The sequence below is a fragment of the Oncorhynchus gorbuscha genome, linkage group LG04 (assembly GCF_021184085.1).
Source record: "Oncorhynchus gorbuscha isolate QuinsamMale2020 ecotype Even-year linkage group LG04, OgorEven_v1.0, whole genome shotgun sequence".
Lineage (NCBI taxonomy): Eukaryota > Metazoa > Chordata > Actinopteri > Salmoniformes > Salmonidae > Oncorhynchus > Oncorhynchus gorbuscha.
The window spans coordinates 14,179,552-14,466,076 of record NC_060176.1 but is presented as its reverse complement, the minus strand read 5'-3'; the positions used below and the strand labels follow the sequence as shown (position 1 = coordinate 14,466,076).

At 44.0% G+C, this 286,525-nt stretch overlaps 14 protein-coding genes, 2 long non-coding RNA genes, 1 other non-coding gene and 2 pseudogenes across 30 annotated transcripts in view; 16 read left to right on the top strand and 3 right to left on the bottom strand.

Moving 5' to 3' along the window:
- The window catches only part of LOC124033699 (RNA-binding Raly-like protein), a 79,879-nt gene extending 39,370 nt beyond the window's left edge, over nt 1-40,509 (top strand). The window contains exons 3-7 of one of the 2 annotated variants that reach the window (XM_046345889.1): nt 24,486-24,536; nt 37,546-37,715; nt 38,034-38,147; nt 38,791-38,942; nt 39,536-40,509. In XM_046345889.1, coding sequence (XP_046201845.1) covers nt 24,486-24,536; nt 37,546-37,715; nt 38,034-38,147; nt 38,791-38,942; nt 39,536-39,574 — 526 coding nt within the window. In that variant the 3' untranslated portion in view covers nt 39,575-40,509. The remainder of the gene's footprint in view (nt 1-24,485; nt 24,537-37,545; nt 37,716-38,033; nt 38,148-38,790; nt 38,943-39,535) is intronic. The other variant, XM_046345890.1, reaches the window with a different exon arrangement.
- A 2,745-nt stretch (nt 40,510-43,254) lies between these two features.
- Nucleotides 43,255-44,899, top strand: LOC124033700 (5-hydroxyisourate hydrolase-like). The gene is made up of 3 exons (XM_046345891.1): nt 43,255-43,386; nt 43,690-43,825; nt 44,057-44,899. Exons 1-3 carry the CDS (start codon nt 43,256-43,258, stop codon nt 44,144-44,146), a joined length of 357 nt encoding a protein of 118 aa, XP_046201847.1. The 5' UTR covers nt 43,255; the 3' UTR covers nt 44,147-44,899.
- A 188-nt stretch (nt 44,900-45,087) lies between these two features.
- Nucleotides 45,088-54,493, top strand: LOC124033698 (programmed cell death protein 5-like). 2 transcript variants are annotated; one of them, XM_046345886.1, is made up of 7 exons: nt 45,088-45,281; nt 51,656-51,685; nt 52,464-52,507; nt 52,800-52,861; nt 53,010-53,101; nt 53,857-53,928; nt 54,004-54,493. In XM_046345886.1, the coding sequence occupies exons 1-7, from the start codon at nt 45,216-45,218 to the stop codon at nt 54,049-54,051; spliced, it is 414 nt and encodes a 137-aa protein (XP_046201842.1). In that variant the 5' UTR covers nt 45,088-45,215; the 3' UTR covers nt 54,052-54,493. The 2 variants fall into 2 exon arrangements, with proteins under 2 accessions (XP_046201842.1, XP_046201844.1); XM_046345888.1 differs by lacking the exon at nt 51,656-51,685 and having other exon boundaries at nt 45,094-45,281.
- Nucleotides 54,494-63,725: 9,232 nt separating this feature from the next.
- On the top strand, nt 63,726-67,995 carry LOC124033108 (diphosphomevalonate decarboxylase-like). Of its 2 annotated transcripts, none has more exons than XR_006838316.1 (10): nt 63,726-64,027; nt 64,345-64,415; nt 64,520-64,634; nt 64,736-64,882; nt 65,037-65,236; nt 65,357-65,431; nt 65,604-65,822; nt 66,699-66,814; nt 66,899-66,997; nt 67,232-67,995. XR_006838316.1 is itself a non-coding variant. In XM_046345047.1 (10 exons), the coding sequence occupies exons 1-10, from the start codon at nt 63,952-63,954 to the stop codon at nt 67,310-67,312; spliced, it is 1,209 nt and encodes a 402-aa protein (XP_046201003.1). In that variant the 5' UTR covers nt 63,730-63,951; the 3' UTR covers nt 67,313-67,995. The 2 variants fall into 2 exon arrangements, 1 of the variants encoding a protein (XP_046201003.1); XM_046345047.1 differs by having other exon boundaries at nt 63,730-64,027; nt 66,889-66,997.
- Nucleotides 67,996-71,075: 3,080 nt separating this feature from the next.
- Nucleotides 71,076-75,243, top strand: LOC124033697 (cytochrome b-245 light chain-like). 2 transcript variants are annotated; one of them, XM_046345885.1, is made up of 6 exons: nt 71,076-71,266; nt 72,690-72,759; nt 73,016-73,090; nt 73,466-73,549; nt 73,757-73,838; nt 74,233-75,243. In XM_046345885.1, the coding sequence occupies exons 1-6, from the start codon at nt 71,245-71,247 to the stop codon at nt 74,428-74,430; spliced, it is 531 nt and encodes a 176-aa protein (XP_046201841.1). In that variant the 5' UTR covers nt 71,076-71,244; the 3' UTR covers nt 74,431-75,243. The 2 variants fall into 2 exon arrangements, with proteins under 2 accessions (XP_046201841.1, XP_046201840.1); XM_046345884.1 differs by lacking the exon at nt 71,076-71,266 and adding an exon at nt 71,885-72,256.
- A 1,048-nt stretch (nt 75,244-76,291) lies between these two features.
- On the top strand, nt 76,292-107,424 carry LOC124033696 (transcription factor 25-like). The gene is made up of 18 exons (XM_046345883.1): nt 76,292-76,654; nt 77,065-77,214; nt 77,377-77,445; nt 78,012-78,133; nt 78,276-78,341; nt 78,421-78,503; nt 83,867-83,997; nt 88,256-88,355; nt 89,786-89,879; nt 90,024-90,116; nt 93,185-93,290; nt 93,434-93,593; nt 94,092-94,179; nt 96,076-96,234; nt 96,845-96,935; nt 97,604-97,683; nt 101,827-101,902; nt 106,184-107,424. Exons 1-18 carry the CDS (start codon nt 76,433-76,435, stop codon nt 106,349-106,351), a joined length of 2,058 nt encoding a protein of 685 aa, XP_046201839.1. The 5' UTR covers nt 76,292-76,432; the 3' UTR covers nt 106,352-107,424.
- Nucleotides 107,425-115,145: 7,721 nt separating this feature from the next.
- Nucleotides 115,146-116,845, top strand: LOC124033107 (melanocyte-stimulating hormone receptor-like). The gene has a single exon (XM_046345046.1). The coding sequence runs from the start codon at nt 115,647-115,649 to the stop codon at nt 116,661-116,663; it is 1,017 nt and encodes a 338-aa protein (XP_046201002.1). The 5' UTR covers nt 115,146-115,646; the 3' UTR covers nt 116,664-116,845.
- An 8,807-nt stretch (nt 116,846-125,652) lies between these two features.
- On the top strand, nt 125,653-131,134 carry LOC124033695 (tubulin beta-3 chain). Its single transcript, XM_046345882.1, has 4 exons — nt 125,653-125,890; nt 129,039-129,147; nt 129,346-129,456; nt 129,751-131,134. The coding sequence occupies exons 1-4, from the start codon at nt 125,834-125,836 to the stop codon at nt 130,821-130,823; spliced, it is 1,350 nt and encodes a 449-aa protein (XP_046201838.1). The 5' UTR covers nt 125,653-125,833; the 3' UTR covers nt 130,824-131,134.
- Nucleotides 131,135-131,846: 712 nt separating this feature from the next.
- On the top strand, nt 131,847-154,851 carry LOC124033692 (differentially expressed in FDCP 8 homolog). 5 transcript variants are annotated; one of them, XM_046345874.1, is made up of 12 exons: nt 131,847-131,974; nt 139,579-139,701; nt 141,682-141,779; nt 141,991-142,152; nt 144,199-144,340; nt 144,687-144,851; nt 145,533-145,660; nt 146,109-146,222; nt 146,742-146,822; nt 153,393-153,533; nt 153,681-153,790; nt 154,079-154,851. In XM_046345874.1, the coding sequence occupies exons 2-12, from the start codon at nt 139,593-139,595 to the stop codon at nt 154,170-154,172; spliced, it is 1,344 nt and encodes a 447-aa protein (XP_046201830.1). In that variant the 5' UTR covers nt 131,847-131,974; nt 139,579-139,592; the 3' UTR covers nt 154,173-154,851. The 5 variants fall into 5 exon arrangements, with proteins under 5 accessions (XP_046201830.1, XP_046201829.1, XP_046201833.1 ...); XM_046345873.1 differs by lacking the exon at nt 131,847-131,974 and adding an exon at nt 136,504-136,764; XM_046345877.1 differs by lacking the exon at nt 131,847-131,974 and adding an exon at nt 136,517-136,764 and having other exon boundaries at nt 142,003-142,152.
- A 660-nt stretch (nt 154,852-155,511) lies between these two features.
- LOC124033690 lies at nt 155,512-171,613 on the top strand (annotated as a pseudogene).
- A 9,769-nt stretch (nt 171,614-181,382) lies between these two features.
- Nucleotides 181,383-222,308, bottom strand: LOC124033694 (dysbindin domain-containing protein 1-like). 2 transcript variants are annotated; one of them, XM_046345880.1, is made up of 4 exons: nt 222,013-222,308; nt 209,733-209,888; nt 200,351-200,488; nt 181,383-182,647 (listed from the first exon to the last, which is right to left on the bottom strand). In XM_046345880.1, exons 1-4 carry the CDS (start codon nt 222,041-222,043, stop codon nt 182,490-182,492), a joined length of 483 nt encoding a protein of 160 aa, XP_046201836.1. In that variant the 5' UTR covers nt 222,044-222,308; the 3' UTR covers nt 181,383-182,489. The 2 variants fall into 2 exon arrangements, with proteins under 2 accessions (XP_046201836.1, XP_046201837.1); XM_046345881.1 differs by having other exon boundaries at nt 209,745-209,888.
- A 5,982-nt stretch (nt 222,309-228,290) lies between these two features.
- On the top strand, nt 228,291-228,363 carry trnav-cac. The gene has a single exon. It is a non-coding gene; the product is annotated as a tRNA-Val (tRNA).
- Nucleotides 228,364-228,522: 159 nt separating this feature from the next.
- On the top strand, nt 228,523-237,408 carry LOC124033691 (dynein regulatory complex subunit 4-like). The gene is made up of 11 exons (XM_046345872.1): nt 228,523-228,674; nt 229,107-229,199; nt 232,177-232,374; nt 232,466-232,672; nt 232,817-232,871; nt 232,990-233,195; nt 233,544-233,711; nt 233,974-234,060; nt 235,663-235,872; nt 236,781-236,846; nt 237,039-237,408. Exons 1-11 carry the CDS (start codon nt 228,672-228,674, stop codon nt 237,186-237,188), a joined length of 1,443 nt encoding a protein of 480 aa, XP_046201828.1. The 5' UTR covers nt 228,523-228,671; the 3' UTR covers nt 237,189-237,408.
- A 10,429-nt stretch (nt 237,409-247,837) lies between these two features.
- On the bottom strand, nt 247,838-250,311 carry LOC124033693. Of its 3 annotated transcripts, none has more exons than XR_006838438.1 (8): nt 250,197-250,311; nt 249,255-249,325; nt 248,991-249,167; nt 248,839-248,900; nt 248,659-248,756; nt 248,538-248,579; nt 248,181-248,469; nt 247,838-248,084 (listed from the first exon to the last, which is right to left on the bottom strand). XR_006838438.1 is itself a non-coding variant. In XM_046345878.1 (8 exons), exons 1-7 carry the CDS (start codon nt 250,304-250,306, stop codon nt 248,181-248,183), a joined length of 720 nt encoding a protein of 239 aa, XP_046201834.1. In that variant the 5' UTR covers nt 250,307-250,311; the 3' UTR covers nt 247,843-248,084. The 3 variants fall into 3 exon arrangements, 1 of the variants encoding a protein (XP_046201834.1); XM_046345878.1 differs by lacking the exon at nt 248,538-248,579 and having other exon boundaries at nt 247,843-248,084; nt 248,181-248,216; nt 248,296-248,469; nt 248,667-248,756; XR_006838437.1 differs by lacking the exon at nt 248,538-248,579 and having other exon boundaries at nt 247,841-248,084; nt 248,667-248,756.
- Nucleotides 250,312-252,093: 1,782 nt separating this feature from the next.
- LOC124033106 lies at nt 252,094-253,226 on the top strand. The gene is made up of 3 exons (XR_006838315.1): nt 252,094-252,600; nt 252,824-253,024; nt 253,192-253,226. It is a non-coding gene; the product is annotated as an uncharacterized LOC124033106 (long non-coding RNA).
- Nucleotides 253,227-253,903: 677 nt separating this feature from the next.
- Nucleotides 253,904-254,900, top strand: LOC124033105 (fatty acyl-CoA hydrolase precursor, medium chain-like). Of its 2 annotated transcripts, XM_046345044.1 has the most exons (4): nt 253,904-254,213; nt 254,394-254,498; nt 254,681-254,752; nt 254,852-254,900. In XM_046345044.1, the coding sequence occupies exons 1-4, from the start codon at nt 254,061-254,063 to the stop codon at nt 254,861-254,863; spliced, it is 342 nt and encodes a 113-aa protein (XP_046201000.1). In that variant the 5' UTR covers nt 253,904-254,060; the 3' UTR covers nt 254,864-254,900. The 2 variants fall into 2 exon arrangements, with proteins under 2 accessions (XP_046201000.1, XP_046200999.1); XM_046345043.1 differs by lacking the exon at nt 254,852-254,900 and having other exon boundaries at nt 254,681-254,806.
- Nucleotides 254,901-260,635: 5,735 nt separating this feature from the next.
- LOC124033689 lies at nt 260,636-268,852 on the top strand (annotated as a pseudogene). Its single transcript, XR_006838436.1, has 8 exons — nt 260,636-260,823; nt 260,975-261,078; nt 264,593-264,706; nt 264,875-264,988; nt 265,980-266,070; nt 266,190-266,303; nt 266,436-266,561; nt 267,546-268,852. The product of XR_006838436.1 is annotated as a methenyltetrahydrofolate synthase domain-containing protein-like (transcript).
- Nucleotides 268,853-271,644: 2,792 nt separating this feature from the next.
- LOC124033687 (forkhead box protein F1-like) lies at nt 271,645-275,557 on the bottom strand. The gene is made up of 2 exons (XM_046345870.1): nt 274,248-275,557; nt 271,645-272,843 (listed from the first exon to the last, which is right to left on the bottom strand). Exons 1-2 carry the CDS (start codon nt 275,218-275,220, stop codon nt 272,680-272,682), a joined length of 1,137 nt encoding a protein of 378 aa, XP_046201826.1. The 5' UTR covers nt 275,221-275,557; the 3' UTR covers nt 271,645-272,679.
- A 465-nt stretch (nt 275,558-276,022) lies between these two features.
- LOC124033688 overlaps nt 276,023-286,525 on the top strand; it is an 18,154-nt gene continuing 7,651 nt past the window's right edge. The window contains exon 1 of the long non-coding RNA XR_006838435.1: nt 276,023-276,505. This is a non-coding gene — a long non-coding RNA (uncharacterized LOC124033688). The remainder of the gene's footprint in view (nt 276,506-286,525) is intronic.

The following is a 286,525-nucleotide window of genomic DNA, read 5'->3' as shown; positions in this document are numbered from 1 at the left end:
GAGATGACCAGTTTACAGAGGAGTATAGAGTGCAGTGATGTGTCCTATAAGGAACATTGTTGGCAAATCCGATGGCCGAATGGTAAAGAACATCTAGCCGCTCGAGAGGGCCCTTACCTGCCAATCTATAAATTACTCTCTGTAATCTAGCATAGGTTGGATGGTCTTCTGAATCAGGGTTAGTTTGGCAGCTGTGGTGAAAGAGGAGCGACTATGACTGAGGAAACCAAGTCTAGATTTAACCTTAGCCTGCAACTTTGATATGTGCTGAGAGAAGGACAGTGTACCGTTTAGCCAAGTACTTGTATGAGGTGACTACCTCAAGCTCTAAACCCTCAGAGGTAGTAATAACACCTTTGGGAAGAGGGGCATTCTTCTTACCAAACCACATGACCTTTGTTTTGGAGGTGTTCAGAACAAGGTTAAGGGTAGAGAGATTGTTGGACACGAAGAAAGCTTTGTTGTGGTGCATTTAACACAAAATCCAGGGAGGGGCCAGCTCAGTATAAGACTGTATCATCTGCATTTAAATGGATGAGAGAACTTCCTACTGCCTGAGCTATGTTGTTGATGTAAATTGAGAAGATTGTGGGGCCTAGGATCGAGCCTTGGGGTACTCCCTTGGTGACAGGCAGTGGCTGAGATAGAAGATTTTCTGACTTTATACTCTGTACTCTTTGAGAGAGGTAGTTAGCAAACCAGACCAAAGACCCCTCAGAGACACCTATACTCCTTAGCTGGAGCACAAGAATGGAATTGTCTTCTGTATCAAAAGCTTTGGACAAGTCAATAAAAATAGCAGCACAATATTGCTTAGAATCAAGGGCAATGGTAACATCATTGAGGACCTTTAAGGTTGCAGTGACACATCCATAACCTGAGCGGAAACCAGATTGCATACCCGAGAGAATACTATAGACATCAAGAAAGCCAGTCAGTTGATTATTGACAAGTTTTTCCAACCCATTTTTTATAAACAGGGCAAAATAGAAATAGGCCTAACAGTTAGGATCTCCCCCTTTAAATTAAGGACAAACCGTGGCTGCCTTCCAAGCAATGGGAACCAGCCCAGAAAGGAGAGACAGGTTAAAAGGTTGGAGATAGGCTTGGCGATGATAGGGGGAGCAACCTCAAAGAAGAAAGGGTCTAAACTATCTGACCCAGATGGTTCTTTCGGGTCAAGTTTAAGGAGCTCCTTTAGCACCTCGAATTCAGTGACTATCTACAGTTAGAAACTTTGTAGCGGGGCAGGGGAAAAAGATGGAGAAGCATCGAGGATAGTCACATTAGATGGGGTGGGAGATGAGGAAATGTTGGACAGGCAATGACGCATGGCTACGTCAAATGGGAATCCTGACTTAATGAAGTGATGATTAAAGAGCTCAGACATGTGCTTCTTGTCAGTAACAACCACATCATCAACATTAAGGGACATGGGCAGCTGTGAGGAGTAGGAGGAGGGTTTCTTCTCCAGGTCTTTAACCGTTTTCCAGAACTTCTTGGGGTTAAACCCACAGAGAGAGAACTGCTCCTTAAAGTAACTAACTTTGGCCTTCCAGATATCCTGAGTGCACTTATTTCTCATTTGCCTGAACGATAGCCAGTCAGCCTAAGTATGCATGTTCTGAGCCTTTCACCAAGTGCAATTCTTGAGGTGGAGTAACTCTGCAAGATCACGGTCTAACAAGGGGCTGAACCTGTTATTAATTCTCATTTTCTTTATGGGGGCTTGTTTGTTAACAATACCACTGAATTTTTTTTAAAGAAGGTCCAAGCGTCTTCGACAGAGGGGATCAAGCTGATTCTATACCATTTTACAGAGGCCAGTTCATGAAGGAAGGCTTGCTCATAATTTTTTTTTTATCAAGCATCTATGACAAATCAAGACAGGTCGTTTCACTGAGCAGCCATTACGAACACAGGCTGTAAAACAGTGATCACTAAGATCATTACAGAAAACACCAGACTGATACCTATCAGGATTATTGTGAGGATAATATCGAGGAGAGTAGCCTTTTCTGGGTGTTTGGATTCTTTGTGGGATTGGTAATAATCTGAGAAAGATTTAGCTCCCATTGCTTTAGGACTTGGTCAGGTGGTTTAAGCATGTTCCAGTTTAGGTCACCTAGCAGGACAAATTCAGATTTAGTGTAAGGGGCCATTGATGATGCTGTTTGTTTAAGTATTGCCTCTCACTGGTAGTGGCTCAGACTAGAGATTTAAAGATTTAAGGTTATGTCTCTCTCAGAACCTAATGTCTAGAATTGTAGACGTGCTGTGTCGCTGACTGTTCTTCTCAACATGGGGGGAAATGTGTGTGTGTGTGCGTGCGTGCGTGCGTGCGTGCGTGCGTGCGTGTGTGTGTGTGTGTGTGTGTGTGTGTGTGTGTGTGTGTGTGTGTGTGTGTGTGTGTGTGTGTGTGTGTGTGTGTGTGTGTGTGTGTGTGTGTGTGTGTGTGTGTGTGTGTCTGGAGGGGGAGGGGTGAGAGAGAGTAAAGGAGAGAAGACCAGAGAAGATGAGTGCGGATGAGGGAGGGTGATTGAATGAGGGAGAGAGAAGATTAGCCTTGTCCGAAGGATCTCCCTAGGGTGTGTGCTGTTTGAGGAGAACAGGCTGGTCTGAAATCCCATGCCTCACTGCCCTCTCACTCCTCCATTCACCCTCCTACACCCACGCCTCTCTCCACCTATATCTGGGTCATACTGACCTGTAGCTACCAGTATTTCTTTTTCAGTATTTCGTTCTTCTTTCTTTCTTTCTGCATAATGTGGCCTGCTCTGACGTTTAGTTCACGTAATGTACCAGCCTTTCTCCAGCAGCATGTTTAGTTCCATCTCCTTTACCCATTTCATCCTTCATTCTATTTCATCCTTCATTCTATTCCATCCTTCATTCTATTCCATCCTTCATTCTATTCCATCCTTCATTCTATTCCATCCTTCATTCTATTCCATCCTTCATTCTATTCCATCCTTCCTTCTATTTCATCCTTCATTCTATTCCATCCTTCATTCTATTCCATCCTTCATTCTATTCCATCCTTCATTCTATTCCATCCTTCATTCTATTCCATCCTTCATTCTATTCCATCCTTCATTCTATTCCATCCTTCATTCTATTTCATCCTTCATTGAAATCTCATTATTTCCTAAAGAGGGGACATGTATGTTCACTTTGAGCTGGGACATCTCTTGGGTCGTGTCCAAATATCCGTACTTCCATTCTAAATAGTAGGCTGATTCATTGTTTGAAAATATGTTTTATCGTATGTCACATTTTGATTGAGTATGCTTTAAATACCAGGATGCCATACTCCTTTCAGGTTTTTATCTAGGATGAATTGCCTACATGTTATTTAGGAAGAGATCCGTCTTTTCAGACCCACGTGTGTTTTTATGTTGTTTTTTAAATTTAATTTTGGAAACATAGAATATACTTGCAGTGAAGCCACTTAACAACTACACCATACCAGTAATCCAACAGACTCCCATTCAGAGCAACACACAGAAGCATCCTGGGTCAATGCCCTGCTCAAGGGCATGTTGACAGATCTACCACCAGGCCAAAAAAACATGAACCTGAACCCTCCAAGATCCCCCCCACAGTTCCCCAATAGCTGTCCCTCAACCACTAGAGACCCCTCCTACCCCCCCCAGGAAGAAGAAAAAATACAATGAATTCCATTCCCCACTCCCAAGATCCCCCCCACAGTTCCCCAATAGCTGTCCCTCAACCACTAGAGACCCCTCCCACCCCTCCCAGGAAGAAGACAAAATACAATGAATTCCATTCCCCACTCCCAAGATCCCCCCACAGTTCCCCAATAGCTGTCCCTCAACCACTAGAGACCCCTCCCACCCCTCCCAGGAAGAAGAAAAAATACAATGAATTCCATTCCCCACTCCCAAGATCCCCCCCACAGTTCCCCAATAGCTGTCCCTCAACCACTAGAGACCCCTCCCACCCCTCCCAGGAAGAAGAAAAAATACAATGAATTCCATTCCCCACTCCCAAGAACCCCCCAATGCACCAACAACCTAGAGAACTAAAGAGAAAAAAGGAAAAGACAGAAGAAAACAGCAAACAACAATGCAAAAAAATATATACAAATTAAACAAAATAATACATTTTAAACAAAGGACATCAAGGACAACTAAAATGATAACAGAAATGCAACGGTATATGTTTGTGTGCATGTCTGGCACTATTACATGTATGTGTGTGTGTTCTTGTCTGTGTTTATTTGAATGAGAGTGTGTGTATATATGTACAAACACCTGCACGGCATCAGCCTCAGGCAAACCGGCATTAGTTGTAAAAACACTGCCACTTAGTGTCATTCAAATGTACTTCTTATTATGTTTTATTTGGACTTTTTTAATATACATTTTTTAAAACTTTTATCTTCGACCATCATTCTATCTCCCACACAGCAACTCCACTCCCACTTGTCTCCAATTACAAATACCTGGGTGTCTGGTTAGACTGTAAACTCTCCTTCCAGACTCATATTAAGCATCTCCAATCCAAAATTAAATCTAGAATTGGCTTCCTATATCTCAACAAAGCATCCTTCACTCATGCTGCCAAACATACCCTCGTAAAACTGACCATCCTACCGATCCTTGACTTCGGTGATCTATAAAATAGCCTCCAATTGTGAAACCTGAGTTTAAATGTATTTGGCTAAGATGTGTGTATTGAATCTCCAATACAGGAACGCTAACAAAAATAATTTGCAGAAACTCGTTACTGAAGACGAAGTCATCTATCGTTCTCCAAATTATATTTTAAAAGAGGAAGATAATTATTTTAGGCAGATGTTCTCTTTTCCGTCTCATCCTTTCCCACTGAAAGAATATTATGGTAAGGAATTCTTTCCAAATATATATATTTTTTAAATTAACAAATGTACTGAAAAATCAGTGTGATGGCCTAATTACAGAGTAAGACATTTTTGAAGCTATTAAATCATTTCAGTCTGGAAAAACCCCAGGACTTTATGGCATACAGGTAGAGGTATATCAAGTATTTTTTGATATACTAAAAGCTCCATTGTTATATTGTTTTAATTACTCCTATAGAAATGGTAGTCTGTCAGGTACTAAGTAGGAAGGTCTGATTTCTCTATTATTAAAACAAGACCCAGGTGGATAATATAAAGACCCAGTCTATCGGAAAAAAATGGAGGCCCCTTACACTTCAATGTCGTGATGCAAATACACTAGAAAAATTCATAGCGCTCAGAATTAAAAGGGTTTTACCAGGTATTGTTCATCCTGATCAGACAGGTTGTTTACATGGACGATACATTGGAGATAATATACGACAACTACTAGAAATAATAGAACATCATGAAACATGTAAGAAGCCAGGAATGGTATTTATAGAGGATTTTGAAAAGGCATTTGATAAAGTAAGACTGGATTTTATTTATAAATGCCTGGATTTGATCAATTTAGGTAATTCTCTTATAACATGGGTACTTCTCAGAGCGTTTTGGATTTTCAAGAGGAGTTAAACAAGGGTGTCCGCTGTCACCATATCTATTCGTTACGGCCATTGACTGTCCTACCGATCCTCGACTTCGGCGATGTCATCTACAAAATTGCTTCCAACACTCTACTCAGCAAACTGGATGCAGTTTATCACAGTGCCATCCGTTTTGTCACTAAAGCACCTTATACCACCCACCACTGCGACTTGTACGCTCTAGTCGGCTGGCCCTCGCTACATATTCGTCGCCAGAACCACTGGCTCCAGGTCATCTACAAGTCCATGCTAGGTAAAGCTCCGCCTTATCTCAGTTCACTGGTCACGATGGCAACACCCATCCGTAGCACGCGCCCCAGCAGGTGTATCTCACTGATCATCCCTAAAGCCAACACCTCATTTGGCCGCCTTTCGTTCCAGTTCTCTGCTGCCTGTGACTGGAACGAATTGCAAAAATCGCTGAAGTTGCTGGCAAAGTGGCAAAGTAAATACAATATAGCAAGTAAAACACTGGAATGGTAGATTTGCAATGGAAGAATGTGCAAAGTAGAAATAAAAATAATGGGGTGCAAAGGAGCAAAATGAATTCATTCATTAAATACAGTAGTGAAAAAGGGTAGTTGTTTGGGCTAAATTGTAGGTGGGCTATGTACAGGTGCAGTAATATGTGAGCTGCTCTGACAGTTGGTGCTTAAAGCTAGTGAGGGAGATAAGTGTTTCCAGTTTCAGAGATTTTTGTAGTTCGTTCCTGTTATGCTGGTGAATGAGGACCCAAAAGCGACTTAACGAAAACAGAGTCTTTATTCCAGTATATGACAAAAGTGATAATCCTGGAACTTATCAAGGAGAAAACAAAACAGGAAAACTAAATCCACTTGTCAGTAGCGAGGACTGACTGGAGACTCGACCATAGACTGCAGGTTGCTTCGGGAAGGCACCGACCGTAGCAGACTAAGAAACCTGCTCACACGCAGCATCTGAAGAAGATAAAACACGACAGGGCGAGACAAGGACACAGAACAGCGAACATCATACAAGGATCCGACAAGGACAGAAGCGGAAAACAAGGGGAGAAATAGGGGCTCTAATCAGAGGGCAAAATAGGGGACAGGTGTGAAAAGAGTAAATGAGTGAGTTAGGAGAATGAGGAACAGCTGGGAGCAGGAACGGAACGATAGAGAGAGAGAGAGGGAGGGGGAGAGAGAGGGATAGAAAGAGGGAACGAACCTAATAAGACCAGCAGGGGGAAACGAACAGAAGGGAAAGCACAAGGACAAGACAATATATGACAAAACATGACAGTTCCAGTCATTGGCAGCAGAGAACTGGAAGGAGAGGAGGCCAAAGAAAGAATTGGTTTTGGGGGTGACTAGAGAGATATACCTGCTGGAGCATGTGCTACAGGTGGGAGATGCTATGGTGACCAGCGAGCTGATATAAAGGGGGACTTTACCTAGCAGGGTCTTGTAGATGACATGGAGCCAGTGGGTTTGGCGACGAGTATGAAGCGAGGGCCAGCCAACGAGAGCGTACAGGTCGCAATGGTGGGTAGTATATGGGGCTTTGGTGACAAAAGGGATTGCACCCTCCCTGTAGGCCGTCTCATCGTTGTTGGTAATCAAGCCTACCACTGTAGTGTCGTCTGCAAACTTGATGATTGAGTTGGAGGCATGCATGGCCACGTAGTCATGGGTGAACAGGGAGTACAGGAGATGGCTGAGAATGCACCATTGTGGGGCCCCAGTGTTGAGGATCAGCAGGATGGAGATGTTGTTACCTACCCTCACCACCTGGGGCCTGGCCCGTCAGGAAGTCCAGGACCCAGTTGCACAGGGCGGGGTCGAGACCCAGGGTCTCGAGCTTGATGAAGAGTTTGGAGGGTACTATGGTGTTAAATGCTGAGCTGTAGTCGATGAACAGCATTCTCACATTGTCAAGATGGGTTAGGGCAGTGTGCAGTGTGGTTGCGATTGTGTCGTCTGTGGACCTATTGGGGCGGTAAGCAAATTGGAGTGGGTCCAGGGTGTCAGGTAGGGTGGAGGTGATATGGTCCTTGACTAGTCTCTCAAAGCACTCCATGATGATGTGCTACGGGGCAGTAGTCGTTTAGCTCAGTTACCTTAGCTTTCTTGGGAACAGGAACAATGGTGACCCTCTTGAAGCATGTGGGAACAGCAGACTGGGATAAGGATTGATTGAATATGTCCGTAAACACACCAGCCAGCTGGTCTGCGCATGCTCTGAGGACGCGGCCGGGGATGCCGTCTGGGCCTGCAGCCTTGCGAGGCTTAACACGTTTAAATGTTTTACTCGTGTCGGCTGCAGCGAAGGAGAGTCCGCAGGTTTTGGTAGTGGGCCATATCAGTGGCATTGTATTGTCCTCAAAGCGAGCAAAGAAGTTTTTTAGTCTGTCTGGGAGCAAGACATCCTGGTCCGCGACGGGGCTGGTTTTCCTTTTGTAATCCGTGATTGACTGTAGACCCTGCCACATACCTCTTGTGTCTGAGCCGTTTAATTATACTGACGCTTAGCTTGTTTGATTGCCTTGCGGAGGGAACCATATCACCTCCACCCTACCTGACATCCTAGACCCACTCCAATTTGCTTACCGCCCCAATAGGTCCACAGACAACGCAATCGCAATCACACTGCACACTGCCCTAACCCATCTTGACGAGGTGTAATGACTCCAACCTAAGCATATGTAAACCTCCGACTTCAACTGTATATTATACTGGAAAAATTCAGTTATAAATAATTTTGTCTTAGTTAAAAATAAGTTGTCCTCCAGTAAACTTTGATTAAATTTCCAATATCCCCGACCACGTGGAAAATCTATTAGAGTTATGTGAATGCCAATTAGATGATGATCCGATCGCATTCTGTCTCCTATTAAAACTTTTTTAACCTTTGATGCAAGAGAGAAAGAGACAAGAAAGTAGTCAAGACGACTAGCTTGATTAAGTCTCCTCCATGTATATCTTACTAGGTCAGGGTTATTTAGTCTCCAAATATCCACTATTTCTAATGTGTCCATAATATTTGTGATTAACTTAAGGGCACGGTGATGATAGTTTGTAGACTGATTACCTTTACGGTCCATTGAGGTACTTAACACTGTGTTATAGTCTCCTACCATAACGATTAGATCATTTGTTGCCTGTAAGTTCAATAAATTGTTAGAAATGTTTTCGAAGAAGTGTGGATCATCCTGATTTGGACCATAAAGATTAATGAGCCAAATCTCTTTTTCATCCCCTTTCATATTTAAAAGGGTCCACCTTCCTTGCGAATCATTCCTGAATATTTGCACATTCAGATCAAATTTTTTGTTAATTAATATCATCACACCGTTTGAGTTCCTTTGTCCATGACAGAAAATAATTTCACCATCCCATTCCTTTTTCCACACAACTTCATCTAAGGATGTAGAGTGAGTTTCCTATAAACAGTATATGTTACATTCCTTTTCTTTTAGCCATGTAAAGACTGATCTTCTTTTTTATAATCTGCTAAACCATCACAATTATAACTGGCTATACTTATTTCACCCCTTACCATAACTAGATACTATTCTCTGTCTAAATTGACAGAGGTAACTGAGCTAAAGATCAAAACTAGAGCTTTCAAATGTCTGATATTTAGAATTCAAGAAATAGGTTCTAGCAATATGTGTTTTATTCCCTTGCCTGTTTGCCTGTGAGCCAATGCCACTGATGTTAGAACATTGAGACAAGATATTATATGTGTAGCAAATCTGAGTAGGTTGATGCGTATGATATTGGATGTGATATAGTGAGAGTGTGTACGATGTCTGTATAAGAGTAAGACTATAATGTGTGATGTCCAAATAAATAATAACTCTGCCAATTTGCATGGTTGAGTGTTTGTGTGTAACATGTAGTGCGTATAGCCTTAATATTCATGATGATAATTGTAATCCATATCGTATCACCATCATAGTTGCATCATCATTACCATTAACATAATTGAAAACACATCCCAGCATTTCCATAGTAATTGACGTTTCCCATGATCATGAAAGAGACCTTGCATTACTCTAGAGACGGCTTCACTACAGTACAAATGTATTCCGTACAATATGTTATTATTCCCCAATGCCCCTATTCTGATATCTTCCCCTTGATTGTTGTAAATGTATATAAACTTGTAGACAAATACATAAAAAATAGACAAAAAATAAACACATTCAATTATAAAACAGTTCTCGACAATAGAGAGAGAGGGAGAGAAGAGAAGAGAAAAGAGAGAGAAAGTGAGAGATGAGAGCGAGATCAGGTGTGTGTGTGTGTGTGTGTGTGTGTAAGTATAAGTAGAGTTTAGTACAGCCACGGTGTTATGGAGCTGTCTCGGAATAGCTGTCCATCTATAAAGAGTTTGTACACAATGATAAAGGCACACTTACCATTCTCCCTTTGCTGTCTTTGTACCGGATACCGTCTCTTAATTAAGATGTTCGTTTATCGCCCTTGGAAACTGGTCATTGAGACCGGATTTGGTCCCTTTAAGCTCCCTTCCCCTGCTTTTGATGAGCTCCTTTTGTTGGTAGTGTTTCAATTTTGTGATGATCGGTCGGGGACCCTTGGACTTGTCACTCTGAGCTCCAAGTCTGTGTACTCGGTGGAAAGCCACCTTGTTTACAGTCTCTATAGAAAGTTTCAAGGTGGATTGCATGAATTCTCTGATCGGGCCCTCTGGATTATTAGATGTGTCCTCAGGAATCCCAGAAAAAAAATAGATTTTCACGCATGCTACGACTTTGTATGTCTAGTAACGACTCCTCCATCACCCTGTTTTCCCTGAGTAAACAATCCATGTTGGAATCGTGTATTTTTACCTTGGCTGTGAGTGTCTTGTTTTCTCTTTGGAGCGTGAAATTTTCACTCAACTCCTCACACAACTTTTCTAGTGTTGCATGGATTCCAGCCAGAGCACTAGCATCTACCTCAATGGTAAGTAAATCGTCCGTGTCTGTAGATTAATCTGTTTTTCTTTTTTTTGTCGGGTTAAAGTTCTTTTGTGAGGTGGTTGGATCTTTCCATGATGGAGTATGTTGTTCCTCCATAGCGTAAAGCTGTTGGTGCTCGTCGATTTCCCTCAGGATCTCCTTAGTATCCAGATTTGCTCTTTACTGCAACCAGTTGTTTTATGAAAAAATAGCAATGAGTCTTTCCCACGACGACGACAGGTATCTGTAGTACAGCCAGCTAGCATTCGAGGAATCCACGCAAAAAAAGGAACATAAACTTGCAGTCCCAGCTGACACACGTGTGTTGACAACAGCTGATAATCAGGTAAGGGGACTGGCTGTACCAAAATGAACATATGGCGATAAAACAATGTAACTGTACATTAGATGACACATTCTCAGTATAGATGAAGCTAGTATATTGTTGTTGCTTACTACATACATTTTTACTTAACAGTACATTCTAAATACTATTTAGTACGATTAGTACAGTTTTAGTAAGTAGTAGGTAAGACAGAATTTGGACACCGCCTTAGTTGCTCATGCACATCTAAAAACTGAAGTCACCATATGTCACTCTGCAACTCAGACACAGTCAGACAGAAGTGTTGAGGTTAGTGTAATATTTATCCCTTAGCATGCACAGTGCACACTGATGTTCCAAAGAGGATGTTAGAGAAAGACTCCGTGAGAGAGACTCAGTGAGAGAGACTCAGTGAGAGAGACTCAGTGAGAGAGAGTCAGTGAGAGAGACCTCAGTGAGAGAGACCTCAGTGAGAGAGACTCAGTGAGAGAGAGTCAGTGAGAGAGACCTCAGTGAGAGAGACCTCAGTGAGAGAGACCTCAGTGAGAGAGACTCAGTACATGTTCCTATGATGACAATATGAGATACAAAACCTCTCTGGGAGGTTTTTCTCTCTTTCCATTATCAGTCCATTTCCCTTGTGGTTTGATGTATGGTGTTGGACGAGATGATGGAGATGGATAGAGGCTGAGGATATGACTGATAGAGAGAGAGAGAGCCAGGGGCAGATATACCATCTGATAGAAGGCAGGAGAAATTGTAAGCTGCGCATGGATTCCTCTATGCTTTATCTCTGAAACGGCAAAATAAGAGAGATATAGAGATAGAACGATGGAAACAGAGATTGGAGGAAAGCCGAGAGAAAGGGGCATATGAGGTGGGGTGGGGGAGAAAGTGGTGGAGTTTAGAGAAAAACATGGAGTTGTAAAGAGGGAGAAAAATCGAGAACATGACAAAACATTTGAGATTTACACAGAGAGCCTAGACACAGAGAGCCTACACAGAGAGCCTACACCTTGCCCTGTATAGCTCTGCAGCTGCATGCTTAGTTTAGTTGCAGCATGGTACTGGTAATAATAGTGCTGGGCAGGGTGCACAGCCAGCACCACACAGAGCACTACCAGCCTGGGCCGGTCTCTTACCCAGGGCTCACAGTGGGGGATCAGGGGCTTACGAGGGAACATTATTGGGCACATGTTGGAAAGGCCACAGCAACAAAACAATAACGTATTCCTCTGGCTGTGGCTGATGATGCGGAAATGCCCTCCCCTCCAGGTTTGCTGTATCTCGCAGCTGTCTGTCTCTTTGTGTATCTGTCTGTCTGCCTGGAGTCTCTGGCTAGGATCAACAGATTATCACATGAGTCAGTGTGAAATAGTTTGACTCTATTCAATGTTCTGCTAATCCAACTAGAGTCCAATAGGCCAGTCCCACAGATAGACACACTGCAGGGACCATACAGAGGGAGAGGACAGGAGCAGAGAGGAGAGGGGAGAATGAATGAAAGGGGGATAGGAAAGGGAAAAGTTGGGAGAGAATAGGAAAGGGGAGGAGGGAGAGGAGATCATAGAGAAAGGATAAGAGAGGGGAGATTCATGGAGGGGGTGGGGGGTTAAAGAGAGGATGGTAGGGAGAACAAACAGAGTGGAGAGCTCTTATCTCTGAGCCCAACTCCCTATAGCTCCCACTGTGGTGAATTTGACCTTTATCATACACAGAAAATGTGAGGGTGTTAAAAAATCTTGGTGTAAAAAAAAGTGTTAAAAGTGTTTTACGAATGTTATATATGAGGTTGTTGATTCTAGTGGGGTTAACACAAGTGGGATTGAAATTGACACCACCCGCAGTGAATGTGTTATATGAATCAAGTGGAATCAACACCATGTGGTGTTGTTGTTACTTGAATGTGTTTACTTAATTTCCGTTAACTCTCTCAGAGTGAAAAAGACATTGGAAGGGCCTCATTATCTTAATTCCCAGCATGCTTTGTTGCAGATAGATTTTGGAATATTTTGTTTTAATATCAATGTTTCTGCATGCACATTGATTGATTCGTTGATATATTACTACACAAACATAAATAATATACATTTTTCTAAACTTTTCCAATCTGTAAGTGGTTGGACTTATTTCACCCGTTATTGAGATGGTTTGTCCAGTTTATGTCACGCCTTGGTCATTGTATTTTGTGTTTTTGTTATATGGGTGTGACATGGGTTTATATGTTGTGTTTCGTATTGGGGTTTTATTAGCATTGGGATTGTGTATGATTAGGTGTGTGTCTAGTTAGGCTTGGCTGCCTGAGGCGGTTCTCAATTGGAGTCAGGTGATTCTCGTTGTCTCGGATTGGGAACCGTATTTAGGTAGCCTGAGTTCGCTTTGTATTTTGTGGGTGTTTGTTCCTGTCTCTGTGTTGTAGTCACCAGATAGGCTGTAATTAGTTTCACGTTCCGTTCTGTTGTTTTTGTATTTCAGTTATTTCATGTACCGCTATTCTGTTCATTAAAGTCATGAGTAACCTACACGCTGCATTTCGGTCCGACTTTCTTCATTCAACAGACGAACGTCGTTACAGTTTAGATGGTTTAGTTAGTCTAATTTCAGAATCTTCCCTACCTTCGCAGTCATTCTAATGGGAGATTGTGGGTGATTAAAAGTTCCAATTGTTGGATATCTGAACTGGCTGGATTTCAATAGGAATTACAGTACCTTCAGAAAGTGTTCATACCCCTTGACATATTCCACATGTTGTTGTGTTACAGTCTTTTTTATTATCCATCTACACACAATACCCCATAATGACAAAGAGAGAGCAAGTTTTTACTAAATCAAATACAGAAATATCTCATTTACATAAGTATTCACACCCCTGAGTCAATACTTTGTAGAAGCACTTTCTGAAGGCGCTGTATATTACACCTTGCAAGAGAGCATAATATGACTTGCCGATGTGGCCTGCAAACCAGGAGTTTCAGACCACTGTGTTAGGGTAAAACTAGGCTGTCAAAGTATGATATTGTCAAAAAAGGTAATTTATTGTAATGAATAATGACATTTTTAAGATATAATATTAACTTCGGCATTCACCTGGTGAAGGCTACAGGACTGAAAGAATAATGTCTCTGTCACTAGCAAACACTGTTATGGTTGGTACTGGTACCTAGAAAATTAATTCAAAAGGCAGCCTGGGAATAAGGTGTAACCACAGGTGTTAGCATCAGCTCTTATAAAGTGTTAATTTAAGTTGGAATTTGCAGGACCCATGGTGTTAGGGACCCTACACCCTAGGGGTGCTAGTTTATCAACACTTTGAAAGGTGTTAATGTAATACTCTTTTGGTGGGTCACAAATACACACTAAGAAAGTGTTAAATGGAAATCTGTGGGTGTTTAAAATTCTGATCTCAAATGTTCTGTGTAGGAGCCTATAAAATGCACCCACTTGGATTGTGTTCAGTACTAAACTATATACAGTGCAAAAATGACAGTGTACTGTGCTTCACTGTATGTATACATGTACGTGTTTAACACTGCATGATACTCTGCCCCCCCTGCTGTGCACAGAGTGTTCAGCACAGATAGTTGTGCCCTAGCTTGAGAGCAGAGGAGCCCTGCTAAATCCCGCATTTACCAACGCAGGAGCAGTCAGCACTTTTCTCTAATAGCCCTCTAAACACAGCCCCAGTGGAGAGAGAGAGAGCATTTCCCCCAACTCTATCTATAACCTAGCCTGCCCGTACAGCACTGGACAAGCCACGGCAGTGAGATTGATGTCTCTTACCTCCACTACGTCCACGTTAGTAGCAATAAGCGGAGATGTCCTGCACGGCCAGCAGGAAAGGCTCAGTTCATCAAAGAGAAGTGTGAAGCTGGCAGAGAGCAGTGAGGCGCTACAAGCTCAGTAAAACACACCTGAGTTAAGGCTTTAGAGTGTTCCATTCCTCTATCACACTCTCCTTTCTGTGTCAGACTAGAGACTTGGACTGCTCTCTGGACATTCTCTTGTAAGAGTTGAGTGTGAGCATGCTTGTACGACTCTCTGACCGTTGGCAGTCATAACTCAGGGCTGATGCTCCTCCCCTGTGTTTAAGAGGCTAGTTCCATTCCCCTTGCATTAGACTGATATGATTTACACCAGCACAGCATGACTCAGGTCAGAGTGGGAACTTTATCTGAACATAAATCACCTGCTACCTGCCTACAAGGGCCTGAGGGAGGAGAGGGACAAAGACAGCACTTCACAACTAATACACCAGGGAGGGAGGGGAGATGGAATGAGAAAGGGGGGAGGAATTGGAAGGAGAGAGGTAGGGAGGAGGAGGTGGAAGGTGGGGGAAGGAGGAGGTTGAAGGTGGGGGGAGGGGGAGAGGTTGAAGGAGGGGAGGGGGGATGTTGAAGGAGAGAGGTAGGGAGGAGGAGGTGGAAGGTGGGGGAAGGGAGGAGGTTGAAGGAGGGGGAGAGGTTGAAGGAGGGGGAGGGGGGAAGGGGGAGGATGTTGAAGGAGAGAGGGAGGTGGAAGGCGGGAGGAAGAGAGCAAACAGTGGAAGGGTTGTTCCACAAAATTAGTCCCTTTTGGGTAGTGTCACTTGGTAGTGTCACTTGGTAGTGTCACTTGGTAGTGTCACTTGTTAGTGTAACTTGGTAGTGTCACATGGTACTGTCACATGGTGAGGGTAAATTTGTGTCACTTGGTGGGGGGACAATTTTTGTTTTTGTTTTTACATTCTGTCATGAAGAGCACATGTTCAACTTAATAAAAAACAGGTTTTCCCATCTCAAGTTAAATTTAAAAAATACTATAGTAAGTGCTTATTAAGTGCCAAATAAAGTAACAGGGTTGATCTTAACAGGGTTGATGATTTCATCTTAAATCAGTCATAAATGGAAGCTTGTGTGCAACAGGGATGGGCAATTGAATGCATGGTTCAAAATGTAAATTGTTAAAACATTTCTAGCCTGTCTATAGGTAACAGGGTTGATGTGTTGTGCTCGACCCACTCGTTTTCCCACCACAAAACACCAGACAATGACCAAAAAGAGTAGAACCACCTGCTTTTACATTAGGATGTGGCTATTAGATGTTCAATGTTTCTTTAGATTGTTTTTCTAAGGAATAGTTTCACCATATTAAAACAATAAATCATTTCATGCAACGGTAAGGACCAACGCTAGAGATGAGAAGCAGGTACAGGGAGTCAACATTTAACATAGCACAGACATTAAACAGGACAGGAACAGCGTCAGCCCCGGGTAACACAACTACATACTAACATCAATCCTGAAGCAGGGAACAGAGCTTGTGAACAGACAGATATAGGGGAGGTAGTGACACAGGTGATTGAGTCCAGGTAAATCCAATAATTGCTGATGCGCGTGACGGGGGAAGGAAGGTGAGCCTAATGATGGTGGCAGGAGTGAGTAACGCTGGGGAGCCTGGTGCCTCCGAGAGCCAGGGAGGGGGAGCGGGAGCGTGTGTGACAACAACAGGGTTGACATATTTTTTTTTAACCTTAATATGAATCACTAATCACATGAAATGAATAATACTCTTCAGAAATAACTTTGTCAAAGCAACAAAATAACTACGGGTTCTTCCCCACCCCTGTTTCGGTCAGAGGAATAGGGCTGGAGAAATTGAACCCCTCTCAAATTCATAGACAGAGCTATGGAAGTAAGGACTGACTATGATATCAAAATGATAAACTCAGCAGAAAAAGAAACTGCCCTTTTTCAGATCCCTGTCTTTCAAAGATAATTCGTAAAAATCCAAATAACTTCACAGATATTCATTGTAAAACTTCACAGATCTTCATTGAAACACTGTTTCCCATGCTTGTTCAATGAACCATAAACAATGAATGAACATGCTCCTGTGGAACGGTCGTTAAGAGACTAACAGCGTAGAGACGGTAGGCAATTAAGGTCACAGTTATGTAACCATAGAACACTAAAGAGGCCTTTCTACTGACTCTGACAAACACCAAAAGAAAGATGCCCAGGATCCTTGCTCATCTGTGTGAACGTGACATAGGCATGCTGAAAGGAGGCATGAGGACTGCAGATGTGGCCAGGGCAATAAATTGCAATGTCCGTACTGTGAGATGCCCAAGACAGCGCTACAGGGAGACAGGACGGACAGCTAGCTGATTGTCCTCGCAGTGGCAGACCACGTGTAACAACACCTGCACATGATCATCCGAACATCACACCTGCAGGACAGGTACAGGATGGCAAAAACAACTGCCCGAGTTACACCAGGAACGCACAATCCCTCCATCAGTGCTCAGACTGTCCGCAATAGGCTGAGAGAAGCTGGACTGAGGGCTTGTAGGCCTGGTGTAAGGCAGGTCCTCACCAGACATCACCGGCAACAACGTCGCCTATGGGCACAAACCCACCGTCACTGGACCGGACAGGACTGGCAAAAAGTGCTCTTCACTGACGAGTCGCGGTTTTGTCTCACCAGGGGTGATAGTCGGATTTGTGTTTATTGTCGAAGGAATGAGCGTTACACTGAGGCCTGTACTCTGGAGCAGGATCGATTTGGAGGTGGAGGGTCCATCATGGTCTGGGGTGGTGTGTCACAGCATCATTGAACTGAGCTTGTTGTCATTGCAGGTAATCTCAACGCTGTGCGATACAGGGAAGTCATCCTCCTCCCTCATGTGGTACCCTTCCTGCAGGCTCATCCTGACATGACCCTCCAGCATAAAATCAAATCAAATCAAATGACAATGTCACCAGTCATACTGCTCGTTCGGTGCGTGATTTCCTGCTAGACAGGAATGTCAATGCTCTGCCATGGCCAGCGAAGAGCCCAGATCTCAATCCCATTGAGCACGTCTGGGATCTGTTGGATCGGTGGGTGAGGGCTTAGGGCCATTCCCCCCAGAAATGTCCGGGAACTTGCAGGTGCCTTGGTGGAAGAGTGGGGTAACATCTCACAGCAAGAACTGTCAAATGTGGTGCAGTCCATGATGAGGTGATGCACTGCAGTACTTAATGCAGCTGGTGGCCACACCTGATACTGACTGTTACTTTTGATTTTGACCCCCCTTTTGTTCTTGGACACATTATTCCATTTCTGTTAGTCACATGTCTGTGGAACTTGTTCAGTTTATGTCTCAGTTCTTGAATCTTGTTATGTTCATATACATTTTTACACATGTTAAGTTTGCTGAAAATAAACGCAGTTGACAGTGAAAGGACATTTCTTTTTTTGCTGAGTTTAGTTTTAACTATGTTTGAGGCTTCATAGTGTGTGTTTATCTTAATTTGTTTACAACCATTGGAGTGAAAATGCTTATTTTGGGTTCTGATGGGGTATGACATTTGAACTAAGCTCATGAGGCATTTATAAATTATATTCATCAATATGGGAACATTTCATTAATCCAGAAGTACCAAAATGGACGAAGCAACTACAGATTGCCCCTAAGAGTCTTAAATCTTCCTAGATGTCACGGAGGGTGCAAAAAGTGAAATGTCAAATGCTGAACTTTGGCATTTTAGCAATTCTTTATTCATATAAAAAAAATCATATTTATTGAATTATCCATGTGGTCTATATTTAAGGGGACTTTATTTAATAACAGTATTTTACAATTCAATATTGGGGCACAATTAGTACCTAAAATATCAAAGTGACACAAAAGGGTCTCATTTCATGGAACAACCCGGAACAGCAGAACAATTATTACCCTGAAATCACTTCTGTGGCTTCTGACCCATCCCCCCTGCCGTGTGATTGGGCAAAATGCCCTCTGACCCTTCCCCCTGTCGTGTGATTGGGCAGAGGGGGCAGATTGGGCTTGGCGGCTCTCTGGAATAGATAAATATGTGCTCTGTCTGGCCCATTGCACCACTCCCCAGCCAGATGAGCAATTAACCATCACAGTGAAAACCAGAGAGAGAGAATAAGAGGTATGTAACGGCCGTTGTTGGTGGAAGAAGAGGTGGACCAATGCACAGCGTGGTAAGTGTCCATATTGATAATTTTTATCATAAGAACGCTAAACACAATAACAAAGGAGAATGAACGAAACGAAACAGTCCTGTCTGGTGCAGACACAAAACAGAAAACATTCACCCACAACTCAAAAGTGAAACCAGGCTGCCTAAGTATGGTTCTCAATCAGGGACAACGATTGACAGCTGCCTCTGATTGAGAACCATACCAGGCCAAACACAGAAATTCCAAATCATAGAAAAACGAACATAGACAACCCACCCAACTCACGCCCTGACCATACTAAAACAAAGACAATAACAAAACAACTGAGGTCAGAATGTGACAAGGAAAAGGAAAAGGAAGGGGAAAGGGGGAAGAACGTGAGAAAGCATGCGTGCGTTCGTGTGTGCATTTGCTTTGTGAGCTGCAATCCATCCTGTGGATGACATGGGACTGTGCTCACTCTTCTCCGGGGCTCGTCAAACACAGATCTATATGAACACTTGACACACACCATTACACTGATGACGACAAACTACTGGGACAGAATGAGAGGGGGGAGGAGGGGAGGATATTTATGAGAGTGTTTGTTTCTGGGGGAGTTGGAGTGAGAGTAAATAAGGTTGTGTCCTTATGCCATGAGATGACTTGGCTGTTAGTGTGGAGAGAGTAGATGAGGGCACATGTTCCTCCCTAGGCTAATCCCCTAAGAGCAATGAGCACATACTCATGAGGCCAGTTTCCTGATCAAAGGGATTGATGATCATGGCATCCTGTTTATATCAACATATAGTGTATGTAGGGATGTGTGAGTATACGCTGTGTGTTGACAGGGGGAAGTATCAATGCTTACCACAGACAGCACCTCCACATCTGCGCTCGCACACACACATGCACACACACACGCTATGCGACCAGCAAGGTGAGATGATTTGTAGCCAGCCATGTCTAATGGATTGCCGGGGCACTCGAGAAATTATGAAAATAAATAAATTAGCCTTCAGTGACCCTGCTGTCCCTGCACACACACACACACACACACACACACACACACACACACACACACACACACACACACACACACACACACACACACACACACACACACACACACACACACACACACACACACACACACACAACCCTTCACTAAGCTACCCCTCTCTCTCTCTCAAATACATGTTTCCACTCACAAACTCAGAGACCATTATGTAATTAAAGAGAACCAGTGTGTGATTGGTTTACTTATTAAGGTGGTTCTGTTGCTGGTTGAGTATTGCAAAGCGATTAACAGAAATGTCAGTTATTTTTTGTTTTATAAACAACTTATTGACCAATGTTGGTTCAGTTATTATAATTCCATTTTGTTCGTTTTTTTTCTGTGAGCTCAAAGCTCATTTTCTCTATAAATAAATCAGATCGAACTGTGCAATGTAGTAGGGAGTTGGAGTTTCCAACAGGCCAATATTCTACTAGTTTGGTGCTGAAAACGTGGTAATTAACTACAATGACCACAATCCCTTGCTCGCCTACTTGTCCGATCTATGCGTGAGCGCACAGACACAGAGAGAAGAGACAGAAGAATGCATGGTTGAGAGAGATAGAGAGCAGTTGCTTCACGAGGTATCTCTATCTGAAAATACATGATCTAAGTGATTGATATTTAGTATTCAGCAGTCATAAAATTATGCCTTATTAACTTTGAAGAACTACTAAAATAGTGATTTTGTCGGACAGCATAGGCAGCAGCTCTATAGAGCTATAAATACCTTGCGACAGGGGGAATGGAAGCTTCTTGTGTGCAGGGGCACCTTGCTTTGTATATGCAACAAAGCTTCCATTCCAGAGACCATTATGTCATTAAAGAGACAATCCAGAGTGTGATTGGTTTACTCCAGGTGGTTGTGTTGCTGTATTAGTAGTGCTGAGTAATAAACCAACATTTTACTAGGTATCTCTTTCTGAAAATACATGATATAAGGGATTGATAGTTGGTATTCAGCAGTCGTAAAAGTATGCCTTATTTACTTTGGGAAAAAAATCAAATCCAAAATAGTGATTTTGTCAGACAGGATAGGCAACAGCTCTATAGAGATGAGAGGATGACTTGGAATTAAATAATAAAGTCATCAAATGTAATATACACAACTAAAATATTATGTAAGTAAAGTGAATGAATGATAAGTAGTAATTGTCATGTACTACCATCATGGGACTTGTTTTATTATCCATTGTTACAGCATTCAACCCACATAACGCAGTGTAATTCATTTTAAAAAGTCATTTGAAACCGAAATGAAAAAATGTGATTTTTTTTTTTAGAATCGAACCGAAACTCAAAAAAGCACTAATCTCTCAACATTATGGTCGAGAGATGTGCTGTGGTTCTAATAGATACTGTTTATGTCTAGTGGTATTCAAACTTTTTCAGCGGTGACCCCATTTTTCCGCCAGAATTTCTGGGGACCCCATTTCTTTCCCCCCCAAAATTATAGTGATCCCAGGCCAAATCTAACCTTAAACCTTAAGACCTTAAAATCGGTACATTTCGAATTTTACATCAATAAATAACCTTCAATGCATTGCATTAAAAATATATTTAAAAAATTGGCTCCCCCACGACCCCACTAGGGGAATAGCACTGATTTATGGTCTCCCAGCAGTCGTTTCGGTCATGGTAACCATTCTGGAGCCGGGAATCAGTATTTTCACCAGGCAGGTAGTGTTACAATCACAATGCCTCTCCGAAGTGCTTGGCTAAAAGGATGATGATACTGTAATGCACAGTATGGTCTCCTATGTTTTCAAACTGCAGAAAGGCACTAATACCTGACATGTCTGTCTGCTTGTCTCAGACTTGGTTGAAGAGTTTAGCCACTCTAATAACAGAAGATGGGTTGGATAATAGAAGAGGAAATGGCAATTGTTTTCTGTCTTGACTCTCTCTCTCTCCTCCCAGTGCTAAATGACACAGATTACCAACTAGAACATTGCTGCAGGGAGAGAAAATGATAGAGGAAAAGAGGGAGAAAGAGAGTTAGAGTGAGTCAGTCTGTCTTAGTTTTCCTGCTGTGAGAGTTTGGCAAATAGTTGTTATTTTCTCTGTCTTTCGCTCGAGTTCCCCATTAGGACACAGAGCCCCTCATCTGTGCCGGGGCCCGTGGCGCTGTTCTCTCTCCCGATTGCTCACTTTGTCTCTCCTCCCTGCCTGAGCACAGAACTTCTGTTGGCCGCCAGATCTGTTAGCTCATGGTGTTCTGCTGAGCACAGGGGATCTGTGGGTAGAGGTTGAGAGGTTGTGTTCAGTTGGGTCATATTAGCAGACTGAGTGGAGAGGTTCTCCTTAAGTTCAGTTTCAATGGTGGCAAAGGAGAACGGTTTTGTCAGGGTCTTCAAACTGGCTAAGTAGAGAGGTTTTGTTTTGGTTCAGTAGTACAACGCACATACTGTAAACCCTAATCCACACAGCCAACCCTGCACTGTGCAGACCCACATACACATATGGACATGGAAAGAAACCTTCAACCAGAGTGTGCTCCCCTACAGAGGACTAAGTTTCCATCGTGTTAAATAGGGATAGCTGGAAACATAGATGTCTACCATTTCACATGAAAGGCCTACCGTTATTTAGAATAACAGAAGGCTTTCTGCAAATTGATCAGACCTCAAGCTAAATCATAAAACAAAGTTGGGGAAGAGCGTGATGAGGCGTAAATGTTTACACTTATTACAGATTATTTGAAGCTGTCAGAATCTGGAGCTCAGAAAAACCAACTGTCTTCTGTGTGTGTGTTCAGACGAGGGGAGAAAACCAGAAACAGTTTCGCTGAGGGTAGCTGGAGGAGAATTCATTAGGAATTCACACACACACCTCAGGTACACAAACACACACTTTTATACCAACACTGCTAGTTATCTCAACACTTCAGAGACAGGGTTGCTACATTCTGAATCACATTTACATACAGAGTGAGCGAGCGAGAGAAAGTGTGTGTGCGTGTGTGCAGCACATCTGTCTGTGTGTACTGTATGTTTTTAGCTGTGAAAAAGTGTTACGTTTAGTCTCCTGCTGTACTTCCTGACATGTTTACTGATACATCACTTTCCTCCAGTCAACAGCATGATTACAGCATTGAGACTCAGCCCCCTGCTGAGACAGATAGGACAGAGGGGCTTTAGGTGTGTGTGTGTGTGTGTGTGTGTGTGTGTGTGTGTGTGTGTGTGTGTGTGTGTGTGTGTGTGTGTGTGTGTGTGTGTGTGTGTGTGTGTGTGTGTGTGTGTGTGTGTGTGTGTGTGTGTGTGTGTCTGTCATTCATGTGTGTGAGTGTGATTTTGTGTGTGTGTGACATCTGTATGTCATGTGTGTCTGGTTTGATCCATGTGTTTGAGAGCCTCTGATGAACCCATGTACTGTATGCTACTCACTTTGAGGTGATCATGTATTAGATTCAGTAGAGGCCATCGTGATGGCTCTATTTATACAATGAATAAACATATGTGTAATAAATAGGAATTAGTATGGGTACATGAGTCACCTTTCAGGCACCTATAAATACACTGCTTCTCTATGGTTGAAAGTTTTACAGAAAGCAAAAGTGGAGGGTGTTTGCTGATAATGTCTATGTGTGTATGCTTGCGTGTGCGTGCATGTGTGTGTGTGTGCGCGCATGTGTGTGTATGCTTGTGCATGCGTACTTACATGCGTGTGTGTGTAGACTTTAGGGCTAGGGTATCAGTGGCCAGGCAGGGATTAAACACACAGAGAAATGCTGAGCTCTATTTAACTACACACCAGGGTATGAGCTACTTACCATCAGGCTTAGTGTCACTCCTCTCCCTGCCCTGGTCTGCTCTACACACCAAACCGTATAGGGTAATCTATAAACTACAAGCTACAGCAAACTCTGCCCATATATTATAGGGAAAGGTGTGAGCAAGTTGAGTCTAATCAAACACACACAGAGATGCACAAACACACACACAGGCACATACACAGATGGGTGCATACACTCCAACACATTACACACACACCTGACAGTCCAACTTCACAGTAAATGAGCTGGAATATGTAGAAGCACATAGTGCGCAGCCTGTGGTCATTGGTGCATAACGCAGGACAATTTCTATGGATTTTTCACCTTGGGTGCTGTGGCACAACAAATCCAATGTCTTTTTCCAGCTGGCTAGAAATCATGAATAGCATATTCCTTCCACTTGCCAGAGCCCTGCTCTAACTATGTACACACTATTCCAGCAGCCTGCTTACAGAGTGAAATATCTCTGATGGCATATTTAGCTCACCTAATGAGGAACAGATCTGAAAGGCTGCTTGTATCCGAGATATATGTTGTTTGATCTTCCAGTTTTTCATCAGCCTCTGCTTTCACATAGTGTGTGTGTGTGTGTGTGTGTGTGTGTGTGTGTGTGTGTGTGTGTGTGTGTGTGTGTGTGTGTGTGTGTGTGTGTGTGTGTGTGTGTGTGTGTGTGTGTGTGTGTGTGTGTGTGTGTGTGTGTGTGTGTGTGTGTGTGTGTGTGTGTGTGCGCGCGCATCTGTGTCAGTAACACCTCTATCAGTCAGCTGTGAAGACAGTTGTGAGCCTTTGTGTCAGGCCACTGTCAACTCACCCCCCCCCCTTTCTCTCTCTCTCTCTCTCTCTCTCTCTCTCTCTCTCTCTCTCTCTCTCTCTCTCTCTCTCTCTCTCTCACACACTCTCTCTCTCCCCTCCCCCTCCTCCTCTCTCTTTGCAGATCTGACTATGACCTGGACTATGAGTGCTATCAGGAGGACCTCTATGACAGGTACTGTCAGCCCGCTCTGCACCGCACCTCTCACAAAAACCCTGAATTTTCAGAGTCGGACAAAGGAAAAGTCTAAAACACACACTTAACCCTTCTTGTCTCCCCTGTCTCCTGCTGCTGCTGGCCCTCTCCCTCCTCCCCCTGCCTGTCACTGAGCTGTCAGTCATGTGTCTCTGCTAACAGAGCTGCCTGTCACTGCCCACTAATCGTACCTTGGTAAATCTTCACTCCACTGGGCCTGGCAGGTGCTTGAGGCACACGCATATGAATGAACAAACACACACACATACTGTACACGAACCCACATCCTGTGCAAGCGTACACACACACACACACACACACACACACACACACACACACACACACACACACACACACACACACACACACACACACACACACACACACAGGGAGCTGATATGTGCTGTGTGGCCTCTATAAGGAATCCAGTCAGGTTGTAAGCCACTCTAACCCTAGCTGAGTCTCTAATAATTATGAGTCAGCTTAAACTGTTCTAAGTGCAGCAGCTTATATTACAAGTTCCATTAAAGCTCAGGTTAGTTTTCTGTGGCTCACAGCAGAGCCACAGGGTCAGGGTGGCTACATTACAGTAACTGAAGCATATAGAGAATTAACTGTAGGCTGGAAAACTGCCATAAAGTACCTGTTCACTTTCCAGCGGTACTGTAGTGTAGATGGAACTGTGTTTTGACATGGAGCTGTGGAGTGTTTTCGCTACACCTCCAGCCAAGAGATCATGACCTCAGTTCAGATTCCAAGCCAGAATTTGACAGTCAGTCCGGTTCAACACAATTCATTCAAGTTTAGTAAGGCCCTACCCAGGTCACAGTTCAATCCCGTTCAGTCCACTCCAGTCTTGCTCAATGCCTTTCAGTCTGATCTCTGATCCCGTTGGATTCCGTCCATATCAGTCCAGTTCAGCATGGCTTAACCCAGGTCAGTCCTGTTCAGTCTGACTCAGTTATGCCAAGTCCAGTTGAGTCCAGTTCTGTCTGGTTCGTCACCCAGGTCAGTCACTCAGGTAATTGCTATGGGAGCTCTCCACCTCCATCAGGCACACTGAAGGTGACACGGCTCATTCATAAACACAGCACTCAGCACATTTGAATAAAGAGTGCTCTCTCTCTCACACACAACACACACACATTGAACAACCTTGTTGTCCTCTGTGTGAATGCACTCAGAGGCAGTCAGATGCTGTAGATGTAGTTATGCACAGAAGAGTTGAGGACGTCCTCTGTTTATGTTTCTATCTTCAGTTTAAACAATCATGCAGAAAGAAAATAAGAGAGTGTAAGGAGGGTGGTTAGAGAAACAGGCTGTCCGACATAGAGATTACAATTCCACCTCCCTTTATCTCTCTCTCTCTCTCTCTCTCTCTCTCTCTCTCTCTCTCTCTCTCTCTCTCTCTCTCTCTCTCTCTCTCTCTCTCTCTCTCTCTCTCTCTCTCTCTCTCTCTCACACACATACAGTATTGTACAGCTAACCTTGTGGGGACATACAATTCTGTCCCATTCAAAATCCTATTTTCCCTAACCTAACCATAACCCTAACCCGTAGTCTTACCTTAACCCCAAAATCTAACCCTTAACATAATTCTAACCCCCTAGAAATAGCATTTCACCTCGTGGGGACTAACAAAATGTCCCCAGTTGGTCAAATTTGTTTGTTTGTTTACTTTTCTTGTGGGGACTTCTAGTTAAACATGTCCATACACGATTTCCGCACACACACACACACACACACACACACACACACACACACACACACACACACACACACACACACACACACACACACACACACACACACACACACACACACACACACACACACACACACACACACACACACAGTACTGTAGCTGTGAGTTGACGCTGTCATCTTTTCTTTGCATTTTGTTGTTTTGCCGCGCTCTGCATTTTTCTGTCTTCACACAGGAAAAACCCTCACCACTGATTTTCAATTTGCTTCAAACACGGTACATGATTTTGCCCTACGTGGCTGGCTAGCTACATCGCCAGCTTGTGTGTGTTAGTGTCTGTGTGTGCGTGTGTGTCTGTACATCTGTTTGTGTGCATATGAGAAAATGTCTGCCTCTACACACAGATAACAGCTCTGGCAGAGACAAAGCCTCTTTTATAATCTCTCTTCTAATCCACACACACACACACACACACACACACACACACACACACACACACACACACACACACACACACACACACACACACACACACACACACACACACACACTCTCGCTCTGTTTTCTCTAATCCTCACACATCTACACTCTCTCGTTGTCTGTTTCGCGAGCTCCTATTTTCTGAAACTACACTTCAAAGTCGTTGTAGCTGTTAAGGTTTTCTTCTTCCTCTTCCTCTGAAGAGGAGGTGTAGCAGGGATCGGACCAAAACGCAGCGTGGTTATCTTGATACATCTTCAATAAAGATAATACCGAACAATACAAAAACACTAAACCTAACGTGAAAAACCGAAACATCCCTATCTGGTGCACACAAACACAGAGACCGGAACAATCACCCACGAAACACTCAAAGAATATGGCTGCCTAAATATGGTTTCCAATCAGAGACAACGATAAACACCTGCCTCTGATTGAGAACCACTCTAGGCAACCATAGACAACTCTATTATACCACAATCCCAAAACCTACAAAAACCCCAAGACAAAACACACCACATAAATAACCCATGTCACACCCTGGCCTGACCAAAATAATAAAGAAAACACAAAATACTAAGACCAGGGCGTGACAGAACCCCCCCCCCCTCCCTCCCTCCTTATGTTTCCAAGATGGCGTAGCAGTAAGTCGTCCTGTCGTTTCGTCTCTCTGTATATATCATCTCGTCTCTTTTTCGTTTTAGATATTTTTCTTCGCATATCTTTAAAAACATTTTGCTAAACCTAAGCTTCCAAATACTCTCCTGCAACCCGTCTCACCCAATGTAGCTACTTTTCCTAAAGTATTTATATTTACTTCGGTTCTGGAACCCCTCAACTGAAGCTAGCCAGCTAACCACCAGCTATGCTAGCGGTCTTCAGCTAACCGGTCATCAGCTAACCTTTAGCTCGGAAAGCTCTCGCCAGTTTGAACAACGCGACGCTAACCAGAGCATAACGGACCTATTTATTTTTTTATCCCCGGATTCCCACCGCAAACGGAACATTTTTCAGCTGGATCTTCACAACTAGCTATCGAGCTAAACCGCAACCCTGGTTGATTACTCCTGGCTTGCGTTTCCACCCACGTAGCTTGAAGCTAGCCCGGCCAGAGCTCCTGTGCTGCCATCGTAGCATACTCCTGGGCTACAATACCCGGACCCACGACCGGTCTATCGATGTTCACCGCATGAAGAGGAATAAACAGACTCACCCCATCGCGACGTCCCCCAAAGGCTAACTCTCTAGCCCTCGCTATCTCCTTGCTTGCTATTCGGCATGCTAACTGCTAGCTTGTTTAGCCCAGGTCCGCTAACTACTACCTTGTTTACCCCGGCCTGCTAATCTGTTAGCTTGTTAGCACAGGCCTGCTAACCGTCTGCATCGCCGCCTCCCAAATACGCAGTGGCCCAATTGTACTTTCTCTTCCCGATTTAAAAAAATAATGTTTGTTTATACCTTCCGGAAACCTGCCTCACCCAATGTGATACGGAATCGCAATTATTTTTAATTTTTAGAACACACTCAAGAACCTCCAGAAGCTAACCAGCTAACTAGCTACAAGCTATTTAGTCATTGTTAGTTTTTTAACCTGGATAACACTCGCCAGTCCAGCCCCCCTGCCCCATCCACCACTGCCCCCTGGACTCTGATCACTTGGCTACATAGCTGATGCACACTGGACTGTCCATTAATCACGGTACTCCATTCTGCTTGTTTGTTTTATCTGTCGGCCCCGTTGCCTAGTCAATGCCATTTTACCTGCTGTTGTTGTGCTAGCTGATTAGCTGTTGTCTCACCCACTGCTTTAGCTAGCTTTCCCAATTCAACACCTGTGATTACTGTATGCCTCGCTGTATGTCTCTCTCAAATGTCAATATGCCTTGTATACTGTTGCTCAGGTTAGTTATCATTGTTTTAGTTCACAATGGAGCCCCTAGTCCCACTCCTCATACCCCTGATACCACCTTTGTCCCACCTCCCACATATGCGGTGACCTCACCCATTACAACCAGCATGTCCAGAGATAAAACCTCTCTCATCATCACCCAGTGCCTGGGCTTACCTCCGCCGTACCCACACCCCACCATACCCCTGTCTGCGCATTATGCCCTGAATATATTCTACCATGCCCAGAAACCTGCTCCTCTTATTCTCTGTCCCCAACGCTCTAGGCGACCAGTTTTGATAGCCTTTAGCCGCACCCTCATACTACTCCTTCTCTGTTCCGCGGGTGATGTGGAGGTAAACCCAGGCCCTGCATGTCCCCAGGCACCCTCATTTGTTGACTTCTGTGATCGAAAAAGCCGTGGCTTCATGCATGTCAACATCAGAAGCCTCCTCCCTAAGTTTGTTTTACTCACTGCTTTAGCACACTCTGCTAACCCTGATGTCCTTGCCGTGTCTGAATCCTGGCTCAGGAAGGCCACCAAAAATTCAGAGATTTCCATACCCAACTATAACATCTTCCGTCAAGATAGAACTGCCAAAGGGGGAGGAGTTGCAGTCTACTGCAGAGATAGCCTGCAAAGTAATGTCATACTTTCCAGGTCCATACCCAAACAGTTCGAACTACTAATTCTGAAAATTACTCTCTCCAGAAATAAGTCTCTCACTGTTGCCGCCTGCTACCGACCCCCCTCAGCTCCCAGCTGTGCCCTGGACACCATTTGTGAATTGATTGTCCCCCATCTAGCTTCAGAGTTTGTTCTGTTAGGTGACCTAAACTGGGATATGCTTAACACCCCGGCAGTCCTACAATCTAAGCTAGATGCCCTCAATCTCACACAAATCATCAAGGAACCCACCAGGTACAACCATAACTCTGTAAGCAAGGGCACCCTCATAGACGTCATCCTGACCAACTGGCCCTCCAAATACACCTCTGCTGTCTTCAAGCAGGATCTCAGCGACCACTGCCTCATTGCCTGTATCCGCTACGGTGCCGCAGTCAAACGACCACCCCTCATCACTGTCAAACGCTCCCTAAAACACTTCTGTGAGCAGGCCTTTCTAATCGACCTGGCCCGGGTATCCTGGAAGGACATTGACCTCATCCCGTCAGTTGAGGATGCCTGGTCATTCTTTAAGAGTAACTTCCTCACCATTTTAGATAAGCATGCTCCGTTCAAAAAATGCAGAACTAAGAACAGATACAGCCCTTGGTTCACTCCAGACCTGACTGCCCTCGACCAGCACAAAAACATCCTGTTGTGGACTGCAATAGCATCGAACAGTCCCCGCGATAAGCAACTGTTCAGGGAAGTCAGGAACCAATACACGCAGTCAGTCAGGAAAGCTAAGGCCAGCTTCTTCAGGCAGAAGTTTGCATCCTGTAGCTCCAACTCCAAAAAGTTCTGGGACACTGAAGTCCATGGAGAACAAGAGCACCTCCTCCCAGCTGCCCACTGCACTGAGGCAAGGGAACATGGTCACCACCGACAAATCCATGATTATCGAAAACTTCAACAAGCATTTCTCAATGGCTGGCCATGCCTTCCGCCTGGCTACTCCTACCTCGGCCAACAGCTCCGCCCCCCCCCTCACCCTGCAGCTCCTCGCCCAAGCCTCTCCAGGTTCTCCTTTACCCAAATCCAGATAGCAGATGTTCTGAAAGAGCTGCAAAACCTGGACCCGTATAAATCAGCTGGGCTTGACAATCTGGACCCTCTATTTCTGAAACTATCCGCCGCCATTGTCTCAACCCCTATTACCAGCCTGTTCAACCTCTCTTTCATATCGTCTGAGATCCCCAAGGATTGGAAAGCTGCCGCAGTCATCTCCCTCTTCAAAGGGGGAGACACCCTGGACCCAAACTGTTATAGACCAATATCCATCCTGCCCTGCCTATCTAAGGTCTTCGAAAGCTAAGTCAACAAACAGGTCACTGACTATCTCGAATTGCACCGTACCTTCTCCGCTATGCAATCTGGTTTCCGAGCGGGTCACGGGTGCACCTCAGCCACACTCAAGGTACTAAACGGCATCATAACCGCCATCGATAAAAGACAGTACTGTGCAGCCATCTTCATCGACATGCCAAGGCTTTCGACTCTGTCAATCACCATATTCTTATCGGCAGACTCAGTAGCCTCGGTTTTTCGGATGACTGCCTTGCCTGGTTCACCAATTACTTTGCAGACAGAGTTCAGTGTGTCAAATCGGAGGGCATGCTGTCCGGTCCTCTGGCACTCTCTATGGGGGTGCCACAGGGTTCAATTCTCGGGCCGACTCTTTTCTCTGTATATATCAATGATGTTGCTCTTTCTGCGGGCGATTCCCTGATCCACCTCAACGCAGACGACACCATTCTATATACTTTCGGCCCGTCATTGGACACTGTGCTATCTAACCTCCAAACGAGCTTCAATGCCATACAACACTCCTTCCGTGGCCTCCAACTGCTCTTAAACGCTAGTAAAACCAAATGCATGCTTTTCAACCGATCGCTGCCTGCACCCGCATGCCCGACTAGCATCACCACACTGGATGGTTCTGACCTTGAATATGTGGACACCTATAAGTACCTAGGTGTCTGGCTAGACTGCAAACTCTCCTTCCAGACCCATATCAAACATCTCCAATCGAAAATCAAATCAAGAGTCGGCTTTCTATTCCGCAACAAAGCCTCCTTCACTCACGCTGCCAAGCTTACTCTAGTTAAACTGACTATCCTACCGATCCTCGACTTCGGCGATGTCATCTACAAAATTGCTTCCAACACTCTACTCAGCCAATTGGATGCAGTTTATCACAGTGCCATCCGTTTTGTCACTAAAGCACCTTATACTACCCACCACTGCGACTTGTATGCTCTAGTCGGCTGGCCCTCGCTACATATTCGTCACCAGACCCACTGGCTCCAGGTCATCTACAAGGCCATGCTAGGTAAAGCTCCGCCTTATCTCAGTTCACTGGTCACGATGCCAACACCTCATTTGGCTGCCTTTCGTTCCAGTTCTCTGCTGCCTGTGACTGGAACGAATTGCAAAAATCACTGAAGTTGGAGACTTTTATCTCCCTCACCAACTTCAAACATCAGCTATCTGAGCAGCTAACCGATCGCTGCAGCTGTACATAATCTATTGGTAAATAGCCCACCCATTTTCACCTACCTCATCCCCACAGTTTTTATTTATTTACTTTTCTGCTCTTTTGCACACCAATATCGCTACCTGTACATGATCATCTGATCATTTATCACTCCAGTGTTAATCTGCAATATTGTAATTATTTGCCTACCTCCTCATGACTTTTGCACACATTGTATATAGACTCCCCTTTTTTTCTACTGTGTTATTGACTTGTTAATTGTTTACTCCATGTGTAACTCTGTGTTGTCTGTTCACACTGCTATGCTTTATCTTAGCCAGGTCGCAGTTGCAAATGAGAACTTGTTCTCAACTAGCCTACCTGGTTAAATAAAGGTGAAATAAAATAAAAAAATAAAAAAAGGTGCGGACTCCCGGCCGCACACCTAAACCCATAGGGGAGGGTCCGGGTGGGCGTCTGTCCACGGTGGCGGCTCCAGCGCGGGACGTGGACCCCACTCCAACAAAGTCCGCTTAATTCGCGTCCTTAGATTGCCGATCCTCGCCTCCAACCTTGGCCTAGTAAACCTAACAAGGGCCCCACTGGACTGAGGGGCAGCTCCGGACTGAGGGACAGCTCGGGACTGAGGTAGCTCGAAACTGAGGGGTAGCTCGGGACTGAGAGGAAGCTCAGGAAGGTTGATGGCTCTGGCAGATCCTGGCTGACTGGTGGATCCTGGCAGACTCGCGGCTCTGGCGGATCCTGGCAGACTGGCGGATTCTGGCAGACTGGCGGCTTTGGCTGCTCCATGCTGACTGGCGGCTCTGGCGGCTCCATGCTGACTGGCGGCTCTGGCGGCTCCATGCTTACTGGCGGCTCTGGCGGCTCCTTGCAGACTGGCGGCTCCTTGCAGACTGGCGGCTCTGGCGGCTCCTTGCAGACTGGCGGCTCTGGCGGCTCCTTGCAGACTGGCGGCTCTGGCGGCTCCTTGCAGACTGGCGGCTCTGGCGGCTCCTTGCAGACTGGCGGCTCTGGCGGCTCCTTGCAGACTGGCAAGCTCTGGCAGCGCTGGACAGGCGGGAGACTCTGGCAACGCTTAACAGGCGGGAGACTCCGGCAGCGCTGTAGAGAAGGAAGGCTCCGGCAGCGCTGGACAGGCGGGAGACTCCGGCAGCGCTGGCGAGGAGGAAGGCTCCGGCAGCGCTGGAGAGGGGGAAGGCTCTGGCAGCGCTGGACAGGCGAGGCGCACTGTAGGCCTGATGCATGGTGCTGGCACTGGTGGTACTGTGCCGAGGACACGCACAGGAAGCCTGGTGCGGGGAGCTGCCACTGGAGGGCTGGTGCGTGGAGGTGGTAGTGGACAGACCGGACCGTGCAGGCGCACTGGAGCTCTTGAGCACCGAGCCTGCCCAACCTTACCTGGTTGAATGCTCCCGGTCGCCCTGCCAGTGCGGCGAGGTGGAATAGCCTGCACTGGGCTATGCAGGCGAACCGGGGACACCGTGCGCAAGGCTGGTGCCATGTAAGCCGGCCCAAGGAGATGCACTGGAGGAGACTAGATGCGTAGAGCCGGCTTCATGACACTTGGCTCGATGCTTACTCTAGCCCGGCCGATATGAGGAGCTGGTATGTACCGCACCGGGCTATGCAACCGCACTGGAGACACCGTGCGCTCCACAGTATAACACAGTGCCTGCCCGGGCTCTCTAGCCCCCCGGTAAGCACAGGAAGTTGGCGCAGGTCTCCTACCTGGCTTCGCCATACTCCCTGTGTGCCTCCCCAAGACATTTTTGGGGCTGACTCTCAGGCTTCCTTGCCAACCGTGTTCCCTTGTATCGCCGGCTCCTCTCTCCGGCTGCCTCTGCTCTCCTAAGTGCCTCCGCCTGTTCCCATGGGAGGCGATCTCTTCCAGCCAGTATTTCCTCCCAAGTATAACAACCCTTGCCGTCCAAAACGTCCTCCCATGTCCATTCCTCCTTGCGCTGCTCCTGCTGCCGCTGCCTGTCACCACGCCGCTTGGTCCTGTTGTGGTGGGTGATTCTGTTAAGGTTTTCTTCCTCTTCCTCAGAAGAGGAGGTGTAGCAGGGATCGGACCAAAACGCAGCATGGTTATCTTGATACATCTTTAATAAAGATAACACCGAACAATACAAAAACACTAAACGTAACGTGAAAAACCGAAAATCCCTATTTGGTGCACACAAACACAGAGACCGGAACAATCACCCACGAAACACTCAAAGAATATGGCTGCCTAAATATGGTTCCCAATCAGAGACAACAATAAACACCTGTCTCTGATTGAGAACCACTCTAGGCAACCATAGACTTACCTAGACAACTCTACTATACCACAATCCCAAAACCTACAAAAACCCCAAGACAAAACACACCACATAAATAACCCATGTCACACCCTGGCCTGACCAAAATAATAAAGAAAACACAAAATACTAAGACCAGGGCGTGACAGTAGCAGTACACTTCAAACTCCACTAAAGGACTTTAAACTCCCATAAGTCTTTAGTCTCCCAGCTGAAAGGCAACGGTCCCAGCCCTCTCACTACATTGGTGGCCAGGTTGATATACTTTATGCACAGTGAGGTGGCTGTATCTGGTTATATACTGGTAATACATTCTCCTGAGACAAGGGAACTCAAGTGTGAGATATATTTCAATAAAAGGGTAACACATGTTCCTCAACTGAACGCTAAAGTCATGTCTCTCTCGGCGATTTACAGCTCAATCACTGAACCCAAACTGACATCTCACCTCAAGGCTTCCCGACTGGCATCCTGTTTGCAGCTGGTTTAAAGTGTGTTTCTCTCTCCTCAGCACTCTGCCTGGAGCCTTACTGCAGAGAGGGTGGCTATCTCCACACAGCCCTGCCTGTGTAAAGGCCACTCAGGCTTACATAGGACATTTAAATAAACAATAACCAATCTGTCCATGAGTCTCTGAGCCCTGCTTTGCTGTAGGATACACTCAGGGCACTGGATAACAGGGCTATGGTTGCTGGGGTGGGTTTCTGGTGGTGCAGGATCTTCTTGGTGTGTATGGAGGGTGGTGTGTCCTTCTCGCTCTTGCTTTCTGTTTTGCTCCAACCCTCCTTTTCCCCCTCCTCCTCCCTCCTCTCTTTCAGTTTTTAAGAACAGGAGCCAGTGCCCAGGTCTCTGTCTGTCTGGCTCTCAGCCCTAATGGCTCTCTGATGCTGTAAGCAGATACCATATGAAAGGCATTCAGGTTGGAATGTGACTCAGTCTGACTCGCAGGATTTAATTAGGTGGCAGAGCTTAAGTTAGGATGAAAGCCAGCCCTTAGATAATGTAGACTGGAGCCAGGTAGGCAGTCCTGTACTTCATTTTAGAGTGGAAGACTTTCATTAAAGCTGTGGTTATAGGGCCTACAGGTTAACATAGGTCCCAGTCAAGCTGAGACTAAATTGACTTACAGCCTATGGTTGTTATCTGATTGGAGTGCTGACTCCTGTAAAGTGTGTGGTGTGTGTGATTGGCTAGCTCTGACCCCTCGGAGGAATCTGATTGGCTGGCTGTTCTCCTGTGACCCCTTTCTGGGGTTTTATTGGTTCGTTTTTAGCCTTTAACAGTAGGTTGACATGTGTCCTTCTCCCTGGCTGAACGCCACCTCTCTCTGTCACAGCCTCTGGCCTCTCCAATCCCACACACACACGCACATGCACACGCACATACAACATACACTCTCTCATGTTTCTGTAACTGCTATATAGTGAGCGTGTGATACACTCTCTCCTGTCACCTGCTTCGCTGCACTGCCAGAGAGCATTTGATTGGCTATTGACAGAACCAATTAGATTTAGCTATAGATGGGCATACGGAGCTAGGGGATGGGGGAACGAGTGAGGAAGGGGGACTGACAGTGGAGACTGATCCAAATCTAACTTCTGTCACATAGTAGATCTCTCCCCTTCTCCTCAACTCATCTCCATTCCCATTTTCTCCTTCAATCCCTCCATACCTCACACCTCCTTCAGTATGTTCAGTCATTAGTAGTCATTACACTCATTAGTCAATTGTAGTTTGTTTGTATTTTGTCACATGATGTGGTGAGACTTCCAAATCCAGTGGCACTGTTTTCCTGTAGGGTAATACTATAATGGTTGTGTGAGGAGTACCAGGGGTCTACAACCTGTAGGGTAATACTATAATGGTTGTGTGAGGAGTACCAGGGGTCTTCAACCTGTAGGGTAATACTATAATGGTTGTGTGAGGAGTACCAGGGGTCTTCAACCTGTAGGGTAATACTATAATGGTTGTGTGAGGAGTACCAGGGGTCTTCAACCTGTAGGGTAATACTATAATGGTTGTGTGAGGAGTACCAGGGGTCTTCGACCTGTAGGGTAATACTATAATGGTTGTGTGAGGAGTATCAGGGGTCTACAACCTGTAGGGTAATACTATAATGGTTGTGTGAGGAGTATCAGGGGTCTACAACCTGTAGGGTAATACTATAATGGTTGTGTGAGGAGTACCAGGGGTCTACAACCTGTAGGGTAATACTATAATGGTTGTGTGAGGAGTACCAGGGGTCTACAACCTGTAGGGTAATACTATAGTGGTTGTGTGAGGAGTACCAGGGGTCTACAACCTGTAGGGTAATACTATAATGGTTGTGTGAGGAGTACCAGGGGTCTTCAACCTGTAGGGTAATACTATAATGGTTGTGTGAGGAGTATCAGGGGTCTACAACCTGTAGGGTAATACTATAATGGTTGTGTGAGGAGTATCAGGGGTCTACAACCAGTAGGGTAATACTATAATGGTTGTGTGAGGAGTATCAGGGGTCTACAACCTGTAGGGTAATACTATAATGGTTGTGTGAGGAGTATCAGGGGTCTACAACCTGTAGGGTAATACTATAATGGTTGTGTGAGGAGTATCAGGGGTCTACAACCTGTAGGGTAATACTATAATGGTTGTGTGAGGAGTACCAGGGGTCTTCAACCTGTAGGGTAATACTATAATGGTTGTGTGAGGAGTATCAGGGGTCTACAACCTGTAGGGTAATACTATAATGGTTGTGTGAGGAGTATCAGGGGTCTACAACCTGTAGGGTAATACTATAATGGTTGTGTGAGGAGTATCAGGGGTCTACAACCTGTAGGGTAATACTATAATGGTTGTGTGAGGAGTATCAGGGGTCTACAACCTGTAGGGTAATACTATAATGGTTGTGTGAGGAGTATCAGGGGGTAGGGTAATACTATAATGGTTGTGTGAGGAGTATCAGGGGTCTACAACCTGTAGGGTAATACTATAATGGTTGTGTGAGGAGTATCAGGGGTCTTCAACCTGTAGGGTAATACTATAATGGTTGTGTGAGGAGTATCAGGGGTCTACAACCTGCTCAACTTCATTTCCTCATTCCCTATCTTGGATATCCTCTGCCTCACCTTATCAGATACTATTTCTTATTATTTTCTCACTTGTGTACACATTCTGTATGTGTGTGTATTCCCTCTGCTTGTCAGATCGTATTACACCATCCTGTCAACCCTCTCCCTCTGTGTCCTTCATCATAGGTACATACATTCACAAATACACACACATCCATCCAACCACTGTCCATACACGCAAACACACACACATGCTTGCTTGCTCACACACTCACTCACAAACATCCTGCCACTGTACTTTTCTGACATGCGTACACATACACATCTAGTCACACTGACAATACTACACAAAGTACTTGTAGTTGGATGACAGTGTGTATGGATGTTTCCCTCTTCAGGATGTATGACTACCAGCGCGTGCCAGCTTCCCTACCTCCCCTGTCCCAGGGACCTAGCCTGGCCAAACGACCCCGCTCCTCCTCCACTTCCTCTGGGCACAGACGTAGCCGAGACAGGCCCCCCTCCAAGAGCTCCAGAGCCCACTCCACCAGCTCCAACAGGGCCAAGTGTGAGTAATACACACGCACACACACACACACACACACACAGTCACACACTACACTCAAGATGGTTCTCTCATTACAACACTTCCATAGCAGCCTCTTTCCTTAATGGATCCTAGCCAATCAGGTCGCATTATTAGGCCAAATCAACAGAGCAGAACCAATAGGCAGTGTATATGTTGTTCTAATACCCACCCTCATCACCTTGATAGTCCATATTACCAACACCCACAGAAACTTGCTTTGGATCCTTTTCTTCCTTCTCCCCCTTTCTCATGCTCTATACCCACCCCCTCCCTCCCTCAACCTCTCCCTCCTTGTAGTGCGGATGGAGGAGCTGCAGGTCATTAAGAGGGAGCTGACCCTGATAAAGACACAGATTGACGGGCTGCTCGACAACCTGGACAGGATGGACACACAGAGGCGGGACCACACAGGTGAGACAACCAATCAGAAAGAGAGACAGGGGAGTGGACAGGGGAAACAGCAGTAAAGCATGATAGGGGAAGCAACAGTGTGTGCTTTCAACTGTACAGTTCTTATGAATCAGTGCAGAGGAATGACAGTGAGAAGTACAGCGATGGCGAAAGAAGGCTTATAGGAGAATAAATACACAGTCATACAGGGAAGTGTTGTAGCTGCTGCTCTCATGTGGCCACATGGACAAGCTGCACCTTTGCCCTTTCAACGACACACATACTGTACCGACAAATAAAGAAAAGTGTGTGTGTCATCTCATCCTTTCTATCTCTTATCTGTGTGCATTGCCTTTGGGTGATTGACTGATCTCATCTTCATATTCATTTATTCCAGCGTAAATTACGATCCTCCTCCACTCAGTCCCCCACTCCTTCATCTGTCCTTTCTGTCTCCCTCTCACCTCTCCCATTTCTCACTCTCTCCACATCTCTCCCTTATCCTGTCATTCTTGTTCTCTCCTCTCGTCTGTCAAATAGTGCATTGAAGTTGACCATCGATGGTTTAGATTGAAAGTGAGCACAGGCACACCAACACTTATCTGCCCTATAGAGGGAACTTGTGTTCACTCCTATTCACTCCCTCTCTCGCCATGTTTTTTAGGGTCTCCCGTGAGGGAGGGCAGTTTGGCCGGGTCACCGTACCCCCCCTCCGCCAGCAGCGGTGACCGCTCCCCCTTCCCCCTATCCACCCCACGCCACTGCATCCAGAGAGAGAGCCCCGAACTGGGGGAGGCCAGCGACGATGATCACACGGTAACTGGCTTGATGTCTGTGTGTGGAGAATCTCTGAATGTGAGTGGGAGTGCTTTCTCCTTGTCTCAGAGCAACATGAGGACCTAAGCATGTCCTATGGATGGCTGTGATTTAGCTGTTGTCTGAGTGATTCGCCATGCAGCAGAAATGAAGTGCTTATCGCCACACACATAAACACAGAAACACACACACACACACAAAGAGAACAGTGACAAGAGCAACAAATCCATAGCCATCAGTCATTTTGAATAATACAGACACATCAATAGCATGAGACTTGAAGATCTCATTCTGGGTTCATCTCACCCACGCACAGTTCACACTCATAACTGACATGCAACTCAAACACACAAAGAACATCTGAGAGTAAAAGCAAGAGAGCGAAAGAAAGAGAGATTGAAAATAGGACAAACGAAAGCAGGACAGGATACTCTTACCCTGACAGATGAGTGGGTGTTTATATAGAAGACTATTATCCTCCAGACCTTCCTCATCACTGTGTATAATCACCCTGGAGAGGGGAGCCTTACCTGAACAAAACACTCTCTGGTGTTTTGACACACTGTTGCTGATTGAGTGTGTGTGTGTTACAGATGAATAACCACAGCTCTGACCCTGAGGACGAGATGTGAGGATGGAAACAGAGAAGAAACGGAGGAGTGCCAGACATAGAGGAAGAGAACATTTGTCTTGTCAAGAAGTTACCATGCCAACAACTGATTCAGAGGCCCCACTCCTGTCGAACCAACCGGTTACATTGTATTCTATATCCACATATACATCAACAGCACACATACACAGACACACTGTAATTACAGTTGATCAGAAATCAAGTATCTCCCTTGGATATTCACCACTGAGATAAGCTTAGATTACACACACATTTTATCTGTAGAGTGTAATTCTTAACCAGAACAGGAAAGTGAAATAATATCTATATTCATAATTCTCTTATGTTCTTTTTAGTCCGTCTTCATATTTTCCAGAAAAACATTCTGATTACCAGTTCGTATAAATTTGACATGCATATTGAGAGAGTGAGGGTATTTGAAATTAGCATACTATAGATGTCGCAATCATAGTTTTTCGGTGACTTGAGTTACTTTGTTTTATGTATATCATATCACTGCCAGAGCATGAGTCCATCAGTTGATACCCCCCCCTTATGTCTGTGTAATGTTATCTCCCTGCTGTATTACTACCTGTCTGTATTAAGTATGAGAAGACAGTAGCCCATCTCTTCCTCTATGTACCTGGCGCTATGAGCTGAGGAGAGGCCCCGGCCCGGTCCATGCGTAATATTGTGTATTACTGTAAAACTTTACTGTATTAGGTCAACTGTACGATTTTATTCCAGCATTTTTTTTTTTTTTTTTTTTCGTGTTTTTTAAAGCGAGAAGAAAACAACAATGATAATTGTTTATTATAATTCCAGTGGTGTTAGATGTTTTGTTAGTTATGTTTGCATTCATGAAGAAGCCAAGTGGAAACACTACTCACACTGTCACAGTAGTAAAGGTATTTTCATATTGATTAAAAACACCTCTGGGAGGAGTGTTTTTTAGTGTGTGTGTGTGTGTGTGTGTGTGTTGTTTGTTTGTTTTGGTTTTACTATCCTTGTGGGGGCCAGAAGGAAGTTTTCGACAAGTGGGGACATTTCGGCAGTCCCCACAAGAAAATAGGTTATTTAAGGCATAGGGGTTAGGGTTACAATTAGGGTTAGGAGTCAGATTTAGAGTTTGTGGTTAGGGAAAATAGGAATCAGATGCTTGGTTCCCGTGTCTGTGTGTGTAATAAAGGGAAACAGGATGAAAGGCAATGCTGTAGTGTGTGTAATGCTGCCTGGACAACAAACATTGTAAAGCTCAATATCAGACACAGCGGAACTTGTGTAAACTGTGTGTGTACAGTATGTGAGTGTTACAGAGAGGATGGGGAGAGCAAGATGCTTTTTATCTCTCAGAATCACCTTTATTTGCGAAGTACATTTACACATACTCAGAATTTTATTCGGTGATATGTTGTTGCAGCTGCTAGTGATAGACAACATTTAGAGACAGAATACAGACAGTGGAGTTTCAACAAAGTTTACATACAGTACATTTGGAAAGTATTCAGACCCCTTAACTTTTTCCACGTTTTGTTAAGTTACAGCCTTATTCAAAAATGTATTAAATACATTTCTTTCCTCATCAATCTACACGCAATACCCCATAATAACAAAGCAAAAAAATTTTTTTCAATCTTTGCTAATGTATTACAAAATATATATTTAAAAAATGTTACATAATTATTCAGACCCTCTTTGCTATGAGACTCGAAATTGAGCTCCTGTGCATCCTGTTACCATTGATCATCCTTGAGACTCTTCCTAGAGCTGGCCGCCCAGCCATGCTGAACAATCAGGGGGGAAGGGCCTTGGTCAGGGAAGTGACCAAGAACCCAATGGTCACTCTGACAGAACTCCAGAGTTCCTCTGTCGAGATGGGAGAGCCTTCCAGGAGGACAACCATCTCTGCAGCACTCCACCAATCAGGCCTTTATGGTAGAGTGGCCAGACAGAAGCCACTCCTCAGTAAAAGGCACATGACAGCCTGCTAAGAGTTTGCCAAAAGGCACCGAAATTACTCTCAGACCATGCATGAGAAACAAGATTTTCTGGTCTGATGAAACCAAGATTGAACTCTTTGGTCTGAATGCCAAGCATCACGTCTGGAGGAAACCTGGAACCATCCCTACGGTGAATCATGGTGGTGGCAGCATCATGCTGTGGGGATGTTTTTCAGAGGCAGGGACTGGGAGACTAGTCAGGATCGAGTGATAGATGAACGGAGCAAAGTACAGAGAGATCTTTGATGAAAACCTGCTCCAAAGTGCTCAGGACCTCAGCCTGGGGACGAAGGTTCACCTTCCAACAGGACAATGACCCTAAGCACACCGACAAGACAACACTGGAGTGGCTTCGGCAGAAGTCTCTGAATGTCCTTGAATGGCCCAGCCAGAGCCTGGACTTGAACCCGATCGAACATCCCTGGAGAGACCTGAAAATAGCTGTGCAGCGAAGCTCCCCATCCAACCTGGCAGAGTTTGAGAGGATCTGCAGAGAAGAATGGGAGAAACTCCCCAAATACAGGTGTGCCAAGCTTATAGTGTCATACCCAAGAAGACTCGAAGCTGTAATAACTGCCAAAGGTGCTTCAACAAAGTACTAAGTAAAGGGTCTGAATACTTATGTAAATTAAATGTAATTATTTATTTTTATTGCTAACATTACTAACAAAAACTGTTTTTGCTTTATCATAATGGGGTATTGTGTGTTGAGTGATGAGGGAAAAAATATATGTAATCAACTTTAGAATAAGGCTGTAAAGTAACAAAATGTGAAAAAAGTCAAGGGGTCTGAATACTTTCTGAATGCACAGTTCATTATATACAACTAGCTTCTAAACTGGATTGAAGGGGAAATAAAGCAACTTATAGAGCAGTGTTGGGATGTTTTTAAGATTGCTCCCCTGTGTAGAGCAGTAGGCGATATGTTATTCACCCTGACTGAACCGATGTTAGGCTACACAATTATGCAAATAATGACATTTAGGCCTAACATCCTCACTATTATCATTATTAAGGACTTATCTAAAGTGTGCACTTTGACCCAAGCCTGTTTCCAAAAATGTTAAAGGGCCATTTGTGACTGGGATGTTTGCATATTCTTAACCTTTAATAAATGCTGATGTTCCTCCCAACGAGATATGTCAATTACAACAGCAAACAGAGCAGCCCTAGTCATATGAATAACCTTGTGAGTTTTGAACTTGTGCTTAAAATCTGTTACAGTTAATTCACTCTAAATGCCATACTTTTCAATAGAGGGGGAAACTGGTTTGGGATGACTTTGAAAGCAGCGCACATGAGTACCAGCAGATTACAGCACATAAAGGATTATTTTTGGGGGGGTGAATACACGGTATGCTAATATATTGCTTTTGATTTTTAGAAAGTGTTTTTTGTATTACAATATTATAAACCTACATTATTGGCGTGTGACATTCGTTTATCTGAAGGATTGTTATGAAATGTTTGAAAGTAATAAAGCGAAAGTAAAAGATGGGCAATATAACACATGTTGGGTTTGTTCAGCTCATAAACACTAAGTGTTCAGCTTGGCCTACCTTCTATTTTAACCCAAATGATACATCATTTATAGGCTACAGTTAGCCTACAGCGTTCTGTATATATTGTGCAAAGTTACAGTAGCCATATGTCCATAATGCTTACTCACTATGCTGTCGGTGTATGCGCTGTAGAGTGCCGAGATGGCAGCTCCATACTGCCCCCTGACCAGTCACGTCCTGAACACCGGGATGGGCGTCCCTGGAGCCCACGTGGCCCTCAGCCTGCATCGCATGGATCCCTCCACTTCACTCTGGAACCTTCTCACCACAGGGTAACCTCAACACAGGGTAACCTCACCACAGACGGTGCTGTAGCACCAGTTAACAGACATAGAATGGAAATTAACACAATAATTTCTTAGCAGCTCCATAATAATCCATTTAATTGATAAATACACATTTAGTATTTATTTTAGCAATTTCAGATTCACCCCTACAGCCTCTTTCAGTAGGGCTGCATAATATTATCAAATATTAATTTATACCGGTAGTAATGTTAAGGAGCCAAAGCTTATTTCAGGATCACATCAAACCAATGTCGAATGTACTCAGTATTTTATATCATTTATTCTCAGGACTACGAATGATGATGGGCGCTGCCCAGGACTCATCACCAGAGAAAATATCACTCCAGCCGTGTACAAGATGCGCTTTGAGACGGGCCAATACTGGGGGAGTCTAGGAGAGACCTCTTTCTACCCATACGTCGAGGTTAGTTGAAGACAGTCTTCAATGCTTTTATCATAAATAATATGTGTATTTAAATGTATAACTGTCGGACATATAAAGTTAGACATACATATTTCTTTATATCTACATAATCAGCTTATGTTTATTTCCTTGTCAGCTATGCGATCGCTAACTGGACGCTAAATGATTCAGTAACTCCTATTGGTTGGCTGAGCGGTTACTAACACATCGGTGGTCTGTGTTTATCTGCAGATAGTCTTCACCATAACGGAACACAGTCAGAAGTTCAATGTTCCTCTGCTCTTCAGCCGCTTCTCCTACACTACCTACCGGGGAATCTAGAGAGTCTGTCACTCACCATCTCTCGCCTGGGCCACGTTCAATTGCCAAACGTTGTCTAATCCCGAGTAACCCAGAACTGATGTCTTGCGTAATTGTCAGATGCTTGATTAAGTTCCGGATCCATATGTGTAAAAGGAAGAGATCGGAACCGGAACAAAGAGCTCAACCCTTCTCGCTTTGCAAGTCTGTGGTTCAAATGTCTCCTTCCAAAATTCGATTTGTGATTAATTCAAAGCACCGGAACTAATGCTGCTCATTATCTCACGCACCCAGTTGTAATCATGCCAGATCTACGGAACCATTTATGTTTACGTAGTCTGTCCACGAGAGATTAAACATTGTCGAACGTTGCAGATAGAAATGCCATGACCAGTTGACATGATTCCTTGTTCTACATGTCAGATAGAAATATGTTATGAAGAATACACATCTGAACGTTCCAAAACGTGTCCTGATGAATGCTCCCCGGGCTGTGACCCGCACCTGTCACCTGGGCCTATTCAGGTGGTTGAAAGTCATCCCTCAGTTACAATGGGTAGAAATGTACCTAAGAAAGCACTCTCTTCTGTAATACTAGTTATACTATTATAGTTATTGAGTACAGAACACAAGAACTCTATCCTTTCTATGTGGTACCTAGAAAGGATAGAGAGTAGACATTCTCTGAGATCCCAGTCATTTGTTTCACCGGCCTTTAGATGACGGCAAACACTTTTTTAAAAGTTTGATCTGATATTAACAAAATGTATAAGCTTTATTGGACAGTGGGGTTTCAAAATAAACAATTACAATCTTATGTTTTTGTATGATTACATGAATTATATTTTATGTTGTAAGTGTGATTGGTTGATGGGCTGGCCGAAGGTGTCCAGCCCCTCATCATTTCTACCTAGATCATCCTTTTGTGGCTCGATTGCTTTATTCTGGATGCATATTGGATGATTCTGAGATCGATTACATTATACTGAAACAGGGCCCGGCCCCTAACGAAACAGATCCACAAAACTCGTGAAGTGAGATTTTCTTATTTTACCATTGATAAAGCATATTCTTTATCAATTCGAACACAATGGCAGACGACGAATTGGAGGCTATCAGGCGGCAACGCATGGCCGAACTGCAGTCAAAACATGGGGTAAGGAGAGAACCTGAGGGGACCAAAAATGCATAGTTCCGACCATATATGGAGATCCACTGTTCAGTATGTCGCTAGCTAGCTAGTGTTAGCTTTATAGTTCAAGTTTATAGTATTTTAACCTAACGAATTCTCTATTACTGTTCATTGCATGTTTGCGTAGCAGCCAGATAATTCTGTACCTAGTTAACTAGCTAAAGTAGTTATAAGATACTGTAACTAGATAGCTAGCTAACGTTAGCTTGCTAACTCATGCCATAGTGAGAAACGAATTATACTACCAGTAGCTAGTAAGCTATATAATGTAATCAGCATTTATGAATAGACGAAACAAACGTACATTTTAAGTAATGAACAGGACAATGATCAGCTAACTAGTTGACAATCGCGTGCCCGCCCTACCACTCCCCCGGTGCGAGTGCATGTGTCCAGGTGTTTAGGTGAACATGTGCGAGAGTAGTGTGAATGTCAGTTTTTCAGACCTAGTTTGTAACAATAAACTGAACACCATTGTTAGTAGGCCACCCTTTGTCTGTATTATCTAGCAAGCCTGTTTGGCACTGATTTCTACAGCTCATTAAGCAAAACACTTTACTGAATAGATATACCTAGATTAGCCCAATATTGGACTAAAGGTGCCTAAAATCATACCTTTTAGTCCAAGGACCTTACACGTTCTATTTAGAGGTGAGTTGGCTGTGGCAGCCAAAATAGTCACCAGAATGTAAAGCCCTCAACCTTCAAATCACGTTTAAATAATTTCACAAATGCAAAATGTACACATTACTGTATTCTGTTTTAACAGTTGCAGCCAATAGTATTTTTCAGTGACAACACGTTTGTGTTTACGCACAGGTGTTCAAAGCGCAGAGAGCTAATTAGCACAACAAGTGCTTCTCAGATTTCTATCACCTGAAACAGTCACAGAAGATAAAAATACATGCACGAGAAGTGTGGGTACTTGCTGAGCTAGTGCATGTGTTTACACATGCTTCATGTGATAGAAGTCTGAACACATTACCAGGGCTTTGAAACATTTATGTAATTATACTTTCCTGTGGATATATTGTTTCACATTCCTACTGCTTAACGGACAACCGGTTAAGTACACTATAATATTTTATTCAACATTCTTGCTTGTAGAGGCCGTGAGAGGAAACATTCTTGACTGAACCGCTCATTTCTGCCCAACTTAGAATTCAATGCATTTCTACGTCCCGTTTTCAGGCAACTGCACGACAGAAGTCAATGTATATCTTCTGATGGAGTTCAGTCTAATTTTCTTAACATAACCAAAGGAGTGCCACAAGGCTCAATACTAAGCCCTTTACTGTTCATTATTTACATGAATAATGTTGGTCTTTCCCTGAAGAAGAAGAAGAATAATAATAACTGGGGCTTACATCTCTATGCAGATGACAGTTATTTATTCCTGTGCCCCCTCAGTGCAGCAGGCCATTCATGACCTTCAGCTTGGCTTTGATTCAATTCAAGAATTGCTCGCCGGTCTTAAATTAATGCTAAATGTTGATAAAACCACGTTTGTTTTTCTCCAGGTCTCGTAACATTGATGCATAAGACCTTGAGAGGAGCCCAAAATGAGCTATGTACCCATTTATAAGTAGCTAGGCATTTGGATTGATGATAAGTTGGCCTTTAAAAAATGAAAGAGTTGCAAGTAAAGATTGATTATCTGTATAAAATGGCGATTTTTAGCATGTAAATCCTGGTGGGGCAAACTCATTATTATGATGTTTTATGTATGCCACCAAAGCCACAACACTAAACAATATATTAATTGCACTATAACGGTGACAAACGCTACCCACAAACTGTTAGGGCCTGCATAAATCAGTCCCAACTGCAGAGCTTTCTTTTCAGCACCATGGGGTGAATCCTTACCACCGCTACACTTGGCTATCAGCTGAGCCTTGTCTGGCAGCAAAACAGTTAATTTGGCCACATTTACTGCCTTTTTTAAAAACATAGCTTATATGGCTGACTTGCTTAAACAGATGTGGTTTCTACTGACAATTGAGATGTACGAACTATGGCTTAAAGGAATGATGAGCGGATAAGAGGAAATCCGTAATTTCGACTAAGACGTTAATGAGCGAGGTAAGATGGATGTAGTCAATATAACTATTTGTTCAGCACTTTTGAAATGTACAGCAACAGATTTCAGAACATTGGCCATTCTTACAGTATTATTCCTGTACACCAAGTCAGAACCTTGGGATAAATAAAGGGGGTATATAAGCAGACAATGAAAGCTAATACAATATTCAATGGTGACATTTCTCTAAAACAGGCTATAGGCTACATGTGCACCACCAAGTCAGAACACTAGGCTAAGTTATGAAGGGGAAAGGGACCAAATTATTAGGGTGAGGCAAATCAAATTTTATTTGTCACATACACATGGTTAGCAGATGTTAATGCGAGTGTAGCGAAATGCTTGTGTTTCTAGTTCTGACAATGCAGTAATAACCAACAAGTAATCTAACTAACAATTCCAAAACTACTATCTTATACACAGTGTAAGGGGATAAAGAATATGTACATAAAGATGTATGAATGAGTGATTGTACAGAGCAGCATAGGCAAGATACAGTAGATGGTATCGAGTACAGTATATACATATGAGATGAGTATGTAAACAAAGTGGCATAGTTAAAGTGGCTAGTGATACATGTATTACATAAGGATGCAGTAGATGATATAGAGTACAGTATATACATATGCATATGAGATGAATAATGTAGGGTATGTAACATTATATTAGGTAGCATTGTTTAAAGTGTCTAGTGATATATTTTACATCATGTCCCATCAATTCCCATTATTAAAGTGGCTGGAGTTGAGTCAGTGTCAGTGTGTTGGCAGCAGCCACTCAATGTTAGTGGTGGCTGTTTAAGTCTGATGGCCTTGAGATAGAAGCTGTTTTTCAGTCTCTCGGTCCCAGCTTTGATGCACCTGTACTGACCTCGCCTTCTGGATGATAGCGGGGTGAACAGGCAGTGGCTCGGGTGGTTGTTGTCCTTGATGATCTTTATGGCCTTCCTGTAACATCGGGTGGTGTAGGTGTCCTGAAGGGCAGGTAGTTTGCCCCCGGTGATGCGTTGTGCAGACCTCACTACTCTCTGGAGAGCCTTACGGTTGTGGGCGGAGCAATTGCCGTACCAGGCGGTGATACAGCCCGCCAGGATGCTCTCGATTGTGCATCTGTAGAAGTTTGTGAGTGCTTTTGGTGACAAGCCTCCTGAGGTTGAAGAGGCGCTGCTGCGCCTTCTTCACAATGCTGTCTGTGTGAGTGGACCAATTCAGTTTGTCTGTGATGTGTATGCCGAGGAACTTAAAACTTACTACCCTCTCCACTACTGTTCCATCGATGTGGATAGGGGGTGTTCCCTCTGCTGTTTCCTGAAGTCCACAATCATCTCCTTAGTTTTGTTGACGTTGAGTGTGAGGTTATTGTCCTGACACCACACTCCGAGGGCCCTCACCTCCTCCCTGTAGGCAGTCTCGTCGTTGTTGGTAATCAAGCCTACCACTGTTGTGTCGTCCGCAAACTTGATGATTGAGTTGGAGGCGTGCGTGGCTACGCAGTCGTGGGTGAACAGGGAGTACAGGAGAGGGCTCAGAACGCACCCTTGTGGGGCCCCAGTGTTGAGGATCAGCGGGGTGGAGATGTTGTTGCCTACCCTCACCACCTGGGGGCGGCCCGTCAGGAAGTCCAGTACCCAGTTGCACAGGGCGGGGTCGAGACCCAGGGTCTCGAGCTTGATGATGAGCATGGACTAGTAACGGCTTCTACACCTGCATTGCTTGCTGTTTGGGGTTTTAGGCTGGGTTTCTGTACCGCATTTTGAGATATCAGCTGATGTACGAAGGGCTATATAAATAAATTTGATTTGATACACTCAGTATTTACTTTCGTAGCTACATTATGCATATCTCATTGGCATATTGCATAATTTATGCAGCTTAATAAAATACATGTTTGGATTCACCATTGTGCTGTGCTCACATGAACAGGAAGGTGGCGCGGCAGTCCTTCTTGTGGGCAAATTTTGTCATGAAACATTGTCATCAAAGTCTGGATTTATGGTGCTTTTATGACAACTGGGAACTTGGGGGAAAAAAACAGGGTTGAATCATGACGTCAGTGATCTTCAGGTCGGAGCTTTAGAAAGAGTTCTCGACTTGGAATTCGAGTTGGATGACCGTTCAAAATCTTTTTTCCCAGTCAGAGCTCGTTTTTTTCCCAAGTTCCCAGTTGTCTTGAACTCACTGAAGTCTGAGATTTCCCCCTCCCGAGTTTCCAGTTGTTTTGAATGCGGCAGAACTCATGCTGGATTGATGGTATGGCCAATGTATTCAACCTTTTCTGGCCCATGGTGTTGAGTGTGAATGTTTCTCCTTTTAAGCTTGGAAAAGATACTCTTAAACTCAGACTTGGACCACACACCCTCTCCACCGAATAGCAGGGGAAGCGACATTGTGATTTATTTGCAATGCTTACAGTTAGCCACTGATTCCTTCCAAATCACACATTGATGAATTTGTGATTTCCAATTTGTTGTGTAATATTTATGGCCGGTGAGCACCAATGCGTTTTATCTGTAATTTCTCTTCATATGACAAGGCTTGAAAATGATTTGCGAGTAGACGTGTCGACGTGATTCATGATGACTGCTTGTCTAGCTTGCTAGCTAAGATTTTGAAAATATGATGTTGACATGTTATATCTACCGTAGCTTTGCTTGGACGTGATTTGACATCATTGTATCTGTGGCCAATCACCTTGAGCCTTCTTGTCCCCATGAGTGACAGAACACTGAGCCAATCACACCGCAACTAGTGAAGATTACCAACCCCTACGCTCAGTATTTTCTGCTCTGCCACTCCACCACAAAACACTGAGCTAGGCTGAAACACCTGCATTTTGGAGCTGCCTTACTCAAGAAAGCAAAACATGACATTGTTTGCAAACTGATATGTGATACGCAATAATGCAAAAATAACATGTAAAACAGCCCAAAAAATAAATAATTGTATATTTAGAGATATCATGGGTCGCCACTGCCTGTACAGAAATAAAGCTAGCCATAATAAGGATTATCCACAATAGTGGACTTTGCGGTTAGCCTTAAATAAAAGTATGGCATAATTCTATTTGTATTAATTTGTATCACTGTCAATGACATACTTTTATTTTGAAGGCAAATCGCAAATTCCACTATTGTGCCTAAACTATTGTGGCTAGCGTCACAACCCGGTCCGGTCGGTCGAGCCTCACTAGCCAGTTGAAGCTAGCTGGCTGCTTATAACGTTAGCTTTGGGCAACCGGGTTAAGTAGCTGGCTAGCTATTTATTTTTATGAACTGAAGTTCAATTTCAATAGGCAAACAACAAGTGGCAACCTAGCTAATACTTACTCACAAGGCTTCCTAAATCATTGCTAAGAATAATGAAAAGGACTGCAGTTTGTTTCTACTGGTCATTGTTTTCAGGCTGGTTGTATTAGTTCTAGCTAGGTACCAAGCTAAAGCTAACTACCCCAGAAGTTGCGATCAAAGAAATGATGCTTTATTACCAACGTGGTATTGTAAACACATCGTTTGTGGCCAGGGTTTGCTTGTTTGCAGACTTTTGTACATATTTGACAGTGCTACTGTATATTCTTTGACACGCAAAGACTCAAACGGCGTTGCATATTATCTATGTTGTGAAGCTAATAGCAGTGACGCTATCAATGTGTAACTCTGGTAGGGCAACATCTGACAAATAGCGCACTTGGTAGTGTGTACCGGTGCTCGACCAGTCGGCGAAAGCCAACATCACCCACGACAGAGAACGGTTGATTGTCAAGGGCAATGAATCCCATTATCTTGGCTTTAATGGATTTCCCCTTTTGAGTTGTCTCGCTGAAATGTTCTTAGTCTTTCGAATGACTGCTCAACTTTTTTGACTGCTCGATCCACACCGCAGACATTGTGTAGGCTAGGTTAGGAATGCAGTGTTGCACGTGTAGCGCAAAATTTTACGTGCCGTTATATAGGTATGCATAGTATCTTTGACATCGGTTTTTAACATCAGTGTTAAACTAGACATCGGCCGATACCGATGTTGGCATTTTTTAGCTAATATCATCCGATTCCGATATGTTCACCGATATATCATGCACCCCTACTATCCTCAATAGGCGCTAAAGGTTGTTAGTGTCTATGAATGGGTTATACCTAAATATGAGTGACATGATGACAGAGATTATCAATCAAAAGATTGGGAATGGGATGGACATAGTCACACTAGGAATCCTTTCATCCAACAGAGATGTTGTCATTGAATTTGAGTTGCTAATTTTTCAGAGTCTGTCTTGGAACCAAATGACTCCGGGGGTAAGCTGCTGTACAGCTACTGTACTGCACATTGTGTGATGACGGTGACATGGCAAAAGGCTGTATAATTAATGACCTGGACTGAGCAATGCAGCATGTCTGGGAGTTCTGCTTGTGCTCCATGAGAAATGTGACCCAAGTATGTTTGCAATAAAATGTTTGAATGCCAGACCGTGGAGTATTGTGAATGGTTTGGGACATGGTTATCAAGCTTGTATTATTTTGAAAGCTTTTGTGTAAAAATATTTTCCAGAAACCTGTAAATATTAACTTTCTATTCTACTCTAATACAGTCCAACTCCCTATCCCTGTCCTCGAGGTAGGCTAGATTTGAAGGAACCGGGTAGGTGTAATCAATACAGGGATGGCTCCACCCAGTCTACCAATAGGTTCCTTCAGATCTGCAAGCTCCAAAGGAGTAGGGATAGGGGAGGGGGCAAAGGCTTGTTTTCTGAACCACGTTTTGGTACAGGTTAAACTGTGTTGTTCAAGGATCTAATCCCATTGTTTGAAAATGCTTTGCCATGGGTGTGAAACATGAATATCAATATTAGGATAGGCTACTCTTCAAGAGAGCTGATTTGCGCTCTCAGCATGGCTGTGTGATACAGTAGCCTATTGGCTAATGCAAATAAAAGACACATTCTCTCAAATAGCCCGTATCCAGTGGCTGGTCTGTTCTCTTGTTGTTGTTTAAAAAAAATATTTATTTTATGCAATTAAGAAAAAGGCACAGTAATGTGTGGACTTTCTGTCTCTTTCTCCCCTCGCTTCCCAGGACTCTTCAAATGACCAGCAAGGGCAGCAGGAGGCCAAACAGAGGTTAGTTTTCATGATCTATCTTTTATTCCTGTCATGCATTCACAACTCAGCGCTGAGTATAGCTACATTTCAGAGACACAGATGTCTCCCTTGATGTTGGTTTATTTCACAGTAGTTTGCTAATGTTGCATGTCTTGACCTGCAGTTTGCAGCTCTGGTTTATGACAAACTATGTGACAGACTATTTATAAAGCTAGTAAATGTGATAAAACAATTTGTTTCGTTAACACAGGCTGCATGTGTAAATGCAGCCATTGTGGCCTATCTAATCTTCTGTTCGGTCATTTCACAGGGAAACAGAGATGAGGAACTCCATGCTTGCTCAGGTTCTAGACCAGTCCGCCCGCGCCAGATGTAGGTCTTTCATATCCCCCCGGTTAAATGACTTAAATGTAAATGTGAATGAATCATTGATCTGATATTGGAAGATTCAGTACCTACACAGGGTTATCAATAGGTGGCGCCATTGCCTAAACGTCTGCTATGTGTTGTTGTTTTGCAGTGAGTAACTTGGCTCTGGTGAAGCCAGAGAAGGCCAAAGCAGTGGAGAATTACCTCATACAGATGGCCCGCATGGGCCAGCTGGGAGGAAAGGTGAGAGAACTGGACTTAAAGCAGTGTACAAAACATTAGGAACACCTTCTTATTATTGTGTTTGCCCTCAGAACAACCTCCATTCATTGGGTCATGGACTCTACAAGGTGTCAAGTGTTTCACAGGAATGCTGATGTTGATTACAATGCTTCCCACAGTTGTGTCAAATTGGCTGGATGTCCTTTGGGTGGTGGACCATTCTTGATACACACAGGAAACTGTTGAGTGTGAAAAACCCAGCAGTGTTGCAAAAATCTGGCACCTACTACCACCAAGCCTTGTTCAAAGGCACTTACATGTTTTGTGTTGTCCATTGATCCTATGAATGGCACACATACACAATCCATGCCTCAATTGTCTTTTGGCTTAAAAATCCTTCTTTAACCTGTCTACTCTCCTTCATCTACACTGATTGATGTGGATTTAAGTAACATCAATAAGGGATCATAGCATTCACCTTGTCAGACTGTCATGGAAAGAGCAGGTATTCCTAATGTTTTGTAAACACTATTTATTTTTTAAACTGTTTGTACAAAAAAAAGGCCTGCCGGTTCTTCCTCTTCACTAGTGACTGCATTGGCCCCTAGCAGTCATACGCAGGACCATATTTTTCCTCGTGAATTCACATAATATTTTCAGATTTTTTTTCTTATCGTTTAACGGAAAGTTTTAAACGTTAAGAAAAATTCCCTATGAAAAGCACTGACTTGACCCATCTGCTATTGGCTCTTCCTTACATTTGGATTGTCTCTCAGATTTCAGAGACTGGTTTGATCGACATCTTAGAAAAAGTTAGTCAGCAAACAGAAAAAAAGACAACTGTCAAGGTGAGTCCACGGATCAAATACAATTTCACAATTTCCGACAGGCTTTTAACTGACTGTGTCCCCTCCTACCCACAGTTCAACCGACGAAAGGTGATGGACTCAGATGATGAGGAGGATGATTGATGTGTTGAAAGGAGCCCAGGAGCCAGTTAGACGGCTGGCTTAGTGCGGGATTCAGGACATAGGTTAGAACAGGGCTCTGTTTGTTGGCGGTCATCTTTGACTTGCCAAAGGCCCTGCATTAGTGATGCACCCTGGGATACCACATCAGCCCCTGTGTGCATCTGGAACTCGTTACTATATTCTCTCTTATATTAATTTTCACCACGTTTTATTTTTTTCTCCACCACAAGAAGCAGAACAAAATGCAACTTAGGGTATATTCCTGCTGTTGCATTTTTCAAGACTGCTTTGTGAATACTGTCTGTGTGTTGCTACTCAGCAATAGTGAAACCATCAAACTGGACAGAGCACATGGGTATAGTCATTGTTTTTTAATTCATTTTTGCTGACCTGTATCTTCAACAGTTTTACATTTAAAAAATAAAAAAGCCTTACATTTGAATGATTATTCCACAAATAATCAACAGTTTTATCATGAAGATATTTTGTCTTTGAGCTGAGTGCTTGAAGAATCATTGATTGGTCATATGGGTTTGCACTATATTTGCTTTCATTCAAAAAAATGCAAGTATAATCACATAAGAGCAATGTTGTAAAGAAAAAAAGTCTAAAATATAGTTTGTATTAAAATGTAGTCGATATTCTTTACAAGGCCTCCTAGGTCGTGTATTAGGCTATACGTTGCATTACATTGAAATGTATAGGCTTGACATAGTTGGTTTGACTCATTAGGTTCAAAGGCTCTTTTCTGAAATGTATGCGATATGTGCTTTAAGAGGCTGAGATGTATTTGTAGCAGGATTTGTTAAATGATCTCAGTTGTTGGTCTAAGACAGCACTTGAAGAACGTCCTGCTTCACTCTTATTGTACAGGTGTCTGGTGAGACCACAGATTTATGAATGGTTGCTTCTATTGTACACCTGCCACAGGTAATACTCAATATCTGAGTACATTAATGTTCTTACAAGCAAGATGTAACTGAATATTTGGAGATAGGTTAATGGGAGATTTGGTTTCATGTTCAGTGTTCACTCCAATAAATCAATGCCAGCATTGATAAAGCAGACAAGGAGTCATTCTTCTTGATCATAAAATAAGCGTTCCTGTTATAATGATACACTAGATTACTATACTACACAGGCTATGTTTTTCCCTCCCGTGTAACCATAGTTTCATATAAGATCATTTCACAGACGGTACAAGAAGAACACAACACGAGAGCTGTTAATATACAGCATATGGTAAAAATACCCCACACTACTATTCATATCCAGTCACTGTACAGTCGTGGCCAAAAGTTTTATGAATGACACAAATATTAATTTTCACAAAGTCTGCTGCCTCAGTTTGTATGATGGCAATTTGCATATACTCCAGAATGTTATGAAGAGTGATCAGATGAATTGCAAAGTCCCTCTTTGTCATGCAAATTAACTGAATCCCCAAAAAATATTTCCACTGCATTTCAGCCCTGCCACAAAAGGACCAGCTGACATCATGTCAGTGATTCTCTCCTTAACACAGGTGTGAGTGTTGACGAGGACAATGCTGGAGATCACTCTGTCATGCTGATTGAGTTTGAATAACAGACTGGAAGCTTCAAAAGGAGGGTGGTGCTTGGAATCATTGTTCTTCCTCTGTCAACCATGGTTACCTGCAAGGAAACACGTGCCGTCATTGCTTAACACAAAAAGGGCTTCACGAAGGCAAGGATTTTGCTGCCAGTAAGATTACACCTTCAAGGAGAGTGGTTCAATTGTTGTGAAGAAGGCTTCAGGGTGCCCAAGAAAGTCCAGCAAGTCTCCTAATGTTGATTCAGCTGCTGGATCGGAGCACCACCAGTACAAAGCTTGCTCAGGAATGGCAGCAGGCAGGTGTGAGTGCATCGCTGCAGCTGTACATAGTCCATCGGTAAATAGCTCACCCAATTTACCTACAGTGGGGCAAAAAAGTATTTAGTCAGCCACCAATTGTGCAAGTTCTCCCACTTAAAAAGATGAGAGAGGCCTGTAATTTTCATCATAGGTACACTTCAACTATGACAGGCAAAATGAGGGAAAGAAAATCCAGAAAATCACATTGTAGGATATTTAATGAATTTATTTGCAAATTATGGTGGAAAATAAGTATTTGGTCACCTACAAACAAGCAAGATTTCTGGCTCTCACAGACCTGTAACTTCTTCTTTAAGAGGCTCCTCTGTCCTCCACTCGTTACCTGTATTAATGGCACCTGTTTGAACTTGTTATCAGCATAAGACACCTGTCCACAACCTCAAACAGTCACACTCCAACAAACTCCACTATGGCCAAGACCAAAGAGCTGTCAAAGGACACCAGGAACAAAATGGTAGACCTGCACCGGGCTGGGAAGACTGAATCTGCAATAGGTAAGCAGCTTGGTTTGAAGAAATCAACTGTGGGAGCAATTATTAGGAAATGGAAGACATACAAGACCACTGATAATCTCCCTCGATCTGGGGCTCCACGCAAGATCTCACCCCGTGGGGTCAAAATGATCACAAGAACGGTGAGCAAAAATCCCAGAACCACACAGGGGGACCTAGTGAATGACCTGCAGAGAGCTGGGACCAAAGTAACAAAGCCTACCATCAGTAACACACTACGCCGCCAGGGACTCAAATCCTGCAGTGCCAGATGTGTCCCCCTGCTTAAGCCAGTACATGTCCAGGCCCGTCTGAAGTTTGCTAGAGAGCATTTGGATGATCCAGAAGAAGATTGGGAGAATGTCATATGGTCAGATGAAACCAAAATATAACTTTTTGGTAAAAACTCAACTCGTTGTGTTTGGAGGACAAAGAATGCTGAGTTGCATCCAAAGAACACCATACCTACTGTGAAGCATGGGGCTGTTTTTCTGCAAAGGGACCAGGACGACTGATCCGTGTAAAGGAAAGAATGAATGGAGCCATGTATCGTGAGATTTTGAGTGAAAACCTCCTTCCATCAGCAAGGGCAATGAAGATGAAATGTGGCTGGGTCTTTCAGCATGACAATGATCCAAAACACACCACCGGGGCAGAGAAGGAGTGGCTTCGTAAGAAGCATTTCAAGGTCCTGGAGTGGCCTATCCAGTCTCCAGATCTCAACCCCATAGAAAATCTTTGGAGGGAGTTGAAAGTCTGTGTTGCCCAGCAACAGCCCCAAAACATCACTGTTCTAGAGGAGATCTGCATGGAGGAATGGGCCAAAATACCAGCAACAGTGTGTGAAAATCTTGTGAAGACTTACAGAAAACGTTTGACCTCTGTCATTGCCAACAAAGGGTATATAACAAAGTATTGAGATAAACTTTTGTTATTGACCAAATACTTATTTTCCACCATAATTTGCAAATAAATTCATTACAAATCCTACAATGTGATTTTCTGGATTCTTTTTTTTTCATTTTGTTTGTCATAGTTGAAGTGTACCTATGATGAAAATTACAGGCCTCACTCATCTTTTTTAAGTCGGAGAACTTGCACAATTGGTGGCTGACTAAATAATTTTTTGCCCCACTGTACCTCATCCCCATACTGTTTTTATTTATTTACTTTTCTGCTCTTTTGCACACCAGTATCTCTACCTGCACATGACCATCTGATTATTTATCACTCCAGTGTTAATGTCATGCAGGTGAAAGAGGACCCAAAAGCGACTTAACAGAAACAGAGTTTATTCAAGTCCAAACAGGAAATAACAGAAATCCTCTAGTCTGTAGAGGGGAATAACAGGAGAAGCGGCCACAGACTGCAGGTCGCTTCGGGTAGGCGCAGGCCGTAGTTGACAGAGACACCTGCTCACACGCAGCATCTGATGAAGGCAAAAAACACGACAGGACAGGGCGATACACAATCACAGCAAAAACACGACAGGACAGGGCGAAACGCAATCACAGCATGGTGAATACTAAACAAGGAACCGACGGGACAGGAACGGAACACAAAGGAATAAATAGGGACTCTAATCAGGGGAAAGGATCGGGAACAGGTGTGGGAAGACTAAATGATGATTAGGGGAATAGGAACAGCTGGGAGCAGGAACGGAACGATAGAGAGAAGAGAGAGCGAGAGAGTGAGAGGGGAGGGGGAGAGAGAGGGATAGAAAGAGGGAAAGAACCCAATAAGACCAGCAGAGGGAAACGAACAGAATGGGGAGCACAGGGACAAGACATGATAATAAATGACAAACATGACAGTACCCCCCACTCACCGAGCGCCTCCTGGCGCACTCGAGGAGGAATCCTGGCGGCAACGGAGGAAATCATCGATGAGTGAACGGTCCAGCACGTCCCGAGACGGAACCCAACTCCTCTCCTCAGGACCGTAACCCTCCCAATCCACTAAGTATTGGTGACCCCGTCCCCGAGAACGCATGTCCATGATCTTATGTACCTTGTAAATAGGTGCGCTCTCGACAAGGACGGGAGGGGGGAGGGAAGACGAACGGGGGTGCGAAGAAAGGGCTTAACACAGGAGACATGGAAGACAGGATGGACGCGACGAAGATGTCGCGGAAGAAGCAGTCGCACAGCGACAGGATTGACGACCTGGGAGACACGGAACGGACCAATGAACCGCGGAGTCAACTTACGAGAAGCTGTCGTAAGAGGAAGGTTGCGAGTGGAAAGCCACACTCTCTGGCCGCAACAATACCTTGGACTCTTAATCCTGCGTTTATTGGCGGCTCTCACAGTCTTCCCCGCAGACAAAGGCAGACCGGTAGTGAAGCCTAAGGCGATGTGAGACCATGGTCGAGAAGGAATGGGGAGCGGTCTGAGACGACCGGCAGGAGGAGAGTTACCCGACTTAGTCTGCGCGCAGTCCGAACAAGCAGCCACGAAACGGCGCGTGTCACGCTCCTGAGTCGGCCACCAAAAGCGCTGGCGAATAGACGCAAGAGTGCCTCGAACACCGGGATGACCAGCTAACTTGGCAGAGTGAGCCCACTGAAGAACAGCCAGACGAGTGGAAACAGGAACGAAAAGGAGGTTACTAGGACAAGCGCGCGGCGACGCAGTGTGCGTGAGTGCTTGCTTAACCTGTCTTTCAATTCCCCAGACTGTTAACCCGACAACACGCCCATAAGGAAGAATCCCCTCGGGATCAGTAGAAGCCACAGAAGAACTAAACAGACGGGATAAGGCATCAGGCTTGGTGTTCTTGCTACCCGGACGGTAAGAAATCACAAACTCGAAACGAGCGAAAAACAACGCCCAACGAGCTTGACGGGCATTAAGTCGTTTGGCAGAACGGATGTACTCAAGGTTCTTATGGTCTGTCCAAACGACAAAAGGAACGGTCGCCCCCTCCAACCACTGTCGCCATTCGCCTAGGGCTAAGCGGATGGCGAGCAGTTCACGGTTACCCACATCATAGTTGCGCTCAGATGGCGACAGGCGATGAGAAAAATAAGCGCAAGGATGAACCTTATCGTCAGACTGGAAGCGCTGGGATAGAATGGCTCCCACGCCTACCTCTGAAGCGTCAACCTCGACAATGAATTGTCTAGTGACGTCAGGAGTAACGAGGATAGGAGCGGACGTAAAACGTTCTTTTAGAAGATCAAAAGCTCCCTGGGCGGAACCGGACCACTTAAAACACGTCTTGACAGAAGTAAGAGCTGTGAGAGGAGCAGCAACTTGACCGAAATTACGAATGAAACGCCGATAGAAATTAGCGAAACCTAAAAAGCGCTGCAACTCGACACGTGACCTTGGAACGGGCCAATCACTGACAGCTTGGACCTTAGCGGAATCCATCTGAATGCCTTCAGCGGAAATAACGGAACCGAGAAAAGTAACGGAGGAGACATGAAAAGAGCACTTCTCAGCCTTTACGTAGAGACAATTCTCTAAAAGGCGCTGTAGAACACGTCGAACGTGCTGAACATGAATCTCGAGTGACGGAGAAAAAATCAGGATATCGTCAAGATAGACAAAAACAAAGATGTTCAGCATGTCTCTCAGAACATCATTAACTAATGCCTGAAAAACAGCTGGCGCATTGGCGAGACCGAACGGCAGAACCCGGTACTCAAAATGCCCTAACGGAGTGTTAAACGCCGTTTTCCACTCGTCCCCCTCTCTGATGCGCACGAGATGGTAAGCGTTACGAAGGTCCAACTTAGTAAAGCACCTGGCTCCCTGCAGAATCTCGAAGGCTGATGACATAAGGGGAAGCGGATAACGATTCTTAACCGTTATGTCATTCAGCCCTCGATAATCCACGCAGGGGCGCAGAGTACCGTCCTTCTTCTTAACAAAAAAGAACCCCGCCCCGGCCGGAGAAGAAGAAGGCACTATGGTACCGGCGTCAAGAGACACAGACAAATAATCCTCGAGAGCCTTACGTTCGGGAGCCGACAGAGAGTATAGTCTACCTCGAGGAGGAGTGGTCCCCGGAAGGAGATCAATACTACAATCATACGACCGGTGAGGAGGAAGGGAGTTGGCTCGGGACCGACTGAAGACCGTGCGCAGATCATGATATTCCTCCGGCACTCCTGTCAAATCGCCAGGTTCCTCCTGAGAAGTAGGGACAGAAGAAACGGGAGGGATGGCAGACATTAAACACTTCACATGACAAGAAACGTTCCAGGATAGGATAGAATTACTAGACCAATTAATAGAAGGATTATGACATACTAGCCAGGGATGACCCAAAACAACAGGTGTAAACGGTGAACGGAAAATCAAAAAAGAAATAGTCTCACTGTGGTTACCAGATACTGTGAGAGTTAAAGGTAGTGTCTCAAATTTGATACTGGGAAGATGACTACCATCTAAGGCAAACATGGGCGTAGGCTTGTCTAACGGTCTGAAAGGAATGTTATGTTTCCGAACCCATGCTTCGTCCATGAAACAACCCTCAGCCCCAGAGTCAATCAAGGCACTGCATGTAGCACCCGAACCGGTCCAGCGTAGATGGACCGACATAGTAGTACAAGATCTAGATGAAGAGACCTGAGTAGTAGCGCTCACCAGTAGCCCTCCGCTTACTGATGGGCTCTGGCCTCTTACTGGACATGAATTAACAAAATGTCCAGCAACTCCGCAATAGAGGCACAGGCGGTTGGTGATCCTCCGTTCCCTCTCCTTAGTCGAGATGCGAATCCCTCCCAGCTGCATGGGCTCAGTCTCAAAGCCAGAGGAGGGAGATGGTTGCGATGCGGAGCAGGGAAACACCGTTGATGCGAGCTCTCTTCCACGAGCCCGGTGACGAAGATCTACCCGTCGTTCTATGCGGATGGCGAGAGCAATCAAAGAGTCCACATCTGAAGGAACCTCCCGGGAGAGAATCTCATCCTTAACCACTGCGTGGAGTCCCTCCAGAAAACGAGCGAGCAGCGCCGGCTCGTTCCACTCACTAGAGGCAGCAAGAGTGCGAAACTCAATAGAATAATCCGTTATGGACCGTTCACCTTGGCATAAGGAAGCCAGGGCCCTAGAAGCCTCCCTACCAAAAACTGAACGGTCAAAAACCCGAATCATCTCCTCTTTAAAGTTCTGGAACTTGTTAGAGCAATCAGCCCTTGCCTCCCAGATAGCTGTGCCCCATTCTCGAGCCCGGCCAGTAAGGAGTGAAATGACGTAAGCAACCCGAGCTCTCTCTCTAGAGTATGTGTTGGGTTGGAGAGAGAACACAATCTCACACTGCGTGAGAAAGGAGCGGCACTCAGTGGGCTGCCCGGAGTAGCAAGGTGGGTTATTAACCCTAGGTTCTGGAGGCTCGGCAGGCCAGGAAGTAACAGGTGGCACGAGACGTAGACTCTGGAACTGTCCAGAGAGGTCGGAAACCTGAGCGGCCAGGTTCTCCACGGCATGGCGAGCAGCAGACAATTCCTGCTCGTGTCTGCCGAGCATGGCTCCTTGGATCTCGACGGCAGTGTAACGAGCGTCTGAAGTCGCTGGGTCCATTCCTTGGTCGGTTCCTTCTGTCATGCAGGTGAAAGAGGACCCAAAAGCGACTTAACAGAAACAGAGTTTATTCAAGTCCAAACAGGAAATAACAGAAATCCTCTAGTCTGTAGAGGGGAATAACAGGAGAAGCGGCCACAGACTGCAGGTCGCTTCGGGTAGGCGCAGGCCGTAGTTGACAGAGACACCTGCTCACACGCAGCATCTGATGAAGGCAAAAAACACGACAGGACAGGGCGATACACAATCACAGCAAAAACACGACAGGACAGGGCGAAACGCAATCACAGCATGGTGAATACTAAACAAGGAACCGACGGGACAGGAACGGAACACAAAGGAATAAATAGGGACTCTAATCAGGGGAAAGGATCGGGAACAGGTGTGGGAAGACTAAATGATGATTAGGGGAATAGGAACAGCTGGGAGCAGGAACGGAACGATAGAGAGAAGAGAGAGCGAGAGAGTGAGAGGGGGAGGGGGAGAGAGAGGGATAGAAAGAGGGAAAGAACCCAATAAGACCAGCAGAGGGAAACGAACAGAATGGGGAGCACAGGGACAAGACATGATAATAAATGACAAACATGACAGTTAATCTGCTAAATTGTAATTATTTGCCTACCTCCTCATGCCTTTTGCACACAATGTATATAGACTTTCTTTCTTTTCTACTGTGTTATTGACTTGTTTATTGTTTACTCCATGTGTAACTCTGTGTTGTTGTCTGTTCACACTGCTATGCTTTACCTTGGCCAGGTCGCAGTTGTAAATGAGAACTTGTTCTCAACTAGCCTACCTGGTTAAATAAAGGTGAAATACAATCAAATAAAACGCACAGTGAGGCGAAGACTTTTGGAGGATGGCCTGGTGTCAAGAATGGCAGAATGATATTCTGCAAAAGGTACAGGGATTGGACTGCTGAGGACTGGGGTAAAGTCATTTTCTCTGATGAATCCCCTTTCTGATTGTTTGGGGCATCTGGAAAAAAGCTTGTCCTGAGAAGACAAGGTGAGCACTACCATCAGTCCTGTGTCATGCCAACAGTAAAGCATCCTGAGACCATTCATGTGTGGGGTTGCTTCTCAGCCAAGGGAGTAGGCTCACTCACAATTTTGTCTTAGAACACAGCCATGAATAAAGAATGGTACCAACACATCTCCCAACCATCCAGGAACAGTTTGGTGACGAACAATGCCTTTTCAAACATGATGGAGCACCTTGCCATAAGGCAAAAGTGATAACTAAGTGGCTCGGGGAACAAAACATTGATATTTTGGGTCCATGGCCAGGAAACTCCCCAGACCTTAATCCCATTGAGAACTCGTGGTCAATCCTCAAGAGGCGGGTGGACAAACAAAAACCCACAAATTCTGACAAACTCCAAGCAGTGATTATGCAAGAATGGGCTGCCATCAGTCAGGATGTGGCCCAGAAGTTAACTGACAGCATGCCAGGGCGGATTGCAGAGGTCTTGGAAAAAGAATGGTCAACACTGCAAATATTGACTCTTTGCATCAACTTCATGTAATTGTCAATAAAAGCCTTTGACACTTATGAAATGCTCGTAATTATACTTCAGTATTCCATAGTAACATCTGACAAAAATATCTAAAGACACTGAAGCAGCAAACTTTGTGGAAATTAATATTTGTGTCATTCTCAAAACTTTTGGCCACGACTGTACTGCATTTATGGATGTGATCATGATACGCCCTCTAAATGTGTCTCTGGCCTCATTTTTCAGGTGACCGTGGTCTGATCGAAAGGATTGGCTGCCTCGTTTCAGTTACGGAACATGAGTGGCTCTAATTGGTGGGAGGTTTAGTCATGTGCGCTACCCCGCCAATCAACAGAAACGTTTTGTAAAGCGCTAAAGTTGTGCAGACATTACTTTATCAGTGGATCTCAAAATTGTAGACAGTCTCGCGTTTCTAGTAATTTTTGTTATTTTATTGATACGGGTTTTACTTTTTATCAAAATGCCCGAGGACAGCGGCAAAGAGCTCACCATGGTAACATGCAGTGCGCCTGTGAATATTGCTGTTATCAAATACTGTGAGTATCGTATGTTCGTTCGTATAATCCACTAACGACATCTATCTGATCGTCTGACTCAGTCAACCAAAGAACACTGTCAACCAAGTGTAGCCTGTCCTTAGATGGCCACATCTAGCTTTATGTAACGTAAATTGTAACATTGACTGAATCTTTAAAGTGCTTGCTCGCCACACTGTAGCCAGGCTTTGGTGTGTGTGCATTGGTACATGACAAATGTATTGCCACAATGATGTAAAAAGAATGTTCTCTGTACACTCTTTGAAACTAACTATGTATTGAATTGTAAATGCTTTGTTGTTCTTGCTGTTTCAAAGGGGGGAAGAGGGATGAGGAGTTGATTCTACCTATAAATTCATCTTTGAGTGTCACATTACATCAAGACCAGGTAAGACTGTAATACTGTACACCAGACACTCGGCAAGTGGCTAAATATTACTGTTAAAACAACAAAAACTAACGATTACTGCCTTGTTTCCTTATTCCTCCCAGCTCAAAACAACCACAACAGTGGCGTGCAGCAGGTTGTTCCAGGAGGATCGTATCTGGCTCAACGGCAAAGAAGAGGACATAACCCAGCCCAGACTACAGTCCTGCCTTAGGGAGAGTGAGTCACTATATGCGATGATATGATAGAGGTAGAGGGGGAAGAGTAAGAGGGCAAAGGACAAGCAATGATGTGTTGTTTTTGGTGGTTTCCTTCCTCAGTTCGGCGCCTGGCCCGTAAGCGACGTAGTGATGGGGAGGCTGATGTAGACACGGCCGGTTTGTCCCATAAAGTCCACATCTGCTCTGTCAACAACTTCCCAACTGCAGCCGGACTGGCCTCCTCTGCTGCCGGCTACGCCTGTCTGGGTAAGAGACTGTGTCCCGTCATAATGGTTTGTACCTAACACAGTATTAAATGGATCAAATGAAGTAAAAGCTTGTGTGAAACTAGTTTTATGCTTACTCCTTCTTTTCCTTTTGTCTCACTATCTTGTCTCCTCACTCCACTCTCCTGTTCCAGTGTACACCCTGTCCCAGGTGATGGGAGTGGAGGGGGAGTTGTCTGTGGTTTCTAGGCAGGGTTCAGGCAGTGCCTGTAGGAGTATGTATGGGGGCTTCGTCCAGTGGATTATGGGCCAGCAAGGAGATGGCAAGGACAGTCTGTCCCAGCAGGTGGAGCCAGAGACTCACTGGCCTGAGCTCAGGGTCCTTGTACTGGTGGTAGGTCTCTCTGATCATTACTGAAGTTGGCTTTGTCTGTAGCAAATGTTGGCATATACATTTCTCCCATGTCTTTAATAATCTCAACACCCCCATCTCTGTCTCCCTCTCTCTTTTTAGGTCAGTGCCGAGAGGAAACCAGTTGGCAGCACTTCTGGCATGCAAACTAGTGTAGAGACGAGCATTCTCCTGAAGGTATACACACACACACACACACACACACACACACACACACACACACACACACACACACACACACACACACACACACACACACACACACACACACACACACACACACACACACACACACACACACACACAGTTATATGTTATTAACCCTTAACCTTTGCGCTCTCCCCCTCAGCACCGGGCAGACTCTGTGGTCCCAGCCAGGATGAAGGAGATGATTGAGGCTGTACATAAGAGGGACTTTATTGCATTCGCTGAACTGACCATGAAGGACAGCAATCAGTTCCATGCCACTTGCCTGGACACCTACCCACCCATCTTCTACCTCAACGACGTGTCGCGCCGTGTTATCAACCTTGTGCACCGCTATAACCGTCACTACAGGGAAACAAAGGTGAACACCATCAGGAAGTTAGTTCTTTCTTTTAGTCATGGAAATGTGCTAGTCATATGGAACATTGACAGTTCTACAAGGGGTCTAAGCTAAGAAGCAGAACAAGGTGCAGTAATTGTTGATATTCAGATATTATGAAATAGAGATGTGAAACTGGTAGTATTTCTACAGTTCAAGAAGAACAGAAAATATGTTAACAAGCCCAAGTATAGATGTGGTAAAGAAGTCAATGGAACTTGACCAAAACAATGGAAACGCCATGGAAAGATCCAGAATCCTCCTTATTTCCCCTAAGTGGAATTAGCCTACATTTAGGCTATTGTTTATGTGTATTTCACACTATATTATCCGATTTTTACCACAATAATGATTGTATTGATGTCAACAATACATGTTCATGTCATCGTCACCAATCAACTGCATTACAGTTAGAAAAAGACTGACTACCACCACTGATTTCTCTATGCTACCAGCTTATATGAACGGGAGTTAGCATTTAGCAGTCACTTCTTCTGAACCTGAAAAGAGACTACTTCTAAATGTTATGCATTGAAAACAGCCAAGTATATCCAAATCGGACTTTGTAAACACATTGTGGGCCTGTTACAATACATTGATCATGACGGATTTGACGAATATCCACTTTTGTTAGATCAGATTTATTGAATGTGCACCAATCCGCCATCCTTCTGCGTTCTATTGACCTCTTTACCGTGTCTATGACCTAGTACTTCTTCATGAGTCTCAGAGGACTAGTGAAGCATCACATCCCTCCTTCTGACACTGTTATAACACTGCTGTAACAAAGCAATAACTTTGGTCCAGAGTTCTTTTCCTGAGTTTAAGCAGTGACCAATGTTTTCTCTTCTCCACCAGGTGGCATACACATTTGATGCAGGTCCCAATGCAGTGATCTACACTCTTCAGCAGAATGTGGAAGAGTTTGTCCAGGTGGTCAAACACTTCTTCCCACCAGAGACCAATGGAGGACAGTAAGTTTCTCACAAACACACACTCAGACAGTCAGACAACACTCCCTCCTGTGACTTTACCTGTCTCACGTCAGGTTTCTACAGGGTCTTCCGGTTGCCCCAACAACACTATCTGAGGAGCTGAAGCAGGCCATTGGTATGGAGCCCATGGTGAAGGGAATCTGCTATATAATCAGCACTAAGGTACACACACACATAGGCAGCACCCTCCGGGTCTTTGCCCGTTTCCTGTGCATCTCTGCGGGTTGGCGTAGTGGAGGGTTTTGGGGAGAGAGCTTGATGCTCTCTCCAACCAGCTTACGGGAAATCACCAGGAATGCAGATCCCATAAACACACACATTATGTTTGGATCTGCTACATATTGATGTGATATTAAGTTGGTTTGTCTGAGGGATTATTTCTGATTTGTGTATAAGGCTGGACCTGGACCTCGCGTGGTGGAGGACCCTAGTGAGCATCTGCTTGGATCTGATGGGCTGCCCAAGGAGAGTGCATGATGCAAGCCAGCCTCCCAGCTGGGCAGAGACAGAACTCTTTGATGAAAAGAAAGACCAGACATATTAACAATCAACAATTCCAATTCAATCAATTGGATACATATGCATGGATGTAGTCATAAAAGGGGCAATCTGCAGTTGCTATATCCATGTTTGGACTTATAAATGTATTATATGTAACCATTGAAGAAGATAATTTATAAATGCTGCATGAGTTTTAGTTCAACTGTCGTACCCCATCAGAACTCCAAATATAAGCTTGTTTTACTACAATGTTTGTAAACAAAGTAAATGTAAACAAACATTTAAAACATGGTTATAACTATAATTTTGATATCATGCATGGTCAGTCCTTGCATCCATAGCGCTGTCTATAATTTTGAGAGTGGTTACATTTCTCCAGCCCCATCCCTCAGCTTTTTACCAAAACTAAGGATTGCCCCTTTAACTGGAGCGAAACAACCACACACGGCTGAATACCTCTAACACTGTTGACTAGTGCTTCATTCGGACACTTTTCCTATTGCGAGTTTGGATTAAATGTTTTGTAATGTTAAAGATGTAGGGATGCCTTGTGAGAATGATCAGAAATGTTTTAGTACTTTGATAACTGTAAACTTTGATTTATGAAGATTATGTACATGATTATGTCCATGTTATTAAAATATAATGGTTAACAGTCACCTTTAGAGTGAGTGAATCAAGAATCTAATTGAAATTGTTAACCATTCAAAAGGATTATAAATTACAGTATTGAGAACAATGTCAGTGCTTTAGTATAAGAGCTGGATATATAGACTACATGTCATCTTCAGAGGTGGCACCACAGGTCCCAGAGGGGTAGGGGCATTTTTTTCTCTCCTGATGGTAACCAGGTAAAACTACAAAAACTCTACAACCTAGTTGTAGCAGGGACCTTAAGGGTTGCTCTATTGCCTGGAGCAAGTGAACTGAGCTTTCAGGCAAGTTGAGTCTGCTTTAAAGTTGCCCCAGCTAAAAATGTTTTACTGAAAACAACAAAACCGTAAGGAATTCCAATAGGCATAGCCTAAAACTGTTCTTTCTGCTTCATCCCCCATTGTTTAAGTCAGGGTGTCATGGCAGATTTCCTTCTCTTCCTCTGAAGAGGTGTAGCAAGGATCAGACCAAAATGCAGCGTGGTAAGTGTCCATGGTTTTTAATGAGAAAAACAAAATAACAAAGTGAAAACCCGAAAACAGTCCCATGTGGCACAAACACTGACACAGGAAACAATCACCCACAAATCCCAACACAAAACAGGCTACCTAAATATGGTTCCCAATCAGAGACTATGACTAACACCTGCCTCTGATTGAGAACCATATCAGGCCAAACATAGAAATAGACAAACTAGACACACAACATAGAATGCCCACCCAGCTCATGTCCTGACCAACACTAAAACAAGGAAAACACACAAAAACTATGGTCAGAATGTGACAGTGCCCCCCCCCCCCCTCTCTGGACCGAGGGGCAGCTCAGTACCGAGGGGTAGCTCATGACCGAGGGGTAGCTCATGACCGAGGGGTAGCTCAGGCCTGAGGGGTACCCTAGGACTGAGGGGTACCCTAGGACTGAGAGGTAGCTCAGGACTGAGAGGTAGCTCAGGCAGGTTGACGACTCTGGCGGATCCAGGCTGACTGGCGGCTCTGGCGGATCCCGGCCGAATGGTGGCTCTGGCGGATCCTGGCTGACTGGCGGATCTTGGCCGTCTGGCGCATCCTGACCGACTGGCGGCTCCTTGCAGACTGGCGGCTCTGGCGGCTGCTTGCAGACTGGCGGCTCTGGCGGCTCCTTGCAGACTGGACAGGCGGGAGACTCAAGCAGTTCTGGACAGGCGGGAGACTCTAGCAGCTCTGGACAGGCGGGAGACTCTAGCAGCTCTGGACAGGCGGGAGACTCTAGCAGCTCTGGACAGGCGGGAGACTCTAGCAGCTCTGGACAGGTGGGAGACGCTAGCAGCTCTGGACAGGCGGGAGACTCTAGCAGCTCTGGACAGGCGGGAGACTCTAGCAGCTCTGGACAGGCGGGAGACTCTAGCAGCTCTGGACAGGCGGGAGACTCTAGCAGCTCTGGACAGGCGGGAGACTCTAGCAGCGCTGGAGAGGAGGAAGGCTCTAGCAGCACTGGACAGGCGAGGCGCACTCTAGGCCTGGTGCGTGGTGCTGGTGGTACTGGGCCGAGAACACGCATCTCAGGGAGAGTGCGGGGAGGAGGAACAGGGAGTACTGGCTCTGGACACGCACAGGAAGCCTGGTACGGGGAGCTGTCACCGGAGGGCTGGTGCGTGGAGGTGGCATTGGATAGACAGGACCGTGCAGGCACACTGGAGCTCTTGAGCACCGAGCCTGCCCAATGCTCCCGGTCGGTTGAATGCTCCCGGTCGCCCTGCCAGTGCGGCGCGGTGGAATAGCCCGCACTGGGCTCTGCAGGCGAACCGGGGACACCATGCGTAAGGCTGGTGCCATGTACGCCGGCCCAAGGAGACGCATTGGAGACCAGATACGTAGAGCCGGCTTCATGGCACTTGGCTCGATGCCCACTCTAGCCCGGCCGATACGAGGAGCTGGTATGTACCGCACCGGGCTATGCACCCGCACAGGGGACACTGTGCGCTCCACAGCATAACACGGTGCCTGCCCGGTCTCTCTCGCTCTCCGGTAAGCACAGGAAGTTGGCGCAGGTCTCCTACCTAGCTTCGCCATACTTCCTGTGTTACCCCCAAGACATTTCTGGGGCTGACTCTCAGGCTTCCTTGCCAGCCGTGTTCCCTCGTATCGCCAGCTCCTCTCTCTGGCTGCCTCTGCTCTCCTAGCTGCCTCCACCTGTTCCCATGGAAGGCGATCCTTACCCGCCAGGATCTCCTCCCATGTGTAGCAACCCTTGCCGTCCAAAACGTCCTCCCATGTCCATTCCTCCTTGCGCTGCTCCTGCTGCCGCTGCCTGTCACCACGCCGCTTGGTCCTGTTGTGGTGGGTGATTCTGTCACGGCAGATTTCCTCCTTTTCCTTTGAAGAGGTGTAGCAAGGATCGGACCAAAATGCAGCATGGTAAGTGTCCATGGTTTTTAATGAGAAAAACTGAACATGAACACAAAAACAAAATAACAAAGTGAAAACCCGAAACAGTCCCATGTGGCACAAACACTGACACAGGAAACAATCACCCACAAATCCCAACACAAAACAGGCTACCTAAATATGGTTCCCAATCAGAGACTATGACTAACAACTGCCTCTGATTGAGAACCATATCAGGCCAAACATAGAAATAGACAAACTAGACACACAACATAGAATGCCTACCCAGGGACCAACACTAAAACAAGGAAAACACACAAAAACTATGGTCAGAACGTGACATAGGGTTCCCAAACATGTTCCTGTGCCCCTCTCCCTCAGCACTGCACAGCTGATTCAAATAACTAACTCATCATCAAGCTTCGTTGACTTCTAGGGCAAAAAACAAAATGTGCGCCCAGTGGGGGGCCCAGGACTAAGTTTGGGAAACCCTGGTTTAAGTGCAAGTTGGACAATTTATGTCTGCTGGGCAAGTTGAGCCTGCTCTATATTACAACAGGTAAACGTTTCCCCCTATGACCAAATCATGACAGGCAACAAAGTTAGTTAAGGCAAAGATTATGTATAGAATGACAAGGGTTACGGTCCAAACACTTAAAAGACGCACCCTCGTCCACTTACCCTCGCCTTATGCCCTTGGGGGAATCCCAGTTGCCTTAGAGTGGCGGTCCAAAGAAAGGGAGGATTTGCAACGTAAGCACCTTAGCCCTCGTTTTTAGTCGGCTTTGCGAGTGTATAATTATGTTCACTCCGGGGACTGAAACTCCCCAATTCAATTCACGACGATTGTACGTCCGCTAAGAAAAGTCAGAGAACTCGAAAACAACATCAATGGAGAAGTCAACATACACGTGTAAGTAAAAACAAATGCAAATTAGTTCGAAATTGTGCTACTAATGCACAAACAAGTCAAATAAAAAAGTAAATACGTTTTTGTTTGGTTATCTTTTGGAAATTGTAGAAATAAAACACGTCATCAGAAGTGTCCACTTAATTTGAGGGTATAGGGTGTGTATTTTAAGTGTTCGGGGCGCAATTTATTGTCTCTCTACCCTAACAATGGAGTCGTTGTCCACAAAACGGAACAGGTTAATAAGTATAGCTGGTTGTCTAGCTTCTGCCTATCCTATTTTTGGATTTGGTGGATACATCTCATGATGTTTTACAATTTTTGAATATTCGTTGAGTGTTGTTGATGTCAACCGCCTTTATTCAATGGAAAGAGAGATGCTGCTAGCTTCATGCATAGCCACCTCGAGAGAAAAAACATGTATTTCACCTTTATTTAACCAGGTAGGCTAGTTGAGAACAAGTTCTCATTTACAACGGCGACCTGGCCAAGATAAAGCAAAGCAGTGCGACACAAACAACAACACAGAGTTACACATGGGATAAACAAACATACAGTCAATAACATAATATAAAAACAAGTCTATATACAGTGTGTGTAAATGAGGTAAGGCAATAAATAGGCCATAGAGGTGAAATAAGCGATAGAAACGAAACAACGTCACCTGCTTGTATCATACAGATTTTTGGCCGAGTAGGCGCTCTCGCCTCGCCTCTTCCTCTCTGCTTAATGTTTACTCCACCCAGGTCACATCCCCAACCCTTTTACCTATCGCTCAGAAGTTACGAGACCGAGGGACGGACAAGGCGGCTGCTACCACCCACCTTTCTTCCTCCAACATTTGTACATTTTCACTTTCCATAATAATCGAACGTGACAACCGCGATCAGTTGGATAACTGCGGAAGGGGTACTGTTGGTCCGAACGGAGACAGAATGGGGAAAATAGAATGGGCTATGTGGGCCAATGAACAGGCTCTGGCGGCGGGGCTCAGTGAGTAGAGAACTTTTGCCAAGTTTAGACATCTGAGTTTGGCATTTGTATAATGGTATCAACTGTTAAAGGAATGTATAATCCCATTACGTGTGAGTTATTACTGTATAAGAATATGCTTTTTTCCAGTAGGGTACGAATAACAAACATTGGTCATTAAAACCGACCAAAAACAAAATGTATAAAATTTTCCAGACAAAAATATTATAAATCATGAAATTATATTGGTAGTGAGAATATTGGAAAAGTAAAAAATATCTGTATAAAACACCAAATCAAATCAAATTGGGAAAAAAGTATACAAATTATTTGGTTCTTGGCACATTTTGATTTGAAAGTTACAGTATATATATAAAAAAGTGTCTTCAACTGTGACTTGCAGGAACTGTTTTGATAAACCAAAACATTTCTTCTTCCTACTTCCTCATTTCAGTTCTCCTTACTGGTGGCATAGTGGGGGTGGCCGGCCAGTTCAGGGACTGGGAGTTTGCTGCTTATGCTATGTATCCTTTCACTGGTGCAGAGCTGTCTCTCACAGTATAATTCCATGTACAAAAATGTATCTATTGTTGTGATTAAATGCTGAGTTACCATTGACACGTCACAAGGAAATGTTTGTAGATGCATTATAGACATCTACACCATCATTTATCTTATTTGTGCATTTATGTCAAGATGAGACCCAAATGTATATTTGCATTGTATAGTGAGGTCCAGGTGTAGCTGTTGTTGTTGAGTAACCTTGACTGGTGTGCCCAGAGCTGCAGGGGTGTTTGTTTGTCTACTAGAGTACCCAAGGGGCAAGAGAAACAAGGGCACCAGTGTAGAAAGGACGTGAGTACCCACATATGTAACAGTATTGCTTCCGTCCTTCTCCTCACCTCTAGCTGGGCTCGAACCAGGGACCCTCTGCACACAGACAACAGGCACCCTCGAAGCATCGTTACCCATCGCTCCACAAAAGCTGCGGCCCTTGCAGAGCAAGGGGAACAACTACTTCAAGGTCTCAGAGCGAGTGACGTCACCGATTGAAACGCTATTAGCGTGCGCCCCGCTAACTAGCTAGCCATTTCACATCGGTTACACTCTGTGAAGTCACTCTGACAGTGATGCAACAGATATGAGTCCACCAGTTGAAAGCAAGTCATAAGCAAGTCTTCATTACTGAAAGTTCACGATAAATATCTCTTAATATTGTGATTCTTCCAGGGGTCAGTACTGCTTCACTGTCTGTGTGAAGTCATTCGGCCCACTGACCAGGAACTACTATGTCAGAGCATTTCTACATGCAGCGTGAGTACATTGTGTGTCAGTCTAGTCAGATCTCTGGGCTGAGACAACATTCTTTCCATTCACTGTCTCCTTCCAGCTGTATCAGAGACAGGTTGTGTCATTGTGCACAGTCATTCTCGACACCATCTTCATTGTTTAAATATCACATTGCATGTTATCAGTGCCTTGCCTTTGTAACACTCTTTCTCTGTGTGTGGGTGTTTATAGGATCTGCGTTCCTGGTGGTTTCATCCTTGCAGCTGTTCTTGGCTGTGTCTGCCTCGGAATAGCTAGCCTCATCTACCTTGCGGTTAGTATTTCAAGTATTCGACCCAAGTTAGGTGGTCAGACACCAACAAGGTAGTGTTGTTGTCTGACCGCCATATAGAGGCAGTGTGATAAATCTAATTGGTGCAATATCTGCTGATGCTATCAGTTGATGCAACACTCAGGTTTCCTGTATGAACCTACTGTACTTGATTTACAAGGAAGTGTTTGTTTTCCCTCTGGTATTTTTATTGAGACATTATTAGCTAGTTAAGAAACCTAGCCTGTCAGGGGAGTAACTTGGCTGTAATCACCTATTGTTGTTGGGAATCCAGTGCATGCATGTTTCTAGAGAGCAGCACCAGAGCAAGCCATTTATCTATGTTATTGAGGGAGCCTGAATGATCTTTTGTCTATTGTGTCTGTATGTCTTCCAGGCGGCCATCCGAGGGGAGCAGTGGGAGCCCATCCTGCCCTGGAAGGAGAGTGCCCGTAAGCCGGTGGGAGAGAGCATCAAGCTCCCTCCCCAGAACCCTCCACCACGCCCACCTGCAGAGATGCGCAGGAAACGGGCAGAGGACCCGGAGGCGGCTGCCTATGTCAACCCCATCGCTGTCACTGCCAATGATGACTAGATCCCCTTACTGTTCCTCCATCAGGCCTGTTGGGCTAAGCTCACTCAGGTTAGCTTATGGTTCCACTGAGCCCCAACCAAAACAGATCTACAGTGGAGCCCCACCCAGGCCATGCTCAGTCCCGACTGCCTTTGGCTGAGGGCCGAATCCTAAATTGAGATGGATAAGCTTACGTAACTTAGGTTTTCTGTAAATTGGGAATTGGAGTCAATGGGAATTTTTTATGGACTGGTATCAAGTTTGGAATCAGGCCTCAGAGAGTAGAGGGTTGTGGAGAGGACACACTGCTGCTGATGTTTGATGATGTATAAGGGATTGTATTGAACTGAGATGTTGCTGTGCCTTAGTTACTGCAAAAGGGGTGTGTCCTATATCTCTGCACCACCTGCCACATCTCTTTCAGTTATAATTTTGGTCCCCAAAAGGCTTTGGAATGTAAATGGAAAAGTTTGTATTCTTGTTGTGACAGTAAGTTATTTTGAGAGCAATTGAACAAATGGATGTGGATGAGAATCAACCACATTAACTGGCACAGACCTAATGAAATTATTTTAAAAGAGAATGAATGGCTATTTCTACATTTTGTATCCTCAAAATATACTGTATTATTTTACACTGGAATGTTAATTGTTTATAAGCAAGCGCTGGTTTGCGTTATCTATTTCTCTTTTTGGTCGGTTTACTATGTCAGTGGTCAACTAGCTGTATTATGGACAGTTGTGTATTCACCTCTCTACAAAATAATGTATGTCTATGTTTTATGCTTGTTATGCTTTTGATACAATCTGAAAATAAACATAGTTATTCTAGTTATTTAAAATGTGCATGTTTACCATATAACAATTTATGTTTCTGTCTGTTTCATCATTGATGAACTGTGGGTTTGGAATGACAATTACGTGTCATGTCTCAAGTTGTACATTTCCTCTTTTCTAATAGTTCCTATGAACCCTATGCATTTAATGGGTTCCTTCTCACAGCGCAACACACAAAGACGCTCACACACTTTATTACGACACATTGGAAGTTCGTGCACTATTCAGATCATACACAGCCACAGAGATGTCATACATTAGTTATAACAGATTATGTTTATATACCCTAATGATATTTCCAGAGGTTGTGACATACACACACATTTCTTTTCTCCATATGAAGCAACTTCTTCATTCCTATGGTCATAGGTGACCTTTACCTCAAGAATTAGGAATATAATGTGTGTTTCCTTGAGTGCTCTGAGTTTGGCAACCATTACATCATAACAGCAACAGGAACAGGTGAAACTTCCTCATTGGTTTATCTGTGTTATACTCCGTCTAATTTATTAGTTATAACGGCCATTTCTTGACACCATGACACACTGCACCTGTTCATAGCCCATCTGTTAACAGCCCATCTATCTACCTCATACCCATACTGTATTTATTTATTTTGCTCCTTTGCACCCGAGTATCTCTACTTGCACATTCATCTTCTGCACATCTACCATTCCAGTGTTTAATTGCTATATTGTCATTACTTCACCACCATGGCCTATTTACTGCCTTAACTCCCTAATCTTACCTAATTTGCACTCACTGTATATAGACTTTTTTGTTTTCTTTTTTTCTACTGTATTATTGACTGTATGTTTTGTTTATTCCATGTGTAACTCTGTGTTGTTGTATGTGTCGAATTGCTATGCTTTATCTTGGCCAGGTCGCAGTTGCAAATGAGAACTTGTTCTCAATATTTCCCAATAATCGTCTTTAATTCCCATTTGTGTTAACGAATTTTCAGAGCCTTTGTCCTTACGCACTACTGCTATCTAGTGGTACAAAGGTAAACGGCAGCGAACTGTGATAAAACGAAAATAGTTGGCATGCACCAAGATTGTCTACATGGAGCACCCGTAGAATAAACTCTTTGGCATGCGGATTTTGCTCATGTTGTTCATGGCTGAAGCTGGGTCAAATCCCAGCTGAACCATAACCCATCTTCGTGACAACTCTGTCCCGGGAAGATGTCGAGCCGTGCTCTGAGGAGGTTGAAGGGGAAACAGCGGGGGCAGGAGGCCCTGGACCTCGGTGATCTTGCCCCAGGTGAAGGGCCAGAGCCAGAGGAGCAGGCTGCGGATGTTGAGGAAGAAGAAGAGGAACTGGAAGAAGCTGTTCTCCAGCCTGTTAAGAGCAGCATCAGAAAAGCTAAGAAGAATAAGAAAAACTTGAGCAACATTTACGAACTGGTGGAGTGTTTCTCCTTTTCTAACACACATTGCAAAATGTTTACGAAATGTCTCGCTAACTGCCACGTAGCTCCACCCCCTAGGCTACATAACTGTGTGACAAAGCTAGCTAGCTATGCTAGTCAATGAAAAAAGCAGCAGGACACAGTGACATATGCAGACTGTCAACAAATCAAACCAGCATTATACTGACTAACCGATTTTGCCTGGCCAGACAGGAGTCATACAGTACACCCCCTTGCCTTGACCATATGAATGTCACGATGATGGGTTGTAATCCCAATGGCAGGAAATTAAGGCAGAGACTAACCAGAGATTAATTAAAACTGTGCAATGTAGAGATTTAATCTCTGATATACAACCTTAACCTGAGCCTTTCTGTCCTTCTTGCTGGAACCACATCACTGCAGATATGTGACGCAGAGAATGAAGCAGAGAAAGCCACGACGGATGAAGACACAGTGAAGTCAGAAGAACAGAATGGTGATGAAAGCAAGGAGAAGAGTGACAGCGAGGAAACAGAGAAGAGAGATGCACAGCCTGAGACGGGAGCTGCGAAGGTGAGGAGAGAGACGGACGCCCCTGATACACTGTAGTCTCCACAGTACTATGGGGTATTGTGAGCCCCATTCCTCCTCAGTCTTGTTGTTATTATGGATGATCGATCTAGTCGAAATGTTTTGAAGAGTTGTCTAATAGTTTTTATTTTCTCATGATGTCAGTCTGGAGATAAAACAAGCAAGAAAAAGAAGAAAAAGAAGAAGAAAAAGAACACTACAGGAGATAAACAGGTATAAAGCATCAGTCCATCTTGACAAATCACTTCTACATATGTCCCCCAATGTGAGGGCACTGTTGTGCACATTGCCATATCACCACTGTTGTGCACATTGCCATATCACCACTGTTGTGCACATTGCCATATCACCACTGTTGTGCACATTGCCATATTAACCACTGTTGTGCACATTGCCATATTAACCACTGTTGTGCACATTGCCATATTAACCACTGTTGTGCACATTGCCATATTAACCACTGTTGTGCACATTGCCATATTAACCACTGTTGTGCACATTGCCATATTAACCACTGTTGTGCACATTGCCATATTAACCACTGTTGTGCACATTGCCATATTAACCACTGTTGTGCACATTGCCATATTAACCACTGTTGTGCACATTGCCATATCACCACTGTTGTACACATTGCCATATTAACCACTGCTGTGCACATTGCCATATTAACCACTTGCTTTAGCAGCATTTTATTGTGTATTGAGGCTATGGGGGTGCTGCCCTGACGCCGTCTCACTCCGTCACATTGGCTGCTCTGTCTTATGTGTGGTTGTCAGGAGGGAGCTGGGGATGACATTGACGCGTTGCTGGAGACCATAGAGCAGTCTAATGGACTGACCCTGCAGAGTGAGGGCTGTGGAGGCTCAGACAACAGGCCTGTGCTCTATGTGGAACACAGGTGAGTAGGTTAACAGCACAGCAGCCAATCAGACATCAGGTGTCTTAGTGGGGTAATGTCATACAATCATAATATACTTAATTTATGGCAGTCATTTACCAGTGATACATTTTATTGGGACATACCATATTTTGTTTGTTAGGAACCTGAATCCTGAGACGGAGTTGAAGAGATACTTTGGAGCTCGAGCAGTTCTTGGAGATCAAAGGTAAGATCTTCAAAGAACTCCTACTAACTACTACTATTAAAGGTTACAGTGTAAGGCCATCTCATAATTCTTTCCTCAGACCTCGTCAGAGACAGAGACAGTTCCATCGCAGCACCTGGATGACCATCCCTAAAAACACCTGGCCACGCTTCAGTCGCCCAGGTCAGACCTACACTCAACTTCTCACACTCGGCATCGCTCAGAACGCTGAAAGCCTTGTGAATAAATACTATTTATGCAACATTTAACATAAATGTTTTTGTGGATGCAAATTTAATTAAGTATCTCCCATGACAAAGTCACAAAACAAAAGATAATGCCCTCATACTAGGGCTGTCCCCAACCCCAACCCCAAAAATGATCAGTCAACCATTGGTCTAAATTTTAAAACGTGCATTTTTCCATATATTTTGGGCTCCCGAGTGGCGCAGCTGTCTAAGGCGCTGCATCTCATTGCTAGAGGCGTCACTACAGACACCCTGGTTTGAGTCCAGGCTGTATCACAACCAGCCGTGATTGGGAGTCCCATAGGGCGGCGCACAATTGGCCCACGTCGTCCGGGTTTGGCTGGGGTATGCGTCATTGTAAATAAGAATTTATTCTTAATTGGCTTGCCTAGTTAAATAAAGGTTAAATAAATAAAATAAAAATATATATATATATATATATATGACATGTGCTATATGTTTTAATCAAATCAACTATATGCACTGAGCTTGTCTGATGCTTTAAGCGAACTGTTTGATTAAATATTTAAGACACACATCAACAGTGTATAGCACTGTCCATGTTGCTGAAGCCATTTCTGACTGAAAAGTTATGTTACCGAAATCCCTAATTTGTTTAGGAAAAACATTCCCTATTCCCTCAACCCTTGCTCTCTCTACGTGACACAGGTATGCTTTGCATGCACGTGACCAATAGGGCCTGACATATAGCATATCATAATCACATCAATAAATTGGTTATAACAATCTCTGAACACCGTAAGACATACACCGTAACACAAACACTCAAACAGGCAACAGAAGCAGGAACTGCCTTATTTCTGTAGATATATATGGATGATTTATAAAGCCAGGCACATTTAACAGTTAGACTATTGATTATAGACCTAATTAAGTTGAGGTTTCCTCTCTCCTCACTTAGTCAATTAAGACAAGGGTTGTTTTCTCATCTCCTGACTCTGCTGCTGCCTCTGTTGCATTGTTATCAACACCAATATGCCGGTGAACTTTGCTATTAGCAACATGGTCTAAGCAAAGGCGACAATTCAACAGCGCACTGATGTTTCAGAACTGCAGACAGCAACCACTGTCCAACGCAGGAGAAAGCACATTAGTTATAAAATAATATAATTGTATTTTTGTTGCACCATTGTTCTTACGTAGTATAAGCATATACAATTCCAGTATCACGTCTTAGACTGATGGGCTGTTCCATCCGCACGGCCTTCACAATGGATCAGTCCACTCAGACAGGCGCAAATCAGACAGGTGTCATGTACAGCATGATTGTTATTATTATTTTATTTTTTTGCTTCTGCTCAACTAAAGAAATCTTGGTCGACCAAACAATCGACCAGTCGACTAAATGAGGTTAGCCCTACCTCATACAGTATTTTAGTGTAACTATGATGGCATAAATTAAGTTCATGTAAACAATTGAGAGGCATTACAGGATCCCCATTAGCTGCTGCCAAGGCAGCCGCTATTCTTCCTGGGGTCCAAACAGGAACAGACAAATAAGCTTGGGTGATACCCCGGTATGCAGTATAAATGGTTTATTTCAAAATACCGACTGTATGATTTTCAATATCGTTCAGAAATTAATAATAAAACATAATTTTTGGGGTTAAGGGCACCCCTGCCTCGTGAGGTTGCATACTACTTCACTGCTTATAAATATAATTTAAGTATTACTATAAGAAATCTAAGATGTGTCAAATAAATTATATCCAGCTCATGGCTCCAGCTATGCATTTGGTTTCCTAACTTGCTAGCTAAGTGGCTAGATGTCAAGATCAAGGTTCTTGGTTACAGAAGAGACATTCAATCCCCTCCTGGATCAAGATCCATGTTGCCTAAATGGTTTTGTGTGTAAATAAAACAAAATATATTTTTATTTTATTTATATTAATTATTATTTGAAATAGTGCCCCTTATGTGCATTTTGTGTAATACCATATACCCCGATATGTTACAGAAACGGTATGATGGTAAGAAAATCTGGATACTGCCCAACCCTACAAAACAACACATCAAAACAATAGTCTACATCATAAATAAATCAATACATTACAACAAACATTGTGTACTATACAAATTCACACTGCTCCACCATTACAAATGTACAGTCTAAAATGTACAATATTACAATGTGTGTATCTCTTCGCACTCCACGTTGTGAGGTGTTGTTTTATATTTTTTAAATCTGATTTTATTGCTAGTTTGGGTTACTTGATGTGGGAGAGAGTTCCATGTAGTCTTGGCTCTATGAAGTACTGTGCGTTTCCTAACCTCTGTTCTGGCCTTAAGGCAGGCCTCTACAACCCTGTTCCCGGAGAGCTACCATCCTGCAGGTCTTCACTCCAACCCTAATCTAGCACACCTGATTCTAATAATTAGCTGGTTGGTAAACTGAACCATCTTATTTACAACTGGGGTTGGAGCGGAAACCTACAGGAAGGTAGCTCTCCAGGAACAGGGTCGGAGACCCCTGCCTTAGGAACTGTGATGAAACCCTTGGTGGCATGTCTTGTAGGGTATGTATGGGTGTCTGAGCTGTGTGTTAGCTGTTTGAACAGATTGTTTGGTGCTTTCAACACATCAATCCCTCTCACAAAGACAAGTAGTGATGCAGTCAGTCTGTCCTCTACTTTGAGCCAGGAGAGATTTACAGGCATGTTTTTGAAATGAGCTCTCTGTGTAGTGTACATTTAAGGGCCAGCCACGCTGTAACTCCAGACTCCACTATACTGTAGCTCCAGTTCTCTGAAATACATGTTGATATGCCAGTTTCTATTTATTAGGATTCAATCAATTATGCTTATTTGAATCCCCATCTCCTCGTGCTAACGCCTCTGTGTTGAGCAACAAGGCGACATTATCACATTCAGAATTGTCATCTGTGGCACTCTTAAGACTCCTGGTTCAGTTTGGGTAGCGTATAACCAATCAAGAGTAGCAGCAGAAGAAAGTACATGTTAACAGCAGTGGGCACCTGAAGCCTTGTTGACAGAGACAGCTTTTCTGGGTAGGATCACACTAAAGGCTGTGCTCTGTGGCTTTAAACGTTGCCCTATGACGTCTTGTTAAAAAACAATCCAATCACCACATGTCATTAATCAAGTGCTGCCTAGCCCTCTGACTCAAAGACTCTATTGATGTTTGGGAAAGACTCCATTGATGTTTGGGTCCATAGTGCCCCTGGTGTTGTGGGATACTGGGATGTTTAAACCAGAGCTGAAGTTGAAGAAGAATCAGAGTCTCTGTTATGTCAGTGTTAGCTACTCCTCAGGGTGTTAAAGCTCCCCCAAACTCAAGGCTTCTGCAATCACCTGACTGGAGATTTGGTCTGGGAAATATCATTTCCCTCCCAAAATATAGATGGGTGATTTTATCTTTTACCTCTCACTTTTTGAGTGGTCTCAGTGCCTTGGCTTGAATGTGGTACACCAGGACTGCTGTGTCACCGTGAAATGCTTCCCTCTCCTTAGCCCAAAGTGTGTTCATTCAAATCCTAGGGTGCTATACTGTACATGGGCATGGAATGAATGGGACAGATTGCAATTTTTATTCCACTTAAATATCTATGGTGCATTCGGAAAGTATTCAGACCCCTTGATTTTTCCACATTTTGTTACGTTACAGCCTTATTCTAAAATTATTATTTTTTTCTCATCAATCGACACACAATCCCATAATGACAAAGCGAAAATAGATTTATAGAAATGTATTCAAAATAAAAAAACAGAAATGCCTTATTCACATAAGTATTCAGACCCTTTAATATGAGACCCGAAATTGAGCTCAGGGACATCCTGTTTCCATTGATCATCCTTAAGATGTTTCTACAACTTGATTGGAGTCCACCTGTGGTAATTTCAATTGATTGGACTTGATTTGGAAAGGCACACACCTGTCTATATAAAGGTTCCACAGTAGACAGTGCATGTCAGAGCAAAAACCAAGCCATGATGTCAAAGGAATTGTCCGTAGAGCTCCGAGACAGGATTATGTCGAGGCACAGATCTGGGGAAGGATACCAAAACATTTCTACAATTAGGCCTTTATGGTAGAGTGTCCAAATAGAAGCCACTCCTCAGTAAAAGGCACATGACAGCCCATTTGGAGTTTGCCAAAAGGCAACTAAAGGCTCTCAGACCATGAGAAACAAGATTCTCAGGTCTGATGAAACCAAGATTGGCCTGAATGCCAAGCGTCATGTCTCGGGGCTACCTGGCACCGTGAAGCATGCTGGTGGCAGCATTATGATGTGGGGATGTTTTTCAGTGGCAGGGACTGGAAGGCTAGTCACGGTCAAGGGAAAGATGAACGGAGTAAAGTACAGAGTGATCCTTGATGAAACCTGCTCCAGAGCACTCAGGACCTCAGACTGGGGCGAAGGTTCAGCTTCCAACAGGACAACGACCATAAGCACACAGACACAGATCTGCAGAGAAGAATGGGAGAATCTCCCCAAGTACAGGTGCACCTTAGAAGATTCGAGGCTGTAATAACTGCCAAAGGTGCTTCAACAAAGTACTAAGTAAAGGGTCTGAATACTTATGTAAATGTGATATTTCAAATTTCTAAAAACCTGTTTTTGCTTTGTCATTATGAGGTATTGTGTGTAGATTGAGGGGGGAAAAACAATTTATTCCATTTTAGAATAAGGCTGTAATGTAACAAAATTTGGAAAAAGTCAAGGGGTCTGAATACTTTCCGAATGCACTGAATAGCTATATATCGAATTGTCTTATCATTATCTTTATTCCACATACACATCTATATCAAATTGATGCAATTTCAACATACTGCAACTGTACACACATTTAACCAATAATGTGTATAAATCCTGGATGACTGATGGGGCGCTGTATTGAAGCTACCGCGCAGCCATCTTGGTACTCCTCCTCAATTGTAATTAAAAAAATAAAAAGCCCTCACCTCCCTGTAGACTGTCTCGTCATTGTTGGTAATCAAGCCTATTACTGTTGTGTCGTCTGCAAACTTGACGATTGAGTTGGAGGCGTGCGTGGCCATGCAGTCATGGGTGAACAGGGAGTACAGGAAGGGGCTGAGCACACACCCTTGTGGGGCCCAAGTGTTGAGGATTAGCGAAGTGGAGGTGTTGTTTCCTACATTCCCCACCTGGGGGCGGCCCATCAGGAGGTCCAGGACCCAGTTGAAGAAACTTAGCCTCTGAATGGGCAATACATAGCATCAGCAATCCAGGGTTTATATACGTCATTGCATGTAACTCACATAGAATAATACTGTTCGTAATATTTCCTCCTTCAGGTATCTCAATGACCCTACTGGAGTCCAGGGATGGTCTACAGTACTTCACCTTCGAGCACAGCCGGGACTACCAGCAGATTCAGTTCAAGTTCCTGGACTCAGTGGAGTCCATGGATCCCAACAACATTGTGGTAAGGCTACACCCACGGTCTCAGGGAGATTGATCAGCAAAGCCGTGATGCATGTCTCAAATATCTAGGACAATTGATATGCATGAATTTAGATTCTAGATAAATCCCGACTAAGATTAGGTCACGGCATGAGAAACTAGAGGTGAATTTATTTGAAATTTCAGGTTGAGGACATACAGTAGCAAGAATAAGTATGTGAACCCTTTGGAATTACCTGGATTTCTGCATAAATTGGTCATCAAATTTGAACTGATCTTCATCTAAGTCACAACAATAGACAAACATAGTGTGCTTAAACTTATAACACACAAATTATTGTATTTTTGTTGTATATATTGAATACATTATTTAAACATTCACAGTGTAGGTTGGAAAAGTATTTGAACACCCTAGGTTAATGACTTCTCCAAAAGCTAATTGGAGGCAGGAGTCAGCTAACCTGGAGTCCATTCAATGAGACGAGATTAGAGATGTTGGTTAGAGCTGCCTTGCCCTATAAAAAACACTCACAACATTTGAGTTTGCTAGTTCACAAGAAGCATTGCCTGATGTGAACCATGCCTTGAACAAAGAGATCTCAAAGACCTAAGATAAAGAATTGTTAACTTGCATAAAGCTGGAAAGGGTTTCAAAAGTATCTCTGAATGCCTTGATGTTCATCCGTCCACGGTAAGACAAAGTGTCTATACATGGAGAAAGTTCCGCACTGTTGCTACTCTCCCTAGGAGTGGCCGTCCTGCAAAGATGACTGCAAGAGCACAGTGCAGAATGCTCAATGAGGTTAAGAAGAATCATACAGTATCAGCTAAAGACTTACATACATCTCTGGAACATGCTAACATCTCTGTTGACAAGTCTATGATATGTAAAACACTAAACAATAATTTTTATTTTATTTATTTTATTTTATTTCACCTTTGTTTAACCAGGTAGGCTAGTTGAGAACAAGTTCTCATTTGCAACTGCCACCTGGCCAAGATAAAGCATAGCAATGTGAACAGACAACAACATAGAGTTACACATGGAGTAAACAATAAACAAGTCAATAACATAGTAGGAAAAAATAATCTATATACATTGTGTGCAAAAGGCATGAGGAGGTAGGCAATAAATAGGCCATAGGAGTGAATAATTACAATTTAGCAGATTAACACTGGAGTGATAAATGATCAGATGAACATGTGCAGGTAGAGATACTGGTGTGCAAAAGAGCAGAAAAGTAAATAAATAAAAACAGTATGGGGATGAGGTAGGTAAATTGGGTGGGCTATATACCGATGGACTATGTACAGCTGCAGTGATCGGTTAGCTGCTCAGATAGCAGATTTTTAAAGTTGGTGAGGGAGATAAAAGTATCTAACTTCAGAGATTTTTGCAATTCGTTCCAGTCGCAGGCAGCAGAGAACTGGAAGGAAAGGCGGCCAAATTAGGTTTTGGCTTTAGGGATGATCAGTGAGAAACCTGCTGGAGCGCGTGCTACGGGTGGGTGTTGCCATCGTGACCAGTGAACTGAGATAAGGCGGAGCTTTACCTAGCATGGACTTGTAGATGACCTGGAGCCAGTGGGTCTGGCGACGGACAAGTAGCGAGGGCGAGCCGGCTAGAGCATACAGGTCGCAGTGGTGGGTGGTATAAGGTGCTTTAGTAACAAAACGGATGGCACTGATAAACTGCATCCAGTTTGCTGAGTAGAGTATTGGAAGCTATTTTGTAGATGACATCGCCGAAGTCGAGGATCGGTTTTGCGGCGTGAGTGAAGGAGGCTTTGTTGCAAAATAGAAAGCCGACTCTAGATTTGATTTTGGATTGGAGATGTTTGATATGAGTCTGGAAGAAGAATTTGCAGTCTAGCCAGACACCTGGGTACTTATAGATGTCCACATATTCTAGGTCGGAACCATCCAGGGTGGTGATGCTAGTCGGGCGTGCGGGTGCAAGCAGCGAACGGTTGAAAAGCATGCATTTGGTTTTACTAGCGTTTAAGAGCAGTTGGAGGCCATGGAAGGAGTGTTGTATGGCATTGAAGCTCGTTTGGAGGTTAGATAGCACAGTGTCCAAGGAAGGGCCAGAAGTATACAGAATGGTGTCATCTGCGTAGAGGTGGATCAGGGAATCGCCCGCAGCAAGAGCAACATCATTGATATATACAGAGAAAAGAGTCGGACCGAGAATTGAACCCTGTGGTACCCCCATAGAGACTCCCAGAGGACCGGACAACATGCCCTCCGATTTGACACACTGAACTCTGTCTGCAAAGTAGTTGGTGAACCAGGCAAGGCAGTCATTAGAAAAACCGAGGCTACTGTGTCTGCCGATAAGAATATGGTGATTGACAGAGTCGAAAGCCTTGGCCAGGTCGATCAAGACGGGTGCACAGTACTGTCGATGGCGGTTATGATATTGTTTAGTACCTTGAGCGTGGCTGAGGTGCACCCGTGACCGGCTCGGAAACCGGATTGCACAGCGGATTCGAAATGGTCAGTGATCTGTTTGTTGACTTGGCTTTCGAAGACCTTAGATAGGCAGGGCAGGATGGATATAGGTCTATAACAGTTTGGGTCCAGGGTGTCTCCCCCTTTGAAGAGAGGGATGACCGCGGCAGCTTTCCAATCCTTGGGGATCTCAGATGATACGAAGGAGAGGTTGAACAGGCTGGTAATAGGGGTTGCGACAACGGCGGCGGAGAGTCAGACATAGAGGGTCCAGATTGTCAAGCCCAGCTGATTTGTATGGGTCCAGGTTTTGCGACTCTTTCTGAACATCTGCTACCTGGATTTGGGTAAAGGAGAAGCTGGGGAGGCGTGGGCGAGTAGCTGCGGGGGGGGGGGCGGGGGGGGGGGGGGGGGGGATTTATCGGTGGTGACCGTGTTACCTAGCCTCAGTGCAGTGGGCAGCTGGGAGGAGGTGCTCTTGTTGAATGGTGTTCATGGGAGGACACCACAGAAGAAGCCACTGCTGTCCAAAAAAAACATTGCTGCACGTTTGAAGTTTGCATAAGTGCACCTGGATGTTCCACAGCGCTACTGGCTAAATATTCTGTGGGCAGATGAAACTACAGTTGAGTTGTTTGGAAGGAACACACAACACTATTTCTGGAGAAGAAAAGGCACAACACACTAACATCAAAGCCTCATCCCAACTGTAAAGTATGGTGGAGGGAGCGTCGTGGTTTGGGGCTGCTTTGCTGCTTCAGGGCCTGGACAGCTTGTTATCATCGACGGAAAAATGAATTCCCAAGTTTATCAAGTTGTTTTGCAGGAGAATGTTAGGCTATCTGTCCGTCAATTGAAGCTCAAAAGAAGTTGGGTGATGCAACAGGACAATGACCCAAAACACAGAAGTAAATCAGAATGGCTTCAACAGAAGAAAATATGCCTTCTCAAGTGGTCCAGTCAGAGTCCTGACCTCAACCCGATTGAGATGCTGTGGCATGACCTCAAGAGAGCAGTTCACACCACACATCCCAAGAATTTTGCTGAACTGAAACAGTTGTAAAGAGGAATGGTCCAAAATTCCTCCTGACCGTTGTGCAGGTCTGATCCGCAACTACAGACATTTTTTTGGTTGAGGTTATTGCTGCCAAAGGAAGGTCCAGCAGTTATTAAATCCAAGGATTCACATACATTTCCATCCTGCACTGTGAATGTTTACACAGGTCACAACAATTTATGGGTTCACATACTTTTTCTTGCCACTGAACATGGTTTCTAATGTTTAGACAAACGGTGATCCTACCCCCTGAACCCCCCCACAACTCCCCCACCCGTCTGCCTGTTTTCCCCACCTGTCCCCCCACCCCCTGTCCACCCCAACCTCCCCCGTCTCCCCCTCTCCCTCACCCTGCCCGTCCACCCTACCCTCTCCCTCCCTCCCCCACCCTCTACTCTTCTGTCCCCCTGCCCTCCCCCATCTCCCTCACCCTGTCCACCCTAACCTCCCCGTTTCCCCCACCTTCTTCCTGTTTCCCCCACCCTCTTCCTGTTTCCTCCCCCTGTCACCCCGCCCTCTTCCTGTTTCCCCCACCCTCTTCCTGTTTCCCCCACCCTCTTCCTGTTTCCTCCCCCTGTCACCCCCGCCCTCTTCCTGTTTCCCCCACCCTCTTCCTGTTTCCCCCACTCTCTTCCTGTTTCCCCCACCCTCTCCTTGTCTCCCTGTCCCCCGCCCTCTTCCTGTTTCCCCCACCCTCTTCCTGTCTCCCCAACCTCTTCCTGTCCACTCCACTCTCCTCCTGTCCTCCCCCATCCTACACTCTCCCCAGGCCCTGTTACAGATGAACCCCTACCACATTGACTCCCTGCTGCAGCTCTCTGATGTCTGCCGCATACAGGAGGATCAGGAAATGGCCAGGGACCTAATCGGTGAGTATCAGGGACCTGATTGGTGAGTGGGACTCCAGTCTTTGCTCTGGTTGGCAAGAAGGGTCATACTCAAAGCTCTGATTGGTGAGTTGAGGATCCTCTCTGCTGTATCCTCTTGCTCAAGGTTTGTAAATGTGTCATGAGACCCCTTTGGTATGTTTCCTTGGACTCTTATACAATTGAATCTCGGTCCCAGATAAATAGTTGGAATAAGTTTATGCAACATTATTCTTGATAAACATTGGTGTACTTTGGACAGTACATGTTACACCTATACCACACATTGCTCTAGTATGTCAGATATTACCTGATGCCAGGGTTTCTTCAACTACGGTTTGGGACCCAAAGTAGGCCCTGAGCATGTGAGTGGTGGGTTGCGAGTTAGGAGTAAACATTTATAAACACACACTATTTCTTCTTAATTTGGGTGGTTTGAGGACAGTAAATTTCTCATTTGGGTCTCGGGCTGAAAAAGCTTAAGAACCTCTGCCTTATGCAATTGATCTAGATAAGGTTTAATATTTAATTTGAGTCCGCTGTGTCCACCGCATGTTTATTCTCTGAAAGACTCTAAATTGGGGGGGGGGGGGGGGGGGGAGAGAACAACAAGGGGCCAGCATGCAATGTAGCGTATTTGAGATTCCTCAGGTAATGCATTTAGGCAGGAAATCTTACCATACTGTTACTCCAAGTCTGTCGCTACTAGCCTGCTAACATCGTCTATGAATGAGTTGATAAATACAGTTAAGGTTTGAGCAGAGCTTTGGTCAGGGCTAAATCACATCAATACAGAGCAAGCAAAAGCAGCTTCCATTTACAGTGACTTCTCTCTGACCTCCAAGGTGAAAGTAGATTTTCAGCCACACGTAACTGAATTGAACCCATCTAAAGTATTTATTGGTTATCTAGCCACGTGTTTGCACTGTACACAATACATTCAAACAACCCACTGATTCTTCCTATATAGCGACTGAAAGTGCATGTCAAGATTCTTGATGTGTGGGTGTGGCCCCTCTCATCCTGTCAGCTGCTCCTGATCATGCTAATGAGGTCCTACTCAAATTAACTCATTACAGCAGCTCTGGAATTTTTTTATACAGTTGTATAATCTTATTTTGCAGGGGCTTATTACATTGGAGATCCTACCAGTGCTGCTACCGCTAGGTAGCTAGTCTTGTTGATGTAGTTGTTGACACTGGAACTTGCAAGGGAGAAGGTGAGGGGTTTCACTTAAAGCTGTTTTCATGCCTTCCAGCAGAGGGAGACATTTATGTTTTTACAAAAGACAAACACAGACAGGTGGAAGGTATGGGTATGGTGATCTACCAATTGAGAATCATATTTAGCAGCCAGGTAGTGCTGGCTAAAGTGATATATTTTCACTTGTCTTTGATATAAGACTGTGTGGTGTGTGTGTGTGTGTGTTTCAGAGCGCGCCCTGTACAGCTTTGAGTGTGCATTCCACCCTGTGTGCAGCCTGACATCAGGAACCAGCAGACTGGACTACCTGCGACCAGAAAACAGGTTAGATAATACATCTCTGCTATACAGGTCATTCCACAAACACTGTTATGAAGGGCCTTTTTCTTAAATTTCCATTGAATATTTAAATTTACTAGGTTTATAATGTAAGTATATTCTTTGTCTGTATATTTATCCTCTCTGCAGGGCATTCTACTTGGCTGGTTATAAGCACATGATGTTCCTGGAGAGGAGGGGATGCCCCCGGACAGCCCTGGAGTACTGCAGACTCATCCTGAGGTGTGTGTGTGTGTGTGTGTGTGTGTGTGTGTGTGTGTGTGTGTGTGTGTGTGTGTGTGTGTGTGTGTGTGTGTGTGTGTGTGTGTGTGTGTGTGTGTGTGTGTGTGTGTGTGTGTGTGTGTGCACCCCAGGTGTCAGGGGTAGAGGGAAGGTGAGAATCGCATAATGGAAGAAGTACAGCGACGGTCTAAGACAAACAGTGCAGATAAAGACTAAATGTGTGTTATTTATTCGGACAAAAAGAGCCAATTGAAAGACAAAACAGTGCAGATAAAGACTAAATGTGTGCATTTAAAAGATTAGAGTCTAATACATGTTTATCAAGTCACTGATTTCCTTATATGAACTGTAACTCAGTAAAATCTTTGAAATTGTTGCATGTTGCAACAGGTGTATAAAACCGAGACCACCGTCATGCAATCTCCATAGACCAACATTGGCAGTAGAATGGCCTTACTGAAAGAGCTCAGTGACTTTCAACATGGCACCGTCATAGGATGCCACCTTTCCAACAAGTCAGTTCATAAAATTTCTGCCCTGCTAGAGCTGCCCTGGTCAACTGTAAGTACTGTTGTTGTGAAGTGGAAACGTCTAGGAGCAGCAAACGGCTAATAGTAGGCCACACAAGCTCACAGAACAGGTTCGCAAAGTGCTGAAGCAGAGCAGCCGCACACAAGCCTAAGATCTGATCTCACTAATGTTCTTGTGGCTGAATGGAAGCAAGTACCTGCAGCAATGATCCAACATCTATTGGAAAGCCTTCCCAGAAGAGTGGAGGCTGTTATAGCAGTAAAGGGGGGAACCAACTCCATATTAATGCCCATCATTTTGGAATGAGATGTTTGACGAGCAGGTGTCCACATACCTTTGGTCATGTAGTGGTCCTGTGTAGCTCAGTTGGTAGAGCATGGCGCTTGTAACGCCAGGGTAGTGGGTTCGATCCCCGGGACCACCCATACGTAGAATGTATGCACACATGACTGTAAGTCGCTTTGGATAAAAGCGTCTGCTAAATGGCATATATTATTATATAAAAAAACAGATTGTTCAAACAATTTAAATAAAATATATTTTATGATGTGATATTTGTAGTTTATTAAATGGCACAAAGGCTGTGCTTTGCTAATCTGCGCCGATCCCAATTGTTAACTAAAATGTCCTCTTATAAAGATTCCTTCTCATATATTATCATAATAAAGATCTTACCACACTTCATATCAACTAAACAAACAAAAACCCAAGTCAGATTTCTATATATTACCCAGGAATGACTCCTCTATAAGGATCCATTACTGGTCATAAAACCTGGCTAAGCGGTATGACAGTACAACACCCATGGGACAGTCCACACACTATGGAAGGGCTATTACTACACATGCATCTGCCTCAGCCCTGTGTTTTAGGCCTTTAGCCTTTATCTTATCTAGGATGTGGTGGTCATGGTGTATTAAACATTATGAACATCTGCTCTTTCCATGACATAGACTGACCAGGTGAATCCAGGTAAAAGCTATGATCCCTTATTGATGTCATTTATTGAAGGGAAGTAGACAGGTTAAAGAAGGATGTTTAATCCTTGAGACAATTGAGACATGGAGTGTGTATCTGTGCCATTCAGGGGATGAATGCACAGATACAAGACAAAATATTTAAGTACCTTTGAATGGGGTATGGTCGTAGGTGCCTGGGTTTTTCACACTCAACAGTTTCCCGTGTTTATCAAGAATGGTCCACCACCCAAAGGACATCCAGCCAACTTGACACAACTGTGGGAAGCATTGGAGTCAACATGGGTCAGATCCCTGTGGAACACTTTCAGCACCTTGTGGAGTCCATACCCAGATTAATTGAGGCTCTTCAGAGGGCAAAAGCGGGTGGAACTCAATATTAGGAAGGTGTTCCTAATGTTTTGTACACTCAGTGTTTATCTTTGATTTCTGTCAAACACTGGCTTCCTCCCCTCACGGTGGTGTGTGTCTGCTCTGTATAAGCATCCACAATGGAACACGTTGTGACGGCTGTCCCTCTCAGGCCTGCTGTGTTATGATCAGGAGGACCTTATCTCTGCTTCAGTAGATGACTGATAGGAATACCAGATGAACGGCCCTGCCGCCCGCAGCAGCTCTGTCATATACCACATAGAGGGCCCTGCTTTTTGTTGCGGAAATGGAGACACTGCTTTTACCGGTATTTCCAGCATTATCCAATAGTGTTGGGAGGTAGAAAACCATAGTAAATGTTGTTTAATTGAAACAAGTTGTCTCCAATCAATATCTGACCGTGACTCGAACCCAGGTCCAGCGACTGCCAAGCCCTTAACCTGTTACTCCAAGAGGTCCGAACCTCTTAACGAGCTCGCTAGGTGTTGGATTAGGGTTGCTTCACTACCCCCTTCCTTAGGGAGAGCGTGTCCCCAAGCTATGCCTAGTCCCTCACGAGTACATGCCGCTCGGATGGCCTAATGTGCACCAATCCCACTTCTGACACCAATGTAGCAAATTTGGAGGGTAGCCCCGACCGGGACTCAAACGCGGATCCACAAACCCAGATCCAGTGACTGTCAAGCCAACAGGTGTTGATTTTATAGTTGCTGGATCCGGGTTTGAATCTGTTGGGGCTACTACCCCCCGAATTACATACAGTGTATTTCAATGGTTGGTTTCATTGAATATCCCCTTTAACTGACCCCAATTTACGAATTTTTAGCTACAACTTCCAAGTCTGTTGGAGAGGATCAGCTTGAGCAAAATAAGGTGTAGAATCACTGATTTACAAATAGTATTCCCTGCCAAATGATAGTAAATAATTATATCACACGCACCACAGACATTGTTTGATTGTAGACCTTGTCAATTCAATTACATTTCCTCAATTACATTTCCAATGGCACAGATTCTGGTCACGGGTTGTCATGGGTCCACTTTTAATAAAGAAACCATTTATTTTATTTCTGTAATGTTTATTTATATAGTAGTTATGTGGTCTTAGTTATGTAGGCGAAACTGAATGAAGTATTCATTGAAGAAGAGGAGCTGTGTTTCATTCCGTCATCTCCTTTCTCTCCCAAGTCTGGACCCTGACAGCGATCCCCTCTGTATGCTACTGCTCATTGACTTCCTCTCCCTGCGCTCACGAGAGTACAACTTCCTCCTCCGGCTATACCAGGATTGGGAGGTGAGACGAGTGTGTGTGCAATATTTTCCCTGTGTGTGTGTGACCTCATAACAGTGTGTCTGATTTCTGTGTGTGGTGTGTGTATTGTCTGATTTCTGTGTAGTGTGTGTATTGTCTGATTCCTGTGTGTGTGTGTTTCCCAGGTGCACAGAAACCTGTCCCAGTTGCCAAACTTTGCCTTCTCTGTGGCTCTGAGCCACTTCCACCTGAGTCAGGAGGATCAGACTGAGTCAGAGGAGAGGGAACGGCTCAAACACAAGGCTGACCTGCTGCTGCAGGACGCTCTCATCATGTTCCCTGGAGGTTAAAGTCACACACACACAGGCCTGAGAGGGACAGCCATCAGAATGTGTTCCACCACGGATGCTTATATAGAACACACACACACACACACAGGCCTGAGAGGGACAGCCATCAGAATGTGTTCTACCATGGATGCTTATATAGAACACACACACACACACAGGCCTGAGAGGGACAGCCATCAGAATGTGTTCTACCATGGATGCTTATATAGAACACACACACACACACACAGGCCTGAGAGGGACAGCCATCAGAATGTGTTCCACCATGGATGCTTATATAGAACACACACACAGGCCTGAGAGGGACAGCCATCAGAATGTGTTCTACCATGGATGCTTATATAGAACACACACACACACACAGGCCTGAGAGGGACAGCCATCAGAATGTGTTCCACCATGGATGCTTATATAGAACACACACACAGACAGACACACACACACACACAGAAAAGAGACCAATGCCTGATATCTGTTTGTTTGTGTTCCCCAGTGTTGATGCCTCTGTTGGACCTGTGCACAGTGCAGCCAGACGCTGCTGTATCGTCACATGACTTCTTTGGACCCAGAAGCCAGTTGGGGTAAAACATCTGCTTCAACCGAGGCATCATGTCTCCCTGTCTTTCATGTCTTTCCTATATCAAATCAAAGTTTATTTGTCACGTGCGCCGAATACAACAGGTGTAGACCTTACAATGAAATGCTTACTTACTTACAGGCCCTAACCAACAGTGCAATTTTTAAGTAGAAAATAGGTATTAGGTGAGCAGTAGATAAGTAAAACAATTTTTTAAAACAACAGTAAAAAGACAGTGAAAAATAACAGTAGCGAGGCTACATACAGTAGCAAGGCTATATACAGTAGCGCGGCTATATACAGTAGCGAGGCTATATACAGGCACTGGTTAGTCTGGCTAATTGAGCTAGTATGTACATGTAGGTATGGTTAAAGTGACTATGCATATATGATAAACAGAGTGTAGCAGCAGCGTAAAAGAGGGGTTGGGGGAGACACAATGCAAATAGTCCGGGTAGCCATTTGATTACCTGTTCAGGAGTCTTATGGCTTGGGGTTAAAAGCTGTTTAGAAGCCTTTTGGTCCGAGACTTGGCACTCCGGTACCACCTGCCATGCGGTAGCAGAGAGAACAATCTATGGTGGTCTTATTAAAACATGTTGGTATTACAGACTCAATCTGGGACCAGTTGAAAGTGTCAGTGAAGACACCTGCCAGTAGCACACATTCTGCTAATCCGTCTGGCCCCGCAGCCTTGTGCATGTTTACCTGCTTAAAGGTCTTACTCACGTCGGCTACGGAAAGCGTGATCACACAGTCATCCGGAACAGATGATGCTCTCATGAATGCCTCAGTGTTGCTTGCCTCAAAGCGAGCATAGAAGTGATTTAGCTCGTCTGGTGGGCTCGTGTCACTGGGCAGCTCGCGTCTGTGCTTCCCTTTGTAGTCTGTAATAGTTTGAATGCCCTGCCACATAAGACGAGCGTCGGAGCCGGTGTGGTACGATTCAATCTTAGCCCTGTATTAGTGCTTTGCCTGTTTGATGGTTCGTCTGAAGGGCATAGCAGGATTTCTTATAAGCTTCCGGCTTAGAGTCCAGCACCTTGAAAGCGGCAGCTCTACCCTTTAGCTCAGTGCAAATTTTGCCTGTAATCCATGGCTTCTGGGGTATGTAAGTACAGTCACTGTGGGGACGACGTCCTCGATGCAATTGGAAGAATATCCTGCTAGTTGAATATCCATGTCATCATTCAGCCACGATTCCGTGAAACATAAGATGTTACAGTTTTGTCCCGTTGGTAAGGTATTCGTGGTCGTACCTCGTCTAATTTATTGTCCAATGATTGTACATTGACGAGTAATATTGAAGGTAACGGCAGCTTTCACACTCGCCTTCTGCGGATCCTTACAAAGCACCCCGCCCTGTGTCCTCTGTACCTGCGTCTCTTCCTCTTGCCCATAACGGGGATGTTGTCCTTGTCGGGTGTTCGCATAGTAGTATATCCTGTGCTTCCCGCTTGTTGAAGAAAAATCTTTGTCTAATCCGAGGTGAGTGATCGCTGTCCTGATATCCAGAAGCTCTATTTTGCCGTAAGAGACTGTGGCAGAAACACAAAATAAGTTACAAATAACGCAAAAAACCCACATAATAGCACAATTGGTTAGGCGCCTGTAAAACTGCTGCCATTTCTTCTGCTGCCATTTTACTATGTGCACCTCTTCTGTGTCAGTCAGCCTAATGGAATCATGTCTCCCTGTCTGTCATGTCTTCCCTATATGCACCTCTTCTGTGTCAGTCAGCCTAATGGAATCATGTCTCCCTGTCTGTCATGTCTTCCCTATATGCACATCTTCTGTGTCAGTCAGCCTAATGGAATTGAATCATCATTTATTGTCATGAAATTGTATTAGAGTGACAAATTGAATTGTTCCTTTTTCCCATCTCTTTCCCTCTTTCTAGGCAGTCTCCTGCCCTGGCTGAACTGGTGTCTCTGTACGTGGGGCGGACGCACACCCTGTGGAGGGAGGGAGGGGTCCTGCTGTGGCTGGAGGAGTGTGTGAGGGAGGTGTTACGACGAGTCGACGCTAAAGACCCTCTGGTGGAGGACTGCCAAAACAAGTAAGAGCCCCTTGGACTCTAGACCACTGGCATTATTACCTTTCCAACCGGGCAAACTGTTCCTCATTACCCCATTCACCTTTATCCTCAAATTCACACGGAGTTTTTCTGTTCAATAATTAATATTCATTGATTCAGTGGAGCAATGTTCAGTGTGGATTCCAAGCTTGCTGCCTTAAAATTAAATACAAAAATAGATTGTTTTTCTACCATTGTTCCACTCCACATTTCCAATGTGAAAGAAAAATTATAGAACATTTTCCAAATTAATAAAATATAATTAAGATGTCTGGATGTCTTCACACCCCAGGGTTAATACTTGGTGGAAGCACATTTGGCAGCCATTACAGGTGTAAAACATATGTATAGTTTTTGTACTGTTACCCCTTTTTTGTGATCCCGGCCGGCCAAACCCTCCCCTAACCTGGACGACTCTGGCCCAATTGTGCGCCGTCTCATGGGTCTCCCGGTCACGGCTGGCTGTGACACAGCCTGGCAGCTACCCCGGGGCTGTAGTGACGCCGGGTTAGACCGCTGCACCACTCAAGAGGCCCCGACCTATGTGTCTCTGACTTCGGTTTCCTCTCCTGTCTCCTCCACCCCCACCTAGGAGGAAGCAGAGGTACCAGAGTGCCCCTCTGAACATCCATCGCCACGTCATCCTGTCTGAAATCAAAGAGGCCATCTCCACTCTACCGCTGGTGAGAGACTCAGGCAACAGCCACTCTACTATACCCTGGTCACCAGTTCTGTTTCTGATTTAGCCCAGTCATTCATTGTCATGTTGTTTGTTAAATCAGAAACGGATTTGGCAACCAGCTTTACTCTATTATAAAGTCTGTGTCTCATATAGCACCCTATCCCCTTATATTGCATGACTTTTGACCAGCCATAACCCTGGTCAATAGTAGCACACAGTATATAGGGGAATAGAGTGACTTATCTAATCATAGTATAATTTCCTTACTGCTTTATCACATGATCATGAATGGTTGTATTCATTCATTCTGTACAATGTATATCCTGTATGTTTATAACATGAAATGTCCCACAGAGTAAATGTGGTTTGCATGAGCGTAGCGTACACATACACAACCGCTACAGTACAGAGCATGCCAAATCATGCTGAGAATGTAGTCCTCTAGTTGAAAGAGGGAATTAACCACTGGCATACGGCTTCCTTATCGGTTGCATGAAGAACGCAATCCAATATAATGATTGGACATCCTCATCAAGAGGTCCTCATAACACAAACAAGATCAATGTTGATGTTTTGGATGCATGACAATTACATCAGTAACAGAGTGTTAGTGAGGATAGGCCTTCAATATGTTTACTGTAATGGTGAATTGTGTGTGTTCTCTCCCAGGAGGTGACCACTCAGTCGGTGATGGGGTTCGATCCTCTCCCCCCGCTGGACTCAGTGGTCTCATACACACGGCCTGAGAGGTAACCCTCCAAACATGTCCTAACTTGTGTCATTATACATATCTTGTGCAAGGTAAGGTATGTACCAGTGCAGGTTTTTATATAGTACACACAATACAGTTGAAGTCGGAAGTTTACATACACTTAGATTTGAGTCATTAAAACTCATTTTTCAACCCCTCCACAAATTTCTTGTTAACAAACTATAGTTTTGGAAAGTCGGTTAGAACATCTACTTTGTGCATGAGACAAGTAATTTTTCCAACAATTGTTTACAGACAAATTATTTCACTTATAATTCACTGTATCACAATTCCAATGGGTCAGACGTTTACAATAACCTAAACTGACTGCCTTTAAACAGCTTGGAAAATTCCAGAAAATGATGTCATGGCTTTAGAAGCTTCTGATAGGCTAATTGACATATGAGTCAATTGGAGGTGTACCTGTAAATGTATTTCAAGGCTTACCTTCAAACTCAGTGCCTCGTTGCTTGACATCATGGGAAAATCAAAATAAATCATCCAAGGTCTCCTAAAGATGAACGTACTTTGGTCCGAAAAGTGCAAATCAAACCCAGAACAACAGCAAAGGACCTTGGGAAGATGCTGGAGGAAACGGGTACAAAAGTATCTATATCCACAGGTAAACAAGTCCCATATCGACATAACCTGAAAGGCTGCTCAGCAAGAAAGAAGCCACTGCTCCAAAACCGCCATAAAGAATCCAGACTACGGTTTGCAACTGCACATGGGGACAAGATCCTACTTATTGGAGAAATGTCCTCTGGTCTGATGAAACAAAAAATAGAACTGTTTGTCCATAATTACCATTGTTATGTTTGGAGGAAAAAGGGGGGAGGCTTGCAAGCCGAAGAACACCATCCTAACCGTGAAGCACGGGGGGTGGCAGCATCATGTTGTGGGGGTGCTTTGCTGCAGGAGGAACTGGTGCACTTCACAAAATAGATGTCATCATGAGGAAGGAAAATTATGTGGATATATTGAAGCAACATCTCAAAGCATCAATCAGGAAGTTAAAGCTTGGTCGCAAATGGGTCTTCCAATTGGACAATGACCCCAAGCATACTTCCAAAGTTGTGGCAAAATGGCTTAAGGACAACAAAGTCAAGGTATTGGAGTGGCCATCACAAAGCCCTGACCTCAATCCTATAGAAAATGTGTGGGCAGAACTGAAAAAGCGTGTGCGAGCAAGGAGGCCTACAAACCTGACTCAGTTACACCAGCTCTGTCAGGAGGAATGGGCCAAAATTCACCCAACTTATTGTGGGAAGCTTGTGGAAGGCTACCTGAAACGTTTGACTCAAATTAAACAATTTAAAGGCAATGCTACCAAATACTAACTGAGTGTATGTAAACTTCTGACCCACTTGGGATGAAATAAATAAAAGCTGAAATAAATAATTCTCTCTACTATTATTCTGACATTTCACATTCTTAAAATAAAGTGGTGATCCTAACTGACCTAAGACAGAGAATATTTAATGTCAGGAATTGTGAAAAGCTGAGTTTAAATGTATTTGGCTAAGGTGTATGTAAACTTCCAACTTCAACTGTATATACAAAAACCATATATACAGTACATTCGGAAAGTATTCAGACCCCTTTACTTTTTCCACATTTTGTTACGTTAGTCTTATTCTAAAATGTATTAAATCTATTTTTTCCCTCATCAATCTACACACAATACCTCATGACAAAGCAAAAACTGTTGGTTTTTTGCATTTTTGCAAATGTATTCAAAATATTAAACTAAAATAAACCATTTACGTAGGTATTCAGAACCTTTACTTAGTACTTTGTTGAAGCCCCTTTGGCAGTTATTACAACTTCGAGTCTTCTTGGGTATGACGATACAAGCTTGGCACACCTACATTCTTCTCTGCTCCTCTCAAGCTTTGTCAGGTTGGATGGGGAGCGTTGCTGCAAAGCTATTTTCAGGTTTCTCCAGAGATTTTAGATCGGGTTCAAGTCCAGGCTCTGGCTGGGCCACTCAAGGACATTCAGAAAATTGCCCCGAAGCCACTCCAGTGTTGTCTTGTCATTGTCCTATTGGAAGGTGAACCTTCGCCCCCAGTCAGAGGTCCCGAGCGCTCTGGAGCAGGTTTTCATTAAGTAGCACTCTGTACTTTGCTCCGTTCATCTTTCCCTCGATCCTGTCTAGTCTCCTAGTCCCTGCCGCTGAAAAACATCCCCACAAGCATGATGCTGCCACCACCATGCTCTGCCGTAGGGATGGTGCCAGGTTACCTCCAGACATGACACTTGGCATTCAGGCCAGAGAGTTCAATCTTGGTTTCATCAGACCAGATAATCTGGTTTCTCATGGTCTGAGAGTCTATAGGTACCTTTTGGCAAACTCCAAGTGGGCTGTCATGTGCCTTTACTGAGGAGTGGCTTCTGTCTGGCCACTACCATAAAGGCCTGATTGGTGGAGTGCTGCAGAGATGGTTGTCCTTCTGGAAGGTTCTTCCATCTCCACAGAGGAATTCTGGAGCTCTGTCAGAGTGACCATCGAGTTCTTGCTCACCTCCCAAACCAAGGCCCTTCTCCGATTGCTTAGTTTGGCCGGTCGGCTAGCTCCAGGAAGAGTCTTGGTGGTTCCAAACTTCTTCCATTTAGGAATGATGGAGGCCACTGTGTTCTTGTGGACCTTCAATGCTGCAGAAAATATTTTTGTACCCTTCCCCAGATCTGTGCCTCGACACAATCCTGTCTCGGAGCTGTAAGGACAATTCCTTTGACATTACGGCTTGGTTTTTGCACTGACATACACTGTCAACTGTGGGATGTTACAGACAGTTGTTTGCCTTTCCAAATCATGTCCAATCAATTGAATTTACCACAGGTGGACTCCAATCAAGGACTCCAGTCTGAGGACAGCCCACCCATATGTCTGAGGACAGCCCACCCATATGTCTGAGGACAGCCCACCCATATGTCTGAGGACAGCCCACCCATATGTCTGAGGACAGCCCACCCATATGTCTGAGGACAGCCCACCCATATGTCTGAGGACAGCCCACCCATATGTCTGAGGACAGCCCACCCATATGTCTGAGGACAGCCCACCCATATGTCTGAGGACAGCCCACCCATATGTCTGAGGACAGCCCACCCATATGTCTGAGGACAGCCCACCCATGTGTCTGAGGACAGCCCACCCATGTGTCTGAGGACAGCCCACCCATGTGTCTGAGGACAGCCCACCCATGTGTCTGAGGACAGCCCACCCATGTGTCTGAGGACAGCCCACCCATGTGTCTGAGGACAGCCCACCCATGTGTCTGAGGACAGCCCACCCATATGTCTGAGGACAGCCCACCCATATGTCTGAGGACAGCCCACCCATATGTCTGAGGACAGCCCACCCATATGTCTGAGGACAGCCCACCCATATGTCTGAGGACAGCCCACCCATATGTCTGAGGACAGCCCACCCATGTCTGAGGACAGCCCACCCATGTCTGAGGACAGCCCACCCATGTCTGAGGACAGCCCACCCATGTCTGAGGACAGCCCTACTATTTCTGCCTGGTGGTTGCTTTTTCCATACAAGCTTTACACACATGGCCACTGAGAAGTGTTTTGATTGATAAAGAACTGGGGATGTATAAGTGGTTGAAGTAATGACTTTTATTAACATAAAAGAAGAGCGTTCTTTGGGTTCAGAAAAACTATTAGGACATACTTATAATGATCTACAGTGAGGTCCAAAAGTACTTGGAAAGTGACATTTTTGGAATGGTTAATAATACATGATTTATAATTTATTTATGTTGGGCACACAATCTGAAACAACCAAAACTAACTGCAAAGGCATCCAACAATTTTGTAGTATTGCGTATTAATTTTGTAGTATTGCGTGTTATGAATATGGGGCCAAATATGACATTTTCGACTACTTTAATACACATATAAGTACATTTGCCCAATACTTTTGGTTCTCTAAAATGCGTGGTCTATGTACACATTCCAAAGTGCAGGAGTACAGAGCAAAAACAAAAAAACATGGACCTCACTGTATATGATGGTTGATATAATTTATGGTCATGGGAGAATCCTTATCAGCAGAAGAGTGTCAGAAACGTATTGTATGCTTGTGTTATCCTGTTAGCTTTCTCACTTGTCTCTGTGTTTGCAGGCAAAGTGTGGGAGCCTCCAATGAGAGCACCCTGTCACTGTTCTTCCGCTCTCTGCTGCCAAACTTCAACCTGCAGGTAAGTGTGTGAGCTAGGCCAAGGGGGAGCTACAGTAGACTAGGGGTATGCAACCATGGTCCTCAGGAGCTGCAGTGTCAGGCAGATGGCTTGGGTTCTTTCGTTCAAGTCTGTGCCTGATTATTTAGATCTGGAAAACTCTGATTCCAATCAGTGACATTAATGGATATGGATTTGACAAAGAAGTAGCAGAGGAAGAGGACATCAGCAGACACTGTGGTCCCTGAGGACAGAGCTGCATGCCCCCAAGCGTGGAAAATCTAAGAAAAGGTCCCCTGCTTCATAGAACATCATGACTGCTTGTTCTTTGACCCCAATATCCCATCTTCCGTTAATGACCTCATAAAAACCCACTAATGTGTGTGTGTGTGCGTGCGTGCGTGCGTGCGTGCGTGCGTGCGTGCGTGCGTGCGTGCGTGTGTGTGTGTGTGTGTGTGTGTGTGTGTGTGTGTGTGTGTGTGTGTGTGTGTGTGTGTGTGTCTGTGTTTTTTAACATAGGGCAGGGACTTTGAATAAGATGGCATGGGAAACACAGCCTTATAATGATAATATAGCTAGCATCTCCACCGTGCCTTTCCCAATGGGAGACCAATAGGGAACATCAGCTGTTGAGGCATATGACCTCCCTCACACAGAAGAGTGTAAAAAGAGATTAGAAAGATCACAGGATCCTTCAATTGGCACGTTGCTGCAGCAGACAATGAAAACATTCATAAAGTGTACCGAGAGTCAGAGAACCTGGTCTGTCTCCTCCTCAGAGCTCCCAGATTCCTCACGTACACTAGCCCAGTTTGTTGCAAGGCCATGGTCAGCGGGATGAGACATCATCATAATCATCTCGAAACGTTTTTGTTTACATTTCTGGGAGTGCTGAGCTAATGGAGACATCCTGGACTACTGTTAGATCATAGGGTTCTGACAGGATGGAAGGGAACATTGATTAGCTGGAGTTTGGGTAGCTATTCCCTAACACTCTGGAGGTTTCTGAATGGATCAACCATACAACTAATTTCATGCCTATTTGTGCTGTGGCCAAGCCTGAGAAAGTGCTTCTAAGTAGCTTCCTACTCCACTAGATGTACTGCAGTTTATCCACATTAAGTCTACAGTGGCGTAACTTCGCCACAGAATAACGGGTTTCTCTGTTGGAACTAACCAATATGACCCATGAAGAACATGCTCTTGTCTTGAAATAGTGTTTGCTGGCGCGTTTTGGACAGGTCCGAACGATGTTGACTCATTGATGATGTTATGTAGTGTCTGACTCTGACCTCTATCTGATTTCTGATGACACAGTCTGATCACGATCTACAACCGACACTTTGTGACGAGACATCGGAGGCCGAACAAAGTTTGGCTCTATCATTTGATCGTGGAGACAGGATGACGAGGCAAACTTGGCTTTTGGTACAAGAACTCTTGATTGACTCTGTGTTTTGTATGGTCAAGCTTGATTTGAAACAGTTTACTGCTATGGATTGACTAACATAGCCTCTCTTTGATGCACTGTTTTTAATGGTGCGTTACTCGAGTCCTGTTGAAGCAGAACCGAAAACTGTTGTATTTCAAGAGAGAGTCTTGATTCCTCTGACTCAGTGTTGTCCATGGCATCCAACGAGTGGGCATGTACTGTCCGCCCCATTGCCCCCTGCTTCTCAGGCAGACTGGAGAGGAGGAAAAGAGTGGGCAGTGTCACACAGGGTGAAATACACAAGAGACAGATGGTGACAAACACCCCTGGAGAGGAGAGGATAAACACTCAGCTAGCCTATATTTACACACCACATTGTCTCTCGTCATGTTGACCTACTTCAGAACATTCATTTGTCTATAAAAAAAGATCCACATGATCAAAACATCAATGGACAGTATACATGTGTGGGAGTGATTTTTATATTTGATGAGGTGTCCTACACTGACTGGCAGTGTGTTGCCATGTAACGTTGTGCAGTGGGATGCAACGTAATGTGAAGGAAGCAAACATCGTGTCCCATTTTACTCACGCCAATGCCCATGCTAGTTCGGTGTGTAGCTGTCCATGCTAGTGATTAGAGGACATGTGGCTAATTGTAAAGATAATCACTAATGTGGACCATCAACCTGGGCGCTCCAGTGTCCTCAGGTCCTCCTGTGCCACAACTGGCCATGTAAGTTCCAGAAACACCCACTGACCAACAGAAGCACACATGCCCAGCTTTTTAACCAATGCCCAGCGTTTTAACCAATGCCCAGCTTTTTAACCAATGCCCAGCGTTTTAACCAATGCCCAGCGTTTTAACCAATGCCCAGCGTTTTAACCAATGCCCAGCGTTTTAACCAATGCCCAGCTTTTTAACCAATGCCCAGCGTTTTAACCAATGCCCAGCGTTTTAACCAATGCCCGGCTTTTTAACCAATGCCCGGCATTTTAACCAATGCCCAGCTTTTTAACCAATGCCCAGCGTTTTAACCAATGCCCAGCGTTTTAACCAATGCCCAGCGTTTTAACCAATGCCCAGCTTTTTAACCAATGCCCAGCTTTTTAACCAATGCCCAGCGTTTTAACCAATGCCCAGCGTTTTAACCAATGCCCAGCGTTTTAACCAATGCCCAGCGTTTTAACCAATGCCCAGCTTTTTAACCAATGCCCAGCTTTTTAACCAATGCCCAGCTTTTTAACCAATGCCCAGCTTTTTAACCAATGCCCAGCGTTTTTATGCAGCTAGTTTTAAAGCATCTTGAGACTTATCTGATTAGGAAGAGGAAGAGATGCAATTAGGATAAGAATGAGACTGTTTAGGAGGAAGAGATATGCCGTCTGCTTGCAGTTGTTTTATTGCACTAGAATAGCTACAGTGTTATCCAACAGGTCTGAAATCACAATTTAGGTGTGGAAAATTAAGTCAGCCCATGATCACAGAGGACCTGCGTGTTGGAAAGGAAATGAATCTAGTAAATGGATGTTCTGTGTGAAAATCCTGAAACACTTAGACACAAAACATTGACATGCTGTATGTCACCAAGGCTCGTACAAAGGTCCTGTTTGTCTCTTAAAATGAATTTGAAACATTTTGAACCTGAAAGAGAAAGGAGAGAATAATGTGGTGTTCTTTAGAAATGGCATTGTGCTTTTCCTGGTGAATTTAAGCAACACATACACAGTGTATTTGGGAAGTATTCAGACCCCTTGACTTTTTCCACATTTTGTTACATTACAGCCTTATTCTAAAATTGATTAAATACATTTTCTACACACAATATCAAATAATAAAATAAAAAAATTAATGTTCCAAATTTATAAAAAAAATAAGAACAAATACCTTATTTACATAAGTATTCAGACCCTTTGCTATAAGGTTTGAAATTGACCTCAGGTGCATCGTGTTTCCATTGATCACCCTTTTTTATTTATTTGTATTTTTTTACCCCTTTTTTCTCCCGAATTTCGTGGCATCCAATTGGTAGTTACAGTCTTGTCTCATCGCTGCAACTCCCGTACGGATTCGGGAGAGGCGAAGGTCGAGAGCCATGCATCCTCCGAAACGCAACCCAACCAAGCCACACTGCTTCTTGACACAATGCCCACTTAACACTGAACCCAGCCGCATCAATGTGTCGGAGGAAACAACATACACCTAGTGACCTTGTCAGCGTGCATTGCGCCCTGCCCGCCACAGGAGTCGCTAGTGCGTGATGGGACAAGGTCATCCCTGCCCGGCCAAACCCTCCCCACACCAGGCGATGCTGGGCAAATTGTGCGCTGCCCCATGGGTCTCCCGGTCGCAGCCGGCTGCAACAGAGCCTGGACTCAAAATCTCTAGTGGCCTTAGACCACTGCGCCACTCGGGAGGCCCCTCCATTGATCATCCTTGAGATGTTTCAACAACTTGATTGGAGTCCACCTGTGGTAAATTCAATTGATTGGACATGATTTGGAAAGGCAAACACCTGTCTGTAACATCCCACAGTTGACAGTGTATGTCAGTGCAAAAACCAAGCCATGATGTCAAAAGACTTGTCCGTAGACCTCTGAGACAGGATTGTGTCGAGGCACAGATCTGGGGAAGGGTGCAAAACATTTTCTGCAGCATTGAAGGTTCCCAAGAACACAGTGGCCTCCATCATTCTCATTCTTTTTTGTACACAAAAAATATTTAGAATAAGGCTGTAACGTAACAGAATGTGGAATATATCTAGGGATCTGAATACTTTCCGAAGGTACTTTATACACACACACTTCCGTATTATCATGTTCAGTAATGATTATAATTACTGCTCACTCTCTAGTCACTGTCTCTGCAGGGTGAGCCGATGCCACAGGATGACCTGGAAGTAGCTCAAGCGGGTCGGGAGCTGAACCAGGAAGTAAATCGTCTGATGGTGGCCATGAGGGACATGCTGGCCAACATCCAGTTTCAGGAGCCACCTAGAGAGGACAACCCTGACAGAGACGAGGGGGAGTGGGACTGAGATGAGGAGGATACAGAGAGAGGTGGAGTGAGACTTGAGGGAGGGGTACATAGAGATGGGAATTGATAGAAGAAAATAAAAGGTTGATTAAGATGAATGGAGGTTGAGTACAGCAGGGTGGTAGGAGGATGAAGAGTGACGGAATAGATCCAGTGAGGGTAGAAGTAACAGATGTACTGTAACCTTAAAGAAAGAAATGGCAGGTCATCTATATGACTCGAACATCAAACCAACTCTCCCTTTCTGATATAGGCACAGTAGTATCACCTCTTCCTCCTGTCATCGTCAAGACAGTCCACCAGCCCTCTCTCCTTCCTCATGTTGTCCCATTCTCTTTCCTCAGGACAGTTGTTCTTAATGATCTAGAAGATCAGGAGGCTGCGTTCATTAAGAAATAAACTTGTTCAGTTGTTCTTTAAATCTTTTTTAAAGGAACATTGCTTATCAAAAAAATGAATATTGTGTTTCATCAGAAGGATAATTGTGCCCTACTGCTATAGTATATTTGAAGTGGAAATATTTTTTGATTGAATAAATCACTATGGTGTTGTCTTAGCAACCCAACGTCGAACACGCATTGACAGTCTACTGCCATATGGGTTGATGAGAGTCAGGTTAAAGGTTAATGAGTATCTGATAAAAGTCAGAATTATACAGTAATTCACCTTGTGAGTGGAACAAATGGACTTAAATTCTTCTTCCATTTTTAATATTGGCCATAACTTTTATTTTTAACTTTGACTCCCAATTAACCCTGTTCATTATTGCTAAGACAACAGCGTTTTAAATTCTATCTGATTTTGAGGATTAAACTCAAACTGATCAGGATATTTTTCTGTTGTGATTCTCTATAAAGAGGTATTTTGACCTTACCTGAAATCAATTCTAGGCTGTTTCTTAACTAGGGCCCGAAGTTGGTCCCAATGAGGTCATGTTGGCAGGAAAAACTCCTGGCCCAAGTCATCTGTTAATATCAGGAAGGGATTGCATCCAACCCACTACTGTAAATACTCTGCTTAGAAATCATTTATTACACAAGCTAATGTAAAGACAATAAACTTGCTGTGGTTCAATATTGACTTGAGTAAAAATACATTATATTTCATAATTAATCTCTTTCTAGGCCAATAGGGGGTTCATTCTGTGTCTTAGCCTCCCAAGCCGCCTGATCATGAGTGTTCGCTGCACGGTGAGTGGTAATCAGTCTAGAAATAGCAAGGCTATCTGTGTCCACCATCCCAAAATATCTGTCCTTACACTTCTCTTGAAGTCTTTGATGCTGAGAAGATTAACTGGTAAGTGTTATCTGATATGCAGTCAGTCAGTTGTTGCTAATGCATCTGCCACTACTCAATCTGAGGACACTGCTTCTCAGGTTCCCGTTATAATAGAGCAGTGTTACCCAAACTTGGTCCTCGGCACCCCAAGGGGTGCACGTTGTGGTTTTTGCCCTAACACTACACAGCTGATTCAAATGATCAAAGCTTGATGATTAGTTGATTATTTGAATCAGCTGTATAGTGCTAGGGGGGGAAACTAAATAGACACTCCTTGGGGTCTCGAGGACCGAGTTTGGGAAGCCCTGCAATAGAGAGTCTTACGTATGTTCTATTGGAGCTTGTTCCAATATCAGTTTACTAGGGAAATGACTGAGTCTATCCCTAGTGTCCTTTTATGACCCTGGAATGACCAGAATATTTATTAGTCATATTTTGCCAGCCTGCATTCATGAGCACTCTTTCTCTCTGTCTGGTCTCATGGGGGTCAAAAGTTGTTTTGATCTTCTTGTTGGTGACCTTAGCTAACCTGTTTCTAACGGAATATCTGTCCACCGAAGCTTTATGATATTCAGTATTAAGTTCATTCGTTGAAATGTGGTGTGTTGTATTCAGTAATTTCTCATGAATTCAAGATGCCATGTGTCCTCTAGCTGGCTTCGCTCCCCATTTTGGAGGGAATATTCTATATTATTTTCAACCAAATGTTCTGTCTCCCAGTCTTGGAAAAAGTACTCCGTTTCATACTTGAGTTAAAGTAAAGATACCTTACAAGAAAATTACTCAAGTAAAAGTGAAAGTCACAGAGTAAAATACTACTAGAGTAAAAGTTTAAAGTATTTTGTTTTAAAAAAACTTAAGTATCAAAAGTAAATGGAATTGCTCAAATGTACTCAAGTATCAAAAGTAAAAGTATAAATCAATTCAAGTTCCTTATTTTAAGCAAACCAGATGGCACAATTGGCACAAAAAAAAATGTTTTATCGACGGACAGCCATGGGCACACTGACCTGGCGGACTCACTAAACACATGCTTTGTTTGTAAATTGTCAGAGGTAGTAGGGATGATCAGGGATGTTCTCTTGATAAGTGTGTGAATTGGACCATTTTCCTGTCAAAATGTAACGAGTACTTTTGGGTGTCAGGGAAAATGTATGGAGTAAAAAGTACATTATTTTAGTTTGGAATGTAGTAAAGTAAAAGTGGGATGGTCTCTTACTTTTGCCACATAGTCTTTCAAGGACAATAACTTGGACTCTTTTAATCCCCCGGAGAACACTTCACTTATCAAATTACTTGGCAGAATCAGTGACACACAACCAAAAGATGGAGGAAATAAATCATCAAAAGTAATATGAAACAGTGGTGGAAAAAGTACCCAATTGTCATACTTGAGGAAAAGTAAAGATACCTTAATAGAAAATGACTCGAGTGAAAGTCACCCAGTATAAAGCATTTCACATTCCTTATAACCAGACAGGAGCATTTTCTTGTTTTTATTTATTTATTTAAGGCTAGTATTTTTCTCCATAGCAATGGTGTAATATACTTACATAAAAATACTTTAAAGTACTACTTTAGTAGTTTTGTGGGGTATCTGTACTTTTAAAAGTTGTATAAATATAAATAGTAAAGTACCGATATCCCAAAAAAACAACTAAGTAATACTTAAGTATTTTTTACTTAAGTACTTTTTACACCCAAAAGTATTCCTTACATTTTGAATGCTTAGCAGGACAGGAAAATGATCTAATTCACACACTTATCAAGACAACATCCCTGGTCATCCCTACTGCCTCTGATCTGGCAGACTCACTAAACACATGCTTTGTTTGTAAATGTAAATAATAAACTTTTTTAATGGTGCCGTCTGGGTTTGCTTAATATAAGCAATGTGAAATGATTTATACTTTTACTTTTGATACTTAAGTATATTTAAAACTAAATACTTTTGACTTTTGCTAAAGTAGGATTTTACTGGGTGACTTTTACTTTGAGCCATTTTCTATTAAGGTATCTTTACTTTTCCTCAAGTATGACAATTGGGTACTTTTTCCACCACTGTTCCATATTACTTTTGATGATTTATTTCCTCCATCTTTTGGTTGTGTGTCGCTGATTCTTCCAAGTAATTTGATAAGTGAGATGTTTCCTGGGGATTTAAAAGAGTCCCAAGTTATTGTCCTTGAAAGACCATCTGGCAAAAGGAAGAGACCATCCCATGATACTCATTTGCATAATTGCCTAGTTTTCATTCCCTTGAAATAGTCCAGAAATATGCTGTTTCCTATCAGAGGATGTATAAATGAAAGCAGAGTCAAAGGGTACACCGCCGCTCACACACACACACTCAAAAACCATACTCGCTTAAAAGACACCCACATCAACAACACACATACATCCACTCTGTACTGTTTTGAATAGAACCACATGGTGGTAGACCACAGTTGGTAGACTGCTGTTCAAACGAGGGCCTTGTTCCAGAGTTTACCTGCAGCTACTGCAGTGCCTGGGTCACGAGGGGTGTTCATGTGAGATCTACCCTCTTCCCTGCTAAGACATGTCCCCACGAGCAAATGGTCGGTAATGTTCACTGTGACATTAAGTACATTCCCAGCTCTATGTGAGCCTCGGGGTCAGAGGAGGATGGGACTATTAGAGACATATCTATAATTTGTAAAATCTCCCTCTGGGGCAAGACAAAGGTTCTTAACATTCAGAATGAACTGAAGTCCTACATCACAGTACATCGATAAATCTAGAGAAATCTATAACGTGGGTAAATCTTTCTCTATTGGATTAGAGAAACTACTGAACATTTAGAACTGTAAATAACTAAATCCAGGGAAATCGATAAATTCAGTACATCTTGATCTATTCAGTTTCTCCTTGTAACATTCTCCATATTGCTTTCTATCAACTGTGGGTAGAAAAGTTTAAATGATTCATACATATTTTCCATTTCACCTACAGTTATGTAGAAAGGTGTTAATTAGTATGTTTTACTAATGGTTTATTATAAGCATGGTTGGAATTTTGGGGAATACTCTAGAAAGTTTCCAAAGTGAAATCATTTCGTCATGTAAAACTGTGTGTGTGTGTGGGGGGGGGGTTACGTAGAAGATTTTACAATGATGAGTTCCCAGACTTCTTCCATCTCCACCCCTGATTGTAAGTGTTTATCATTTTAAAGTTAAAGCTGGTACAGTTTTGCCTGCTGGGATGTAATATTCCATGGTTAGTTCAAGGCCACTGTAAAATAACTATATTTGGTTATGAGACATTGCTTTAAGAAACACCCTGTGAAACGGCAGGAGCATTGATCAGCACTTGTAATAGACCTTTAACGGTGTACTGGAGTTGAACTGGGGTTAACGTACACTACCAGTCAAAAGTTTTAGAACACCTACTCATTCAAGGGTTTTTCTTTTCTTTTTACTATTTTCTTCAAATAGCCACCCTTTACCTTGATGACAGCTTTGCACACGCTTGGCATTCTCTCTGTGCTGTGCTCACTTGAACAGAAAGGTGGCACGGCTGTCCTTCGTGGGCAAATTTTGTCATCAAAGTCTGGCATTCTCTGGAATATTGGTGCTTTCAATACAGGTGTCTTGAACTCACTGAAGTCTGAGATTTTCCAAGTTTCCAGTTTTGAGCGCGGCTGAAATCATTCTGGTTTGACGGCATGGCCAATGTTGAATGTTTATCCTTTTAAGCTTGGAAAATAGACCCTCGAATGCAGACTTGGACAACACACCCACTCCACTGAATAGCAGGCTAGTGATTGCTTTGCAATGCTTGCAGTTAACCACAAAAAATGTATCTTCATTATTTCTCTTCCTACAACAAGGATGGAAAAGGATTTGCCAGATTGTCGACTTGATTCATGATGATGACGGCTATCTTGCTTGCTAAGATTTTGAAAGTATGATGTTGACATGATCAGTCCAATCAGAGCTACTGTAGATATAACGTGATTTGACAGAATTTATCTGTGACTAATGACCTTGAGCTTTCTTGTTGCTACCTTATGTCATGCCTTATTGGAATGGATTTATTGATAATATCTGTTGGGGAAAAGTGTGGATGTTGCCACACACATACCTACTTGTTAACAAAGTTAAGGAAGTTTCCTTTAAAATTATTCATAAATATTATCCTGCCAACCACTATATGAAGAAGTTTAAGGAAAATATCAAATCAAATTGCTCCTTTTGTAATGACCACACATGTATGCATGTAAGAAAACTGTGGCAAGACATCAGTAGGTTTATAATTGAACACATTTATGAAGATTTTACACTATTGTGGAGAGATGTACTGTTTGGATTCTTTACATACAATAGAAATAAGCAGAATCATTTTTATGTAATTAATTTCATTATTCTTTTGGCCAAATTTCATATACACAAATGTAAATTTACAAACAGAATACCACATTTTCGTACCCTACAAAAAGAAATTGAACTGTATTTTAAGATGGTTAAAAGCTCTACTAACAAAAAAGCTGTTAGAATTGTAAGTATATGCATGTTCCTTAAGGTCCTTGTGTAATTGTAATGTGATATTGTACCCCCTAGCTCGATTGTCTATTGTTTGTAATCTATGTATGCTTGTGTTCCCTCATGTGCTTTATGTATTGATTTGATATTAAAAATAAAAACAATTTTAAAGCTTTCTTGTTGCTTGAATTCCCAAGTGTCCCCATGAGTGACAGAACACTGAGCCAATCACAGCGCAACTAGAGAACATTACCAACCCCTACGTTTTCTGCTGGCTGCCCCACCACAGAAAGCATTGAGCTAGGCTGAAACACCTTCATTTTGGAGCTGCCTTCCTCAAGAAAGCAAACAAGAGATATTTGAATGTGGCTTTGTTAAGTAAAAATTGTACATTGTTACATCGTATTAATGCCAAAATTACATTCAAAACACTTGGGGCTAAAAGCAGGTGGGGCTCTGCCACATCACTTATCATCTGTCCTATTGGGTCCCCCCTACCCCATCCAACCCCTCTTGTCTCTCTCTTGGACAGACAGAGTGACAGTCCAGACACACATATGGGAGTTGGATGCCTCTTTTGCAGAGTGTGTGTGATAGTCTGGTCTGAAGTTGTAGGATTGGTGCTCCTCAGCTAGAGGCTGATACAGATATGTGTCTGGCTCTGAGTGAATGGAGGATACTCCTTATCTCCCACTGACTATGGACAGTCTGGCTGCTTACAGTTGACACTGCTGCTCTCCACAGGTGAGAGGATGCTGCCTTTTGCACAAACTGCAGTTTGCGTGTGTGTAACGGATGTGAAACGGCTAGCTTAGTTAGCGGTGGTGTGCGCTAAATAGCGTTTCAATCAGTGACGTCACTTGCTCTGAGACTTTGAAGTAGTAGTTCCCCTTGCTCTGCAAGAGCCGCTGCTTTTGTGGAGCGATTGGAAACGATGCTTCGTTACTGTTGTTGATGAGTGCAGAGGGTCCCTGGTTCGCGCCCGGGTATGGGCGAGGGGACGGTATAAAGTTATACTGTTACATGTGTTATATCTCCCATGAAATCGCTAGAGGAAGAGGCTGGTTATGCAAACACTGAGATGAATTGTTTCAAAGGCTGGTGCCATAACACTTGGCATTTTGTTCAGAACTCTTTATGTGGTTTCCTCCAGCAGTGAGTATTCTCAGCTGTCACACGTTTTAACAAATATATATTGTTTTGGACATATTTTATGAACATTGTCAACTAAAATGATATATTTCATGTTATGGTTTAGGTTTTGTTTACAGTGATGTTGCTTCATGAGTCAGAACTCTCCTGAACACTGTGTGTTGTTATTGGGGGGTTGGGATGAGGTTCAACACACGAACTCAATTTGTCCATGTGTAGGCAGGCTACTGTAGCCTACGTGTTCCCTGAAGGGCAGCTTCTTGCGTCATCATTAACCTGAGGCTCCGCTTGTAGAGTGGCGAAGGGTTTCTGAAGTTGGAAAACGCTTTCTTCATTGCTCTACAACACGGTATAAAAACATTTACTCAAATAGTGATTGTAAGGAAGATATATTTTTTTAAAACTTCAGATTCAATGCAGCGGAGAAAAGAGCCCGCCCTTCTGTCATAATTGGCTCCGTACACAGGACAGGTAGTCCCCCACACACATACACACACAAAACCTGTCAAAATGGCTAATGGCTCTGCTGCAACTAGGTCACTACAAAAACCCTCGTGCCTAATGAACCAACCCATTCAATCGGGTTTGTCTATCCAAATCCCCTACCATTTGTTTTGGGTAATAGCACGCGTTACCGTTGATCTGGCATAGAACAAACATCTTGTTTGCGAGCCTTTACAACATTTATTCTTAAAACTTTATTGTAATTACACATGTATTTCGCAATTATATCAGAGAAGAAAAAGACTGCAACAGTTTGAGACATAATCATGAATGCATTTGCAATTGCGCACGGTGCATAAAGTTCCCATCCAAATACAGAAAAAAGGACAGGGAAATGAGCGCAGCGTGTCATTTTTTCAATTAACTGATTATTGTTGCCATTAAGAATCCCTTTCCTAATATTGAGTTGCACCCCCTTTTTCCATCAGAACAGCCTCAATTCATAGGGGCGTGGCCTTTTCAAGGTGTCGAAAGCGTTCCACAGGGATACTGGCCCATGTTTACTTCAATGCTTATTCCCACAGTTGTGTCAAGTTAGCTGGGTGTCCTTTGGGTGGTGGACCATTCTTGATACACACGGGAAACTGTTGAGCGTGGAAAAACCCAGCAGCGTTGCAGTTTTAGACACACTCAACCCGGTGCGTCTGGCGCCGTGTTGCCCATTCACCCTCTGTATGGCACACATACACAATCCATGTCTCAAGGTTTAAAAATCCTTCATTAACCTGTCTTCTCCCCTTCATCTACATTGATTGAAGAGGATTTAACAGGTGACATCAATAAGGGATCATAGTTTTCACCTGGTAAGTCTATGTCATGGAAAGAGCACGTGTTCCTAATGTTTTGTACACGCAGTGTATACCATGACCACCACACCATAGATAAGATAAAGGCTAAAGGCCTAAGACACAGGGCTGAGGCAGATGCATGTGTAGTAATAGCCCTTCCATAGTGTCTGGAGTGTCCCATGGGTATTCCTAATGTTTTTTTACAGTGTATTTGATGCAAGTGAAGTATGGTTTGTCTAAATCAATTGGCCACATCCACATCAGTTGTGCACAGTGCGGCGGTAAATAATATTTTAGTGCTGGGGGACATGTTCTCAATTACGTCTTTGAATGACTTAATTACGCTCAGGAGATTAGTAAGTACATCCATACTACACTCTCTCCATCCATTTTACTCCCTAATCTTGTTAAATATTTCCATGCGGGATCACGCGTTCATTAGAGTTTGTGTCAGTCTGAGAATCATGCGGTTGGCTTTCGCTATGAGAAAGGAGGAGTTAGAAAGGCGGTGGACCCTTAAGAACACACTGTCACTTTGTGCGCCTGAGAGCTCAGTTGGATAGGCCTCAGTTCACACATTAAGATTGCTTGGAGCCTACTTGGACGTACAAATGGTTTTCTCTCATGCGACCCAGCACCAAGTAGCTGTATTCAGACTCAGACTAGGATTCTCATCACTTGGAAGTACCATATATGGGCTGTGTGCAAAATACAGTTGGATAAACCTTTGAATCTAAACAGTTACTTGGGAAAGAGACGATTTCACATGGATGATTCTCCACTGTGAGCATCTGGGCTCTTCACTCTGTGTTAAAGTTCGTTCTGGAGACCTCCGTTTGTGGGAAAATATCACTCCAATTTCAGGGTTGCGACATAAACGTGACCTAAACTACTTTCACCTCACACATTCTGTGCTCTTTTTTTTCCTGCGGTCACAGTCCAGTTGAATAGGATATGATGTCTATAGAATAACTTGTTAATTCTGTTACACTATAGAGACCACAAAGAAAATATTTCAAGGCATTTTATTTCCACCTCATTCAGCAGCCTATTACAGCAAAGAGTAGCAGACATGGCGGACAACACGTCTCAACATAACTTCATCATGCACCACCACATGGAGCTGAGCACCCTCACCGTGTACAGGGAGAACAGCACCAACAACACCGGCGCCAGGGAGCAGAACTCTACGACCTGCTCGCTCCGCATTCCACAGGAGCTGTTCCTGACGCTGGGCCTCATTAGTCTGGTGGAGAACATTTTAGTGGTGCTGGCCATCATCAAGAACCGCAATCTGCACTCGCCCATGTACTACTTCATATGCTGCCTGGCCGTCTCCGACATGCTGGTCAGCGTCGCTAACGTGGTGGAGACCATAGTCATGTTGCTCACCGAACACGGGCTGCTAGTTGTCACACCTGAAATGCTGCGGCACCTGGACAACGTCATCGACATCATGAACTGCAGCTCGGTGGTGTCGTCGCTGTCCTTCCTGTGCACCATCGCCGCCGATCGATACATCACCATATTTTACGCGCTGCGTTACCACAGCATTATGACCACGCAGCGCGCCGTGACCATCATCGCGATGGTGTGGCTGACCAGCATCACCGCCAGCATACTTTTTATTGTCTACCACTCGCACACCGCCGTCATTGTATGCCTCGTCACCTTCTTCTGCATCACTCTCGTCTTCACCGCTGTGCTCTACATGCACATGTTCATCCTGGCGCACGTGCACTCGCGGCGCATCATGGCCATCTACAAGTCTCGCCGCCAGGGCACGAGCATGAAGGGCGCCATCACGCTCACTATCCTGCTAGGGGTCTTCATTCTCTGCTGGGGACCCTTCTTCCTCCACCTTATTCTCATACTCACCTGCCCCACGACCCCATTCTGCACCTGCTTTTTCAGCTACTTCAACCTCTTTCTCATCCTCATTATCTGTAACTCGCTCATCGACCCTCTCATCTACGCCTATAGGAGCCAGGAGCTTCGCAAGACACTCAAGGAGCTGCTCTTCTGCTCCTGCGTCACCTTTCGATGCGATTCCATACTTGAGTGTCTATTTCCATGGAAGTTCACGTGACTGCAGGATTTGTTCAGGAATACAATATTATTTGATATTTGTGGCACTATTAGGCGTATGCCTGCCGTTGTTGTTGAATTAACTGAAATACATGGTGAATGAGACCTCAGGTTGGATTGCGCACAACGGCACAGCCACGAATGGGACCTTTTACCAACCCCTGGCCTCTTCCATGTTGCAGGCCAAGCCATGTATGTATGTATGTATGTATGTATGTATGTATGTATGTATGTATGTATGTATGTATGTATGTATGTATGTATGTATGTATGTATGTATGTATGTATGTATGTATGTATGTATGTATGTATGTATGTATGTATGTATGTATGTGTATGTATGTGTGTGTGTGTGTGTGTGTGTGTGTGTGTGTGTGTGTGTGTGTGTGTGTGTGTGTGTGTGTGTGTGTGTGTGTGTGTGTGTGTGTGTGTGTGTATATGTATGCTATTCTTGCGTGTCGAATAAATACTTGAATCATAATCTGAAGCATTTATATCTAATTATACACAGCAAATGTGTGATCGGAATTGTAACACCCACAGTGTTAAATGTATCACTTTCTTGGAAATCATATTTTACCATCTCAAATAGCCTAGTGTTAAACTAACTAGCAAATTTCCACTTAAATTAACATTTTATAAGAGCTGATGCTGTTACACTTTCTCAGTGTTAGCGAATTAACACCTGTGGTGTTACAGTAACTAATTTTGGAGTGTTATTTTAACACTTTAGGGTGTAAAGACTGCACATTTATTTCCCAGTGTTACTATTTTGTCTGTATTTGTTAGTGACAGAAATTATTGTTGCATTCGATGGCTTTTAGTTTTCTAGCCTTCACCTAGTGAGTGACTAAGTGAATATTTGATCATAAAAATGTAATTATTTATGTTAATACATATACATTACTTTTTTTTAAATTATGTTGAACCAACATGGAGTAAACATTGATTTGAAGTCTGTGCCCAGGACAGGCCACATTAGCAAATCACATTATTCTGTCTTTCAAAGTGTTGTATAATTCCTATTGGAATCTAGTCAGTTTGCATATCCAACAACCACAACTGCAGTTAGAATGACTGCCAATGTAGGGAAGATTGATAAATGAGACTTCCTTAACCATCTCAACTGGAACAACCATCTCAATAATGGGTGAAATAAGGCCAACTACTTTCAGATTGGATTAGTTAGATGTTTTATTTATTTATCTTTGTTTAGTATAAGATCAATGAATCAATCAAGGTGCATGCAGAAACATAGGTCTAGATATTAAAACAAACTATTCTAAAAAGCAACCGGCAACAAAGCATGCTGGGAAATATGATAATGGTGACCCTCCCATGTCTTCAATCTGAGAGAGTTAACGGAAATGAACTCAACACAGCCGATTAACAACAACACCACACAGTGTTGATTCCACTGTGATTCAAGTAACTTCATTTATTCACTGCAGGTGTTTTTTCATTTCAATCCCACTGGTGTTATTCCCACGAGAATCAACACTCCGATATAACATTCACAACACTTTTTACCTCAACACTGAGATTTTAACACCCTCAAATTTGCTGTGTAGTTATCTCCATACAACAGCAACTGACAGAACTTTTTCAAAGATGCCAATGTCTGTAAAAGCTGCGGGTCCAGTTTTCTCAGGCACCAAGAGCCTTAGGTTTAACAGTACATTACTGTAAACTTTATAGTAATGCTCTACAGTAATGTACTGTTAAACCAAAGTTGCTTTGGAATTTACGGTAACATACTGTAAAATTTGTTAAAGTAATTTACAGGTAACTGGCTGCCAGTAAGTTAGCATAAAAACAACATTATTATTTTACAGTGTACTATGTAGGACAAATAGTCATTTGTGCTTTAATCATATAGCCAACACTGGAAATATACTTTAAATAAGATATAGCAAGTGTTCTATTTAAAATAGGAAAGAATTTCCCGGAATGTTGTTGGGAAAAGGATGTTGTTTGAAAGACGCTATTGTTGAGAGAAAATCCATGGGCCTAATGATATACACTAGCCCTGATGCTTTGTCTTTGTATGGAGTCAAATAAGGATGCACAAAAATTAGTCATGAAGTTGTTTTGTACAAGAGAACAATTCTGTCACGTTTTGATTAAATAAAATGAGTGCATTGTGAAGTCCAATAATAGCCTAATTGGTCTACATAGAGAGTTGTATTTTTATTTATTCACTCATTATTTGTAAACATCCCATTTCCAAGTATGTACAAAGAAGTTTCACAGTATGATTTAGGCCTTTGACGAAAATTGCCTATAAATTGAAATAAATCTTTGGGGATTTAGTGTAAAAAGTTTTACTGTAATCTTAAAACAGATCAGACATTTTAAGATTATCCTCACCATTTTAATGCAAATAATAATGTATGCATAGACAGAAATAAAATATTTATTTCAATGTTTATTTCACAAGTAGCCCATGTAATGTAGGCTAGGCATGTTTTTTAATTGTGTTATGGATGTACTGAATACTTTGAATGTTTCAACATATGTATAACATTTTCAAAAGCCTCAAGAGGGTATCAATATTCATATCTTTAAACAATCCATGCTATTTTATGGCTGTGTGTCAAAACCAAGGCTCAAACTTATCTCATTGTAAATGTGTACATTTTATTACTTTTTACCTTATTTCATATGGTCTTGCTATGGTCAAATTGTACTGATATGTACTGAACAAAAATATAAACACAACATGCAACAATTTCTAAGATTTTACTGAGTTACAGTTTGTATAAGGAAATCAGTCATTTGAAGTAAATTCATTAGGCCCTAATCTATGAATTTCACATGACTTGGCAGGGGTGCAGCCAGCTTTGGAGAGCATAGGCCCACCCACTTGCCAGCCAGGCCCACCCACAACCCAGGCCAGATGTGGAGGGGCTGGCGTGGTTACACAGGGTCTGCAGTTGTGTGGCTGGTTGGAAATACTGTCAAATTCTCTAAAGCAACGTTAGTGGCAGCTTATGGTAAAGAAATTAACATTAAATTCTCTGGCAGCAGCTCTGGTGGACATTCCTGTAGTGAGCATGCCAATTGCATGCTCCCTCAAAACTTGAGACATCTGTGGCATTGTGTTGTGTGACAAAACTACACATTTTAAAGTGGTCTTTTATTCTCCCCGGCACAAGGTGCACCTGTGTAATGATCTCGCTGTTTAATCAGCTTCTTGATATGTCACACCTGTCAGGTGGATAGATTATATTGGTAAAGGAGAAATACTCACGTACAGGGATGTAAACAAATTTGTGCACAACATTTGAGAGAAATAAGCTATTTGTGTGTATAGAACATTTCTGGGATTTTTTATTTTTTATTTTTTATTTCATGATGGTGTGTTATTTAATAACAGCATCAGTAATGAGGACAGTGATAGTACGCATGATAACAATATAATTATAACATTATTGTTGTCATATCATTTGTTGCTATAATATTGTTGTAATATTGATAATTAATAATTACTATTATTATTTCAATACTAATAATAACATAATTAATCCAAAAATATGTATTGCTCTTGTTATTGTATGTATGGTGTACATATTGCATGTCATACATTTCTTAATCGTGTAATGTTTGTTGATGTCAATCCTAATTTCTTTTAGTCAGCATCGTGTGGATTTAAAAAAACATTTTCAGAAAAAAAACATTTGGTCCAGAAGTGTAATTTCAACCTTTTCTCAAGCCACAAGTGATGCTATGTGAGAATTAATTGAGTTCCCTCTGAAATACTGTATGTGTCTCTCTTGTCCATATGAAGGTCCTCAGTGTAACCTGGGCTGACCGTCTGTCTAACTGCCTCCTCTCTCAGACAAGAGGAGAGGTCTCTATCGAGGCCTACGGTCCACTGCTCTTTTAAGTCCTCCAAAGAAAGCTTCAATCACTTTTAATATATTATTAAATCATTTTGAAATATAATAATGACTTACTTTTTCTATTTCAGGTATCAATATATTTGGAGACACTATTTTTAATATAAGAATACAATTATATACAGCTGTATTAGCCTGGCTGATACAAGACCAGGAAGAGAGGAGGACAGTTTGTTTTGAGCCAGGCTATACAGCTGTATACTTGCTATCATGGGATTGACAAATAATTTTTCAATGTTTTTCAATTTTTCAATGTATTTTAAAATGCATTTAATTTTAGTTAGGCTGCCCTCTGATACACAAGGACCATTCAACTAGCTGACCCCGGGGTGCTTTTTAATGGAAGGAGACATTTTTAAACTGATGGTGAAAATTAAAAGCTGCTTATGGGCATCTTAATTAAGTTGGATAATTTTCTGATCCCCATTTTAAAATCAAAGCCTTTGAACCATAACCTTCACAAATCACCTAGTTCCTTTCCTTCGGGGTGAAATGAAAAGCGTGTTTTGTCTGTGAGCTTTCTAGATTTCCTTTGCACTATTGTTTGTTGAATGACTTCAATTGGCAACCAAAGTCAACCTAAGTCAACCAAATCAATCAAATCAACCAAATCAACCAAATCAACCAAATCAACCTAAGTCAACCAAAGTCAACCAAAGTCAACCAAAGTCAACCAAATCAACCAAAGTCAACCAAATCAACCAAAGTCAACCAAATCAACCAAATCAACCAAATTCAACCAAAGTCAACCAAATCAACCAAATCAACCAAATTCAACCAAAGTCAACCTAAGTCAACCAAATCAACCAAAGTCAACCAAAGTCAACCAAAGTCAACCAAATCAACCAAATCAACCAAAGTCAACCAAAGTCAACCAAATCAACCAAATCAACCAAATTCAACCAAAGTCAACCTAAGTCAACCAAATCAACCAAATTCAACCAAAGTCAACCAAAGTCAACCTAAGTCAACCAAATCAACCAAATCAACCAAATCAACCAAGTCAACCAAATCAACCAAAATCAACCAAATCAACCAAATCAACCAAAGTCAACCAAGTCAACCAAATCAACCAAAATCAACCAAATCAACCAAATCAACCAAGTCAACCAAATCAACCAAAATCAACCAAATCAACCAAATCAACCAAATCAACCAAAGTCAACCAAGTCAACCAAAATCAACCAAATCAACCAAAATCAACCAAATCAACCAAAATCAACCAAATCAACCAAATCAACCAAAGTCAACCAAATCAACCAAAGTCAACCAAATCAACCAAATCAACCAAAGTCAACCAAATCAACCAAAGTCAACCAAATCAACCAAATCAACCAAAGTCAAACAAATCAACTAAAGTCAACCAAATCAACCAAAGTCAACCAAAGTCAACCAAATCAACCAAAGCCATATGCTGTAGGCAAAGATGTATCAGGAGCCTTCTACCAAATAAACATAAAAGTGGTTGAGCAGCATCTGAGACTGAGAGTGTGCTGATGATACTGTAACCTTTGGAACTTTGTGGACCCTCTCCACGTGGTAGCCAGTCGTTGTGGGCCCTGGGGTAGGCTGTGTATTTTGGGAGGACTGAGCGCCTGGAATGCACTGTAATAACAGAGGGCTTTCATATCAACATTTTTTTGCGTGGGCCCTTCATTAGGCATCAAATAGGAATTCGTGTCACTTCACTGAATAGGGGGGGGGGGGCTGATGCTCAACTGGTGTCTTCTCCATTAGCTCTGCTACACAAAGCCCGCTCTGTTCACATCTTCCACTGCTTTGGCTTGAAGAACCAACATTCTTGCCCTCATTGTTGCAACCTATGGAGGAAGCTTAAAACCCTTCCTGACAAATGAGTCCTATAAATGAAGAATATTTCCTCTTCAAACTCAAATTCATCATAGTGCTTTATAATAGTTTCGGTTTTAGTGTAGTACATGATGAAGTCAATGTGGACATAGTGTAACCTCAGTCATGCCCCTTATGACCTTGGGTGCACTCCAAGTACAGGGATTCTATGCAGGTCTGTGCAGATAAATCAGTACAATGACAGTAGAAGTGCAACATCTCAGGAACCATGTAAAAATTATGGAAGGGTCTACGCAGAAAACTGCTCAGAAAATGTGTATCTGGAACACACCCCTTATGTACGGGTGTCTCTGCATGCACACAGTCACCCTGCCATGCCTCTGAGGTCACCACATCCAATCAGAGAACATTGATAGAGGCAATTAGACATGTAGGGGTTATGGATGGATGACTGAGGTTGGCGTGAGATGGGTGCAGTAATCATTTAGTGGCTGGCATCCAAATGAGAGCTTGAAATCCTGACAATGACCTGATTGTACAGGCTCCATTGTACGGCTCCATACAGTACGTGTTTTCCCCAAGAAGGTCTGGTCTGAGCCCAATGTCTCCTAGTTACACTGGAATCAAATTAAGTAACCAACATTCTTACTTGCCTGTTGATGCCTTCTGCCTAACCCTGTATAGGTTATATTTTCAACAATGGTCTATACAATCAACTGTACGTAAGTATGAAACTGTAAACTGTATGATACGACCCCAATCAAAAAAATAGCACAAGTATTTGTTTGAGTTCTGTGCATGGAAGCTTCCATGAACATCTAACTACAGTATTCCCGTCAGCAACAGGTTCATTTGAAAGTGAGACATTACTGGGAAATGCTGAAATTAGCTAGTATGCTCATTTTTAAAGAGAGGTTAGATAAAGGACAGTTTGAAACTCTTAGGGAGACAAAATGTTAGGTATGGGGTCATACCAAGTGCCCAGTTTAATTGTGTTTGTGTGGGTTTTGAAAACTCCACATTCAATCCCTTTCTGAGGTGAGAGGTTATACAGAGGTTATTTCAGACGTATTGGTTTACAATTTATTTCCTACCGGACATTCAAAATACATCTCAATAGTGGTTTTGTCATGAATAAGAGAGGTCCTCAGAATCAACCAAAAATTAAGTGAGTCTTAAACTAACTTAAGGCCTTTCAAATATGGATACTGTCTCATCAACAGTGCTTCATGATGTGAACTGCCATTTTATAACTGTTGACCAGATAACCCTGTCATCAAGTCCACCGGTGCTGTGTGACTCATCATGGCAATCCTCCTCTCTAAACCTTACTGGCATGATGCAGAGTCAGAGAAGGATAGATAAGTTATGAGATGCATGATTTAATCATTTTGAAGGAGGGTTATATGACAGTAGCATCAATTTGATCAGCTTCACCACACTCTGTGCCACTATTGGGGCCCTTTATATCAAACATGTGAGAGAGGCTCTGGCAGTTTTGGACCACTAGATGGCCATATTGGCTTTGAGATGTGGGAGGGGTGGACAAGCAACTCTTGACCAGTGCTGGCAAAACATTTAGCCTCAGTTTTTCTCACTACCCCCAGAATTGTCAGTGCATGGGCCAGTGTTCTACAGACGTGGTCTTGGAGACCCACAGGATGTGGATACTTTTGGGATTAAAGAACAGTAACATAGTCCATGATTCAACTTTCAGCTCTCAAACCCAGTCGGATTCCATACATAATCTCTCTGATCTAGTTTTCCACTCCCTTGTCTATGGCATTGTGGTCAGTATCATAATCATTGGTGTTAGTGTGATCGTTAGAGGGACACTATGGTTTATTGATGTTCTAATAGGTGAACGCCCCTCTGCTAAAGCAGTTAGCTCAGCTGTATTAGCAGACGAACAGGAAATCAACTGCTATCCCACACTGTGTGGCTGATTAGCGACAGAGGCTCGCTCACATTGTGTGGATCTAGTTGCTAAGCAGCAGTGGTTGGCAGACACTGAGGGGGCAGAGAGGAGGGGGCTGTGGTGGCTGCCTCATACTGGTCTCTGTGCTCAAGAGCAGAGGTTCCTCAGCTGTTGGTTTCACGGCTGTTGGCTTGTCATCCTATCCACAGGCTCCGTGTGAAGACAAAGCAGGCCCAGACGTCCAAAGAGACTAATGGCCCATCACAATCGTGTTTCTGGAAATCAGAACACACGGCTACTGGAACAGACGCAACTTACAGTGTGAGATGTACTGTATGCATGTACTGTAGATGTCTCATACACACACGTGCACACACACACAAACAAGTACACAAACAGGACCTGCTTCATAGGCAGACCATTTGTCCATGAGGAGCGCCACTGGAGTCTTCCTCAGAGCACTTAACCACAACTGCTACCTGACTCAGCAATCAATACATATCTCAGCGGGCAGAGACTGCAGGGATTTGAGGCATAGATAAAACATCCTTGGACCAGACTATTCACTGTATAATGATTGCAGTGTTCATGCTAATAAGGGCCACAGCAAGGTTGTGGTCATCAGTGTTCACTGTGCTCCACTCTTCTTCCTCCCTGAATCTACCGATACTGAATCTTAATGTTTCTGAGATTACAGTTAAGGGACTGACTTTGGGAAAATATATATTTTTCTGTAAGAAATTGTTCATCTCTGTCATTAAGGATGTGCAGGTGTGAGTGATCTCCTAGTCTATAGAAAAAATGCACCATGCCACAAGACTATGTGCACACAGAGCAAGAATCAGTAACACTGTTCAGTGTTTAAGATCATTTTCTCTCCTCTCTCATCACCCTGACATCTAACTAAGCTGTGTTGTTGCTTCCACCATGACTCTGGGATTTTTCAAATGTTGGTGGTCGTGTTTGTAGTGGTGGTGGTGTGTGTGTGTGTGTGTGTGTGTGTGTGTGTGTGTGTGTGTGTGTGTGTGTGTGTGTGTGTGTGTGTGTGTGTGTGTGTGTGTGTGTGTGTGTGTGTGTGTGTGTGTGTGTGTGTGTGTGTGTGTACATGTGTGTTTCTGACCAGCATCCCTTTGACAGCCAAGACTAGCCAAAATCTATTACTGACCCTTACCTTAACCTTCACCAAATGTTAACCAATTCGAAAATTAAATATCGGTTTGCAAGTTTGCAAGTCAGCCGCGTCCCGTTAGTTTTTCCCTGACTCACACACTGGGATGCTCTGTCGCAGGTGTCTGCCATTGGTCAGCGACCGTCTCTCTCCAGGACATAGATGACGTCAGCAATTGGTGGAACATACTACCCGTTTCGCCACACAGCAGACCTGCGCAAGATAAAACCTCTACTCAGCACATACCAATCCCTTTGCTTCCGTGTGCGACAGGGATCAGCGCTCTCTCCGACTCGCCCACAACAGTCAACTCGCCCACAACAGTCAACTCGCCCACATCCACAAGAGGACGAACATAACACACAGAGGACAGGATGAGGGAAATCGTTCACCTTCAAGCCGGCCAGTGTGGCAACCAGATCGGAGCCAAGGTATAAACAAAAATAATCTTCCCAACAGCTGACTAGTTTAACCGTTATAATATTTTTACGCAAGTGCCGTTTTAAAGCATTGTGATAATCTTTTTTTTAAATGTAATGCATTCGTATATATGTAGTTATACCGAAGTTGTGGGGCAGCTTGTTTACTCAGTAACGTTAGGTTAGTTTAATAGTTTGGGATCCCCGCCTGTGTCGCAGATTGCAATAGATGCGTAGTTCGGGTAGATGGAACTAAACTCAGAGACGGGAAAGGAAATGAGGCATTTCACTCGCTCTTTTTTTCTGGGTCATACACAGTCAATAGATTAAACAGACGTGACCCAGATACTGTCGCATTGGTGCCTATGGGAGAGCCCACACCTTAACCAGACCGGAACTGTGACCATTTGTTTTAATGGTAAACGGCCAGAGATCCACCATCTTTGGTAAACTGCGAGTGTTGATGCACAGAAAGGCGTGGTGAGACACTGTTGAAAACCACCACGCCCTCGGGTGGACTGCAGGGGGGCCAGACAAAGGCTCGGACTGTTGGGGCTGGTCCCGCTGCGCAAACACTCCACTGAGGGCCGAGCACAGTTTACAGGCCACTGTCACAATGACAAGTATAGCTCTCTTTCTCTAAGCAGCATGCCAGCCCCCAGTAGATGTAGTAGTTGATCGCCTATATAGATAGACATATATGACATGTTTGACTTCGCAGCAAACTGACTGGATCAGTTAATCCAAGTTTTGTTAACGGAGGATCAAATTATGATAACTGGTCCTAAATTACCACTGCAGATAGCCTACAATCACACTGACTAGTGGTTTGGGTTGCTTTCAGGTTTGATGGTCTATTAGACAGTGAGTCTTCAGGAAGGGTATTGCCTAAATGCTGAAAGCTTTTCTGTCTAAACTGTAATGCATTTTTTAATGGTCCGTGACTGTGAGGCTGTTTTTTAACCTACAGTAATAATAATAATACAGTTGACAGTTTCTTATTTTGTTGTTGCTCTGTTTTGGATGGTGTATGTGACCATCTAAAACTAAACCGGTCTACAGTTCTTCTTCTCTTTTGTTATGTTTTGACCATCTGGGGATAGCCTACATTAGTTCACTATGATCTGTGAGTCTCTACTGGAGCTGGAGATGATTTATTGTGGCTTTGTTCAACATGGTGGACCATAAATGAAAATAATTTGAGTGAAAGACATAGGGGGGCTAATGATACTGTCTCGTCAACCTGATGAGCACATTTATTATTCATAACATGTAAGGCAGCCTTTCCTGAGCCCCAGGTGCCTCCGTAGTGATTTTGGACAGCTACGTAACCTCCTCCTCATCATAATCAGCCTCATCACCATAATCATCATTACCCAGAACCAAATCTACAACTACAGCATCAGCTGAAACATACTTGTTTGACCACAGCTGAACAAGTGAATGTGTCATGTGTCCACTTTTCTTCACTCCCCTCTGGAGTATTTCACTAGTGACTCGGCTCTTTTGCTGATTCTGACCACCGTTTCTCTAATGGGGCAGTTGTTGGGAAAATGACTTGTTCATAATGCTCAGGTTACTCCCAACAAAGAGAAACCCAGAGAGATGGGGAGGGGGAGAGGATGTGTTGGGAGTGGGACTTTTTGTCATCTGATATACTGCAATGGTGACCTCATTCTGATGCTCAACTATGATATGGCAGTCTGTCTACTAGCACCACACATCTGCCATTGCTAATGCAGTACATGATGAAGTCCGATAACCACGGAAGAAATCTACACTTTTGCCAGTGTAGCGATCGTAACTGAGAATGAGAGAGCAGAAATTCCCTACATGGTCTTTAGTCATTTAACTCTGTATTCCTCTATCGCTGTCTAGCGGTTTCCCTTTAATCTCTGTCTCTCCCTTTTTGATTTATTGTCTGTTTCTTTGTTTGTCCCCTAGAAGAAACATTGCCAGATTAAGTCACAGAGCCATAATTAAGGAACAAGAGGAACTCCTAATTACTGATTTAGATGGCAGGGGACATCTGTTTGGGACAGGATAGATAATTAGAGAACTATGGGGTATCTTCTGCAGAGTAGAGGGAGGGAGTACTTCACCTGGGGAGAGGAAGAGGGACACCATTGTCGGAACTCAGACCTAAAATAGTCTTCATACTGGGTGTGGTGCCCTTGGTCACAGCAGTCTAGACAACCGGATAGAGGAAAGGTCATTTTTGTCAACACACTGACACCATATGGGATTAATGTCACTCCATCTGGCTGGCTGTTGAGTGACACAGATATGGGATTAACACACTGATACCAATATGGGATTGATATGGGGCTTTTGAGTGACCATTGTTATTGTGCACAGTATCGTTTTGGTGTTTGTCTGCTTTTAGTGAATGCCCAGATGGTGTTTTTTTGCTTAAAGGAGAACAGCACTTTGCAGATAAGGACCTTCTATTGCATAGTAATGAGAAACTGAGATTAGCACAGTAAAATTGACAGCATCTAATCTATGATTTGATATGGCCATTTGGCATCCTCCTTCCAAGGACGTGTCCTGTGTTTGCCCTTGATAGTGATGACTGTGTGGGCCTGCGGGGGTCTGTCTGTTCTATTTTAGACTTTCATGGGTCTCTGTCTGTCTCCCTTTGTCTGTCTCTCTGTCTGATAAACACACACTGGGCTATATACTCAGCGACAGTATACATATTTGAAGTGATCAAGGGGACTACATTAGGCAGTGTCCTCTTGTATTTTAACCTAGCAACACACTTTCTGTACATGTGTGGAGGCATATTTATGTATGTATATGTGTGTGTTGAAGCAGAGAGAGCCTCTCCAGATGGAGTCTGTCCCCTCTGAGAGGGCCTCTACCTCAGTATGATTCTTGTGGCCCTGGGGGAGGGTGGAGACAGCTGGACTAACTGTTGGCTTAAATGGGGTCATGGAGCAGAACCCAGGACGGATGGCAGACAAAGCCTAGATGCCCACTATCCCAACTTACATTGGCCCACAATTTTTACTAGAGCCCCCCATTAATTCACTTCCAAGTACCCCAGTGATAGTTCAATATGGTCCCGACTATAAATCTGCTGAGAAGTTTCCATCCACTTTGCTTGTATAGAACTATGTTTTACTGGTAATGTTTGTGTCTTTTTGTTGTGCAGTTCTGGGAGGTGATCAGTGATGAACATGGCATCAGCCCTACAGGGAACTATGAGGGCGACTCCCCACTGCAGCTGGAGAGGATCAGTGTCTACTACAATGAGGCCTCATGTGAGTCTGATACTGGAACTAAATACACATCTACACAAGCCCAGAAACAACACAACACTAAAAGCCCGGTTGCTCAATACTTGTAATGACCTAGACTTGAGAATATCCACTTTAATCCTATTGTACTGAACTTGACTGTGATATACAGTAGTATTTATTAGGGCGTTGCAGGTAACATCATCTGCTGTCTCTCTCCAGCCTCTAAGTACGTCCCCAGGGCCATCCTAGTAGACCTGGAGCCAGGAACTATGGACAGTGTTCGCTCTGGGACCTACGGACAACTCTTCAGACCAGACAACTTCATCTTCGGTCAGTATCTGTCTGTCCAACGTGGGTTAAATATGGCCACAGTGCTCAGTGATAGCATTAGAGGAGTGGCTGTTACGGCCTTACCACAATGTTCCATTTACAGTCTCTTCTGTCAATATAACTAACAACATAAATAGTTTGATGTAATATTTCCATTAAAGACATTTGCTTTTATTTACTTACAGTAAATGCTCCCAAATGTCATTAAAACATTATGTACATGTGTAGCTCCTGTACAAATGCAGTGTTGATAACTGCTGAAGCTCTATCTTGAAGTGTGTTGTTGCCCTATAGGTCAGAGTGGAGCTGGTAACAACTGGGCCAAGGGCCACTACACAGAGGGAGCAGAGCTGGTGGACTCAGTACTGGATGTAGTCAGAAAGGAATGTGAGAACTGTGACTGTCTTCAGGGCTTCCAGCTCACCCACTCCCTCGGAGGGGGCACAGGCTCTGGCATGGGGACCCTGCTCATCAGCAAGATCCGGGAAGAGTACCCTGACCGCATCATGAACACCTTCAGCGTGGTACCCTCCCCTAAAGTATCAGACACAGTGGTGGAGCCCTACAATGCCACCCTGTCCATCCATCAGCTGCTGGAGAACACAGACGAAACCTACTGCATTGACAACGAGGCGCTTTATGACATCTGCTTCCGCACGCTCAAGCTCCCCACGCCCACCTACGGAGACCTCAACCACCTGGTGTCGGCCACCATGAGCGGTGTTACTACCTCCTTCCGCTTCCCCGGCCAGCTCAATGCTGACCTCCGCAAACTGGCTGTCAACATGGTGCCCTTCCCCCGTCTGCACTTCTTCATGCCTGGCTTCGCCCCCCTCACGGCGCGTGGCAGTGCGTGCTACAATGCACTGTCTGTGCCTGAGCTCACCCAGCAGTTGTTTGACGCCAAGAACATGATGGCCGCTTGCGACCCGCGTCACGGACGCTACCTGACCGTGGCCATGGTGTTTCGTGGTCAGATGTCCATGAAGGAGGTGGACGAACAGATGTTGGCCATCCAGAGTAAGAACAGCAGCTACTTTGTTGAATGGATCCCAAACAACGTCAAAGTGGCCGTCTGTAACATCCCGCCCCGCGGTCTCAAGATGTCCGCCACCTTCATCGGGAACAACACGGCCATCCAGGAGCTATTCAAACGCATCTCTGAGCAGTTCACCGCTATGTTTCGCCGCAAGGCGTTCCTGCACTGGTACACCGGAGAGGGCATGGACGAGATGGAGTTCACCGAGGCAGAGAGCAACATGAACGACCTGGTGTCAGAGTACCAGCAGTACCAGGACGCTACCACCGAGGAGGAGGGAGAGATGTATGAAGACGATGAGGAAGAGTCAGAGAGCCAGGCCCGGTGAACACCTTGGAAGAAGAGCCAAGCTTGTGTAAACCCAGCTGACAAGAGCTTTGTCTGTGTGTAGCAGGGTTATTATCTGCCTCATGTACACTGTACTGTATAACCCTCCCTCCTATACCCCTCCCTGCTCTCACTGTCTTTGCTAACTGCTAGCCCCACCTCCCTTAGCACTCTGACCAACTCATGGCCTCCTGTTGATTTATCCTGTTGATAAAAACCTCCAGACCACTAAGTTGAATGGGTGAAATAAAGTGTCTCATAAACTGATGATGAATAGCCCTTAATTTCTTATAATAAACATGTTCAAGCCTACTTTGTAATTAGCTTTTTCTGACTTGTTTTGGGATATTAAACATGAATAATATTATACACCATCTTGTTTTGCTACACTGTGTTCAGGGTTTCTGAGGTTGTTTTTAGTGGAAACCGGAACAGTGTATTGCAGTACAATGACTAGGGGTCTTTCTTCTAGAAAAATAGGATAAAGCAGAGCCTTGTTGAACTTGGACTCCACTGCATGACAGTCCCATGTGGAGGTGACCTAGATGCTGGATAAAAATACTGGATCTCAGTCCCCTGGAGGTTGAGGCACACCTTGGGCAGCATGGGTGGAGTCTGGATAGAACAGGCTGTGAGGAGCTAAGATGGTGGATGATCTACAAGTGTCAAACTGATTCCACAGGAGGGTTGCGTGTCTGAGTTTTTTTCTCCTCCCTTGGACTTAAGGTCACTGACTAGTAAGGAACTCTCCTCACCTGGTTGTCTAGGTCTTAATTGAAAGGAAAAAACAACGGATACTAGGGCTAGGCCCTAATGGGATGAGTGTGACACCGCTGATCTACAAGATGGTCTGCTGAAGGCCTTCCAATTACATACTTATCTGCATGGTCTAAAACATGTAGGCAACCCTGGTCCTGGAGTGTCACAGGCACTTCATGTTTTGGATTTAACTGACCTGGAAGACCAGGTGTGTTGAGTTTAGGCAATCACTGAACTGATCAATTAGTTTAGATGGTCAGGTGTGGTGCCTTGTTGTAACAAAATCGAGTCGATTACCCCTGTTCTAAAAGGAGGCAGACACTAGTGCAAACGGTTAGAGCCCATTGATTTGAAGGACAAGGAGGAACAGTTGAAATGTGCAAAGTGCAAAAGGTAGTGAAAAAGGGTATTGTTTTTGTGGACATTACTGTAGTATTTACTACAGGTTATTTTTGGATAATACTGTAGTATTTACTATAGTATTCTACAGTATACTACAACATTCTATGGTAAGTACTACACATGATCAAGGGACACGTGTGTGTGTGTGTGTGTGTAGTATATTATTATACAGTTTACTATAGAATTCTATGTAGTATTCTATAGTAAACTGTAGTATTTTCTCATGTGGGAAGTATAGAGATGAGGAAGGCCTGTTGACTGTAGGGAGAGGCCTAGTGAGTCAGTGTCTCACTTGCAGCCAAGCTGTAGTGGAAAGCGACATATACAGCTCACAGCACAGACCAGCTAGGCTGATGCACTGGATCACGACACACAGAACGTATGGAGGGGCCAATCAAATTAAAGTGTATTTGTCACGTGCGCCGAATACAACAGGTTTAGACCTTACAGTGAAATGCTTACTTACACGCCCTTAAACAACAGTGCAGTTAAGTAAAAATAGGTATTAGGTAAACCGTAGATAAATAAAAAAAATTACAGTAGCGAGGCTATATACAGTTGAAGTTGAAAGTTTACATACACTTAGGTTGGAGTCATTAAAACTTGTTTTTCAACCACTCCACAAATGTCTTGTTATCAAACTATAGTTTTGGCAAGTCGGCTAGGACATCTACTTTGCATGACACAAGTAATTTTTCCAACAATTGTTTACAGACAGATTATTTAAATGATCATTTACTGTATCACAATTCCAGTGGGTCAGAAGTTTATATACACTAAGTTGACTTCCTTTTAACAGTTTGGAAAATTCCAGAAAATAACATCATGGCTTTAGAAGCTTCTGATAGGCTAATTGACATCATTTGAGTCAATGTACCTGTGGATGTATTTCAAGGCCTACCTTCAAACTCAGTGCCTCTTTGCTTGACATCATGGGAAAATCAAAAGAAATCAGCCAAGAGCCAAGGTTCATTCTTGGGAGCAATTTCCAAACTCCTGAAGGTACCACGTTCATCTGTACAAACAATAGTACGCAAGTATAAACACCATGGGACCACACAGCCGTCATAGCGCTCAGGAAGGAGACGCGTTCTGTCTCCTAGAGATGAACGTACTTTGGTGCGAAAAGTACAAATCAATCCCAGAACAACAGCAAAGGACCGTGTGAAGATGCTGGAGGAAACAGATACAAAAGTATCTATATCCACAGTAAAACAAGTCCTATATCGACATAACCTGAAAGGCCGCTCAGCAAGGAAGAAGCCACTGCTCCAAAACCGCCATAACATAGCCAGACTATGATTTGCAACTGCACATGGGTACAAAGATTGTACTTTTTGGAGAAATGTCCTCTAGTCTGATGAAACACCATCACAACCGTGAAGCACGGGGGTGGCAGCATCATGTTGTGGGGGTGCTTTACTGCAGAAGGGACACTTCACAAAATAGATGGCATCATGAGATAGGAAAATTATGAGGATATATTGAAGCAACATCTCAAGACATCCGTCAGGAATTTAAAGCTTGGTCGCAAATGGTGTTCCAAATGGACAATGACCCCAAGCATACTTCCAGAGTTGTGGCAAAATGGCTTAAGGACAACAAAGTCAAGGTATTAGAGTGGCCATCACAAAGCCCTGACCTCAATCCTATAGAAAATGTGTGGGCAGAACAGAAAAAGCGTGTGCGAGCAAGGATGCCTACAAACCTGACTCAGTTACACCATCTCTGTCAGGAGGAATGGGCCAAAATTCACCCAACTTATTGTGGGAAGCTTGTGGAAGGCTACCCAAAACACTTGACCCAAGTTAAACAATTTAAAGGCAATGCTACCAAATACGAATTGAGTGTATGTAAACTTCTGACCCACTGGGAATGTGATGATAAAAAAAAGAAAATACATTTTCTCTACTATTATTCTGACATTTCACATTCTTGAAATAAAGTGGTGATGCTAACTGACCTAATACAAGGAATTGTTACTAGGACTAAATGTCAGGAATTGTGAACAACTGAGTTTAAATGTATTTGGCTATGGTGTATTTAAACTTCGGACTTCAACTGTACAGGTGGTACTGGTGCAGAGTCAGTGTGCGGGTGCACCAATTAGTCTGGCTATTTGAGGTAATATGTACATGTAGGATTAGTTAAAGTGACTATGAATAGATGATAAACAAAGAGGGGGTTGTAGGGCACAATGCATAGTCTGGGTAGCCATTTGATTGGCTGTTTGTTCAGTCTTATAGCTTGGGGGTAAAAGCTGTTGAGAAGCCTTTTGGTGCAAGACCTGGTGCTCCGGTACCGCTTGCCATGCAGTTGCAGAGAGAACAGTCTATGACTGGGGTGGCTGGATTCGGAGGCTGAGCAGTTGCCTTACCAGGCAATGATGCAACCAGTCAGGATGCTCTCGATGTTGCAGCTGTAGAACCTTTTGAGGACTCATGCCAAATCTTTTTCATTTCCCGAGGGGGAATAGGCTTTGTCGTGCCCTCTTCACGACTGTCTTGGTGTGTTTGGATCATAATAGATTGTTGGTGATGTGGACACCAAGGAACTTGATGCTCTCAACCTGCTCCACTACAGCCCCGTCGATGAGAATGGGGACGTGCTCTTATTCCTGTAGTCCGCAACCATCTCCTCTGTCTTGATTACGTTGAGGGATGGGTTGTTATTTTGGCACCACCCGGGCCAGGTCTCTGACCTCCTCCCTATCGGCTGTCTCGTCGTTGTCAGTGATCAGGCCTACCACTGTTGTGTCGGCTGAAAACTTAATGATGGTGTTGGCGTCATGCCTGGCTATGCAGTCGTGGGTGAACAGGGAGTACAGGAGGGGACTGAGCACGCACCCCTGAGGGGCTCCAGTGTTGAGGATCAGCGTAGCAGATGTGTTGCACCTACCCTTACCACTCGGGGGTGGCCCGTCAGGAAGTCCAGGATCCAGTTACAGAAGGAGGTATTTAGTCCCAGGATCCCTAGTTTAGTGATGAGCTTTGAGGGCACTATGGTGTTGAGCTGTAGTCAATGAATAGCATTCTCACGTTGGTGTTCCTTTTGTCCAGGTGGGAAAGGGCGGTGTGGAGTGCAATAGAGATTGCAACATCTGTGGATCTGTTTGAGCGGTATGCAAATTGGAGTGTGACTAGGGTTTCTGGGATAATGGTGTTAATGTGAGCCATGACCAGCCTTTCAAAGCACTTCATGGCTATGGACGTGAGTGCTACGGGTCTGTAGTCATTTAGGCAGGTTGCCTTAGTGTCCTTGGGCACAGGGACTATGGTGGTCTGCATGAAACATGTTGGTATTAGACTCAATCAGGAACATATTGAAAATTTCAGTTGGTCAGCACATGCCCGGAGCACCCGTCCTGGTAATCCGTCTGGCCCAGCGGCCTTGTGAATGTTGACCTGTTTAAAAGATCTTACTCACATTGGCTGTGGAGAGTGTGATCACGCAGTCTCCCTGAACAGCTGATGCGCTCATGCATGCCTCAGTGTTGCTTCCCTCGACGCGAGCATAGAAGTGATTTCAGCTCGTCTGGTAGGCTCGTGTCACTGGGCAGCTCGCGGCTGTGCTTCCCTTTGTAGTCTGTAATAATTTGCATTCCCTGCCACATTCGGCGAGCGTTGGAGCCGGTGTAGTACGATTCAATCTTAGTCCTGTGTTGGCGCTTTGCCTGTTTGATGGTTCATCTGAGGGCGTAGTGGGATTTCATATAAGTGTCCGTGTTAGAGTCCCGCTCCTTGAAGCCGGCAGCTCTACCCTTTAGCTCAGTGCGGATGTTGCCTGTAATCCATGGCTTCTGGTTGGGGTATGTACGTACAGTCACTGTGGGGACAACATCGACGATGCACTTGTTGATGAAGCCAGTGACTGATGTGGTGTACTCCTCAATGCCATCGGAGGAATCCCGGAACATATTCCAGTCTGTGCTAGCAAAACAGTCCTGTAGCTTAGCATCTGCGTCATCTGACCACTTCTTTATTGAACGAGTCACTGGTGCTTCCTGCTTTAGATAATCCAGCAGCAATTGGGAGACTTCAGTGCAACAGTTGCAATAATTAGATAGATCTTCCTCAATGGTACTATTTGTTCTCTCCTGCCAAAGGAAACAAGGAGGAAGGATGATAATAGAGGGGCACAGTAAGGAAGCTATACCCAGATAACACTGCCAAAAATGGTAGAGAAAGTATTTGACACTGCTAGCAAAGTAAAGGCCATATCTAGTTATGTTAACACATTATAGAGGAGAGATGAGAAGAGCTACTTGAGAGGTGGCTCTATAATGACCCCAACACAAAAGCAATATTTTCCTTTCTTGCTCTGGCATTCATGAGCTGACGATGACCCTGTTGGTTTTAAACAAGCAGACAATGAACAAAAAAACAGTCTCTAAAGCAATCTTCACCAAACGCTACTCAGATTTTGTGCAGCTCTTTTTTTAGGCGTTGAGACAGAGCTAGTGATTCAATAAACAAAATGCCACGATATCCAGGTTGATTTATGAATGTTGTCTCGTGTACGCATGCATCAAGTGCATACCACTATTGCCAGCAAAACACCAGTCATGGTTGTTGTTACATAAATGTCCCGCGAGGTATCGCTGCAAAGATGTATTCCTGCGCTGACAGAGAAAAACATTGGAATCATTCTGTGTGATGGTGATGACAGAGAACCAAAGGATACAGGCTATATTTGCGAAGAAAACTGATTGCACAGCGTTCAAAGTGTCCAACATCAATAATATACGGATGAAATCGTGTTGTTTGACGGTGGACAATGGGGTAAGTAAACTGTCTAGGGAATGTTAGCTAGCAAGTAGGCTAGCTAGCTAAGCTAACGACTGTTTTCCTAGCAAGCTGGCTATTAATATTTACATTGATTTTATTTTTCACAGCTAACATTGTTGATAACATTGCCGTTTATAGTTACTGGCTACTTGGCTCATGCAAGTCTTCCAATGTTTTAAAACTCGGAACCTTCTTACGTGCTACCCTTTTGTTTGGTAGGTAACGTTATTTAACTAGCAAGTTGAGTTACTATTAAATTACTAGATAGAGGGCTAATGTCAGAAACCCTTGACGTTCCAAAATGGAGTGATATGGCAGCCATATTGGTCAGGGAGATATCCAAAACAGTCTAAATGGAATGCATGGCAGTAGAGGCATACTCCGGATTTTAGTTATGCAGCAAAATAAAAGTATGGCATGTGATATCAAATTGTTTAATATAATTATTGTCAACCTAAAATATTGTAATGGAATTATACAGGTTGTATACCGTTTTTTGTATAAAACAGAGTTGTGGACTCCAGTCACATGATATGATGAAATGTGATGACTTGATAGAAAAGGAAAATGACTTGGAGCATCAGCACTCGACTTTGACATGAGATTTATGAATTAAAATGATCTGGCCAGGTTTGTAATATTTTGTGGCACAGATTATACTGTGGATTGACTTCTACACGTAGCCAGAGACAGTAGCCGCAGCATCGCCCTTGTAAAAAAAACCTGCAACAGATTGGCTAGTGAAACGCACACTTGGCACTCTGATCGGACCAGCAAACTGTCAATCAACACAGTTCGGGTGAGCTAGCGAAGCGATTGATGATTTGCTGTACCACTATACGATCGAGTGTAGCGCAAAAGAGACGATAAATATGTAGCTCCAAAAAAAATGTGGTGATCAAGAATATTAACGGTTTTACTTTGTAAGCTCACCAGCAATTGGGCAACACGTATTAACATATGCCTACTGGTGTTTTGGTATGTAACAATAGCTTGAAATTGGTAATTTACTTATGAAGCTGGCATTTGGAATTTGTTGTTAAAATGAATTATTACTGTGGCGAAGACGCACCATAGCCTCCTGCGCGGCTCCAGCCTCCGCTTTTTTCCTGTTGTTAAGATGTTTGCTCTTCACACGTTTAAATGCATATGCCATATGAGGTAAATCTATATTCCATCAAATACTACAATAATGGCTAAAGTTTCATCATTCTATATTCATACCGTTTATTGCAATACGTAGAGATTTATGTTTCTGGTTTGATAAACATACGATTGATACCACTTAATTTAGCCAACCATTTCTTACTCTGAGTTGGCGCGATGTGTATAGTGCACATTAACGTTCGTAAGACTCACAAAGTAGAAGTTCTGTTGATTAAATTCAATGTATTGTTTCCTTTGTTCATATTCCCTGGGTTATGTCGGGGTTCTGTGTGTCTGTGTCCTATGACTCTGTCATGTTTGTTGTGTGTGAACATATTATTGTTCCATGTATGCATGGGGTTGAAATATCATAATCATTAAGTCTGATTAAGACCAATGTACCAATGGATGTGGAAATTTCCGTTTACATTGTAGAACCAGTTTATTGGTTGTAATTGCCAATTGGGTAATTGTATGGTCTTGGGGGCCAAGCGCTTATATTATGTAGGCCTACCTGTTTGAGCTCCTGGTAGATTTGGTTTCTCAGGGGGGAGCGTGTACAGTCTTGCCCTCGACCTGTGTCCATTCAGATAGAACAGGTTAAGCCTGATACAGAGGCTATTTCTTTTGGGCTATTGCCTGTGTATATTTGGTAAATCTACTCATATTTTGTGTGATCTGGCTTTCACCATTGGATTACCAAGACGTGTAAATAAGTCTACATTCTGAGCATGTTGACGTGTCTTCTGCTGATGTCTTGACTGCTACAAGTCCCTATTTTACTATTACATAGGCTAGTCAAAATGTGTTGTAGCAAAATAATGGAAAGGGCTGTCTGGTAGCCTCAATAGATAGACAAAGATTTGTAGTTGGACAAGGCGTTTGCATGTATAGTTATTTTTTTTAATTGACTGGACTTGCTCTTAGAATGCACGACTTGGACTTTGCTTGAGTCTTGAACTGTTCTACTTGGGTCCAAACTTGACTTGCTCTTAGAATGCACGACTTGGACTTGGCTTGAGTCTTGAACTGTTCTACTTGGGACTGGACTTGACTTGCTCTTAGAATGCACGACTTGGACTTGGCTTGAGTCTTGAACTGTTCTACTTGGGACTCGACTTGAGGCTCATCTTGTGACTTGACGCTCGAATAATAGTGACTTGGTCCACCTCTGGTAAAATATCTTCTAAATGCATGTAAAATAATAAAATATAGTATTTGAGGACATGTTTGGGCTATAAGTCAAAGCAAAAACAGTGACAACCCTCTAAACTATTACTTTGAATGGGAGTCTTGCTTGTTTTCAGACAGTGCAGTCGCTCATCTGAGCTGATCCTGCAGTTCTGATGACTGCTAAGTTTATGTGTCTATGATAATGCATATTAGATGTGTCTATCTGATCCCTACAAGACATCATAACATTTCCTCATGCTTATGGTAGCTCACCTTCATCTATAAAACATGGAAGATCAACACTCACAGGATCAAATGACAAAGCAATAAATGGCAGTACAGCCATTTTGACTGGATAGAAAATAACCACTCTGACCTTGAGGGAGTGTCAAGTTAGAGCCAGTTTGACCCCCCCCCCCCCCCCCCCTGGTCCATGTGTCACTCGTCCTTCTGGTTCATGACTGACCATGTGTTGTGTGTCTTCCACAGATGTAGCCGGTGAGATGGAATATCATGAGAGACCTGCTACTTTTCGCCAAGCCCGCCTCAACCCCTTTGATCGGGGAGAGGAGGAGGGCGGCCCCCCAGGGGGTAAATCCCCCTCTCGAGATGGTGAGTGTGACTGGCGGGTTGAATAGTAGCCTAGTTCATTGATGGGTCCCAATATACATGTGTTATAGAATGTGAAATGAATTAACACCAGTGCTGAATGTGATTGCCATGTGATGAAAAGAGAATGCAGAGGCAGATTCTGTGTGTTTTACTCATCTCAGCAAAGGCCTGGAGAATGGATGAGCCGGCAACCTGATGACACTGCAGCAGTCTCTTATGGAAGATGGAGTAGTGCAGTAGCCTGGTGGGAAGTCAGTTCATGTTGTCTGTGCAGTCAGTCTGCATCTGCAAGTTTAGTGCTGCAACCGGTACCAGAGCAAGCTTTGTCTGCAGAACTATAGTCTGCAAGAGATGGAACAATCTATACATTTTGAAATGATGTGACTGACTGTACAGCTAAACAACAGCATAGACTGAAAGAGGAAGAAGGCTGCTGTCCTTTCCAGATCTCTGTTGCTTAATATCTGATTTAGTACCACTCTTGCAACAGTGCCCTAACCATTGAGCTCATCAACAACATCAACTGACCCTGGATCTGTAGTTATGGGCCAAAAGTAATGAGAGGAACTGAGACAGGAGCATTAGGTGGTACTGTGGTTCAGAACGATTCCTGTAATCGTATGCCTACACTTAGCTCAATTCACTGTCTAGGCTTCAGCTGCATCTGTCTGCCTCTCCAGCACTTTCTGGCAGCCAGCGACTCAGCATGTCTTGTCTCTCGCTACCATGATGTCATCTGAGGTGTATGCAGGTACAAACAGTATGCAGGCCTAGATAGTGAGATTAGCTATGGGTTTACTTGATACAGGCTACCTTGAGACTACTACCTGCTGAATGTTGTTTGTAATGATATGTTCTGGCTCTAGGTCAATCTGTTGAACTAGTCAGTTGTTAGACATCCAAAATGCTTATTGCCGAGGGTCCAGGCTAACTGCTGATGTAATAGCACATGTCATGTAGCATCTCTGTATTTTCATAATATATATATTTTTTTTATGATGATAGGAGGGGAATCTTGTCCCTTGTGATCTTTAGGCCTAATTGATCCATTTCTTACTGTGTTGAGGCGTCTGTTACAGCCAAAAATAAAAGCTTTGGGAAGCAGCTTTTTATCAGGAAGTGGTCTTTGGAGATGTAGAAGCTTAGAGTTTCAAAGAGGCTAGCCCTCAGCCAATGTCTGGTACCCTGGCACAAAACCAGACAAAATGGCTTAAAGCCTCTCTCTGGTTCCTCCAAGGCTTTAAATATTTGATCAGTTTACATGCCCCCAAGCCTACTAGCACTCCCTTTGATTTAAAGACTGGAGAGCTGAACTGTGTATGTTCTGGTGCTGAAGTTGGGAGCCGAGCTAAACCGAGGAGAACTTTCTTCATCAGATTGTCAGATTGCTTTGAGCTGTGTGATTAGTCTGATAATACAGCAACCCACATTTGAGTTGGTGTCAGAGAATAAAGCTCCTATCTGCCATGACTTGTCTTTGTACTATAATTCTAAATTCTTTGTTGTCAAACCCTTTAATGAAGTAGCATAAACGTGCCCCAAATAATTTTACGAAGAAGAATAAGATTATTGCAAATCAGGGACAATAGCCTTTGTTAAATCCAATAGGTGAGGTGTAAATTGTGGGAGCGTAAGCTGATGTCTGGCCCACATCCTTACAGTGGGACTGTTAGATGAATCATATCTGCCTGTTAATCTTGAGGCTGTATAGGCTTAAGTCTGTTACCTAGTGACCTTTAGCACTTCAAAGGCAGTTTCTCTTTGGTTTTAAACAGAGCACATATTTGCATAAAAATAGTATATTGTGACTGCTTTATCCACTCAGGGTGAAACTCCTTTTAGACAAATGTGTGTTCTGTAAAAGGTTGTGTGTGTAGTCATGTGTGAGTTTTAAGTGGGCGTGCGTGAGCTTTACTGTGTTGTGTGTGTGTGTGTGTGTGAGAACAATGCTTACAGTACTTCTTGTCTGTCTTTCTTCAGAGCTGAGACCTGAGGTCTTCTCCTCTAAGAGCAGAAACCAGAGTTTGGACCGAGCCATGGACCTGGGACTGGCAGAGGACCACTTCTCTCGACCTGTCGTAAGAACAATCCTTATACGTCCATTTTGGATGTTGGTGAACCACTGACTAGTCGGTGTGGTTGCATGAAAAGTAATTCTTAATGGAAACAACTGTGATGGATACACTTGTCTGTCTATGTGCAGTTTAAATGTCAATCAGTATGTGTTAATGTGAGATTTGGTGTCTGCTCATGCATGGACTTATGTGTGTTTGTGTGTTTTTACTGTATGTCCCCGTGCAGGGCTCATTTGTAGCGTCGGACATTGAGCAGCTGAAGATGGCCATAGAGGAGTGTAAGAGATTAATCCTGGAGCTGCCTGAGCATTCAGAGAGACAGAAGGACGCTGTGGTCAAACTCATCCACCTACGCCTCAAACTACAGGAGCTCAATGTAAGACCAGGGGAGAGGGGAGGCTAGAGGGACGTATTGAACTGCCCAGAGGCCATGAGTTAAGGGGGCAAGGAATTAGTCATGGGAGGTAGATGGCAGTAGTCATATCTATGTAGAAGAGTCGAGCAACGTAGAAGAGTCAACCAACGTAGAAGAGTCAGAGCACTTACTTGTGAACATGAACTGTGTATGCATGAAAGCCATTCACAAATCATTCACTACCTCTGGAAATGTCAATACAATATTACTGTGTAACATACAGTGCCTTCAGAAAGTAGTCTTTTTCCACATTTTGTTGTTTTCCAGCCTAAATTTTAAATGTATTAAATTGAGATTTTGTGTCACTGGCCTACACACAATAACCCATAATGTCAAAGTGGAATTATGTTTTTAGAAATGTTTACAAATTCAATAAAAATGAAAAGCTGAAATGTCTTGAGTCAAGTATTCAACTCCTTTGTTATGGTAAGCATAAATAAGTTCAGGAGTAAACATTTGCTTAACAAGTCACATAAGTTGCATGGACTCAATAATAGTCTGCAATAATAGTGTTTAACATTATTTTTTGAAATGACTACCTCCGCTCTGTATCCCACACTGACAATTAACTGTAAGGTCACTCAGTCGAGCAATGAATTTCAAACACAGATTCAAACACACAGACCAGCAAGGTTTTCCAATGCCTCGCAAACAAGGGCACCTAATTGAGTAAAAAAAAGCAGACATTGAAATATCTCTTTGAGCATGGTAAATGTATTAATTACACTTTGAATGGCATATCAATAAACTCAGCCACTCTGTTGCCGGAGAAGAAGGAAACTGCTCAGGGATTCCATCATGAGGCCCATGGTGACTTTAAAACAGTTAGAGTTTAAAGGCTGTGACAGGAGTAAACTGAAGATTGATCAACAACATTGTAGCTACTCTACAATACTAACCTAAATGCCAGAGTGCATCCTGTTTGCAATAAGGCACTAAAGTAAAACTGCAAAAAAATGTAGCTAAGAAATTAACTTCATGCACTGAATACAAAGTGTTATGTTTGGGGCAAACACAACATATCACTGAATACCACTCTATATTTTTTTTCAATCATGGTGGTAGCTGCATCATGTTATGGGTATGCTTGTCATCGGCAAAAACTGAGTTTTTATTTATTTTTTAGGATAAAAATAAATGTTATAGAGCTAAGCACAGGCAAAATCCTAGAGGAAAACCTGGTTCAGTCTGCTTTCCAACAGACAATGGGAGACAAATTCACCTTTCAGCAGGACAATAACACAGGCCAAATATACACTGGAGTTGTTTACCAAGATGACATTGAATATTCTATAGTGGCCAAGTTAGTTTTGACTTAAATCAGCTTGAAAATCTATGGCAAAACTTGAAAATGGCTGTATAGCGATGATCAACAACCAACTTTATTGAGCTTGAAGAATTTTAAAAAGAATAATGGGGCAAATAATGCACAAGCCAAGTGTGCAAGGTGCTTAGACTTACTCAGAAAGACTCAGCTGTAATCGCTGCAAAAGTTGATTCTAACATGTATTGACTCGGGGGTCTGAATACCTATGTAAATGAGAGAATTCTGTATTTATTTTCAATACATTTGCAAAACTTTCTAAAACATGTTTTCACCTTGTCATTATGGGGTATTGTCTTTTAAATGGGTGAGAGGGGAAAAAAACAATTTAATCCATTTTTAATTCAGACTGTAACCACAAAATGTGGAATAAGTTGAAGGGGTGTGAATACTTTCTGAAGGCAATGTACGTCTTGTTTTGGTCTTCGTGTCCATGTTATGTCAGTCTCTCGCTGTGGTTGTCACATTAACTTTTTAAAAACCATTTGAAACCACCCCGTATAGCCCTTGCAGTGCCTGAATTGTTTAAAATACGGGTTGTTTTGGTGTTATTCACACACTGAGAATGAGTGGGTTGAAAGTGCTGCAGTGAACTCGTCCAGTTGATTAATAACAGAGACTATAGTGTAGGTCTCTGACACAATGCTGTGTTCTGATTGACTCTGCTCCTTGTCACTCAACAGGACCCTGAAGAGGATGAGCCAAACCTGAGGGTACTATTAGAGCATCGTTTCTCCAAGGAGAAGAGCAAGAGTGTGAAACAGACGTGTGATAAGTGCAGTACTATCATCTGGGGCCTCATCCAGACCTGGTACACCTGCACAGGTAAGAGTGCATTAAAACTAAGTCAAAATGTTCTCAGTGGTAAAACCTCATGGACACTGAACGGTTACAGCTGTATGGCTGAACTTGGGTAAACTATAAAAGAGAGAACATTGCTAAGCAACCAAAACTGAATAGCGTTAGTTGCTAGGCAACACTGCCCTCCTGAGACCTTCTATTCTCCTCTATTGGTCGACGTTGGCCCTGGTGAATTAATTGAGTTGGAGAGAGAAATTGAATTGGTGTACCGTATGGCCAACTTTCTCTCCAGAATCTTAAGTCACATATTGAATTTTAAAACGTTAGTTACCCGTTGACTAATATCTCGGTCCCCCTGTCCCTCTCGCAGGATGTTACTACCGTTGCCATAGCAAGTGCTTGAACCTCATCAACAAGTCCTGTGTGAGGTCAAAGGTCAGCCACCAGTCAGAGTACGAGCTAAGCATCTGCCCAGAGATTGGGCTGGACCGGCAGGACTACCGCTGTGCCGAGTGCCGCACGCCTGTGTCACTAAGTGAGTGTTCAGCCTTTATGAGACCGACTTGATAGCCAATTAGCAGTCAGCACAAATTGAAATATATGGGCATGATGTCTATGGACCCTTGTTGTTTTAACACAATCACAGTTATAAAAGCAATGCCTAACCTCTGGTTCAATGGGCTGTGTGGACATTTCTTCTCCTCTCACAGACTAATGTGACTAAACCTACTGTACTGTACAAGGTAAACCTAGAGCCCAGTAAGTGTTTCTCTGTGCGGATCTAAAGAGATTTAGCTAGAGCACAGTCACTCATCCACTCTATGCTAATAGAACAGATGGTGCTTAACTCAGCCTGCTAATCTAATGCACTCACATCGAGCTTGGAGAGTTAAATCAGCTTTGATAGTGTAATGTGATCATTAAAAGTTACAGCAATAGTTACTTGCCAGGATTCTCCTCCCTGGGAGAGGTTGAATGTATGGTAAATCAAAAGATATGCTGAGCTGTAGTATCTCATTAAGAGTTTAATTATGTTGTGGTTAGGAAAATATTTGTTCTGGAATGTGTCAGTGAGTGTTGTGTGACAGTGTTAGTTGCAAGATCAGTGAGTTGTCTCTGAGACAGTTATGTCAGTGAGAGTTGTGTGGCATGGTGTCGTGATCACTCACGGAGCCCCATGCTGCACTGCACTTCACTGTGTTGTGTTGTCCTGTAGGGGGCGTGCCCAGCGAGGCCAGGCAGTGTGACTACACGGGCCAGTACTACTGCAGCACCTGCCACTGGAATGACACCGCTGTCATCCCTGCACGCGTCATCCACAACTGGGAGTTTGAGCCACGCAAGGTACCAAAGAGAGACGTTAATAGCACACTGTTTTTCCTTTATCAATATAGATTTTTTTACACAAGCAGGAACTTCAACAAACTCTACCTTTTATATTACATGATGTTTACACAAGCAGGAACTTCAACAAACTCTACCTTTATATTACATGATGTTTACACAAGCAGGAACTTCAACAAACTCTACCTTTTATATTACATCATGAGCAGCTGGTAAGAGAATGCACCGCTGTTTCCTTTGGTGACCGTGTAATGGATAAAAATCACTGAAGAACCAGGCCTGAAGCAGGGAATAATAATGATCCTATGATGTTGAGAGCATATAACCCTATCACAGTGTATCACATGGAGACAGAACACATTAAAACACTGTTTTCTCAGCGTCTGTGTTTGACTATTTTCATTCTGTGCAGTTCTATCTCTAACAGTGTCCCCTGCTCTCTGGTCAGGTATGTCGTTCCTCCATGCGTTACCTGGCCCTGATGATACCCCGGCCTGTACTGAAACTGAGGGAGGTCAACCCACTGCTCTTCAACTTTGTGGAGGAACTAGTGGAGATCAGGGTAGGTGACATATCAGCAACAGGGACTCTGCATGGGACCCTCCCTTAATAGTGTGTACTGAATGTTTGTGACATAAATTCATTAAAATGTGGTTTTGTCTATTTGTACAGTTTTTGGTTTTGTCTTGCACTCCATATAAACTGGGATTAAGTCTGGGTTTGCTATAGAACTTGTTTTGGGAACTCTTCCTTGTCTGTACTATCACACAGTAGGCCAGTCTTTTGTTTTCAGGACATTCTCACCAGTCAGCGGTTCTATTTGTGCCAGTGTGTTTTGTGGTGAGGGATTAGAATACTGAGGGAGATAGACAGCCGTTTCTGTCATTGGGGAGATTGTCGGGCCAGAGAAGAAAGACACTTGTTTATGGTATATAAAAGAACTAGCTTCATCAGATAGTTTCATGAAATTACAAATATTCACATTCAAAAGCGATTTCCCATAGAACATGTTGTCTGACATTGGCCCATGGAATAAAGGGTGTGACTGATGGCTTGTGTGTGAATGTGTTCCTCCCTGCAGAAGCTCCGTCAGGACATCCTACTGATGAAGCCCTACTTCATCACCTGTAAGGAGGCCATGGAGGCACGGCTGCTACTGCAGGTCAGCAACATCCCCACAATATCAACACATCATCCCCGACATCTTCACCACAGCATCACATAAATATTGCATTCCAATCTCTGTATAAAGGACATTGCATTTGCGTCCAGTGCCTTGCATAAGGGTCTTGCAGCAGTATTGTTAAACAACCCAGAGGAACCCATTTTTGCTGATGTCATGGCTCAGTATGTGCTGCAACAGCGCCACTCTCTGGCCTTTTATTAATAACATGCTGATATAAGAATCATATCAGGTTTAAAATGTGACATGCTTCGTAAACAACAGATGTAGACTAAGTAAAATGTTTACTTACGGGCCCTTCCCAACAATGCAGAATACAATAAAGAAAATAAATATACACTACCGTTCAAAAGTTTTAGAACAACTACTCATTAAATGGTTTTTCTTTATTTTTACCATTTTCTACATTGTAGAATAATAGTGAAGACAAACTATGAAATAACACATATGGAATCATGTAGTAATCAAAGTGTTTAACAAATCAAAATATATTTGAGTTTCTTCAAATAGCCACCCTTTGCCTTGATGACAGCGTCGCACACTCATGGCATTCTCTCAACCAGCTTCACCTGGAATGCTTTTCCAATAGTTTTGAAGGAGTTCCCACATATGTTGAGGACTTGTTGGTTGCTTTTCCATTCACTCTGCGGTCCGACTAATCCCAAACCATCTCAATTGGGTTGATTTCGGGTGATTGTGGAGGCCAGGTCATCTGATGCAGCACTCCATCACTCTAATTATTGGTAAAATAGCCCTTACACAGCCTGAGGTGTGTTGGGTCAATGTCCTGTTGAAAAACAAATGACAGTCCCACTAAGCCCAAACCAGATGGGATGGCGTATCGCTGCAGGATGCTGTGGTAGCCATGCTGATTAAGTGTGCCTTGAATTCTAAATAAATCACAGACTGTGTCACCAGAAAATAACCTCCTCCTCGCTTTACGGTGGGAAATACACATGCGGAGATCATCAGTTCACCCGGTTGGGACCAACAATCTCAAATTTGGACTCCAGGCCCAAGCAAGTCTCTTCTTATTGGTGTCCTTTAGTCGTGTTTTTTTTGTAACAATTTGACCATGAAGGCCTGATTCACAGTCTCCTCGGAACAGTTGATGTTGAGATGTGTCCGTTACTTGAACTCTGTGAAGCATTTATTTGGACTGTAATGCATGTGGCTAATAACTCTAATGAACTTATGCTCTGCAGCAGAGGTAACTCTGGGTCTTCCTTTCCTGTGGCGGTCCTCATGAGAGCCATTTTCATCATAGTGCTTGATGGTTTTTACGACTGCACTTGAAGAAACTTTCAAAGTTCTTGAAATGTTCCGTATTGACTGACCTTCATGTCTTAAAGTAATGATGAACTGTAATTTCTCTTTGCTTATTTGAGCTGTACTTGCCATAATATGGACTTGGTTTTTTACCAAATAGGGCTGTCTTCTGTATACCCCCCCTACCTTGTCACAACTGATTGGCTCAAACACATTAAGGAGGAAAGAAATTCCATAAATTAACCTTTAACAAGGTGCACCTTGTTAATTGAAATACATTCCAGGTGACTACCTCATGAAGCTGGTTGAGAGAATGCCAAGTGTGCAAAGCTGTCAAGGCAAAGGGTAGCTATTTGAAGAATCTCAAATATAAAATATATTTTGATTTGTTTAGCACTTTTTTGTTGTTGTTTCTACATGATTCCATATGTGTTATTTCATAGTTTTGATGTATTCACTATTATTCTACAATGTAGAAAATAGTAAAAAATAAAAACCCTTAAAGGTAATTGTGTCCAAACTTTTGACCGGTATATTTAATAATAGAAAAAACTAACACAAGGAATAAATACACAATGAGCAATGATAGCTTGCCTGTAAATACTGAACAAAAACATAAACGCAACATGTAAAGTGTTGGTCCCATGTTTCATGAACTGTAATAAAGATCTTAGAAATTGTCCATATGCACATATCTATATGTATGATATGCATATGCGTATTTCTCTCAAATGCTGTGCATGAATGTGTTAGGAAGTATTTCTCTTTTGCCAACTTAATCCATCCACCTGACCACTGTGGCATATCAAGAAGCTGATTAAACAGCATGAATATTACACAGGTGCGCCTTGTGCTGGGGATAATAAAAGGCCACTCTAAAATGTGCAGTTTTGTTACACGACACAATGCCAGAGATGTCTCAAGTTTTGAGGGAGTGTGAAATTGGCATGCTGACAGCAGGAATGTCACCTCGGAGCTGTTGCCAGAGAATGTAATGCTCATTTCTCTACCATAAGTCGTTGTTTTAGAGAATTTGGCAGTATGTCCAACTGGCCTCAGAACCGCAGACCACATGTAACTACGCCAGCCCAGGACCTCTACGTTCATCTGCAATCATCTGAGACTAGCCACCCGGACAACCGATGAAACTGGGTTTGCACAACAGAAGAATTGCTGCACAAACTCTCAAACCGTCTCAGGGAAGCTCAACTGCATGCTCAACGTCCTCACTATGGTCTTGACCTGATTGCAGTTTGGCATCGTAACCGATTTCAATAGCCACTGGCACGCTGGACAAGTGTGCTCTTCACAGATGAATCCCGGTTTCAGTTGTACCAGGCAGATGGCAGACAGTGTAGTGTGTGGTGTCGATTGGGTGAGTGGTTTGCTGGTGGGGTTATGGTATGGGAAGGCATAAGCTACAGACAATGAGCACAATTGCATTTTATCTATGGCAGTTTGAATGCACAGAGGTACCATGACGAGAGCCTGAGGCCCATTGTCGTGCCATTCATCCACTGCCATCACCTCATGGTTCAGCATAATGCACAGCCCCATGTTGCAGGGATCTGTACACAATTCCTGGAGACTGAAAATGTTCCAGTCCATGGCCTTCATACTCACCAGACATGTCCACCTGTTGAGCATGTTTGGGTTGCTCTCGATCGACGTGTACAACAGTATTTTCCAGTTCCCGCCAATATCCAGCGTTTTTCACACAGCCATTGACTGATTTCCTTATGAACTGTAACTCAGTAAAACATTTGAAATTGTTGCAATTTGCTTTTTATTTTTGTTCAGTGTTCATGAATCCACAGTACTGAGTCGATGTTCAAGGGTACGGGGAAATGGAAGTAGATATGCACAGTTGAAGTCGGAAGTTTATATACATATAAACTCAGTTTTTTCACAATGCCTGACATTTAGTCCTAGTAAAAATGCACTGTCTTAGGTCAGTTAGGATCACCACTTTATTTTTAATGTCAGGATAATAGTGATTTATTTCAGCTTTTATTTATTTCATCACATTCCCAGTGGGTCAGAAGTTAACATACACTCAATTCGTATTTGGTAGCATTACCTTTAAATTGTTTAACTTGGGTCAAACGTTTCGTGTAGCCTTCCACAAGCTTCCCACAATTAGTTGGGTGAATTGTGGTCCATTCCTCCTGACAGAGCTGGTGTAACTGAGTCAGGTTTGTAGGCCTCCTTGCTCGCACATGCTTTTTCAGTTCTGCCCACAAAATTTCTATGGGATTGAGGTCAGGGCTTTGTGATGGCCACTCCAATACCTTGACTTTGTCCTTAAGCCATTTTGCCACAACTTTGGAAGTATGCTTGGGGTCATTGTGCGTTTGGAAGACCCATTTGCGACCAAGCTTGAACTTCCTGACTGATGTCTTGAGATGTTGCTTTAAAATATCCACGTAATTTTCCTATCTCATGATGCCATCTATTTTGTGAAGTGCACCAGTCCCACCTGCAGCAAAGCACCCCCACAACATGATGCTGCCACCCCCGTGCTTCACGGTTAGGATGGTGTTCTTGGGCTTGCAAGCCTCCCCTTTTTCCTCCAAACATAACGATGGTTATTATGGCCAAACAGTTCCATTTTTGTTTCATCAGACCAGAGGACATTTCTCCAAAAAGTCCGATCTTTGTCCCCATGTGCAGTCGCAAACCGTAGTCTGGCTTTTTTATGGTGGTCTTCCTTGCTGAGCGGCCTTTCAGGTTATGTCGATATGGGACTTGTTTTACTGTGGATATAGATACTTTTGTACCTGTTTCCTCCAGCATCTTCACAAGGTCCTTTGCTGCTGTTCTGGGATTGATTTGCACTTTTCGCACCAAAGTACGTTCATCTTTAGGAGACAGAACACGTCTCCTTCCTAAGCGGTATGGTGGCTGCGTGGTCCCATGGTGTTTATACTTGCGTACTATTGTTTGTACAGATGAACGTGTTACCTTCAGGCGTTTTAAAATTGCTCCCAAGGATGAACCAGACTTGTGGAGGTCTACAATTTTTTTCTGAGGTCTTGGCTGATTTCTTTTGATTTTCCAATGATGTCAAGCAAAGAGGCACTGAGTTTGAAGGTAGGCCTTGAAATACATCCACAGGTACACCACCATTTGAGTCAAATGATGTCAATTAGCCTATCAGAATCTTCTTATGCCATGACATAGTTTTCTGGAATTTTCCAAGTTGTTTAAAGGCACAGTCAACTTTGTATTTTGTAAACTTCTGACCCACTAGAATTGTGATACAGTGAAATAATCTGTGTTACTTGTGTCATGCACAAAGTAGATGTCCGGACCGACTTGCCAAAACTATAGTTTGCTAACAAGAAATTTGTGGAGTGGCTGAAAAATTAGTTTTAATGACTCCAAAGTGTGTGTGTGTGTGTCTGCTTAGTTGTTAGCAGTTATGGTATATGATACATACAGCTCAAGAGGGGATTGTTCTAGTTTGAATGCAAATGAAAAATGCATATGAAAATATTGTCCCAAGTAAGGGTTTGTTTTTACAGGGAAAGGTGCTCAAATTTCAGGCAATGCTTTTAGTTATTACATTATGTGAATTAACATTCAGTTGGTTTAAAGTCAGTTAACCTAATTTAATGGATATGGAAATGTGTCAGTTCCCTCTCTCTATATACAGTGGGGCAAAAAAAGTATTTAGTCAGCCACCAATTGTGCAAGTTCTCCCACTTTAAAAGATGAGAGGCCTGTAATTTTCATCATAGGTACACTTCAACTATGACAGACAAAATGAGAGAGAAAAAATGCAATCACATTGTAGGATTTTTAATAAATTTATTTGCAAATTATGGTGGAAAATAAACTTTTGTTATTGACCAAATACTTATCTCAATACTTTGTTATATACCCTTTGTTGGCAATGACAGAGGTCAAACGTTTTCTGTAAGTCTTCACAAGGTTTTCACACACTGTTGTTGGTATTTTGGCCCATTCCTCAATGCGGATCTCTTCTAGAGCAGTGATGTTTTGGGGTTGTTGCTGGGCAACACGGACTTTCAACTCCCTCCAAAGATTTTCTATGGGGTTGAGATCTGGAGACTGGCTAGGCCACTCCAGGACCTTGAAATGCTTCTTACGAAGCCACTCCTTCGTTGCCCGGGTGGTGTGTTTGGGATCATTGTCATGCTGAAAGACCCAGCCACGTTTCATCTTCATTGCCCTTGCTGATGGAAGGAAGTTTTCACTCAAAATCTCACGATACATGGTGCCATTCATTATTTCCTTTACACGGATCAGTCGTCCTGGTCCCTTTGCAGGAAAACAGACCCGAAGCATGATGTTTCCACCCGCATGCTTCACAGTAGGTATGGTGTTCTTTGGCTGCAACTCGGCATTCTTTGTCCTCCAAACACGACAGGTTGAGTTTTTACCCAAAAAGTTATGTTTTGGTTTCATTTGACCATATGACATTTTCCCAATCTTCTTCTGGATCATCCAAATGCTCTCTAGAAAACTTCAGACGGGCCTGGACATGTACTGGCTTAAGCAGGGGGACACGTCTGGCACTGCAGGATTTGAGTCCCTGGCGGTGTAGTGTGTTACTGATGGTAGGCTTTGTTACTTTGGTCCCAGCTCTCTGCAGGTCATTCACTAGGTCCCCCCGTGTGGTTCTGAGATTTTTGCTCACCGTTCTTGTGATCATTTTGACCCCACGGGGTGAGATCTTGCGTGGGGCCCCAGATCGAGGGAGATTATCAGTGGTCTTGTATGACTTTAATTTCCTAATAATTGCTACCACAGTTGATTTCTTCAAACCAAGCTGCTTACCTATTGCAGATTCAGTCTTCCCAGCCTGGTGCAGTTCTACAATTTTGTTTCTGGTGTCCTTTGACAGCTCTTTGGTATTGGCCATAGTGGAGTTTGGAGTGTGACTGTTTGAGGTTGTGGACAGGTGTCTTTTATACTGATCACAATTTCAAACAGGTGCCATTAATACAGGTAACAAGTGGAGGACAGAGGAGCCTCTTAAAGAACAAGTTACAGGTCTGTGAGAGCCAGAAATCTTGCTTGTTTGTAGGTGACCAAATTCTTATTTTCCACCATAATTTGCAAATAAATTCATTAAAAATCCTACAATGTGATTTTCTTGATTTTTTTTTTCTCATTTTGTCTGTCATAGTTGAAGTGTACCTATGATGAAAATTACAGACCTCATCTTTTTAAGTGGGAGAACTTGCACAATTGGTGGCTGACTAAATACTTTTTTGCCCCACTGTATTTGAATCTCCCGTCCTCTCTTAGCTCCATGATCGCCAGCACTTTGTGGAGAACAATGACATGTACTCGCTGCAGGATTTGATAGACATCTCCAGTGGCAGACTCAGCTGCTCTCTCACAGAGATCCACACTACCTTTGCCAAGCACATCAAACTGGACTGTGACGTGAGTTTTGTACTCTACTTGTCTATCACAAAGGTGAGGAAGAACAGGAATCATTCTGGGGAGAAAACCAGTTGAGCAGGCAGAAGTTTTGCTGAAGCTGTAGAGACCTGTGATACTGAGCTGTGCTCTGTCTTTTGCCCTCTCCAGCGGTGCCAAGCCAAAGGATTTGTTTGTGAGCTGTGTAAGGAAGGAGACATCCTGTTCCCGTTTGATAGCCACACCTCAGTGTGCCACGACTGCTCTGCTGTCTTCCACAGGTCAGTCCCCTATCTGTAGACACCAGGTGAGGCTGATGAGAGGAGCTATAGGAAGATGAACTCATTGATACTATTCCATCCATTACAAACACATCATGCATATGGAAACCACATGTTTGACTCTGTTGCATTTATTCCATTCCAGCCATTACATTGATTCAGTCCTCCTATAGCTCCTTCCACCAGCCTCCACTGGCAGACACGTTTATCAGACATATGTAGTGTTCATGTATAATATCAGTGATTGGTTGACACTTGCCTTTTTCCCTGTGTGCTGTTTCTCTTTAGGGACTGTTTCTATGACAATTCCACAACTTGCCCGAAATGTGCCCGGATGACCGAACGCAAGCACGACGATCCACCGTATCCGAAAGACAAGTAGCCCTGTCGATCTAAGCCTGTCACTGTGACTGACAACCTGTGGGAGTGGCCATGGCACTTTTTCTTATGTTGAGGACCATCAAGACATTTTTATGACACAAACATGACTAGCTTTCTCTCTTGCTCTCTCTCTCTCTTTTGTTTTGTGGGGATGTTAAGTTACTTTTTTCCAGTTCAGTGGACTACGGAAGATGGTAGCAGGATACTAGAGTTTTATATGATCCGGTAATGAAGTGTGATACTCTGAGACTGGCTGCACTGTATAGCCCACAGTAACGCATCCCTGAGCACTTAACCAATGTTGTACAGTTTGTGTGTTACTGTGAGAGAGTACTGTATGGGCATCATGTTGCAGGCATGAATTGCAATGTTGGTCACAATTGTCTTTACCTCTTACAAATCAAATATCTTTAACTACCTTGAAGTAGGTGTTAAATTCCAAATTAATCTTAACAAATCAATTTAACAAAACTACCATTCACCTCCAGGCCTTAACTAACATCGATAACGAGACCGGTATTTTAATGAGGATAGGTCATAGCTCTTCAAGACTTCCTCCCTATGGGCATGAGGTTTCACCCCACTGTTGTGAAACAATGCTTTACATGATGGACAGTGACACTAAAATGTTTTAATTTTAATTGTTTATTTGAACACCACAGAATGATCTGCCTGACACACTTAAGAGAACATGTGGTTTGTATGTTATGTCTTAGGGAACTTTAATGTAGTACAGTAGAATTATTGGGCAGCCATGTAAACAAGGTCACGAGACTAAAGTGAAGGAGAGCTCATTATGATGTGCTGATTAACTATGTCTTAAGTTGACACACTGTGTGCTGACATATTTGGAACTCCAATTGAACACTGCATTTTCCCATTGATCAAGTGATCTATTTACAGTATTTTTGTGAGGGGTTTTGCAGCCCGCATCAAGGTATGGCACATTCTTTTCAGAGATGAGAAAGCTGACGAATTATACTTCTGGGGACATGAGCATGATGATGTTGACAAATTATTTGTTTTAAAATAATGAGTATTTGGTTGTGTTATGTTTTTCCTCTACATCATGATCTTCATAACATGCAAGTGTAATGTTCCATGTGTTAGTGAAAATCCAGATATTAACATGAATTGTAAGATCATGTGAAGTTGAGCATGAATAATGTATTAATAAATTATATGTTGTGAGGAGTGTTTTAGCTGACATTGTGGCAGCCTTTGCCAATGTAGCCCTATGCTCCAGGCCTGTGGCAGAGGCTAATGCATATGTTACTGTGTACCTTGGCCATACTGAATGCTGTTTTGAACAGTGTACCAACAAACTGTATTTAAAAAGGATTGAGAGGGATTGTTTCTATCTGATCGTCGTGGAAAATGTGACCAGTGAATGAGGGTATTCAATTATCTGGCCCGGTGGGAGGAGTTTGTTTAGGTGTGCGTTCGTTTTGGAACGGGCTGACTCCCAGGGGTGAGCCAGTTGCCCCCAACCTCAGTGGTTCAAAGGCCACGGTTCCAAAGAAAAGTGACATAGCCTAGGCTAGATCAAACACGTGGGGTACAGAGTAGGATTCGGTATTTTCACATGCAGAAGTGATTTATTTTTATAAAAACGATTTATCTGCATTCCCATCCCAGGGTAGCCTAGTGGTTAGAGCATTCAACTGGTAAACGGGAGGTTGCAAGTTCAAATCCCCGAGCTGACAAGGTACAAATCTGTCGTTCTGCCGCTGAACAGGCGGTTAATCCACTGTTCCTAGGCCGTCATTGAAAATAAGAATTTGTTCTTAACTGACTTGCCTAGTTAAATAAATGAACAATAAAAACGAGTTAGAAATTTCGAACATATATTTTATGGACATGATATGTAAATGTATAGACCTTGCTGCTTTGTTGGCATACTTGCAGAATACTGTAAGGTTTGAGAAGGGCGCTCGTTACGTCACGGGCCATTGACAGAAGCACCGCGGCTCAGGTTAATAGAACTCCCTCATTTTCATAAACGTCACTTGTTGTTATCGTTCCACGCATATTGACCAATCGCAAAGCAACAGTCCGGTCTTTCGAAGGACCAGATGAGGTCGTGGGTATGCACGAACATAAATATAATTAAATGTGAATACTTTAACTTAAATTAATTGAATGTCCTTATTGTACACATATCAAAACCAATGATTGACAGCAGTGATACATGCATAGATACATATTTGTGAATGTTATTTTTTGTTTAAATTATTTTACGTCAGGCTGTTGACTTGGTTTATCTCTCTCGGCGTAATCGTAGCTAGTTTTAAACTGTTGAGGCTCAGGAGTCGATCGACCCCAACAGCCGGGACACTCTACCTGCTCCAGCCGAAGTATGGTTCACATGATGGGGCTGCTTTCAGTGAGTGTTGTGCCCCTGCGGAACGGGGTGCAGGCTTGGGGCAGAGGCGGCGCCACCATCCACGCAGCTTTTCGCTACAGTAACTTTAGCTCATTATCGAAGGTAGGGTGCAATTTATTTAAATAATGCCGTCCGTCGTCAACTTGCAAAAGAACCATGTCATGCTATCACACAACATTGATTACAGATATGCAATATATTTTAAAAATGCATGATTAAGCCTTGTTTGCCTATGCTTGATGAACTTTGTCAAAAATAGTTTATTGCACAAAGATCCCGTCCTTGCTTATGAAACATTTTTCCCCTGATTCACTTCATAACATATAGAGTTGCTGCGTCCTGTGGGGAAGGGGGCGTCTCAACTGCAGAAAATTGTGGGTCATGGCTAGAAGCGATCACTTCAGTTTTGATCAAATTAACGTCAAATTTGATTTTTCGTATCAGGTTAGGATAATTTACTCAGCAGGTTAGGAGAATTAACGTATCATTTTAGGATACTTGGGTTAAGGTGAGGACAATCTGTTAGTGTTAGATAAAATGCAAAAAACTTTTGCAAATCTACTTTTGACGTAAGTTTGACAAACTGCATCCTGTCGCAACGGTCTCGGAGCTTTTCGTATTATTCTAGCCTTGACCCAAATTGTGTGAAACATTCAAAGGCCTTTTGCCAAATCTTGTGTTTTTATAGCCTAACATAAATTAAATAAGTTAATCTGTTTATTAAGGACTTAAATATTATAATTTCTGTAATAATAATCAGTTTGCCTGGTTCAGTTATTATGTCTGGATGTGTTTTATATTCAATGAATAGTCAGGGGTAAAAATGATGCACACCCAAAAATGTTTTGTAGTGGGGCTGACTAACAGAGTAAACTATAAAAAGAAAGTCTGTTGCTATACTCATTTAAATGTTTGGGATCATAATTAGAATATTCAGTGAATAACATCTGAATAGTCTTCAACTGTGTATTGTTGAATATCATGGTAGGCTGTGTTAATCCAATCCCACTCTCTCCTCAGTGTTCTGCATTAAAACGAATCAATCCCATGGGATTAAATCAATGCACTTTCGCATTGGCTCGATTGCTCAGTTCCAAACCCCCACGAGGTAAATCACTCTAACACCAGGAATATGTTGATGTTATCATCTATGCATGTAATGACCATGGCAATTACAGATGACTGTGCAATTCATTTTTGTTGTTTGATTGTGTCCTACATCTTCAATCCCTATGCTAATTAGATGTTTTAATTGCTTCAGGATTTGAGAAGTTCTTCCCAAAGAGTGAGGACACTCCTGGAGTGAACAAATCATCTGAAGAGACCGGTGGTATTGCTGAAAGCCTATATCCTGTCTCTCTACTGGCACACTGTTCAAACACTGGGATGTCAATGATGGACAGCCAGTTGTCTGTGATTTAACTTCTTGTGTCATTTTGCTTGTTTAGATGAGAAGACCAAAGAGACAGAATCTCAGAGCGGAGGAGAAGAGGGACAAAATGAAAGTGGCGAGAGAGAGAGGAGGAGAGGCGGAAGGAAGGATGAATCAGACTGGTGGACACGCTTCCAGGTCTGTTTCAAAGCCTCTGCTTTCTACCGAGCAGACATGTAAACAAACAAGGTGTGCCTGTTTTCTCCACAACAACAGCACTCTGTCATCATTCATGTTTGATTTTCCACCCCTTTAATCTACCTGATCTGAACCAGAGACGCTACATAAACATGTCAGTCAATAATGGCTCGTTTGGCAGCCTGTTATGTAATGGACGAGAGAGGAAAGTAAAAAAAGGTTGCGTTTCTATTTCTAAAGGGCTGCTGTGTAAGAGGATAAAGGGTCACCTTTTATCATACTGCTAATGGGGGGGGGGGGTTGACAGTTTGCATGAGAGGGAGGCAGACGCTGGCAAGAGCACCACTCTGCTTGCTTCCACTCAGACACCGTGTCTGTGTGTGTTCGCTTGTGTGTGTGTGTGTGTGTTGATGAGACTAATGTATACATTTCCACCCTGTTTCCCCTCATTGTTTTCTCTGAATCTGACAGAATGATTTCCCCTTGGATGAGAAGACCATGCGCAATGTCGCGATCGGATTCGCCGGCATGGCCTCTGCGTTCCTGTATTTCTACTTCCGAGAGACTGGGAAGGAGGTCTCCTGGAAGGACTTTTTAAATAACTACCTGGCTAGAGGACTGGTGAGAGACAGGGGCTATGTTTACTTTTCTTCACTAGTTACTATGTAATTACTATGTATTTTATAAGACCCATAAGTAAAGTATTATTGCTTGTGTTTTCATTGGAGCTGTTATGTCATTGTTTGTGTGTGGAACAGTGAGTCTGAGGGCTTCATTATTTGATGTGTCTGATGTGTTCTCTGTACAGGTGGACCGTCTGGAGGTAGTCAACAAACAGTATGTCAGAGTCATCCCAGTGCATGGAGTCAACACGTCAGAGGTGGTATGTACCAAATAATCACAGGGGAGACATTTGGGAGCCTTGTTTTTTTACACTTTCCATAGGTCCCCTTTCTTTAGACTTCAAGACATGTACAGAGTTTACAAGTTAGTATGATATGCATTTGGATTTAGCTGTCTTATGTGGTTATGTTCCATAATGTTTTGCTTGGTATATAACCAGTGAGGAATGCCAGCAGTTGTGTGTTCACATCCCCTTGTCTCTCTGTGTGTCACAGAGCTACCTGTGGTTCAACATCGGCAGCGTGGAGACGTTTGAACGCAACCTGGAGCTGGCCCAGCAGGAGATGGGCCTGGACTCTACACACAGAGTACCTGTGATCTATGGAAGCCAGAGCGACGGGTGAGACATCATGAGGTCTAGGCCATGGGATGGGTGGAGCGCTGTGGGAACAGGAAGACTTTATTTGAATGTTGTTCAGATTAGGAGCTGTGTGGTTGGAACTCATTTGAAGGTCCTCTCTAATCCTGCACTCACTGACCCTGGAGATGTTGATAGATTGATTGGCTCCTTAATGCTAATCTCTCCTCTCTTTTATTTATATATAGTACTTTCCTGATGAGCATTCTTCCAACCCTCTTGCTGGTTGGCTTCCTGCTCTTCACCATGCGCCAGGGACCAATGGCAGGAGGCCGTGGCGGGGGGCGGGGCAACCCCTTCAGCATGGGGGAATCCAAGGCCAAGGTCATGAAGGACAACATTGATGTGAGATTTAAGGATGTGGCGGGCTGCGAAGAGGCCAAGATGGAGATCCTAGAGTTTGTCAACTTCCTGAAGAACCCCCGGCAGTACCAGGACCTGGGGGCCAAGATTCCCAAGGTAACTCTTTCCTTAGATACCATACCAGCATCTGAAATACTACTCAGAATAACCTTGTACAGGAGAATGCTCACCAAGAAATAGCAGTGTGTTGGATTTCATGGCCATGTCAGGAAAACACTGCTGTTGTGTATGCGGTATGACGAGCTGAGATTATAGTTAATTGGCTGTTTGTTTGCATAGACATTTCCATTGCATCTGTCACCACTGCACTCTAACCTCCAAGTACTCACAAGAGTGTCCACTTATACCAGCTATGACCATGTGCTTCCCAGGGTGCAGTGTTGTCGGGTCCCCCCGGCACAGGGAAGACCCTGCTAGCCAAGGCCACAGCCGGAGAGGCTAATGTCCCCTTCATCACCGTCAACGGATCTGAGTTCCAGGAGATGTTTGTTGGCGTAGGTCCAGCCAGGGTCAGTATTACCCCAGGGGAGAGGGGAGGAAGAGGGACAGTTGGATAACAGGGTGGATTTCTGTTAGCTTTTCCTCTTTTTGTCTAAATATTTGCTTTGAGGTCACGCACTTGTTTCACTCCTCCATGGGAATAAATACATGTATCACTGTATTGACATCAGTTTTATAGAAAAAGCATGATAAACTTTGCTAAAGTGTTGATTTGTTGTGCTGTGGACCTACCCAGTAATGTAACCCATTCCTTTCCCTTTTCCAGGTGAGGGATATGTTTGCCATGGCCCGTAAGAACGCTCCCTGCATCCTGTTCATCGATGAGATAGATGCCGTGGGCAGGAAGAGAGGCAGAGGGAACTTTGGGGGACAGAGGGAGCAGGAGAACACACTCAACCAGCTGCTAGTGGAGATGGATGGTAGGTCTGGTTTGGTCGTCTTACACTGGTTAAATGAAGGTTAAATGAAGCACAAAAAGGGAAATGATTCCCAAAGACACTCAATGAATGTGCCATGTTTAATTAACCATAGTTATCTGTGTCCTGTTTATTATGTGACCCTTCCATTCAATCTCTACTGTTTTTTTCCCCATCACTTCTCTGTTGGGTCTGTAGGGTTCAACACCAGCACTAACGTGGTCGTCTTGGCTGGAACCAACCGACCAGACATCCTGGACCCAGCACTGATGAGACCTGGGCGCTTCGACAGACAGATTTACATAGGTACAGTCAGTCCACTCCATAAATAACATCTGTGTGGCCTGGACCTGTTTATTTCTGTCATGGCTCTCTGTTCTGTCATGGCTCTCTGTTCTGTCATGGCTCTCTGTTCTGTCATGGCTCTCTGTTCTGTCATGGCTCTCTGTTCTGTCATGGCTCTCTGTTCTGTCATGGCTCTCTGTTCTGTCATGGCTCTCTGTTCTGTCATGGCTCTCTGTTCTGTCATGGCTCTCTGTTCTGTCATGGCTCTCTGTTCTGTCATGGCTCTCTGTTCTGTCATGGCTCTCTGTTCTGTCATGGCTCTCTGTTCTGTCATGGCTCTCTGTTCTGTCAATGATCTAAATACTGTAGTAGGTACAGATAGTCTAACTTTAGCAGGACCTAATCTTTCTCTACCTGTCGCCACATATCAGCACAGCCATTGTTACAGACTATCAGACAATTCATTGGCCCCTCTTTCAGAGTCCAGGTCTATCAGTACCTCACATATACAGGGCGGCAGGTAGCCTAGTGGAGCGTTGGAAGGTTGCAAGATAGGAATCCCGAGCTGACAAGGTAAAAATCTGTTCTGCCCCTGAACAAGGCAATTAACCCACTGTTCCTAGGCCGTCATTGAAAATAAGAATTTGTCCTTAACTGACTTGCCTTGTTAAATAAAGGTAAAAAAAATATATATATATATATTCTAGATATAAGCCACAGTATGTGGATGCTGCTACCTAGCCCCTGTACGGTCTACACAATGCTGTCTATTTCTACAGTAAAAGGTACTTTAACAGTGCTTTCAGTGTGTTCAGTACTGTGACTCAAAGAGCGTAGCTTACTTGCATTAAACCGTTTACCTGGATTAGAGTTCCCAGGATTAACGTGGCATTAGCGTTTATTTCTTTGCTCTGGCGTTGTTCTGGCTCTGCTCTCTGACAACTCTTCCTCTCTGGTCAACAGCCCACAAACAGAATGAGCTTTTCTGCCCTGTCGTCAGATTAGCATCTTCAGCGCAGTCTATTGGGGGATTACCCAGCCTGAGCCGGCCGGCATATCTCATGACATTAGCACGCCATGCCTGTCCAGTTCCGCCTCTCCTGACCTGACCCCCATTACCATAGTAACGCGCTAGCCTGGCCCTGTGAGGTTTGGGAAAGGAATTTGACGTGAACAGGAAAAACTCAGTGCTATAAATTCTAACTAGGGCCCAGAGTTATTTGCTGTTGGGTCCTGTGGTCATTGAGAACTCCTGGTCCATATTCTATTCCCAGACAGTCCTGGCTGAAATGAATGTGGTTCATATACAGAGGCTTCTTTTCTGTCACCTTTCCCTGGGTAGTGAAACCACTCCCTACAGCCCTTGCCGACATGATTAGAATCTGACATGACCCCATTTCAACAATGCAGTAAAAGCTTGCCTGGTTTTTGTCCTTGTTATCAAGACATTTTAGAAGTGAAAACTTGAAGTGCACAGAGATTTAAAAAAATATATATATATTTTTGGTCACATTCTTGGCAAAAGTACAGGTGCAGAAGCACTGACTGTGCAAAATGTTTTTGCCATCAGTACTATCATAACTTGCCTAATTGCCTTGTGTAGATAGCGTCCAACATTGCAGCGCCCAACATTGCAGCGCCCAACATTGCAGTGCCCAACATTGCAGTGCCCAACATTGCAGCGCCCAACATTGCAGCGCCCAACATTGCAGCGCCCAACATTGCAGCGCCCAACATTGCAGCGCCCAACATTGCAGTAACATGTTATGTCACCTGTGTGGATGTGGTTGTACCCTTTGTGAGTGAGGTGAGATTTCTTACGGCTGGGATCCATTTCCCCCCAAGTCCAGTCCAGCTGTACAATGGTAGACTGCTCTGGCCTGGCCTCACTAGCCTGCATTCTTCTGTCTGCCATGGAAACTAACTGCAGCGTGATTGAGAGCTTCTATAAACCGAAGGGTTATGTAACCGGGGGATAGTAACCATTAGGGATAGGAAGCGAGGTAAGCTGCTCCCCTGGGCCCTGTGACTAGGGTGTCAATATTTTCCCTCTTCCTCCAGTCTGAACCAGTGATCCGTCTCCATAAATATGTTACACTTCCTCCCTGTCAAACATGATCCCCCTCTCTTTCCCTTTCTATCCCTACTCTAATTCAAATGGTCTTTCTCACTCTTCTTCTCCTCTCAGGTCCACCAGACATAAAAGGTAGAGCATCCATCTTTAAGGTCCATCTGAGGCCTCTGAAGCTGGACTCCAGTATAGACTCTGAAGCTTTGGCCAGGAAACTAGCTGCCCTCACACCTGGCTTCACTGGTGAGTGCAGGGCCAGGCGTGTTTGTCTGTGCACGTTGACAGCTAGCTGTATAAGGGATGGTTCGGATTTTGGAAATGAAGCCCTTTATCTACTTCCATAGAGTCAGATGAACTCATGGATACCATTTGTATGTCTCTGTGTCCAGTATGAAGGAAGTTAGAGGTGGCTTTGTAGGCCAATGCTAACTAGCATTAGCGAGACTTTGACTTTGTGCTAGCTTTACCCACATACTTCCGTTCTTTATGATAATCTAGTTAGAATTTGCTCGTGAGGGAAGTAGATAAAGGGATTCATTGCCAAAATCCCAAACTATCCCTTTAAAAGTAATGATGAAATTAACACAGTACATGGTTCTGTCAACATACAGGAGCTGATATTGCCAACGTGTGTAATGAGGCGGCCCTGATAGCAGCACGCTACCTTAACAAGTCTATCATCGTCAAGCACTTTGAGCAGGCCATCGAGAGGGTCATCGGAGGTAAGCTACTGTCACTGACTGGGGGATGGTGGGGAGAGTGGATGTCAGGGACCAGGGCTCAAATAGGGAGTTAATCTTTGGAATGTAACTGTCAGACTGACTGGTGTTGACATGACCTTTCTGCCCTGTCTGTCGGCGCCAGTGAGGCCACTCTTTTACTCCTGAACATGTAACCAAGCCCCCTCCCCTAACACACACAAGTGCAGCCTTGAGACATGAAACTCACACACACTTTGTGGTTGTAAACATGCCCTCCTTTCCCCCCCAGGTCTGGAGAAGAAGACCCAGGTACTACAGCCATTAGAGAAGACCACTGTAGCATACCACGAGGCTGGCCATGCTGTGGTGGGCTGGTACCTGGAACATGCTGACCCTCTGCTCAAGGTGTGTGGCCATCTCTTCCCCCCCCCCCCCCCCTCAATAACATTCTCTTCTCCCCTCTTCTATTGTCTTTTATCCCCACCCACTGTCTCTTCTGTCCTTACTGTCCCTGTTCCACTTCGCTCCCGCAGGTAGTATAACTTTTTCATTACATTTCATTATAGCACAACGGTTTGATTTGTCTAATCTTAGCAATTTCTTCTCAGCTAGCTACATAGCCGTCTTTGTATCAAAGATAATTGCGTAATTATCGTATTTCGCCGTCCTAACGTAGTCTTCACTAGCCAGCTAGCTAACGTCCACTGATTAGCTGCACTGGGAAAACTATTACACTCAACTGAACGACTTGATTAGTGTAGTGTTAGCTAGCTACATAGCTGTCTTTGCTGTCTTCGTATCTTCGTATCCAAGATAATTGTGTTGTTTAGGTTTAGAGTGTGTAGTCTTAGAGTGATTATCTTAATTTACCGAGGTTAGCTAGCCAGCTATTTGTCATCCTTAACGTAGGAGACTCTGCTAGCTAGCCAACAGCTAGCCAACGCTAGCCAAGGTCTACTGAATAGAACTCAACAACCCGGTCGCATTCACAGGTAGTATCACATTTTCATTTCATTACAGTACAACGGTTTGATTTGTTTGATCGTAGCTAGCTACATAGCTAGCTACATAGCCGTCTTTGTATCAAAGATAATTGTCTAGAGCGATTTTATAGGTTAGCTAGCCAGCTATTGTCGTTCTTTTAACGCAACGTAACGTAAACAACACTACTAGCTAGCCAGCTAGCCCCCGAATAGCAGCACTGCAGAAACTATTACACTCAACGGAACGACTTGATTAGTGTAGTGTCAACAACGCACCCACTGCTAGCTAGCCTACTTCAGCAGTACTGTATCATTTTTAATCATTTTAGTCAATAAGATTCTTGCTACGTAGCTTAACTTTCTGAACATTCGAGACGTGTAGTCCACTTGTCATTCCAATCTCCTTTGCATTAGCGTAGCCTCTTCTGTAGCCTGTCAACTATGTGTCTGTTTATCCCTGTTCTCTCCTCTCTGCACAGACCATACAAACGCTCCACACTGCGTGGCCGCGGCCACCCTAATCTGGTTGTCCCAGCGCGCACGACCCACGTGGAGTTCCAGGTCTCCGGTAGCCTCTGGAACTGCCGATCTGCGGTCAACAAGGCAGAGTTCATCTCAGCCTATGCCTCCCTCCAGTCCCTCGACTTCTTGGCACTAACGGAAACATGGATCACCACAGACAACACTGCTACTCCTACTGCTCTCTCTTCGTCCGCCCACGTGTTCTCGCACACCCCGAGAGCTTCTGGTCAGCGGGGTGGTGGCACCGGGATCCTCATCTCTCCCAAGTGGTCATTCTCTCTTTCTCCCCTTACCCATCTGTCTATCGCCTCCTTTGAATTCCATGCTGTCACAGTTACCAGCCCTTTCAAGCTTAACATCCTTATCATTTATCGCCCTCCAGGTTCCCTCGGAGAGTTCATCAATGAGCTTGATGCCTTGATAAGCTCCTTTCCTGAGGACGGCTCACCTCTCACAGTTCTGGGCGACTTTAACCTCCCCACGTCTACCTTCGACTCATTCCTCTCTGCCTCCTTCTTTCCACTCCTCTCCTCTTTTGACCTCACCCTCTCACCTTCCCCCTACTCACAAGGCAGGCAATACGCTCGACCTCATCTTTACTAGATGCTGTTCTTCCACTAACCTCATTGCAACTCCCCTCCAAGTCTCCGACCACTACCTTGTATCCTTTTCCCTCTCGCTCTCATCCAACACCTCCCACACTGCCCCTACTCGGATGGTATCGCGCCGTCCCAACCTTCGCTCTCTCTCCCCCGCTACTCTCTCCTCTTCCATCCTATCATCTCTTCCCTCCGCTCAAACCTTCTCCAACCTATCTCCTGATTCTGCCTCCTCAACCCTCCTCTCCACCCTCTCTGCATCCTTTGACTCTCTATGTCCCCTATCCTCCAGGCCGGCTCGGTCCTCCCCTCCCGCTCCGTGGCTCGATGACTCATTGCGAGCTCACAGAACAGGGCTCCGGGCAGCCGAGCGGAAATGGAGGAAAACTCGCCTCCCTGCGGACCTGGCATCCTTTCACTCCATCCTCTCTACATTTTCCTCCTCTATCTCTGCTGCTAAAGCCACTTTCTACCACGCTAAATTCCAAGCATCTACCTCTAACCCTAGGAAGCTCTTTGCCACCTTCTCCTCCCTCCTGAATCCTGCTCCCCTCCCCCCCCCCTCCTCCCTCTCTGCAGATGACTTCGTCAACCATTTTGAAAAGAAGGTCGACGACATCCGATCCTCGTTTGCTAAGTCAAACGACACCGCTGGTTCTGCTCACACTGCCCTACCCTGTGCTCTGACCTCTTTCTCCCCTCTCTCTCCAGATGAAATCTCGCGTCTTGTGACGGCCGGCCGCCCAACAACCTGCCCGCTTGACCCTATCCCCTCCTCTCTTCTCCAGACCATTTCCGGAGACCTTCTCCCTTACCTCACCTCGCTCATCAACTCATCCCTGACCGCTGGCTACGTCCCTTCCGTCTTCAAGAGAGCGAGAGTTGCACCCCTTCTGAAAAAACCTACACTCGATCCCTCCGATGTCAACAATTACAGACCAGTATCCCTTCTTTCTTTTCTCTCCAAAACTCTTGAACGTGCCGTCCTTGGCCAGCTCTCCCGCTATCTCTCTCTGAATGACCTTCTTGATCCAAATCAGTCAGGTTTCAAGACTAGTCATTCAACTGAGACTGCTCTCCTCTGTATCACGGAGGCGCTCCGCACTGCTAAAGCTAACTCTCTCTCCTCTGCTCTCATCCTTCTAGATCTATCGGCTGCCTTCAATACTGTGAACCATCAGATCCTCCTCTCCACCCTCTCCGAGTTGGGCATCTCCGGCGCGGCCCATACTTGGATTGCGTCCTACCTGACAGGTCGCTCCTACCAGGTGGCGTGGCGAGAATCTGTCTCCTCACCACGCGCTCTCACCACTGGTGTCCCCCAGGGCTCTGTTCTAGGCCCTCTCCTATTCTCGCTATACACCAAGTCACTTGGCTCTGTCATAACCTCACATGGTCTCTCCTATCATTGCTATGCAGACGACACACAACTAATCTTCTCCTTTCCCCCTTCTGATGACCAGGTGGCGAATCGCATCTCTGCATGTCTGGCAGACATATCAGTGTGGATGACGGATCACCACCTCAAGCTGAACCTCGGCAAGACGGAGCTGCTCTTCCTCCCGGGGAAGGACTGCCCGTTCCATGATCTCGCCATCACGGTTGACAACTCCATTGTGTCCTCCTCCCAGAGCGCTAAGAACCTTGGTGTGATCCTGGACAACACCCTGTCGTTCTCAACCAACATCAAGGCGGTGACCCGTTCCTGTAGGTTCATGCTCTACAACATCCGCAGAGTACGACCCTGCCTCACACAGGAAGCGGCGCAGGTCCTAATCCAGGCACTTGTCATCTCCCGTCTGGACTACTGCAACTCGCTGTTGGCTGGGCTCCCTGCCTGTGCCATTAAACCCCTTCAACTCATCCAGAACGCCGCAGCCCGTCTGGTGTTCAACCTTCCCAAGTTCTCTCACGTCACCCCGCTCCTCCGTTCTCTCCACTGGCTTCCAGTTGAAGCTCGCATCCGCTACAAGACCATGGTGCTTGCCTACGGAGCTGTGAGGGGAACGGCACCTCAGTACCTCCAGGCTCTGATCAGGCCCTACACCCAAACAAGGGCACTGCGTTCATCCACCTCTGGCCTGCTCGCCTCCCTACCACTGAGGAAGTACAGCTCCCGCTCAGCCCAGTCAAAACTGTTCGCTGCTCTGGCCCCCCAATGGTGGAACAAACTCCCTCACGACGCCAGGACAGCGGAGTCAATCACCACCTTCCGGAGACACCTGAAACCCCACCTCTTTAAGGAATACCTAGGATAGGATAAGTATTCCCTCTCACCCCCCCCCTTTAAGATTTAGATGCACTATTGTAAAGTGACTGTTCCACTGGATGTCATAAGGTGAATGCACCAATTTGTAAGTCGCTCTGGATAAGAGCGTCTGCTAAATGACTTAAATGTAATGTTAAATGTTCTACCCACCCTACTGTTAGAGGAATTGATTTCCTATATGTTCAATTAAAACACTCTGTCCGTTTCTAAGAATTTGTAAGATACTTATTTGCATAGAATGGACAGAGACCAGTCTCATAATTAATCAGTAGCGTTTATTTCCGAGAGCTCTGGTCATAATACAATGTACATTGGTTTATATACATCACATTTCATCATAAATGTCTCTCCTCCTCTCAGATACAATGGCAATATAGTTCACAAGCCTTCCCACATTGTCTGTCACCTGTTAAACAATCTACTTCAAGCCCAAGGTCTCTCCCCTCCCTGGGTGGGGACAGAATGTCCTGTAAGGAACACAGTATTCCAGCCGGTCTGACGATAGCTCCATTCGTTTCTAACAAGGAACAGAAAGTCCTTGTTCTAATTCTTGACGAAAACTACACACATTACATTCAGTATTATGATTATAATAAGATTCATACATCCATCCAGTAACATAGTAGTATTCTGTTTAGTTATAGTTCTGATTTAAATGTATACATAATTTAGTCATTATTCATAAAAATCCCTTAACACCTACCTATCCCTCAATTTCACCCTGAGCAGAATGTAGGATTTTACCTGTTTGTTTCCTCTCCTGTCCCAGGTGTCAATCATCCCCCGGGGGAAGGGTTTGGGGTATGCTCAGTACCTCCCTAAGGAGCAGTACCTGTTCACGCGGGAGCAGCTGTTTGACAGGATGTGTATGATGCTGGGGGGGACGTGTGGCAGAGCAGGTCTTTTTTTGGGAAGATCACCACAGGGGCACAGGATGACCTCCGGAAGGTCACGCAGTCTGCCTACGCACAGGTAAACGCATGCGCGTTTAAACCAGCAGTGATGTATGTTCACACACACACACTCTAATTAACCTCTCTCTCCCCCTCGATCCCTCTCTCAGGTGGTTCAGTTTGGGATGAGTGAGGTGGTGGGCCAGGTGTCTTTTGAGCTCCCCAGGCAGGGAGAGATGGTGATGGAGAAGCCTTACAGCGAGCCCACGGCCCAGCTCATAGACCAGGAGGTCCGCTCACTCATAGACGCCGCCTTCCAACGCACACAGCAGCTCATCACTGAGAAGAGAGATGTGGTAGAGAAGGTGAGGGGGATAGAGAGGGGTATGTAGGAGAGAGATGGTGACAGAGGAGGGACATATGGAGAGGGCTAGAGAGAGGAGGTCCAAATCTCTTAACCCTAAGAGGGGGAGAAATAGGATGGCAATCGCATCGATAACCTATCAGAAAGGTATATAGAACATGGTTGAAAAGTGGTCTAACCTCCATCCCCTCCTGTGTGTCTCCCCTCCAGGTGGGGAGGCGTCTCCTGGAGAAGGAGGTTCTGGACAGGGCTGATATGCTGGAGCTGCTGGGTCCTCGCCCCTACAAGGAGAAGTCTACGTATGAGGAGTTTGTGGAGGGGACGGGGCCCATGAAGGAGGACACCTCCCTTCCAGAGGGCCTCAAGAACTGGAACAAGGACCGGGGGACGGAAGAGCCTCCCCAGGAGCAGCAACGCAAGCAGGCTCTTTACCTGTAGACTGACACCACGTCTGGCCTGGCCCCCACTCAACCAGGCCACTGGAGGAACATGTTGAGACTTAATTTGGTGAGGGGAGGGCACTTGACATGACCCAGACAGACTGATATCAGGAGAGGGTGTCAGGTTTAACAAGGCACCCCTGCACCGTGTCCCTGATGGCTACAGATTGAGGGTTGTGGGGTGCAGCAGGGGATCTGTTCCAACAGCCTAGATTGTGCCAATTCTCATGTAGACTTTTTTTCAAATTCGTTTGGGAATGCAAAAAGGTGTTCCTGTATTTTGGTTTTGCAGGGCATGAGATTCATCAATCTGTGAAGGATGTCCACTCCTCCACCATGCTGTTCCTTTCCTTCCCTGGAGATTCCCTGCTGTACTATGTTCCTCCTTTATCCTGACCGTAGTGCATTCCAGGGCTGGTAAGGTCATTCTAAGGCCCTAGAGACCATGGTCGGCACAGGGAAAGTATATTGTTTTAATAGTTGTGTAGTATTCATTATTTTACCTTTTTCATTGTGTGTTGGATGAGTTTGTCTGACATGCAACATTTTTATGAATATATGATCATGTACATCAGGGATGGGTGACTGTCTGTGGCCATTTTGAAGGCCCTTGGATAAATCCCCCCCAACTTACTGTTGTGAGTTAAAATACACAAGGTGCAAGTTTTTCTTTTGTTAGTCAATTAGCAATTTTATTGATGTATTTTTATGGTGTAGGTATGCAGATCTGTGAGCAACTGCGGCCCCTCATGATGAGTTCAGTTTTTTTGTGGCCCCCAACCCCATCAATACTACCCATCCCCGATGTACATCTCATTTGAAGTGAGATGTTTTCTTTTAGATTTCATATTGGAACATGAAGGGCTATGTGAGTGTGTGTGTGTTGCACCATTGTAATAATTTGGTTGGTGCTAATTTGTCCTCTTTCACACATGTACAAGTGTATATTAATACCGTGTGTGATTTGGACAGCCAGGGTCTGCCATTATCAACGGTGACCCTGGAGGTAAGTGCCTTGCTCAAGGGCACATTGACAGATTTGGTTTTCACCTTGTTGGCTCTGGGTTCTAGCAACCTTTTAAGTTACTGTCCCAACGCTCTATCCGCTAGGCTACCTGTCGTGCGACGTCTAATCCTCAACGTTTTTGCTACCTTCTGACCTTGTTGAATTTCAGCGCCGTGTTCATGTTCCCATGTCTTTCTTCAGTCATTGACACTTGTTAACTAAACAGCCATGTGACTGCGGAGGGTTTTCAGAAAGCTCAGCAGAAATCCAGTCCATGCAGAGCAGACTGTAACAGTGGGACAGTATGACATTGACATTGTATTTTATCCTCTTTCTGGTTGAGGTTCAAACTGTTAGTAGGTCTCATTGAAGAAAAACCCGTCTTCTGAATGTCACTTTTCAGTCTTTTGCGAAAAACAACCGCCACTCCTCTACCTGCCCACTTTTCCCCACAGGAAAACAGCTTCTGACAAGTTTTATTTCTGAGTACAACTAGTGTACACTACCTCACCTCTTATGCTCTCTCAATGTTGCTATAAGTCAACTGACAACAGATGAACTTCACACGTCTTTTGTGAAGTATTGAGATACATACACTACTGTTCAAACATTTGGTATCATTTAGAAATGTCATTTAGAAATGTTTTTGAAAGAAAATAACATTTATGTCCATTTAAATTAACATAGAATTGATCAGAAATACAGTGTAGACATTGTTAATGTTGTAAATTACTATTATAGCTGGAACCAGCAGATAAAAAAAAAAATGGAATGTCTACATAGGTGTACAGAGGCCCATTATCAGCAACCATCACTCCTGTGTTTCAATGGCACGTTGTGTTAGCTAATCCAAGTTTATACATTTAAAGGCTAATTGATCATTAGAAAAACCTTTTGCAATTATGTTAGCACAGCTGAAAATTGTTGTTCTGATTTAAAGAAGCAATAAAACAGGCCTTTAGACTAGTTGAGCATCTGGAGCATCAGCATTTGTGGGTCTGATTAAGACTTTCTTCTGAAGCTGGTCAGTCTATTCTTGTCCTGAGAAATGAAGGCTTTTCCATTAGAGAAACTGAAACTCTCGTACAATGCTGTGTACTACTCCCTTCACAGAACAGCGCAAACTGGCCCTAACCAGAATAGAAAGGATTGGGAGGCCCCGGTGCACAACTGAGCAAGAGGACAAGTACATTAGTGTCTAGTTTGAGAAACCGACGCCTCACAAGTCCTCAACTGGCAGCTTCATTAAATAGTACCCGCAAAACACCAGTCTCAACAACAGAGACTGGTGTTTTGCGGGTACAACTTAATGAAGCTGCCAGTTGAGGTCTTGTGAGGCGTCGGTTTTTCAAACTAGACACTCTAATGTACTTGTCCTCTTGATATATTCACTATTATTCTACAATGTAGAAAATAGTTGTAAAAAATAATTTCAAACTCTTCAATGAGTTCGTATGTACGAACTTTTGACTGGTACTATATATCTCCATAGCAACGCCAGCTGAGCCATGCTTACTCCCACGCCCCTGGAGAAACCCTGTAGAGGGGTTTTGGTTTCCACTTCTCAGAATAGAGGGTATTGGGTTTTTTGGAGAAGTAATGAGATGATGTCGTACCGATCTGCATTGCACTTTCTGAAGGTTTTTTTTTACCTTTTACTGCTGAAAATAAAGGTGTCACTACCTCACTCAATCTCAGTATTTCTGACAGTTTTTGAAACTGCAACCTACATGGATTTATATTGAAAATGAGAATTGTTACACTCCGGACCATATGTATAAAACAATATGTTTCTACTTCTATGCCTAGTTGTGTGGGTCAGCGTAAACAAAAAAGACAATGTTTTTACAGTACATTCCAGATGTCTTGGTGTAGCCTGAACTGTGTTTAAATTCCAATCCTGCTTTTCTGCCTGATTGACTGACTGCTGGTTCTTGTGGCTCAGTTCATCTAGTGATATTGCTTAAAGTACTATAAGGAATGTGTATATGACTGTTTCAATGCAAAATAAAATACTAAAATACATCCAGAAATGTTTAGTTTGCTATGTGATATATTATCAACATCTGACATTCACCAATAAATTCTTGATTTTATGTCCCAGTGTGAATGCTGTAAGGATGACTTAAATCAGGAGTATTTGTGCCACTATTTATACTGGATGTGAAATCCCATTCCATAGGAACAGGGGGCACATTTTGTGTTGCTTTATATACAGTAGTGTACAGGTAACTGCCAAAATGAAGGAAACACCAACATAGTAACTTAGTAGAGTGCTTGGCCACCACAAGCCAGAACAGCTTCAGTGCACCTTCGCACAGATCATTTGGAATTGTTTGTTTGATAGTGGTGGAAAATGCTGTCTCAGGTGCTGCTTCAGAATCTCCCATAAGTGTTCAGTTAGGTTGAGGTCTGGTTCCTGAGATGGTCATGGCATATGGTTTACATCGTTTTAATGCTCGTCAAACCATTCATTCAGTGAGCACGCCTGCCCTGTGGATGGTAGCCAAAATGAATGGCTTTCCCAGCAATATTATACATGAACCTACGCATGACGGGATTTTAATTGCTTAATGAACTCTGGAAGGACACCTGTGTGGAAGCACCTGCTTTCTATATACTTTGTATTACTCATGTACTCATTCCTCACATTTCCTTTATTTTGGTAGTTACATGTACACAGTCCATGCCTCTGTGTGTTGGTGGTTGGTGGCACCTTAATTGGGGAGGATGGGCTCATGGTAATGGCTGCAACTGAATAAATTAAATGTTATTTGTATTTCTTATGGATCCCCATTATCTGCTGCCAAGGATACCATTCCATTCACTCCATTTCAGCCATTAGTATGAGCTGTCCTCCCCTCAGCAGCCTCCTATGGTTCCTATATACATGGTTCATATAAATGTGGCTATTTTTCTGTTATTCTGGCTGCATTTTTTTTGATGTGACTGTAAATTAGCCGTAGTTGGCTAGCTAGCAAGCAAGGGATAAGACGTTGCCAGCCAGTATGGCAATGGAATATTTAGAACGACTGGGTTGTGTCTGTCATAGATACAGAACAAAAAGGCTGAACGACTGGGTTGCTTCTCTGTCAACAGAACCGATAGAACGAACGACCAGCCGGCTTGGGTAGCAACCCTAGATTTGTGTTGGGACTGTATCTTCTGGAAGTTTTATTTATTTTATTTCACCTTTATTTAACCAGGGAGGCAAGTTGAGAACAAGTTCTCATTTACAATTGCGACCTGGCCAAGATAAAGCAAAGCAGTTTGACAGATACAACAACACAGTTACACATGGAGTAAAACAAACATATAGTCAATAATACAGTATAAACAAGTCTATATACAATGTGAGCAAATGAGGTGAGAAGGGAGGTAAAGGCAAAAAAGGCCATGGTGGCAAAGTAAATACAGTATAGCAAGTAAAACACTGGAATGGTAGTTTTTGCAATGGAAGAATGTGCAAAGTAGAAATAAAAATAATGGGGTGCAAAGGAGCAAAATAAATAAATAAATTAAATACAGTTGGGAAAGAGGTAGTTGTTTGGGCTAAATTATAGGTGGGCTATGTACAGGTGCAGTAATCTGTAAGATGCTCTGACAGTTGGTGCTTAAAGCTAGTGAGGGAGATAAGTGTTTCCAGTTTCAGAGATTTTTGTAGTTCGTTCCAGTCATTGGCAGCCGAGAACTGGAAGGAGAGGCGGCCAAAGAAAGAATTGGTTTTGGGGGTGACTAGAGAGATATACCTGCTGGAGCGTGTGCTACAGGTGGGAGATGCTATGGTGACCAGCGAGCTGAGATAAGGGGGGACTTTACCTAGCAGGGTCTTGTAGATGACATGGAGCCAGTGGGTTTGGCGACGAGTATGAAGCGAGGGCCAGCCAACGAGAGCGTACAGGTCGCAATGGTGGGTAGTATATGGGGCTTTGGTGACAAAACGGATTGCAATGTGATAGACTGCATCCAATTTGTTGAGTAGGGTATTGGAGGCTATTTTGTAAATGACATCGCCAAATTCGAGGATTGGTAGGATGGTCAGTTTTACAAGGGTATGTTTGGCAGCATGAGTGAAGGATGCTTTGTTGAGAAATAGGAAGCCAATTCTAGATTTAACTTTGGATTGGAGATGTTTGATATGGGTCTGGAAGGAGAGTTTACAGTCTAACCAGAGACCTAAGTATTTGTAGTTGTCCACGTATTCTAAGTCAGAGCCGTCCAGAGTAGTGATGTTGGACAGGCGGGTAGGTGCAGGTAGCGATCGGTTGAAGAGCATGCATTTAGTTTTACTTGTATTTAAGAGCAATTGGAGGCCATGGAATGGCATTGAAGCTTGCCTGGAGGGTTGTTAACACAGTGTCCAAAGAAGGGCCGGAAGTATACAGAATGGTGTCGTCTGCGTAGAGGTGGATCAGAGACTCACCAGCAGCAAGAGCGACCTCATTGATGTATACAGAGAAGAGAGTCGGTCCAAGAATTGAACCCTGTGGCACCCCCATAGAGACTGCCAGAGGTCCGGACAGCAGACCCTCCGATTTGACACACTGAACTCTATCAGAGAAGTAGTTGGTGAACCAGGTGAGGCAATCATTTGAGAAACCATGGCTGTCGAGTCTGCCGATGAGGATGTGGTGATTGACAGAGTCGAAAGCCTTGGCCAGATCAATGAATAGGGCTGCACAGTAATGTTTCTTATCGATGGCGGTTAAGATATCGTTTAGGACCTTGAGCGTGGCTGAGGTGCACCCATGACCAGCTCTGAAACCAGATTGCATAGCAGAGAAGGTATGGTGAGATTCGAAATGGTCGATAATCTGTTTGTTGACTTGACTTTCGAAGACCTTAGAAAGGCATGGTAGGATAGATATAGGTCTGTAGCAGTTTGGGTCAAGAGTGTCCCCCCCTTTGAAGAGGGGGATGACCGCAGCTGCTTTCCAATCTTTGGGAATCTCAGACGACACGAAAGAGAGGTTGAACAGGCTAGTAATAGGGGTGGCAACAATTTCGGCAGATAATTTTAGAAAGAAAGGGTCCAGATTGTCTAGCCCGGCTGATTTGTAGGGGTCCAGATTTTTCAGCTCTTTCAGAACATCAGCTGAATGGATTTGGGAGAAGGAGAAATGGGGAAGGCTTGGGCGAGTTGCTGTTGGGGGTGCAGTGCTGTTGACCGGGGTAGGAGTAGCCAGGTGGAAAGCATGGCCAGCCGTAGAAAAATGCTTATTGAAATTCTCAATTATGGTGGATTTATCAGTGGTGACAGTGTTTCCTATCTTCAGTGCAGTGGGCAGCTGGGAGGAGGTGTTCTTATTCTCCATGGACTTTACAGTGTCCCAGAAGTTTTTTGAGTTAGTGTTGCAGGAAGCAAATTTCTGCTTGAAAAAGCTAGCCTTGGCTTTTCTAACTGCTTGTGTATAACGGTTTCTAGCTTCCCTGAACAGCTGCATATCACGGGGGCTGTTCGATGCTAATGCAGAACGCCATAGGATGTTTTTGTGTTGGTTAAGGGCAGTCAGGTCTGGGGAGAACCAAGGGCTATATCTGTTCCTGGTTCTACATTTCTTGAATGGGGCATGTTTATTTAAGATGGTTAGGAAGGCATTTAAAAAAAATATCCAGGCATCCTCTACTGACGGGATGAGATCAATATCCTTCCAGGATACCCCGGCCAGGTCGATTAGAAAGGCCTGCTCGCTGAAGTGTTTCAGGGAGCGTTTTACAGTGATGAGTGGAGGTCGTTTGACTGCTGACCCATTACGGATGCAGGCAATGAGGCAGTGATCGCTGAGATCTTGGTTGAAGACAGCAGAGGTGTATTTAGAGGGGAAGTTGGTTAGGATGATATCTATGAGGGTGCCCGTGTTTAAGGCTTTGGGGGGGTACCTGGTAGGTTCATTGATAATTTGTGTGAGATTGAGGGCATCAAGTTTAGATTGTAGGATGGCTGGGGTGTTAAGCATGTTCCAGTTTAGGTCGCCTAGCAGCACGAGCTCTGAAGATAGATGGGGGGCAATCAGTTCACATATGGTGTCCAGAGCACAGCTGGGGGCAGAGGGTGGTCTATATAGCAGGCGGCAACGGTGAGAGACTTGTTTTTAGAGAGGTGGATTTTTAAAAGTAGAAGTTCAAATTGTTTGGGTACAGAACTGGATAGTAGGACAGAACTCTGCAGGCTATCTTTGCAGTAGATTGCAACACCGCCCCCTTTGGCAGTTCTATCTTGTCTGAAAATGTTGTAGTTTGGAATTAAAATTTCTGAATTTTTGGTGGTCTTCCTAAGCCAGGATTCAGACACAGCTAGAACATCCGGGTTGGCAGAGTGTGCTAAAGCAGTGAATAGAACAAACTTAGGGAGGAGGCTTCTAATGTTAACATGCATGAAACCAAGGCTATTACGGTTACAGAAGTCATCAAAAGAGAGCGCCTGGGGAATAGGAGTGGAGCTAGGCACTGCAGGGCCTGGATTCACCTCTACATCGCCAGAGGAACATAGGAGGAGAAGAATAAGGGTGCGGCTAAAAGCAATAAGAGTTGGTCATCTAGCCGAAGTATGAAATAGTATGAATAAATTAATAAAAATAAGGTTTTTAATGAAATTGTCAATCATTATTTGAATATCAAATACAATTTTATTGGTCACATACACATGGTTAGCAGATGTTATTCCGAGTGTAGCGAAATGCTTGTGCTTCTAGTTCTGACAGTGCAGCAATATCTAACAAGTAATATCTAACAATTCCACAACAACTACCTAATACACACAAATCTAGGTAAAGGGTTGGAATGAGAATATGCACATATAAATATATGGATGAGCAATGACTGAGTGGCATAGGCAAGATGCAATAGATGGTGTAAAATACAGTATATACATATGAGACGAGTAATGCAAGATATTTAAACATCATTAAAGTGGCATTAATAAAGTGACTAGTGATCCATTTATTAGAGTGGCCAATGATTTCAAGTCTGTATGTAGGCAGCAGCCTGTCTGTGTTAGTGATGGCTGTTTAACAGTCTGATGGCCTTGAGATAGAAGCTGTTTTTCAGTCTCTCGGTCCCTGCTTTGATGCACCTGTACTGACCTCGCCTTCTGGATGATATTGGGGAGACCAGGCAGTGGCTCGGGTGGCTGTTGTCCTTAATGATCTTTTTGGCCTTCCTGTGACGTCGGCTGCTGTAGGTGTTCTGGAGGGCAGGTAGTTTGCCCCTGGTGATGCGTTGTGCAGATCATACCACCCTCTGGAGAGCCTATAATATGTTGGTGACCTGTTGTATACAAGTGATAATGCCCGAGAAGCCGGTATTTAGAGGATATATTGGCACGGTTTGCCGGCCCTCCACTTCGTCTCAGGCCTAACAGCACCTGTGCCAATATATCCTCCAAACACCAGCTTCTTGGGCATTAACACTTAAACAATGCACGCTGTAGAATGTACTTCAAGCCAATCAGAAACTAGTATTCAACAATGCCATGGTATAAAGCTGTTTATGGATATGCGTATGACTGTATACTGTAAGTCTATCTGCATTCCCCACTTTATTCTGTTCTGCCCTCTATCTGCTCAGTTAGGAACCTGCAGTCACCATTTCAAAATCAGACATTTTAAACCTCTACAGAGCTCCCAGAGCCCATTGATTTTGGCCAAGCTGACAAGAGTAAATTCAAGTTATTCCTTTGAACATTTAAACATTTTGGCTATTCAATACTTCTCTGTCCACTGTGTGATTAAGTGTGTACTCTGAAGTATTTCAATGTGGTTTCAATTGAAATGTCTTCATGTTGCTGATGCTGTTTTTTTTCCACAGTGTTCCTGGCAGGAATTCGAGAGAGTTTGTTTGTTTGGTCTGTTGAGCATAAATAACGGAAAGTTCAGACTGCTGCTCATAATACCCTATCAGACAACCTACAGCTGCACAATGTTTGGTTAGTGCTCTAATGCAAAAATCACCCACAGAGAAAATTCACTTTGTTTGCAAGAAATTCTTTATTTTTCTCATCACCCATCCCCACATCACTTGGTTTGGCAAAGGACAAGATTCAGAGTGTTGAATGTAATGTTGGTGAGAAGGGCTGCTGTCGTGTCTCATATCATATCTGCAAATACATTTAGTTTACTGTGGCCACACTGGTTTCCTCTCAGGTAGAGAGAGGTAGAAGAAGAGAGAGAGGGAGAGGATGGAAAGAAAAGAGAGCGATGGAGAGTGGCCCCACTGAAACACTGCTCATTGCCTCCTGTTAGTTACAACTACAGAAAGTCATTACAGAAAGTCATTCAGAGAAAGTCATTCGATGGAGAGTGGCCCCACTGAAACACTGCTCATTGCCTCCTGTTAGTTACAACCTACAGAAAGTCATTCAGAGAGCGATGGAGAGTGGCCCCACTGAAACACTGCTCATTGCCTCCTGTTAGTTACAACCTACAGAAAGTCATTCAGAGAGCGATGGAGAGTGGCCCCACTGAAACACTGCTCATTGCCTCCTGTTAGTTACAACCTACAGAAAGTCATTCAGAGAGCGATGGAGAGTGGCCCCACTGAAACACTACTCATTGCCTCCTGTTAGTTACAACCTACAGAAAGTCATTCAGAGAGCGATGGAGAGTGGCCCCACTGAAACACTGCTCATTGCCTCCTGTTAGTTACAACCTACAGAAAGTCATTCAGAGAGCGATGGAGAGTGGCCCCACTGAAACACTGCTCATTGCCTCCTGTTAGTTACAACCTACAGAAAGTCATTCAGAGAGCGATGGAGAGTGGCCCCACTGAAACACTACTCATTGCCTCCTGTTAGTTACAACCTACAGAAAGTCATTCAGAGAGCGATGGAGAGTGGCCCCACTGAAACACTGCTCATTGCCTCCTGTTAGTTACAACCTACAGAAAGTCATTCAGAGAGCGATGGAGAGTGGCCCCACTGAAACACTGCTCATTGCCTCCTGTTAGTTACAACCTACAGAAAGTCATTCAGAGAGCGATGGAGAGTGGCCCCACTGAAACACTGCTCATTGCCTCCTGTTAGTTACAACCTACAGAAAGTCATTCAGAGAGCGATGGAGAGTGGCCCCACTGAAACACTGCTCATTGCCTCCTGTTAGTTACAACCTACAGAAAGTCATTCAGAGAGCGATGGAGAGTGGCCCCACTGAAACACTACTCATTGCCTCCTGTTAGTTACAACCTACAGAAAGTCATTCAGAGAGCGATGGAGAGTGGCCCCACTGAAACACTGCTCATTGCCTCCTGTTAGTTACAACCTACAGAAAGTCATTCAGAGAGCGATGGAGAGTGGCCCCACTGAAACACTGCTCATTGCCTCCTGTTAGTTACAACCTACAGAAAGTCATTCAGAGAGCGATGGAGAGTGGCCCCACTGAAACACTGCTCATTGCCTCCTGTTAGTTACAACCTACAGAAAGTCATTCAGAGAGCGATGGAGAGTGGCCCCACTGAAACACTGCTCATTGCCTCCTGTTAGTTACAACCTACAGAAAGTCATTCAGAGAGCGATGGAGAGTGGCCCCACTGAAACACTGCTCATTGCCTCCTGTTAGTTACAACCTACAGAAAGTCATTCAGAGAGCGATGGAGAGTGGCCCCACTGAAACACTACTCATTGCCTCCTGTTAGTTACAACCTACAGAAAGTCATTCAGAGAGCGATGGAGAGTGGCCCCACTGAAACACTGCTCATTGCCTCCTGTTAGTTACAACCAGAAAGTCATTCAGAAAGTCATTCAGAGAGCGATGGAGAGTGGCCCCACTGAAACACTGCTCATTGCCTCCTGTTAGTTACAACCTACAGAAAGTCATTCAGAGAGCGATGGAGAGTGGCCCCACTGAAACACTACTCATTGCCTCCATTGCCTCCCGTTAGTTACAACCTACAGAAAGTCATTCAGTTAGTTACAACCTACAGAAAGTCATTCAGATGGATGGAGAGTGGCCCCACTGAAACACTACTCATTGCCTCCTGTTAGTTACAACCTACAGAAAGTCATTCAGAGAGCGATGGAGAGTGGCCCCACTGAAACACTGCTCATTGCCTCCTGTTAGTTACAACCTACAGAAAGTCATTCAGAGAGCGATGGAGAGTGGCCCCACTGAAACACTACTCATTGCCTCCTGTTAGTTACAACCTACAGAAAGTCATTCAGAGAGCGATGGAGAGTGGCCCCACTGAAACACTACTCATTGCCTCCTGTTAGTTACAACCTACAGAAAGTCATTCAGAGAGCGATGGAGAGTGGCCCCACTGAAACACTGCTCATTGCCTCCTGTTAGTTACAACCTACAGAAAGTCATTCAGAGAGCGATGGAGAGTGGCCCCACTGAAACACTGCTCATTGCCTCCTGTTAGTTACAACCTACAGAAAGTCATTCAGAGAGCGATGGAGAGTGGCCCCACTGAAACACTGCTCATTGCCTCCTGTTAGTTACAACCTACAGAAAGTCATTCAGAGAGCGATGGAGAGTGGCCCCACTGAAACACTGCTCATTGCCTCCTGTTAGTTACAACCTACAGAAAGTCATTCAGAGAGCGATGGAGATGGAGAGTGGCCCCACTGAAACACTGCTCATTGCCTCCTGTTAGTTACAACCTACAGAAAGTCATTCAGAGAGCGATGGAGAGTGGCCCCACTGAAACACTACTCATTGCCTCCTGTTAGTTACAACCTACAGAAAGTCATTCAGAGAGCGATGGAGAGTGGCCCCACTGAAACACTGCTCATTGCCTCCTGTTAGTTACAACCTACAGAAAGTCATTCAGAGAGCGATTGGAGAGTGGCCCCACTGAAACACTGCCCATTGCCTCCTGTTAGTTACAACCTACAGAAAGTCATTCAGAGAGCGATGGAGAGTGGCCCCACTGAAACACTGCTCATTGCCTCCTGTTAGTTACAACCTACAGAAAGTCATTCAGAGAGCGATGGAGAGTGGCCCCACTGAAACACTGCTCATTGCCTCCTGTTAGTTACAACCTACAGAAAGCCTGCAGAAAGTAATTCAGAGAGCAGATGGCCCTGGCACTTTTAGGAAGAACATTGTGCAATAGATTCAGGTTGGACTCTTATTCTAATTACAAAGAAGACTTCCAGATTGCCTGCTGTATTATCGCATAATGACATCCATATTCCAGTCATTTATTTGACTGGAGTGGGTATTCTCGTTAACTTCGCCACATGTTATTTTGTAGCCGAGGTTGTCACAGATTTCAGGGTCCGTCCCACCCCTCCAAGCCCACTCTCCCACCCCTAAGATGCTGCAGGGATAGGGAGGCTTTTAGCCAAGCATTCTCCCCACACTGGGACAGACTTATACCCTGTTGTTCACCCCAAACAAAGTCTCAAAAATCACACTGGACCTCCAGTGTTTGTGCCAGTGGAACCCCTGCATGGAAAACACAATAAATAGCATGTGTGTACGTGTGTGTGGTTTTGCAGATATCCGTGTGTCATTTTGTGTGTGTTTGCATGTGTGTGTGTGTCTGTGTGTATTTCACTCACAGACATCGTTTCATGTTAAGTTTATAATACAGTGCACAGCGTCGAGAGCTCAGTCTGTCTGTAGTGTCTTCAGCACCATGGTTGTCTCAGTGCCCGGACCAGGGGTTGGGGCAGTTGGTGTGGTCTCGGTGTCCGTTCCCGGTGTGTCCGCTCTGGGCCTCTCTCTTTCCGAGACCCACAGGCTCTCAGGGCTGCTTAGGCCTCTCCAGCTTCATTAAGGGCCCTGCGGTGGTGTCGGAGTCGCTGTGGTGCTTCCTCTCCCTGGGGTGCTCAGCCTTGCTGCAACGGGTCCACGATGGGGAGCGCATGTAACCTCCTCTGGGCAAGTGTGGCTGGTGGTGGCCTGGGGATGATAATGAGGAGAAGGGTCAAGCTATGCACATGACAAACATTATTATTTTTTAAATATATTTTTATTTCACCTTTATTTAACCAGGTAGGCAAGTTGAGAACAAGTTCTCATTTACAATTGCGACCTGGCCAAGATAAAGCAAAGCAGTTCGACAGATACAACGACACAGAGTTACACATGGAGTAAAACAAACATACAGTCAATAATACAGTATAAACAAGTCTATATACAATGTGAGCAAATGAGGTGAGAAGGGAGGTAAAGGCAAAAAAGGCCATGGTGGCAAAGTAAATACAATATAGCAAGTAAAACACTGGAATGATATATTTGCAATGGAAGAATAGGAGCAAAATAAATAAATTAATTAAATACAGTTGGGAAAGAGGTAGTTGTTTGGGCTAAATTATAGGTGGGCTATGTACATGTGATGAGAAGGTGAGTAAGTTATGGATCACACACATACAGACATGCACGTCTCTTAACCACACACATAAAGTTCATGTGCAGGCAAGGTGAGGTCAAGGTGCACGCCTCTCACGTATCCTGGTATTTTTATGGAAAAAAAACAGCTTAGGGGACATGTATGTTGTGAACTGCTCTATACAGCTCAAACATGCTGACCACTTAAGGCCCTGGATTAAGTTTCCGCACCTTCCTGTCTGTCACGTATATCATATACACTGAGTGAACAAAACATTAGGAACATTTCCATGACAAAGACTGACCAGGTGAAATCTATGATCCCTTATTGTTATCCCTTGTTAAATCCACTTCAATCTGTGTAGGTGAAGGGGAGGAGACAGGTTAAAGAAATATTACATATTTTTAAGCCAACTTGTCCCAACTGGGGGAAGCATTGGAGTCAACATGGGCCAGCATCCCTGTGGAACGCTCTTAACCGCTAGTCTACCTGCTATCTCCCCCAATGGTCACCATACTGTAACTCATTTAACAAAGTAAATCAAGTCAGCAGGGACTGTCAACTCCCTGAAGTCACCTAATGCCTCTAAAAGCTTCCTTTCTCTATGCCACTTCAGTCAACTATGTTTTCCCAAGGTTCTCCAAAAATAGTTTACAACAGCATGCAGTGGTACAGTGAGTGCAGTTTGTTTCCCTACTGTATAATAGATCAATTGGCTGTGGTTGAAAGGCATCCCGATCGCAAACACATTAATGAACAGAATAGTATTTAGTTCATGCAGCTCCACATGACCTATTCCTCTGGGATTCTTACAGCATGAGAGTTGCTCTGAATATAGAGGCAGATGAAACTATGAAGTACTCTGTCAGAGAGGCCGTGTGCAGTGAACTGAGTATGCGTTAGTGTATGTTAATGTGAATCCTATACATGTATGTGTCTCAAAGACACCGAATCCCAAGAGAAATGGAGGAGTTTAGAAAAGTAGGAGCGCTGTGTGCATGTGTGTGTGTGTGTGCATGTGCCTACGTGTGTAGTAGATGATAGATCATTTTAGTTTGATCTCTCCCTCTGCTTCTCATATCCTCTCCGGTCATTGTTATTGCTCTAAAACAGTCACATGGTCACCTCTCCTCCAATCATCAGCTCCATTTAGCCTGCTGGCTGGTTATTCCAGTTCATTATGCTCACAATGGCTGCTTGTTTTAGCTGTCACAGACATTTGTCTCACACTTATTTTTCAGTGTCTCGAGGCAACAGAATTCCACCATAGAACCACTACACAGCTCTCCGGTGTCTCTTTGGTCTATAGCCATCAGCATGCTAGATAGAGATTCTACCACTTCAGTTTTGTAGAGTGGTGATATCATGGATAGAGAATATGATTGGTTCACTAACTACTAAGGGGAGTAGAAATGAGAGCTGATTAGTGTTTAGGTGATGACATCAGAGGAATGCGTTTGTGAAATGTTTTGGCAAATAGGATGCTGCACTTAATATACTGCACTCCATCTCTCTCTCTCTCTCTCTCTCTCTCTCTCTCTCTCTCTCTCTCTCTCTCTCTCTCTCTCTCTCTCTCTCTCTCTCTCTCTCTCTCTCTCTCTCTCTCGTTCCACTACTACACCCTTTCTTTCTCTGCCCCCCCCCCTCTCTCTCCCCCTCCCTCTCTTTCCACTACTACACTTTTTCTTTCTCTGTCTCTCTCCTACGGTACCTCTCTTTCTTTGTGTCTATCTCCCCGCTCTCTTTAATCTTGAATCAACCCCCTCCCCTCATATGTGTTAATCTGCATGTCCTTGAGTGCACAAAAGGGACCGGTGTCAAGCAAGTTCACACGAATATTGGTCATACGAAAGGGGCATATGAAATAAAGAAGCACTGCATCTTTACACCACTTGGTGGTGCTGTTCCTTGTTACAGAGATCACAGGATTAATAGGTGTAGCTTTTTAACCCTATATTGCACACAGATCAATGCAATTACTGTCTAATCATAAGGCATGTCCCAGCTCTCACTCTCTATGTTAAATGCTGTAACTATAGATAAACCAGCAGTGATGTATGTTCGCACACACACACACACACACACACACACACACACACACACACACACACACACACACACACACACACACACACACTGAGGAGGGACAAGAGCCTCCTCAGCATCCTGAAAGGCTCTGTTTGCCTGAGGGCTTGTTAATTCACCTTTGTATCTGCCACCGCTGGTCCTTGTGTGTGTGTCCCTGTTTATCTCTGTGTGTGTGTGTCCCTGTTTATCTCTGTGTGTGTGTGTCCCTGTTTATCTCTGTGTGTGTGTCCCTGTTTATCTGTGTGTGTGTGTCCCTGTTTATCTCTGTGTGTGTGTCCCTGTTTATCTCTGTGTGTGTGTCCCTACTTTCATGATGTGTCTCTGCATCTCTACCAGCACGTCTCTATCTGTGTCCCTGTTTATCTCTGTGTGTGTGTCCCTGTTTATCTCTGTGTGTGTGTCCCTGTTTATCTCCGTGTGTGTGTCCCTGTTTATCTCTGTGTGTGTGTCCCTGTTTATCTGTGTGTGTGTGTCCCTGTTTATCTCTGTGTGTGTGTCCCTGTTTATCTCTGTGTGTGTGTCCCTGTTTATCTCTGTGTGTGTGTCCCTACTTTCATGATGTGTCCCTGTTTATCTCTGTGTGTGTGTCCCTACTTTCATGATGTGTCTCTGTTTATCTCTGTGTGTGTGTCCCTACTTTCATGATGTGTCCCTGTTTATCTCTGTGTGTGTGTCCCTACTTTCATGATGTGTCTCTGTTTATCTCTGTGTGTGTGTGTCCCTACTTTCATGATGTGTCTCTGTTTATCTCTGTGTGTGTGTCCCTACTTTCATGATGTGTCCCTGTTTATCTCTGTGTGTGTGTCCCTACTTTCATGATGTGTCCCTGTTTATCTCTGTGTGTGTGTCCCTACTTTCATGATGTGTCTCTGTTTATCTCTGTGTGTGTGTCCCTACTTTCATGATGTGTCCCTGTTTATCTCTGTGTGTGTGTCCCTACTTTCATGATGTGTCTCTGTTTATCTCTGTGTGTGTGTGTCCCTACTTTCATGATGTGTCTCTGTTTATCTCTGTGTGTGTGTCCCTACTTTCATGATGTGTCCCTGTTTATCTCTGTGTGTGTGTCCCTACTTTCATGATGTGTCTCTGTTTATCTCCGTGTGTGTGTCCCTGTTTATCTCTGTGTGTGTGTCCCTGTTTATCTGTGTGTGTGTGTCCCTGTTTATCTCTGTGTGTGTGTCCCTGTTTATCTCTGTGTGTGTGTCCCTGTTTATCTCTGTGTGTGTGTCCCTACTTTCATGATGTGTCCCTGTTTATCTCTGTGTGTGTGTCCCTACTTTCATGATGTGTCTCTGTTTATCTCTGTGTGTGTGTCCCTACTTTCATGATGTGTCCCTGTTTATCTCTGTGTGTGTGTCCCTACTTTCATGATGTGTCTCTGTTTATCTCTGTGTGTGTGTCCCTACTTTCATGATGTGTCTCTGTTTATCTCTGTGTGTGTGTGTCCCTACTTTCATGATGTGTCCCTGTTTATCTCTGTGTGTGTGTCCCTGTTTATCTCTGTGTGTGTGTCCCTACTTTCATGATGTGTCTCTGTTTATCTCTGTGTGTGTGTCCCTACTTTCATGATGTGTCTCTGCATCTCTACCAGCACGTCTCTATCTGTGTCCCTGTTTATCTCTCTGTGTGTGTGTCCCTACTTTCATGATGTGTCCCTGTTTATCTCTCTGTGTGTGTGTCCCTACTTTCATGATGTGTCTCTGTTTATCTCTGTGTGTGTGTGTCCCTACTTTCATGATGTGTCCCTGTTTATCTCTCTGTGTGTGTGTCCCTACTTTCATGATGTGTCTCTGCATCTCTACCAGCATGTCTCTATCTGTGTCCCTGTTTATCTCTGTGTGTGTGTCCCTGTTTATCTCTGTGTGTGTGTCCCTACTTTCATGATGTGTCTCTGTTTATCTCTGTGTGTGTGTCCCTACTTTCATGATGTGTCCCTGTTTATCTCTGTGTGTGTGTCCCTACTTTCATGATGTGTCTCTGCATCTCTACCAGCATGTCTCTATCTGTGTCCCTGTTTATCTCTGTGTGTGTGTCCCTGTTTATCTCTGTGTGTGTGTCCCTACTTTCATGATGTGTCCCTGTTTATCTCTCTATCTGTGTCCCTACTTTCATGATGTGTCTCTGCATCTCTACCAGCATGTCTCTATCTGTGTCCTGTTTATCTCTGTGTGTGTGTGTCCCTGTTTATCTCTGTGTGTGTGTGTCCCTACTTTCATGATGTGTCTCTGCATCTCTACCAGCATGTCTCTATCTGTGTCCTGTTTATCTGTGTGTGTGTGTCCCTGTTTATCTCTGTGTGTGTGTCCCTGTTTATCTCTGTGTGTGTGTCCCTACTTTCATGATGTGTCTCTGCATCTCTACCAGCATGTCTCTATCTGTGTCCTGTTTATCTGTGTGTGTGTGTCCCTGTTTATCTCTGTGTGTGTGTCCCTGTTTATCTCTGTGTGTGTGTCCCTACTTTCATGATGTGTCTCTGCATCTCTACCAGCATGTCTCTATCTGTGTCCCTGTTTATCTCTGTGTGTGTGTCCCTGTTTATCTCTGTGTGTGTGTCCCTACTTTCATGATGTGTCTCTGCATCTCTACCAGCATGTCTCTATCTGTGTCCTGTTTATCTGTGTGTGTGTGTCCCTGTTTATCTCTGTGTGTGTGTCCCTGTTTATCTCTGTGTGTGTGTCCCTACTTTCATGATGTGTCTCTGCATCTCTACCAGCATGTCTCTATCTGTGTCTATGTCTGTGTGTGTGTCCCTACTTTCATGATGTGTCTCTGCATCTCTACCAGCATGTCTCTATCTGTGTCCCTGTCTATGTCTGTGTGTGACTAGAATGCTATAGTCGCTGTATGAGTCAGCCCATCCCTGGTCAGGGTTTTGTGATTGACAGCTCTATGAATATGGATGCAGGAGAAGCCTCATCTTCTCCCTGCAGGGTGCTGACAGAGACAGATCAGAGGATCAGACTCTCACCCCACAAACACACACCTCTATCTATCTCTCATTTAACATCCCTTACCCTCAGACCTTCATATCAGGACCCCAACCACCCCTTTCCCTATTGCTCAGGACCTACTCATAACCAACTCCCTTGAGAGTCCTCCCATTTAGTTCAGAATATAATTTAGTTCATGAAGCTTCACTCAGTTATGTTTGCACAATACAAATCCAATTTTCTTAACTCAATCCCCCATCAGCACAAAGGCACCCCCCTCTTCTCTCTCCCTCTCTGCCTCTCTGCCTCTCTGCCTCTCTGCCTCTCTGCCTCTCTGCCTCTCTGCCTCTCTGCCTCTCTGCCTCTCTGCCTCTCTGCCTCCCTCTCTGCCTCCCTCTCTGCCTCCCTCTCTGCCTCTCTGCCTCCCTCCCTCCCTGCCTCCCAGCCACCATGTCTGCAGTGTCTCGCTGTACTAAACCCATCTGTCTAATAAGCCCTTCTGTGCTGTTGACTCCATCAGATTCCACAACCTGTGAGTTGCTGTGAGAACATAGTCCACAGAAAACACCAGCCTGTGCTCTACAAAGGCTCTTAAACCACAGGGAAGCACAATGATAGTATGGCGCCAACACGCTGTGTGCATCGTGTATGTTACACCTGGTTACTGTGTGTGTGTGTGTGTGTGTTACACCTGGTTACTGTGTGTGCATGCATGCATGCGTGCGAATGTGTGTGTGCGTTTCATGTTGGGACTGGGACGTCAGTTATGGTGGCCCTCTTTGTGCAGTCCTTTCAGAGGCCCCAGTGGACTCTGATTTATGAGCAAGACTACTACAGTTACCCTGAATGGAAATGTTTTCCCCCAGTCTTGCCCACAGCTGCTGCTACAGTATAGTGGGTGGTTGTGTTATTTTTGTCTACTTGGAAAGCTTCAACCTGCCTTGTTAACACCGAGGAGCCACAGCATCAAAACCCACAGATTGTATTGATCGGAGAACATCACCAAGCCCCTTCTCCATGTGTTGCCCATCCCCTTCGATGGTAGTAGATTTGAAGGCAGCAGAAAGGTATATGCTACTGTATATGGTAATGAGACCACCTAGCCAGTGACTATATCTGGTAAAGTGGTGACAGTAAGAGCTGCAGTGTCCTCTCTCTATCCTCCTGTGTCATCACAGGGTGTGACTGTCAGAGCCTGGGCTCTCCCGGAGACACTGTAGAGGAGATGACTCACTTCCACACAGATCTGGGATCAGCTTTCCCTCCCCCTATACTAATATTAACCATTGGGGGGGGGGGGGGTACACAAAATTGGCCATAGATCAGTGTCTAGGGGCAACTGTATTCTACTGCCTCACTCCTCCTCAGATGAGTTTTAAGGTGGTCAAAGTGATCCTGGGGTGTGTAGTTTAAAAATGATCGTTGAGGTGATAATGGTCATAATGGGCATTGTAGTCCCTGTAGAAATCTGGTATGTCATCTCTTGTTATATATCTATTTCACATACACAGAGAAGATGCAGATACTGACTGTACAGAGGGGTGGGGGCCTACCAATGCAGCTGTACACATTTAGCTTATCTAATTTGTTGTCCTCCCTTTTTCCTCTGGTCTTCCCTCACTTCTCTAACTCTCTCTGGCCTTGATCCCTCCATCCCCTCCTCATCCCTTCATCCCTCCATCCCCTCCTCATCCCCCCATCCCCCCAACCCCTCCATTTCTTCTGACCATCTCATCTGCCAACTCTGATCCCTGGGCTGGCAGGTGTCCAAAACACAAGTGCCCACACAGCTTCCATTACCCCTGTCTGTCCATTATACAGTTAAAGAGGAGAGAAATGAAAATAAAATAAAGGAAAGGGATGGAAAAGAGTTCAAACAGAAGAAAATAAGAGGGATACATAAATCATGTGTAAGTGTGCAGTCATTTTGTTTAAGGCCTGATGATGATAACAGTATCTACAGCTCAGGAGAGTCCTGGCCTTGTATCCAGCTGAGAACAGTGAATAATTCAGGACTGCATTCAGAGTGAACTCCCTCAGCCTCCCCTATCTTCCTTTCCTCCTCCCCTTCAGTTTCCCACACAAACCAAACTCACTATCCCACTCTCCCCCTGGCCTTCTCCTCCTCTTCCTCCCCTCTCTCCTTTTACCTTTGACTAACCCTCCATTCACCCTCTTCCCCAACAGCCTCTCTCACCTTCTCCTCCACCCGCTTTTCCCCAACCCATCTACTCTTACCCCCCCCCCCCAACTCACCCTCTCCTTTTCCCCACGGCTTGACACTGACTGAAATTACTTCCTCCTGCCTACTGACCTAGGTTCACGACACACTCCTATGGAATACCCAGCCACTCTACCTTTAAAGACTACAGTCTACATATTATGCACATTATCCACCCATACATTCCCTTCATGTAGCCATGTCAAGATCCTTTCAACTTGATAAGCAGTTAGACAATCCATTTACTGTACAAGCAAGCCACCTTCTTCCTTCACTGTAATACACTCTATACCTCTGGCTACAGAGCTTGTTATTTATCATTAGAGCAGGTGGGGATACTGAAGGAGCTTTAAGGGAACACAGATATAACAAGGAAATAACAGAACAGCTGGATCTCACAGCTGAGATGTGTCCTGTCCTCCCTGGGTAAGGTAACACCAACCCCTGATAAACAAGTCCCTCTTTCTCACACACACACACACACACACACACACACACACACACACACACACACACACACACACACACACACACACACACACACACACACACACACACACACACACACACACACACACACACACACACACACACACACACACACACACACACACACACACACACACACACACACACATGCCTGGACACTGGGGAGCAGCTGTACAGTCTGGATAGTTTTGGCCTGGACACTGGGCAGCAACTGTACAGTCTGGATAGTCTGGCATGGACACTGGGGAGCAGCTGTACAGTCTGGATAGTCTGGCCTGGACACTGGGGAGCAGCTGTTCAGTCTGGATAGTCTGGCATGGACACTGGGCAGCAGCTGTACAGTCTGGATAGTCTGGCATGGACACTGGGGAGCAGCTGTACAGTCTGGATAGTCTGGCCTGGACACTGGGGAGCAGCTGTACAGTCTGGATAGTATGGCCTGGACACTGGGGAGTAGCTGTACAGTCTGGATAGTCTGGCCTGGACACTGGGGAGCAGCTGTACAGTTTGGATAGTCTGGCCTGGACACTGGGGAGCAGCTGTACAGTCTGGATAGTATGGCCTGGACACTGGGGAGTAGTTGTACAGTCTGGATAGTCTGGCCTGGACACTGGGGAGCAGCTGTACAGTCTGGATAGTATGGCCTGGACACTGGGGAGTAGTTGTACAGTCTGGATAGTCTGGCCTGGACACTGGGGAGCAGCTGTACAGTCTGGATAGTATGGCCTGGACACTGGGGAGTAGTTGTACAGTCTGGATAGTCTGGCCTGGACACTGGGCAGCAGCTGTACAGTCTGGATAGTATGGCATGGACACTGGGGAACAGCTGTACAGTCTGGCCTGGACACTGGGGAGCAGCTGTACAGTCTGGCCTGGACACTGGGGAGCAGCTGTACAGTCTGGATAGTCTGGCCTGGACACTGGGCAGCAGCTGTACAGTCTGGATAGTCTGGCCTGGACACTGGGCAGCAGCTGTACAGTCTGGATAGTATGGCATGGACACTGGGGAGCAGCTGTACAGTCTGGATAGTCTGGCATGGACACTGGGGAGCAGCTGTACAGTCTGGATAGTCTGGCATGGACACTGGGCAGCAGCTGTACAGTCTGGATAGTCTGGCATGGACACTGGGCAGCAGCTGTACAGTCTGGATAGTCTGGCATGGACACTGGGGAGCAGCTGTACAGTCTGGATAGTCTGGCATGGACACTGGGCAGCAGCTGTACAGTCTGGATAGTCTGGCCTGGACACTGGGCAGCAGCTGTACAGTCTGGATAGTATGGCATGGACACTGGGGAGCAGCTGTACAGTCTGGATAGTCTGGCATGGACACTGGGCAGCAGCTGTACAGTCTGGATAGTCTGGCCTGGACACTGGGGAGCAGCTGTTCAGTCTGGATAGTCTGGCCTGGACACTGGGCAGCAGCTGTACAGTCTGGATAGTCTGGCATGGACATTGGGGAGCAGCTGTACAGTCTGGATAGTCTGGCCTGGACACTGGGGAGCAGCTGTTCAGTCTGCATAGTCTGGCCTGGACACTGGGCAGCAGCTGTACAGTCTGGATAGTATGGCATGGACACTGGGGAGCAGCTGTACAGTCTGGATAGTCTGGCCTGGACACTGGGGAGCAGCTGTACAGTCTGGATAGTCTGGCCTGGACACTGGGGAGCAGCTGTACAGTCTGGATAGTCTGGCCTGGACACTGGGGAGCAGCTGTACAGTCTGGATAGTCTGGCATGGACACTGGGGAGCAGCTGTACAGTCTGGATAGTCTGGCCTGGACACTGGGGAGCAGCTGTACAGTCTGGATAGTCTGGCATGGACACTGGGGAGCAGCTGTACAGTCTGGCCTGGACACTGGGGAGCAGCTGTACAGTCTGGCCTGGACACTGGGGAGCAGCTGTACAGTCTGGATAGTATGGCCTGGACACTGGGGAGTAGTTGTACAGTCTGGATAGTCTGGCCTGGACACTGGGCAGCAGCTGTACAGTCTGGATAGTATGGCATGGACACTGGGGAACAGCTGTACAGTCTGGCCTGGACACTGGGGAGCAGCTGTACAGTCTGGCCTGGACACTGGGGAGCAGCTGTACAGTCTGGATAGTCTGGCCTGGACACTGGGCAGCAGCTGTACAGTCTGGATAGTCTGGCCTGGACACTGGGCAGCAGCTGTACAGTCTGGATAGTATGGCATGGACACTGGGGAGCAGCTGTACAGTCTGGATAGTCTGGCATGGACACTGGGCAGCAGCTGTACAGTCTGGATAGTCTGGCCTGGACACTGGGCAGCAGCTGTACAGTCTGGATAGTATGGCATGGACACTGGGGAGCAGCTGTACAGTCTGGATAGTCTGGCATGGACACTGGGCAGCAGCTGTACAGTCTGGATAGTCTGGCCTGGACACTGGGGAGCAGCTGTTCAGTCTGGATAGTCTGGCCTGGACACTGGGCAGCAGCTGTACAGTCTGGATAGTCTGGCATGGACACTGGGGAGCAGCTGTACAGTCTGGATAGTCTGGCCTGGACACTGGGGAGCAGCTGTTCAGTCTGGATAGTCTGGCCTGGACACTGGGCAGCAGCTGTACAGTCTGGATAGTCTGGCATGGACACTGGGGAGCAGCTGTACAGTCTGGATAGTCTGGCCTGGACACTGGGCAGCAGCTGTACAGTCTGGATAGTATGGCATGGACACTGGGGAGCAGCTGTACAGTCTGGCCTGGACACTGGGGAGCAGCTGTACAGTCTGGCCTGGACACTGGGGAGCAGCTGTACAGTCTGGATAGTCTGGCCTGGACACTGGGCAGCAGCTGTACAGTCTGGATAGTATGGCATGGACACTGGGGAGCAGCTGTACAGTCTGGATAGTCTGGCCTGGACACTGGGAAGCAGCTGTACAGTCTGGCCTGGACACTGGGGAGCAGCTGTACAGTCTGGATAGTCTGGCCTGGACACTGGGGAGCAGCTGTACAGTCTGAATAGTCTGGCCTGGACACTGGGCAGCAGCTGTACAGTCTGGATAGTCTGGCCTGGACACTGGGCAGCAGCTGTACAGTCTGGATAGTATGGCCTGGACACTGGGGAGCAGCTGTACAGTCTGGATAGTCTGGCCTGGACACTGGGGAGCAGCTGTACAGTCTGGATAGTATGGCCTGGACACTGGGCAGCAGCTGTACAGTCTGGATAGTCTGGCCTGGACACTGGGCAGCAGCTGTACAGTCTGGATAGTATGGCATGGACACTGGGGAGCAGCTGTACAGTCTGGATAGTCTGGCCTGGACACTGGGAAGCAGCTGTACAGTCTGGATAGTCTGGCCTGGACACTGGGAAGCAGCTGTACAGTCTGGCCTGGACACTGGGGAGCAGCTGTACAGTCTGGATAGTCTGGCCTGGACACTGGGGAGCAGCTGTACAGTCTGGCCTGGACACTGGGGAGCAGCTGTACAGTCTGGCCTGGACACTGGGGAGCAGCTGTACAGTCTGGATAGTCTGGCCTGGACACTGGGGAGCAGCTGTAGAGTCTGGATAGTCTGGACTGGACACTGGGGAGCAGCTGTACAGTCTGAATAGTCTGGACTGGACACTGGGGTGCAGCTGTACAGTCTGGATAGTCTGGACTGGACACTGGGGTGCAGCTGTACAGTCTGGATAGTATGGCCTGGACACTGGGAAGCAGCTGTACAGTCTGGATAGTCTGGACTGGACACTAGAGAGCAGCTGTAGTCGTTAGTCATGCATGTGTGTATGAGTGTGTGTGTTTGCAAGGGTATGTGTATCTCTGTATCCCTTCTTGATTCCGCACGCAAAACACACTCATATCTGAGCACATTGTACCACTGCTGGAGTGAGTCAGAGTGTCACTGTCTGATCTATGAGTGGGAAATAAAGAAATCACCAGCCAATGACAAAGCACTTTGAGCTACTTGGCAATGAAGATAGGATGCAAACCAGCATACATCTACTGAATGCAGATACAGCGAGGGAAAAAGGTATTTGATCCCCTGCTGATTTTGTACATTTGTCCACTGACAAAGAATTGATCAGTCTATAAATGTAATGGTAGGTTTATTTGAACAGTGAGAGACAGAATAACAACAAAAAAATCCAGAAAAAACGCATGTCAAAAATGTTATAAATTGATTTCCATTTTAATGAGGGAAATAAGTATTTCACTGTAGATCGCAGTGGAGGAAGACCAACTTTATCCAATTCAACATAATGTAAAGGGGCATACGTACGGTTACATACAGTGCATTCGGAAAGTATTCAGACCCCTTGACCTTTTACACATTTTGTTATGTTACAACCTTCTAAAATTGATCAAAGTGTTGTTTTCCTTCGCCAATCAACACACAATACCCCATAATGACAAAGCAAAAACAGATTTTAGACATTTTTGTAAATGTATTAAATATAAAAAACTTAAATATCACATTTACATAAGTATACAGACCCTTTACTCAGTACTTTGTTGAAGCACCTTTGGCAGCGATTACAGCCTTGAGTCTTTTTGAGTATGACGCTTCAAGCTTGGCAACCCTGTATTTGGGGAGTTTTTACCATTCTTCTCTGCAGATCATCTCAAGCTCTGTCAGGTTGGATGGGGAGTGTTGCTGTACAGCTATTTTCAGCTCTCTCCAGAGATGTTCGATCGGGTTCAAGTCCGGGCTCTGGCTGGGTCACTCATGGATATTCAGAGACTTGTCCCGAAGCGACTCCTGCGTTGTCTTGGCTGTGTGCTTAGGATGACTAGTCTCCCAGTCCCTGCCTTTGAAAAACATCCCCACAGCATGATGCTGCCACCATCATGCTTCATCGTAGGGATGGTGCCAGGTTTCCTCCAGACATAACGCTTGGCATTCAGGCCAAAGAGTTCAATCTTGGTTTCGTCAGACCAGAGAAGCTTGTTTCTCATCATCTGAGAGTCCTTTAGGTGTCTTTTGGCAAACTACAAGTGGGCTGTCATGTGCCTTTTACTGAGGAGTGGTTTCCGTCTTGCTACTCTACCATAAAAGCCTGATTGTTGGAGTGCTGCAGTGATGGTTGTCCTTCTGGAAGGTTATTCTGTCTCCACAGAGGAACTCTGGAGCTCTGTCAGAGTGACCATCAGGTTCTTGGTCACCTCCCTGACCAAGCCCCTTCTCCGCCGATTGCTCAGTTTGGCCGGGCGGACAGCTCTAGGAAGAGTCTCGCTTCTTCCATTTAAGAATGATGGAGGCCACTGTGTTCTTGGGGACTTTCAATTCTGCATCATTTTTGGATACCCTTCTCTCGATCTATGCCTCGACACAATCCTGTCTCGGAGCTCTATGGACAATTCCTTCGACCTCATGTCGTGGTTTTTGCTCTGACATGCATTGCCAACTGTGGGACCTTATATAGACAGGTGTGCCTTTCCAAATCATGTCCAATCAAATTAATTTACTACAAGTGGACTCCAATCAAGTTGTGGAAACATCTCAAGAATGATCAATGGAATCAGGATGCACCTGAGCTCAATTTCGGAATCTCATAGCAAAGGGTCTGAATACTTATGTAAATAAGGTATCTGTTTTTTATTTTGTATACTTTTGCAAAAAAATTAAATGTTTTAACTTTTTCATTATGGAATATTGTGTGTAAATTGAGGAGGGAAAAAAATTGTTTAATCCATTTTAGAGTAAGACTGTAACAAACAAATATGGAAAAAGTCTGGGGGTCTGAATACTTTCTGAATGCACTGTGTAGATGTGAAAATAAACACTTTTATCAGGGTCTGTATTACACAGTGAGACAATATTATTGGTGTTTTGATCCCATTTACCACCACTCTGCTATCTTAGTACACTAGTCCTGACTCCCTTTCACCAGCCATAGGTCTTAATACAACACCTAAAATCTCTGCACGGTCCCTGACCTCCTCGACAGTATCACCCTACTGAGTGAGATTATGGCCATCACACGACGCTGCTTATTCCTCCTGCTGGGCTTTTTATTGTCCGATTCGTCAGTAAAACTGCTGCACTATATACAGAGGCTATAGCTGGATGGCTGGGGATATACTGTTGTTCTTCCTGTGAGTTTTATGGCTGTGGTGCTCACCGCACAAGCCCTGTGGTGAGGTCCTGCCGTCAGGACCAGGATATCTGGCATATTCACTGGAGCTCAGGGAGCCATCAGTCTCTTGTGGAGAAATGGGAAACCTTGCTGCGGTGGAGAGGGAATCACCACCTCTCATGTATTTCTCTTTCATGTTTCTCCCTTTCTCCCTCCCGCTCCCCTTTTTTAATGCTCCCTCTCCCTCTCCCCTCTCTGCTTCGCTCTGTCACTAGGGGTCCCCAGCACACTGATCTACCTAGTCAGGTGCCTCCTCCTCCTCCCCCTCAGGAGGAGGTTTTGGGGTACAGCACAATGCAGTGATTAAAGCAGCCTGAGAGTTGTAGGTGTGTGTGTGTGTGTGTGTGTGTGTGTGTGTGTGTGTGTGTGTGTGTGTGTGTGTGTGTGCGTGCGTGCGTGCGTGCGTGCGTGCGTGCGTGCGTGCGTGCGTGCGTGAAAAAACAGACTTGGTTGACTTTCTGTGTAATGAAAAGAAAATGTGTCTCCTTGCCTGTGACAGACGTGTTGGGGAACTGAACGAACTGAACGCAGGCATGCAGGGGAAATACAAACACCTTCTACAGATGAGTGACCCAATCAGTGGAAAGGATTCTTATTGTAGAGAGTCATTCAAAAGTGAACCATGCCCCCTTCCCTTCCCCTTTTAACAGAAAACAGCATCAGTAGGTGTCCCACACAAGTTCTGACTACTCACCTCCAACGCTTGGAAGAGCACTTTGGCACCTACTTCTCAATCCATTTGACTGTGATCCTTGCTCAATTGACATGCTGGTAAGGGAAATTGAATGGCTGATTAAGCTGTCATTCATAGATCACTACAGAGGAGTTTTGGTTCCTGACTCAAAGGGAATACTCTGCCATCTCCCTCTGACATTGATGCTGCATTCAAAACAACTGGGAATTCCGACTTCAGTGCGATCAAGTGAACTGGGAACTGAAAAAATGAGCTCTGACTGGAAAAAGATTGTTTTGAATTGTCATCCAACTCGGAATTCCAACTCTGGAACTCTGGCCTCTTAGAGCTCTGACTTTCCGACCTGAAGATCACTGACATCATTATTTGACCTTGTTTTTTTCTGAGTTCCCAGTTGTCTTAAAAGCACCATTAAACTCATGGTACCCTTTGCCAACGTATATATGTATGAAGCTGGATTCTGTGCTCACGTCTGCATTATAACCAAATATCGGTCCAGGTTGGATGTGACAGCAAAAATGAGGTGCGCACTGTCGAACGTGTCCCCGGACTTTGAGATACTCCGACGCCACATGCATCAAGTACACCCATCTCGTTATTGGTCGTGAGAAAAGATACATTATGTCAGACTAATTTGCAGATGACTGTCATAGCCCCACATAAAATGTATGTGATGGTGAGTTGAGAAGACAATCAAAAATACTGTTAGAATGTTTTTGAATTGACTGCCATAACTTTTTTTTATTTGGGGCTAATATTGGCTGTTAATTACATATTTATTTTCACATGGTTGGGGTCGTGAGAATTTTCCACTATCAAAATGTGGTTGTGGGCCAAAAAAGTTTCGGAACCCCTGAAAGGTCAGACAAGGCACAATACCTTTTTATGGGGAGTAATGTGATAAATTGGCATGGGTCAATCCTGGGGGTAAGGAGAAGGAGTGTGGGTGATGTCTAAGCAAGATTGCTGTATTTCTTAAAGTGCACCTTTGCGAGGTCATTTTAATATCCCGCACATAGAGCTGAACATAGCTCTCTGTGGTTCCCCATGCTGAGAACATACATAAGTTTAGAACAGGTGTATTGTAAAGTGAACATCTGAGTACTGTTCCCAAGTCAGCTCCTGAGAGTGCACACATATCTCTTCTTAAGAGAGATGAGGTCAGAGTGTGAGCGTAAAGCATTTGAACAGAGTGATGATGTGGAGCTCTATGAGGATCGTTCTCCCTCTCAGCAGGAAACATGGGGCTATGGATCATAAGTAATACATTGGATGGATTTCCTGCTTCCTCTGATTGTGAGGAGGGCGGTTTGCTGGGCCTAAACGCGTCCCCGATCACAGGTTAATCAGACTCCCCTTTAACTAATGCTAATTAGCACTATGCTACAGTAGTCTATTGTGCCCAGCCTGGGATCTGGTGCCAATAACTATCAACATTGACATGGGCATAAACTGAAATGAGAATCTCCCAGAGACGCATAACAGGAATATACTGTATCTTGGTCAATATCACAAAATATAGAGAACTGCTTGAATTGCAGTAAGAATTCAGAGGAAGGTTCAATCCAATGTGCTGCTGAAGTGGTATTGGGTTCTATTGGGTTCTCCCATGTGTCCCTTTCCCTGCAGCCAAAGAGAACACAATTCAATGTGCTGCTGAAGTGGTATTGGGTTCTATTGGGTTCTCCCATGTGTCCCTTTCCCTGCAGCCAAAGAGAACACAATCCAATGTGCTGCTAAAGTGGTATTGGGTTCTATTGGGTTCTCCCATGTGTCCCTTTCCCTGCAGCCAAAGAGAACACAATCCAATGTGCTGCTGAAGTGGTATTGGGTTCTATTGGGTTCTCCCATGTGTCCCTTTCCCTGCAGCCAAAGAGAACACAATCCAATGTGCTGCTGAAGTGGTATTGGGTTCTATTGGGTTCTCCCATGTGTCCCTTTCCCTGCAGCCAAAGAGAACACATTTACATTACATTGAATTTAAGTTCATTTGGGTTCTCCCATGTGTCCCTTTCCCTGCAGCCAGAGAGAACACAATCCAATGACATGCTGCTGAAGTGGTATTGGGTTCTATTGGGTTCTAACATGTGCTTTCCCTGCAGCCAAAGAAAACTCCAATGTGCTGCTGAAGTGGGGGTTGAGAGGGATCTCCCATGTGTCCTTTCCTGCAGCCAAAGGTATTCAATGTGCTGCTAAAAGAGGTTCTGGGGTTCTCCCATGTGTCCCTTTCCCTGCAGCCAAAGAGAACACAATCCAATGTGCTGGTGATTGGTTCTATTGTCCTGTGTCCCTTTCCTGAGGGAGTTTGTAAGCTTTTTATTAGAGTGCTCTATAGACCCGGCGCGCACACACACACACACACACACACACACACACACACACACACACACACACACACACACACACACACACACACACACACACACACACACACACACACACACACACACACACACACACACACACACACACACACACACACACACACACACACTTGCTATCAGCTAAACCTTTTAGATTTTGATGTAATGGGGTCGTATACTACAGAATGGGGTGATATGTGAATGAGTCTGTCTAGTGGACAGAGTTTTTAGGTCATTTGGGTAATGGTTCCCTCAAAGCGAACAAAGACAATGTTTTAGCCAGTCCATCACACTAGGGTCGTCTTGGTTAGAGAACACAGGGGTTGTCAAATCCACCATTCAATGGTTAATGAAATGAGTAGATTGATTGGTTAATTGGTTGATTAAAATGGTCTAACCTGCTGGGGACTCGTTGTGGTTCTCCTCATCAGAGTCAGCGAACACCTCAGCCAGCTCCTGGTCAGACATGTCGGTTAGCTCTGTCAGGTCCAGGAGGTCAAAGTGCACCTCCAGGGAGGACACGCTGCTCAGAGGCTCTGCAGGGTCAGAGAGAGAGGAAATTAGTATGGTCATAGTTATGGAGTAGCTGGTGGGTTTTATGATAAACTGAATAACAACCCAGTAGATGTGTAATATCTCACTACAACTCAACACTGTCTACACAACTTACCCAGAACACCCCCTCCGCCACACACACATACACAACCCCCACACCCCACTGACCCTCCCTCACATTTTCAGCGCCCCCTTGTGTGGAACTTATCTCTTGTGTTGTTTTGATGCTCTGAGCCATATTGTAATAGGAAGATAAAAACAAGTCCTCTCTTTTATCTGCTTCACAGAGAGACAGCTGGGCTTTGTGTGCTGAGTTGTCCCGTGGAAGAGATGTGTGTCTCTGTGTCAGAATGATGCCATTCTTAACAGCCAATGTTTGACTGGAGCATCAGGACAAGGGCCAGAGATGCCAGAAATAGAGGGTATTAAAACAACATGGTTAGACTGTTCCTTCTCCTCGCCCTCTGTCCTGAGTGTATGGCACCTGTTCTTGATTCCAAAAGTCCCCGATACCCCAGACCCTGCTCCAATGTCTATTGATACCCCAGACCCTGCTCCAATGTCTATTGATACCCCAGACCCTACTCCAATGTCTATTGATACCCCAGACCCTGCTCCAATGTCTATTGATACCCCAGACCCTGCTCCAATGTCTATTGATACCCCAGACCCTGCTCCAATGTCTATTGATACCCCAGACCCTGCTCCAATGTCTATTGATACCCCAGACCCTGCTCCAATGTCTATTGATACCCCAGACCCTGTTCCAATGTCTATTGATACCTCAGACCCTGCTCCAATGTCTATTGATACACCAGACCCTGCTCCAATGTCTATTGATACCCCAGACCCTGCTCCAATGTCTATTGATACCCCAGACCCTGCTCCAATGTCTATTGATACCCAGACCCTGCTCCAATGTCTATTGATACCCCAGACCCTGCTCCAATGTCTATTGATACACCAGACCCTGCTCCAATGTCTATTGATACCCCAGACCCTGCTCCAATGTCTATTGATACCCCAGACCCTGCTCCAATGTCTATTGATACCCCAGACCCAGCTCCAATGTCTATTGATACCCCAGACCCAGCTCCAATGTCTATTGATACCCCAGACCCAGCTCCAATGTCTATTGATACACCAGACCCTGCTCCAATGTCTATTGATACCCCAGACCCTGCTCCAATGTCTATTGATACACCAGACCCTGCTCCAATGTCTATTGATACCCCAGACCCTGCTCCAATGTCTATTGATACCCCAGACCCTGCTCCAATGTCTATTGATACACCAGACCCTGCTCCAATGTCTATTGATACACCAGACCCTGCTCCAATGTCTATTGATACCCCAGACCCTGCTCAATGTCTATTGATACCCCAGACCCTGCTCCAATGTCTATTGATACACCAGACCCTGCTCCAATGTCTATTGATACACCAGACCCTGCTCCAATGTCTATTGATACCCCAGACCCAGCTCCAATGTCTATTGATACCCCAGACCCAGCTCCAATGTCTATTGATACCCCAGACCCAGCTCCAATGTCTATTGATACCCCAGACCCAGCTCCAATGTCTATTGATACCCCAGACCCAGCTCCAATGTCTATTGATACCCCAGACCCAGCTCCAATGTCTATTGATACACCAGACCCTGCTCCAATGTCTATTGATACCCCAGACCCTGCTCCAATGTCTATTGATACACCAGACCCAGCTCCAATGTCTATTGATACACCAGACCCTGCTCCAATGTCTATTGATACCCCAGACCCTGCTCCAATGTCTATTGATACACCAGACCCTGCTCCAATGTCTATTGATACACCAGACCCTGCTCCAATGTCTATTGATACACCAGACCCTGCTCCAATGTCTATTGATACACCAGACCCTGCTCCAATGTCTATTGATACCCCAGACCCTGCTCCAATGTCTATTGATACACCAGACCCTGCTCCAATGTCTATTGATACACCAGACCCTGCTCCAATGTCTATTGATACACCAGACCCTGCTCCAATGTCTATTGATACACCAGACCCTGCTCCAATGTCTATTGATACACCAGACCCTGCTCCAATGTCTATTGATACACCAGACCCTGCTCCAATGTCTATTGATACACCAGACCCTGTTCCAATGTCTATTGATACCCCAGACCCTGCTCCAATGTCTATTGATACACCAGACCCTGCTCCAATGTCTATTGATACACCAGAGCAGCACGACTGTGCCGTTAACATGTACTGTTTTTATTCACGTTAAAATAAGAGCATGACAGTCCCAACATTCCACACTGGCAGCATTCATGCAGTATGGCAGTTAAATGTATATGCTTTGCTCAGCATCTATGGAGTGTTACAGTCCCATGCTTGTCTGACACAATGCTTTGGGCTGGGTGGAGCTGGCATTCTTTAGCGATCATGGGTGAGGCATAACGGCTGACCGTGTGCTCTATGTGGTGTTAATAGTAAGAGACATGTGTATGTGTGTTTATGTATGTGTGTGTGTTTATGTATGTGCTGTGGAGGCGTATCTCTGTGAACACTTTTCCAGTATTTTTGGCTTGTGAGTGGGTGTATATAGCTGTGTGTCTGAGTGTAGAGAGAGAGCGGGGGTGGGTGGTTTTTAAGGATACCGTTTCCCAGCTGATTTCTCTCTACCAGCCAGGCAGTATACTGCAACAGGGTGGATCACAGCCCTCTCCTCAACACTCCTTTGTTCCGCAGCTGCACAGCCCCATTCTCTCACTGCTCTCTCACTCTCCTGATAAATATAGCGCAGACATTGATTTAAGAAGATAAAAACCTTCAACCATATTATTATAAGTCAGAGAGAGTTGAGGATCATGCTAAATCATAATCCTGCTGGTGGCTCTACTGTATTTCACACATTGTGAGGAGACATGGGCAGAGTTACACTGACGATTTGAGATGGACAATTTCATTGGGTGCCAGTAGTTCCCAGACAATTTAATTCTATAATATAAATTGTCCTCAACAATGGATTAAAGTGAGCTGTGTGTTCCAGACAATCTTTGGTTAGAGAAGGGCAGTGAGGAGAGAGATGAGAGGGAGAGGAAGGTAAAGATATTGTGGGTTGAACTTCGTTTACCTCCCTAGGGCTTTGGGCTAGCCTGCTGTACAGATCTAGGTTCATCTTACATGGAAAAGCACACAACTGACCTTAGATCCGTATAGATGGAGAGACTACGGGTCAGTCAGTGTGTGTCTGAGGGGTTAACTGAACTCCACAGCATCAGCTGAACCATATGCAGTGATAAAGGCCTGATTAGCATTATGGGATGTCAAGAGCTCTGTCTCCATGGTGTGCCAACTGTTTCCTCAGAGTAAATCTCTACAGGCCTGCTTGGTTCACTTGGCTAATCTAAATTTGAACGATTCACCGACTGTTTGTTCCACCTGCCCCGGTTTCTGGAAGGATGTAGACTGTGGTGTGAGGGGATGACAGAGGCTCGCCTCATAGGAGGCTGTTGCTGATTACTGCTGAGGTGTGGTGGTTACTCAGGTGCTTACATCCAGGTGAGTGCTACACTTTTTAGTGGTGGATCTGTTCCAGCCTACCTACAGAGGAGGAGTAGCTGTGAATTTCAGAGACAGATGCTGCCTGATGAGGCGCTCCGGACCTGCCTGTCTGACCAATGTTTCTCCCTCCCCGCTGAACCGTCCACTCAACCTACTCCTGTACTTACTGTATCATCATCCAGCTGTTGAAGACCATCTCTCATGAACTGCCAGCTCCCTGAATGATTTTTGTATGTTTTTTTAAAGCGAGATTCTGTATGAAAAGTGCTATATAAAATCAAGGATTATATTATTAATCAACTGAATCCATTTACCATTCTTCAGATGCATCAAAAAAAGCCCATCTCTGTAAACAATCTTTATTATTTAGCTGGTTGTGACGTGCATTAATGTAGCAATATTTACCAGCGTGGATGACATGGGCTTATAAGGTCAATTAGATAGAATGGTGTGAAATGGTTGGAGTAGCCGAGCACAAACACGCTACACAGGGAATTGAATTGGACATGACTGTATTAAGCAGAGCCATTAGATCTGTGCAGGCCAGGTTCTTCAACTACCTGATCAGATATAAAGGTGGTCTGCTCACCCACGTTACGGCTTTAATAAAATGCATTACCGAAGCCTGTCAGGTGTAACAGCATGGCATTAGCATCGCTCAGACTCTGAGGCTGAGATAACACAAGGCTAAAAAGGTCATGATAGCCATAGCAACGGACCTGTAAGAAGCAACACCTGCCCCATATTGGTTTTGATGGGGGAAATGAAAGAGCCTGTGTCCACAGCTGTCAGCAGTCTCACCACAGCAGCAGAGCAGCTCTGATTCTGAATGAAGCCCTGGTATGTGGTATGGTTTTGGCTATATTCTAGCCATTAGACTAGATTCTGAGCAAGCTGGATAATGAAATGTGCCCATGCATATTTTAATAAGTCTACAAAATCTATTATATGGAGGGTGCTGTCGTACTCTAATAACCCCATACTATATTCTACTTCATCAGTACTCTAAGCCGACACACCCTCAGGGCATATCAGGTGCAACCCCTCACTGAGAAAATTATTTTGGTTTAAGAATATATTGAGGGATGGAGGGGAAGTGTGAATATGGAAGAGGAATGTAGGGTACAATGTTTGTGTGTGTGTGTGTGGTAGGGAGGGAGGGGGAGGGAGGGAGGGAGGGGGAGGGAGGGAGGGAGGGAGGGAGGGAGGGAGGGAGGGAGGGAGGGAGGGAGGGAGGGACTAAAATCAGACTTTGAGAATAGCTTCTACTGGATGAGTTCTCCCCAGGCTTGTCCATGGCTGTCTGTCTCTTTGAATCTCCCAGCAAGAGCAGGAGAAAGGAAGGGAGACAAAGTGAGAGAAAGAGGGAGGGAAGAGAAGTAGTTCAAATGAGTTAGGAGAGAGAGGGAGAGAGGGGAGATGAAGACAGAAAGGGGTTATAAAGAAATGCCACCTCCACTTTATCTCTCTTTTTCTGTCTCTCTCTAAACTAGTTAGTCATCCCAGTCCCCTTCGTTAATTTCTTTCCTCTACCGCTCCTCTACTCGCCTCTAACCCCTCCTCTCTTCTTTCCTGTCTTCTCCCAACCACATTTCACCATGAATAATTGATCCGTAACACATTTTTCCTCCCAGCAAGGTTGGTGAGAGAGATGGAGAGAAACGGTTGTTGCTCTCTCTCAACTCATTAAGTGTCTCTCTGGGAGCCCATTGGTGGGACTAGACCCATAATACATTCACATTGAGAAGGAAAGGTGTCAGTCATACAGTAGACTAGTATGGCAGCTGTTTAAAGGATGCTAAGCGGTAGCCCACTTGTGAAGCACACACACACCCAAACCAACCACTTGTCCTTCTTGTCCTGCTATTTTTGGCTGACAGTTACAAATTGAAAATGAGAAAAAAAAAAGAGGACTTAGAAATGACTTTTGCTGTTTCTCTGGCTTTTGGCCCCTTACTTAAATGCAGCCTCAGGTATTTCCTTGTTATTGTTCTTCTCCCTTCTTCTCTTCGCTCTGCCTTCTCTCACTCCCCTCCTCTCTCTGTCCTCTCTGTGGTTGTACTCAGGGATCTCTCTGCCTCTGTCTCTGCCTTCTCTCACTCCCCTCCACTCTCTGTCCTCTCTGTGGTTGTACTCAGGGATCTCTCTGTCTCTGTCTCTGCCTTCTCTCACTCCCCTCCACTCTCTGTCCTCTCTGTGGTTGTACTCAGGGATCTCTCTGCCTCTGTCTCTGCCTTCTCTCACTCCCCTCCACTCTCTGTCCTCTCTGTGGTTGTACTCAGGGATCTCTCTGCCTCTGTCTCTGCCTTCTCTCTCTCACTCCACTCTCTGTCCTCTCTGTCCTCTCTGGTTGTACTCAGGGATCTCTCTGTCTCTGTCTCTGCCTTCTCTCACTCCCGTCCACTCTCTGTCCTCTCTGTGGTTGTACTCAGGGATCTCTCTGTCTCTGTCTCTGTCTCTGCATTCTCTCACTCCCCTCCACTCTCTGTCCTTCTCTCAGGGATCTCTCTGTCTCTGTCTCTGCCTCCCCTCCCCTCCACTCTCTGTCCTCTCTGTGGTTGTACTCAGGGATCTCTCTGTCTCTGTCTCTGTCTCTGCATTCTCTCACTCCCCTCCACTCTCTGTCCTCTCTGTGGTTGTACTCAGGGATCTCTCTGTCTCTGTCTCTGTCTCTGCATTCTCTCACTCCCCTCCACTCTCTGTCCTCTCTGTGGTTGTACTCAGGGATCTCTCTGTCTCTGTCTCTGTCTCTGCATTCTCTCACTCCCTCCACTCTCTGTCCTCTCTGTGGTTGTACTCAGGGATCTCTCTGTCTCTGTCTCTGGCATTCTCTCACTCCCCTCCACTCTCTGTCCTCTCTGTGGTTGTACTGTCTCTGCCTTCTCTCACTCCCCTCCACTCTCTGTCCTCTCTGTGGTTGTACTCAGGGATCTCTCTGTCTCTGTCTCTGCCTTCTCTCACTCCCGTCCACTCTCTGTCCTCTCTGTGGTTGTACTCAGGGATCTCTCTGTCTCTGTCTCTGCATTCTCTCACTCCCGTCCACTCTCTGTCCTCTCTGTGGTTGTACTCAGGGATCTCTCTGTCTCTGTCTCTGTCTCTGCATTCTCTCACTCCCCTCCACTCTCTGTCCTCTCTGTGGTTGTACTCAGGGATCTCTCTGTCTCTGTCTCTGCCTTCTCTCACTCCCGTCCACTCTCTGTCCTCTCTGTGGTTGTACTCAGGGATCTCTCTGTCTCTGTCTCTGTCTCTGTCTCTGCCTTCTCTCACTCCCCTCCACTCTCTGTCCTCTCTGTGGTTGTACTCAGGGATCTCTCTGTCTCTGTCTCTGCCTTCTCTCACTCCCCTCCACTCTCTGTCCTCTCTGTGGTTGTACTCAGGGATCTCTCTGTCTCTGTCTCTGCCTTCTCTCACTCCCCTCCACTCTCTGTCCTCTCTGTGGTTGTACTCAGGGATCTCTCTGTCTCTGTCTCTGCATTCTCTCACTCCCCTCCACTCTCTGTCCTCTCTGTGGTTGTACTCAGGGATCTCTCTGTCTCTGTCTCTGCCTTCTCTCACTCCCCTCCACTCTCTGTCCTCTCTGTGGTTGTACTCAGGGATCTCTCTGTCTCTCCTTTCTGCCAGGATGTACTGTATATTGAAAATGTAATAGAATGTAAGATAAGGGGAGAGGGAAGAGTATACATTTAATGGAAAAGAGGAACGGACAAACTCAATTGGAAAGAAAAATTGAGAGAGAGTGAGAGATAAGAAAGAGTTTGGGAAAACAAATCTGGGGAGAGAAAGATGAGGGAGAAGAGGGCTAATCTGCCTTAGTGAAGACTGAGATAATTGCCTGGTAGGCATGGCTGTCAATAGCAGTAGCCTGGCTGAGGGGAGTGGTGGAGAGACTATGGGCTCCATCAAAAAGTAGAATGCCTCTGTATCTCACCCCCCAAGGCCCCCCAGCCTCCCCATGGCTCACTGATCATTAGCCTAGCCAGAGCAGCCTATAATGAGGATCGAGAGGGGAGACGGGGTAAGCTAGAGAGATGGTTGTAAGGGTCTCCCCCTTTAGCAAAACGATGAGCACAGAACTGCCAGTCTCAACAACAGCCTGTAATGAGGCTGTAATGATTCCCAAACACTCTCATACACTCAGGCTTTAACCGGGACTTCCACTGTGTCTCAGTAGGATTGGTTATAGTGCACAGTGAGATGCTTGGCTCAGGGCCAGTAAACTGGACTTGGCCTTATCTAGAGGTAACAAAGTCATTGGGTCCAGCCAAACTCAGCAAGAGGGCTATTAACAACTTTATCCAATTGTTATTCGCTCCCCACAATTCATGGGGAGCGAATAAATGTACTAGTTTTATGATGTAACTCAAGGTTTTTTGTAAAGGAACACACATGGGATTTGACAGAGTACCACATTTCACCCTCCTTCCCTCTCTGTCTGTAGGGTAACTGTGCCCCAGGTGTCTCATTAAGGCAGAAGGACACAGATACTGGGCTGTAGTGGCCGTCTCCCTGAATGGGTGTTTAGTCGTTATGTAGATAAAGGCCTCCTTCTGAGGCTTGTGTCTGTCTCTGTGTCTGTCTGCCTCTGGCTCAGCCCTGGGCCTGGTGCAGATAGGCACAGTGACACATGGTTCCCTCTGTAGGGGGACAGACACACAATGATGCCTTTTAGCGCGGGGATTGGAAGTGGGGATGGGTACAGGACAGGGTGGAAGTCAGGTCAGGGGAACTGGACAGATGGGTGCAATATATTCCAATTTAACCCCAGAGGAAGTGACGAACTGACCACAGTGTGTACCTGTGCCCCAACGCCTAACAAAAAAATGACCTACCTCTTACACACACAAAAATGAAGGTTTCTCCGGGGTTCTTTGAGAAGGGGGATGGTTCTTTATGGAACAATCCTGACCCAAAGAACCCTTTGAGCCCTTCAAGGGTTCTTTGCAGCTCAATTTTATTTTACTTTAGTGATAATTCAAATGTAGCTGCGGCGGCTCATTCAAATATTTTGGGGCGAGGCTCTTTTTGTGCAACCGTGAGTGAGGGTGTAATTCCAGTTGATGTAATCTGTTGTCTCATGCTGTCACATATTATAAGTGACAAAGGCCAGTGATGTGTTATTGTGACAGAATCACATATGGCCATGGGTCAAATCAGAATGATGGACTAAGTCAGTAGTTATCAATAATATCCTCAGGGACCCACAGCCATTCCAGAGCTGGCACACCTGATTTAACTTGTTAATAAAACACAATAATAACTGCAATGGAATTTTAACAATATAAAATGGCTAGTAAACCAGAATAAAAACCATGCTACGGTTCTACAAAGAACCTTTGAGATTGAGAAAGGCCCTTTTTTGGTGCTACTGTATAGAGAATCTTTTTTCATGGTTCTTTATAAAACCTTTTTTTTAAAGTGTCCATATAGCAATAAAAAGGGTCCCGCTATTGTTACAACCCTTGGTTGGTTCTAAAAATAACTTTTCTCAATCTAAAGGTTTGTAGAACCGTACAGGTTTTTTAAAATGTTGGTTTACTAGCCATATTATATTGTTATATTGACCTTAATTACTATCCTCCCCATCCTCCCCCACTCCTTTTTTCTATCCATCCAATCCACCCTCCATCCATCCATCCATCCACCATCCACCACTCCTCCATCGCTCCCCTTACCCCGGTACTCACGTCTCCTCTCGGTGACGTGCAGCAGGCCAGCGGTGTGTCCTGGGAGCCCTCCCTCCTCTTCCCCCACTGGGTGATGGTACAACTCCTTGGAAAGGTCTCCTGAGCTGGAGGGCTTCAGCAACTTCTGGATGTCTTTATTGGGCTCTGTGGTGGAAAACACACACACACACACGTAAGTAAGTAAGTAAGTAAGTAAGTAAGTAAGTAAGTAAGTAAGTAAGTAAGTAAGTAAGTAAGTAAGTAAGTAAGTAAGTAAGTAAGTAAGTGAGTGAGTGAGTGAGTGAGTGAGTGGTGGTGGTGAGTGGTGGTGAGTGAGTGAGTGAGTGAGTGAGTGAGTGAGTGAGTGAGTGAGTGAGTGAGTGAGTGAGTGAGTGAGTGAGTGAGTGAGTGAGTGAGTGAGTGAGTGAGTGAGTAAGTAAGTAAGTAAGGAAGGAAGGAAGTAAGTAAGTGAGTGAGTGAGTGAGTGAGTAAGTAAGTGAAGTGAAGTGAGTGAGTGAGTGAGTAAGTACACACGTACGCACACATACAGAAACAGTGGGAGAGAGCAAATGAGACAGATAAGAGTGAGTGTTCGTTGTCACTGTCTAGCCCTTCCTGCATCCATGATCTCCTTTTGTTCATGTCTGGCATGTGTGTTTTGTGATGCATTTATGCTGTGTGCTGGTAATCATATTTAGCCACTGTGCGTCTCGCCTCAGGAAGCAGTGAGTGACTAGCAGGCTATTCTGGGTGACCATGCCCATCCATCTTCTCCTGAGGATGTCTTATGTGACTTTGTTTATGGACCCACCCTGCTGTGCACAATGCTGTATAACACAGACACACACACATGCGTGCACACATACGTGGATAAACACACGCACACGCGCACACACACACACACACACACACACACACACACACACACACACACACACACACACACACACACACACACACACACACACACACACACACACACACACACACACACACACACACACACACACACACACACACACACACACACACAGTAAATAAACACTTCATAAAATACCAGTATTGGCATTTGGGTTGCAACAGAAAGAATACAACCACCAATCTAGAATTTCAAAATGTGTTGAAAAATCTATAATTATTACGTTTCTGCAATATAACCCCACATTTCAAAGTGGGAAATTCTGTTTTTATAGCATTTCAATTGTCAGATGAGAAAGCGTTTGTCTTACTTCTATTTCCAGATATCTTGGTGCTCCTGTCTTTCTACAGAGCCTGTTTCACTGTCCTGTCTTGTCCTGTCCTCTCCTGTCCTGTCCTGTCTTGTCCTGTCCTCTCCTGTCCTGTCCTGTCCTGTGCTGTCCTGTCCTGTCCTGTGCTGTCCTGTCCTGTCCTGTGCTGTGCTGTCCTGTCCTGTCCTGTGCTGTGCTGTGCTGTCCTGTGCTGTGCTGTCCTGTCCTGTCCTCTCCTGTGCTGTCCTGTCCTGTCCCCTCCTGTCCTGTGCTGTTCTCTCCTGTCCTGTGCTGTCCTGTCCTCTCCTGTCCTGTGCTGTCCTGTGCTGTCCTGTCCTGTCCTGTCCTGTCCTGTGCTGTGCTGTCCTGTGCTGTCCTGTCCTGTGCTGTCCTGTCCTGTGCTGTCCTGTGCTGTGCTGTGCTGTCCTGTCCTGTCCTGTCCTGTGCTGCTCTGTCCTGTCCTGTGCTGTCCTGTCCTGTCCTGTCCTGTCCTGTCCTGTCCTGTGCTGTCCTGTGCTGTCCTGTGCTGTCCTGTCCTGTGCTGTCCTGTGCTGTGCTGTGCTGTGCTGTGCTGTGCTGTCCTGTCCTGTCCTGTCCTGTCCTGTCCTGTGCTGTCCTGTGCTGTCCTGTGCTGTCCTGTGCTGTCCTATGCTGTCCTGTCCTGTGCTGTCCTGTCCTGTCCTGTCCTGTCCTGTGCTGTCCTGTCCTGTCCTGTCCTGTCCTGTCCTGTCCTGTCCTGTCCTGTGCTGTCCTGTGCTGTCCTGTCCTGTCCTGTCCTGTCCTGTCCTGTGCTGTGCTGTGCTGTGCTGTCCTGTCCTGTGCTGTCCTGTCCTGTCCTGTGCTGTCCTGTGCTGTCCTGTGCTGTCCTGTGTTGTCCTGTCCTGTGCTGTGCTGTGCTGTCCTGTCCTGTCCTCTGCTGTCCTGTCCTGTGCTGTCCTGTCCTGTCCTGTGCTGTCCTGTCCTGTCCTGTCCTGTCCTGTGCTGTCCTGTCCTGTCCTGTCCTGTCCTGTCCTGTCCTGTGCTGTCCTGTCCTGTCCTGTGCTGTCCTGTCCTGTCCTGTGCTGTCCTGTGCTGTCCTGTGCTGTGCTGTGCTGTCCTGTCCTGTGCTGTCCTGTCCTGTCCTGTGCTGTGCTGTCCTGTCCTGTGCTGTGCTGTCCTGTGCTGTGCTGTCCTGTGCTGTGCTGTCCTGTGCTGTCCTGTCCTGTGCTGTGCTGTGCTGTACTGTGCTGTCCTGTCCTGTGCTGTCCTGTCCTGTGCTGTCCTGTCCTGTGCTGTCCTGTGCTGTCCTGTGCTGTCCTGTGCTGTCCTGTGCTGTGCTTTGCTCACAGGGAAAATACAATGTGTGTTGTTATGTAGTGACAGTAGCTCTACTGTTTCACTGTCCTGTGCTGTCCTGTGCTGTGCTGTGCTGTGCTGTGCTATGCTTTGCTGTCCTGTCCTGTGCTGTCCTATGCTTTGTCCTGTCCTGTCCTGTCCTGTGCTGTCCTGTCCTGTCCTGTCCTGTCCTGTGCTGTGCTGTGCTCTCCTGTCCTGTGCTGTCCTGTCCTGTCCTGTCCTGTGCTGTCCTGTCCTGTGCTGTCCTGTGCTGTGCTGTGCTGTGCTGTGCTGTGCTGTGCTGTGCTGTGCTGTGCTGTCCTGTCCTGTCCTGTGCTGCTCTGTCCTGTCCTGTGCTGTCCTGTCCTGTCCTGTCCTGTGCTGTCCTGTGCTGTCCTGTCCTGTCCTGTGCTGTCCTGTGCTGTCCTGTGCTGTCCTGTGCTGTGCTGTGCTGTCCTGTCCTGTGCTGTCCTGTGCTGTCCTATGCTGTCCTGTCCTGTGCTGTCTTGTCCTGTCCTGTGCTGTCCTGTCCTGTCCTGTGCTGTCCTGTCCTGTGCTGTCCTGTGCTGTGCTGTCCTGTCCTGTGCTGTCCTGTCCTGTCCTGTCCTGTGCTGTCCTGTCCTGTCCTGTGCTGTCCTGTGCTGTCCTGTGCTGTGCTGTCCTGTGCTGTCCTGTGCTGTCCTGTGCTGTCCTGTCCTGTGCTGTGCTGTGCTGTCCTGTCCTGTGCTGTCCTGTCCTGTCCTGTCCTGTGCTGTCCTGTGCTGTGCTGTCCTGTCCTGTCCTGTGCTGTCCTGTCTGTGCTGTCCTGTGCTGTCCTGTCCTGTCCTGTCCTGTGCTGTGCTGTCCTGTCCTGTCCTGTGCTGTCCTGTCCTGTGCTGTCCTGTCCTGTCCTGTGCTGTGCTGTGCTGTCCTGTCCTGTGCTGTGCTGTGCTGTGCTGTCCTGTCCTGTGCTGTGCTGTCCTGTCCTGTCCTGTCCTGTGCTTTCCTGTGCTTTCCTGTCCTGTCCTGTGCTGTGCTGTGCTGTGCTGTGCTGTGCTGTGCTGTGCTGTGCTGTGCTGTGCTGTCCTGTCCTGTCCTGTCCTGTCCTGTGCTGTCCTGTGCTGTGCTGTCCTGTCCTGTCCTGTGCTGTGCTGTACTGTCCTGTGCTGTGCTGTCCTGTCCTGTGCTGTCCTGTGCTGTCCTGTGCTGTCCTGTGCTGTGCTTTGCTCACAGGGAAAAGACAATGTGTGTTGTTATGTAGTGACAGTAGCTCTACTGTTTCACTGTCCTGTGCTGTCCTGTGCTGTGCTGTGCTGTGCTGTGCTGTGCTGTGCTGTGCTGTCCTGTCCTGTGCTGTGCTGTGCTGTGCTGTGCTGTGCTGTGCTGTGCTGTGCTGTGCTGTGCTGTCCTGTCCTGTCCTGTCCTGTCCTGTGCTGTGCTGTGCTGTGCTGTGCTGTGCTGTGCTGTGCTGTGCTGTCCTGTCCTGTCCTGTGCTGTGCTTTGCTGTCCTGTCCTGTCCTGTCCTGTGCTGTCCTGTCCTGTCCTGTCCTGTGCTGTGCTTTGCTGTCCTGTCCTGTCCTGTGCTGTGCTGTCCTGTCCTGTGCTGTGCTGTCCTGTGCTGTGCTGTGCTGTCCTGTCCTGTGCTGTGCTTTGCTCAGAGGGAAAAGACAATGTGTGTTGTTATGCAGTGACGGTAGCTCTACTGTTTCACTGTCCTGTGCTGTACTTTGCTCACAGGGAAAAGACAATGTGTGTTGTTATGTAAAAGGTTGTCTAGTGACAGTAGCTCTACTGTTTCAGTTTCACTACCTCCGTTTCAATGAACCACCGCCTCAGAGCCTCCCTATACTCACTCACATGTTTTATTTAAAGAGTTAAAACTCTGAAACTCTCATTTCATCCACTTCACTAAACCTTTTTACTGTGGTTCTCTATCCCTTTATTTTCATCATTTCAGAGTTCAGGTTTTTATCCCTTTGGACTGCAATTACCACAGGGCTGTCATTCTGTGTAGCTTTTCAAAGAGGACAAGGGGATGAAATGGCACCAAAATGAGATTTTTATCAAAGTTCATATTACTTTTCTACCAGGCTCACACAGTTAAATGATCCACTTTCTATTGAATAACTCCCCCACATCTAGTGTAATATTTAGTGTAATAGGAGGGGTTGAACAGAAGGTTAACCATGAGTACTGATGATAATCTACAGTAACATTAATCCCCAGGTTATTACATCACCTTCTGTATCCACATGAACCCCTGAATAGCTCTGCTCCTTTTCCTTAACACTGCATGCTGTGGGCTTTACCATAGACAGGTTTACACATACACTGTGTGTGTGTGTGTGTGTGTGTGTGTGTGTGTGTGTGTGTGTGTGTGTGTGTGTGTGTGTGTGTGTGTGTGTGTGTGTGTGTGTGTGTGTGTGTGTGTGTGTGTGTGTGTGTGTGTGTGTGTGTGTGTGTGTGTGTGTGTGTGTGTGTGTGTGTGTGTGTGTGTGTGAATGTATGAAGTTGTGTTTAAAGGTCATTTAGATCTCCTTCAGTGTGTGTGAGTCACGTACAGACAGTGATGGAAAGAGACTGATGTGGATGTGCTTGTGTACTACGCCGAGTTGGACATTCAATTAGGTTTCATTTGAAAATGGCTGTCTCATCTGATGTTCTGAGACAACACATTCCTTGGAGGAAGACTACATTCCACCAGGCTCTGAGTCATACTTATCCAGGGAACTGAGGTGAATCTTAGAAGACTCACAAACCAACACACAGCCTCTAGTCTCTCACACATGCCGATATACACCTGAACATTCGATAAACTCATATGCACAGTCATCTACAGAGCACACTCCCCACTCTAGTAGAAATCCATACACACTTGATCAAACTGTCACACATTCACACACACATTTTAACACATGTAAGTGTACAAGCGCACCCACACACACACACACACACACACACACACACACACACACACACACACACACACACACACACACACACACACACACACACACACACACACACACACACACACACACACACACACACACACACACACACACACACACACACACACACACACACACACACGTCTCAGGGTGGTGTCCTGTACTAACTCTAGCCCAACCAAAAGGCTCCTTCACAGCTTCTACTCCCAAGCCGTAAGGCCCCTGAACAGCTAATCAAATGGCTACCCAGACTATTTGCATTGTCCCACCCCCTCCCTCTTTTACGTTGCTGCTACTCTCTGTTTATTATCTATGCATCGTCACTTTACCCCTACCTACATGGACATATTACCTCAATTACCTCAACTAACATGTGCCCCTGCACATTGACTCTGTACCGGTACCCCCTGTATATAGCCTCCACATTGACTCTGTTCCGATACCCCCTGTATATAGCCTCCACAATGACTCTGTTCCAATACCCCCTGTATATAGCCTCCACAATGACTCTGTACCGGTACCCCCTGTATATAGCCTCCACATTGACTCTGTTCCGATACCCCCTGTATATAGCCTCCACAATGACTCTGTACCAGTACCCCCTGTAAATAGCCTCCACGTTGACTCTGTACCGGTACCCCCTGTATATAGCCTCCACATTGACTCTGTACCAGTACCCCCTGTAAATAGCCTCCACATTGACTCTGTACCGGTACCCCCTGTATATAGCCTCCACATTGACTCTGTACCGGTACCCCCTGTATATAGCCTCCACATTGACCAAATACCGGTACCCCCTGTAAATAGCCTCCACATTGACTCTGTACCGGTACCCCCTGTATATAGCCTCCACATTGACTCTGTACCAGTACTCCCTGTATATAGCCTCCACGTTGACTCTTTACCGGTACCCCCTGTATATAGCCTCCACATTGACTCTGTACCGGTACTCCCTGTATATAGCCTCCACATTGACTCTGTACCGGTACCCCCTGTATACAGCCTCCACATTGACTCTTTACCGGTACCCCCTGTATATAGCCTCCACATTGACACTGTACCGGTACCCCCTGTATATAGCCTCCACATTGACTCTGTATATAGTCTCCACATTGACTCTGTATATAGTCTCCACATTGACTCTGTATATAGTCTCCACATTGACTCTGTATATAGTCTCCACATTGACTCTGTATATAGTCTCCACATTGACTCTGTATATAGTCTCCACATTGACTCTGTATAGTCTCCACATTGACTCTGTATATAGTCTCCACATTGACTCTGTATATAGTCTCCACATTGACTCTGTATATAGTCTCCACATTGACTCTGTATATACCACATTGACTCTGTATATAGTCTCCACATTGACTCTGTATATAGTCTCCACATTGACTCTGTATATAGTCTCCACATTGACTCTGTATATAGTCTCCACATTGACTCTGTATATAGTCTCCACATTGACTCTGTATATAGTCTCCACATTGACTCTGTATATAGTCTCCACATTGACTCTGTATATAGTCTCCACATTGACTCTGTATATAGTCTCCACATTGACTCTGTATATGAGTCTCTCCACATTGACTCTGTATATAGTCTCCACATTGACTCATCCACATTGACTCTGTATATAGTCTCCACATTGACTCTGTATATAGTCTCCACATTGACTCTGTATATAGTCTCCACATTGACTCTGTATATAGTCTCCACATTGACTCTGTATATAGTCTCCACATTGACTCTGTATATAGTCTCCACATTGACTCTGTATATAGTCTCCACATTGACTCTGTATATAGTCTATTGACTCTCTCCACATTGAGTCTCCACATTGACTCTGTATATAGTCTCCACATTGACTCTGTATATAGTCTCCACATTGACTCTGTATATAGTCTCCACATTGACTCTGTATATAGTCTCCACATTGACTCTGTATATAGTCTCCACATTGACTCTGTATATAGTCTCCACATTGACTCTGTATATAGTCTCCACATTGACTCTGTATATAGTCTCCACATTGACTCTGTATATAGCCTCCACATTGACTCTGTATATAGTCTCCACATTGTATATAGTCTCATTGACTATATAGTCTCCACATTGACTCTGTATATAGTCTCCACATTGACTCTGTCTCCACATTGACTCTGTATATAGTCTCCACATTGACTCTGACACATTGACTCTGTATATAGTCTCCACATTGACTCTGTATATAGTCTCCACATTGACTCTGTATATAGTCTCCACATTGACTCTGTATATAGTCTCCACATTGACTTGACTCATTGTATATAGTCTCACATTGACTCTGTATATAGTCTATTGACTCTGTATATAGTCTCCACATTGACTCTGTATATAGTCTCCACATTGACTCTGTATATAGTCTCCACATTGACTCTGTATATAGTCTCCACATTGACTCTGTATATAGTCTCCACATTGACTCTGTATATAGTCTCCACATTGACTCTGTATATAGTCTCCACATTGACTCTGTATATAGTCTCCACATTGAGTCTCATTGACTCTGTATATAGTCTCCACATTGACTCTGTATATAGTCTCCACATTGACTGTATATAGTCTCCACATTGACTCTGTATATAGTCTCCACATTGACTCTGTATATTGTCTCCACATTGACTCTGTATATAGTCTCCACATTGACTCTGTATATAGTCTCCACATTGACTCTGTATATAGCCTCGCTATTGTTATTTTAATGCTTTAATTACTATTATTCATTTTTTTTGTCATTTTTTAAAATGTATCTATTTTTTACTTAACAACTATTTTTCTTAAATCTGCATTGCTGGTTACTTACAAGGGCTTGTAAGTAAGCATTGCACTGTAAGGTCTACACCTGTTATATTCGGCTCATGTGACAAATACAATTTGATTTGATCTCCAAATTCCTCTGAGTCATGCGGCACATTGCCACCTCACTGACTCTGCAGCAACAAGCGTTAGCGCAGAACACAGCTGACAGGGAAGAGAGGGAGAGGGGATGTAGATAGGTGAGAAAGAAGAGAGGGAGAGCAGGATGAAGGTGTGGGTGAAAAGAGGAAAGAGATAGGTGAGAAAGAAGAGAGGGAGAGCAGGATGAAGGTGTGGGTGAAAAGAGGAAAGAGATAGGTGAGAAAGAAGAGAGGGAGAGCAGGATGAAGGTGTGGGTGAAAAGAGGAAAGAGATAGGTGAGAGGGAGAGAGGGAGAGCAGGATGAAGGTGTGGGTGAAAAGAGGAAAGAGATAGGTGAGAAAGAAGAGAGGGAGAGCAGGATGAAGGTGTGGGTGAAAAGAGGAAAGAGATAGGTGAGAGGGAGAGAGGGAGAGCAGGATGAAGGTGTGGGTGAAAAGAGGAAAGAGATAGGTGAGAGGGAGAGAGGGAGAGCAGGATGAAGGTGTGGGTGAAAAGAGGAAAGAGATAGGTGAGAGGGAGAGAGGGAGAGCGGGATGAAGGTGTGGGTGAAAAGAGGAAAGAGATAGGTGAGAAGAAGAGAGGGAGAGCAGGATGAAGGTGTGGGTGAGAAAGAGGAAAGAGAGCAGGATGAAGGTGTGGGTGAGAAAGAGAAGAGAGGAAGAGCGGGATGAAGGTGTAGGTGAAAAGAGGAAAGAGATAGATGGTGAAAAGAGAAGAGAGGGAGAGCGGGATGAAGGTGTGGGTGAAAAGAGGAAAGAGATAGGTGAGAGGGAGAGAGGGAGAGCAGGATGAAGGTGTGGGTGAAAAGAGGAAAGAGATAGGTGAGAAAGAAGAGAGGGAGAGCAGGATGAAGGTGTGGGTGAAAAGAGGAAAAGATAGGTGAGAAAGAAGAGAGGGAGAGCGGGATGAAGGTGTGGGTGAAAAGAGGAAAGAGATAGGTGAGAAAGAAGAGAGGGAAGAGCGGGATGAAGGTGTGGGTGAAAAGAGGAAAGAGATATGTGAGAAAGTAGCAGCAGGAGCGTTCTAGAGGTTAACATCCTAACTCCCTGCTGGGCTGCCCTCCCCAAGCCTCTGTTGGACATCATCATCATGTTGTCCCTCAGACTGCACAATCACTGTGGAAACATCCACGTCCTTAGGAATGGAGAAGAGCATCTTTGGCACAGATTGTGTGTGTGTGTGTGTGTGTGTCACACAGAGAAGGGTGTGGCATTTCAAAGGGTTGGCAAAGCAAGTCACAGACTAAACATGATGGATTCCCATTTCACCCTGGATACAAGGCTTGCTGTTGGCTATCGATTTATTTTTTTGCAGCGAGGGTCCAAACAAGCTGAGAGAATACAGCTCCACTTTCCCTTCTCTATAATGCGGTGGTGATACTATTTACCATTTGCTGCTTCATTCCCCATATCTGTTACCCCCCTCTGCCTGTCACTCTGCCTCATAGTCACACACAATTAATGTTTACATCAGTGGAGGCTGCTGAGGGGAGGATGGCTCACATTAATGGATGGAATGTAGCGAATGGAAGCCATGTCTTTGATGCATTTGATACCATTCCACTCCAGCCATCCTCCCCAATTAAGGTGCCACCAACCTCCTGTGGTTTACGCCTCATATCAATTGCCAAGTGTAGTCGTGTACATGCTTTACATGCATCAACACACACATAGTATTCAGTCAAAGTGTAGTAGGGATTTTCAAGGGGAATAAAAAAAGAAAAGCAGTCACACATGAAGTGAATCAAAATCAATCTGGTTTAACACAACTCCTCCAGAACAGAAGCAGAGGGCATATTCTAATCTCACAGCACCAATGTTCCGTCAAAACCCACTGAGAGGCTTGTAGGAAGTCACAGAATCAGCTTCTACGGGATCACAGTGTCACAGAATACGATGACAGTCCGTGTCCTCTGTCCGTGTACCTCCAGTCTGGAGTCAACCACTATCTACAGATATGAGAATAATCCATAACATTCTGTATCAGGTCTAGTGACCATCAACCCAGACACAAATGTGTGTCTGAAGTAGAACACTGGGAATCTTGTGTATTAGCCAGCATAAAAGGAAAACATAGAAATATGCTCAGCACTGTGTAAAATTAACTTTATTCATTTGAGATATTCCCATTACACAAAGGCACATCATAGTATGAAAGGCACATCACAATATGTAATGCCTTGCTTCCTTTATTTTGTAGGCCACCAAGTATTATAATACATGGCACATGTCAATGTTGATACTGTAAATATGTGTACTGTAAAGAATGCTCTAGAATGAGATGGATCTGCTAGGTATTGCGGTGGTAGGTGACATATGAGGAGACTCATTGGACACATTGACTAAACCAGCTACTGTACATATGTGGCTCTGGGGGACTGAGGTTGTATGTGTCTTTATCCTTAGTGGGTCAGACATACATCCTAGATGAATGAGTGTCAGTCCTACATGGTCTAGGGTAAATGTGTCAATGAGTCAGGTAGCTAGCCTAGCCACCTAACGTGCCCCCAACCTGAGACACTTTTCAAAAGAGAGGACTGTTAATCTGTTTCTCAATGCTCTGGAATGGCTTATTGTACAATCCTACTGATCATATGAAAGTAATAAACTTAACCTAGCCGTCTGCAGAGATCTCTGGTATAACCAAGCCATATCAAATGAGTAATTGGATGGGGTCTTATTCACTAGGACCGTCTCTAATAGGTCAGTCAACGTGATGAATGAGCTGACACTACCTCAGGCTCCTCTTGACCCAGTGTGTCCCACTGTAAATGCCTACTGACTGAGCACCATCCGTACACAGTATGTTTAATGGGACATGGTGAACACACCACCAGCCGACATTGAAAGGACTGGAGTTTGAAAGGCCGCTCTTTCAGGCTTCAGCTCACACTGCTCCTAGCAATCACGCAGGACTTCCTCTGAATCAGGTTCTCTCTCACACACACTGATTGCATTCACCACAATAGTTTAATCAAACTCAACATATCGGTTCAATGAAATCAATCTTCTTTCAACGGTAAAGGCAACAGGAAGTAAGTCTCTCCACGCCCTTCTCCCACCACACTGTTATTTCTCTCATCGAACATCCATCCTTTTTTCCTTTATCACAGATAACAATCCATCCTACAGGAAATGATGTTGCTATGATCCGTTTCATCAATGTCATTAAGGTATTGTGTCTAATTGATACCATACAAATCACATCTTGTTTACCACATCTTATTAACTACATTGTGTCAACACAGGGTACTGAACTAGCTCTACACACAACAACATCCTTCATATCTGAAAACAGCAACATGAACATGTGTTCATCTTCCTTCCGTTCCCAACCATGTCATTACATGTAACCATTCAACACATATTTCATCTGCATTTAGTCTAAACATGCTAAGAATAGTATGAATTCATTAACACTTTATATATTCTCCAATTCAGATCTGTAGAAACATCCACCACTATCTTATTTCCATCCTTAATGTTGGCTACTGTTTCCTCTACTCTACAGTATCATCTGCAGTCCACTGATGTGCACTGCAGGTGGGCTAATACATTAACAGAACCCACTGATAAGAGAATTAACTACAATACTATACAGTCAAAGCTGGCAGAGTACATGATTTAACTAACATAACCATCTAGGCTACTAGAGTATATGTCTGGGGTAAAACAGAGCACCTATTCTCAGAAACCAAGTCTGGGCTAAAAGAGGATTTAAATGTGACAATAGAGTGAAAGAGGCTGGTATGATAGACTACCATGAATAGACATAACATAACATAGAGTCAGTCTGGAAAGACATGGTGATGAACAGTCTAGTCTAGGCTGATGGATTCTATGCTAACAGTGAATAACGTAAAGCTGCACCTACCTGGGCTCCCTGCCCCTCCCTGTGCCTCCATGCAGCCGAGCCGAGAGTGCCGTGCTGTCTATCACAACAGCATGGGAGTGGGGGAGACAGACTGAGTGAGATGGAGGGAGAGAGAGAGGTATGCCAGCTCTCGTTCACCACAGCATCCGACTCCAGCTGCACTCCTTTTTTGTACTCCTCTATCGTTCTCTTCCTCACTGTCTGGTGCTTATCCCTGCTCAGTGCTCTCTCACACACTCACCAGCCTGCCCAATACAGATGTGAGAACACGCTGAGTTCACCGCTCTGCTGCCCTGCCTGCCTCACACACACAGAGAGAGAGAGAGAGAGAGAGAGAGAGAGAGAGAGAGAGAGAGAGAGAGAGAGAGAGAGAGAGAGAGAGAGAGAGAGAGAGAGAGAGAGAGAGAGAGAGAGAGAGAGAACACAGCAATGTTCTATAAGCACATTGTGAAAGAGCTCGGCGAATGCAGAATACAGAGAGATCTAGAGAGAGAGAGGGAGAAAAAGAGGGGGGATAGTGAGAAAATGAGAGAGAGCAGGATGGGCACACTGGCAGACTGCCCAGATTGAGATAGGGGGGGGGCTGTAGGAAGGGTGTTGGTGGGGCTTTGGATAAAGGGAAGGAGGGGAGAGTTGGATACACCACATGGGTGGTGGAGAAGTATCACAGTCACTATGAGTGTGAGTGTGTGTGTCTGTGTCTGTGTGTGCCAATGACTGCATATATGAATGGACAAAGTCACTGATCACATGACACCATGCAATCCTATGTGAAGACTCAATAGCCAAATGAAGTCAGTTAAGACGGCATATCATGGAGACATAACATGCACAGTTTGAGCTACTCCAGGAAGTGGAGCTACTCCAGCTTGCTCAGTGCTGTCCCCTCTAAATGGGCTCCTGAGTGGTGCAGCGGTCCGAGGCACTGCATCTCACTGCTAGAGGTGTCACTACAGACCCTGGTTTGAATCTAGGTTGTCTCACAACTGGCTGTGATTGGGTGGCACACAATTGGCCCAGCGTTGTCCGGGTTTGGCTGGTATAGGCCGTCATTGTAAATAAGCATTTGTTCCTAACCGACTTGCCTAGTTACATTTTTAAAAGGAGAAACTCAAGTTGAAGGCTGACTATGGTAGAGCAGGCCGCAATTAAATGATCCTTTTACCTTCTTCTCTGTGGGATTTTAAAGTAATTGGTTCAAGGACATACTGTACATCTGGTGTATTAAAGGCTATTGTTTATTATTTACACAAAGATTCCCATTTATCTGCAAACAATGCCTGCAGTTGGCCTTAAACATCTCTCATCAATGCAGTCGTTCTCCACTGATGTATGTGAATGTGCATACACCTTATTATTTAAACATCTTAACACAGAGTTTTAAGCCTTGTCCCACAGAAGCATGAAAAATAAGAAGATAAGCACAGGACAACAGTACTAAAAATGATTTACTCTAGTAGAGGGACGGGGCAGATAGAGAGATGGCATAATACCCATTTGCCTTTGGAAATGTGGATACAGATGTAAGATCTTAATTTGATCACCTTGTTGCAGGAAAACTTCCCTGCAATGTAGGAATTATATTTAAGGTTTGAATTATATTTATTATAATTATATTTAAGGTTTGAAAAGGCTTCTGAAGTTTGTAATTTACACTTTGAAATTTCAGACCTGATTTTCCCTTACGAAAACTGTATTAACCCCTACAAAAAGGCACATTTATTATAATCCACAGAATAATTCACATTTCTTTTTGTTGCAGGATTATTTTCCTGCTGTAGCTAACTGGCTCAAATTAATATTCTACCACAGTACATCACTATCTAACATACAGTAACTTTCAAAAGTTTGGACACACCTACTCGTTACTCATCCTATCTGGTTTGCGCTTAGTGGGACTATCATTGGTTTTTCAACAGGACAATGACCCAACACAGCTCCAGGCTGAGTAAGGGCTATTTGACCAAGAAGGTGAGTAATGGAGTGCTGCATCAGATGACCTGGTCTCCACAAATCACCCGAAGTCAAGCCAAATGTGATGGTCTGGGATGAATTGGACCGCAGAGTGAAGGAAAAGCAGCCAACAAGTGCTCATTATATGTGGGAACTCCTTCAAGACTGTTGGAAAAGCATTCCAGGTGAAGCTGGTTGAGAGAATGCCAAGATGTGCAAAGCTGTCATCAAGGCAAATGGTGGCTACTTTGAAAAATCTAAAATGTAACACTTTTTGGGTTACTGCATGATTCCATGTGTTATTTTATAGTTTCGATATCTTCACTACTATTCTACAATGTAGAAAATAGTAAAATTAAAGAACAATCCTTGTATGAGTAGGTGTGTCCAAACTTTTGACTGGTACTGTATGTGCAGGAGACAAAACAAGGATGGATGGACACACGAGTTTGGTCTGTGTGTAAGTGTCAAATCAAATCAAATCGTATTTGTCACATGCTTCGTAAAAAATGGTGTAGACTAACAGTGATATGCTTATTTCCCAACAGAAAAATATAACAATTCTAGAAAAATTATGGATTAAAAACTAGGAAAATAAGGAATAAATACACAATGAGTAACGATATCTTGGCTATATACACAGTATATCAGTACCAAGCCATTGTGCAGGGGTACGAGGTAATTGAGGTAGATACAGTATATACATATAGGTAAGGGTAAAGTTACTAGGCAACAGGATAAATAATAAGCAGTAGCAGCAGAGTATGTGAGTCAAAACCGTTAGTGCAAAAGGGTGTCAATGCAGATAGTTCAGATAGCCATTTAGGTAACCATTTTTTTCTTATGGTTTGGGGGTAGAAGCTTTTAAGAGAGAGAACAGTTTATGACTTGGGTGGCGGGTCTTTGACAATTTTTAGTGCCTTCCTCTGACACCGCCTGGTATACTGGCCCTGGATGGCAGGGAGTTCAGCCTCAGTGATGTACTGGACTATACGCACTACCCTTTGTAGCGCCCTGCGGTTGGATTCCAAGCAATTACCATACCAAGCGATGCAACCAGACAACATGCTCTCAATTGTGCTGTAGAACCTTTTGAGGATCTGAGGGTCAATGCCAAATATTTTCAGCCTCTTGAGGGTGCCTTCTTCACGACTGTGTTGGTGTGTGTGGACCACGTTAATTTCTTAGTGATGTGGACACCGAGGAACTTAAAGCTCTCAAACCGCTCTACTACAGCCCCGTCGATGTGGCTTAGGGTGTGCTCACCCCTCCATTTCCTGTAGTCCACAATCAGCTCCTTTGTCTTGCTGACGTTGAGGGAGAGGTTTTTCTCCTGGCACCAAACCACCAGGTCACTGACCTCCTCCCTACAGGCTTTTTCATCGTCTGTGATCAGGCCTACCACCACCATGTCATCAGCAAACTTAATAATTGTGTTGGAGTCGTGTGCGGCCACGCAGTTGTGGGTGAACAGGAAGTACAGGAGGGGTATAAGCACGCACCCCTGAGGGGCCCCGTGTTCAAGGTCAGTGTGGTAGATGTGTTGTTACCTACCCTCACTACCTGGGGGAGCACGTCAGAAAATCCAGGATCCAGTTGCAGAGGGAGGTGTTCAGTCCCAGGGTGCTGAGCTTAGTGATGAGTTTGGAGGGCACTATGATGTTGAATGGAATGAACAGCATTCTCACATAGATTGAAGTTGCCAGGGATAATATAATGGTGCCAGAGGAGATTGCTGATGTTTTTACGGGTGGCTCCTAACCAATTGTGCTATTTTGTGTGTTTTTTCACATTGTTTGTAACTTATTTTGTACATAATGTTTCTGCCACCGTTTCTTATGACCGAAAAGAGCTTCTAGATATCAGAATAGCAATTACTCACCTCGAACTGGACAAAGATTTTTTCTTTAACGCAGGTCTGGGTGCCTTGTGAGAATTTGTCGGTGAGTGGGTAATAGTGGTGGTATGTAATAGTGGTATATAGGTAGAGGGATAGTTGGTGGTGCAAATTTTTTCCTTTTCACCTCTTCCTTTTTATTTTTGTGTAAAAAATGTAATGCGATTGACCACACACAACACATGCACAAACTAAATGTGCGAATGCCATGACACGAAAGAAGAAGAAGAAGAAAGCGAGGTAGGTGAATGCAATGAGTAGCTTTAATGGTTCTATAGGAAGTATTCAAATAAAACGAGTTTGCTTCAAATGAAGATGTTTATAACAGATGACGCTATTGTCAGAGAGTTTTGCTTTTTAATGTTACCTATTATGGTTTGTAAGCGAATGGGTGATTAACTAGAACAAAAAAATACCATACTTTTGGGGATATTCACAAAATGTAATCCATAGAAGGGTCCTTTGGAGGAAGGATTGTTGACATATATTTGACAATTGTATTTTAAAGCATAATTGAGGAATAAATGATTGAAGTTGGAACATTTGTGACATTGGCTGCATTTACACAGGAAGCCCAAATTCTGATATTTTTTCCACTAATTGGTCTTTTGACATATCACATCAGATCTTGGTCTAATGTTGTTATCGTAGAATGTATGCACACATGACTGTAAGTCGCTTTGGATAAAAGCGTCTGCTAAATGGCATATATTATTATTATTATATATTATCTTTTCACATATCTTTAAGAGCTGATATGATTGGTTAAAATACCAATTACAGAAAAAAAGCATATTGGGATGCCTGTGTAACTGCAGTCATTTTGGCCTTACCCAGGCCTCCTTTAAGACCATAATGTTTCATCTGTAGGTCCTACAAAGCAAAATGCTAGTCATATGAAGCTTTACCACCCACTCTGTAATGAGTAGTATTTTGACTTCTATAAAAAAAATGTTTCAATTAATTGAGGAATATAGTCAAATAAAAACAAATATTGAAAATATAACATTTTATTTATGTCTGTCTGTAATAGAGCCCTTTTGTGGGGGGAAAACTGATTGGCTGGGCCTGGCTCCTCAATGGGTGGGACTGACTGCCAAGTGGGTGGGCCTATGAGTGATTTCCTTATATTTTTCTAAACATTTCCATTTTATTAATCGTTTTTCAACTTCTAACGGAAGGAAGATTAATCAGAGTCCAAATCTCATGTCATCATCAGGTCCCCCTTTCTCTTCCGCAGCAACAGGAGCAACGCCAGCTGCAGCAGACCCAGCAGCAGCAGGGGCTACCACAGCGCCACCTGCTGGCACGGAGGACACTTTAGAAACCAGAGTTCATGACTTCTTTTGCATTCAATTCATTGACAAGCTTGCCTAGGCGCTCATCTTCGGCCTCGATTCCTCGATTCCTACACTCCCCCAAATGGTCTTGGATGGGGGCTGGTGTTGCCACCGAGCACAGGCAGGAGGTAAGCGGACACGTAACGCATTTTTAAGTCTTAACAGACACGAAACGTCGGTCACGCTGAATTTTCCGGAAGAGAAAGAGCCCTTATGAACTGTAACTCACCAAAATCTTTGACATTGTTGCGTTTATATTTTTGTTTAGTATAATATACCTTCCTTTTACATGTATCATTGCACATCCTGCAAACCACCAGCAGAGGGCAATCATTTTGAATCCATTATCACATTTTCTCTGCTTACAAATTGGATCATAACTCTAAAAAGTAGCTGAGATCCCACCCTGGAACTTTGATACGCCCGACAATATATTGACACAAATGTTGTAGTTTCTATATTCACGATTATATATTTTCAATATTCAATCGATTAGATCAAAATTAGTACTCATAATTACTGAGATGAAACTTAATATGACACCAATTGTTGCTTTGCAGCACCTACACATTAAATATGATGGAGCCTTAAAGGAGGCCTGGGTAAAGCCAATATGTTACAAATATTCCAACATATTTCTCAACACACATTGCGAAGTCAAAGATATAGCTAAAGTTCAAACATTTGTCATGTTGATTAAAAATAGTGATATTTTAGCTCCCATCATCATGCCAATGAAAACCTAATCTGTTAGAATGATTTTAGTTAGAATTTACATTGAAAACTGAATTTACTATAGTCAATAGAATACCTTGAGAAGAAGAGGTGAAGCGAGAGAGTTAGCTATCTCTCGAAAAGATCTGTGCAAAATAAACCCAAAGCGTTGTTTGACTCGCATTATCAAGGCGGATAACATGAGCACGTCGTCATTATATACAGATTTCTGACATATTTCAATCAGTCCATATGGGTGAATCTCAAATTATATTTTATTGATTCCTCACCTCCTCTCTCCATGCCACTTTCTATATTAGATGAGAAGACAGGATGAACCATAAAAAAAGAATTGATCTGTAAGCAATACAACGGTTTCCGTAGTGTAGTGGTTATCACGTTCGCCTCACACGCGAAAGGTCCCCGGTTCGAAACCGGGCGGAAACATATATTTTTGTTCTAATGCATATCGGTACACAAAGTCTGTTTTCATTTCTTCGGCAAACATGACATTAAATGCTAATCTAAAACATAGTGAAAATGCAATCTTGAGAGATATTACAAAAGTGGCCAAACGAAAAGTTATGTTTACAGAGCAGTCTCGCGAGATATTCATCAACGTTGCCATGACGACACTTTGTTGTCGTTCGAGCTATCACAGATGGATGTGTTTAGCTAGGCAGCGTGCTAGCTGTTTACTTTTTCAAAGATAGTCCCCTTTCAGCTATATCTGTGCGTGGTAGCAGTATTTCAGAATGGTAAGTACGTGTATTGTCTTTTCAACAATATAATAAAGCGTTATAGTTTCACTGTAGTGTGGTAACGTTAGCGTTTAGCTAAGTAACGTTAGCTAGCTACTAGTACTGTAATGTTCATCTAGCTTCATGAATACATTATAGCTAGCTAACGTAAACGGACTAAACTCCACGCAATGGTAAAGGAAGTCTAGAATTAACTTCACCGCGGAGTGGAGCCGAGACCAGTCGGTGGTTTTATATGATTAAGTTATATTGAAAAAAGTATGTATTTCAGCAAACAAAGGCACGAAACCTCTAAGGAAAAACAAAGGTGGGCGTTTAATTTTTGAACTGGGCGAATCGATGTAACGTTAGCTAGCTAGGAGTTAAACCGCTACCTTTTATCTAGCTCGGTAGTTAGAAGTAACATTTTTAGATTGCGTTGCATTACAGCCACCCAAAAAGAAGGCCGCAGCCAAGTCTGCCAAAGGGAAGACGCCCACAGTAGTAGATGGCCTTTCCACGGAGGAGATGTCGAAGGAGCAGGTAGGTGTTATTTCATGCACCTCTACACATTAGCTACACTCTGATGCTCCATTACTAGGTCAGTGATAGCTAACTGTGCAAACATACACGGTGCAAACAAGTACTGCACTAGCTACTGAGCTGAACTATAGCAAATCAATATTATTTGTCACATGCGCCGAATACAACAGGTGTAGACCTTACAGTGAAACGCTTACTTACAAGCTCTTAACCAACAATGCAGTTTAAGAAAAAAAAGTAAGAGATAACAAACGATTAAAGAGCAGCAGTAAATAACAATAGCGGAGTTATATACAGAGGGTACCCGTACAGAGTCAATGTGCGGGAGCACCGGTGTCGAGGTAATTGAGGTAGTATGTACATGTAGGTAGAGTTATTAAAGTGACTATGCATAGATAATAACAGAGAGTAGCAGCAGCGTAGAGGGGGGGGCAATGCAAATAGTCTGGGTAGCCATTTGATTAGCTGTTCAGGGGTCTTATGGCTTGGGGGTAGAAGCTGTTTAGAAGCCTCTTGGACCTAGATTTGGTGCTCCAGTATCGCTTGCCGTGCGGTAGCAGTGAGAACAGTCTATGGCTAGGGTGGCTGGAGTCTGACAATTTTTAGGGCCTTCCTCTGACACCGGTGTAGAGGTCCTGGACGGCAGGAAGCTTGGCCCCGGTGATGTACTGGGCCATACGCACTACCCTCTGTAGTGCCTTGTGGTCGGAGGCTGAGCAGTTGCCATACCAGGCAGTGAAGCAACCTGTGGGGATGTTCTCGACGGTGCAGCTGTAAAATGTTTTGATGATCTGAGAACCCATGACATATCTTTTCAGTCTCCTGAGGTGGAATAGGTTTTGTCGTGCCCCCTTCGCGACTGTCGTGGTGTGCTTGGACCATGTTAATTTGTTAGTGATGTGGACGCCAAGGAACTTGAAGCTCTCAACCTACTCCACTAAAGCTTCGTCGATAAGAATGGGGGCGTGCTCAGTCCTCCTTTTCCTGTAGTCCACAATCATCTCCTTTGTCTTGATCACGTTGAGGGAGAGGTTGTGGCCTTGCACCACACTGTCAGGTCTCTGACCTCCTTCCTATAGGCTGTCTCATCATTGTCGGTGATCAGGCCTACAACTGTTGTCATCAGCAAACTTAATGATGGTGTTGGAGTCGTGCCTGGCCGTGCAGTCGTGAGTGAACAGGAAGTACAGGAGGGAACTGAGCACGCACCCCTGAGTGGCCCCTGTGTTGAGGATCAGTGTGGTGGATGTGTTGTTACCGACCCTTACCACCTGGGGGCGGCCCGTCAGGAAGTCCAGGATCCAGTTGCAGACTGAGGTGTTTAGTCCCAGGATCCTTAGCTTAGTGATGAACTTTGAGGGCACTATGGTGTTGAACGATGAGCTGTAGTCAATGAATAGCATTCTCACTTAGGTGTTCCTTTTGTTCAGGTGGGAAAGGACAGTGTGGAGTGCAATAGAGATTGCATGATCTGTGGATCAGTTGGTGCGGTTTGCAAATTGTAGTGGGTCTAGGGTTTCTGGGATGATGGTGTTGATGTGAGCCATGACCATCAATGCCTTTCATGACTACAGACGTGAGTGCTACAGGTTGGTAGTCATTTAGGCTAGTTACTTTAGTGTTCTTGGGCACAGGGATTATGGTGGTCTGCTTGAAACATGTTGGTATTACAGACTCCGACAGAGAGAGGTTGAAAATGTCAGTGAAGACACTTGCCAGTTAATCAGTGCATGCTCTTAGTACACGTCCTGGAAATCAGTCTGGCCCCTGCGGCCTTGTGTATGTTGACCTGTTTAAAGGTCTTACTCACATCAGCTGCGGAGAACGTGATCACACAGTCACCCGAAACAGCTGATGCTCTCATGCATGTTTCAGTGTTACTTGCCTCAAAGCGAGCATATAAGTGATTTAGATTGTCTGGTCGGCTTGTGTCACTGGGCAGTTCGCGGCTGTGCTTCCCTTTGTAGTCTGTAATAGTTTGCAAGCCCTGCCACATCCAAGTGTCGGAGCCGGTGTAGTACGATTTGATCTTAGACCTGTATTGACGCTTTGCCTGTTTGATGGTTCATCGGAGGGCATAGCGGGATTTCTTATAAGCTTCTGGGTTAGAGTCCCGCTCCTTGAAAGTGGCAGCTCTACCCTTTAGCTCAGTGTGAATGTTGCTTGTAATCCATGGCTTCTGGTTGGGGTATGTACGTACAGTCACTGTGGGGACGACATCCTCGATGCACTTATTGATAAAACCAGTGACTGATGTGGTGTACTCCTCAATGCCATCTGAAGAATCCTGGAACATATTCCAGCCTGTGCTAGCAAAACAGTCCTGTAGTTTAGCATCTGCTTCATTTGACCACTTTTTATAGACAGTCACTGGTGCTTCCTGCTTTAATTTTGGCTTGTAAGCAGGAATCAGGAGGATAGAGTTATAGCCAGATTTGCCAAATGGAGGGCGATGGAGAACTTTATACGCGTTTCTGTGTGTGGAGTAATGGTGGTCTAGAATTTTGTTCCCTCTGGTTGCACATTTAACATGCTGATGGAAATGAGGTAAAAATGATTTAAGTTTCCCTGCATTAAAGTCCCCGGGCCACTAGGAGTGCCGCCTGTGGATCAGCATTTTCCTGTTTGCTTATGGCGGAATACAGGTCATTGAGTCCGGTTTTAGTGCCAGCATTGGTCTGTGATGGTATGTAGACAGCTACGAAAAATACAGATGAAAACTCTCTAGGTAGATAGTGTGGTCTACAGCTTATCATTAGAAACTCTACCTCAGGCGAGCAAAACCTTGAGACTTCCTTAGATATCGTGCACCAGCTATTGTTTACATATATGCATAGGCCCCCACCCCGCGTCTTACAGAGGCTGCTGTTCTGTCCTGTCGATAGTGTATCAAATAAACCATTTGCTTGATAATCCATGGGTTATGCTGCATAGCATATATTTATCTGAATCTACATGATGATGCTCTCTGTGTCAGTTGGAGGAGCACATTGTGCGGCTGCGGGAGGAGCTGGACAGGGAGAGGGAGGAGAGGAACTACTTCCAGCTGGAGAGGGACAAGATCCACACCTTCTGGGAGATCACCAAGAGACACCTGGACGAGAGGAAGGCAGACCTGAGGAACAGAGACCGGGAGATGGAAGAGGCTGAGGAGCGCCACCAAGTAGAGATCAAGGTATAACACATACAGTAGCAGACACACAAACAGTGTTTAACCACATTATAATAGTTATCAGGGTCCTCACTGTTACTGTTCTGTTCCTCAGGTGTACAAGCAGAAAGTGAAGCATCTACTGTATGAGCACCAGAACAGCATCTCAGAGCTGAAGGGAGAGGGCGTGGTCTCTAACAAGCTGATGCAGAAAGAGCACGCCGAGCTGGAGAACGAGCTCTGCAAGGGCATGCGTACCCTCAAAGTGGACATTAAGGAGCAGGAGCTCTCCAACGAGAACCTCATCAAGGGCCTCAAACTGGTGCATGGCGTCCTCGCTCTCTCTGTCAATATGAGCTTCTCACCACCCAGATCAATGTTCTGCCTTTTTATCACATTTGCTTTCCTCACACGTCTATGGTGACATTGCATTGATTGTCAATTCTTTCAATTTCTGTTTCAACAGAAAAACGACCAGGAAATTACCAAAACGAGAAATGACTTTGAGAGACAAGTGCGAGGTGATTATGCCTGTGCCTGTGTTGCCGTTAAACTGTACTCACATGCGTACATATACCCAAAATATGAACCATAGCCATCTCTCTCTGTCTATTGCCATTTGACTGACCTGCTGAGTAGAAATTGAGGCCAAGTATGAGAAGAAGATGCAGATGCTGCGTCAGGAGCAGGACCTGAGGAGGAAGACCGAGATCCACGAGATCGAGGAGAGGAAGAACAGCCAGATCAACACGCTGATGAAGAACCACGAGAAGGCTTTCAGCGACATCAAGAACTACTACAATGACATCACCCTCAACAACCTGGCCCTCATCAACTCACTCAAGGTTAGCAATACTACAACAATATCAGCTAATGACCAAGGTATTTGTTCTGCTCAATAACAATAACCTAGGCCCAATCAACTGACTGAGGATTAAAAATTCCTCAACGTATAGTATCGTCAAACCTAACCTAGGCCTCATCAACTCACTTGTGTATTACAAGACGATGACATAGAGGTGTATGATTGCTGATAGGTCCTGATCTTTAGCATAAGGGTTCACTGTGTGGTGTCCCTGACTGACAGTGGCCAGGGTTTAGAGCCCTGGAGGGCAAACTGTTTGTTACACTGACACATCAATCCAATACAAGCTAGTAACCAGTTGTTTACATGGCCTGTGTGTGTCTGTCAGGAACAAATGGAGGAGATGAAGAGGAAGGAGGAGCGCCTGGAGAAGGACATGGCAGAGGTGCTGCTGCAGAACAAGCGCCTGACGGAGCCCCTGCAGAGGGCCAAGGAGGAGGTGACCGAGCTGCAGAAACAACTGGCCAACTACGAGAAAGACAAGACCTCACTGGCGGTGGGTTACACACACACAAACACAGAATAGAATACTTGATATCTGGTTATATGGTAATTATACAGAAGATTTATAGCAAAAAGCAACAATGAAGCAGTATGACAGATGTGCATAAAAAATATTCATATAGCAACATGAAAAAGTACAATTCTCTCAAATGTTCTATGATGAATGGTTTGTGTTGGGTGTATCTGAGAGTGAATAGAAATGTAGTAGGGTACTTGGTAAAAGTAAACAGGAGTGATGGTCCCTGTCTTGACAGGGGGCCAAAGCACATCTGAAGGTCGCAGACAAGGAGATGAAAGACCTGAAGTGGGAACACGAAGTGCTGGAACAGAGGTTTAGTAAGGTGAGAAGCTACAATTACACACACACACACACATTGGTTTGTTATGACAAAGGCTTTTGTCCTCACATGTTGCATAAATTGTTGTCACTTGATTGAATCAAACCAAATGTTATTTGTCACATGCGCCGAATACAACACCTGACAGTGAAATGCTTACTTAGGAGCCCCTAACCAACAATGATTTAAGAAGTTAAGAAAGTAGAAAATAAAAGTAACAAATAGTTAAACAGCAGCAGTAAAATAACAAGCGAGACTATATACAGGGGGGTACCGGTACAGAGTTAATGTGTGGGAGCACCGGTTAGTTGAGGTAAATGAGGTAATATGTACATGTAGGTTAAAGTGACTGAGTTAAAGAGTTAAAGTGACTATGCATAGATAATAAGTAGAGAGTAGTAGCAGCATAAAAGAGGGGTCTGATTAGCTGTTCAGTAGTCTTATGGCTTGGGGGTAGAAGCTGTTAAGAAGCCTCTTGGACCTCAACTTGGCGCTCTGGTACTACTTGTCGTGCGGTAGCAGAGAGAACAGTCTATGACTAAGGTAGCTGGTCTTTGACCATTTTTAGGTCCTTCCTCTGACACTGCCTGGTATAGAGGTCCTGGATGGCAGGAAGCTTGGTCCCAGTGATGTACTGGGCCTTACGCACTACCATCTGTAGTGCCTCGCGGTCGGAGGCCGAGCAGTTGCCGTACCAGGCAGTGATGCTCTCGATGGTGCAGATGTAGAACCTTTTGAGGATCTGAGGACCCATGTCAAACAGAGTGTTTAGCCTTTTCAAATTTGGGACAGAGAAGAATCTGAGAAACTCTCATGAACACAGTGCCAGTTATTAAGCATTAGAACTGAAAAGGCGTCTACACTGAAATCTGTGTTCCAATCTAATAAAAAAATGAGTTTTTGGACCATTGTTTCCTTTGAGGTGATTACAGAGGAGTTCAAGGATGAGTCCTTCTGCCCTTTTACCCTGTGTATGGGTCTTTTTATGAGACCACAGCACAAACTAACGACACAGACTGTTTATTAGGTTGACTAAAAACCTCCTAGTAACTGGACACTTTTCACCCATACAATGGCTACTATTCAAATCAAATCAAATGTATTTATATAGCCCTTCGTACATCAGCTGATATCTCAAAGTGCTGTACAGAAACCCAGCCTAAAACCCCAAACAGCAAGCAATGCAGGTGTAGAAGCACGGTGGCTAGGAAAAACTCCCTAGAAAGGCCAAAACCTAGGAAGAAACCTAGAGAGGAACCAGGCTATGTGGGGTGGCCAGTCCTCTTCTGGCTGTGCCGGGTGGAGATTATAACAGAACATGGCCAAGATGTTCAAATGTTCATAAATGACCAGCATGGTCCAATAATAATAAGGCAGAACAGTTGAAACTGGAGCAGCAGCACAGTCAGGTGGACTGGGGACAGCAAGGAGTCATCATGTCAGGTAGTCCTGGGGCATGGTCCTAGGACATTCCCTCTGTTATGCACTCACACACCCAAAAAATGGAACAACATTGAATCAAATGTAATTCTAAAATTGATCCATGCTTAACTGATCTGTGTTTCTAACTGAGCTTGAGCCAATCCTTTTGTCTGTGTGGTGCAGGTCCAGGTGGAGCGTGATGACCTGTATAAGAAGTTCACCCAGGCCATCCAGGAGGTGCAGCAGAAGAGTGGCTTTAAGAACCTCCTGTTGGAGAGGAAACTGGGGGCTCTGACCAACACCCTGGAGAAGAAGGAGGCTCAGCTCAACGAGGTGCTGTCTGCCTCCAACTTGGACCACACCGCCCTCGGCGTGGTCACACGCAAACTGGAGGTATGCTACCCTCCCTGGGATACCTAACCCTAACCCTAGCTTCATGTCCACATCCTGGTTCAGCCCAAACTCAACCACAACCCTAACCCTAGCTTCATGACCACATCCTGGTTCAGCCCTAACTCTCAACCCTAACCCTAGCTTCATGACCACATCCTGGTTCAGCCCTAACTCTCAACCACAACCTTAACCCTAGCTTCATGTCCACATCCTGGTTCAGCCCAAACTCTCAACCACAACCCTAACCCTAGCTTCATGACCACGTCCTGGTTCAGCCCTAACTCTCAACCACAACCCTAACCCTAGCTTCATGACCATGTCCTGGTTCAGCCCTAACTCTCAACCACAACCCTAACCCTAGCTTCATGACCACATCCTGGTTCAGCCCTAACTCTCAACCACAACCCTAGCTTCATGACCACATCCTGGTTCAGCCCTAACTCTCAACCACAACCCTAACCCTAGCTTCATGCCCACATCCTGGTTCAGCCCTGACCACAACCTGAACCCTAACCACCCTGACTACACAGCTCCATCATACCAAAGAAGCTACACTAGTACCCTACTCTCTTGTGTTGAGCTAACAGTAGAGTTGTGAAAACAACTAGCACCATACCTCATCAGACCTGCTTTGTGGTGCATACTGGATACAAGCCAAGTTGTCATTCAAGATTAAAACAGAGAGGTGTTCTTAACAGAAAAATGTGATCTTCGTTCCATCGTGCGACTATGTTTGCTGTTGCTAAGTCCTTGCTATCAGGTTTCTCTACTCTACAGTCCTAGAAGCTGATTATCAAGTGGCTTCAACCACATCAAATTGCAAACCTTGCCTGTGAGTGTAGTTACTGGAGGAAGCGTACAGTAGACTATTCTGCAGCCAAACAACTCTATTTGTTTTTTCCTTGCAGGAAGTTTTGGACTCCAAGAACATTGCGATCAAAGACTTGCAGTATGAGTTGGCGCGGGTTTGTAAGGTGAGGATGTTGGCTGAATACAATGCCTTTTGTGTCTGAACATTAAGCGGAAAACAACAGTATAACTCTGTAATAGAATAACTAACCAATCCAAAATCAATACATTCTCATCTTTATAGGCAAAAGTGATAATAGCGTCTGTCAATATAATGTTACTCAATAAAAATGTTAACATCTCTGTCTGATGGGCAGGCCCATAATGACCTGCTGAGAACCTATGAGGCCAAGCTGCAGGCCTTTGGGATCCCTATGGAGGAGCTGGGCTTCAAGCCCCTAGAGAGCAGTGTGGCTGGACACTCCCTGGGCCAGGGCCCTGCAGGCCTGGTGTCTGTCCCCACATGAGAGGCTCCCAGGCTGGGCTCAGAGACACAAATACTCCCCTGACCCACACTGACTATCACTTACTGCAGTGCTAATGTGACTCTGTCTATCTCACTCTCTCTTTATTGTAACGTTTGATAGAAATACTACTGAAGATCAACAGCAACTCTCTGTTTGCGAAGGGGAACTTGTCTTTTTCCAATACACTGTAAACATTTCCAAATAAACACTTTAAAAAATATATCTCAGCTGCTGTATGTGTATACACTCACACATGGTGAAGAAACAACAATATGTATGTTTTTATGCCGAGATGAGATCCATGTTTGTTTGTTCAGTCATCTCACTAAATGTGAAGGGCGGGCAAAAACCTGCAACATAGACACCAGGGTAGATCAGCATATCATCAGGACTATCAAATCCCAACTCAAACAGTATTTCCGGAGTCTCACTGCCAACAAAGTTATTTTTCTGAGCAGCCTGCTATAGAGAGCAATAGTAATGGCGTCTTTTTGTAGGCACTAATTCTCAAGTAAGAAAGTTAAATCAAGCTACTTTTTAAGCTCAAACTCTGGTGATCCTTCTACATTTTTGGAAAACAGTAAATGGACTAAAGTGCACAAATTCCTCTTCCTTTGCTTTGGAGGTGTTCAGAACAGAGTTATGGGTAGAGAACTTGTTTTACACTAAGAAAGCTTTGTTGTAGAGCATTTAACACAAAATCTGGGGAGGGGCCAGCTGACTAATACTGCATCATCTGCATACAAATGGCTGAGAGAGCTTCCTACTGCCTGAGCTATGTTGTTGTAATGAATTTCCTCCTCTTCCGAAGAGGAGAGGCGAAACGGATCAGAGGACCAATACGCGGCGTGGTAAGTGTCCATGGTTCTTTTTAATACGTTAAGGTACACATGAACAACTGACTACAAAAAAACAAGAAATGTGAAAACTCAAAACAGTCCTATCTGGTGCAAAGACAGAGACAGGAACAATCACCCACAAACACACAGTGAAACCCAGGCTACCTAAGTATGATTCTCAATCAGAGACAACTAATGACAACTAATGGCATATATTATTATATATTATTATATTATTATATTATTATATATTATTATATTATTATTATTATATTATATTATTATTATTATTATATTATTATTATTATTATATATTACCTGCCTCTGATTGAGAACCATACTAGGCCGAAACATAGAAATACCCAAATCATAGAAAAACAAACAGACTGCCCACCCAACTCACGCCCTGACCATACTAACTAAATACAAAACACAGGAAATAAAGGTCAGAACGTGACAGTTGTTGATGTAGATTGAGAAGAGCGTGGGCCTAGGATCGAGCCTCGGGGTACTCCCTTGGTGACAGGCAGTGGCTGAGACAGCAGTTTTTCTGACTTTATACACTGCATTCTTTGAGAGGGATAGTTAACAAACCAGGCCAAAGACCCCTCAGAGACACCAATACTCCTTAGCCAGCGCACAAGAATGGAATGGTCTACCGTATCAAAAGCTTTGGCTAAGTCAACAAAAATAGCAGCACAATATTGCTTAGATTCAAGGGCAATGGTGACATCATTAAGGACCTTACCAAGGTTGCAGTGACACGTCCATAAACTGAACGGAAACCAGATTACTATAGAGAATACTATAGACATCAAGAAAGCCAGTCAGTTGATTATTGACAAGTTTTTCCAACACTTTTGATTAATAGAAATAGGCCTATAACAGTTAGGATCTCCCCCTTTAAATAAAGGACAAACCATGGCTGCCTTCCAAGCAATGGGAACCACCCCAGAAAGGAGAGACAGGTTAAAAGGTTGGAGATATGTTTGGCAATGATAGGGGGAGCAACCTCAAAGAAGAAAGGGTCTAAACTATCTGACCCAGATGGTTCTTTCGGACCAAGTTTAAGGAGCTCCTTTAGCACCTCGGACTCAGTGACTGCCTGCAGGGAGAAACTTTGTAGATGGGCAGGGGAAAAAGAGGGAGAGGCATCAGGGATAGTCACATTAGAAGGGGTGGGAGATGAGGAAATGTTGGACAGGCAAGGAGGCATGGCGGAGTCAAGTAGGAATCCTGACTTAATGAAGTGGTGATTAAAGAGCTCAGCCATGTGCTTTGTGTCAGTAACAACCACATCATCAACATTAAGGGACATGAGCAGCTGTGAGGAGGAGGGTTTATTTTCAAGGTCTTTAATCGTTTCGCAGAACTTCTTGGGGTTAAACCCACAGAGAGGGAACTGCTCCTTAAAGTAACTAACTTTGGCCTTCCGGGTAGCCTGAGCACTTATTTCTCATTTGCCTGAACAAGAGCCAGTCAGCCTGAGTATTCGTGTGCCAAGCCTCTCGCCAAATGCAATTCTCAAGGTGGAGTAACTCTGCAAGATCAAGGTCAAACCAGGGACTTCACTTGTTTTAATTCAAATGTTCTTTATTGGGGCGTGATTGTTAACAATACCACTGAAACGAAGGTCCAAGCATCTTCGACAGAGAGGATCAAGCTGATTCTATACCATTTTACAGAGGCCAGTTCATGAAGGAAGGCTTGCTCATTAAAATTGTTTAGCAAGCATCTATGACAAATCAGGACAGTTCGTTTCACTGAGCAGCCATTACGAACACAGGCTGAAAAACAGTGATCACTAAGGTCATTACAGAAAACACCAGACTGATAACTATCAGGATAACATCGAGGAGAGTAGCCTTTTCTGGGTGTTTGGAGTCAGACCTCGTGGGATTCGGAATAATCTGAGAAAGATTTAGGGGATCCCATTGCTTTAGGACTTGGTCAGGTGGTTTAAGCATGTCCCAGTTTAGGTCACCAAGCAGGACAAATTCAGACTTAGTGTAAGGGGCCAGGAGAGAGTTTAGGGCAGGTAGGGTACAGGCCGGTGCTGATGGAGAACAATAGCACCCAGCAACAGTCAATAATACTTTAATACTTTTTTAAATATTTTTTTTTATACTTAAAACCAGAAAATCAAATAGTTTGGGGACAGACTTGGTGGAGACAACCGAGCACTGAAAGCGATCCTTGGTAAAGATTGCCACTCCCCCACCTTTGGAAGATCTGTCTTGCCGAAAAAGGTTATAACCAGAAAGGTTAACGTCAGTTTTCAAACACTCTTCCTTAACCACGTCTCAGTAATGACCAACACATCTGGATTGAAGCTGTGAACCCACACCTTCAATTGATCCATTTTAAGTAATAAGCGTCTAGTGTTAACGTGCAGAACACTGAGACTTTTACGTGAGCAGAAATCAGTGGAGCAGATATCAACGCACAACTCAGAATTGGGGCTAACAACAGTAGATGGGCCAGGGTGTACATTCTCATTGCCAGATATCATCAACAGTAATACAATCAAGGCATGGCATAGTAAAGAGAGAGCTCTGCAGTGCTGATTTATGACATCTGAATGTGCATCAGATGGCAACAAGATCATATTGTACAGCAATTTTATCAGGTGACCATCGGGTGTGACTATATTGCCTCTCCAGCCCCGGCACCATTGTCGGGCACGGCTTCGACTGAGACTGGGCAGGGATATGTCATGTCCTTGGCCCCCGCTGGTGCTCAGCAGTTGCCTTCTACAGAAACTGAGCCCACACGATAATTAATTCCCCATCCCCCCTCCACTGCAATGGAGTCTGTGGAACCCTCTCCCCGGCTCGGATGGCCTATGTGATTCTAGCAGCATCGCCACACGGTAGTGTGCCTATGTTGCTGACTGGACCCTATTCCTCACCGCCACCAGATCATCACCAGTCAAAGCTACGTACCTGACGAGTCTGACTCTCTGCCTGTCCCTGCACTCAGGGACCCTCCAGCAGCACTGGACCTATCTAATGCTTACCCCGATGACCGGTCCAGCCATGACCTGGGCCCATGGGGGGACCCAGCCACAGAACCCTCACCAGCTACTGACAATACAGCTTCACCTGACTCAGCCACAGCCCTGGGTCCTGTTCTGTGTCCAGGATGTCCCTGCCCAACGTACACCACCTGACTCAGCCACAGCCCTGGGTCCTGTTCTGTGTCCAGGATGTCCCTGCCCAACGTACACCACCTGACCCAGCCACAGCCCTGGGTCCTGTTCTGTGTCCAGGATGTCCCTGCCCAACGTACACCACCTGACCCAGCCACAGCCCTGGGTCCTGTTCTGTGTCCAGGATGTCCCTGCCCAACGTACACCACCTGACCCAGCCACAGCCCTGGGTCCTGTTCTGTGTCCGGGATGTCCCTGCCCAATGTACACCACCTGACCCAGCTCCAATCCTGGTCCTGCTGCCGCTGGACTCAACCCCCGACGTGATTGTGGGGGACACACTGGGGCCGACCACTCAGACTTCGCACTCCAGTGTCCTGTCCCAGGAGTACTACCTATTCCTGCTCCTGGGGTCCGAGCTGATCCACCATCTGCCCTGGACTCACCAGCACTGCCTCCTGATCTGGTCCTCCTCCTGTTCCTGCACTGGGGGACTTGCCTGCCTCAATTAGGGAACGTCTGCTGCCGTGCCTGCTCTCTTCTGCTGGGGCACAGCCCGCCTCTGTGGGGGAGCCACCGCCGCATCTGCTCTCCGCTACTGGGGTCTGGCCTGACTCAGTTGGGGAGCCGCCACCACTGAGCCTGCTCTTCTCCCCGGCCCTGGACACAGGGGCCCTCCCCCCGGCACCTGACTTGTTATCGGGGGCTGGCCCTACTCTAACGTGCTACCCGCATGGTCACTTTAAGCCCTCTGTCCTGCTGTGTCTGTTACAGAATCCCCCTGCTTTTCTGGAGCCGCGCTGGTTCTCACCCATCCTCACCGTTTCTCCGCTTCACTTGGGAGACCAATCTCTCCGCCAGCTCATGGCTTCAGCCAATCGGACAATAGCCATGTCTCACCCTTGTGCACGCTCTAGCCTTGCAGTCTCTCCAGGTCCTGATTGGCTAGTCAGCCTGACCCACACTCTCCAACAGAGTAAATATTGCCATTACTGAACATGTTATTCCAGTCTGTGTGGGTGGACATATGTGGATAGAATGCGTGAAAACAGAGTAAGTTGTTGTTGTTGATTAGCTTGGCTTTGTTTATAACCACGTAGCTAAGTACAATATTATATGCTGAAGTTGTTATTAGTATTGGCTATTACTACCTTTAGTGCAGTGGCGTGTATTCATGGAGCCAAGGGAAGCTAGGCTTCCCCAAAAAATTGACAAAGGAAAAAAATACATTCAGTTATTTATCTTTCATCTCTCTGTGTTTCATAATTTCCTTCAATTCGCTAGAGGCTGGACGCATCTCACAGGAGAAAGCATCCGAGTGAGCAAAACACAGCCAATCTGTCTCTCTACGTGTACGTCATCTGTCTGATGCTGTCTGGTCAAAACAAGTATGACATTGTTGCGTCTCGTAGCATTGAAGTCAAGGGAAGCCTGCGAGCACCTGGCCTCCATTGACAAAAAAAGTATACATAATTAGCCAGTCAGCGTTGAGCTAAATTGAGCGAGCTCAACTGTTAATGGTCCTGGCGTAGCAAAAACAAGTGTAAAGGGAAGCCATCTTGGATTTGACGTCACTCCTTTCAAATTCCATTGAGAGCATACATCATTGACAGAAAAACTTACATTTTTGCATCTCGTTGTGTTGTTGTCCTCTGCTGGCTAGCCAGCTAGCTAAAAGTGACCCTTTCCTAAATTAGCCATGGTTGGAGATATGGATTTGGACTTGTGGTTTTACTTAATTCTCCGTACTGGCCAATGATTATAACAGCAATTCTGATCCAACCATTCATTCATACATTGTTGTTGTGCCCCTGTCCAGAGAGGATGGAAGATTAATATGTAGCTAGATGTTTTTTATTTTTATGAACACAACAAATACAAAAAACTGAAATATGAAAAATAACAGACAGGTCGGTGTATTACATATCAATATTCATTTTACATTTGTTAAATACTTTTATGGTGCGTATTGCTTTTTGCTTTTACATTTACTGATAATTTCAAAATAATATTTAAATTCTATCTTCAATCATGTAAAATGATATCTTAAATAGGTTTGTTCTCTGCCCACTTCCTTTTATGGATAATGAATCTTCCATGAAAGATAAACAAATGAACAATGAAAGTTAAATCAGGCTCCATATTATTTGGATCAAAATGAAACATAATATTAGAGTCTCTCAGATTAACATTAATAGTCATTTCTTTTCAAATAAAATATTCTAACTCACTTCAAAAAACTTCTGACAAGAACAATCCCGAAATAAATGATCATGAGTTTCTGGGTCACAACCACAAAATACACATTTGTTATCAAAAGCTATATATGTAGCTAGATGTAGAAGGCTAATGTTAACTAACTAACATTGCCCATGAATGGAAGTTAGGCTAGCGAGCAAACATTTTAGAAAGGTAGCCTAGGACAACAACAAATAAAAGTGTGTACTGTATGACAGACCATTTCATCAACATGAAAGAGAGGAGGATGGCTTTGGCGTTTCTCTACATGTAGTGTGAGTCAACATGTTTTTCTACTTGGTTGAAAGCCATGGACGTATCCACACACGCACACAGAAATCAGAACCATGGACAGCCACATATTTTACCCACACACCGCTACTATTGATATTGCCCATTTATACATCCACATTTTAGGGTATTATGTCATATGTTTACATTAACTCTGCTGTTGTTATTATTGTGCAATGATTTAATACCTGGATATTAGATACAGTCCTTACCTATTGTGCTATTGCAGTTCTGTTCTATTTTTATTTACTCTTGTCCCTCATTTGATATGCATACATTCATCCCGCTTCATTCATTGCATTCCATGTGTACATTCATTGTCTCTCTGTTTCTGTACCTTTACAGAACCATACCCATGTACATACCCATGTTCATCTTCTCCTGTGTGTGATTAAAGTTCCTGTGTGTGTGTTAACTATTGGGCTGCTTTATTCCCCTCTAACCGGGGGCAGTGTCAGTGAGTCACAAACCAGTAAAATAAACTACATGACCAAAAGTATGTGGGAACCTGCTCGTCGAACAGCTCATTCCAAAATTATGTGCATTAATATGGAGTCGGTTCCCCCTTAGCTACTATAACAGCCTCCACTATTCTGAGAATGCTATCCACTAGATGTTGGAACATTGCTGCGGGGACTTGCTTCCATTCAGCAACAAGATCTTTAGGGAGGTCCGGCACTGATGTTGGGCGATTAGGCCTGGCTCACAGTCGGCGTTCCAATTCATCCCAAAGGTGTTAAATCAGTTGGTTGAAGTCAGAACTCTGTGCAGAGCATTCAAGTTCTTCCAAACCGATCTCGGCAAACCATTTCTGTATGGACCTTACTTAGTGCATGGGAGCATTGTCATGCTGAAACAGGAAAGGGCCTTCCCCAAACTGTTGCCACGAAGTTGAAAGCACAGAATCGTCTAGAATATCATTGTATGCTGTAGCGTTAAGATTTCCCTTCACTAAGAGGCCTAGCCCGAACCATGAAAAACAGCCCCAGACCATTATTCCTCCCCCACCAAACTTTACAGTTGGCACAATGCCTTCATGCAGGTAGCGTTCTCCTAGCATCCTCCAAACTCAGATGAGTCCTTCGGAATGCCAGATGGTGAAGCATGATTCATCACTCCAGAGAATGCATTTCCACTGTTCCAGAGTACAATGGCGGTGAACTTTACAACACTCCAGCTGACGCTTGGCATTGTGCATGGCGATCTACCTGTGAATGCAGGTAAAACTAAGCATATGTTGTTCTCAAGAGCGCATAAAATAACTCTGATGATTTAAGCATATGTACTATGGACAGTGCCCATATTGATCGAGACGTGCTTACAAATATCTGGGCATCTGGATAGATGAAAAGCTGTCTTTTAAAAAGCATATTGAGGAGTTAGTTAAGAAGCTGAGAATACAAATGTGGTTATTCTATAGAAATAGGTCCTGCCTCTCGCTTAATAGTTGAAAGCAGATTATTCAGTCAAAGTTCCTATCAGTCCTAGTGTAACGGCGTTCGTCTGTTGAATGAAGAGAGTCGGACCGAAATGCAGCGTGTTGGTTACTCATGCCTTTAATGAATGATGGTACATGATATAACTGAAATACAAAAGCAACAAACGAAACAAGAAACTAATTACAGCCTATCTGGTGAATACAACACAGAGACAGGAACAAACACCCACAAAATACAAAGCGAACTCAGGCTACCTAAATACGGTTCCCAATCCGAGACAACGAGAATCACCTGACTCCAATTGAGAACCGCCTCAGGCAGCCAAGCCTAACTAGACACACCCCTAATCATACACAATCCCAATGCTAATAAAACCCCAAATACGAAACACAACATATAAACCCATGTCACACCCTGGGGCCTGTCGCACAAAACTAGGATAAGGGATTAAGCCAGGATATCTTGGTGATCCTGGCTCAATTGATCCGTAATCCGGTTGCACTAAAGATGGATAGGGGGCAGGAGGATATGTTATGGTATAAATTACCATGGAGATTTATTCTGTGGAGCTAGCCTGCTCCAGACCAGGCTAAATTCCAGGATCTATTTAATCTCATCCCTAATGTCAGTCAGCAGTCACCACAAATGGAAACCAATAGTTATTTCACTGCTCACTATACATTGTTATCACATATAACTAGACCCACTGTCATTATTTAAACGTTTGTGATCATTAATTTCAATGATTTTGGATAAAAAATTATTTTTAGATGTTGCTATCATTAGATAATTTACAGTTTCCCATAGACTATATATAAAATGATAGAATATTAGGGCCACAGAGGGAAAAAAAGACAAGTCATAATATTGTAACCAGTTGTTTTAAAGGAGGACAGTTGTTAAAATGACAGATGTGGGGCATTTCGTGAAATTGTACTTCAGTATGGTTTCATAAACAAAGACATGCTGATGTGCCAGAATATTAAGTATCACATTGTCATAAGTATCAAAACTGTAAAAACAATATGTAGCTTTTCTGCAGAAAGAACCAGCCTCATAAATTTATGACTTTATCCTTTTTCTTCAGTGTGGCCCTAGTACTCTGTCATATAAACAAATACACATTCCATATGAATATAAAAACACAATGTGTAACATTATGTTCCTTTATTGAATAAGGACAAAACAAAGCAGGTAAACCATCAGCTCCTTTCGAAACTGAAGTCACAGTGACTCTACAAGATGGAAAGCACAGAATCCAAGCATATTATACAAAATGATACATACACATTCAAAGGTTGTATATAACACACCCTGCATGTCTGCACACTAAAATAAATGCAGGACAAATCCATACACATCAACTGAACAGACAAATGAATGGATGCAGTAGCCTCCCTGCAGCCTTGTATTACACACAGTATACCGCACAAACATCATAAGAGGCCAAATTCGTAAAAAACGAACCCAAAAAAAAACAAATTCCTCTGCCACCGCAGGACATATTTAACCAAAATTGAAAGCACACATACTAACTAAAATAATTCAACACATATTGGTCCCTCAGCAGCCGACCACTGTCGTCATCAGGGAAGATTGCCGGATTGTCCCAGTCCATGGCTGGTGGCACTCTGGGGTCCCTCTCCTTCCTCAGGCAGGCCACATTGTGGAGGACAGCACAAGCCACAGTAATATCACATGCCCTAACAGGACTGACCCTTAATTTGTGAAGGCAGTGAAAGCGTGCCTTCAGGAGGCCAAAGGTCATTTCAACTCTGGCCCTGGTCCTGGCATGGGCATGGTTGTAGGCCTGCTGTGCTTCCTGGGGTCTGTGAAAGGTGTCAGGAGAAAAGGCTGGCAGCCATACCCCTGTCTCCCAGCAACACACCAGAGAATTCACCTGTCAACACAAAATCTCATCATTACTACCTCATAAACACAGTGATATTCTTGACACAGCCATGATGGTTATAAATAGGGGTTGTGTGGCTTACCTTGTGATAGGCACTGATAGATTTCAGAGGCCCGAAAGATTCTGGAGTCATGGACTGAGCCAGGCCATTTTGCCACAACATTGCTGATCACAGTCAGCATTGCAGACCATCTGAAATCATAAGATGAGGAATATTACACCAATCAATGCACATCACTGGCAATGCAGAGTGTTCGTCAATGGACAATATCAAAAAGTTATGTTCACCTGAACATTAATGCTGTGAAAGGATTTCCTATTCACAAAATCGGCCTCATGGGCACCTGAGGGGGCTTTTATCCATGTGTGTGCAGTCCACTGCACCAATGACATTGGGGAAACCTGTCACACAAAGTAATGAGTATCCTACTATGTGTTAACAGTTGTCCTGTAATTTGTAGATCCTCTTACGTGCAATCCTATAGAACTCCTCTTTGATGTCACAGAGTCTTCTGTGGCCAGGGAAGGAGATGAAGACATCTGCTAATGCTTTGATAGCCAGACACACGCTCCTTATTGTGCGGCAAATTGTGGCCTTGTTCAGCTGTTCTGCATCCCCCACTGAGTACAGGAAGGCTCCACTAGCAAAAAAGCGCAAGGCCACACAAACCATTTGCTCCACACTCAGTGCATGGCTCCGTGCAGTGCGGTGCTTAATCCTGGGACCCAGTAGTCTGCATAGATACCTGATGCCATCTGCAGAAAACCTGTATCTTTCATATAGATGGTCATCAGGGAAGGCCAGTGGGTCCAACCAGTCCCTGAAGACCCTTTCTCGCCTGAAGGCTCTCCTCAGCACAAGTGCTTCTTCATCCACCACATCTCGCACGAATGGGCATGCCATTGTCAGAGCAGAAAGGAACACACAATTTTGGGCCTTCATATAGGCTAGTGGCCAGACCTGGTGCTGGGGGGGTGGGCAAAAGAGGGCGATGCCTTATAACGATGACTTGGTTGTACTGATTGCTGGGAAAATAAAAAAAACCTTAGAAAGATGCCACCGTCCTGTGTGCTCACAATAAGAGCTCATATGTCATGGCTCACTTGACTTTGAGAATATACCTAATTTTTATTTTGAGCTGTGTCATCTTCTTGGAGCTGGGGGAGGAAATACAAATAATGATTAATACATTTGTGTTACAGTTAGCATACAGTGTACATTGAAGGCATATCTCACCTCCCTCTCAAGTTTTTTTATTTCAAGGTCCAGTTTCCTAATTGTCCTCTTTTTTATTTCGGACTCCAGTGCAAGATTTTCCATCTTTTTCTTCTTGTACTGAATGTCTATGTCTGCCAGTTCTATTTGGCGCCGGAGGTGGTTGCCATACAACTTTCTGATAGCTTGTGAGCTCTGTGAACACAATACAATTAGCGCAGCTGGAATTTGGCAGGATGTGGTGTCCTTTTATTAATACGCACTATGTTGCCAGGCTGGTTTTCCCACTGTGTAGCATCTGGGTCCTGTAAAAGAAATTAGATTTTTTGATTTTGATGAGGACTCCTCACCATTGTAGAGTAAATAGTACTTTCACAGTCTTACCATGATACCTCATGCCTTCTGGAATCCAGAGAGATGGTCTCCTCCTCATCATCATCGTCTCCATCATGTGCTGTTGCTGCTGCACTGGGGCCTTCACCCTATCACATTTAATCGGATTCATATTGAAGCTAGTAGACAAGACATGCCAGGCCTACAGAATGCCTTTGATGGAGTACTCACTGGATCAGCATCGTCTGGTGCTTGTGCTGGTGGCTCTAACAGGAACACAGTGCTGCCAGACACTGCAAGGCAATAGGTAAACCAAAGTCAGACAGTCCAAATTGATTCAATATGAATGTGGTTGTATCCCATGTAGAGATGGAAGGACATACCTTGAATGAAGCGGGTGGCATCTTGGGAGGAACCTTTGCTCGTCTCTTTCCCCCCAGGGATCCCCTCTAAGATGGGCCTGCCTTTATTTAGCTCCAAGGCCATGTCCTCTGCTGGGGTAAGGTCAGCCTTTGGTGACCCACCACCCGTGCCTTGTCTGTGGGTATTCTTTTTCACTGCTAAAACAGTACAGACAATGTGTGAGCAGGCACCTTCTGGGTACAATATATGCTTGTGCTTTGTTAAATATTAGTCAGGGACCATACCATTCTGCAGAATGTTCTTGTATTTGATTTTGACCTGCTGCCATGTCCGTTTTGGCCCGTTCATGTTTAATCTACACACACACACACACACATTTAATGGAGTCACACTGCAAAAAATTACTTGGTATTTTTGTCTTGTTTTCAGTAAAAATATATATTTTTTAAACTTAAAGCAAGATGTATTTTCTTGATTTGCTAAATGACCTAGCAAAATAAGTATAGTTTAGACAAAAAATATAAACTTTAAGTAAATGTGTGCTTAAAACAAGCAAATAAAAAATCTGTCAATATAATAAAAATTCTCTTGAAATAAGTTTACTTTTTCCATAAACACTTAATTTTAGAAAAGTTCTCGTTTCACTGGCAGATTTTTTTGCTTATTTTCCTAGGTAATTTTGCTCAAGAAAATATTCAAGATGTTTTTTAGATATTTTTTTTTACTGAAAACAAGACAAAAATACTAAGTAAGAAAGACATGTTTGCAGTGCAGTGAGCAACCGACCTTGGGTCCTTTGAAAGGCGCTATATAAATTAAAGTGATTATTATTATAGCTCATCTATTTATTCAATTAAATTTTATTTATATAGCACTTTTCACAATTGTTTCATTCTGTCAAAGCAGCTTTACATTAATGAAAGCAGGAGAAACACAAAAACGGTGGACAACATAAGAAGCAGAGTACAACGGCTAAGATTAAACCGTACTGAGCGTAGTAACGTTAAATAATAATGTAAGGCTTTAATAATAATTTATCATAGCTTTATACAGTGTGATGGACTTACTTTACACAATTTCACTCATATCTGCAGTGCATTTCAATTAAAAATTTAACCGTTTCATAATTACAGTACAACTGCGTTTTTGGAGATGTGAATTAAATATTTGAATTGTAATTGTGATGTTTCAGCGGAGCGGTGAGTGTGTAATTGTGCACTACTTACGCATTCAGGCGGTCTGCAATACTTTGCCACGCTTTTTCTCTTTGCTTTATCACTGTGGCGGTGTTGCCTTTCTTCTTAATTATATCTTTTACCTCCTCGTATGCCTCCATGAGGATTTGTGTTTCCGACGGGGAAAAGTACGCGGCTCTAGTTGCCATGGTAAATCAGTTAATCTGTGATCTGTGGCGGGGTCTATTTGAGTGAGCCGTGAGCGCGCACCTATCCAGGATTGGTTTCACCTGGTTTAATGAATCCGTGTCTGCTCATCCTGGCTTGGTCTTTGTGCAACCAATTAATCCTGGACGCACATGTTTTGGCTTCATTGAGCTCAGCTGAGTCATTTATCCCTGATGTCTTAATTCTACTTTTGTGCAACAGGCCCCTGGCCTACCCAAACATATATTTCTGTAATGTATGTAATTCCGGGCTCATCTGTAAAAGAGACCTTGGTCACAGTATTATTCCCTGATAAAATATTGAATACATAAAATATGTGCAGGGTTACGAGGTAAGTGAGGCAGATATGTACATATAAGTAACAGGATAGATAATAAACAGTAGCAGCAGCATATGTGATGAGTTTAAAGAGTTAGTGCAAAAAGGGTCCATGCAGATAGTCCTGGTAGCTATTTGGTTAACTATTTAGCAGTCTCATGGCTTGGGGGTAGAAGTTTCGTGGTCTGTGTGTTTTTCTGTTGTGGATTGCATCTTGATTTACTTAAAGGGAATATAGACATCCATTTTACACGAGCCTGCTAGCCTGAGGCTTGCCTCTGTCTTTTATGCCTTTTGTCGGCACTTAGACTGAGGCAGTTGTGCTATCTTACCTCCATGGTAACGGCATCTGGGTGCAGGAACTCTCTAGTGGACACACGTGACTAGGCAGATTTACATCAAATCGGTCCAATTGATCCTCCTCGGTTGCCTCATTGGGCATGCGCCTTTTCTTTTTCTTACTGAAAACAACCAAACTGCACAGAATTCCAGTAGACTAAAACTGATATTTCTGGTTCCTTCGTAATGAAAGATTGTCAGGTTATGGCATTTCTAAACAGCAGACTTTAATCATGTCGATCCCTGATATTGCACCGAGTTATCAATTGGAGAGCAGCTTTCACTGGTGAGCCAAAATACTTATTTTATTTTGCAAATTATTTGAAGTAGCTGCCTCTAGTTCTGCTTTTACTGTAATGCATGATAGTTGAAAATGTAAGTTGACTATTGTAATACTATTATAGCCTAGCCTATAAACCGTTTCATTGTGGGTTGATTGCATTCAACTAGTTTACTGTAATCCCATTTATTTGATGCATTGCTTATTCCACATACCATTAAAACCAGGTGTAATGAGTACGCTGGGAGTCGGGAAGCATGTTCAGGAAGTGTATTAAATAAATAAATGAACATAGAACAAAACAAGAAACACGAGTAGTGTACAGACATGAAACACTGAAACAGGAAAAAAATAACGCCTAGGGAAAGAACCAAAGGAAGTGACCGAACACAGGGAAGATAATCAGGAAGGCGATGAAGTCCAGGCGAGTCTGATGAGTCGCTGGTGCGCGAAACGATGGTGACAGGTGTGCGTAGTAATGAGCAGTCTGGTGACCTAGAGCGTTGGAGAGGGAATATACGTGACACCAGGGACTATTAAAATGTACATTACAGCCTGCTCTAACTTCAGCACTTTAGGTTACTGTGTTGTCAATGATGATGATGATGATGATGATGATGATGATGATGCTGTTAGTTCAATGTAATCTCTGTCCAGGTTAGCTCAAGGTCTAGGCCTGTCCTGAGCCAAGCTGAAGGTAATTTACTCATATTTGATTGCCTGATATCATGTCATTGTTGATGTTCTGCACACTCTGAACTTGGCAGAAATGTAGACCCAAGATAAACAAGTGGAGTTAGTAGCATGACATCTAATTTCATCGTGCATGTCCAGGCAGCTATAGAAGATTAAAACAAACCAGGATGTTCTTTCAGAGGACTCCCCCTTTTCAAACTGCTGTTTGACATTCGATCAGGACTGAATCAACTCTGCTGGCTTTTTAGAAAATCCATAACAGGTTGCATTGGAGTTTCCAATGCCAGCCTGTGATATGAAGAGCAGCTCAATCCTCAGTCTTCCACAGATTTACTGAAGGCATTTAACTGAATTGGGGCTCCATACGGTTCATATTCCTTTAGCTGGAGGGTATACTTTTCTCTCTAATGTATTGATATTTGGTTACTCACTGGATAGGGATGTATTGTGCATTAATGTATAGAGATTATGAAAATCGGCAACTGCTGAAATAGATCTTCATGTGGTTTGATATTCTACAGATGTGAATGGATAATCTCCCTGGCACCACTATGATGGGTTAGGGCAGAAGAGTGAGTTTCCATACAGTCGCAGGTAAGAATGTATGTCCTGTTTAATTCACAAAATGCATTGATTAGCTGTAAATATATATATTTTTAAATAATATATATATATATATATATATATATATATATATATATATTTTTTTAAAAAATTGGTATGCTTGTAAATGGCTGTAAATCGCTCCTTTCCCAGTTAATGCATCCTTTGACAGACTACTACATTCCCTTTTCTGTAACATGTAAATCTTTTCCAGGGGACAGAGAGCCTCATCCAGCTTCATACTAGATATGGTCAGCTGGAGGGCAGACTGGTCAGAGTGAGAGAGAGAGCCAGAGGAAGGTGGCTGCCTACCTGGGGATCCCCTGAGCCCCCTTGTCGGGCCGCTGAAGTTCCAGGCCCCCCAGCCTCCCCGGGTGTGGCAGGGACTGAGAGACGCCAAGGCTTACCCCCCTCTGTATGAGCCTAAGCAGTAATGTCTCAGAGAGACAGGCAGGGAGACAAACAGCCTATACTGTTTAATGGGGAACTCTGAATCATGCGTATTTTGATTAACATTCTGCCATTCATGTTTGTATTGATAGTGTAAGAAAATGTAACCTTTCTTGTCCTCCTAACACATAGGTGTCTGCAGAACATGAACCACACTAGACAGATGGGTGACCTGTACGGAGGTCGGTTCCCTATCCTAAACACCTCAGAGGACTCCCTTTACCTGAATATCTACACACCAGTCAAACTGGGACCAGTCAAACCTGGGACCCAAGGGTCTTTGATTTGGTGGTCCTCATGGGAGGGGCTTCACTCTGTGATGGCTCCTCACTGGCTGCCTTCGGGGACGTTGTGGTGGTCATCCTCCAATACTGTTTGGGTATCCCAGGGTTCCTCAGGTACACATCCATATGTACTACATTTGGTCAATATGATCAATGCACAAATTCAGGTCAGTAATATCTTCTCCTGTTTGGTGTCTACTGAACACAACCCTGGCATATCTGATCTAATATCTGTGTGACCAGCACTGGAGATTGCCAGTAACCCGGAACGTGGGTGTTCTGGACCAGGTGTGTGCCCTGCGCTGGGTGCATGAGACCATCAGCAGTTTCAGGGGAGACTCAGGATCTGTCACCAGCCCAGTCAAAACTGTTGGCTGCTCTGGCCCCCCAATGGTGGAACAAACTCCCTCACAACGCCAGGACAGCGGAGTCAATCATCACCTTCCGGAGACACCTGAAACCCCACCTCTTTAAGGAATACCTAGGATAGGATAAAGTAATCCTTCTACCCCCCTTAAAAGATGTAGATGCACTATTGTAAAGTGGCTGTTCCACTGGATGTCATAAGGTGAATGCACCAATTTGTAAGTCGCTCTGGATAAGAGCGTCTGCTAAATGACTTAAATGTAAATGTAGAGAGTCTGCTGGTGGTGTTGCTGTCTTTTTTTGCGTGTGTGTACTGTGCATCTAGGAAAACATATTTGCTGATACAGAAAGATGCACTGGCTATCTCTATCTGTATGTAGGCTTACTTTGGGCACTGATCCATGGTTCTGTATGTCATCAGGACTGTTCCACAAGGCAATCAGTCAGAGTGGAGAACCCCTCGTCTCTATGTTCATCCAGGATGACCCCAAACCTGCTGCACAGGTGATCTGCTGTTTCATCATAACAGCAAGTCTCAAGGATCCCATACATTGTTTCATATACAATATCAGAACTGGTAAAACCTTCAGTGGTTTTATGACTGTCATTATTATTCTGGTACAATGTAACGTGTTGTAATTACAGTCATTCAAATGCTCTGTTTTCAATCTCTCCTTCTTCCAGCTGGTGGCACAGAGAGCAGGCTGTCTCAGTGATGACTCTGCAGAGCTCATGACCTGCTTCAGTGGCCTCAGCCCACAGGACAGAGGGGTGGCTACACCTGCACTGGTAGGTTTGTTCTGAGCCTCACACTCACCCTACAGTATGTGGGGTGTATGTATCTGAATGCCAGGCTGTTTCTGCTTTAGCTAACTTATACTGTATAGTGCTGTTGAATGCAACAAATGGCTGTTTGTGACTTCCATTCTGGGGCCCATCCTCTCTCTCCACTGTCCCATCCCATCCTGCAGACCAAGAGCTTCTTGGGCTTCCCCAGCATCCTAGGGATCAATAACCATGAGTATGGCTGGATGCTCCCACATGTATGTCCCTGCATGAAGATATGAAAACTGTCATATATAATTTACAGGTAAATGTACTTTTATCATTTTATTTTTTACCAGTTTTTTCCTGTTTCCTAGATGGGATCTTGAAATGACCCGTGAAAACATGATGATTATGATCCTGGCGTTTATGCTTCAGAAACTGTTTAGTGAAGTATGGTGGCAGCCAGGGTTGGGTAGGTTACTTTCTAAATGTAATTTTTTAGAGTTACTAGTTTCCTGTCCAAAACTATAATCAGTAATGTAACTTTTGGATTGCCCAAACTCAGTGATGTAATCAGATTACTTTCAGTTGCTTTTTGATTACTTTCTCCTTAAGAGGCACTAGAAGATGAAGTAAAGGATCCATCAAATGCATTTGGTGTGTCATCATGGTGGTCTCTGACTTGTGGTCAGACTTGCCCAGGTGGAATTAACTTAAACTTGCGTCTTTTTTCAATGCTGAATTGAATGACATCAGAAAGGTGTCAATGTATTTTCATTCAAAAGCATCCTTTCTGAATTTAAAAGTAATCCACGAAGGAATAATTTAGCTTTTAAAATGTATCTGTAATCTGATTACAATATTTTTGCTGGTGAAAGGACAATCGGAACTTCACTTCCACTTTTTTAATACCATGATGTACGCAGGAAAATACACACTGGGATGATAATAACAGAATATTATCAACCTGTTGATTTTAAGAGGAGATCCTAGAGTTCCTCCTTTGATTGTCACACAAGACTGTTACTTGATTAATTAATATAGAACGGTGGGTAGGCTTTATGCAAAATATAAATGACGTTTGTCTGATAATAGGCAGGCCAAAGATTGGGATTTGTCGAAAAAGACAAGTTTTGCAGCTGCTTGACGTGGACAAATGGAGTATTCTAAAGGATCTACAAAACAAGTTTGTACACGCTGGGAAATATACAATACCAGTCAAAAGTTTGGACACCTGCTCATTCAAGGATTTTTCTTTATTTTGACTATTTTCTGCATTGAATAATAATAGTGAAGACATCAAAACTATGAAATAACACACGTGGAATCATGTAACCAAAAAAGTGTTAAACAAATCAAAATATGTTATATTATAGCCACCCTTTGCCTTGATAACAGCTTTGCCCACTCTTGGCATTCTCTCAACCAGCTTCATGAGGTAGTCCCCTGGAATGCATTTTTATTAACAGGCAAATTGACATATGTCAAGAACGGCTCAAATAAGCAACGAGAAACAGTCCATCATTACTTTAAGACATGAAGGTCAGTTAATCCTGGAAATTAACAACTTTGGACATTTTTTCAAGTGCAGTTGCAAAAAACATTGTCATTATGAAACTGGCTCTCGTGAGGATCGCCACAGGAAAGGAAGACACATGGTTACCTCTGCTACAGAGTTCATTAGTTACCAGCCCCAGGAATTGTATCCCAAATAAATGCTTCAGAGTTTCAAGTAACAGACACATCTCAACATCAACTGTTCAGAGGAGACTGTGAATCAGGCTTTCATGGTTGAATTGCTGCAAAGAAACCACTACTAAAGGACACCAAGAAGAAGAGACTTGCTTGGGCCAAAAAATACAAGTAATGTACATTAGGCTGGTGGAAATCTGTCCTTTGGTCTGAGTCCAAATTGGAGACTTTTAGTTCCAACCGGTGTGTTTTTGTGAGATGCAGAGTAGGTGAAAGGATGATCTCCACGTGTGTGGTTCCCACTGTGAAGCATGGAGGTGGTGTGAGGGTGCATTGGTGGTGACATTGTCTGATTTATTTTGAATTCAAGGCACACTTAACCAGCATGGCAACCACAGCATTCTGCAGCAATACACCATCCCATCTGGTTTGTGCTTAGTCCCACTCTCATTTTGTTTTTCAATAGGAAAATGAGCCCAAACACACATCCAGGCTGTGTAAGGGCTATTTGACCAAGATGGAGTGTGATGGAGTGCTGCAGCAGATGACCTGTCCTCCACAATCACCCGACCTCAACCCAATTGAGATGGTTTGGGATGAGTTGGACGACAAGAGTGAAGGAAAAGCAGGTAACAAGTGCTTAGCATGTGTGAACTCCTTCAAAACTGTTGAAAAAGCATTCCTTATGAAGCTGGTTGAGAAAATGCAGAGTGTGCAAAGCTGTCAAGGCAAAGGGTGGCTACTTTGAAGAATCTCATATTTTGTTTTGGCATTTTTTTTTTGGTTACTACATGATTCCATATGTGTTATTTCATAGTTTTGATGTCCACTAATATTCCACAATGTAGAAAATAGTACAAATAAAGAGAACCTTGAATGAGTAGGTGGGTCCAATCTTTTGACCAGTACTGTATATACAATGTTTATGTATACATACATGGTATATAAAAATCCATTGGTGACACTTAATACATTTTTTTGTAATCAGTTTCTCCCCAACCCTGGTGGCAGCTTTATAATGAAACATCTAGCAGTCTGGTCCATGAGCTGTATTTTAAACCCTGTATCTCCCTGGTAGCATCTGCCACACTCTGCCCTGGGGATCATCGTAGAGGAGTACTTTAGTGAGATGAAGGACCCCGTGGGGGTGTAGAGGTGAGGCATACACTGGGAACTATACCAATCAGATGCCATTTTTTTATTCTCTTTAGAAACCTCCTGGAAGACATTTTGATAATTATGAATAAATAATTTTAAGATGGTATATCTAAATGATTGAGACTTTTTAGTTGACAGACATGGTCTGTTGATATTCACAGATACATTACACACTTATCTGTCTATGCAAGATTCAGGTTGCTTGATGTGCTACTATGAGTTTCAGCAGTGCCCCTCCATGGTCACATCAGCAGACCACTGGTGGAGGCTTTGTGAAAGTAGACCACTGGTGGAGGCTTTGTGAAAGTAGACCACTGGTGGAGGCTTTGTGAAAGCAGACCACTGGTGGAGGCTTTGTGAAAGCAGACCACTGGTGGAGGCTTTGTGAAAGCAGACCACTGGTGGAGGCTTTGTGAAAGCAGACCACTGGTGGACAGATGACAGTGATGGAGAAATTGTAGGCTAAATATATTTGAAAACCTTGTTTTACATCAGATTCTGGGGGGAACTGTTCACAAGTAACAAGTTACTGTGAAATAAGTCAGATGTTAATACTGTGATGTGACAAAAGACTGAGGAAGATTATATTTGGACAAGCTTATTCTGCTGAGCCTGACTATCTCAGCAGCTTTTCTTGGAAACAGAACTTAAAAAAAGTTTTCCACTCATAGATAACACGACAGAGGAGGAACGACAGCTTAGCAGGACCATGATGAAATACTGGACAACTTTGCCAGAACAGGGTGAGAAATCCCTTGTTCTCTCGCTCTGTGTATTTAGTTGGAGAAGCTTCAACACATACATGTAACAAGAACCAGATTTCTGTCATGTAATAGTTCTGAGTATATAGATTTCTAAATAAGTTACAGAAGAGTTCATATTAGACTAAGGACAGTTTAAGACTCCCTACTGTATGCAATTTTTTATTATTTTTAAATGCTACTGTGTACCAAGTATTATTTTCAGATCTACTTAGTGGTTACTCTATATAGGAACATTTATAGTAGCTCAACCACCAATTGCATTGGGTCAAAGTAGTTCGGAAAGTTTTCAGACACCCTGACTATTTTCACATTTTGTTACAACCTTATTATAAAATTGATTAAATTGTTTTCCCCCCCACATCAATCTACACACACTACCCCATAGTGACAAAGCAAAACAGGTTTAAATGGTTTTGCAATTGTATAAAAGGGATATTACATTTACATAAGTATTCAGACCCTTTACTCAGTACTTTTGTTGAAGCACATTTAGCAGCGATTACAGCCTTGAGTCTTCTTGGGTATGACGATACAATCTTGGCACACCTGTATTTGGGGAGTTTCTCCCACTCTTCTCTGCACCTCTCAAGCTCTGTCAGGTTGGATGGGGAGTGTTGCTGCAGAGCTATTTTCAGGTTTCTCCAGAGCTGTTCGATCAGGTTCAAGTCCAGACTCTTGCTGGGCTACTCAAGGACATTCAGAGACTTGTCCCGAAGCCACTCCTGCGTTCTTAGCTGTGTGCTTAGGGTCGTTGTCCTGTTGCATGGAGCGCTCTGGAGCAGGTATTAATCAAGAATCTCTCCATACTTTGCTATTTTTTTGTCTGTCCCTCGATCCTGACTAGTCTCCCAGTCCCTGCCACTGAAGAACATCCCCACAGCATGATGCTGCCATCATGATGCTTCGCCATAGGGACGGTGCCAGGTTTCCTCCAGACGTGACGCTTGGCATTCAGGTCAAATAGTTCCATCTTGGTTTCATCAGACCATAAAAATCTTTTTTTTTTGTTCTGAATCTTTTTAGGTGCATTTTGGCAAACTCCAAGCGGGCTGTCATGTGCCTTTTTACTGAGGAGTGGCTTCTTTCTGGCCACTACCATTAAAGGCTTAATAGGTGGTGCTGCAGAGATGGTTGCCCTTCTGGAAGGTTTTCCCATATCCACAGAGGGGCTCTGTCAGAGTGACCATCGGGTTCTTGGTCACCTCCCTGACAAAGGTCCTTCTCCCTGATTGCTCAGTTTGGCCGGGCAGCCAGCTCTAGAGTCTTGGTGGTTCCAAACTTCTTCCATTTAAGAATGGAGGCCAAACTGAGAATGTGTTCTTGGAAACCTTGAATGCTGCAGAATTGTTTTGGTACCCTTCACTTGATCTGTACCTTGACACAATCCCGTCTCAGAGCTCTACAGACTATTCCTTCAACCTCATGGTTTGGTTTTTGCTCTGACATGCACTGTCAACTGTGGGACATTTTTATATAGACAGGTGTGTGCCTTTCCAAATCATGTCCAATAAATTGAATTTACCACAGGTGGACACCAAGTTGTAGAAACTTTTCAAGGATACACCTGAGCTAAATTTCGAGTCTCATAGCAAGGGTGTGAATACTTATGAAAATAAGGTATTTCTGTATTTGTAATACATTTGCAAAAATGAAAACATCTGCTTTTGCTTTGTCATTATGGGGTATTGTGTGTAGATTGAGGATTTGGTGTCTTAAATCTATTCCGAATAAGGCTGTAATGTAACAATGTGGAAAAAGTGAAGTGGTCTGAATACTTTCTGAATACACTATGTAAAATGAAGTATTCATAACTGCACCAGCTCATATGATGCCAATGGGTTGTCTCTCTGTTCCTGTAATAACCCTAATGGAGAGAGTGTGTTTGATTAGCCAACATTCACTACAGATCCAGCCCAGTTCTGGAGAGAAGACTTCCCTAAAGGACTGCAGACTGCTGGACACAGACGCACAGAGTGACCAGTAGAACTGAATGTTCACTATGTCAAATGTTGTTCTAGGAGTGTCCATGTTGCCCTCCACTCCAGTCTGCTGTTAGGTTACAGTATATGAGGCTTTCTTTGCCTTTTCCTTATTTTGTGTCATATTTTGGCCATTTTAATATTCCAGATCTTCTTTAATGTTTTTGTTTTTTAAATATTTTATTTAGCAATTGTTTAACATTTATGTAGTTTATTTTTTATCTTGCTGTGTTCATATGTCCATTAAAGCCATAAAATAATTAAGTGTGACTGATTAGACGATTGTCCTTTTGCTTAGTAATAAAACATTGTAATTAGACACTTATCTGATAGGCTAAATCAATGTCTCAAGCACCGTGTACAGTGTGCGATTTCTCAGTGGAGAATCGACTTGTGCAATATTTAGTCCAAACAGTTGCAAAATGTTCTAAAACGATAATTTCTTTAGGACAAATTTAGGAATGTCCTTCCCCGTTAGTTACGGTTGCTTGCGTTATACGTTTTGTAACATAATCTGCTTAATGAATGTACCCCACGTTTGCTTTTGACGGTGTAAGGTTTGGTCTTTCCGAGCTACCATACAGAAAAAATCATCCCTGACAAGCAGCTGTTGCTACAATGTTACAGAACTCCCACGTGCGCAAATCAATCTGTGGTCACTTTGTGATAGTTTGACTAATCGTCAGTTATTTGTGAGAATTTTCTACATCTTCGACGAGAGGACAATGGAGGCCGCTATTACGATTAATCCCGGTAAATGATTGCTGCGTGTTTAGCGAAAAGTCACATGCTAACGCATGCCAATGGATGGTAGCCTAGCAGTTGCCGTTATGAAGTTGGGATTTACATGACCCTTTCTTCAAAACTGTCATTTCATCAAGCATGTGAATTGTTTTCTGTTTAGGGGCCACGAAATGGGACATCCGAGAGAAAGTTTGGGATTACATTGAAGCTAAGAATCTTGCAAACTTTCCAAGGCCTGTGCACAACAGAATCCCCAATTTTAAGGTAGGGCATTTCTGGAGGTTCAGTGTACTGCAATTTGATTGAATTATTCTTAAAGCTAACCCTCTTAGTGTTTGTCAAAATATAAAGTTTGAAACCATGTTTGTCTGTAGTTTAAATGTATATTTTGCATGTGCTGCTGGTAAGGTCTCATATAGCCATTTTGAAAAGTATTGTAAAATGTTCATTGTGCACTCTCCACAGCCATTGGTCAGCACTAATACATGTCTCTAGCTAGCCTTACCTAAACATCAGACTGCTACCATGGTTACTCAATGACACCAGTCTGAAAGTAGCTGTAGAAAAGACTCCGTAGTCTCTGCAAGACAATGTTGAAGAAAATAATACTTACACTTTACCGGTTGTACATGCTGTTGGTCCTTTTGGCTGTAGGAGGTTGAGATCAGGTATCAACAGAAAAGTGTTGTTTACCCGACTTTTTGCACAATATGTTAACAATAGCCGAATGTAACCGAATGCGTTTTGTATTTATGAGGGATCCCCATTAGCTTCTGCCAAGGCAGCAGTTACTCTTCCTGGGGTCAAAACACATTAAAGCACTTACATCACACACAAAACATTAACTCAGTACATCATATTTAAAAAAAAAATATTTTTTTTTTATCTAGGCAAGTCAGTGAAGAACAAATTCTTATTTACAATGATGGCCTGGCAAAAGGCCTGCGGGGATGGCGGCTGGGATAAAAACAAATATATATATATATATTAGGACAAAACACATCACGACAAGAGAGACGACACTACATAATGAGAGACCTAAGACGTGTTGCTGCCATCCTATGATAACACATGTTAGCAACACATCATGGTAGCAGCATGAAACAGGGTACAAACATTATTTGGCACAGACAACAGCAAAAAAAAGGCAAGTAGTTGAGACAATACATCACACAAAGCAACCACAACTGTCAGTAAGAGTGTCCATGATTGAGTCTTTGAATGAAGAGATTGAGTGTTTGTTGCAGCTCGTTCCAGTCGCTAGCTGCAGGGAACTGAAAAGAGGAGTGACCCAGGGATGTCTGTGCTTTGGGGACTTTTAACAGAATGTGACTGGCAGAACAGGTGTATGTGGAGGATGAGGGCTGCAGTAGATATCTCAGATATGGGGGGGGGTGAGGCCTAAGAGGGTTTTATATAACATTATTACGCCACTACATATCTAAAATACAGAATGTATAGTACCACATACAACATTATTACAATGTATGTGTGTGTAGTGTGTGTGTGTCTTCACAGTACCCACTGTTTCATAAGGTGTATTTTGATCTTTTTAAAAATCTTATTCTGCTGCTTGCATCAGTTACCTAATGTGGAATAGAGTTTCATGTAGTCATGGCTCTATGTAGTACTGTGTGCCTCCAATAGTCTGTTCTGGACATGGGGATTGTGAAGAGCCCCCTGGTGGCATGTCTTGTGGGGTAGGCATGTGTGTCTGAGCTGTGTGCTAGTAGTTTAAACAGACAGCTTGGTGCATTCAGCTTGTCAACACTTATTACAAAAACAAATAGTGTGGAAGCCAATCTCTCTAATTTGAGCCATGAGATTGACATGCATGTTATTAATGTTAGCTCTCCGTGTACATTTAAGGGCCATCCTTGCTGCCCTGTTCTGAGCCAATTGTCACCTGACCACACGACTGAACAGTAGTCTTAAGTGCGACAAAATGAGGTCCTGTAGGACCTGCCTTTTTGATAGTGCTGTTAAGAAGGCAGAGAAGAGCTTTAGTATGGATAGACTTCTCCCCATCTTAGCTACTGTTGTATCAATATGTTTTGACCATGACAGTTTACAATCCAGGGTAACTCCAAGCAGTTTAGTAAGTTCAACTTGCTCAATTTCCATATTATTCATTACAAGGTATAGATGTGGTTTATTTTTTTGTCCCAAATTCAATGCTTTTAGTTTTTTGAAATGTTTAGGACTAACTAATTCCTTTCTACCCATTCTGAAACTAACCACAGCTCTCTCAGTGTTGCAGTCATTTCAGTAGCTGAACTGTATATGCACATATGTTTTTCTGGCAGCAGACTGATCGATATTGTAAAAAGCTACACTGAAGTCTAACAAAACAGTCCCACAATCTTTTTATCATTTCTTCTCAGCCAATCATCTGTCATTTGTGTAAGTGCTGTGCTTGTTGAATGTAATTCTCTATAATCATGCTGAAAGTCTGTTGTCAATTGTTTCCTGTAAAATAGCATTGTATCTGGTCAAACAATTTTTCCAAAGTTAACTAAGGGTTGGTAAAAGGCTGATTGGTCAGCTATTTGAGCAAGTAATGGGGGCTTTACTGACTTTTGCTTCTGTCCAGGCCTGAGGGCACACACTTTCTAGTAGGCTTAGATTGAAGATATGGCAAATAGGAGTGGCAATATTGTCCACTATTATCCTCAGTAATTTTCCATCCAAGTTGTCAGGCCTCGTGGCTTGTCATTGTTGATAGACAACAATTTTTTGAACTCTTCCACACTCACTTTGCCGAATTCAAAATTACAATGCTTGTCTTTCATAATTTGGTCAGTTATACTTGGATGTGTAGCGTTTGCTAATCTTGCCAATGAAAATTTTTAAAAAGTAGTTGGCAATATCAGTGGGTTTTGTAATGAATGAGCCATCTGCTTCAATGAATGATGGAGCCAAGTGTGCCTTTTTGCTTAATGTAATTTAAGGTGCTCCAAAGCTTTTTACTATCATTCTTTATGTTGTTTATCTTTTATTTCATAGTATTGTTCCTTTTTATTCAGTTTAGTCACATAATTTCTACATTTTCAGTATGTTTACTAATCGGTTGTGCTGCCAGACCTATTTGCCAGACCTTCAGTCAAGGCATGTTTTCTCACAATTATCTGTAAGTGTTTGTCGTTGGTTACGCTCTGCCATATTGTACAAGTGTTTTGCCACGGGCAAATTGCATCAGTATTGAAAATACAAACGATATACAGACGACTAGCACACTGAAGGTCAGGGTGATAACGCTACTCTGTAGATGTTTTGTCTCACATTCCTACCTGCAAAGGACCAACCACACAGACAACCGGTATGTAGAGGTGGTGAGAGGAAGCTTTCCTGATCCAAACGCTCATTTCTGCCGAAGTAGAATTCTATGCAATTAAACTTGGGTTCTTCAGGCTATAGCTAGCCTAACAACCTTATTAGATATGTCATATTGTAAGCTAGTAGCTATCATAGTACCTTTTGTCTTTGACCTGTGGTAAAATCTCTATTTTCAGAAAACCTATTTTTGACACATGCTTTTGAACCCCTTATACTTTGTGTGTGTGTGGATGCGTGCTTGTCTTGCTGTATGTGGTTGTCTATGCGGTCAGGGTGCGGTCCCGGCCTGTGACCGTCTCTCAGCCCTGCAGGAGTTCAAGTCCAGCCAGACGGTCAAAGTGAACCCGGACCGACCCCAGCAGCAGGCACGCTACATCACCCTGGATGTAAGTGTGCACTCACATCCTCTCTCCTTACCCCCTCTCCCCCTCTCTGCCCCCAGGGTGCCCACACTGCCTGCGCCAAGGTGTCGGAGCTGCAGGTATTCAATGAGACTGACGAGGTGAAGGTGGACCCTGACAAGCCGCTGGAGGGGGCGAGGCTGGCCGTGCTGCAGGTAGCCCTGGGTCACAGGCCACCATGAGCCTGGGCCATTGGTTCAGTAGTGTTGTCTCATCACCAGATCATAACCATGGAGTGCTGGCATTAGGTTATTTGTATTAGAAGCCCTTTACTCATCTGTCTATGGTTTATATTCTCTTATCTTACTAAACTCTGGCTTCAGGCGAGGAAAACCCTGCTGGTGCCGACCCCTCGCCTTCGCACAGGACTCTTCAACAAGATTGTCCCGCCTGAGGGAGCAAGCAAAGAAGAACTGAGAGTGTGCTCCACCTCGCAGGCGAGTCAGTCCCTTCTCACTAGTGCCGAGCAATTAAATGAAATGTTTTATTTTATTTTTTTAAACAACTAATTGACTTCAGTTCAATTATTTGAATTCAATATTGTTCTGTTTTTTTATTCTGTGAGCTCATTGCGCTGCAGTTTCTCTAGAGATAAATCAGATCCAGCCCAAACTGTGCAACGTTGTAGTTTCCAACAGGCCAAAGTTCTAAATAGTTTAGTACAGAACATGATAGTTAAATACAATGAACATAATCCGTTGTGCGTCTACTTGTCCGGTCTGATTCTTACGCCTGCTATGTAAGAGAGAGAAGAATGCGCGACTAGTAAGGGATACATAGAGAGCAGTTGCTTCGTGCTTTATTTACTTTGAAGACCTGCTGAGATAATGATTTTGACAGACGGCATAGGCAGCAGCTCTATAGAGATGAGATGATGACTTGGAATTTAATAATAAAGGCATCAAATAAAACAAATGTAGTACACACAGCTGCAATATTAAAGTAAAGTCATGTTAATAAGTGAAAAGCAGTCACAACCATCATGGGACTTTTAGTAGTTGTGTTCTGTTACAGCATTCAACGCACATAATGGGTAGTGCATTTCATGTTTATAAAAAATTGCAGTAATAAACTGAACAAACCTCAAAAAGCACTAATCGCTCAACACTACTTCTCCCCCAACACCCATCCCGACGCCGCCTAACATATCCCTCTCCATCCAGCCCCAGCGCACATGGATTCAACATCTCACTTTACCTCCTTCATTCATCACTTCCCATTCATTATCCCCATGAACATGCTGTCACTCTGTACAACTTGGTGAATTCACCATAGAAGATCAAATGCTTTGTTCCCAGATTAGTTGGAGTGTCGGGTTTCAAACATAAAATGTTTGAATCCAATGTTTCTTGTGATCTGGTGCACCTGTTCTCACCTTTTCTTTCTTTCTTCCTTTTTCTGTCTTCCTTTTCTTTGTTTCTTCACCAGGGAGTGAAGGAGTTCAGTGTCCCTGTGGGTCTGGATTCCAAGGTTCAGGTGGATCTTCTGGTGGTTGGCTCTGTGGCCGTGTCTGAAAAAGGTGAGAGCCCGCAGAAAGAACTCTGTGGGCAGTGGACACCTACCCTGGTCCAGGAAAGTTCTGGCTCAGCACCAACACCCATACTGTTAGGATTAATCTCATCTATCCTTTCTCCTCAGGTTACCGGATAGGTAAAGGAGAGGGTTTTGCTGACATGGAGTATGCCATGATGCTCTGCATGGGGGCTGTGACCGGAATCCACTGTGGTGGTTACCATCGTCCATGACTGCCAGGTTAGCCTGTTATCCCACAACATGAAGTCACACACTGTGTTTGGTCTTACCCTGAATAAGTGTTGCTTTATGTTCCAGATTCCTATTATTTTGCCATGTGTATCTGTGCTTGATGTCTGTGTATTTCTGCAGGTTGTTGACATCCCAGAGGATCTGATTGAGAGCCATGATATCACTGTGGACTACATCCTCACCCCGACCAGAGTCATCAAGACAGACTGCCAACGCCCCAAGTCCCAGGGCATCATCTGGACTAAGGTACAACACTAAATCTCACCCAGTTTACTGTCGTTCAATATGATTCGTTCCATTGCCTATGCAGTTGTTCGAACTACTGTTGCTGCTGCTAGCTACAGCTGCTGGTTTTACTCATATGACTGCTATTAATTTCTGTATGTTGCTGAGTGGCTGAAACCTCAATGATTTGAGCTAGAAAACAGTTTTTAAAATGAGGCCAAAGTTGCGCCAATCTTCTGTAGTTTTCCAGTGACTTTTGGCTGCACCTCAAACCGTGTTGCTTGAGTTTTGTTTGCTCACCTTCCCGTAGAAGTATATCCATTACACACACACACACGCACGCTACCTCTGGGGTCCCTTAAGACAGCCATGCCCGTCCTGAGGACCCATGCTGACCTCGTAGACAGGAAGGCCTTGTCTGTTCATCAAAGGCCTCCACTGGGCCAGCCTGGCTGTGCAAGGCCCAGTTAAAGAGAGGGCACCCGGGCCAAGGTAAAAACAATAGCACATTATATCCTGTACAGGAGCAGTCGCCATCACAGCCTTAGCAGACATGCTCTGCCCTGGGAAATTAGAGAGCTGTCTTTATATAGCTTTACTAGGGAAGTGGAATATCCCCCCCACAATAAAGATGATGCGGTCAGAGAGGTTATCAGCACTCCTGAAGACTCTGTCAGTCTGTTTCCTCTGCATTCATGTACTGTAAGCATGGATGTGTTGTTATGGAGTACTGTTGTGTTGGTTGTTGTGCCCTTTGAGGTTTGTCGAGTAGTCTAGTCGTGCAATCTAGCATGCACTGAACATTTGCATGGTCACCTAAAACAGCATGAGCAGGCACCAAACATCAGCTTTCTTGATTGTTTATACCCCATCACTTTACTAAACCCCATTCTTGGCATGACCCAGAGCTGGGCTGCCCTTAACCCAGTGCCTTTGCTGACCTTGAGCAGCCCTGCTGTGATATGACCTTAGTGGTCCTGAGCCTGTCCTGTTGTATACCTGCAGCTGAACGCTGAGATGCTGGAGAAGATCCCCGTGCTGAAGAAGCTCCGGGCCTTGGAGGAGGAGCAAGGGAAGGACGTGACCCTGGGGACCCACCCTCCCCCGCAGCCCAGGGAGAGGGCCAGGAGGGAGCCCCGGAGGGACAGAGAGCCCAGGTCAGAGGGTGATAGACCCCGGCGTGAGCCCAGGCGCAGGCCTAGACGGGACACCCAAGAGGACTCTGAGAGGGACCCCAATGGGGAGTCCAGAGAGGAGACTGAGCAGAAACCCAGACGACGCCCACCAAGAGTGAGGAGGGAGGGGGACAGAGAGGGGGTAGGGATGGTGATGGGGAGGGAGGCCAGGAAGGAGGCAGAGAGGGGGTAGGAGGGTCAGGGGATTCCGCAATGGGGGCTTCCGTGAGGGGGGCAGAGATGGAAGTAGGGGGAGAGGCAGAGGAGGAGGCCGGGAGGGGGCCAGGGGGAGGGGAAGGGAGGTGGACAGGGATGGGGTCAGGCAAGAGGGCAGGGAGGAAGGTGGCGAGCCCCGTGAGCGCAGGCCCCCCCTGACTGTGACCACAGTGTATCTGGGGGGCATCCCTGCCGGGCTGCGTGTCAGCGAGCTGAAGACTGCTCTCCGGGAGAGGGAGGCAGCCCCCATCCGTCTCACGTGGCAGGGTGCTCAGCACCGGGCCTTCCTGGACTACTTAGACCCCCAGGCTGCAGACCAGGCCCTGGCCGCCCTGGAGGGGCTCTCCCTGAACGGCCACGACCTGCAGGCTGAGCTGGCCAAGAGCCAGAGGGGAGGCAGGAGGCCAGGTCCAAGCAACCGGAGGCCCAGACCAAATACAGGCCCCAAAAATACAGCTAGAGAAAGTAGAGAGAGTACGAGTGAACCAGAGGCAGATTCCCCCAAGCAGGAGCTCAACCATAACGAGTAACTGCCTGATTATACGTCCATCTCCGTAACAGAAGCCAAGCCAGCAGAAAGAAAAGGCTGTGTTTCATGAAAGGGAAGGATGCTACCTTCACTGTACCAATGTGAAGTGTGAAAATATGTTTAATGCCTTAAGCAGAGTTTGGTTTGTCGTTATGGTTTTTAGTGTTGGTATTGATAACACGTAACCCCATTTACGTTTGAAATGTTCTTATACAGAAGTTTCATCCACACTGGCAGGCCTGTCTGTCAGTCACAAAGGAAGGAGAGGTTGGAGGTTTCCCTGTTAGTCTCTTTGTGCAGGGGCAATGTTTAATGCCCTACATGTAATGCCATCGGAATTCACAGGATATTTTGTGTACTAAATAAACCATACTTTGAGTTCATAGTTTTAACCATTTTGTCTTCTTTATAACTCAAAACTCAGGACTAATCAACCTATGACTGTCAAATGATGATCTGTGCACACACCACACACCGCTAGTCTGACAGTACTGTGTGTTCCTATTGTAAATGATCCTACTGACGAACAATCTGGAGAAAATATTAACCTAAAGCTAAAACGGATTAGGAAAATAGTATACTAAGATGGATGGTGAGCTGGTGTGTTAACCCTTCATCAAGTGTCCAAGCCTCTCATAGGACCTTGTTTATGTCTTTTGTCAATATTGGACTGTTTTTCAGCACTCCTCTTGCTAGTGGGTAGCTTGTGGCATAACACATGGTATAGCCTACCAGAGGGCCTGTCATGTTCTTTTAGTCTGTCTGAGGGTGTTATTTTGGGGAGCAGAGTTAAGAGGACTAGCTGTAGTATACTGGATGTAACCTCTGAGCTATTTATTGCTAAAGATATCTTGTCTAACCCCAGCAGGTAAACATTATGGCTGGCATGACATGTCTGATGGTTTAGATATTTGAACCTAGCTTGGTCACCGTTTGAGGTTCTATCTGCAGCTACCTGCAGTGCCCTAACCCTGTGACGACCTGTGTGCATCTGGTAGGCCTAACACAGTGACTTATAGCTGCTGTGCTTGGCTTGGCCAAAGAGGTGTCCTACAGTTCAGAGTAGTTTAGACTCTGGGACAAGACTCTTTAGGCTGAGGGACAAGCACATAGCATGTCTGCTTCTCCAGACCAGAACCCAGGCAAGCTTTTTATGGAGCTGTCATCCAGCCCAGGCCGGGGAACAGCTGTGGAGCCCCAGCAGGAATCCCAGCCCCATAGAGGTGCTGCGCCCCGGCTCACGTCATCAGCATGCTAATGTGTGGTCCCTCCGCTGCAGTGTGGAGCGACTGGGCCTGCTGCCCCTGTGCTCTGCTCATACAAGGGAATTTCACTGGAGTTCAGAGAGTGGTCACCTCGTGAGATAACACAGCTCCATACATACATAGTCACACACAGAAACGCTAACATATACACAGCAGGGCATGGTGCCCAATGTGAGAATATCACTGAGAATAAGCCATTATAACAATACTTCACTTCCAAAACACTTAAGTTGTATTACTGTATTTGTTCTTGTAGGTAAAAACGTTATAGTGCAGCTAAAGTGGTTACTTTAATATAATAAAAACACTAACATCAAGTTGAAGTGACTATTGAAATGCCAAATATAATATTTGTGCGATTTACTTTGTTCCTTTGCTATTGGAGGCATTTTTTCAGACATATATATATATATATTAAATATTTTAAAAAGGGCTTCTTCTTGAATGGCCTAAAAAAAAAATTCTTACACTAATGGTTTAAACGGTACATTTGAACAGGCAGTATTTCAATATTAGTCAAAACGTTTTGATAGTGAATGCAACATTTGTTGTATTGTTTCATTCGAATATGTTTTACTTAACTAGTTATAGTATAGTGTTGAAGTGCTCTTTATAGCATGGGAATTCAGTGCACTTCTATTTGCGTATAATGGATTTGTGCATAAATTACCCATTTAAGTCAAATGAAGCATGGCGATTTAAAGTTAGATTCGGCGCTGAAACAGGCCTACATTCTGTGCAATATGACATTTCCAAAGTAACAAATTGAAAGATTGAATCGACAAGTTTTCGTGTAAAAATGGCATCATTTCAGATCGTAAAAATTAATATTTTTTGAACAGTCGCTCCAAGCCTGGCCGGCTTTTCTGCAGTCCAGCCTTTAGATTCAAACATGGAAATAAGACCGGGGTGTCTTATAATGCACGATAAGTGCTTAGGCCTATATTATTTTAGTTGTCTTTATACTGATTTAAGCCTTGTGTGATTCGCTATGTATTTTCTTTTTTTGTGGGGGGGGGGCAGCAGATGTCATGCAATGTAGCGCTAATTAGGCAAGACCTACAAGCATCTACAGCAACAAGTATGTTGATACTTAAAAATAAAATAAAAATTGCAAACCAGATAACGTAATGAGAATAAGCCCATAATCTCAAGGTTGAAAAAAGACAACCCACGCATCAAAATAAAAACTCCCATTTAAATGTCATTTAGCATTGGCTAAACTTTCTACAGCCTACTATATTCCAGTAAAAACAACCTCCCGTCCAGAATGCGGTATTTGAGAAAAGGTAGTCTGCGAGCCCGTTGTGCCTTTTATAAGAGTAGGATAAATGGTTCTCCGCGGTGGGCACGCGTTTTCCTCCCTCTTTGAAACCGAATCCGAGGCGAATTCGCCCTCCCCCGTAACTGCTGGCTTTGATTTGTTAAGGGTTAATTGCAACATACACTCCGATTACACAGTTATACATGGGACAGGAGTTTTCGACCTCCAACAGATATGTCTTATTTTATATCCAACCATAGGCTATTGTAATTTTCGCTAATTCCTTTAACATGAGCGTCATTAGGCTATGGATGTAGCATATACTAATGCATGATGTGTTCACCTATAGGCCTATTCTTGTCTAAGCCCAAATCAATTCCTAAATGTGTGTGGCCTATTTTCACATGAAAACATTTGGTTGATGACCAGAATTTAAGGACTGTGTTATGACGAATATTTTCAATTTTCAAGACACCTTAAATAGAACACCCCAAAAAATATGTAGGCTTCCTGTTGCACCACACAGTAGAATAGACTGAACTGTATCTGCATGTATAATTGTTTTGTTTTTATCATGGGGGAAAAAAAGAACATTCGACAAGTGTCAAAATAATTGGAACAGAAATAATTGTATAGGTATTTCAGCCAGTTAAACAAACTGCATGCCAATACGTTTAATTTTACAAATCGTGTGTAGTAATATACAGACTAATCTAAAGACACTCGAGTATGCCAATACTCAGCATAACATCATTTACAATTTATACAGTGCTGAAAAATAACGGGTGTCTACACGGATATATACACCTAAATAGACATGTAACTTATCCTAAATAGACATGTAACTAACAGTGCTTACATCTATATCTTCAATTTCCGTTTTAAAACAAATAATAACGCGTCATGGCAAATATTGCCAATAAAGCATACTTCAATATTGTGGCTATAAGTGTACAATTAAAAATATGCACAGAATAAATAAGAAGTTGCGCTTTACTATTTAAAAAGTGCCTTCATCATTCCTTAATTCAGATCGTCTTGTTGTTGATTTAAAAATGTTTAATGCATGGTGTAGCCTAAACTTAGTCCAAACGTCTCAGATTTTTATTGGAATTTATAATTATCACTTCGATGGAGCCGAGTAGCCTAACCCGGATAAATCACCAATGAAATTGTCCCCACAGTATATCTTTTGAATGCATAACAAAAATAATACACATTATTGTACATTGTAAAATATTCTCAAGTGGTAGTCATCCGCCTGCAGAGTTATAGTACCAAGCGGCAGCTGGGGTTGAGATGCATGAGGTGAGTGTCAACCGGTCTCTGCTTTACCTCTTGTGTGGCACACAGACATTTCTTGAAAATAGCCCACAGCTTAGGCCTACACCACAAGGTTGTTATGTGGTATTTACACACCCTTTTTGGTTTCTGAGACAGATAAACATTGAAGTTGAACTAAATCTGCATTTGCACGTATTTATGTCTCTGTACCAAATCCCCTTTTTTGTGTGAAAAGTTGTTTAGTTTATGGGTTCTCTGGCGTTACTGTTGCTTCTCTTACAGCGCGCTCCAGGGCCTGCCTTCTCTCCTACCTCCAAGGGTTGGGTTGCTCCCTCGTCTCAGCCCTGCAGCCGCTTTGGCTTTAGTGGCTCAAGTCAGTGATGTCCGTTATTCACTGTAAGGGCTGTCACATGACGCAGGGCTTGATGTCCTGGTAGGCGACCTGTTGGTGATGATAGTAGGAACTGCTGCTGGGCGAATGCATCGTTGAGGACGTCATCGCGTTGAAGGAGAAGACGAACTCCTTCCGGTCACACATACTGGGAGACTGGGAATGGTACCGTGGAATACCTAAGAATACAGATACAAGAGTAAAGAATATATTAGTTTACCTTATGCCATATAGCATACCAACCCAATGTGAATGTGTTGCTGTCAATTGCCAAAAACAATATGGTTGTCTTTTTGAATGGGCTAGTAAGAACCATAAGTCGAGAAGGATATAGGCCAGTATTTTAAAGAAAAGGTGGTAGCAATTTAGTTTTAAAAATACTTATTTGTGGGTACAAGGAAATCACTGGGTGATTTCATATAGCCCTAAATTATCCATAATAATAATAACACATTTACCTTTTGTCTATAGAAAGAAAATGTAAAAAATAAAATACAAAAAAAGGGGGGGAAAAAGCCCTATTTTCAAAAGTGACTTCTGAGCTTTTTGATGTTGGACTAATTTGTTATTTATAGGGTGAATTGTAATATTGTGCATCGTATTATTTAGCCTATATTATTGTAATATTACTATACTATGATATACAAATCGATTGATGTCGGACTAGTATTACCTAAATCTTTTCAGAATATTGTTGAAGAGGCTAAATTCGTCCTAAATTGCCTTTCGGGAACAATTAATTGTAATTTGGGTAGACAATCTTTCATTTAATTTGTAAAAGCCCCGGTCTGTCTACCCCGCTGATTGGGGCTGTGGTATAGAACTGTTGAGGCTGAGAACCGTCTGGAGAGCTCGAGGGTGGGATAGTTCTAATTGACAGTGGCCTGCTCGCACGCGAATCCCGGAGGACCCTGTGCCTCCGGGACTTGAGTTGGCTGGCTCCGGCTCGCGCTTGTTGTTTTTGTCTCTAGATTGGCACCATTCTAAACACAAGTCCCAGAAGACGTGCCGTCCGAGTGCTTCCTGAAACCACCTCCAGGAATGTATAAGGAAAACAGAGAGCGGGTTAAACCTGCTGTTTGTTAGTTGTCCCACTCCTTGGCCAGTTAAATGAGGACAGGAAACTGAATTACTTAACCTACTCACTGGATAATTAGACGATGGTTTCTTGCGTCCATTTCCTTATTTCCAAGATAACAGAACCATCAATTCTAACCAATATTATCCGCCAAAAACTGTGGCATAATGGAGTTGTTGTAGGCCTAAGTGAAAACAAATGCACTGAGCATGCCCAGTGCTCAGTTCATATCTTTGCCCACTGCACTGATTGCAGTAGGCGAAGGCTGCCTAAGGACCTTTACATTATTGCTATGCAATCAGTTTGTATCTGCTTTCTCCGAAGCAATGCTCTATATGCCGAGATATTTTCATGTTTTTCTTCACCTCGTTTGTAATTTAAATTAAACTGTTTTGATTTGGTTCAAATGAAATAGTGAGCTATAGAATAGGCCTAGTGTTTATTTTGCACATACTTTAGACTGACTGTAAAAGGCATGCGTAATCATTTGGCGATGTTAGTTTACCTTGCAAATCCGTGTTACTGTGTCCGTTCTGATGAAGATTATATTGGTCTAGGGAATGTGTGGGTAAACTGGGCTGCAGCGGGTTCGCCCCGGCGTTGCAGGGAGACAGTGGCTGCTGCTTGATGTAAGAACCCCCGTTATTCAGAGAGGATGAAGGCGCTTGAGCCCAGGCCGAGCTTGAGTAGACGGGATGCGGCTCCATCACTCCCCCGCTGGTGAGGAGGGGCGAGCCTGAATTGTCGTGGTGGGGGTACTCGCCCCCCGTGGATCCTGTGCAGCTTCCCATGTAGGAATGTCCACTGTTGGCCGACAAGTGGGACATGGAGTGCCCAGCCAGACCCATCCCCTCCATGTTGCCTGCCAAGTGTCCATTCATCATCCCAATCCCGCTGTCCAGAGACAAGCCGTTGGGCGGACAGGACAGGCCCCCGCCGCTCCCCTGGAAATTATAGGACTCGGGGAGGTGGTTGAATCCCAGGCCGTTCATCATGCTGTACATGGGCTTCAGCGCCTGGCATTTACGCCTGAAGCCCCGCGGCCTCCTGCGGAAGGATCCCTCCTCGAACATGAACTCACTGGCTGGGTCGATAGTCCAGTAGTGGCCCTTCCCGGGCCGCCCGAGCCCCTTGGGCAGCTTTATGAAGCACTCATTCAGGGACAAGTTGTGACGCACGGAATTCTTCCATCCTTGGTAAGAGCCTCTGAAAAACGGGAAGCGGCTCTGGAGGAACTGGTAAATTTCACTAAGCGTCAGGCGTTTGGTGGGAGAGCTCTGGATAGCCATGACTATCAGCGCAATGTAAGAGTAGGGGGGTTTCTCCGGACGGCGGATCCCCGCGTTGGTCTTTTTGGTTTTGGTGGTGGAGGAGGCGGTCTCCATCACAGTGGTCTGTCCGTGGGGCTTCTCCGGGGCAGACATCGGGCTGCTCTGGGCAGGAGTCTGCGCTGGGGGCTGCTGGACCTCTGCCGTCATTAGTTAGACTATCAGCGCAATGGAAAAAAAAGTTTGACAAAAATATCCACGTCCTCGTTTTGAAGTAGTACTAGAAACTTCGTATAAATAATAAAAGAAAAGTTTAAGATGGTTACCAATAATCTCGATGCTGTGGAACTACGCACGGTCAAATGCAAAGCTGAATTTCTGTAAACCGTGCGTTATTGCGCTCTTCCTTTTGGTGCCTAAATTCCTTAGCCAATGTGAACCCTGAAATCCGTAGCGATTGTCCAAATTGAAATAGGGGAGAGACGGGAGCTACTTCAACTTCAGTCGGTGTGTTCTCGTGCGTCCGGAGGAGATCGCCTTTTACTTATCCGTTGCCATCAGCGCCTTGCTAGCTCGAGCGCTTGACCATCAGGACGTCATTGGTGCACCGGGCCCGCCCAGTCCCCTCCCACTCACACACATCTGCCTGGCTTTAGTTTGTCTGGGAGCAGTTTTTTTCCAACTCAGAATCAGAGAAGTGGGTCTTTCTTAACACTCAAAATTACATTTTATTGAACAGAAAAATATCATTTAAAAAACAAATGAATGGCGTGAAACAGGACTTATTTTCAAATATAGGACATAGCCAACTAGAATATATGTTTTTCAGAATATAAATGGTAGCCTAATAGAACAGGCTACAGAGGCCTATGCTTGAACTTTGCAACGTTGGGACATGTTGTCTTTATTTTCGCAACGACAATATTTCTTCAAAACATTTTTTTGAAAATGTATGTTTTTAGTAAGCTTGTATGCACAACCACCGTGATATATAAAACTGGTTTCCCACTTGTCAGATACAGCAGGCCAACCTCACCATAGCACATTTCACCGACTTTGACTTATTAAAGTGTGAAGTATATTTAAAATGTTGCTTAAAATACGCGTATTTTAAAGAAAATGTCTCTATTCAAGACCACACTGCTGATTTCTTTAAAAGATAGACAGGAACATGGGCAGGATGTTTATACAGCTAAATGTAAACATTTTCCCTGGCCTTCTTTAAATAAAAAATCAAGCAAAAAGACTCTCTAGATCAGCTCATACTCAATCTGATGCATTATGTCCGTTTTAGACAGCTCCTTGTGTATGGATAGGACTTTTCAACGTAAATGCAGAAAGGGATTTCAAGCATGTATAATTATTATGTTCACACAGTAGAACTGAGGGTAAGAGCGCCCTGAGCCTAGCCGAATACTGTGCACTGAAACTCGGATGAAGACTTCAGATCGACGCCCACCAAACTCTCTCCCCTCAGAATGGTGCTCGAATCAAGGTAAGTCACTTTAAACGTTCGTCGGTTAAAACAAGACAGCGATATGGCTGCGGGCCGTCGTCTCAATTTAGTTCCAATCAAGATTTACTAGACCTGTTGTGCAGTTAGAAGTGCGAATAAGATTGGACGCCGTATGATGCTCTAATTAGTCATTTGATTGTAATGTGGTGGGCAGCCTAACCAGACTATAGTGTCACAGAACAATAGTAACAAATATCATCTGAGTTACAAAGTTAAGCGATGTAGCACATAGGTCTACTTTATTTTCCTGTTTGAAAAGTTCGAAGCGCATTCCTTATTAACACAGAGCTGTCTTAGGCTCATAATTTGCAGGCTTATCATTTAGAAAATTAGAATAAGAAAATAAGTAATTAGGCTACGTTTAGAAAATGTATTGTTTTAAGCAGCACTTTTTACTACAGGTCTTCAAGCCTTCATTGCACTTCATCCACCCTTCTAAATGTAACCAGTTTTTGGCTATTAATTTAAGCCTTGAACCGGTAGGCTATATGTATGTGTGTAGTGGAGAGCCGCCGGTCCATAGACTAAATCTGTTGACAGCAGACTGTTCATTGTTCCCCGGAGAACGCACTCGCCCTCAGCCCCTCAACCCTTACTCAGGCGCTCCTGATGCGCGGGTTCACTCTCCGGGCTGGCTCGTGGTGGTTCTGCTGTTTTGGTTTGCCAGGTTGTTAGACAATTTTTTTTATATGCTATTGATATCCTGTATTTAATGCACACATTTTAACGCAATTCAGTTACAGACATTTTGGCAAATTGTAAATACTAAATGTCTTAATACATTTTGGGTGTCATAAAAGTAGGTTATACAGGCTACTGTTTTTTCTTGACTAATATTTTTGAACAGTCTGGAATTAAAATATTCTACAATTAAATGTAGTTTTCCTGCAAATATGCGTCTACAGGAGAATATTGTAGGCTATGTAGGCCTACTCATTTTTTGTCAAACTTCGGAAACTAAAATCATGTAATTTTGATGTGGCCTATTTATTAAACCGTAAGAGGATGTTCTGAAGCGTGTATAGGCCGACGTGTATTTGAAGGACAGCCTGTGTTCCAACAAACCGCCGTAAATGCCGTTGTTGGCTTGGTTCCTTCGTGACTTTTTTTGCCAAAGGAAAATAAGAACATATTAAAATCTCCGCTGTCAACTACACAGGGCATGCGAGAGGTACAATGGTGGCATTTGCTGTTGCGGCTGAGTTTGGAACCTAGGTAAAGAAATGTACATAAGTAGTAGTATTGTTTTAACAGGTCGCTACACCGGGCGATCGCTTGGAATGAGGCCCACGCATTTATCAGCGGAGCGGACCACCCAGCGCGCAGAGAGAGAGGGGGCAGGCGCGCTTGCGTCCTCTCTTTCCCCCTGCATTTAATTACAGTTGATGACTTCATTCCGAGAATCACGCCTTGTTTCAACACGTCGTGCCCGTCCCCACGCCGAATGGCCCTCTCACACACTTTAACCCCGCCACTCATCTTTGACATGCACTTTGAAAAACTAATGTCCACGGCTAATTGATCCCTAAATGTTTACCCAAACCAGTGGGACGCGAGTTGCTCCATTGATCTTTGAAGGGGGACGCGCCGATGACTGGCGCGTTGTTAAACCCCTCAGTAAAAAGCTGTTGACAGCTACGCATAATTATTAAGGGTCCCTCTGGACCCTCAGTTGATATTATAGACTATTTTCCGTCAGTCAAATTATTTTTACTGCGTGGTTTTAAACGAGTTATGGTGTCCTCTAAATTCTATTGATTTCTTTCCATAGTACATTGGATAATTAAGTTATTATAGAACATTGGCTGAAGTTTCATTGGCCATATGACTTCTATGGAATATATGTTTCTTAGATAACATGCTTTACCGCCTTACCCATGTTAGGCAGCCTAATGATTACATGGAAGTATTGTAAAGCGTGAGATATGGGTTAACTCCAATGTTATAGATTTACGCTTGTAATGTCACTGTTGGAGGATTGTGTTTGTCGGCATTTTACGGCAATCCAAGGTCACCACTTCCCACTTGCCCCTCGTAGTTTATTTCATGTACTTTTTCCATGACGTCCTCCAATGAAATATTTGACAGCGTTGCATCCTCAGGAATGTTCGACCACTTAGGTAGAGGAATTCCACATCATTCGGCCAACCCAGCAGTATGCGTTTTTGTCTCAACAGAGAGCCTCTCCAAATGGTCTTATTGTTATCCAATCGACGAAATCTAACCCAAAGGCGCCTTTGTTTTTTATTTTACATGAACTTAATATTTTATTTGTTTATTTTACATGGACGTAATGGTGCATTATATTGTTGAGGGTGGTTTGGATTTTTTTTCTGTACATGCACACACCCAATCACACGTTTTAGACACATGGCCTTTATTTTAGCAACCTTTGTTATACAACTACAACACTCTGTGCCTGGACATTTCAATCAACGGTGATGGGCATATTGCTGAAGCTGTGCACCGTACGGTGACACACTCTGAGTCTATCTTGCATTCACTGCGAGGGAGATTGTAATTCAGCCTAAACCTTGAATTAGCCTACTTAAATGTATATCATATAGCCTATCATAGTTTGTCCAAGACTCACCCAGTTATACATTAGAACTGCTACTGTCTTTAGTTAATGTGACTGTGAGGTGATTCCTCGACAATACTATAAGAGATAAACCTCAGCATGCCACATACTGTTTTACCCATTTTTTTTTAGATATAAAGATGATTTGTTTAAACTTTATTTTTTTGCAGCTGCCCTTACCATTCAGAAAACTTGGTGATGGGAAAATGAGACTCCATAACATAAATTAATTGTTATTGATGAAGGGGTCATTTAAAAAAAATAATATATATATATATAAGCTACTAGACGTTTAACAAACTACTGTTGTAATTAGTCTTATAGGCCATTTGGGAATATATAATTGATAAACAATATTAGTCCTGAGCTTGTTTAGAAACTGAAATGAAGGTCTCGACACTGAGAAATCAGTGTGTTACCCGCTTCAGTGTTGGAGTGGAGACGGGGAGGGTCACCAAAAGGCTGCAGCAGAGTTGTTTGGAGAGCTTTGTGACAATTGATCGATCAAATGTATAACTGCACCTTAGAGCCGCAAGTTCATTGGATCTGGATGCACTTGAAATCGCTTCTTTGTACGCCTCAGGATTTTAGAAGAGAACCTTGAGGGCATGATTTTGAATTATGCTTGTTTACTTAGTAAAGCATTTTCTAAAAGTCAAGAGATGCATTTGTTTTGATGCTAAATATAGGATAATGTTGTAAAAAAAATATTAAGGGGTAGTTGTGCTATGCCTAAATATTATTATTCAATGATTTACTGCAGAATATCAATTACGCTTTGCAGTTCTGTATTTTCTCTTATTTTACCCATTTCTAGGCTGGGCTATGGGCTCCTGCATCTTGGTCAATTAACCAACGTGATCACACAAAATAACCAATTGTAAAGCCCATAATGCAAGTACTATGCAAATGTCATTATTCACACCCCTTGACTTTTTCCACATTTTGTTGTTACGAAGTTAGATAAAAATTGATGTAATTTTTTTGATGTAATTTTTTTTTGTCAACGATCTACGCAAAATACTCTGTCAAAGTGGAAGAAAAATTCTAACATTTGTAAAAATAAATATCTATATACAGTACCAGTCAAAATTTTGGACACCTACTCATTCAAGGGTTTTTCATTTTTTAAACTATTTTCTACATTGTAGAGTAATAGTGAAGACATCAAACTATTAAATAACACATATGTAGTAGGCCCAAAAAGTGTTAAATAAATCCAAATATATTTTAGATTCTTCAAAGTAGCCACCCTTTGCCTTGATGACAGCTTTGCACACTCTTGGCATTCTCTCAAACAGCTTTACCTGGAATGCTTTTTCAACAGTCTTGAAGGAGTTCCCGCATATTCCGAGCACTTGTTGGCTGCGTTTCCTTCACTCTGCTGTCAAACTCATCCCAAACCATCTCAATTGGGTTGAGGTTGGGTGAGTGTGGAGGCCAGGTCATCTTATGCAGCACTCCATCACTCTCCTCTAGTAGTGGTTTCTTTTCAGCAATTTGACCATGAAGTCCTGATTCACACAGTCTCCTCTGAACAGTTGATGTTGAGATGTGTCTGTTACTTGAACTCTGTGAAGCATTTATTTGGGCTGCAATCTGAGGTGCAGTTAACTCTAGTGAATTTATCCTCTGCAGCAGAGGTAACTCTGGGTCTTCCTTTCCTGTGGCGGTCCTCATGAGAGCCAGTTTCATCATAGCACTTGATGGTTTTTGCGACTGCACAAAGTTCTTGAAGTGTTCCAAATTGACTGACCTTCATGTTTTAAAGTAATGATGGTGTATACCACCCCTACCTTGTCACAACACAACTGATTGGCTCAAACATATTAAGAAGGAACAAAATTACACAATTTAACATTTAACAAGGCACATCTGTTAATTGAAATGCATTCCAGGTGACTACCTCATGAAGCTGGTTGAGAGAATGCCAAGAGTGTGCAAAGCTGTCATCAAGGTGGCTACTTTGAAGAATCTAAAATATAAAATATATTTTTTATTCGTTACTACATGATTCCATATGTGTTATTTCATAGTTTTGATGTCTTCACTATTATTCTACAATATAGAAAAGTAGTAAAATAAAGAAAAACCCTTGAAAGAGTAGGTGTGTTTAAAATTGTACTATTATTTGACCATGTAGAAAATAGTAAAAATAAAGAAAAACCCTATGTCAAAACTGTAACTTGTCCACTTAGGAACATTCACTTTCTTGGTAAGCAGCTCTAGTGTAGATTTGGCCTTGTGGTTTAGGTTATTGTCCTGTGCTTAGCTCCATTCTGTTTCTTTTGTTATCCTGAAAAACTGCCCAGTCCTTAACAATGACAACCATACCATGATTCTGCCACCAATATGCTGGCAAATATGGAGAGCGGTACTCAGTAATGTGTTGTATTGTATTTTCCCTGAACATAACACTGTATTCCGGACATAAAGTTAAGCACATGTTTTGCAGTATTACTTTAGTGCCTTGTTGCAAACAGGATGCATGTTTTGGAAGATTTTCTATTCTGTACAGGCTTCCTCTTTTTCACTCTGTCAATTAAGTTAGTATTGTAGAGTAGCTACAATGTTGTTGATCCATACTCAGTTTTCTCCTGTCACAGACATTAAACTCTGTAACTGTTTTAAAAATCCCCATTTGGCCTCATGGTGAAATCCCTGAGCGGGTTCCTACCTCTCCGGCAACTGAGTTAGGAAGGACACCTGTATATTTCTAGTGACTGGGTGTATTAATACACCATTCAACTTGTTTTTTTTTACCCATCTACCATTAGGTGCCCTTCTTTGGTAAAATTGTATTTTGAAATCCTGAACCCAACATATTATATCTTATACGAAATAACACACATATTTGTAGTATTTATAAAAATTCACATATTGTGCATGTTATATAACTCAGGGCGTCCTGTGAGAATGCCAAGGCAAATTCATGTTTTAAACCTGGCTATCCATATTGCCAAATATGTAGGCCTATGGGTATATATACTTTTGTCCTATTTTTACATGCGATATATTTCTTAATGAGTAGTTAAACAGAAACATGGTAACAAAGAGAGGAAAAAATTGCACATATGAGCTCAATGCCGTTATGTAGCCTAATTACGCACAGGAGCATCCAGTGGACAATGCCAGCAGGATACGTGGAGGGTAATAATAATAATAATATATGCCATTTAGCAGACGCTTTTATCCAAAGCGACTTACAGTCATGTGTGCATACATTCTACGTATGGGTGGTCCCGGGGAACGAACCCACTACCCTGGCGTTACAAGCGCCATGCTCTACCAACTGAGCTACAGAAGGACACCCAGAAGGGTACATATAACATGCACATTATGTTGCTGTAATGCACTGTATGGAAAACAGTTCAACAATTGAAAGTGTTGTCTGTTTTAAAAGGCATGTGTTGGGAACAATCATTATACAATGCATCATTTGGCCAAGGCCTATAAGGATTTCGTTTTTCAAGAACGAGTGCAGATATCTTGATACATTACAATGAAAATACTGATTCACACTTTCCGTGCCCACATGTGTAGCCTATTTGTTAATGTACCATTTGAAAACCAACAACGAAATCACCAAAGGTATCCATCTTTTTTCCCTTTTGTTTTATGAGCCAAATGTAAGAACATCGTTGTAATATCAACAACAATTTGTCCTTTCAGTAATATTCTTATCTACTTTCATGGACAAAGCACGATATAAAATATACACGTGAGTATATTCTACAAACAATGTTGATTCCCTTTTACACTCTTGGCTATTTTCGGAACAATACATCATCAGTATATACATTACTGCAGATTTCAATTTCCAATGGGCTGAAACTAGATATCTCAGTCTCATGCGTCGCTTAGGCCATCTAGCGTTGTCGTTTTAATTGAAAACAGTATAATGTCGAGGTGTGTGCACCCCCCTCATCACTTTCTCTGGCGCGGTAGGTGGCCGTGTATATTTTTGTTCAAGTGGTGTTTATGTGAATGAGAAAGTACTGGATTGCTAGCAGACCGCTGATTGCGCTCATTGGGCCTCTACATTGATCTGAACAGTACAGTTGAGGGGCCCCACCCTTTCATGCAATCAACAGCACTATAGAATCGCGTTCTACGACTTTTTAATTTACTTGGCAAGATCTCACCGCTGGACCTCCAAGGCGCGCGCGGGTGTGAGTGAAGGCGGGGGAGAGGGGAGTCCTTTTGGCGCGGTAACTCCAGTGTCCCACGATACCGAGGACACTACCCACGGTATATAGGCTACAACAGGACGCACACACATCTACCATGAAGAAAACGAATTCACCATATCCCACTGGACACAAACTGGTTGAGTCTACTTTATTTCAACATATTGTGACATTGACTGACTCTACCTGGAAAATACATTTGATTTGCAAAAAGTCATTAACATAAACAGTTGATTTGAGAGTGAAATTTCAACCATATAATTCAAATCAAATAAAAAATCTAACTTTATTTGTCACATGCCCCAAATACAACAAGTGTAGACCTTACCGTGAAATGCTTACCTACAAGCCCTTAACCAACCAGTTCAAGAAGAGTTATGAAAATATTTACTAAATAAAGTAAAACATAATCAAAAGTAACACAATAACATAACAATAACGTGGTATAATTGTCATAATGGTAACCAATTGTCAACATATTTTATTCAAGGTTAGTCTATGTTGAATTTGTACCTTTTGGAACAACAACAGATCTTCACCATTATATCCACTATCAGAAAAAAAGAGAAACCAATAGGGTTAGGGTTAGAGCAGCACCTCCTACAGGAGAGATGATCTGTCTACAGCGATCTATTAGGGCAGCACCTCCTACAGGAGAGATGATCTGTCTACAGCGATCTATTAGAGCAGCACCTCCTACAGGAGAGATGATCTGTCTACAGCGATCTATTAGAGCAGCACCTCCTACAGGAGAGATGATCTGTCTACAGCGATCTATTAGAGCAGCACCTCCTACAGGAGAGATGATCTGTCTACAGCGATCTATTAGAGCAGCACCTCCTACAGGAGAGATGATCTGTCTACAGCGATCTATTAGAGCAGCACCTCCTACAGGAGAGATGATCTGTCTACAGCGATCTATTAGGGCAGCACCTCCTACAGGAGAGATGATCTGTCTACAGCGATCTATTAGGGCAGCACCTCCTACAGGAGAGATGATCTGTCTACAGCGATCTATTAGAGCAGCACCTCCTACAGGAGAGATGATCTGTCTACAGCGATCTATTAGAGCAGCACCTCCTACAGGAGAGATGATCTGTCTACAGCGATCTATTAGAGCAGCACCTCCTACAGGAGAGATGATCTGTCTACAGCGATCTATTAGAGCAGCACCTCCTACAGGAGAGATGATCTGTCTACAGCGATCTATTAGAGCAGCACCTCCTACAGGAGAGATGATCTGTCTACAGCGATCTATTAGAGCAGCATCCTCCTACAGGAGAGATGATCTGTCTACAGCGATCTATTAGAGCAGCACCTCCTACAGGAGAGATGATCTGTCTACAGCGATCTATTAGAGCAGCACCTCCTACAGGAGAGATGATCTGTCTACAGCGATCTATTAGAGCAGCACCTCCTACAGGAGAGATGATCTGTCTACAGCGATCTATTAGAGCAGCACCTCCTACAGGAGAGATGATCTGTCTACAGCGATCTATTAGAGCAGCACCTCCTACAGGAGAGATGATCTGTCTACAGCGATCTATTAGAGCAGCACCTCCTACAGGAGAGATGATCTGTCTACAGCGATCTATTAGAGCAGCGCCTCCTACAGGAGAGATGATCTGTCTACAGGAGAGAGCGATCTATTAGAGCAGCGCCTCCTACAGGAGAGATGATCTGTCTACAGCGATCTATTAGAGCAGCGCCTCCTACAGGAGAGATGATCTGTCTACAGCGATCTATTAGAGCAGCACCTCCTACAGGAGAGATGATCTGTCTACAGCGATCTATTAGAGCAGCGCCTCCTACAGGAGAGATGATCTGTCTACAGCGATCTATTAGAGCAGCGCCTCCTACAGGAGAGATGATCTGTCTACAGCGATCTATTAGAGCAGCACCTCCTACAGGAGAGATGATCTGTCTACAGCGATCTATTAGAGCAGCGCCTCCTACAGGAGAGATGATCTGTCTACAGCGATCTATTAGAGCAGCGCCTCCTACAGGAGAGATGATCTGTCTACAGCGATCTATTAGAGCAGCACCTCCTACAGGAGAGATGATCTGTCTATTATAGCAGCGATCTATTAGAGCAGCGCCTCCTACAGGAGAGATGATCTGTCTACAGCGATCTATTAGAGCAGCGCCTCCTACAGGAGAGATGATCTGTCTACAGCGATCTATTAGAGCAGCGCCTCCTACAGGAGAGATGATCTGTCTACAGCGATCTATTAGAGCAGCGCCTCCTACAGGAGAGATGATCTGTCTACAGCGATCTATTAGAGCAGCGCCTCCTACAGGAGAGATGATCTGTCTACAGCGATCTATTAGAGCAGCACCTCCTACAGGAGAGATGATCTGTCTACAGCGATCTATTAGAGTAGCGCCTCCTACAGGAGAGATGATCTGTCTACAGCGATCTATTAGATCTCCCATCCAGTGTTTTAACCAAGCCCAGCTTAGCTTTGATATTTTCCACTGACTACTACCAATGTGCTATAGTGAGAATGGCTATTGAGAGATATCTTAACTAAATATATAAACTGTTGCTATTGAAGTCCTTCTGAGATGTAATTAGTGCAAATGAAATGTAACCATACTCTATAAATCATAGATCATCAATGAAACTATTTAGGCCTATATTGCATTTGTGAAGTCATTAATAGCTATTGTTTCAATTCAACACAAAAATAGACAATAAATAGGCCTAGGATTTAAGACTTTAGTTGATGTCAAATTGAATCTTCAAGTTAATAATGAATATGTTGGATTCACCTCTCCATTTCAACCAAAACTCTAAGTTTAGGAATAGGATTCAATCACATCAAACTGTTTTAAAGTGCATTTAAAGTTTGATTTGATTTAGTTATATTTTTTTACTTAGATTTTTGGTAGAGATGGAGACATGAATCCAACATATAAATGATTAATTTGTAGACAAACTGGAATTAGTCAGTGGCACAAAATATACATCTCCTTCAAATGTTATTTGGTTGTGTTGACAACCAAACACAATTCAACATCACTTTTGCAATACAGTAAATAGTATATTAACTTAACAAATATGTTGAATTCACATCTCAACTGAAATAAAAGTGAAAGAATATGATTGAGCCAGTGTCTCAATTGAAGCTATCCCAGCATTATATATGTCTCCTATAAATGTTGATATTTGGTTGCTTGCCAACCTAATACAATTCAAAATGACTTGTGTAAGATAGTCAATAG

Excerpts from the sequence above, each read along its gene's own strand:
- LOC124033105 (XM_046345043.1), top strand. The coding sequence starts at position 254,061 with ATGCACTGGCTATCTCTATCTGTATGTAGGCTTACTTTGGGCACTGAT. Across the intron at positions 254,214-254,393 it reads ACCCCAAACCTGCTGCACAG|CTGGTGGCACAGAGAGCAGG; the intron begins GTGATCTGCTGT and ends TCCTTCTTCCAG. Across the intron at positions 254,499-254,680 it reads GGGTGGCTACACCTGCACTG|ACCAAGAGCTTCTTGGGCTT; the intron begins GTAGGTTTGTTC and ends CCCATCCTGCAG.
- LOC124033107 (XM_046345046.1), top strand. The coding sequence starts at position 115,647 with ATGGCGGACAACACGTCTCAACATAACTTCATCATGCACCACCACATG.
- LOC124033108 (XM_046345047.1), top strand. The coding sequence starts at position 63,952 with ATGCCCGAGGACAGCGGCAAAGAGCTCACCATGGTAACATGCAGTGCG. Across the intron at positions 64,416-64,519 it reads TCACATTACATCAAGACCAG|CTCAAAACAACCACAACAGT; the intron begins GTAAGACTGTAA and ends TATTCCTCCCAG. Across the intron at positions 64,635-64,735 it reads ACAGTCCTGCCTTAGGGAGA|TTCGGCGCCTGGCCCGTAAG; the intron begins GTGAGTCACTAT and ends TTCCTTCCTCAG.
- LOC124033700 (XM_046345891.1), top strand. The coding sequence starts at position 43,256 with ATGGCAGCTCCATACTGCCCCCTGACCAGTCACGTCCTGAACACCGGG. Across the intron at positions 43,387-43,689 it reads TGGAACCTTCTCACCACAGG|GACTACGAATGATGATGGGC; the intron begins GTAACCTCAACA and ends ATTTATTCTCAG. Across the intron at positions 43,826-44,056 it reads CTTTCTACCCATACGTCGAG|ATAGTCTTCACCATAACGGA; the intron begins GTTAGTTGAAGA and ends GTTTATCTGCAG.
- LOC124033691 (XM_046345872.1), top strand. Across the intron at positions 232,375-232,465 it reads GCCACCAAGTAGAGATCAAG|GTGTACAAGCAGAAAGTGAA; the intron begins GTATAACACATA and ends TCTGTTCCTCAG. Across the intron at positions 236,847-237,038 it reads AGTTGGCGCGGGTTTGTAAG|GCCCATAATGACCTGCTGAG; the intron begins GTGAGGATGTTG and ends TCTGATGGGCAG.
- LOC124033696 (XM_046345883.1), top strand. The coding sequence starts at position 76,433 with ATGTCGAGCCGTGCTCTGAGGAGGTTGAAGGGGAAACAGCGGGGGCAG. Across the intron at positions 78,504-83,866 it reads GCCACGCTTCAGTCGCCCAG|GTATCTCAATGACCCTACTG; the intron begins GTCAGACCTACA and ends TTCCTCCTTCAG. Across the intron at positions 101,903-106,183 it reads TGCCAAACTTCAACCTGCAG|GGTGAGCCGATGCCACAGGA; the intron begins GTAAGTGTGTGA and ends CTGTCTCTGCAG.
- LOC124033687 (XM_046345870.1), bottom strand. The coding sequence starts at position 275,220 with ATGACGGCAGAGGTCCAGCAGCCCCCAGCGCAGACTCCTGCCCAGAGC. Across the intron at positions 272,844-274,247 it reads CAGTAACACGGATTTGCAAG|GTATTCCACGGTACCATTCC; the intron begins GTAAACTAACAT and ends CTGTATTCTTAG.
- LOC124033695 (XM_046345882.1), top strand. The coding sequence starts at position 125,834 with ATGAGGGAAATCGTTCACCTTCAAGCCGGCCAGTGTGGCAACCAGATC. Across the intron at positions 125,891-129,038 it reads GCAACCAGATCGGAGCCAAG|TTCTGGGAGGTGATCAGTGA; the intron begins GTATAAACAAAA and ends TTTGTTGTGCAG. Across the intron at positions 129,457-129,750 it reads ACCAGACAACTTCATCTTCG|GTCAGAGTGGAGCTGGTAAC; the intron begins GTCAGTATCTGT and ends GTTGCCCTATAG.
- LOC124033697 (XM_046345884.1), top strand. The coding sequence starts at position 72,199 with ATGGGGAAAATAGAATGGGCTATGTGGGCCAATGAACAGGCTCTGGCG. Across the intron at positions 72,257-72,689 it reads GGCTCTGGCGGCGGGGCTCA|TTCTCCTTACTGGTGGCATA; the intron begins GTGAGTAGAGAA and ends TCCTCATTTCAG. Across the intron at positions 72,760-73,015 it reads GAGTTTGCTGCTTATGCTAT|AGCTGCAGGGGTGTTTGTTT; the intron begins GTATCCTTTCAC and ends TGGTGTGCCCAG.
- LOC124033694 (XM_046345880.1), bottom strand. The coding sequence starts at position 222,043 with ATGGAGGCACAGGGAGGGGCAGGGAGCCCAG. Across the intron at positions 209,889-222,012 it reads GGGAGGGGCAGGGAGCCCAG|AGCCCAATAAAGACATCCAG; the intron begins GTAGGTGCAGCT and ends TTTCCACCACAG. Across the intron at positions 200,489-209,732 it reads GAGGAGACGTGAGTACCGGG|AGCCTCTGAGCAGCGTGTCC; the intron begins GTAAGGGGAGCG and ends CTGACCCTGCAG.
- LOC124033692 (XM_046345874.1), top strand. The coding sequence starts at position 139,593 with ATGGAATATCATGAGAGACCTGCTACTTTTCGCCAAGCCCGCCTCAAC. Across the intron at positions 139,702-141,681 it reads TAAATCCCCCTCTCGAGATG|AGCTGAGACCTGAGGTCTTC; the intron begins GTGAGTGTGACT and ends GTCTTTCTTCAG. Across the intron at positions 153,534-153,680 it reads ACATCAAACTGGACTGTGAC|CGGTGCCAAGCCAAAGGATT; the intron begins GTGAGTTTTGTA and ends TGCCCTCTCCAG.
- LOC124033698 (XM_046345886.1), top strand. The coding sequence starts at position 45,216 with ATGGCAGACGACGAATTGGAGGCTATCAGGCGGCAACGCATGGCCGAA. Across the intron at positions 45,282-51,655 it reads AACTGCAGTCAAAACATGGG|AGTCTGTCTTGGAACCAAAT; the intron begins GTAAGGAGAGAA and ends CTAATTTTTCAG. Across the intron at positions 52,508-52,799 it reads CAGCAGGAGGCCAAACAGAG|GGAAACAGAGATGAGGAACT; the intron begins GTTAGTTTTCAT and ends GTCATTTCACAG.
- LOC124033693 (XM_046345878.1), bottom strand. The coding sequence starts at position 250,306 with ATGGAGGCATACGAGGAGGTAAAAGATATAATTAAGAAGAAAGGCAAC. Across the intron at positions 249,168-249,254 it reads CAAGAACATTCTGCAGAATG|CAGTGAAAAAGAATACCCAC; the intron begins GTATGGTCCCTG and ends GTACTGTTTTAG. Across the intron at positions 248,217-248,295 it reads TAAAAAAACTTGAGAGGGAG|CTCCAAGAAGATGACACAGC; the intron begins GTGAGATATGCC and ends TTCCTCCCCCAG.